General features: G+C 42.3%; 1 protein-coding gene across 1 annotated transcript; it reads left to right on the top strand.

Annotated features, from left to right (window-relative positions):
• Nucleotides 1–128,678: 128,678 nt before the first annotated feature.
• On the top strand, nucleotides 128,679–286,534 carry LOC126252179 (solute carrier family 22 member 7-like; the record flags this gene model as incomplete). Its single annotated transcript, XM_049953049.1, has 9 exons — nucleotides 128,679–128,730; nucleotides 149,396–149,486; nucleotides 157,684–157,923; nucleotides 191,186–191,339; nucleotides 204,799–204,824; nucleotides 227,022–227,243; nucleotides 251,930–252,144; nucleotides 271,809–271,996; nucleotides 286,251–286,534. Coding segments are annotated over 9 exons (1,377 nt in total), but the record flags the coding sequence as incomplete, so codon positions are not given.
• Nucleotides 286,535–288,358: the final 1,824 nt, after the last annotated feature.

Raw genomic sequence — 288,358 nt, 5'->3', positions numbered from 1 at the left:
CGAGCGACCGCTACGGTCGCAGGATCGAATCCTGCCTCGGGCATGGATGTGTGTGATGTCCTTAGGATAGTTAGGTTTAATTAGTTCTAAGTTCTGGGCGATTGATGACCTCAGAAGTGAAGTCGCATAGTGCTCAGAGCCATTTTTTTTTAAACTTAAAGTTGGTAAATAGGTTACTGGTGGATGAGGGGAAGAGCCTAGGATGTATGCCTCCAAAGTTCCACAAGTACAACTTGGGATCTCAATAGTTTCACGATCTAACAGTGCCTGCTTGTACTAGGTGCACGATAGGTCTCCTTACTTTAATTTATACTCACGATTCAACTTACAGTTCACTCCAGCACATTGCTTCTTTCGATCATAAGGCATTTAAGTACCACATAATTTTCTTCCTTATATCAATGGAATGTTCATAATTTGTTTTCGAGCTCACTAAAAGTTCCGAAGTATTTTATCCGTTACTCTTATGTAGGATCAGGAAATGAAAAATTAATTTGCAACGATTCTTAAGTCACTGTAGGCCACAATACTTACCTCTGTGCTATACGATTGTAAAATAAAATGATTAGTTACACAGTTCCATGGAAAAACAGATAGAAAACTGCTGTTGTTTTTCTTCTTTTCAAAAACGAGAAGGGACCGTTTACGCTAGTATGGAATGAAGAAATCAATCAACGATTCAACGGGAAAAATTATATTGAAGGACATTACCCATGTAACAGTTAGAATAAATCGGGACATACTACATGAGTTGATACCAGAAACCGTAGCTGAAGAGAGTGCTGAAGGAACGAAGCTGAAGGAACGAATCGTATTGGAAGACCTAGATGTGGGTATATAATGCAGATACTCGTTGGCTTGATACATATCAGGTAAGAGGGGAAATAAGAGGATAGACAAGCTACAAGAACGGAGATTTGCAGCAAACCATCCCTAAAACTCATAAGCAAAACAAGAGGATACTTAGGATAATGCACTAAACGAAAAGGATACCCTCGATCATCCCAGAAAGACGGGCGCCTGTGCCTATACCCTTTCCGTACACCTCCACATACTACCTTCAGTGCCATCTAATGCACAGCTTCTCGCGAATAGGTCATTTGTGCGCTGCAGTTCACTGCATTATTATAATCGTTATCTCCTTTATCGTCTTCTACATCGATTAAGCAACTAGACATATTCCCCTTTTGTAGCCCATCGACGTGTAGGATGCTGTACAACATTTACCCCTGAGAGGGCATAACGTATAAGTAATTTTGATATCTGATTTTCAGTCTCTCTCATTCTCTGTTTCATAAATTTTTTCTGTATATCTCATTATTGACTCTTACGTTGGTTACTGATTGCGCTGTTCACTTATTGATTTACCATCAAAGGGGGTGGTTTGTTAGAGTTACTGGATACCCGGCTGTACTTCTGATACGTCTTTATTCCAGTCTCCTATTAGTCCATCTCCTTCCACTCTCTATCTCTCCTCCCCTGTCCCTATTCGTCTCCACACATTCTCTTTCTGTATCCATATCAACCCCTCACTCTGTTTGCCTGTTTCTTTTTCACCTTGTCTCCATTCGTCTATCGCCTTATGTCCGCGTCTCACTTCCCTCTGCCCGTTTCCCCTCATCTATCTCCATCATCTCTTTCTCCTGATATATGTACCTTCCTCCTCATTCATCTCGCTGTTTGTCCATCTCCTCGTTCTCCCTTCCCTGTCCACATTATCGCACACACCCTAATGGGGAGCTGGTGGTTATTACCCCTACAATATTTCTTCCTAGATTTTAGCGAACGTGTGTACCTAATTTTATTGAAATCGTTGTCGGGGCCTTAAATTAGCTTATTACCCATGACTGCTCGCGTACCTACGTGTCACGTCTGTTTCACGCATATTTAATATTTCATGCCTATTTGTTTTCATATTTCACCTGTTTCTTTAGCGCATTCCGCCCTGCAGTTTCATTTTCACACAGCTCAATTTTTGTGACGTCATATTTCCTGAACTACAATGATAAAATTATGCAGGTAGCTCCAATGGTTCATGTACCTCCTGGTTGCGAAACGTATTCCAAATAATGTTAGTAGTAAGGAAATACTGAATTAAAACTTCATGCTTCATGCATACTGCACAGACCACGAAAATGTAGTGAGATGTAAATCTTTACCCTTTCGCCATATTGTGGGGGTTGTCAGCGAAAAAAAATTTCATAAAGGTTTGCTATTGCGTGTACAGTTTTTTACAAGTCACTAGGTGCTCTCATTCCCAAATATTGGATAACTTAAGTATGAATGTCCTTGAGCCCTGTGTTTTTCGCCCCACTCCACCCTTCGATAGGTGGGTGATAGGTGAGTGATTCTTTGCAGACATTAAATGATAAGTGTGCCAAGTTTGGCTGAAATCGGGGCGGTGGTTTACAAGGGGATGTGTAACAGATATACATACCTAAATACATGCGTACATCAACATTTAAAATTTGCATGGATTAGAAATTTATGGCTGCTGGATGTCATATCAATACTAACTAAACCGTCTGATGAAGGAATCCGGACAGCAGTCAGTGCATGTTAATAAAGGGCGTGTCTTCTCTACACTTTTATTACAGCTTCAACTCAGGGAATATATTCAGTGATGTGTATGAATGTCGGTGGAAGAATAGCAGACTTCTCTTCGTCAAGAGTCGAAACGAGGCTTGGCACTGATGTTGTACAGAGAGTTTTGGGGTGAAATTCAAACGTATATCACTGGCTTTGAGTTGGGACTGTGGGCAGGCCAGTGAACTTCAGGGTTACAAACCTTTGCACATACTAGTTCATGAGTGGATGCACTGTTACACTGTTACAATCGTCATCTCTGAAATGTTCCTCTACTGTACAAAGTAAACAATGACGTTAGACTGTACATACCGTACGTTTCCTTGTGCACAATAAGTGGACCACATACTAACCACGCAAAACATCCCCATACTGTAACAGCACGTCCTGTACGTTTTACTGTTGGCACTACACACCAGTGGCCGATAATGCTCTACTATAACTTGCCAAACCCAGAGACCAGATTGTCTGTGTATAGGATGATTCATCTCTCCACATCACCGTCCAGTTATTATTTGTCCAGTGGATTAACTCTTTTCACCACATCAATCTTCACTTTCTATTAAGCGCACAAATCTGAAGTTTATGAGGAGGTGATTGACTACTGTACCGAATACTTTTAACTTGATATGCACAGTAATTGTGCTACCTGGACTGATAGTATCACTTTGGAACATACGAGAGACTGCTTTCATGAACTTTTTAAGGCAACACCTCACCGCTCGACTCTCCCTCCCCGTCAGTCCTTAAGGTCTGCCTGATACTGATACAGTTGCAGTTGCTCAAACGACTTTCCACTTCACAGTCACAACACAAAAAGTACACTTGAGCAACTTCAGAAAGGTAGCAATCACCCTAATGGAAATGTTACTCATATGACACCTATTGAAAGTCCACGTTCGAGATCGGTGAGCTCTTCTGACCTTCCCAAGTTACTACTTCTTTTCTCACAACAATTGCACCGAAGTATACGGGGTACCGACTTTCACTGATCACCTTAAAGTCCCAGGTGCTTGTTATGATCGCAAAAACTGCTTAAATTTGGGATAAGATATCATCGGCATTGGAGGCCGAAAGTTTATGACGTAAGAAATCACCCACGTTCTGCCAACGGCCTTGTCAAAGGGGGCACGGAGGTGCAGGCAGTGCTTCAAAGCACTCTCTTGCCCATAGGGTGGGAAACTGTCCCGAAAAGGTGGAAGAATCAGTATTGATCAATGGCGTGAGAATGCATATGACAATGAAAACCACTATAATTGAAAAGTGTCGTTATGATTTCTCTGCTGGCTGAAGATTCGGGACTAATCCCCAGTTCGGATCTCTGGGAGGGGCTTGCCATGGGGGAGGCGACTATGAGAAAAATATTGAATAGCCAATAAAAGGGTAACCTGATATGAGTCGGGGCGTAGAGTTAGTTTCAACGTTGTAGGAAAGCAAGAAAATCTGGAAAGGGAAATGCTTAGCCTAAATCTAGATATAGTGGGGATCATTGAAGTGAAATGGAAAAAAAAGAAAGAAAACAAGGATGCATGGTCAGACGAGTTTTCGGTAGTATCAACAGCAGCAAAAAATAGTATAACGGGAGTAGTATTTGTTGTGAATAATTAACGAGTGTAGAGAGTAAGCATTTCAGTGATAGAGTTGTTCACATCACATTCTACAGCATATCAACGCCAATAAATTTAGGTCATGTACACATGCCACTAACGCAGGCAGAAGATGAAGACATAGAGGAAATACACTCCTGGAAATGGAAAAAAGAACACATTGACACTGGTGTGTCAGACCCACCATACTTGCTCCGGACACTGCGAGAGGGCTGTACAAGCAATGATCACACGCACGGCACAGCGGACACACCAGGAACCGCGGTGTTGGCCGTCGAATGGCGCTAGCTGCGCAGCATTTGTGCACCGCCGCCGTCAGTGTCAGCCAGTTTGCCGTGGCATACGGAGCTCCATCGGAGTCTTTAACACTGGTAGCATGCCGCGACAGCGTGGACGTGAACCGTATGTGCAGTTGACGGACTTTGAGCGAGGGCGTATAGTGGGCATGCGGGAGGCCGGGTGGACGTACCGCCGAATTGCTCAACACGTGGGGCGTGAGGTCTCCACAGTACATCGATGTTGTCGCCAGTGGTCGGCGGAAGGTGCACGTGCCCGTCGACCTGGGACCGGACCGCAGCGACGCACGGATGCACGCCAAGACCGTAGGATCCTACGCAGTGCCGTAGGGGACCGCACCGCCACTTCCCAGCAAATTAGGGACACTGTTGCTCCTGGGGTATCGGCGAGGACCATTCGCAACCGTCTCCATGAAGCTGGGCTACGGTCCCGCACACCGTTAGGCCGTCTTCCGCTTACGCCTCAACATCGTGCAGCGCGCCTCCAGTGGTTTCGCGACAGGCGTGAATGGAGGGACGAACGGAGACGTGTCGTCTTCAGCGATGAGGGTCGCTTCTGCCTTGGTGCCAATGATGGTCGTATGCGTGTTTGGCGCCGTGCAGGTGAGCGCCACAATCAGGACTGCATACGACCGAGGCACACAGGGCCAACACCCGGCATCATGGTGTGGGGAGCGATCTCCTACACTGGCCGTACACCACCGGTGATCGTCGAGGGGACACTGAATAGTGCACGGTACATCCAAACCGTCATCGAACCCATCGTTCTACCATTCCTAGACCGGCAAGGGAACTTGCTGTTCCAACAGGACAATGCACGTCCGCATGTATCCCGTGCCACCCAACGTGCTCTAGAAGGTGTAAGTCAACTACCCTGGCCAGCAAGATCTCCGGATCTGTCCCCCATTGAGCATGTTTGGGACTGGATGAAGCGTCGTCTCACGCGGTCTGCACGTCCAGCACGAACGCTGGTCCAACTGAGGCGCCAGGTGGAAATGGCATGGCAAGCCGTTCCACAGGACTACATCCAGCATCTCTACGATCGTCTCCATGGGAGAATAGCAGCCTGCATTGCTGCGAAAGGTGGATATACACTGTACTAGTGCCGACATTGTGCATGCTCTGTTGCCTGTGTCTATGTGCGTGTGGTTCTGTCAGTGTGATCATGTGATGTATCTGACCCCAGGAATGTGTCAATAAAGTTTGCCCTTCCTGGGACAATGAATTCACGGTGTTCTTATTTCAATTTCCAGGAGTGTATCTGAGGGTACGGAACGTGTAGAACAGCATGTGAAGGGAGAAGAAAATCTGTTAATCATGGAGAATTGAACTGCAGTGAGAGGAAGACACAAAATGAACGGTTACTGGAGGCAATTGGCTTGACACTAGAAATGAGAGAGTAGAAAGACTAATTTCATTCTGCACTAAGTTTCAGGTGACAATAGCGAACACACTATTCAAGAATTAGAATAAATGACTGAGAGATACGGAATTACATTTTGTTCAGGGAGAGAATCCAAAATCAGGTATTGCATTTTAAAGTATATCCGCTGCAAACATACATTCCGATTACTATTTCTAATGTTGAAGAGTAGATTATAGTTTAAGAGAATCGTCCGGAAGAATCAGTGAGTCTGGAAGTGGGATATTGCAGTACTGAGGTATGATGAGACACTTTTGAAGCTCGTTGAGGATGTGGACACTGCAATAAGAATATCAGAGGGGGCTGTTAACCTGAATGTAAGTCACAGACGTTGCACAGACGTGCAGGGTAGGTAATTCTGAAGTAAACTTAGGTAATAGCAGACATACTTCAATTGATCGACGCCAGAAGAAAGTACAAAAATATTCAGGAAAGGAGCGGAACTCAGAAATATAAACTTCTTAGGAATAGATTAAATTGAAAGAGTACGAAAGCCAAGACGAAATGGTGCAGTAAACATGTGAAGAAACAGCCAAAAAAATTAACGTCTGGTGGACTCAGCTTATAGGAGATTCAATACAATCTTCCATGGAATTAAAAGGAATGGTTGTAACATTAATAGCACAATGCCTATGCCACGAAAAATTTACAAATGAGCAGATAGGTGGAAAAAGGACGTTGAAGTGCTGTGTGAGATTTTGTACATGTCTGGTGAAGCGTTAGAATAATTTGGAGTCAGTAGGGATGACAAAAGTGATCCGATATTGTAATCGGAATTTAAAAGACGGAATTGCTGCATGAAACTCCATCGCACTTTCTAAAATAATTGGGGAAGTGACAACCAAACGACTATTCAAGTTGCTTTATTATTCATCAGTCTTCTGATTGGTTTGATGCCACCCGCCGTGAATTTCTCTCGTATGTCAACGCCTTCAGCTCAAAGAAGCACTTGCAACTTACGTCCTCAGTTACTTACCGGATGTATTCCAGTCTGTCTTCCTCCACAGATTTGCCCTCTACAGCTCCCTCTACCACCATGGAAGTCATTCCCTGATGTCTTAACTGTTGTCCAACCAAACTGTCCCTTCTCCTTTTCAGTGTCTCTACGTATTCCTTTCGTCTCCGATTCTGCGCAGAACCTCCTACCAAGTTGCTGTGTACAATTTTTTTTTTGGTCATCAGTACCCTGACTGGTTTGATGCGACCCGCCACGAATTCCTTTCCTGTGCTAACCTCTTAATCTCAGAGTAGCACTTGCAACCTACGTCCTCCATTATTTGCTTGACTTATTCCAATCTCTGTCTTCCTCTACAGTTTTTGCCCTCTACAGCCCCCTCTAGTAAAATGGAAATCATTCCCTCATGTCTTAGCAGATGTCCTATCATCCTGTCCCTTCTCCTTATCAGTGTTTTCCACATATTCCTTTCCTCTCCGATTCTGCGTAGAACCTCCTCATTCCTTACTTTATCAGTCCACCTAATTTTCAACATTCGTCTATAGCACCACATCTCAAATGCTTCGATTCTCTTCTGTTCCGGTTTTCCCACAGTCCACGTTTCACTACCATACAATGCTGTACTCCAGACGTACATCCTCAGAAATTTCTTCCTCAAATTAAGGCCGGTATTTGACATTAGTAGACTTCTCTTGGCCAGAAATGCCTTTTTTGCCATGGTGAGTCTGCTTTTGATGTCCTCCTTGCTCCGTCCGTCATTGGCTGCCTAGGTAGCAGAATTCCTTAACTTCATTGACTTCGTGACCATCAATCCTGATGTTAAGTTTCTCGCTGTTCTCATCACTACTGCCTCTCATTACCTTCGTCTTTCTCCGATTTACTCTCAAACCATACTGTGTACTCATTAGACTGTTCTTTCCGTTCAGCAGATCATTTAATTCTTCTTCACTTTCACTCAGGCTAGCAATGTCACCAGCGAATCGTATCATTGATATCCTTTCACCTTGTATTTTAATTCCACTCCTGAACCTTTCTTTTATTTCCATCATTGCTTCCTCGATGTACAGATTGAAGAGTAGGGGCGAAAGGCTACAGCCTTGTCTTACATCCTTCTTAATACGAGCACTTCGTTCTTGATCGTCCAGTCTTATTATTCCCTCTTGGTTGTTGTACATATTGTGTATGACCCGTCTCTCCCTATAGCTTACCCCTACTGTTTTCAGAATCTCGAACAGCTTGCACCATTTTATATTGTCGAACGCTTTTTCCAGGTCGACAAATCCTATGAAAGTGTCTTGATTTTTCTTTAGCCTTGCTTCCATTATTAGCCGTAACGTCAGAATTGCCTCTCTCGTCCCTTTACTTTTCCTAAAACCAAACTGATCGTCACCTAGCGCATTCTCAATTTTCTTTTCCATTCTTCTGTATATTATTCTTGTAAGCAGCTTCGATGCATGAGCTGTTAAGCTGATTGTGCGATAACTCTCGCACTTGTCAGCTCTTGCCGTCTTCGGACTTGTGTGGATGACGCTTTTCCGAAAGTCGGATGGTATATCGCCAGACTCATATACTCTACACACCAACGTGAATAGTCGTTTTGTTGCAACTTCCCCCAATGATTTTAGAAATTCTGATGGAATGTTATCTATCCCTTCTGCCTTATTTGACCGTAAGTCCTCCAAAGCTCTTTTAAATTCCGATTCTAATACTGGATCCCCTATATCATCTAAAGCGACTCCTGTTTCTTCTTCTATCACATCAGACAACTCTTCACCCTCATAGAGGCTTTCAATGTATTCTTTCCACCTATCTGCTCTCTCCTCTGCATTTAACAGTGGAATTCCCGCTGCACTCCTAATGTTACCACAGTTGCTTTTAATGTCACCAAAAGTTGTTTTGACTTTCCTGTATGCTGAGTCTGTCCTTCCGATAATCATATCTTTTTCGATGTCTTCACATTTTTCCTGCAGCCATTTCGTCTTAGCTTCCCTGCTCTTCCTATTTATTTCTTTCCTCAGCGACTTGTATTTCTGTATTCCTGATTTTCCCAGAACATGTTTGTACTTCCTCCATTCATCAATCAACTGAAGTATTTCTTCTGTTACCGGTGGTTTCTTCGCAGCTACCTTCATTGTACCTATGTTTTCCTTCCCAACTTCTTTGATGGCCCTTTTTAGAGATGTCCATTCCTCTTCAACTGTACTGCCTACTGCACTATTCCTTATTGCTGTATCTATAGCGTTAGAGAACTTCAAACGTATCTCGTCATTCCTTAGTACTTCCGTATCCCACTTCTTAGCGTATTGATTCTTCCTGACTACTGTCTTTAACGTCAGCCAACTCTTCATAACTACTATATTGTGATCTGAGTCTATATCTGCTCCTGGGTACGCCTTACAATCCAGTATCTGATTTCGGAATCTCTGTCTGACCATGATGCAATCTAATTGAAATCTTCCCGTATCTCCCGGCCTTTCCCAAGTATACCTCCTCCTCTTGTGATTCTTGAACAGGGTATTCGCTATTACTAGGTGAAACTTGTTACAGAACTCAATTAGTCTTTCTCCTCTTTCATTCCTTGTCACAAGCCCATGTTCTCCTGTAACCTTTTCTTCTACTCCTTCCCCTACAACTGCATTCCAGTCGCCCATGACTATTAGGTTTTCGTCCCCCTTTACATACTGAATTACCCTTTCAATATCCTCATACACTTTCTCTATATGTTCATCTTCAGCTTGCGACGTCGGCATGTATACCTGAACTATCGTTGTCGGTGTTGGTCTGCTGTCGATTCTGATTAGAACAACCCGGTCACTGAACTGTTCACAGTAACACACCCTCTGCCCTACCTTCCTATTCATAACGAATCCTACACCTGTTATACCATTTTCTGCTGCTGTTGATATTACCCGATACTCATCTGACCAGAAATCCTTGTCTTCCTTCCACTTCACTTCACTGACCCCTACTATATCTAGATTGAGCCTTTGCATTTACCTTTTCTGATTTGCTAGTTTCCCAACCACGTTCAGGCTTCTGACATTCCACGCCCCGACTCGTAGAACGTTTTCCTATCGTAGATTATTCAATCTTTTTCTCATGGTAACCTCCCCCTTGGCAGTCCCCTCCCAGAGATCCGAATGGGGGACTATTCCGGAATCTTTTGCCAATGGAGAGATCATCATGACACTTCTTCAAATACAGGCCACACGTCCTGTATATACACGTTACGTGTCTTTAATGCGGTGGTTTCCATTGCCTTCTGCGTCCTCATGTCGTTGATCATTGCAGATTCTTCCGCATTTAGGGGCAATTTCCCACCCCTAGGACAAGAGAGTGCCCTGGACCTCTATCCGCTCCTCTGCCCTCTTTGACAAGGCCGTTGGCAGAATGAGGCTGACTTCTTATGTCGGAAGCCTTCGGCCGCCAATGCAGATTATCAAAATTTTGGCAGTGGCGGGGATCGAACCAGGGACCGAAGACGTTTTGATTATGGATCAAAGACGCTACCCCTAGACCACGGGCACCAGTATATGACAGAAGTGACGTACCATCAGACTTTCGGAAAAATATCATCCACTCAAGTCTAAAGACAGCAAGAGCCGATAAGTGCGAGATTTATCGAACAATCAGCTTAACAACTCATGCATCCTAGTTTCTGACAATAATAGTGGATAGAACAAGTTTTTTCTAATCATCAGGCCTCTGATTGGTTTGATACGGCTGGCCGTGAATTCCAATCCTGTGCCAGCCTTTTCATTTCGAGCAGCACTTGCAACAAACGTTCTCATTTATTTGCTGCGTATGTTCCTAGCTCTCTCTACAATTTGTACCCTCTATGGTTCCCTCAAGCACCATGCAAGCTATTCCCTGATGTCTTATCAGATGTGCTTCCATCAACTCCCTTCTTATTGTCAGTGTTTTTCATGTATTCCATTCCTCGCCTATCCTCCATAGAACCTCTTCATTCCTTACCTTATTAGTCCACTTAATTTTTAATATTCTTCTGTCGCGCCACATTTCAAATGTTTCGATTCTCTTCGTTTCCGGTTTCTCCACAGTCCATGTTCCAATACCGTATCTCGGTGTGTTTCGAAATCACTTTGTTAGAAACTTCTTCTTAAAATTAAGGCCTTTGTTTGATATTTCTCTTGGTCAAGAATACTATTTATGACAGTGCTAGTCTGCTCTTGATCTTCTCCATTTTCCATTTAACGTGATTATGTTCCTGCCTACATAACAAAATTCCTTAACTTCATCTCTGCCTTGATTACTATTCCTGATAAGTTTCTGGCTGCTCTTACATCTGCTGCTGCTAATTACTTTCGTCTTCCTTCGACTTACACTGAATCCCTGATCAATACTAATTAGGCTGTTCATTACACTCAGTAGATCTTGTAATTCCTCTTCATATTCCCTTATCGTTCATATTCTTCTACCTTGAATTTTAAACCTACTCTTGAGACTTTATTTAATATCCGATATTGCTTCCTCTATAGATAGATTGAACAGCAGGGGTGAAAGGCTACATCCCCGTCTTGCACACTCTTTAGTTCGAGCAACGATCTTGATCTTTCACTGTTATTATTTGCTCTTGGCTACTGTACTTATCGTTAAATAGCAATATTTCGTTATAGTTTACCCCAATTTTTCTCAGAATCTCAAACACCTTGCACCATCTTACATTGTCGAATTTTATTCAAGGTTAACGAATCCTGTGAATGTGCATTGATTTTTCTTTAGTCTTGCTTCCATTATCAGTCTCAACAAAAATCAATTGCGGATCAGTTGATCTCGATTAGTAAGGCTTTAGGAAAGGTAATGGCAACATAGGGGTGGTTAATACGTTGAATTTGATAGTGGAAACAAATCTCATAAAACATCGTGACACAGATTTAGTATACGTCAACCTAGAAAAACCGTTCGACAATTTAAAATGGTGCAGTTATTCGAAATTCTGAGAAAACAGGAGCAATGTATAGGGAAAGAAAGCTACAATACGTAAAAGAAGCAAAAGGGAAAAATGACACTAGGAGACAAGTACGAACTGACCTGTTTAAGAAGGGTGTAAAAAAGTCTCCAGTCTTACACCTCTGTCGTTCAATCTATACATCGAGGAAGCAAAGAAGTGAAGGCGCTAATAAAAGAAATATTCATGACTGCGATTAAAATTCAACGTGTACGGATATCTAGGATAACATTTGCTGATGGTATAGATGTCCATAGTGAAAGTAAGAATTGCGGTTGTGTTCTATGCAATGAACAGTGTAATGAGTACAGAATATGAATTAAAAATAAACGAAGAAAAGACAAATTATATGCGAAGTAGCAGAAATGAGAATAGCGAGAAACTTCGCTTCACAATTGACACAAAGTAGATTAATAAAGAAATTCTGCTACCTTGGAAGCAAAATAACGCATTACGGACGAATCAAGGGCGACATATAAAGCAGACTAGCACAGGCAAAGAGGATATTCCAGGCCATGAGATGTTTACTCGTTCCAAAATTAGGCCCTAATTTGGGAAAGAAATTTCTGATAATGTACTCGTAAACGCGGAGCACAAAAACATATGTTAGGGTATCATGGACAGTGGTCAACCAGAATACAGGGGAATCGGAGCGTTGTAAATGTTGTACAGGAGAATGTTAAAAATTATCTGGACTGACAAGACTATGAATCTACATCTACATCTACATCTACATTTATACTCCGCAAGCCACCCATCGGTGTCTGGCGGGGGGCACTTTACGTGCCACTGTCATTACCTCCCTGTTCTGTTCCAGTCGCGTATGGTTCGCGGATGAACGACTGTCGGAAAGCCTCCGTGCGCGCTCGAATCTCCCTGATTTCACATTCGTGACCTCCTCGGGAGGTATAAGTATGGGGAAGCAATATATTCGATACCTCATCCAAAAACGCACCAACCTGGCGGGCAAGCTACACCGCGATGCAGAGCGCCTCTCTTGCAGAGTCTGCCACTTGAGTTTGCTAAACATCTCCGTAACGCTATCACGGTTACCAAATAACCCTCTCACGCAACGCGCCGCTCTTCTTTGGATCTTCTCTATCTCCTCCGTCAACCCGATCTGGTACGGATCCCACACTGATGAGTAATACTCAAGTTTAGGTCGAACGAGTGTTTTGTAAGCCACCTTCTTTGTTGATGGACTACATTTTCTAAGGACTCTCCCAATGAATCTCAACCTGGTACCCGCCTTACCAACAATTAATTTGATATGATCATTCCACTTCAAATCGTTCCGTACGCATACTCCCAGATATTTTACAGAAGTAACTGCTACCAGTGTTTGTTCTGTTATCATATAATCATACAATAAAGGATCCTTCTTTCTATGTATTCGCAATACATTACATTTGTCTATGTTAAGGGTCAGTTGCCACTCCCTGCACCAAGTGCCTATCCGCTGCAGATCTTCCTGCATTTCTCTACAATTTTCTAATGCTGCAACTTCTCTGTATACTTCAGCAACATCCGCGAAAAGCCGCATGGAACTTCCGACACTATCTACTAGGTCATGTATATATACGAGGGCGGTTCAGAAAGTAACCTCCGATTGGTCACAGTGCGGGTTGTGGGGGGAGTAGCGACGCCATCTGTGCGTTCACGCACTCAACAGGTCAGTCGGCATCAAGCCGTGGTCGAGTGAACGTCGTACCTGCGGTAGTTTAGTTTTTGTGGCAGTTTGAAATGTGTGCTGCAATAGAAAACCCCGCCAAATGTGAAGTGCGTGCTGTCATAAGGTTTTTTACAGCCAAAGGATATTCTGCAGCAGCTATTCATCGTGAGCTTTGTGCCGTGTACGGACCGAGAGTTATGAGTGAAGGAGTTGTCCGTGAATGGGTACGTTTACTTAAAAGTGGACGAGAAAACGTTCGTGATGAAGAGAGGAGTGGTAGACCATCATTGGTGACTGACGAACTCGTTCAGACAGTTGATGCAAAAGTTCGTGAAAATCGACGTTTCTCAATGTCGGAGTTGTCTACTGGTTTTCCACAGATTTCTAAGACTCTCTTGTACGAGATAGTGACAGCAAGATTGGGTTACCGTAAGTTCTGTGCACGATGGGTGCCCAAAATTCTTACCGACCACCACAAAACTCAAAGAATGGCCTCTGCATTAGACTTTCTGTCACGTTATGAGGACGAAGGAGAACCATTGTTAAACAGAATCGTGACCGGTGACGAAACCTGGATTAAGTACGTGAACCCTGAGACAAAAGAACAATCAAAGATGTGCGCACATTCAAATTCGCCTACCAAACCAAGAAAAGCCTCGCAAGATTTTTCTGCCAGAAAACTGATGGCAACGGTGTTTTGGGATGCCAAAGGGGTGTTGTTGGTTGAATTCATGGAACGTGGTACGACCATTAATCAAGACGTGTACTGTGAAACAATAAAAAAGTTACGACGGGCTATACAGAACAAACGCCGTGGTATGCTGACTTCCGGTATCGTTTTTTTTTTTTTTTTGCACGATAACGCCCGTCCTCACTCTGCTCGCAGAACAACGGCCCTTCTTGAGTCCTTCAAGTGGGACGTTATCAACCATCCACCTTACAGCCCAGACCTGGCGCCAAGTGATTATCACCTCTTCATGCATTTGAAGAAATGGCTCGGGTCACAGCAGTCTGATGACGACGAAGAGCTCAAAGATGCGGTCACAGGCTGGCTCCAGGCACAAGCGGGTGATTTTTATGCAGAAGGAATTTCAAAGCTTGTGAAGAGATACGATAAGTGCCTCAATCGCTATGGAGACTATGTAGAAAAATAGTGCAAAGATGTAGTTGTAAGATGTATATATTAAAATATTTTTATTTAACTTGGTGTATTTTTTTAAATCAACCGGAGGTTACTTTCTGAACGGCCCTCGTATATTGTGAAAAGCAATGGTCCCATAACACTCCCCTGTGGCACGTGGCACGTCTCCATTGATAACAACTTGCTGTGTTCTGTTTGCTAAAAACTCTTCAATCCAGCCACACAGCTGATCTGATATTCCGTAGGATCTTACTTTGTTTATCAGGCGACAGTGTGGAACTGTATCGAACGCCTTCCGGAAGTCAAGGAAAATAGCATCTACCTGGGAGCCTGTATCTAATATTTTCTGGGTCTCATGAATAAATAAAGCGAGGTGGGTCTCACACGACCGCTGTTTCCGGAATCCATGTTGACTCCTACACAGTAGATTCTGGGTTTACAAAAACGACATGATACGCGAGCAAAAAACATGTTCTAAAATTCTACAACAGATTGACGTCAGAGATATGGGTCTATAGTTTTGCGCATCTGCTCGACGACCCTTCTTGAAGACTGGGACTACCTGTGCTCTTTTCCAATCATTTGGAACCTTCCGTTCCTCTAGAGACTTGCGGTACACGGCTGTTAGAATGGGGGCAAGTTCTTTCGCGTACTCTGTGTAGAATCGAATTGGTATCCCGTCAGGTCCAGTGGATTTTCCTCTGTTGAGTGATTCCAGTTGCTTTTCTATTCCTTGGACACTTATTTCGTTGTCAGCCATTTTTTCGTTTGTGTGAAGATTTAGAGAAGGAACTGCACTGCGGTCTTCCTCTGTGAAACAGCTTTGGAAAAAGGTGTTTAGTATTTCAGCTTTAAGCGTGTCATCTTCTATTTCAAAGCCATCATCATCCCGGAGTGTCTGGATATGCTGTTTCGATCCACTTACAGATTTAAAGTAAGACCAGAACTTCCTAGGATTTTCTGTCAAGTCGGTACATAGAATTTTACTTTCGAATTCACTGAACGCAGATTTTCCGCAGAACTGGCGAAGAAAGGCACGTATGGAAAACTGTGACATGCGGAAGAGACGGGGCGACAGGACATATGTTAGAACCTGAATGATACTGGAGGGACTTGTAGAGATTAAAAACAATAGGGGAAGATGGAGACAGGAATACACCTAGCAAATAATTGAGTATGTTGGTTGGAAGTGCTACCCTGAGATAAGAGGTTGGCGCAGCAGAGGAATCCGTGGTTGACCGCATCAGGTCACTCAGAATCCTAATGACTGCAAAGAATAAATAAAATACAATAATCTGAAAGGAATCCTCTTACACTGGCTGACCCGCCCCTCCTGAGATGAAGTTGCCCATTCCGCATTCTATAGTGCTGCCCGGATGCTTTCGATCACTTGTTTCTAATGCGTTCCACTAACTTGTCAGCTTCCATGAAGAAGTGGTCAACGGGACGAACCCTCATACGGGGACACTGTTTCGCTTCCTGAACTGCCAGATATTTGTCCTTAGCGGGAAAGTAGGACCAGAGTGCACACATCCTCCTGATGCCACTTAACGAGCTACTTAATTGTGAGGTCGGAACGTTAAGAACGGTCGGGATTGCGGTGTGGTGAACCTTTGCCACTCCATACCAAATTCTATGATGAATGAAGATGATACAGCGATCAGCCGACTATCACGTAGTTTTCAGGGCCTGATCGGCAGGTTTCCTTTTTCTACATTTTCATGTTCTTTTCTGATTCAGAAGAGCTAATACGCGACTTCCAGGTAAATATGCTTATAGGAACGAGATATATATCTGTACTCACTTTGTCAGTTATGTTTATGTAGTGAATTCATTTTTCATCCGGCATAAAATATCTGTGGTAGAGGGTATTTCATGTAGAATCGTCACTTACCCCCATGCATATCGGAAGAGCGATTGTTGGGTAAGCCTTCGTGTCACTCCGAATCTCTGATTTTCCGTTTAAGGATATCTCGAGAGATATGTGTTGGAGGGAGCAATGTATTGGTTGTATTTACTGGGAACATACGCCTTCTTAATTTTTACAGCTCGCTATGATACACAACGCCTGTTATAATGTCTGGCATTGGAGAAGGATGACAACATCCATCACTCTTCCGTGCTTACTGAAGGACGTTGCGAATAGACATGCTTGTCTTCTTTTGATCGTCTCAGTTTCCATCATCAATTCCCCCAGGTAAGTGTCCGAGACTCACGAGCAATAGTAGAGGATCGATTGTGTGAGGATTTTCTGACCTACTTCCTTCGTGAATGGACATTACTTCCTGAGAATTCTTCCCATGAATTTGTCTGGCATCTGCCTTTCCTATGTTTCCGGTGCTCGTTATGCATCGAATGGGTCCGTAATAGCACTCCCACATATTTAGTCCATGTCACGGCTTAAAATGTTTGTACAACATTCGTGTAACCATATAATAACAACCCTTTCCCTTTTCTAAAGCAACACATTTGCTTATACTGAGGATGAATTGCCAAATTTCCACCAAGCTTCCATCTTGTACAAGGCTTCCTGCATTATGCTACAAGTTTATAGAGAAACGACTTCTCGATATACTGAACTATTATGCGAAAAGATTCTCATGGACATCATCATATGCAAAAAGGTCTAATATTTTTGGAACGCTAATGATAAACTACGATTCTTGTGGTGTGCCCAAAGTAAAATTACGGCTGCATATTCCTCGCTGGTATTTATGGCACGCTGTGTTTTATTTACCAGGAACAGTTCAATCCAGTCACAATGAAAGACTAATAACTACGCTTGGATTCTATACACTACGTGACGGCGTGGAACATCTTTCGGAAGAGAAGGAACACCGCATTAACCTGAAGACTGGAGTGCAGTGGATCTGGTGAACAGAGTTTTTCAACAACCATTGCTTGCTGATCTCATATTGATTCCAACACATTTTTTGTTTCCCATAGAAGTCATACCAAACGAGAGTAACGCCTGTTTCAGAATAATACAACGTACTGACGGCAGCGATACAGAGGTGTAATTGTTTCCTTCTGATCGACAAATTGTCTAGAAAACTGGAATGAACTGCACATTTTTCTTATCACTAGGATGCTCCTCTTGAAGCTACACACGTTATTCTGCTCCCTGAATGAGAATGCTTTCACATAAAGACCCGTGTATGTGTGGCGTGTACAGATATGACTTTTCTTTTTAGAACAATACGCAGTTTTGTTGTTATATATCTTCATTAATTATTTGTGCAAGTTAACCGAAATCTTCGATCATAAATGTAATTGTATGAAACAACCTAACATATGTGCTTGTCTACAGAAGAGACAGCCTTGCAAAATGGGATAGTTCTTCCGAGAATGTAGGCTTTGAGATCCGATGTGTGAGTTAGAATTTACCCTAAGTTTCCATGTTAAAGATATTGTCGTATGAAGATATTTTCCCACGAAATTTCATGAATCTAAAACACCTAGAATGTGTCGATAATGCAAAGGTCTTGCTACACAGGAATTGTTATAAATTAATCAGACATGTGGAATGTTTCATAATCACGTCTCTTACAGGCCAGAGATGAAAATCATTCGTAATACAACACTTTTCGTTCACAAAACATGTGATTAATTAGAACTCTGCTGCAAATACAGGTTTACTACAATGTTAATCTTAACTCGTATTACGACAGAAGATAACTTTTGTAAGGACGATTCGTAATTATTCAGTGACATTTACAGGCTTCGTGCTCAGTACCTCAGTTAAACCAGTACTGGCACCGATTACTTTTACTGTTCCCGACGAGGACTCAATATCTTAATCATCCGCATTTAAATTTTCATTGGAATTTGCAGAACGCTATTTTCGGCGACAAATGTGCTGTCTCACTTTGAAAGCGCATAACTGTTCCGCGACCTTCAGCTGATAATGAGCCCTTAGTCATCCACATAATTAATCCTTGTGATATTTAGGTAGTTATAATTTGGAGTAGCTTCATTCATTCAGCAGCCAGCATCAAACTGTGTCACTTTGACGTTATTCTACAGTGTGTTCATTTTCATTGAATATTGAGATATCTCGGAAACTACATATCAGATGAAAAACAGCTACAATTCCATTGTGTTTTTCTCGGAGGGGGACATCCAATTACACCAAACTCGACAGCCCACACCCCACCGTGCGAGCTCTAGTGAGGGGCAACTTCGGAATCTTGAATAGTACCCTTGTTTTGCAGATTAATATAGCAAAATCCACATACGTGTCGTCTGAAGAGATTTCTTCGTTTCTCCGCAGGTGGTGCTTTAATCTGAGGAACAGAAAGGAGTACGTAATCGTAATTTATAAAATGCTACTCAATAGCCATTGAATATCCAATGGCACATGGGACCCAACCTCAACGCAGCGGGGATAGGAGAGACCAGTATCTCATAACTGCTAATTGGAAATCCCAATCAAAACGTTGTATTCCTCCGACATATCGAAGAGGGGACTACGTGACGCGCCACCGTGGTCACGTACAGAACTACGACGTGTCATATCACATAGTACACTGCGAGAAGATTGTTCCAAAGATGGACGAGCAATATTACGGTATGCAGACAAAGTCGGAGCTGTGAGGAACGTATATTCCTGACACTGCTGGATGGTGAGTGCCGGGTCCCCAGCCTCAGCACAGAGACTGTATTTGGGATTGGTCCTGTAAACATCCATGGCTAGCCTAACCCTCTCATGGTAGATAGCATCAATATTTTCAGGTACAAAGACCTCACTGAACCGTACACCATGCACCCAGAGTCCACACTCGAATGCATGAAAGCCCTATAAAATCGAAGCAGCCGTGCCCTTTGTGCTCCTCCAAGACGTGCAGCTAAGGCACTTCAAGATATTCAGTACCTATTGAGTCCCGGCTTTCAGGTATCTCAGGCGGCTTAACTATGACAGATTCATAAATGAGACCCAGAAATCTCAATCTTTAAAATGTACAATGATACCCGTCTTATGCAAGTGACGTAAATTAAAAATCGAGAGAATAACAAAAATGAACAGACACAAACTTATCTACAGGAAACTGAAACAGTGCCTTTGCAGCCCACTTCTCTCAGTCCATACCCAAGTTGCAACTGACGAGTCACTGTTGCAACAGCTGAGCAGGAACAGATACCAGCAAAATCGTTCACAAATGAGGAGCATTGTATGTAGCTCCGTGTAGTATAAATGATACTATTTATAGCTGTGGGAAAGACAGTAGCACTTAAAACACTGCCCTGAGGGACACCATTTCCTGTTCAAAACAACATGACAGCGAGTCACAAACTCCGGACCTAAAACTCCTCTTAGACAGGACTGACCGTTTGCATATGGGGAGGGGGCCACGAAAGCCCCTTTATGCAGTTGCAGAAAGAATACTGTATCTCCAACTAGTATCGTCTTCGTTACTGATATCACAGAATATGCCAAAGCAGTCTTATTTAAGCAGGAAAGCCAGAATAGCCTCCTCTAGTAGGGTCAGGTTGTCAACAGTGGAACAAAATCTCCAAAATCCACACTGAGAGCAGCTGAGGAGTTTCCTGCTGTCTAACAGCCCGACCAGACCACGGTTAACCATTCCCTCCATGGACTTTCCTACACAGCTCGTGAAGGGGGTACTCAGGTAACTGCAGGGACATGTGCTGCCCTTTCCTGGTTTGAGGAGAGGTATGAAAAATGCCTCTCTTCCCGAGTTGGGAACTAAGTCTTCTGCCACATTAATTTAAAACATTTGCGGACGATTTGGTCGTGACGCTGTATCACCAGTCTCAAACAGTGCCGATTCCATCTCCCAGATGGGTAGTTTTTGCAGAATAACCCGCCACCATATGTGCTATGTCTCCTGGCATTGTTCTGAGACATACTCGTTTCAGTACCTGTGATACTGGGGGTAAATGAGTTGTTTACCAGAAATCGTCCTGACAGCATCCCATACTTCTGTAGAACAAATGGAATGTTGATGGAGTTCAGAAATACTTCCCTCGATCACTCCTCGCCCTCCTTCATTATACGTCGAGCCTAGTTTAGCTGAAATCCTATGAGGTTCACTGCTGTTTGGAGGCTCTTAAACTATCGAAGAGCCACACATCTGACACAGGTTTCTGGGTGGCACTCACCAGTCCACCAAGATATGGGTTAAAGATAATCTGAGGACGTTGGGATGGATAAGTCAGCGGCACAATGCATCACTCGTGTAATGTGACCCATACTTTCGTCGACTCTGTCGCCGCTTACAAACACAGCCTGTTCACTGGACAGCATTTAGTTATCCCGCCTGACCACTCATTTCAGTGGCCTCTCTTCAGGGAATGCTCCATCTGGTAGGTGAATACGGAGTGCAAAGTGGTCACTCGACTGATGGTCGTCCATGACTTCATACTGAACATAGTCTGCGAGAGCTGTAGATGGCTCAGGACGACACGGTAGCAGCACAGAAATGAGTGGTAGCACCTGTGTTAGAAATTAGTGCTAGCATCTGTGTTGGGGATTTAGGTACATGAGATGTCATGAGGCTCTCCAAACCTCAAACCTGAGGACATGTAGGGGTCGAGTACCCGAAGACATAATGAGCATTGAAGTCTCTCATCAGGGTAAATGATCATTCGAGTTGTTCTGTAAGATCCTAAGAGACTGTTTCATCTTGCAGAGGTAGATATATTGAACACAGTGATCCTCTGACACACATGGTTTTCAATGGCAACTGCTTGCAGGTCAGTTGCCAGGTGGAGAGCAGAGGACTGGTATACTGTATTGACAAAAACAGCACCCCTCCATTGGCTCTGTCCGTAATCAAGTCACTCTTTCAGTGGAGGGTATAGTCCTAGTCCCATAGCACAGTGACGCCGCAGGCCGCGGTGGCCGAGCGGTTCTATGAGCTTCAGTCCGAAACCGCGCGACTTCTTCGGTCGCCGGTTCGAATCCCGCCTCGGGCGTGGATGTGTGTGATGTCCTTACGTTAGTTAGGTTTAAGTAGTTCTAGGTGACTGATGACCTAAGATGTTAAGTCCCATAGTTGTCAGAGCCATTTGCCACAGTGACGTCAGTGTCTCTACAAAGAGTTTCTTGTAAACACAGGCACACAGGTTGTTCCAGTGTTAGCACCTTCAGTTCCCTCTTATGCACACTTAAGCCATTAATGTTTCACTGTTAGTATGGTAGCCATCTATCACAGGTACTGCACGTACACCCTGTCTTTCCCTGTGGAAGGGGGAGCACGTAATTGGTAGAGGCTCAGTCCTGGGGTGAGATAATTGCCCCAATCTGACATCAAGTTCATTTGCTTCTACAGAAGAGTAAAAAGAGATGTCAGATATGATGCCAACGACATCATTGAACTTTTTACTTCCCAGCTCCTTCAGTGGTGGACGCTTTAACTTTTTGTTCTGGGTCGGCTTCGAAGCCACAGTTGAGATGACAAGGTGGGACAGTGGACCAGACTGAACCTTTGGAGGAGCAGAGAGGTCTGAAAAGTCAGCTACGGTTGCCTTGTCTGATGTTCTGAGAGGAGGTGTAGGCTTTGAGGTACTGCTCTGGTAAACGCAGGTACTACTGCTCACATTAGCAACCTCCGTTTGTGTAGGAGCATCTGTCTTCTAAAATAGCTGTTTAAGAAAAGTTGCAAAGGTGGTAGAGACCTTATAGAGCTCCTTGACCTTATATACCTTTCTGTCCTCACCATAAGAGATACACTTAGCTGTTTCGATCTCCTGTATCTTCGTTTCTTCTAGGAAGACATTGCTTACCGTATTCTTGACAGGATGGTCCCCAGAGCAGTTTCGTACTTAGGTGGAGATGAGCAACTAACAACTTCATGGGTGGCCTTAGCACATTTGACGCAAATGGCTTCTCCGTTTCTACCAAAGACGTTGTGTGCAATGCGCTGCCATGTGAAACAGCACATTTGGTTGGGAAAATGCTGCCACACTCTGAGGCGAATTAACTGGCCGTAATGTGCTCCGGAGGTTTTGTGCTGCCGAAAGTCAGTATAAGCTAAGCTGAGTTCACAAGATCGCCATACAACCTTTCATTATATTTTGCACATCACCGATGCCTTCCTGGGACCACTCAGCTTCCAGTTCTTCCTGGAGAATGTCAACTCTATGCCAGCAAGTCAGAACAGCTTTGCTACATACCAAGGTGTTGTGCAGTTCACTTTCTGTAGCACACTGCCCGAAACAGTGAGCCTTCTGGATGTTCTTCACTTGTTGGGAATTAGATGTTACTACCATCAGGCTCCTGTTTCGCAAACGCTTCACAGATATTAAACTCCTAGCGATCCCCTCTCAGCCTTTTTGTATGTAAAAACGTGAAACTTTCTCAAAGCTCCCCTCCTTCCATACAGCTATATGAAAGTCATTTTGGCCAGCAGAATGGGTTACTCGCTACTTAATGGCCCTGTGTAATACACCTATCTGGAGGACTTTCTGCCGGCCGCGGTGGTCTAGCGGTTCTGGCGCTGCAGTCCGGAACCGCGGGACTGCTACGGTCGCAGGTTCGAATCCTGCCTCGGGCATGGGTGTGTGTGATGTCCTTAGGTTAGTTAGGTTTAAGTAGTTCTAAGTTCTAGGGGACTTATGACCTAAGATGTTGAGTCCCATAGTGCTCAGAGCCATTTGAACCATTTTTGAGGACTTTCTACACGTGCCCTCTTGTTTGATTCGGTGTTGGCATCTACCAGCGGCCCAGGCTTTCCGCCGGAAGGAAGAAGAGAAAATTCTGGATGATCCATTCCGGTCACATGAGCAGCTAGGGAAATAAAAATACACGGTGAGAGGACCCTGCATGTGTAGGTAAGCCTTATAAAATTGAGGTCCGGCAGGATCACGAGGTAACGGCTGTTCCACCTCAACAGTTTTGTATCCCATCAGCGTGCAGCACACCTTCAAACTGAGGTTTTCTTATTGGTACAGTTTTTTACCATCGGCAATATGTGGGCAGTCAAGCCAAGATAAACACACAACGTTCCACCGCCAGGGGCCACTGAAGCATGCATAGAGCTTAACGTGACATATGACTGGCGGCGCTTACCAATGTCTAGCTCAGGAACCGCGGCGTCGTCAAGCCTATACCAATGGTGAGCCACTGAGAAGCTGTCGACATGTAACAACATTGTAAACTCTGGTAATACCTCTGATACAGTCAATCAGTGAACGGTCAGCCAATTGACTTTGTCAACATAGAGACGTTTAACAATTCCCAACTCCTCAAGTAGATCCAGCGTTTTCCCCTTGCGAACAAGATGTAGTATGAAACTTCCTGGCAGAATAAAACTGTGTGCCGGGCCGAGACTCGAACTTGGGACCTTTGCCTCTCGCGGGCAAGAGCTCTACCAACTGAGCTACCCATGCACGACTCGCGCCCCGTCCTCACAGCTGTACTTCTACCAGTACCTCGTCTCCTACCTTCCAAACTTTACAGAAGCTCTCCTGCAAACCTTGCAGAACTAGCATTCCTGAAAGAAGGGATATTGAGGAGACATGGCTTAGCCACAGCCTAGGGGATGTTTCCTGAACGAGATTTTCTCTCTGCAGCGGAGTGCGCGCTGATATGAAACTTCCTGGCAGATTAAAACTCATTCTGAAGATGTAGTATTCTCGAGTTTTCTAGTGTGCAAGACTGGTGCCAACTTGACTTACATTGCTCAGAAAAAGCACAATTATGTTTAACCTTTCATTTCTTGGCTAGCATGTGCTCGCTGTTCTTATACCCTCCATTAATTAATTGTACTCATCTGCTCACGATTATTGTAATCAGTCTCACCCGACACCGTATACTTATAATGATGGGGACGCTCAATGTAGCTACGTTGGAGCTTATTAACAGTAGTACAAACGATACGTAAACCCTGGTTGTTAAAAAGCTTGCCCACACCATAAGAGACGTCCTCCACGAATGGAATCTTCACAAATCAGAACCTCGAAAATTGCGATATGGAGGGACCTCTCGTCTCAGCTACTGACTTTCTATATTTTTGTAGCTTATCAACGATTGCAAAAATATATTTTTTATAACAATGGAAAATCCAGGATGGAATGTAAAAACTTTATGAAAAGGGCAGTTGCTGCTCACCACATAGCGAAATTGCACAACAAAAAGTAACAAAATAAGCTTTCGGCAAACAAGGCCTTTGTCAAAACTACCAGCCTGACTTCAGCTGGCAGAGACTGTGGTCATGTGTGTGTGAGCTGCGTTTTCATGTGTGTGTGTGTGTGTGTGTGTGTGTGTGTGTGTGTGTCAACTACTTTTGACAAAGGCCTTGTTGGAATATTACGGATGACAGTGCGCCAAGTCACTGGGTCAGAATTGGTCGCGCTCGCGATTAGTTTAAAGCACGTTCTGGACAATCAGAGCGAATGATGTGGCCACACTTCGAATATATATGGGGAATAGTGTCCCAGATTAAATTCGACACATATTACGACTATCGTCTTACTTGCATGCCCAGAGTTGGTAACAATTAGTCGCTGTCGCAACTTTGAAACTGGCATCTGTGAAACGTGCACATCGTCTCCTCCACGCCGTTCCGATGAAACAAACGGTGTTATTCAAGTGGTATTTTCAATGGCACTACGATCTAAGAGCAATACGCAATCACTACCATGCTTTTCTACATGTCGACCTGTATGGCAGTACGTATTTGACATCCAGCCGCTGCTGCAGCTCTCAGTTTCTCTTCTGCTGGATGATGCATATCGATATGATTACGACGTCTCCTTGGGAACCATTAGCGCCCCCTAACAGACAGTGCTGCCATACAATCTACGAGTTTGCGATAAATCCACACAGATGGCTGTCGATGTTCTCAAAACAAATTATGATTCGTTAGTTCTTGTCTATATATTTTTATCAGAGATTGATGTTTTTTCTTCATCTGTTATTATATTTGGTGTGGCCATTTCGTACATATTTTACTGTAACAAACGTTTGATGTCCAGTATGCCCGATTGGCTACCGCTGTTGTAATTCGGTGTGCAATGGGCGGAGCATCCCGTATTTAACCAACAGCTGCATTGCTCTCAGTAATTAGCGTTCTTGGAGCCTGCTCCATTCACAGATACCATCAGCAACAACGGGTATAATTTCTTCGTTTATTATTTGTTATGTAAGGTGTAGTTTATGTATTACTACATCCCTCTAGCTCTATTGTATGTGCATACTTCAGTTTCAGGTCTGAAGATGATCTAGAATGGACCGAAACCGATGGCCGTATAAAACGAAGAATTTTCCTCCAGTTGTGACTCTTCGTGATCATTTGTAATTTAGTTACAGATATAGTTTCGGAGAAGGACTCCATACGATAGAAATTTGTGTAGTTACCAAACTGGTTAAAGGAATGTCGTTGTCCTCAAAATTAACCTATTTAGGTTTACAGATTCGTATATGTTGCTCTTCAGCCTGAGTCTGTGCATACCTACTGCCAGTTTTGAAATGTCTGGAACGTAACAATATATTCTCAGCAAACAGCTCGCCCGCTTCCAATGTATGGATTGATTTTGAGCACACGTAAAGACATGATGAAAGACTGAAAACTGATCGTGCGCTTTTATGGCAAGATGGTATAACTCCTGCGTAATGTGAGCATCCACATTGGCCTGCAGTGACGGTAGTTTTTTAAAATAATTAATAAATAAGAAATCCGATGTAAAATTAAAGAAATTAGTTTTTGTCGTGACAACAAGTAGACACACGATGTATTACAACCGTGAATTTGTATAGGAGCAACTAGAAATATGTATGTTGGTTCATAAAGAGAGAACCGATTTCAATTATTTTTGGAGACAAATTATGAAACACAGAAACACGTTGCTAATGTCACTGAACAGAGGAAGATTGAAATTTTTTGTTAGCGCAAATACTACACCGTATACTCAACGTGAGCGCCATTCATTGTTCGCGAAATATCGAAATTGTAATACATTTCATACCGCACACGTACCAATAGGCCCTTTCTTACTGAATCAACATCTCCAATAGTTCGTTCACAGCTGTTGAAGAGTAGTTGCCATTGGTTGGACAAAGACTCTGACTTTCATGTATCGCCAAAGAAAAAGTAGCAAGATTTGAGGTCTTGATACCTGGGAGGACAAAAAGAATGAACAGGGTCTTGTTTACCCCCTTCTAATCCATCGTTGCGGGATGATGTTAAGATAACGCCGCACCACACAGCGAAAGGGAGGTGGAGCGTCGTCATGCATATAAATGAAATCACAGGACTCTCCGTGAAGTTAAGGAAACAACCGGTTTTTCAGTATTTCCAGGTATGACATTCCTCTCTTTCCAACTCAAGAAAGGAAGGTTCACAAACTTTGTGATCAAAAACGGCACAAAATATACTGTTTCGTTGAGTCTCTTTCGTGTTCGACAATGACGCCAGGATTTTGTTAATCCGAAATTTCGATTGTTTACAGGCGTGTTCTTCTGAATCATTGGTGGAATGCTAGTGGCACTTAAACAATGGATTCACAAATGCGCAAATTCCAACATACAAAATGCCTTCTCTTGTGGCGTAGTCGCCATGTTGTTACAAACAAACCACAACGTTGCTGTCTGAAAACATTCCTCTATCCGGCAACAACGTTTGAAGTTTGTCTGCGATAAGCAATTGGAATCTGATCTTTTTGAGTCATCCTGTAAAGCTATGGATATATTCTTTAGTTCTGGACATTTTTTGTTGGCCTTAATTGTGACTGTCGTGATCATTTAAAAGAAATAGAAATATCAGTAAGGAATTACAGCATCCCGCGACGTTTGATGATAAGAGGGGGCCATCAAGATTTAGTTCACTGATTTTGTTCTCAGGGATCACAAAACGTCAAACTTTTCTGTAGCGATACATGAAAGTCAGAGTCTTTGTCCAACCAGTTGTAGCTACTCTTCAACAGCTGAGAAATCGAATTATTGACGATGTCGATTCAGTAAAGAATTGCGTGTTGAGACGCGTTCAGAATGAAATGTACTATAATTTGCACCAGTTTGCGGAATGAAATGAACTATAATTGCGATATTTTTCCAACAACGAATAGTGCTCATGTTGAGTGTATGTTCACGTTGAGTGAACGTTGTAGTAACTGTGCAATCCAAAGCTTCGAAACTTTCTGTGTCCAGTGACATTTAGACTGGTTGCCGTATGTTTTATGGATTTGAAAAGTATATTGAATTTGAAAATTCTATGTGAATCTCGCAAAGGTTCAGTAATACCCATACTGTGAAAGAATAAATGGGATGGTATAATTCTAACATGTTGGTGTGAGGATTTGAAGAACAGCGAGTATGAAATGAAATAAACGAGTTTACATTCATCCATGTAAAAGCTAGTACAGTTAAAAGCATTCTTAGCTTTCAGGGTACCTACTTACTAGTAGTAGTATAGTTATTCCAAAGTCAGATGATTAAAAATATTGACTTCTAGGTAGACAGAAGATTTTCGAAAATGAATCTTTTTTTGTGGTACATACCATGCACTGTTCGAAAACTTATTTGACAGTGATTCGCACCAAGATTTTCTCATATCGTCTTAGCTTTCCCAGACGCATTCCCGATTTGTCGCCAATGACTACTGTATGTCCGATCCTCTTATCTAGTCTCCAAATCAACGGCAACTCTCCTGCATGCCTTGCTTAAATAACACATGTGAAAGATATTATAACGGGCTGATTTCATAATGAGTCATTGGCGTTGCAGAAGGCTGTCGCTGTTCTAAAACCTCGTCTCGCATTAAGAAAGGATCGCATTTGTAACCGACGCACAGATTCACACGAAATTTTCTACGAACGCTTTCAGTACGGTAAGATCACAGGAATAAGTTTATACTTCGCAGCAAGTTCAGTGCCACGTTAACAGTGGAACTTGTCTTACTCCAGTTCCTCTCCTTGTAAGAGAGCGAATTTCCTTAGCAGTACAATAATGATACAGTGTCTTCCTCGACCAATTAAGCTGTGAAAGGGAGACGATGCGGCAAATGAGCGGACTTCGAACGTTGCCCAAGGCTACTCTTAATGAAGCGCGTCAGTAATATCGGCTCTTCCTGGCGTGGCGCCACGAGCAGCCAAAGGGCCTCAATTAGCAAGCTGAGACGTCTTCACATTCTCAAGGAATTTACGATACTGAAACTAGTGACTGAGAAAAATTTATACACTTAGTGGAACCTTTGCAGCACTGATACGTAGGTTAGGACTATACGATTGTGTGTTATCAATGAGAACGGAGAGTGAGTAAAGCCCAAGAACAGAGCCAGCTGTATGCCTAGATATGATGCTGGAAAACCTCATTACACGTACTTAGCGTATAAGTATAGAGACCGCCACTCATTACTGGTGGAAGATAGTGACGAATCAATACCCAATCAAATAGGACAAAAATGTCTGGCACCACTTGCGTATCAGAAAACTTGTATGCTCTTACGTTTATGAGGAGCAGGGAGTGACAGAAAAAAAAACTGTTGAAAGTTCGGCATTCTGTCCATAGATGGGCCAATGAGGCCCTATAGCCCTCCTTATCCTCCTACGCCAATGGCGTTTCTGAATTACGTATGGAGGGCCACGTCGAAGCTCGTCATCGTCCCTGTCGTTGCCAGGTTACTCGTCCTCGGAACGGCTATTAATCGCTCGAGTATCTGCTCAGTAGGTCTCACGAGGCGACGAGCACACAGTAGAATTTTTCCCATCTAGAAAAAGTTCCTGGCAGTACCGGAAATCGATCCTGGTTCTCCCGCATTATAGTCGGCCGTGCTGACCACTCAACTGTGGATGTGGACGAGACAATAATTTTCAAGAAAATTAAATTCCAAAGCTTTGTACTTAAGTAGGCACATCTTTGGCAGTACATGAATCCAAATCTACTGCTGGTAGAGTCTTAAAGCATGTTTCTCCACCACGAGTGCTGTGACACTCACTGATCCTCGTTGGCTTGATGCCAACAAATTGATCAAGTCGTTGTTACTCAAACATGTCCGACACGTCGACACTGGTCCTTGTGAGGCAACATAGTGTTTGAGGAGGGTTGCTGCCCTGATGCACTGGAACTTTCAACTATTCTCAGACATGTTTAATCGGGGTCCCACTAATAAATTCCGGGAATGCTTACATCTGAAACTAACAGTAACGCATACATTTTGGAGTATTTATGCAAAACTAACTTGATCTAAAATATTTAGTCTCCTTTGAAGTGTTGAGAAAATGACACACAGTGAATCAATAATACACAACGACCGTTAGGAGATATTTCCTCATCTACGAAGATACCACCTTCTATAGTGGATGTATCAGGATCATAGTCATGACGTCTTGCTGCATTGTTCTAGTTGGAGTTACATATACATGTGCCTATGAATGGTGTTTACTCGGGGAAATCACCAAAACGGTACTTGAGACAATCGACCATGGCAGCACCCCTACGTCAACACGAAAGTGGTGTGGGAAATAAAACACACTATTGTCGCACCTCCAATCCTTCAAAAGAACTTAAGTACGTACAGGATGCAGATAGCAAAGTTGCAGCCACTGTCAGAAAGTAGTTCATGATATTGGTGCCAACGACAGAGAAGTTCCAAAGTTCCTAATGCACATGAGCCTTTACAGGAGAAACTGACCACAGTGGACAGAGTGCACAAAACATTACATCCTTCGCCTTATTTCACCTCCATTCTCAATTTACACAAACGAAAGCTCGCTATATGTGAAGACAGAATGTGAATTTTCTTTTTTGTCGATATGCGGTAGAACGCTTTCTCGTGAAGAACAGATAACGTAAAGAAATTCAATAGAAAAAACAGATACACTGCAATAACACTCACACAATTATAGTGACTCTGTATTCCTACCCCATGTGTCTCTTTTTAAGGATGCATTCGATAGTGACTTCATTTTTATGGATAACATTGCGCGAGTTCATTGCAAGTGAAGCAAATCTTGGGATGAGAGGATATTCGACAAATGGACTGCCCTGCCCGTACCCCTGCTTAAATCCCATGGAGTACGTGTGGGATGCGGTGTGGAGATGTGTTGTAGTGCCTCCTCATGCACCATCGACTATCCAGCTGTTGAGAACCATGCTAGTGGAAAAATGGAACAACCCACCACTAGTATCTGTGGCTAGCATTACGGTACGTTGCAGAACATGCATTACTGTCAGTTTTGATCAGGTATCATGTTAAGAACCATGCCCCGCCGTTTGTAATGTCCATGGAGCATCATGAATCACGGTGACGTAAGTACAATTATTGTCTTTGAACAAAAGCGTCATTTCTATTCTTCTTGTGGGGTACTTCGTTCTGGTATACCTTATGATATCCTGGTAGCCGCGAACTGTTTTTGTCCATTGAGGAAATTTTCGGCTTCCATTGTTTTCACTTTATACATTTCATGATATTCAGACTGTCATGGCGTCTACTCTTATTGACTATACTTGAAATTTGGAAATATACTATACTGCCGATGCTATGTACCCACTCTACTGTGTGTAGACCCAATGCCGTTTCGTCACTGGAACTGGAATACTCATCATAAAGTGTTAGCCTGGCCGGTGCGGCTTTTGTCACAGGCTTAGCGAGATATTTCGTAGCCACCCATGTTTATCTGCTTTATTTGGAAGATATTATTAATCTTGTTCCGAAAGCACTATTAATTATCTTCTCGCGTAAGGCATGATCGAGCTTGTAAGATAAGACGCTGTGCAACGTGCATTGCAAATAATGGTCAATATTTCGTTTTCTGATTCTGTTTGATGATAACATCTCTTTTTCTTTGAATATTTATTGAATATATGATTTAACATTTGTGGTTTGTAGGCGGTTTCCACAGCGACTTCCGCAAAATACTGGTTTTTCTCTGTATTCCTGGATTTGTGTAATGATATACTTGGTAGTCTATGGATGATAGAATGCTGCTTGTGGTTCGTATTATGAAAATTATTTTCTTTTTATTTTATGTTGGTCCATATACGTAAAGCTTACAATGTGAAATAGTTATTTTCCTTTTCTATTTCTGATGGTGATCAATGGTGACCGAAACTAGTTAGCAGAAAAAGGAAGAAAGAGAATTAATAAACTTGTGAGGACACTAAAATATTATCTTTCTCAAGAAAGAGTCTCATCCTTCCTTGTAGCAGAATATTTTTCACATTATTAGGAGCATGGTGATCTGTAATGCATATAAAGGACTTTCGGATAATATCAGGCTGTTTTTTAGATAAAGTTCCGAAAAACGCAAATCTACTAGAATATCAGTGAATCCTCAACCATCAAAAACAAATGAAATAGGTACTCATTGCAATCAAGGACATTCACAGCAAATCTGTAAATATAACAGCATGACCTAACTGTCGGTTATTCGGAGTAGGTCGTCAACGTGTTCCTTTGTCCAGTCTTGGCAAGCAAATAACAGACTATGAGCCGGTAAATATTTCCATATGGGTATCACAAAGCCGATCATAGCATTTGAGTAAATGAGCACTTTAGCAATGGCCCATCGGGCATTGCATATTTTTAATAAGTACGTTTTTGTGTAATAAAACTATAGCTGCCATGTTAAAATAGATCGAGTTATTCGAGAATCATATTCGCATCTACTCCGTCGAACAAAATGACTGTCGAAAGAAAAAGAAAATTTGGCCTCAATCCAGAGACGGAAAACGAGCGCTTGTCGTGTATCGAAAACTAGAACAAATCGACATTCTTACACACTTGTGCCACATTACCGCCCTTGAAGTAAACCACTATAGAAACCCACCAAACTCTAACATTCCAGGCACTCGGCTACGTGTGATACCTCACTACGGCATACAAGCTTCGATGGATCACTTCGTTCGCGACACAATCTGATGACGTCTGAGACAGTCGAGTTGTATTTCTGTTTCACCGATACCATGAGTTTAGTGTACTCCGTCAGTACGTAGGAAATGGATTTGTCATAGCTAATTGCTACAGGCCTCTCATCAGTACCCTGCATCCAATGAACCCGTTGCCGATGGAAACTTTACTGCTACTTTCTTTACATAGTTTTGAAATTAACTGATATTTACCCAAACCAGCATCCTTTTCTTGTAGACCTGTGAACTGGTTTAGTGGTACAGCTACAAACACAAGTAGTGTAGGTAAAGCGTTCCTAGTACAGTTTTCTGACGTAAATAAGTACTGTATACACATCTCATCCAATATGTAATAAGCTACAAACACTTTGTATGGTTACTTTTGAATACATTATGGGAGAGGAAGTGATCAATGTCTTACAGATATTTACTATTAAAAACAGTCTTGATCACGATTTATTTATCAAGGTGACCGGTTTCGACCACTACTGTGGTCATCTTCAGATCATTGAGCAGGAAACTCCAACAGAAAGAGGTTCCTACTCAATGGTCTGAAGATGACCATAGTAGTGGTCGAAACCGGTCACCTTGATAATTAAATCGTGATCAAGACTGTTTTTAATAGTAAACCTTGTATGGTGTTATCACGCCTTTCTTCTCTCCTAAGCTAAGTCCCTTTTCTTGGAAGTAAACCACAATACATTTAAAGGGCTTATGTCAAACGCCTTAGTCCACCAGAGGTCTTTCAAGAAAATATGCAAATTTTTAGATCAATTAATTACAGCTCGATATCTAAGTGACCAATCACATTTATGAACGTGTTCTTAAGACATGCCACTAACTAGCAAAGAACATGACAGCCAACATAAATATTCAGATCTCCCAATAAAATACCAACATTTTATCTTTACGTAATCCATTTTCATCCATGCCATTCACCCATCCAGAAAGCTTGTAATCAGTTACACACAAATAATTTCCTTTCCCAGTCACAGCCCAATATTTCACAAGCCATCAAAAGAAACAGCCACTTACAGAGTTTTCAGACGTTAACGATTAAACTTCCGTCAACAATTGCGTAGTGCCTGCATCTCGGAAAGGCTTCTGTGGATACTGAAGGCGTGTAGACAGGCCTTACTATATCCTTGATATGTTTGTGATACTCCTGACTTCGTACAAAACAAACACAGCTTCGTCAGCTTTGACAGTTTTCGATATGTTTTTATTATGTGTACCTTCCACTTTAAAACAGGTCAAGATCGGTAGCTACAGGATGCTATCAAAGACGCTCCCTCCCCTCCCACCAAAAAATTTAATATCTCAACACCTAAACTAAATATGTTATTGTTCTGTGAAAGCACAAAACATATGTGACTACAGTAAAGTGATGCAGTTATAGTTAACACTTCCTCTTAGGTGCATCTGGAAGTACTGCAGCACGTCTCTCCAAGGCATCCCACACGTGCTCGATGCCATTGAAGTCGGGGGAACGGGGAGACCACTCCATTTGCAGAATATTCCTTTATATCAATGGCTCCGCCACCTGCGATGAGATCGTGCATTGTAATCCATAAAAATAGGTCACTGTCGAATGGTTGCCTCAAAAGGGGCACGTACTGAATAAGTACAGTATCACGGTAACGTTGGCCGGCGAATGGACCAAGATTTGCACGTCCTTTCACACAGAAACAACCGTATTTCTTCCGACACCGCAACAGCTGGACCACGAAAACCATCATCTTAGATCGCTGAGATGTTGTGTCTTCAGTGTACTCTCTCTATGGAAGATTAGCAGAAACCAAGTATTAATGGCTTTGGATAAGCTTACATCGTTGTAACTGATTCTCCATACCTGAAGTGCATAGGGGTCTGAAAATGGCCTTAATAGGATGACGAACATGGTCGTGTGAATAAAGTAACAAAGTAACAACTTCTAAGATGGCGCTGCTGTTGGGTGAATTTCTTCTGTTAAATGTTACACAATGTTCCAGCGCTCCTTACGTATTCCCGTCTCTCACCACAGCACCAACAGCACTGGTACGTAGAACTGTGTGACACTGTAGTTCTTTAATATGTGCGTCTGTTCAGGCGTGCAACGAACCTGACTTCATTTTTACCTACGCAGGTGTTTCTGAATGAATGTGTCGTTTCTGTTCGTCTCATTGCACATTCCTTTCATTATATTGTGTACCATATTGTAGCATTTCTCTCTATTTATACTCCACATTTCATCGACCTGCTCATATGTTAGCTGGCAGTGACACATCATGCGAAACTACTGTCGTCCTTAAGTTTTGCATGCTAGTGTATATAATAATCTGCTGATATGAGAAATTTACCATGGTCGGCATACGCTGCCTTCGGCAGTAGTCCAACCAGTGACGTCATCTGAGTAACTGATGTTCACCTGGTACGCCGTGCTGCCAGCGTGCTAGCGCCGACATTGTCATCACAACCCTATGCCCTTCTATTGCGAATGTAACGTTCTTATCATTCCATGCGTACAACATGTAATACGGTTATGTCCAATATTTCCACTTTGGAGATTATAGGCACTCAACGCTCAGGTTACCAAGGCAATATTTCCTTTTCCTGTTAAGTAACCTGCCTGTCTTTTTAAAAGTTTTCCTTAATACTTTTATATCGTTTCTTATTACGCCACTTGTACAGTGTGATCCAAAGTAACTAATGCATGCATCAAAATAAGCCAAAAACGTTGTTTTGTCTGAAATTCCTTTGCTTCAAATATATGCAGTAGAATAAGGATCACGTGTACACACAGAAATCAACGTCACTATAGGATGCTAAATTCCACTCAGCTTGGCACCTTATGTTTACCCCTAATGATCTCCATGTAGACGAAGACAGTCGCGTGCTCGACTTCTTATCACTGTCGGAGTGTTCTAGGCTCCCTTCATTTCCTACTGCACAGCAGCAAACCTATTTTCTGTTCGCTGCTGTAGTGGTACTACATTCTCAATTGCAGCTCCATGAACGAGCTTCTTCACATGGCCCAAAAGGTCCATGGGTTGAGATCTGGTGTTGCAACCAACTGGTCTCTTGCCGCTCCACTGAAATGTGCAGGGATACCGCCGACAAAGCAACATCGGCCGATATGCAGGTGAACACAACACGTCAAAATCCTGTACTGTCCCATGCTTTAATTCCTACCGTAAATGACTTTATATACCATAACTCGGAAATAAAGCAGTTTCAGACAAGATTTTATTCACATTTAATTCTTCAACAAATGGTTCAAATAGCTCTGAGCACTATGGGACTTAACATACGTGGTCATCAGTCCCATTGACTTACAACTACTTAAACCTAACCAACATAAGGACATCACACACATCCACGCCCGAGGAAGGATTCGAACCTGCGACCGTAGCAGCCGCGTGGTTCCGGACTGAAGCGCCTAGAACCGCTCACACCAGCGGCCGTCAATTTTATTCTTATTGTGATCAAAACGTTACACTCACAAATCGCGGACATTTACTTTTGAACCACACAGTAACTAAAAAGTGTAATTGAAGCTACGTTACTGGTAGTACAAAAACGAACATGTTCTAAATACCATTTTAGGGTGACGAATACAATACATCGTGATAGGTATGATGAATACTAGTGAGTGGCTAATATAATACTTTCATTATGGAGGACATTTAAGTAGTAATATGGCACACAACTATTTTTGTCAAATCAGGTTAGCTTCATTCAGGATTCGAAGACATCATATAATTCCCCACTCTTTTGCCTATTTTTTAACATAATCTCCGTGCATTGTGATGGCCTTACGCTACCTTACTTGGAGGACGGATAATTCTGCATGGCACCACTCCACTGCCAGCCATCGTCTTCCCGGACATATCTTTGGAGCAGGAGTGGTCTGGTGCCATACATGGATTGCTATTTTTTCCAATTTTGAGATATGAACGAGAGTTTCATCACCTGTGACGATAATCGACAAAATATTGTCACTATCAACCTCATAACGTGCAAGCTATTCCGCACACATTGTCCTTTGTTGCTGCTTATGGTCTTCCGTTAGGTGACGACGAAATTAGTGGGCACACACCTTTAATTACCCCAAATGGTGTAGGATTGTTTCAGAGCTACCAACAGGGATATCCGGATGTGAACCGAGGTATTTGATTGTGATCCGTCAATCACCTAGAATGAGTGTGTACGAACGTTCAGACGTTGCAGTAGTCACAGCTGTGTGCCGCTGAGCGGTATGCGGGAGATCGTGAATCCATGTTGCTATGATGAAAGATTATTACTCACCGTGCTTTTCTTCACTGCCAGGCATCTACAGACACTTTGCAAGACGATATGAAAATCTGTGATCCCCTGGTTTTCCGCCAAAAGAAAATAAAAAATTACTGTCTGCTGGGAACGCACCTCCTTACAGATGCCATTTTTAAAGCTAGGTATAATGTCGACACATATCCGAACTCTATCAAACTATAGGTGTGGAAGTGTGAGTACTCCATGATATCCCCATTTTTTTCAAACCATGTTGGCCAGAAAAATATGTATATTACTTTACTAACTGAACGCCCCCAGCACTTCTGGTCTTGCATCTACCTGTGTCCCACTAGCAAGTTTTACAGTAACATTTGCACAGCAAGCTACTGTAAATAAGACATGTTTTGAGGAAATTTTTAGTACATCGTATCACTTGCAATGCTTATTTTCAGAATTCCCTGCTGCAGCTTTGAAATGCATCAAATTCTGTATGTAAAGAAGTGTGAGTACTCCATGATATCCCCATTTTGTTTTCCAAACCATGTTGGCAGAAAAAATATGTGTATTTCATTACTAACTGAATGCCTGTAGCACTTCTGGTCTTGCATCTACCTGCGTTATGTTCCACTATCAAGATTCACAGTAACATTTGAATGCAAGCTATAGTAAATAAGAGACGTTTTGAGGAAATTTTTAATAGATCATACGACTTAAAATGCATATTTTCAGAATTTACTGCTACAGCTTTGAAATGCACCAAATGCTATATGTAAAGATTGCTTAGTGCAAGTCCACAAAGGTCTATCATTCAGAACAAAAAGAAAACTCCACTGATAAGTAAAGGAATGTGCATTATAGGTCAAAATTCGTTAACATTTAGTTTATAACAGTACAAAAAAACGATGGTACTACTATCATAACATAATTGCTCTATTACGTTGAAAAATGAGACCTCACATATTGGCACTACCGATTTAAGTTAGAGGTGAAAAAAGGTTACAGGTGAAAAAAGAGTAGAGTCTGATGTCCCATCGAAAGCGAGGTCATCGGATATGGGGCATAAGCTTGTATCACCAAAGGAAACCGGTCATTCCCATTCTAAGGCAACAACCCTGACATGGAGCGATGGAGGGAAACCATGGGAAACCTAATCTACGTTGGCCAGAAGCGGATTTGAAGATCCATTACTCGAAGTTCAATGTGCTAACCACTGCGTCATCTCGATCTTTGGCATAACGATTAAGCTTCACTCATTACTAAGTTAGATTCGGTTATTGTACCACACTTTCAAATAATCAAAGACTGTATTATTTACTGAACTATATAAATATTTGTCCTACAACACTAAAAAAACACGCAATAACTGGTGATTTAATTTAAATATTAAAGTACACTTGTAAACGAAAAAATTCAATCTCCTTCTAACACACATAAAGAACACAAAAAATTATGTATTATGCAAACATACTGATTCACATCTTCATACTATTGCTGACAATTCAAATTAAGACTCGCATTTCGCAAAAATGTGAAATATCCATTACTGAATATTGTGATTCAGTTGGCCAGGACTACTTTATTCTCTACATATCTCAAGTCAGAAATTATTTCCTGATTTATTCTATCCCCTAACTCTATAATTAATTTAAGTCTTAGCCATCTCGTGAAATACTGTAAATTCTTACAAGGATATAGCGTCATTCTGCTTTACTTCTCTTTCATTGTAAATTACCCTTGTGTGATTTACTTTGCTGACAGGAGTCATCGAGGTATCATAGATGTTACATAATGTGTTTACGGCCTTTGTATTCACACAAAGTTTGGTCAGTGATCCATCACAGCAGTATGGCTGATGGAATAAAGAGGTTCTTCAACGTCTCTAAACCCTATGCATATTTGCAGTGGCATTTCATAGTTATTGGCAGGAGCAGTTACTTCAGGAAGAGTCTGTATAAGGTCAATTTTGTTGTGACAACTGCGGCATAATTCTGGTTTTGCAAGCTCTGCATTTTGCGCAGTAGCACTGATCTCATTCGTCAAGACTTCAGTGCAAACTTTGTAGATAACAGGGATGGTATGGTCATTCTTCCAGTCGTCAATAATTCATTTTGTATGTGGGATGCAGAAATACTGCCTTTTTGTACACAAGTAGTAAACGTTTCCCCTAAGCTGTTTTTTGGTTTGTTCACCATTAGGTTTAGGTATTTCAGTTCTTTTTTCTTTTGCATGTCATTTATCGGATTTCTTATTCTTATTGGGAGGATTTGGGGGACTTGAACTGCATTTACATGTGAATATCTTAGTTGCTCATGCATCTTTTTCATGAAGTTTGCTTTAGAAATTCCTTTAGTGGTTCAAGTACTACATTCACAGACTCATGTATTTTATTTAAATTTAACGTCGCAAAATCCACCGAAAGCACTAAAATGAGCACTTTTCTGTTTATTTACTGTAAATAACTTCAAATCAAATAACTTATGCCAATTAATCTTCTAAAATGATTTCATAAATAACCTTTCAAAGATACAACTATTGCTTTACCTCCGATTTCTGCTCAATTCCACTTACTATATGTTTACGCAGAGGTAATCGGCAGTGTTATGTACCACTGTACATTTTTAGATTTCTCTAAGGGCTTTACTAAAGCAGTCCACTTGTGGTGATGCATTAACTCTGGACCTAATCTAGGATTTTATGTGTCACAATTGCTCATCATATGAGAAACAATGTTCTTAGGAGTAATCACTCAGAATATATTGGTAATCTAATTTTTCAGGTCATACTTAAAGTGTTGTGCAGGAACCTTTGGCAGGCTGCTACCACAGAGCCACTACATCTTCTGTGCTGCTCGATTTGTTTCATTACAGGTATTTCGTTTCTCCCTTACCACCGAATATGGGGCTCTTGCCTGATATGTCACCTGGGGAAGTGCCAATGAGAACAATTTGTTACAATTTCATTTGGGGTAATGGTAGGCTCGATGGTAGTCTCTATGTTAACTGTGCCTCTCATTACCACAGCGGTATAAACTAGATATTCAGGGTAAAGCTAATCCTCATAATTAGATTAATACCAGTCACTAGCCATCATTAGCCCAATGTATCCACTTTATGTTCACTGTTATGACAGTCACAATAATCAATGTAATAACGGTCTGCATACTAACTGACCATCACTACCCCACTAGTATCTCTTTTATACTATCATAGGGTTTCTATGATATCACTGCAACAAAGGTAAAAATAAAACTGTGTTAGCAATGTGCATAAAAACTACATGAATATCCAAGTTTGGTATAAAGATCTAAGTATTGTGTGTGACAAGTGTATTTCAACCTTGATGTTAATTCAGTAGCACCATTTAGTGACCCATGCGTGTTCTCCTATTTAATACAGACAGCTTATTGGTTTCTTTAAACCATATTAGAAATATCAAACTTTTCTCATTGATAAGTTCACATTATAATAAAGGTCTAAAGTAGTTTTCATGTGTGTTTTGAAATTGTTATTGTTGCAGAACATTTTGATAAATAATACAGATAATTATTTTTAAACTTGTTATAGCTGGGATTAACAGTCACAAACAATTTTTTAAAGGACATCATCTTTCCACCATTGACTGTTGTAAATTTTTATTACACTATTTAAATTTCGGCCTTAGTCCATTATCAAGTGATGATATTATGGCTTTAAGCCATGTCAACTTAATGTAAGCTGACACATTTGTATGTCGTTGTCAATACTGTTAAATACACTGGTGACTTTGTTACACAGTGCGAGCACACGTATTAAAACATTGTAAAACCACATAATCTGTAAGTGCACATGTTCGTTAAACCATCACTAGTCACAAATGCATTAGACCACAGCTGCAGACAGTCTTAATAGATAAACAAAATTAAAAATCTGTACTAAATTGCCATAAAACGATATGTTGTGGGATAAACACAGTGGTGGAACATAACCACTTCATTGGCCAAGATGAAATGAAATGAAAGTATGTAGAGAGAGTCACTAACGTTTTAAAACGTGGTAGCTCAACACAAACAAAGGTGGGTCTCTAATCAAAAGTAACAGAAGCAGATATCAGCCAATAAAGTCAATTACATTTGTTTATATGCATTATTTTCTTTCCCCATATTGGTAAGGTTCGATTTTGTACTACCAGTAAGAAAGCTCCATTTCTGCCAAGAGGTAGTGTTAACTATTACCTCATCATGGAAATAGTGTTGTCACACTTAATTTGAGAGCTCACTGTTATTTTTTTAAGTGTCAAGTGTACATTAATCAGGAAGTAACAATAATTGCCCTCTTTGAGAGATTATGTATTATTCGAAAAATAGGACAGGAATGGAAATACTGTCACACCTGTTACATTTTGACAGAAATGATAGAAATAACATTGTGGTACTTGAGATAAATTTTCTCTGTGTGTGTGTGTTTTTGATGAAGCTCGTGTAATTTTAAGAAACAGAACATATGCTATTTTACTATTAGTTACACCAGTAGTTTCAATATCTGTTTGTATATTTTGACTGACCTTTTAGACATGAAAATATCATTGTGTTATTAAGTGTACATCAGTAGTGCCAAGAGAACTGCGAGTTTTTAGTGTTATAGACAAAAATATTTACCTATTTTGGTAAATAATAGAGACGATTTATATGGGCAAATATTTATTTTTGTCTTGCATCACATGTGGTACAATTATCGAACTATACTCTCCGTAAAGTGTGAATTATAGAGAAAAAAATGGGGAACAGGTATTCTGTATTACTTTCTGTTAAGGTATTTGGATGCAATTGTGAAACCAAATATGTGTGTGAGAGCTCTGTGAATGGTCAAATGACACTGCTTAAGACGAAGTAGAAAAGTTAAATACAGGACGTGATTAGGATATTTATAAATATATGTTGGATCAAAATCTCCTGTATGGTCTACTTTTGTAGTTTAAGATGAAGTTTATTTGAAAACTACTGAGATGTGGTTGGGAACTCTAAATACGAGTGTGTTTCTTAAAAGATCTCTGTTTGTTGTGTTTTCAAAAAAAGGGCTTCGCTTAGGAGAGCAGTGAAGCATGATGACGCATGGATATGACTGTGTGGTCAGTGACATCATAGGTAAGGATATGGTATGTAAATAATCCTCAAAAGTGTGCAGAAAGCCTGCAGCTATTAAGAATATTGTAGTTTTGTGTCCTCGATTTTAACTGTATGTCCTTATTCCATAATCGGTAATGTGATAACACAACATACGTCTCAAAGACTGTATCAATTATATATTTATATATTATCTTTCAAAGCGACTTGCACTTTTCATTCTCTGTTCCAGTGATTAGATCAACTTACCTAAATTCCAGTCTTTCGTTATTTTTCTCAACCATTTTCTAAAGCACCTGTTATGGACAGAAGGAGGTTCCTAATGGCGAAAGACGAGGGGGGTGGTGTTGGGGGAGGGAGGGTTACCTGTTCTAGCGATTTCTTACCGAAAAGGCAAACGTCCTCAGGAGCTTAGACGGAACTTTGTCAATGTATCAATTTTTAATTTATTTTCGGTCAGTGCTTTCCATAAATTATGATTGTAATACTGGATCCCCTATCCCTTCTAATTCGATTCCTGTTTCTTCTTCGTTCACATCAGGCAAATCTTCTCCCTCATACAGGCCTTCCATGTACTATTACCTCTGCATTTAATAATGAAATTCCCGTTGCACTCTTAATGTTACCACCCTTCCCCTTAATTTCCTTTTGCTGTGTTAGGCCTTCCCAAATCATTCCGTTTTCGAGTTCTTCACATTTTCATGCAGTTTTTTCGACTTAGCTTCCCTGCACTACCAGTCTATTTCATTCCTAAGCCACTTTAATTTTGTATTCCTAAATTACCCTGAACATTTTTGTACTTTCTTCTTTCATCCATCATCTGAAGTATTTAATCTTTTATCAGTTGTTTCTTCGCAGCTCCCTTCTTTGTACCTATGTTTTCCTTTCTCTGTTCTGTGACTGCCGGTTATCGAGGTGCCCATTCCTCTTCAGCCGTACTGCCTACTGAGCTATTCCTTATTTCTGTATCTACGGCCTTAGAGAATTTCAAGCATGTCTCGTCATTCCTCAGTACTGCCGTATCCCACTTCTTTGCTTGTTGATTCCTCCAGACTAATCTCTTAAACATCAACCTACCCTTCATCACTATTACATTGTGGTCTCAGTCTATATCTGCTCCTAGGTATCTGATTTAGAAATTTGATTTCAGAATCTCTGTCTATGACGTAATCTAACTGAAATATTCCCGCATCACCTGGCCTTTTCCAAGTGTACCTCCCCCTTTTGGGATTCTTGAACAGAGTACTCGCTATTATTAGATGACATTTATTACAAAGGACTCATTTGTCTTTCTGTTGTCTTATTCCTTGTCCCAAGCCCACATTCACCTGTGACCTATTCTTCGACTCCTTACCCTAAGACTGCAATTCAACTACATATAACTCTTATATCTGCATCTCCCTTTATGTACTGTATGAACCATTCAATATTCTCATATTGATTCTCTATTTCATCTTGAGCTAGCAACGTCGGCATCTCTACCTGAAATATCGTTGTTGGTCTTGGTTTACTGTCGATTCGGACGAGAATAACGCTATCATGGAACTGTTCACAATTACACAAAGTCTGCCCTATCTTTCTATCCTACTACCGCTATGCTGTTTTCTGCTGCTTTTAATATTAGCCTGTACCCATCTGACCAGAAATCCTTTTCTTTCCATTTCACATCACTGACACCTACTGTACCAAAATTGAGCCTTTCCACCTCCTTTTTCTGATTTTACATCTTCCCTACCACGTTCAATCTTGTAATCAACGCCCCGACTGGTACAACGTTATCCTTTCGTAACTTATTCAGAATTTTGTCTCATTTCTCATGATCACCACCCCCCTCCACCGCCATGGCAGTCTCCTCCCAGAGGTCAGAACTGAGGACTATTTCGGAATCTTTTGCCAATGGTGAGATCATCGAGACACTTTTTCTATTGCAGGTCACATTTCCTGTGCATACACGTTGTCTGTCTTTAATGCAGTGGTTTCCATTGCCTCCTGCATCCTCATGCCGTTTATCATTGCTTATTCTCCCACCTTTAGGAACAGTTTCCCACCCCAAGACCAAGAGAGTGCCCTGGACCTCAGTCTGCTCCTCCACCCTCTTTGACAATAATTTTGGCTGAACGACCGTGTCTTATGCGGGAAGTTCTTCGGGCGGCAATGGTGATTATTAATTAAAATTTAAGCGGTGGGGAGTTTTTAACCCGGATCAGGCACTTTTTGATTGGCAATCAGACCACGGGTGCATCCAATATCGGCTACACATGCAGTAATTATGGCGAGGGGAGGAGTAAGAGGGCATGACAGAAGACGAAATGGCCTATGCTCTGCAAGGAATCACCTACAAAGCTCAGATGGAGTACGCCCGGCTTCTGGCTGTCTGTGAATTGGAATACGTGTACAGAAATCTGCAGATAGGTCACGCGTTCTTATGATAATAATCTAGAAGTTCCCTAATTAAATGCATGGTGAATGAGATATGCAATTGCCCAACGAGTTTTGAAATTAATATGTCTAAGCCAGCGAGGGGTTAATTCGTTTATTGCATACAGTCGGCAGCCACATGTGATGTATCTACGTTTGCATGTTTCTACTTACTGCACAAGACCCCACACAGTACGAAGCCTCTCTTGCATCTTGGATAGTCATTCACTTTCCTACTCCACTCTCAACTAAGGCGAGGAAATAACGATTGCCTGCATGACTCTGTACGTACCCTAATTTCTCCTATCTTTTCCTCAAGATCGTTAGGTGAGATGTACGGGGGTTGGACAAAAGTGTAGAAATGCTGCGAGAAAAACGTGATTGAACGTAAATGCAGATGCGAGCCAGTCTGTAGACGGCGCTGTTGTACTTGAAAAACGAACGGCACCTGTGAAATGCTCTCAATACACTGAAATGGTCAGGCGTGGCCAGAAAAATGTTCTGTGTACTTGTGAGTGCACTATGACGGACATAAGCGAATTCGAATATGGGTAAATTGTTGGTGCTCCTATATTGGGTGCTTTTAGAAAGAAGGTGGCCGAAGTTTAGGAGTTTCTAGTGGCACTGCAACGAAGCTTCCACAACGTACAGGGAGAGCGACGTCATGTGCTAAATTACAACGGAGACGAAATTGTTTGTTGAGTGATCGTAAAAGACGGTAATTCTAGAGAAATGTTACGATAAATATAGAGGTGAGCTGCAAAAGTCACAGTAGAACTGAATGTCGCACTGGCGAACCCTGTCAGCACCAAAACAACCTGAAGGGAACTTTAGAAGCTGGGAAATGCTTGGCGAGCTCCTATTCCAGAATCAGAAGCCTATGATGCCTATAATAGGGAAACGAGGTGCCGAAACCATTAACCCTGGGCTATTGAGAAATGGAAGACAGTCATTTGCTCGGATGAGTTTTGTTTCACACTGTTTCCAACCTCTGCCGGAGTATGTTTGCCGTAGTTTTCCCAAATCTACAATACAGATTGGTTGCTCTAAAGAGCGAAACAGGACTGGAGTTGAGATAATGAATTATGCTCAAATATCGTGGTTTACAAGGGTACTACTGTTTTTCTGCAAGTCTAAGTACTACGGCGGATTGTTTTTCTTTCCTTTGCTTCATCAGATTTATGATTTGTTTGGTGCAGTCCCCGACCAATTTCTCTGCAGTGCCAAACTCTACATGTCATCGTAACACTTGAACGCAACGTACTCAATTATCTCCAGGATGTATTTCAAGCTCTGCCGTCCGTTACAGTTTCAACACACCACAGTTCTCTCCAGTACTATGAAGGTTATTCCCAGTTGCCCGAACATGTTGTAGCTTTTTTGGTCAGTGTTATCCGTATGTTCTTCTCTACGCCTGTTCTGCGGAGAACCTCATAATCCCTTATAACTTTACGTACGTTTCTTCATTCTTCTAGAGCACCATATATTAAACGATTCGATTCTCCGTTGCTATGGTTTCCCCATCGTCGACGATTCACTACCAAACAATGTTGTGCTCCAAATGCACATTCGCAGAAATATCTTCCTCCAAAAACCTACCAACAAACTGTCGGGTTCCTGATACGCAGCCGGCCGAGGTGGCCGTGCGGTTAAAGGCGCTGCAGTCTGGAACCGCAAGACCGCTACGGTCGCAGGTTCGAATCCTGCCTCGGGCATGGATGTTTGTGATGTGCTTAGGTTAGTTAGGTTTAACTAGTTCTAAGTTCTAGGGGACTAATGACCTCAGCAGTTGAGTCCCATAGTGCTCAGAGCCATTTTTGAACCTGATACGCAGTATCAGTGATGTATTTCGTTACAAGGACCGAGAAACAAGCTATTAAGTAGGTGGTCATAATGTTTTGCCTTATCAGTGTATATCGAGCCTTTGCATTCCTCTCTTATGATTTTCTAGCTTTCATACTTTTGTATCCCGCCTGGATAGGCGGTGCGTGGGTCTGCTCCTGTGAACTGGTTCTGTAATATAGGCCGAGAGTGAAGGAAGCGAGTAGGAGCAGGAGAGGCGAAGCACGTCGGTACTGCATCACATTTAACACTTTTAATATAGTCAGAAACATAAGTAAGTAGCAAATGCATACATAACTTTGGCTAGGATAAGCACGTAGGCATGAAGCCGTAGTCCATTTCTAATCCTGTTAAGTTAGGATGACTGTTCTGTATAATCTCAAAACTAATAAAACCTCGTTGCTGTCCAAACTAAAACAAAGTCCCAATAGGAACATAGCCCACTCGGTAGTAGAAGCGATATTTCCAGGCCGTCTGCTATTGATGAAAAGGGCGAAATCAAGCCTGCACTCTCTGACCTCCACAGCGTCGGTCAATGGGGCCTGTATCGGCGTAGTTCGTTTTCTCTCGTTTGTGCCAACTTACGAGAGCGTGCAGCAGCGATGTTGCAGCGTAACTATCGACGCCACACATACATACCTTAAAATTTCTGACATTCCGTCTTGTAGAAAGTTATCCCTTCACGGTCACCTCCTCCCCTGGCAGGGCTTTCGTGAGATCCAAATGGAGTTCAACTCAAACATCTTCTATCAGTAGAGCGACCATCACGACACTTTTGCAAATATAAATGTACTGTGAAATGACAGGTACCTTTAATGCTTTGGTTGGAATTGCATTTAAGGAGCAGTTTACCACCCCAAGAGCAAGAGAGTGCCGAGAACCTCTCTCCACGGCTCCGCTCACTTTCACAAGAGAGTTGGCAGAACGATGGTGGCCGATTATGCCGGAAGTCTTCAGTTCCCATTGCTGATAATTCTTATTCAGAAATTAAGCAATGACTCGAATAGGGCCGATGACCCAGTGAGCCTTGTATAGTATTACAAAACATTACTCTCAAACCACGGGTGCGACGATAATGTGACTATTTCAGCTGATCAGGTCCATCCCACGGTACGATATGTAATCCTTTATAGTGATGCATCGTTCAGAGACGACAGGGCCATTGTTCTCAAAGCTCAGAGCGTCCAGAACTGGTTTTGTGAGCAGGATGATGAGTCGTCGCGTCTTCTATGACTGCCATAGTCACCAGATATCAATATCATTGAGACCTGGTAGTCTGCTTTGGAGAGAAGGATGCGTGATCGCTTTCCACCTCCATCATCGGCACCTCAAGATGCCACTGCTTTGCAGGAAGAATGGTACGCGATTTCTTTGAACATCAAACAGTAGACGTACCTGCATTTTTCCATGATGACTGATAGCTGTTTACAATGATTAAGGTTATCCTACATCGTAATAGGTGTGGTAACGTGTTATGCATCAGATGTTTCTACGTATTTGTCCACACCCTGTATATTCACGGCAGTGCAGTCGTTCTACAGTTGGAAATTCCGGTTCTATAACTTTCTCTTTACTGTTTTACATAATGAGATTGTTTTTCCCTCGAGATGTCTCCTTTTAAGTTTGCGAAGTATTTCCACAATACTTGCATTTTGATCGGGACTGCCGATAACAGATCCAGCAGCCCAAACAAAGGAGCAATGTCCAGTAACACAAGAGTTTTATGCGCAGGAACCTTTCTACGCTAACTACAATCACCAAGGAGACCCCCCCCCCCCAATAAACAGAAGTGGATCATTCGTCTTCCTTACAACTCCATTATGTGCTCGTTCTCTTTCATTTCGCTTTGTAACTTAGCACCTACATGTTTAATCTTCGTGATTGTGTCAATCAGCACGCCACTAACATTGTACTCGAATGTTTGATACATGTCTCCAACGCATGTGTAGACTAAGCCGCGGAGATACGGCTTGGTTTATCAATAAAATACGCGTACGAAGCCATTTGTAGTTGTACTATGTGAGCCGAGTGGCTCGCCGCGATGTATCGATTTGGTTTCGCGCGCTTTGGTGGCCTCCCGAACCGTCTGCCGGCCTTTCCGCGCAGCAGGGAGATGGCCCAGAGGCAGTGAGGATAGCTGACAACGGATACCACACGGTACATGACCTCGCCGTTTTTCGTCTGCAGCCTGGTATTTACCTTCTCCGCTGCTCAGCGACGGGAAGGCTGTTGCGCGAGCGCTGGACGATTGTTAGTCAACTGGATGTGGGTAAGAAAACTTAGTTGAGGGTAGCAACCGACCGGGTTTTCTTCAGGTTAATGCAGTGAATTTTGTACGTTAGCGTAAGTATTTCGGCTATGGAACTGTTTTGTGTCAGTGCGTTGTACGCAATTATTGATTATATGGTACCGCAGAATGATTACTGAATGTCTTTTGAATCCTCAGAAGCGCCGGTGACAGTAAACTATAGAATATATGTATCTGGCCTGTATCGCTCCGGAGAATTTCCCCGTAGTTAATTCAATCATATCATAAGAGGGCGTTTAGATTGAACTATGTAGTGTCTTAAATCGAGTGTAATATTATTTCTGTTATTCAATACCATTTCAATGAGTTGTTCGTAATAGGCGACAAGTTTATTTAGGCCAGGACTGGTTGCACACAACCGTTAGTCGGCTGGCAATGTACTGTTTCGCTGGGTCACTCTGTTTGCAGTTACAGAAGTTCGGTCAGGTGTGGGTGATTCCTTAGTTCCTCTTCCTGCTCTTTCTCTCACGTGTTCGACTTAAGGGCCGTGCTCACTTGTAGGACTTCTGTGTCATTCAGCCACCGTTACAGACGCTTGTGTGTGATTCACTCCCAGGCTTGTTAATTTCGATGGTTGTCTGCTCAGTCACCTGCTTATTTCAAAATCCTCTACATTCTTGTTTGTTGAAAGCCTGAAGTTTCTAGGATTAAGTTTTACTGGTGAAAGTGAGAGTTTTGAGTCTTACTACAATCGTGATTTGGGCGCAATATGCTGACGCTCTGTAAGGTTAATTATGTAGCATCCAATTTTTTTTTGCACTGAAGTTATTTAACATTGCATTTTATTAATCATGAGTTTACAGGAGAGTTATCTAGTTAAATTTTTTAACTGATTTAAATTTCCAGTGATTTAAATTTTATAATTTACTCGTTTGTAGGTGAGTGTCCTATCTCAGTCAGTTTTTGAACTGAATTTCATTTAAAATTTCCAGTCATTTAAATTTTATTAATCACGCGTTTACATGAGAGCTGCTTGTCCAAGTCAGTTTTGTACCTGAATCTGAATTAAAATTTTCAGTCATTGAAATGTCATTTAGTCTGAGCAGTACACGACTGTTTGTTTCACTAACAATGCTGTTGCCCCTATACGCTTACTTCGCTCAGCCCTACATTCTACAGCCAGGTATGTTGTCCTAGCGTCGCTTCCTTCCTATTATTTAATCTAATGTGACGCATATCGCTACACAGAGCTGTGGGTGGTCAAGAAGGCACTGGAGCACATAAAACCTCATGGCGCTGTTGTATGCACTGGATCACTAGTTTCTCTGAGCAGCATATCCAGCAAATGTTTCCAACAGACAGGATAGTTCACTTGGTCCAAGACACCACCCGCCTCCTGCATAGACAGGATAAAAACGTGCCCTTCTGCTGGTAACGGAAAGCAATGGGGAAGGTTACACAGCAGTGACAACAGTCTGCCAGGAAATGACCACTGTTCAACTTAACGTCTCCCTACAGGCCATCGTGTCGTGGGTAGCTAAGAATGTGTTGACAGTGGAAAAGATTGTGGTCGTAAGCGGCCAACAGCAAGCTGCATTCGGTCAAACTTGTGTTCGCCCATGGAGCACTACCGTTCAAACTCCAGCCCAATGATACATGGTTATCTGTTGTGGCATGACGACTCACCGGGCTGCAATGTTGGTCGCGTCACAGTCATCACAGCCACCGTGTCTCACACTTTAACGTCCTTTGTTTTGTAGGAGTTAAGACTATGGCCTACCAGGGAACTTAATCTTCCATTTTAGGCGACAAAGAAACAACGGCAAAGTAATTCTTGAAATTTTTTGTGGCGTCAAGAAACTTGTGCAATTCATTCAACGGCGGTTTGAACTTGTTTCCCAGTGGCTGGCCCGTGCAGTCATCTTACTACCATACAGTGTTGTATTAATTGTACTAACGTGTGGTAATGATATGAACGCCTTTACTCGAGACTATATGTGAAACCTTTTATTACTGTGGGAGTAGTTATATGGTTTACGTTTAGCTAAAGGTTGTCAGTCATTCACCAGTACCACTATCCTGTAAAGGGGCGCTGGTGGTCACACTTTACAGCGTCCAACAATTTAAAAGCCATCCATTCATCATCTGTGCATCCTGCGAGCAAGACCAGCAGTCTTCACCACCTCCACTCATCGCCTGTATGAACTTACTATGGTCTCAGGACCCAAGCTCCAAGCAACAGGCGTCACCACCTACAACTTGCAAATCCCAGCGTCTTGCAATTTCCAAAGCTGCGAAGCTACAGTTTCGGCAGCTGCTTCCTCCAAATCCCAGATGAGGTCCTTTAGTAGACGTTCGGCTTCTTCCCAGATCTGGACGCTTCGTCCCTAGAGAGCTCGTAACATTTAAGCTTTCTTTAAATAGAAATTTCTGGCCATGAACGCCAGTTTGGATCATGTTCAAGGAGCAACCACATGTGCTCTTGTTGGGTGAATGGTCGTTTGACGCGAACAGGCTGCAACCACCTCTGACACTGAGCTGTTATTCCATAGGATCAGGAACGCTGTATTGTGCCTTGGCACTAGTGCACATTGGCGAAACAAGCGACACCTCGTGTACCCCATGTAATGCGCTACTAACCGCAACCCTACTACGGCTCCAGGCAGCAATCTGGAGACCATAGAATTTGACCAACAGTGTATTCAACTGCCATCGGCTCCTCCTATGTCAGCACACATCAAGCACACTCCCTATCCGTGTTACTACTTTAATTCGAATGAAAAAATTAAGTTACTGTACTCCGATGCCGTGATTAGGGAATTATGTGGTTACAATCACTTTTTAATGAAACTCTAATTTGTAAAACAACGGACGAACTCTTAAGTGCACATAACAACACGATGACTTTCTGTACTTCGTGAATAATATTGTTTAGCAGCATGTCATATACAACAAAGTGGCGGTCTCTAAATTAATGAAGTTGCTTTTCAACTATAGTCAATACTTTCAGGGGTAGACATTACATACACTCCTGGAAATGGAAAAAAGAACACATTGACACCGGTGTGTCAGACCCACCATACTTGCTCCGGACACTGCGAGAGGGCTGTACAAGCAACGATCACACGCACGGCACAGCGGACACACCAGGAACCGCGGTGTTGGCCGTCGAATGGCGCTAGCTGCGCAGCATTTGTGCACCGCCGCCGTCAGTGTCAGCCAGTTTGCCGTGGCATACGGAGCTCCATCGCAGTCTTTAACACTGGTAGCATGCCGCGACAGCGTGGACGTGAACCGTATGTGCCGGCCGAAGTGGCCGTGCGGTTAAAGGCGCTGCAGTCTGGAACCGCAAGACCGCTACGGTCGCAGGTTCGAATCCTGCCTCGGGCATGGATGTTTGTGATGTCCTTAGGTTAGTTAGGTTTAACTAGTTCTAAGTTCTAGGGGACTAATGACCTCAGCAGTTGAGTCCCATAGTGCTCAGAGCCATTTGAACCGTATGTGCAGTTGACGGACTTTGAGCGAGGGCGTATAGTGGGCATGCGGGAGGCCGGGTGGACGTACCGCCGAATTGCTCAACACGTGGGGCGTGAGGTCTCCACAGTACATCGATGTTGTCGCCAGTGGTCGGCGGAAGGTGCACGTGCCCGTCGACCTGGGACCGGACCGCAGCGACGCACGGATGCACGCCAAGACCGTAGGATCCTACGCAGTGCCGTAGGGGACCGCACCGCCACTTCCCAGCAAATTAGGGACACTGTTGCTCCTGGGGTATCGGCGAGGACCATTCGCAACCGTCTCCATGAAGCTGGGCTACGGTCCCGCACACCGTTAGGCCGTCTTCCGCTCACGCCCCAACATCGTGCAGCCCGCCTCCAGTGCTGTCGCGACAGGCGTGAATGGAGGGACGAATGGAGACGTGCCGTCTTCAGCGATGAGAGTCGCTTCTGCCTTGGTGCCAATGATGGTCGTATGCGTGTTTGGCGCCGTGCAGGTGAGCGCCACAATCAGGACTGCATACGACTGAGGCACACAGGGCCAACACCCGGCATCATGGTGTGGGGAGCGATCTCCTACACTGGCCGTACACCACTGGTGATCGTCGAGGGGACACTGATTAGTGCACGGTACATCCAAACCGTCATCGAACCCATCGTTCTACCATTCCTAGACCGCCAAGGGAACTTGCTATTCCAACAGACAATGCACGTCCGCATGTATCCCGTGCCACCGAACGTACTCTAGAAGGTGTAAGTCAACTACCCTGGCCAGCAAGATCTCCGGATCTGTCCCCCATTGAGCATGTTTGGGACTGGATGAAGCGTCGTCTCACGCGGTCTGCACGTCCAGCACGAACGCTGGTCCAACTGAGGCGCCAGGTGGAAATGGCATGGCAAGCCGTTCCACAGGACTACATCCAGCATCTCTACGATCGTCTCCATGGGAGAATAGCAGCCTGCATTGCTGCGAGAGGTGGATATACACTGTACTAGTGCCGACATTGTGCATGCTCTGTTGCCTGTGTCTATGTGCCTGTGGTTCTGTCAGTGTGATCATGTGATGTATCTGACCCCAGGAATGTGTCAATAAAGTTTCTCCTTCCTGTGACAATGAATTCACGGTGTTCTTATTTCAATTTCCAGGAGTGTATTTGTAGCTTTGGAAACGTACTTTCGTCTCACATCTTGTTCTTTGTACTTTAAACAAGAAAAGTAATTACCCTTAGTTATGAGCCTTTCTCGATGTTATGTTTCTGTCGTTTCAATGGAAACTTCAGAGAGTAGAGTCAAATGCGAAGTAACTATCTACAAACCACTCTAAAGAGAGTAGTTATCATCCAGATGTTATATATGTAGATTACATAGACAGACAGATTGTAGTGCTGCCGTCACTATCCTTTCTCCTAACATCCTGAAAAGATAACATTATTTATTTATTTATTTACTTATTTTCCAGAATCTAAGATTTCGCCACTCGACTAGGCGTGCAGATCAGATCAAGATAGGTCACTTAAAACACAAACTGTAATGGAGACTTCAACAAAACCTAGATGAGTACAGTTTAACCGAGGTGTATGCTTTGGTCTCACGTTGTTGTCCCATTTGAAGTCTAATAGAAAGGAAGAATGATAATGCGGGTTCACGAACACATGGTGACTCTTGAGCAAAGCACATTAGCTCTTCAAACAAACGTTCTTGCTGTTTTGTCGCTGCTCTCTTGACAACACATTGGAGAAAATCCCGACTGCGTGCAATACATTTCGTAGCCCCAGCTCGCGGTGTGATGTAGTGCAACATTGGACCCTTGGGGGTGATTTGGGAGTTCCAAGGTTGCATACCAGCTGATGTGAGAACACAGATTTCCACTGGTATGAAGACTAGGAGGCGTGATTACTCAGTGTCCACCGTTCCTTGAGTGGGTTGAAGACTGAGCCCACCAACGATGTGAAATTGCGCGCCATAGAGGGCAGAGTGGGGGTTGTCTTATTAAAAACCAGTATCCGTAGATCTCAAGTCAGTCAGTGTAATAAGTCTGAGATATATCAACTACTGATTCATCGTTACAGTCAGAAATGAACTGACAGGAGAGAGAGACAATGAGTACTCCATCCAGAACCATGGCCACCTACTGTTGACTCTGTCTTCAGACTCTGTCATATCCCTATTTCCCTTCCGAACGCATTCGAATCTCAGTTTCCCAATACTATGCTGACATTGCATCTGGGAAATAATACCGCTGTTAACTGATCTAGAGCACTAGTACAATAATCCACAAATTGCCGTTTCCGTGTTCTACCTGAAGGACTAGGTCATCCATCGGGGAATTGGGAGCGAATTAAACCTCCAAACTTGAGAACACAGAAGATAAAAAGCTGCTGCCTGTCAACATAGAAAGCCGCGTTGCGCTGATATTGTACCTACTCCACAAGCCGTCATGTAAAACAGAGTCTGTCGAGTTGTAAAATGAAAAGGTAAGTTAATGCCGCCTAGCACCCCTATCCCTCCCTCTTCTACTTGCCTTATGTTAAGTCATGTCAGCGCTTATCAAATCAGTCCTGACCATATATTGGTATTGCTGAGCTAATAATAGATGTAGATGTTTCCACGTGTTAATCCTTCAATTAATTTGGATGCTGTGACTTACTACTCATATGATAGTTCTCAATTAATTTGGATTCATTACCTTTTAGCGTCTAGAGACGGGCCACGTTATTCGCCGTTTTTCATATTAGTTTCACTACAATATATTTGTTGTGGGTAAGCGCTACTGTGAGATGAAGTGATTGACACAGGAGAGGATGTCTTGATAGGATGCATCAAACAAGTCAGATGAATGATGACCCAAAACATAAATACATTCAGAACTTGCACCACGCGTGTCAGCTTTTTTAAGACATATAGTCTCTATCTGTAATTCACCTACTGTATTTCAGTCATCTCAGTGTGCATGTCGCTATGGTCGTTGTTTCTTATGATAGACGAAAGTTTTCATTTCTCCATGTCACATGTGGTTTCGTTAATAGCTTTTCATGTGCGGTCTTTTTAGAATGGAGATGTAGAATTGCCTAGAGTAACTGAGACGATAAAAGTGAATTAGACGGCTAAAGGCAGGTGTGGTCTCAAGCTACTGCACCCAAGCCTGATGTACTGTGTCCAGACTAAGCGTCTGCAACTCTCGCTTCCCGCGAAGCAGACCAGTACACAGGGCCCCGGACCCAGTAGGGGTCAGCCTGGCCGGTCGTCCCGCAAACAAGGGCGCTTCCCAGAGACCACCAGGAGGCGTCCACGGCGCCGCAAGAGGTCGCTACAGCCGCGGACCTCTTTCCTTCCGCTCGACACGTGACTGCAATTAGAACCAGCCATATCCATGCGCCAAGCAGTATTTAGGTTGGCGCAGGAGCCTGGAGAGGGAGTTCACGCCGAGCGAGTCCACTGGTGTCATCGTAGCCTCCGCGTCATCGTCCACCGCCGCCAGCGTGCTGGAGCCATCCTCACAGGGCCTCTACTCGTCCTCGGACTCAGGTGACTTCAACGTGGACTCCACGCCGCTCTTCACGAGACGCCCGGGGCTTGGTTTGGTGAAGTTGTATGGTTACTACATACAGTTTATGTGTGGAAGAATCTCTGGTTTAGTTATTGGTAGGCTTGGAGGATCAGTCCTACCTCACGAATTTTGAAGAAAGACTTTAGTTCAAATAAAAACGCTATAACTCACACTCTGAGATTTTCCTATCCGCAGACGGCGGATATATTATGATGAGTCTTGACAAAAAATCCTTGAGAAATACCCCTGCAATCTCTTAGCAACTGCGCCAGGAATTCCTACTCTCAGGATCAAGAAGACGAAAGCCACGTAGCCCTTGCGCAATGCACTCCGTCGGATGGGGAAGGGAGAAAGGCGAGTTTCTGGAGTTTCCAAAATCGGACTTTCCGGCTGACAAAGACAACCCATATGAACTATCAGGCAGGGTGCGAACCCCAGAGGTGGCAACGCAGCAATGTGACACTGTGTCCAGCGCTAGTGATACGGACTTGAGGAAATCACTCTGAGAATCATCAGAGAAAAGTCTCAGATGAAAGGACAGTCAACAAGTAGGACGATTGAAAATAGTAACAGAAATTTGGAAACGAAGATCGTCTGAGAATAGCGACATGGCTATAAAGAAATACGGCGAACAAATCAAAATTTTATTGAAGATATTAATTACAGAACAGAGGATGGATGTAGCATTTAAAACACAGGCAAATAAAAGTAGAAGACTCCAAAGATTTAGGAGAATACGCAATGAGTTGTAATGGAGTCCCATTGGAAGCAAGGGCATCATCAGCAGCAGAAATTTACATAAACAACAAGTCGGAAAATAAGACTGATTTGAACCAATGGATGAACGGAAAAATTTTAACAGTTGGATTTATGGTGGAAAGAAGACATTTAAGCCATATGCACATACTCACCACTAACTGGAAGCATGGACGATTCAAAGGACGCCTATGAAATATCACAAGAGACATTAAACACTTTACACAAATATAACTTTTCGTAATTGGAGGAGACATGAATAATACTAGATCTGGTAGTATTGAATTGAAAGACTTAAGCAGAAAAGGTAATTACTAGTAGATTTATCCCGCTTTAATGACTTCTAATCAATGAATATAATTTTCTGACATAAAGAGTGGCACAGGGTAACATGGTGTGAAAGAAGACTGCAGTCGATGAGAGATATAATTTAACGAATCAGGAGACAACTATAACATTTACACATCTAGGAGTGCATAGGTGTGCTGAATTCAGTTCAGCGTATTATTTGTTAGTGAAACTTTCTAAAACACGATAGATGAAGAACAAGGCTTATAAAGCTTTGAGAATAATAGAAGGAATACACATTTGGTAAAATATAACTTCCTATCTACCTAATCAACGTTGATGTGGAGAGCTTAAATAACTTGAAATGAATACATATAGAGAGAACTAACATCTAGAAAAGGAACACAAACATTTAAAATGCAATAGAGCAGGACGTCGAATTGAAATAAGGAACAAAATTATTCTACGATATTACTCTTCGCTGATGATCCAATTGCTTCTGTTGATGGCGAACATCCATTCCTCGTGTTTTATCCACAGCAGATATACGAGGTGCATTCAAGTTCTAAGGCCTCCGATTTTTTTTCTCCGGACTGGAAAGAGATAGAAACATGCGCATTGTTTTAAAATGAGGCCGCGTTCATTGTCAATAGGTCCCAGGGATGGCAGATGGAATTTTACCGCTAGCGGCGAGAATGAGATGTGTTTTAAATACTTAAAATGGCGACGTTTTCCTTACTTGAACAGCGTGCAATCATTCGTTTTCTGAATTTGCGTGGTGTGAAACCAATCGAAATTCATCGACAGTTGAAGGAGACATGTGGTGATGGAGTTATGGATGTGTCGAAAGTGCGTTCGTGGGTGCGACAGTTTAATGAAGGCAGAACATCGTGTGACAACAAACCGAAACATCCTCTGGCTCGCACAAGCCGGTCTGACGACATGATCGAGAAAGTGGAGAGAATTGTTTTGGGGGATCGCCGAATGACTGTTGAACAGATCGCCTCCAGAGTTGGCTTTTCTGTGGGTTCTGTGCACACAATCCTGCATGACGACCTGAAAATGCGAAAAGTGTCATCCAGGTGGGTGCACGAATGCTGACGGACGACCACATGGCTTCCCGTGAGGCATGTTGCCAAGCAATGTTGTCGCGCAACGACAGCATGAATGGGACTTTCTTTTCGTCGGTTGTGACAATGGATGAGACGTGGATGCCATTTTTTAATCCAGAAACATAGCGCCAGTCAGCTCAATGAAAGCACACAGATTCACCGCCACCAACAAAAATTCGGGTAACCGCCAGTGCTGAAAAAATGATGGTGTCCATGTTCTGGGACAGCGAGGGCGTAATTCTTACCTATTGCGTTCCAAAGGGCACTATGGTAACAGGTGCATCCTACGAAAATGTTTTGAAGAACAAATTCCTTCCTGCACTGCAAAAAAACGTCCGGGAAGGGCTGGACGTGTGCTATTTCACTAAGACAACGCCCCCGCACATCGAGCTAACGTTACGCAACAGTTTCTTCGTGATAATAACTTTGAAGTGATTCCTCATGCTCCTTACTCACCTGACCTGGCTCCTAGTGACTTTTGGCTTTTTCCAACAATGAAAGACACTCTCCGTGGCCACACATTCACCAGCCGTGCTGCTATTGCCTCAGCGATTTTCCAGTGGTCAAAACAGACTCCTAAAGAAGCGTTCACCGCTGCCATGGAATCATGGCGTCAGCGTTGTGAAAAATGTGTACGTCTGCAGGGCGATTACGTCGAGAAGTAACGCCAGTTTCATCGATTTCGGGTGAGTAGATTAGAAAAAAAAATCGGAGGCCTTAGAACTTGAATGCACCTCGTATTATATGACTTATTACTCTCTTTCAAAAGAAACAAAAGTAATGGCATTCAGGGGCCAGGATCATAGTCCCAGTGAAATCATAAATGATTAGGAAATAAAATGACTTAAATCTCGTCCACTTCTTAGGGTATACTGTATCATTAATAACAGAAATTGACATACAAAATCTAAAGTAGGAAAACTGAATTACGTCAATTGGAAAAAGCGTTTGACAATATAAAATGGTGCAACCTGTTCGAGATTCTGAAAAAAGTAGGGGTAAGCTTTAGGGAGAGACGGGTCATATACAATACGTACAACAACCAAGAGGGAATAATAAGAGTGGACGATCAAGAACGAAGTGCTCGTATTAAGAAGGGTGTAAGACAAGGCTGTAGCCTTTCGCCCCTACTCTTCAATCTGTACATCGAGGAAGCAATGATGGAAATAAAAGAAAGGTTCAGGAATGGAATTAAAATACAAGGTGAAAGGATATCAATGATACGATTCGCTAATGACATTGCTATCCTGAATGAAAGTGAAGAAGAATTAAATGATCTGCTGAACGGAATGGACAGTCTAATGAGTACACAGTATGGTTTGAGAGTAAATCGGAGAAAGACGAAGGTAATGAGAAGTAGTAGAAATGAGAACAGCGAGAAACTTAACATCAGGATTGATGGTCACGAAGTCAATGAAGTTAAGGAATTCTGCTACCTAGGCAGTAAAATAACCAATGACGGACGGAGCAAGGAGGACAACAAAAGCAGACTCGCTATGGAAAAAAAGGCATTTCTGGCCAAGAGAAGTCAACTAATATCAAATACCGGCCATAATTTGAGGAAGAAATTTCTGAGGATGTACGTCTGGAGTACAGCATTGTATGGTAGTGAAACATGGACTGTGGGAAAACCGGAACAGAAGAGAATCGAAGCATTTGAGATGTGGTGCTATAGACGAACATTGAAAATTAGGTGGACTCATAAGGTAAGGAATGAGGAGGTTCTACGCAGAATCGGAGAGGAAAGGAATATGTGGAAGTCACTGATAAGGAGAAGGGACAGGATGATAGGACATCTGCTATGACATGAGGGAATGACTTCCATGGTACTAGAGGGAGCTGTAGAGGGCAAAAACTGTAGAGGAAGACAGAGATTGGAATACGTCAAGCAAATAATTGAGGACGTAGGTTGCAAGTGCTACTCTGAGGTGAAGAGGTTAGCACAGGGAAGGAATTCGTGGCGGGCCGCATCAAACCAGTCAGTAGACTGATGACAAAAAAAGAAAAAATCTTTCCCTACAATTTTTACCATGTAAAGGTCCCTCAAGTAGCATGGAAGCTGTTCCATGATTTCTCAGCCCATGTCCCATCATCCTGCCCCGTCTTTCTGTCAGTGCCTTTCTGATGTTATTCTACTCGACGATTCTGTGGGGATCTTCTTCATATCTTATTTTATCACACAATATTTCCACATCTTTCTGTAGCACCACCTTTCGGACACTTCTCTTTTTTCCCACTTTCCACAGTGCATATTTTACTCCCACACAGTACTGTGATCCAGGCGTAAATTCTCAGAAATATCTTCCTCAAATTAAGGCCACATATTGATACTAGAGTACTCCTTTCGGCCACAAATGCCCTCTTTGCCACCGGTAATCTGATTTTGGTGTCCTCTTTTCTTCATCCGTCAGGGGATATTTTGCTTCCAAAGCTGAAGAATTACTTTATTTCGTTTATTTTATTGTCTCGAATTTTGATGTTATATTTGTTGAAAATGGCGATTTTACTAATCATCATCACATTCATATATCTTAGACTTGCTCCCAGTCCATAGTATGTTTTCATTACACTGTTCATTACATTGCCGAAGGGTTTTCCTAAATTGACAAATCATTATCTTTCTTCTGTTATGAAGAGCGAGGTAGGAACTACCTCTGTTGTCCCTTGCTTCCCATAAAGCTAAGTTGATCGTAATCTAACTGATCCCCATTTTCGTTTTCAGTATTGTGTACATTGTTATTTTTTTTTTTTTTTTTAGCTTTGATGCATGATCTGTTACGCTCAGTGTGCGACAGTTATAGCACTTATCTCCCAAGCCATATTCGTGATACGTGCATTATATATTTCAGAAAATTTGATGGCACGTCTCCACGTACAGATATTCTAGAAAATCACTGCAAAATCAGTTTACCTCACGCGTCCCGCATTCATGTTTCAAATTCTAACAGAATATTGTCTATGCCTTCCTTCTTTCACGATCGAAAGTTTCCAAATCTCTGTTAAGCTTAGACTCTGGATCCCCCGCGTCTTCCACACACTGTTATTCTTCTATCGTCACATCTGACGAATATTTTCTACCGCAGAAGTCTTTAGTACACTCATGCACATAGCCTCTCTCTCTTCTGCGCTTAAAAGCAGAATTCCTCTTTCACTCTTAGTAAAGGCAGACTTTCTTTTAATTTCAGGCTGACTTGTGCTAAACAAGTACTACGTTAGTTTCTGTACTGTACTTCCTACACTTCATATATGTGTATAGCCAACATACAGAGATTTACATTATCCCTAATTTCTTTAGGCTTCTGGTGACTAATTTGTTGAAATCAGTAAATCGTAGTAAAAATATATTTGCAACGGACGACTGAATTTTATCTCCATTTTCATTGCAGTGTTCCGCTATTGCTGGTGTTGCTGTCACGTTCCATAAATCTGTCTTCAGTTATGCAGTCGTTTGTGCAATAAAAGTTTTCCACATACACACCGTACTTGGTACAACCCATCATCTTTGAGACCTAGGACTTTTTCTACTGTCCGTAATAAAGTTCTTACTTTGGTAGATGGGTGGAGAACTCGCGTTATGTGGTGTTGTCGCATTAGTCTTCCAGTTTTTCACGATTTATTGCTAGCAAAGAGGTTCTATTTATATTAAACTGATACTCCTGATACACACTAAGCACAATCGTTTGAAAACTGCTATGCAAGCCAAATTTAAAAATAATGAATACAAAGGGAAAGAATATTTTATTGAAAACAATCGTAGTCAAGGTTCTTAAATGTTACCGTCTATTTATTTCGAGACTGATCACGTTAGCGGACACATCCTGCCACCGGGAACACAGCACATGAGTTTTCCGCCTGTACGCATGCGTGTCGGGTTTGCAATCCAACAACGTTAGTACATTTGTACGTATGTACGTAACTGAATAACTAATTACACAGCACAAATAGCTATTTATAGAATCTCCTGTTCCACGGGCAGGTGACGATACAACGACGAACAACACAGTTCGCATCGTGATTTTCGGTTAAGTCACTTTCGGTTCAGGGCTCCTTATATCATGTTGAAACATTTGTCCACCTCTACCACTTCTCAGTATTGGCAACATGAATACGGAAACATACAGGGTTAACGACGGGAGTCAGACAACATGGTGGTGTCACTACAGGTACGTTATCAGCGTTCTGCGTTTCCCGCTTTAATTACACTTTGTGCAGCCTGGCGATAGCGATCTGATTTACGCCGGACAGCTGGGCAGCACAGTACGCGGTGCGGCTGGAATTAACGGCGAGTTACCATCAGCGCAATTACCGGCTCCGAAGTGATTGTTCGCCACTACTAAATCCTCGATCTCAATGCGCGTGGAAATGTATAGAGTGATTACAGCTCTCCGTCCGAGCAACTCCACGCTAAGAATACAATTCCTACTTAGACACCATTAGACGTAGGAAATGCCATTTTAATCTCAATGCTGGAGTTGCCACAGTGAAACCTTATTCTCCTTATTGGCAAAACCGTGATAATATATACTAGTATAAGGAGACTGACAAGGATGGTGACCATCTGAACAGCTTTTTAAGGATAGGCACTAATGTATTATTTAGGAGTATCCATGGCGTGTCTGAAGACTACTGCAAGAAAACTATTAGACATATAGCAAACGAACACTTGCCAGTGGAATGAGAATACATCCTGGATTTTAAGTTTTCCAGAATTTAGGGGCCATCATTTTATATGACATTAAGGACATTTATCTTTGTGCTTTGGAATTGCACCTGACTCATCCTTTCTATTCAGAGCGTGAACTGTCAGTAAGGTTTGCACTAAGAAATGACGACATTACGTTAATGTATTATGTCCTATATGGTGTGTAGGAATGTGTAGACCGTAGCACTAGCAACTGGTACCAAATGCTACTGACATAACAGTACTTCATACTTCCGGTACTGGCTGTTGTTGGGTTGGGTGAAGTGTGGGGGTGGATGAGTCCGTGGCACCTGCACTGAAACTGCTAGATAAGGAGCACACACGTGGTTCTGCAGCATGGTGGCATGGATTACGCTGTTCTTTGTCCGTGGTCGGCTGACAGGCATGTGTCTTCGTGTCGGGACAGCAAATCGATAACAAGTTTATCGTAATATTAACTCACGGCAATCTTCAGGTGTGATATTGGATTAGGCCTCTCTTGTGTTTGGTGTCGTTCCGAGTACAGGAGTATGTGACATATTCTTTTCTGAGTCATCTGTCTTCTGACTGAGTGGTTTGATGTGGTCCGCCACGGATTCCTCTCCTGTGCCCACCACTTCATCACAAATTAGCACATATGTCGACAATTATTTGCTGGATTCCTGTCCCTGTTTTCCTCTGCAGTTTGCTCTCTACAATTCCCTCTAGTACCATGGAAGTCATTCCCTTACGTCTACAGATGTCCTATCAACCTGTCCCTTCTCCTTGCCAGTGTTTTCCACGTTTTTCCTTCTTCTCCACTGCTGCGCAGAACCTCATTATTCCTCAGTCCTTACAAGCCGTATCTGAGGATAATTCAACATCGGTGTGCGCTGCCTACAGGTGGAATAGCGCTGTTGGCCGCTTCTAGTGATCTTCGTCGTCATTCCGTTTCCAGGATTGGTCGATGAGGGTGTTCTGGGAAAGTCGTGGCTTGGTGATAGCGTATTATTTGCACGAGCTGACAAATTTCAAGGACGTGGGGCTCACCAGCCACATCATACAGGTAGTGTGCTGGGCAGTCGTAGGGCACACGTAAAAGTCGCCTAGCAGCTCCATTTCCCTGTACTGCTGCAGTTTATCACAAGGTAAGACGATACTGAGACCGCAATTGACCGACAGAGAAATATCTTGGAACCAGTGGATATAGCATGCCAAGACTCGGGGTTATTTGCTAAGGTGCGTGTATAATTTACTCCTTCCATGTGAGAAAGCAAAAGAGCACTACATTGGCGACCACTGGCGGGCGACTTTTCGCCAGGATCATGGACCTTGCCGTTGGTGGGGAGGCTTGCGTACCTCAGCGATACAGATGGCCGTACCGTAGGTGCAACCACAACGGAGGGGTATCTGTTGAGAGGCCAGACAAACGTGTGGTTCCTGAAGAGGGGCAGCAGCCTTTTCAGTAGTTGCAGGGGCAACAGTCTGGATGATTGTCTGACCTGGCCTTGCAACATTAACCAAAACGGCCTTACTGTGCTGATACTGCCAACGGCTGAAAGCAAGGGGAAACTACGGCCGTAATTTTTCCCGATGGTATGCAGCTTTACTGTATGGATAAATGATGATGGCGTCCTCTTGGGTAAATTATTCTGGGGGTAAAATAGTCCCCCATTCGGATCTCCGGGTGGGGACTACTCAAGAGGACGTCGTTATCAGGAAAAAGAAAACTGGCGTTCTACGGATCGGAGCGTGGAACGTCAGATCCCTCAACGGGGTAGGTAGATTAGGAAATTTAAAAAGGGAAATGGATAGGTTAAAGTTAGATATAGTGGGAATTAGTGAAGTTAGATGGCAGAAGGATCAAGACCTCTGGTCAGATAAATACAGGGTTATAATTACAAAATCAAATAGAGGACATGCCGGAGTAGGTTTAAAATGAATAAAAAGTTAGGAATGAGGGTAAGGTACTACAAACAGCATAGTGAACGCATTGTTGTGGCCAAGATAGACACGAAGCCCACGCCTACTACAGTAGTACAAGTTTATATGCCAAGTAGCTCTGCAGATGATGAAGAAATTGAAGAAATGTATGATGAGATAAAAGAAATTATTCAGGTAGTGAAGGGAGACGGAAAGTTAATAGTCATGGGTGACTGGAATTCGAGAGTAGAAAAACGGAGAGAAAGAAACATAGTAGGTGAATATGGATTGGGGCTAAGAAATGAAAGAGGAAGCCGTCTGGTAGAGTTTTGCACAGAGCATAACTTAATCGTTGGTAACACTTGGTCCAAGAATCATGAAGGAAGGTTGTATACATGAAAGAATCCTGGCGATACTAGAAGGTATCAGATAGATTATATAATGCTAAGACAAAGATTTAGGAACCAGGTTTTAAATTGCAAGACATATCCAGGGGCAGATGAGGACTCTGACCACAATCTATTGGTTATGAACTGTAGATTAAAACTGAAGAAACTGCAAAAAGGTGGGAATTTAAGGAGATGGGACCTGGATAAACTGAAAAACCAGAGGTTGTACAGAGTTTCAGGGAGAGCATAAGGGGACAATTGACAGAAATGGGGGAAAGAGGTACAGTTGAAGAAGAATAGGTAACTCTGAGGGATGAAGTAGTGAAGGCAGCAGACGATCAAGTAGGTAAAAAGATGAGGGATAGTAGAACTCCTTGGGTAACAGAAGAAATATTGAAATTAATTGACGAAAGGAGAAAATATAAAAATGCGGTAAATGAAGCAGGCAAAAAGGAATACAGTCGTCTCACAAATGAGATCGACAGGACGTGCAAAATGGTTAAGCAGGGATGGCTTGAGGACCAATGTAAGGATGTAGAGGCTTGCCTCACTAGGGGTAAGATAGATACTGCTTACAGGAAAATTAAAGAGACCTTTGGAGAAAAGAGAACCACTTGTATGAATATCAAGAGCTCAGATGGAAACCCAGTTCTAAGCAAAGAAGGGAAAGCAGAAAGGTGGAAGGAGTATACAGAGGATCTATACAAGGACGATGTACTTGAGGACAATATTATGGAAATGGAAGAGGATGTAGATGAAGATAAAATGGGAGATACGATACTGCGTGAAGAGTTTGACAGAGCACTGAAAGACATGAGTCGATACAAGGCCCCGGGAGTAGACAACATTCCATTAGATCTACTGACGGCATCGGGAGAGCCAGTCCTGACAAAACTCTGCCATCTGGTGAGCAAGATGTATGAGACAGGCGAAATACCCTCAGACTTCAAGAAGAATATAATAATTCGAATCCCAAAGAAAGCAGGTGTTGACAGATGTGAAAATTACCGAACTATCAGTTTAATAAGTCACAGCTGCAAAATACTAACGCGAAGTCTTTACAGACGAGTGGAAAAATTGGTAGAAGCGGACCTCGGGGAAGATCAGTTTGGATTCCGTAGAAATGTTGGAACACGTGAGGCAGTACTGACCTTACGGCTTATCTCAGAAGAAGGATTAAGGAAAGGCAAACCTACGTTTCTAGCATTTGTAGACATAGAGAAAGCTTTTGACAATGTTGACTGGAATACTCCCTTTCAAATTCTAAATGTGGCAGGGGTAAAATACAGGGAGCGAAGGGCTATTTACAATTTATACAGAAACCAGGCGGCAGTTATAACAGTCGAGGGGCATGAAAGGGAAGCAGTGGTTGGGAAGGGAGTGAGACAGGGTTGTAGCCTCTCCCCGATGTTATTCAATCTGTATATTGAGCAAGCAGTAAAGGAAACAAAAGAAAAAAATCAGAGTAGGTATTAATATCCATGGAGAAGAAAAAAAAAACTTTGAGGTTCGCCGATGACGTTGTAATTCTATCAGAGACAGCAAAGGACCTGGAAGAGTAGTTGAATGGAATGGACAGTGTCTTGAAAGGGGGATATAAGATGAACATCAACAAAAGCAAAGCGAGGATAATGGAATGTGGTCGAACTAAGTCGGGTGATGCTGAGGGAATTACATTAGGAGATGAGATACTTAAAGTAGTAAAGGAGTTTTGCTATTTGGGGAGCAAAATAACTGATGATGGTCGAAGTAGAGAAGATATAAAAAGCAGACTGACAATGGCAAGGAAAGCGTTTCTGAAGAAGAGAAATTTGTTAACATCGAGTATAGATTTAAGTGTCAGGAAGTCGTTTCTGAAAGTGTTTGTATGGAGTGTAGCCATGTATGGAAGTGAAACGTGGACGATAAATAGGTTGGACCAGAAGAGAATAGAAACTTTCGAAATGTGGTGCTACAGAAGAATGCTGATGATTAGATGGGTAGATCACATAACTAATGATGAAGTATTGAATATAACTGGGCAGAAGAGCAGTTTGTGGCACAACTTGACAAAAAGAAGGGACCGGTTAGTAGGACATGTTCTGAGGCATCAAGGGATCACAAATTTAGCAATGGAGGGCAGCGTGGAGGGTAAAAATCATAGAGGGAGACCAAGAGATGAATACACTAAGCAGATTCAGAAGGATGTGGGTTGCAGTAAGTACTGGGAGATGAAGAAGCTTGCACAGGGTAGGGTACCATGGAGAGCTGCATCAAACCAGTCTCAGTACTGAAGACCAGAAGAACAACAACGTGGCTTGACTTTAACAACATTAAACCGACCCTCCAGTTCATATATCGTTCCTCAAGCTGGTTTTGTTGAACATCGGCCACCTGCTGCATATGAGAAGCGCCATGTCAACGGCGTACATGGCACTAACGATTCTCGGCGACTTCGGGAGGTGTGCAGTGTAGGCTATATACAGCAGTGGATCTAAAATTGAAACCTGCGGCACTCTGTACTTCGTGTTCTTTTCGGCATACATCCCCAGCCAAGCACGATCGATGAAGGTACGATGCTGAAAATAATTGGTAACTGGGTTGAAAAACGCTGGGGTGACGCCCTGCACGACAAGCTTGTACAGCCGTCCACAGTGACAATCGCTGTCAAACGCCTTTGACACATCCAAAAGTATGGCCACACAATCCTCTTGGTTGTTAAAAGCTAGGATAACCAACAATTCAGTGAGTCACTGAGTACTGTTGGCGGAAGCCGAATTCCTCGTAAGGTAATTCGACGTCTTGCTCCATGTGCAGGTGCAAGGAAGATACTCTCGCGGGGCTTACTAATAGTTTAATGGATGTATACTGGTAGGATCCTTCCTGTCTTTCCCAGCCTTGAGCACGGCCACCACAATTGAATGTATCTAAGCTTGAGAATAATGCTTCTGTCTGAGAATAGCATCAAATAACTTCGTGATGTAAGTAATCCCCGCCGCTGGTAGTGGATTGAGAGCTCAGCCCCCGACCTTACGTGAGAGCTTTTGCATTTGGAAGACGACAGAGATTACCTTGCACCTCCCTCCCAGTGGCAGGCGTGATAGCGTCTTCGAGGGAGACATCGGTAACGAAGAGCTGAAGCCTGGGTTCACAGTCATCTGTGGCGGAGTTTGTGGGACAGCGCTGAAATAACACGCCGGTGGCAGTGGCGAGGCAGCAGGCAATAGCAGGTGGAGTGTCTGTGAGAGGCTCCGAGAAACCATACTGCAGTGGCGGAATGTTAGAAGCACAAATCACTGGTTGAAGGATAGCAGCCGTTTTGAGCATTAAGCACCGTTTGCCAACAACAGTGCCTGTTCTATGGTCATATTGTAATGCGCCTTGCTTTACTCGTGACGCATCTGCTTGATGCATATAGTGTATTTATGACCTGCGGGTCGTGACAATAGGCGCGTTCAATAATACTATCGTAAGAGCTTTCAGTTATTTTGTGTGATCCTGCACATTTTGAGCATCGTACACTGCTGCAACACTCTTTCTGGATGTCGCCATGTTTAAGTCATGTACCACTGCACTTCATTCTGTACACAAGGATCGACAGAGCAGACCGATGTCGAAGTTTATGACCAGCAAAAGTCAATTTATCTTCGCTGTGTCTAGAGTCTTTTTTTACGGTAAGGTGCACAACTAAAATTTTCATTACTCAAGCCAGTACCTCTGCCAGTTCTCCATCAGAAAATATACTTCTTCTAGCAGACCCTCCTTCATGATAATGTAATAGGGGATATGAAACTTAACTAACCTACAGCTTGCTGTAGATCCAACACTTTTCGCCGACTGCAACAATCTGATCTAAATCTACGCGTGGCTGGTACCTTTCGCAAACATAATTAACGTGCTCTCCTTTACTCTGGGCATAAAGTCAGCCTATCGGCATGTGGCACGACCTATGTTTTCCTCGAGCTGCCCAAATGCTGACACATACCTTCGGTGCATTCGAGAAACGGAAAACAGCCGTCTAATGGGTGTTTCTTAGAGTCATATCGATCCTCTGTCCCGTTCATTTTGTCCAATCTCTCTGTCTGTTATTTTGACACGTCGTGAGTGCTCCATGAGGTGGGCGAACTAACGTAGTCACCAGTTTCCATTTCTTCCTTACTACACGAGTTGTCTGGATTCTTTCTACGATGAAGGGTGATCGTTGTTTCAGAATAATGTAAATGTTGGGTCCACCGTCACATGCTGTAGCAGTCTTAATATACGTCCATTAAGTTTGGATATATTGTTGATCATAGCACGTTTCCCATTGTGGATGGATTTTAATACCTTTTCAATATATATATTTCCTGGTCCACACGTTCATCTGGAACTGAGCTCGAATATTTCTCTGCAAGTTTTCTGTCTTTGTCTACAGCTGTTCTCGTACTGGCGTACTCCGGCACTGTGTTACCCAGACAGGAATAACGCATTTCCGAAGGTTCGCGACATTGTTGCCCGTCGTTGATAACACATGGTTCTCTGCAAATTCGTTCGTCAGTAGTCCTACACAGTCAGTCTCCATGACGAGGGTAGCGCTAAGGGCTAAACTCCCGTTAAAAGTTCACACGATTTCCCTTTTTTTTCGTGTCATCACTCTTCTGACTGGCTTGATGCGGCCCTCCACGAATTCGTTCATGTTAGAGTAGCATTTGCAGCCAACGTTCTCAATTATGATAAGGATGTACTCCAATCTCTATCTTCCTCTACAGGTTTTGACTTGTACAGCTGTAACGGAAGCCATTCTCTGATATCTTAACATATGTCATCCTGTCCACTCCACTTGTCACTGTTTTCCATGTATAATAACTTCCTCTCCGATTCTGCGAAGAATTGTGTCATTCCTTACCTTTCCAGACCACCTAATTTTCAACATTCGTCTGTGGCACCACACTTCAAATGCCTCGATTCTTTTCCCTTCCGCTTTTCCCACAGTCCATGTTTCACTACCAAACAATCTGTGCTCTAAACGTACATTTTCAGAAATTTCCTCCTAAAATTAAGGCCTGTGTTTGATACTACTAGATTTCTCTTGGCCAGGAATGCCTCTTAGCCAGCACCGACGCTTGTGTTAGATAGCTGCAACGAAAGCAAAGAGAGTCCACTGCCAAAGCCTCACAGACGAACAAAAACCGAACAAAGACAAATTAGTGTTAGCAAAGCCAAACCCGAGTTATTCAACGAACACGATAGAAAATTCTTTGGTGAATAATCCTAAGAGTTTCAGTCTTAGTAAATGGATCAAAGCCATCAGTCCAAGCACTCTGTGAACGTATTGGCATCGAAATGAAAGATGATGAAGAGAAGGGCTAAATATTAACCGTTTTCTCCTAAACTTCTTCTCTGAGGAATGTTGCACTGTACGTCTTCATTTAAATCGCCGCTAGAACGTCAAAATGACACGAATCGAAATTATTGACGATGAGACGGACAGGGAACTGAATCCAGTCATCAGACGAGAGGTAATTCGACCTAAAAGGACAGCAAAACGTTTCTGCCTAGAGTGTACGAAATGCTCCTCCTCTAGCAACCGTGTGCCACGTCTCTATCGCAGAGAAGGATTCCCAGTGATTAGAAAAAAGCGCAGGTCATTCTCGCTTTCAAAATTGGTCATCGAACAGGTTCACAAACTTATAGTAGAATATCTCAGTCGTCTGTCTGTTGTAGAATCTTAAAACATGTTTAGGTTACATTAGATCCAGTTTTCGTTCAAGAGACACAAAAATGAGATGATTTGTGTGGGTCTGGAACAAGTCAGAAAGTATAACATAAAGATATAAAACATTTCAATATATTACACACTATCCTGATCATTTGTCAGGAGATTGACAAAATAAGTGAATATGTTACAGTAGACAGGAACTGCTAATATTTACAGAATTACTACACTGCCAGAATGAAACATTAATAAATATTGACTGTTGCAACAAGGTGCCGTCAAAACTGAAATCTACCAGTCATTTTTATTTAAGGAGCTCCCTGTTAAGATATTCATCTATGGAGATAGGAGTTGCCTATCAAAAAGGCTTTCAAACTTGGTTTACACTGTGCTTTATCTGAAGCCAAATTTTATTTGTTGCTGGGAATTCATTGATAACTTGAGTTCCTGAATATTGGGTTCGTTTTTGGATCAAGGTAAGTGATTTAGGTCTGTAGAATGATATCATTACTACTATTGATACTATGAATTGAGTTATTGGTCGGAAACAGAGCTATAATACTTGGAACAAATTTTAAAAAGATATTAATACACTGAGAAGCAGTGGTTAGAATAAAATGTTTCTAGAACAGGTTTGTACATGATGGTCTTGAACGTGCACCACAAATGAATGTTACTACGTGCTTTTGCTCGCGTTTTGTGACATTTATAAGGGCCGAAAACTTCCTCTGCAGGAATTAACACGGAGTTTCGAAAAGAATGATCGTGAGTGACCCAGCCCGTTCTGTTCTACCACGAATCCAAAAAAGCTGTAGACACACGCGCCAAGGTGGATGCATCGTTCCATGACTGTTGGAAAGCGTTCGACATAGATACGCACTGCCGCGTAAAGAAACAAAATACGTGCTTACTTAGTATTATATCAGATGTGAAGGGCTTCTAGTAGTCACAACGCAGTACACAATATTCAACAGAGACAAAGCTTTGCACTGAAAAGTGACATAGTGCGAAACCTAATGCAGTGTTATACGACCATTATTTTGAATGTGAATGAACAAGTCGATGACGTCGGGAGTGGAATGAGGCTTTTCGCCGGTAACTCTATAAATCTGTAGCGGAATGGCAACACCTGCGTGGGACCAACGCTTGCAGCACTGACTGGCTGTTGAGAATGATCATAAATGTAACACACTGCGCACAAGCAGAAAAATAAACGACTACGGGAATATTAGTGGAAAGAATTTCATCCATTAAAATTGTAGCAGTGTGAGTACGAAACGATTTAAAATGTTGCGGTCACCTAAAACAACTCGCAGGTAAAGCAGAGGCCAGAGTGGGATATTTGAATATTGCCTATCTGTTTGGGATCCGTACCAGTTTATGGGAAAAGCATAGAAGACCCACAGAAGATTGGGGTGTTTCTTCAGACGTTTATTTAGTAATAGCCCATGCTTTACGGATAGCCTAAGCCATCTCCACTGTCAGATGCTGCAAGAAGGAAGATTATCATCAAGGTGTGGTTTACTGCTAATTTTACAAGAGCGTCTGTTCCGACAAACTATATATTGCTTTCTCCTACCTACATCTCAGGAGTGGATCAAGAAGTTAAATTCAGAAACATTTAAACTCACCAGGTGGCTAACAAACAATCTAATCTGTTTCTCGTGAACCATTCTTGACTGGAAGTGGCAGTGATATTGTAACGTTGTTTTAATTTTGCTAAATTATTCGTGTTTGTTATTGGATGTAAAATGCAAAATGTTTGTTTTACGAAAAGTTACTGTTTAATCTGTTGTTGAGCAAATGGTGTGCTTAATCAGTTTTACTGTAATCCAAAGAAAAGTTAAACAACTAAATCTGGAAAACCAGTATGTAAAGCCTATAATCAAATCAATCCCTGTGAAATTTACTCAGTCTCGTTAGCACCGAGTTCTATGGCCCTGTGCAATAAACTGAAAAATTTCCCTACGCACATAAACTATGAAATACATTTATCTTAGCTCTTGAGTCGCAACGGATGTAATCATGGTATTCTGCACAGTAGGCAGAGAAAATATTGTCTTGGCACAGCGAAGTACAATGACCGCCGTAAAACGGCTTTATACAAATAACGCCAGTAGATACGTTGATAAATGAATAACCACGCAAATGTTCAGCGATAATTTTGGATATTGTCTCAGCGCTGTGTAATACTGCCCGCATTAAAGCAGTTACAAACATTAATACTTTTCTGATTCCGGCACATTAAATTCTTTCTGACTCCGAATGAAAAATCAATTCTTTTAACAGCTCAGTTCTTACAGCTAGCCACTGACTTTAATTCTTGCATCATACCTTTAACAGAGTGCAACAGCAACTGCTAGTGTGCTCTGTGTGTCTCTGCTTACAATCGATTTGGCCACTCAGGCAACATTTTTGGTTTAGTGGTGTCAAAGATACAATCCCTTCTACGTGCTATATCAATTTCATGTCATTTTGCGTGAAATATTTTAAAAAATCGGGCTCCACATACAAGTGGACCCCTCACATCTCGTGAGCCACTCGTGACAGGAAGTGGCAGTCATATGCCAAGTACTCTCCGCCAAACAAAGGAAGGTGGCTTCTGGTGTGTATATGTAGACTAGCCTGACACAGTGTAATTGTGACAATAGTTCATTATGTACCCAGATATCTACTCAAAGATGCAGGAAAGCACTTCTTTTTCAGGGTCCCACTTGCGTCCTCCACCTCCTTACCCTTCTCCATTCACAAATGATGTGCGGTAAACCTCCACACGAGGCTTCGATGATATTATAATGACAACGTTCTTATAAAAAAGAAACTAGAATACAAGTTTTCGGGTTTTTCATTTATGGTAAAGCCTTTTGTGTCGTTAGAACGAACCACAGTGCTTTTTTCTAATGTTTTCAGAAATCAGTGTTTCGATCACTCTCCTGGGATTTTCTTCAGGATGCTAGTAGTCTCTCCTGATGGCCGAATACAATGACCCTTACACCTATAAAGTGTTATTCTCCCACGTTTTTCGAGAGAAACGGATTTACAAGGTAAAATTCATCAGGCTGTTTGGTGGATCGTCGTCATTTCGTCATTTGGAAGATACTGAAAACAGATGCTAAAAGCGCGCAGAAATTGAAGATATTAGTGATACGGTTGTTGTACAGCCTCGGTTGTTTCCTGCTGTTTCTATAATTTGCTCGCAGTGGCTTAGTGTTTACTTCCTTCACAGGGTAGGCACGAAACTCGGAATCGTACTCCCTATTGACATTGAAATTAAGCTAAAGTTCCGAATAATGGCTCTCTGCAACTTTCAGCACACACCGGCCGTGGTGCCGTTTTCTTCCAATGTTGTAATCGGATGTCGTATTGACATGACCTTGGAGCCGCTATTTATCATTCTAGTAGCTCCTGGATTAGCTCAACGAAACGTGTAAACTCTGTTCCAGCCCTGTGACTAAGATAAAATCCCTGAGTGCACCGAGAATCGAACCGGGGTTTTCCGGATAGCAGTTAGAAGCTATGGAGGTAGATATTGTAAATACATTCGTTCTTCGTCGTTTTAATGGACTTTTCTGCAGTAAATACTAGTTTCTGTCGCTAAACGCTCTTGTGTCATTACGATCAAAGAACTAAGCCTCAAGGGAGTTACATTTTGCCTTACTTTTGAAACGAATGTTCTGTACATTTTAATAACAGTCCGATTTGTGATGATAAAGGCATTTTGATAAGCAACTTCATAACGATCTCGCGTTATCTTATGGACCCGTGAAGAAACACACCTCTCCTCTTTATGTCCTCTTTTAACCTCACGTGCCAAAGCACCGACAGTCACCTGCATTACCTAAGAACCTCTGGAAGAGCTTTCATGCAAGCCACACCTTTCGTGAATGAGTTACATTATCTTGTGGATTATGCCAGTCAGTCTCACACTTATTTCAATTTTTGGCAAAATTAATTTTATGTTACTGTTCCACTAAATGTCGGTCTACAAAACTAGTGCCTGTCACTTTGCGGCTGTTGGTTTACTCTGAGACTGCCTGCCAATAGTTTAGTCTGTCATTGCCTCTGTATATGTGAACCACGTTACATTCATTTACTTTCAGCGTCAACCATGACGACATGCACGGAGTGTCGATTCGCTGTTGGTCTTCTTACATTTTGCCACAGTTATCTGGCATTAGAACTTACCCGCATGTTAAGGTCCACGACCAGCTTTGTCGAGTCACGAAATTATCCATCAGTTCATTTATTGTAATCAGCAAATACTTTGTAATACTCGTTTGAGGTGCTCCCTAAATTATATGTTATGATGAGAATTATGCGCTGAGTTCTGTGTGATTCGCAGCAAGCTTGTTCTCTGTCCAGCCTCTACCTGTGGACACCGAAATGCTCTCGGTGTAGATACCTCAAACTCTTTAATTCTATTTAAAATCGAACGTTGGAAGGTTCCACCTATTACCATGTAGTAAAGCTTCGCTTTTATGATCCCACAACAGTACGGGATGGCGATGGTCGTACCGTTAAAACGTGATTGGTATCTTTTATGAGCAGTTAACTGGTTATAACAGTTCGGAGTAACGATCTGCGTATTCGTCGTCAGTATTACAAACCTGTTTCAGGACAACGAATTTATTAATCGTCCTCCTGCGTAGCGGAAGGGCAGTTTGCATAATTTATATGCCCACAACGTCTATCTTCAGTGTGTAATGTGATAAAGTAGAAGGGTAATGAAAAAATACTGTCACAAAATTCTCTCATCGTCGCGTCGGGGTCACGACGAGGAAATGGAGTCCATATATGACATCGTGTTTTTTCCTAACGGGTCGCCCCGACAAATGACCATCGACTTCTATTCAGAGGCATTGTTCGAAAAGTACTCGGCTGTACTCTCAAGTGGCCGGATCATGCATACATGAAGAAAACAGAAAAATATAGTGTCTGGTTAGAAATGTATCTTTCGATTTCAAAATAACAGCCATAATTCTCTTTTTACTGTTAATTGCCCACTGAAATGTCGAACAAATTAAACTTGTGTGACAGTATTCCTCATTTCTCTTTAGTGGTCGACGACAAGGACTTCTTAAGCTCACTTCACAATATTACTTTCTTCTGATAAGTAATTTTCATGCAAATTCTCTAGACTTACGTTGAAATAAATGAACGCTTTATTTCATAATTTAAGAGTCCCGAAAATACCAGTGGCAGGGAGATACGAATACTATCATAGAATTACCTTCAGTCCCCTACATCTATGTTGATGACAAGAATAATATACAGAAGAGTGGAAGAGGAAATTGTGAATATGTCAGTTTGCTTGTAGGAGACGAGGTGACACCAGAGAGGCCGTTCTGACAGATAATGGAGGAAGCAAGACTTGAGGAAGTTTAACTCACTTTCATACTATTCTTGAACCTAAAAAAAAATTTCCACAATGTAATATGGTTCAAGATACCTAAAATTCTGAAGAAACAGATGTAAGCTTTTGGTAAGGTAGGAGAACACACCGCATCTAAAAAGTAAAGAGGAACGATAAAAGTAGAAAGTAAAAAAGGCAATGTTCTAATTATGGTAAAAGGGGTGTAAGACTGAGATGCAGCTTTTCGCCACTATTTTTCAGTTTGTACGTAGAATAATCAATGACAGTAATAAACTTAAGGGAAAGGTCCCGACTTCGAGTCTCGATGTGGCATTGAGTTTTCTTCTGCCAGGAAGTTTCATATCAGCACACACTCCACTGCAAATTGTAAGAATAATTCTAATAAACTTAAGTTTCAACAGTGGGAAATTCCAAGAGCGAAAAGATGACAAGGATGAAATTCACTGGTGACATTGCTATCGGCAGTGAAAGTGAAGAAACGTCAGCGGACGTTGTGAATAAAACGAAGTCTAATGGGGGCGGGAGATTAATTTAGGATAAACCAAAGAGAGATGAATGCAATGAGGAGTAGCAGAGATTTGGCTATCTACAAACTGAACGTCAGTATTGACTACCAAGAAATAAATGAGGTGATGGAATAGTGCTACCTTCATAGCAACATAACGTACGGCAGACGACGCAAAGACACGAAAAGTTGAGTTGGGTATGTGACAAGTGCAGTCCTGGCGAAAAAAGTGTTATAGAATCGAATATCGGCTTTAATTTTAGGAATAAATATCTGTGAAAGTACGTTTGGAGCACAGCATTGTACACAAGTCAATCACGGACGATGGATATACTGACAAATAAGCGTTTGAGATGGGGCGCTACAGACCGATGTAGAAAATTATAGGACTGATAACAAACATGCAGGTTCTTCACGGGATCTATAAAGATAGAACAGTAGAAAACACTGACGAGAATTTACAGGTTTGATACGACATATGTTAAGAGATCAGGGAAGTAGTTCCATTCTACTAGAGGGAGTCGACGTAGGATAAAATGATAGTGGAAGACTGAGACTTACATACATCCAATAAATAATTGAGGACGCAGGTTGCCTTATATGTGGAGGCTGGCACAAGGGAGGACTTCGCATCACAGCAGTTAGAAAACTGATGACTCAGAAAATCCTTACACCGGTATAAGTTACCGATAATTTTCGAATTACCGTAGGAACATAAATATTTCAGTCACATACGGCAGAAATGAAATTTGATATAGTCTGTTTTCGATGATAAACGTAATAACTGTGTCATGTATCTGCATACTAATGTCATCTACTATAATTATATGTAATTTTTATGTTATGTTGAATTCTGGTGGTTTTGAACTTAACAGTCCTATCATTAGTTTCGCTATCGATAGAAATCTGATTGCCAACATAGAGTCTTCGATTCAACGATATTTATGTTTGCTTTACAAGTTTATTACATTAAGTGGAAGTTAAATGATTCAAATCTAGTACTTTCTGCATTCAGTTAATTTATTGTCAGCGTTGCGCACAACATTGAGTAGTTTGTTGCCTTCAACAAGGATATCATGTGACGTCTGGAGTGGTGTTCAATTGTGCTGTTCATATGTATGGAGATTAACTATGGAAAAGGATCAGTTTCCGGTTAATTTCAAGCTGAAGTAAAGGATACATGGGGAAATTGGTGACTACGTACTGATCCGTTATCTGCTCCATAGTATAGGAAAGCAAAAGTTACTACTTACTTAGCTGATTCCGAAGTTGTTTGTATTTGCCTATAAGACGTTACTCTTTCAAGAATAGACGGATGGTGCGACAAACACTTCAGCGTCTCTCAACCTGACAGATTATTTCTGAAATTTACTGCTCTTTCGAGTCGCCGTCGTCATCAGTCTCAACACAGTCAAGAGGAGTTAGTTTGTTCGTACCTCACAGTTCATATACCACCTTGCTACCACCTACCCACGGCTGCGTTAAAAATTCTCAGCAGTTAACGTAACTTTGTCACTCATCATCCACTTACCACAATACTAGATTTGTAGGATTGTAGGTAAAACTATCGCAATTAGGTCTCGTGTGACAGATATCCACTCAATTCCTTCGGGTTAGTGTAGCATGTAATTATGTGTCATGTAAAGTCAGTATAACTTACGCTACACTTCTTGTAAGCGCAAGCAAGAACTTTGTGCATTCTGCGTTTGAGATACTTTACTGATGATATACACAGCACACATGCGTTGATATCAACATTAATGTAGCTACCAATTTTGTATGCAAGTTGAAAGTGTATTGGTTTTACATAGGGGTCATACTGCATTTGGCGATTGAAGACGAGTTACAGTATTACAATTAAATCCACTCAGACCAGCAGTTGTAAAGGCTATAAACGTGTTGAATATTTTCTCCTTTTGTTTGTAGTCATGCATATATGCGTATTAGAAATTTGTCTCCTGAAAACGTCAGCTGAATTATGGTTACTCAATATTCTGCCCCCTTCAGCCTAAAGGATGATGAATTTCGGCCTCGATCGTATGAAAGATTTGTCAATCAAAATCTGTTACGTCGATTGGTGAAGTTGTGACACAATACCCTTCACACGAACAACCTTGATTATTTTTAATACTGTTTATCTTCTTTTCAAATCGTATTGCTTATAATGAAGTTCGGTTTGGAACTTTACCACAGTTTTCGTCTAAATGTTACTGTTTACTTTTACGGCTGTATTAAAGACTATGGCATAAAGTAAACTGCAGTCAGTAATCTTTTCTTAATACAACAAAATTTCCTCGTACTATTGTTAGATTCACACATACACTCATTCGCATATTCAGTTTGCTATAATTTTACAGTTACGATATTTTTTTACTGTGGACCCCTGAATTATTTACTGCCAGATCTTCTGCAGCGTGTGCACTGGTCTCAATGTGAATGTCCTTCAACTGGTGATGTCACCATGTGGCTTCTAATTCACTTTTCCCTGCAATTTCCTCAAAGTAGTTTCTTTGCCAAATTGCAGCGCCCACAAGGATAAAATTTCCAATACGTAACCGGTAGGATGGGTGAAACTGTATGTCATGCCTCGTCGAAATAAGAATGTAAGGGAGGTGCCACTGGGTAACGTAAATGGTAGGCGGGAAAAAGGTCTGTGGATTCTTCTTTAGTCTCGTAGAGAACGTGTTGATACGAGAGTAGTGCCTGTTTGGTAATAATGCATATATCACAGCTATACGCAGTGACAGTAAGCACTCGACAATATAGAGAGATGAATGACTGTCATTTTCTTTACTCGAAGCATTAGCACTGCAAGAAGTGTGCACCTGTTTGAGTCGACGTTTGAGCTGTATCCGCAGCATACGGGGCGTGTGGCAAACTGTTTTCCGTCCTTTCGAAATCCATTACACTACAAAATAACATGTGCAGGTACATGCGACTGAAGATGGTTTATTGTGCGAAATATAATACTTTGAACTTGTCTTACTGATATGGCAGCAGAAATACAAACGGCCGAAAACGGTTTATTATGCAAAATAACATACGAAATGGTTTTCCAGATATGACCACTGTGATATTGAATCGCTGCTTCACTTCAGTCTGTGGCGTAGAGGGTCGTCTGGAGCAGTATTTGGATCTTACTCTGAGGCAGGTCCATACGAAGAACGATGGTTATCAACATCTACTTACACTGATTGTCGAACCATAATGGTTTTGTACCATCTGTTTGGTATTTGGTACTTTATACTTTGGAACCATAACTTACTGCATCTTTTCGACATCCCAGTTTCGTTGTAGTTCTACATTTACATCTACGTGATTACTCTGCTATTCACAATAAAGTGCCTAGCAGAAGTTTCAATGAACCACCGTCAAGCCGTCTCTCTACTGTTCCACTCTCGAACGGCACGAGGGAAAAACGAGCACTTAAATTTTTCTGTGCGAGCCCTGATTTCTCTTATTTTATCGTGATGATCATTTCTCCCTATGTAGGTGGGTGCCAACAGAATGTTTTTGCAATCGGAGGAGAAAACTGGGGATTGAAATTTCATGAGAAGATCCTGTAGCAACGAAAAACGCCATTGTTTCAATGAATGCCACTCCAATTCACGTATCATGTTTATGACACTATCGCCCCTGTTTCGCGATAATACAAAACGAGCTGCCTTCTTTGTACTTTTTCGATGTCATCCGTCATTCCCACCTGATGAACATCCCACACCGCAGTGCAATACTCCAGAATTTGGCGGACAAGTGTGGTGTGTGGTGTAAGCACTCCCGATAGTAGACCTGTTGCACCTGCCAATGAATCGCAGTTTTTGGTTTGATCTGCCCATAATATTATCTATGTGATCGTTCTAATTTAGGTTATGTGTAATTGTAATCCCTAAGTATTTAGGTGAGTTTATAGCCTTCAGATTTCTGCGACTAACCGCGGAATCGAAATTTAGCTGATTTATTTTAATCCTCATGTGAATACCTTCACACTTTTCTTTATTCAGGGTCAATTGCCACTTTTCGCACCACACAGATATCGTATCTAAATCATTCTGCAAGTCATTTTGATCATCTGATGACATTAGAAGACGGTAAATTACAGCATCATCTGCAAACAATCTAAGATGGCTACTCCGATTGTCTCCTATGTCGTTAATATACACTCCTGGAAATGGAAAAAAGAACACATTGACACCGGTGTGTCAGACCCACCATACTTGCTCCGGACACTGCGAGAGGGCTGTACAAGCAATGATCACACGCACGGCACAGCGGACACATCAGGAACCGCGGTGTTGGCCGTCGAATGGCGCTAGCTGCGCAGCATTTGTGCACCGCCGCCGTCAGTGTCAGCCAGTTTGCCGTGGCATACGGAGCTCCATCGCAGTCTTTAACACTGGTAGCATGCCGCGACAGCGTGGACGTGAACCGTATGTGCAGTTGACGGACTTTGAGCGAGGGCGTATAGTGGGCATGCGGGAGGCCGGGTGGACGTACCGCCGAATTGCTCAACACGTGGGGCGTGAGGTCTCCACAGTACATCGATGTTGTCGCCAGTGGTCGGCGGAAGGTGCACGTGCCCGTCGACCTGGGACCGGACCGCAGCGACGCACGGATGCACGCCAAGACCGTAGGATCCTACGCAGTGCCGTAGGGGACCGCACCGCCACTTCCCAGCAAATTAGGGACACTGTTGCTCCTGGGGTATCGGCGAGGACCATTCGCAACCGTCTCCATGAAGCTGGGCTACGGTCCCGCACACCGTTAGGCCGTCTTCCGCTCACGCCCCAACATCGTGCAGCCCGCCTCCAGTGGTGTCGCGACAGGCGTGAATGGAGGGACGAATGGAGACGTGTCGTCTTCAGCGATGAGAGTCGCTTCTGCCTTGGTGCCAATGATGGTCGTATGCGTATTTGGCGCCGTGCAGGTGAGCGCCACAATCAGGACTGCATACGACCGAGGCACACAGGGCCAACACCCGGCATCATGGTGTGGGGAGCGATCTCCTACACTGGCCGTACACCACTGGTGATCGTCGAGGGGACACTGAATAGTGCACGGTACATCCAAACCGTCATCGAACCCATCGTTCTACCATTCCTAGACCGGCAAGGGAACTTGCTGTTCCAACAGGACAATGCACGTCCGCATGTATCCCGTGCCACCCAACGTGCTCTAGAAGGTGTAAGTCAACTACCCTGGCCAGCAAGATCTCCGGATCTGTCCCCCATTGAGCATGTTTGGGACTGGATGAAGCGTCGTCTCACGCGGTCTGCACGTCCAGCACGAACGCTGGTCCAACTGAGGCGCCAGGTGGAAATGGCATGGCAAGCCGTTCCACAGGACTACATCCAGCATCTCTACGATCGTCTCCATGGGAGAATAGCAGCCTGCAATGCTGCGAAAGGTGGATATACACTGTACTAGTGCCGACATTGTGCATGCTCTGTTGCCTGTGTCTATGTGCCTGTGGTTCTGTCAGTGTGATCATGTGATGTATCTGACCCCAGGAATGTGTCAATAAAGTTTCCCCTTCCTGGGACAATGAATTCACGGTGTTCTTATTTCAATTTCCAGGAGTGTAGATCAGGAACAATAGAGGGCCTATAACACTTCCTTGGGAAACGCCGGATGTTACTTCTGTTTTACCCAATTACTTTCCGTCTGTCACTACGAACTGTGATCTTTGTGAAAGGAAATCACGAATGCAGTCGCACAACTGAGGCGATACTCCGTAACCTCGCAGTTTGGTTAGAAGACGCTTGTGAGAGACGGTGTCGAAAATTTTCTGGAAATCTAAAAATATGGAATCAATTTGACATCCCCTATCAATAGCACTTATTACTTCATGAGTATACAGAACTTGTTGTGTTTCACAAGAAAGATATTTTCTGAAACCGTGCTGACTATATGTCAATAAATCGTTTTCTTCGAGGTACTTCATTATGTTCGAAAACAGTATATGTTCCAAACCCCTACTTCAAATCGACGTTAGTCATGTAGGCCTGTATTTCAGCGGATTACTCCCACTTCCCTTTTTGGGTACTGGTGTGACTTGAGCAATTTTCCAGTCTTTATGTACGGATCTTTCTGTGAGCGAGTGGTTGTATATAATTGCTAAATATGGAGCTACTTTATCAGCATACTCTGAGAGAAACCTGATTGGTGTACAATCTGGACCGGAGGATTTGCCTTTATTGATTTGAGCCGTTATCCTTACACCGAGGATATCTACTTCTATGTTTCTCACCTTGGCAGTTGTTCTTGATTATAATTCAGGAATATTTATTTCGTCTTCTTTGGTGAAGGAGTTTCAGAAAACCGTGTTTAATAACTTTGCTGTAGTGGCACTGTCATCAGTGACTTCACCGTTGTTATCGCGCAGTGAAGATATTGACTGCGTCTTGTCACTGGTGTGCTTTATGTATGACCAGAATCTCTTTGGATTTTCTGCCAGATTTAGATACAGAATTTCGCTGTGGAAATTATTAAATGTATCTCGCATTGAAGTAAGCGCCGTATTTCGAACTTCTGTAAAACTCTGCCAATCTTGGGGCTTTTGCGTTCTTTCAAATTTGGCATGCGTTTTCCGATGCTTCTGCAACAACGATCTGACCCATTTTGTCTACCATGGGGGATCAGTACCATCACTTATTAATTTATGTGGTATATGTCTCTCAATTGCTGTCGATACTATCTCTTTGAAAATATTCCACAACTTTTCTACACTTACATGATCAAATCAGAAGGAGTGTAGGCTCTCTCTTAAAAGACGTTAAGAGCATTTTCATCAACTTTTTTAAGTAGATATACTTTCTGTTTCTTTTTGATGGTTGTAGGTGTTACGGTATTCAGCCTAGCAGAAACTGCTTTGTGGTCGCTGATCCCTGTATTCGTCATAATACTCACTATTTGTCCAGGATTATTTGTAGCTAAATGTTCCTGTATGCTTTCGCAACCATTTACGATTCGAGTGGGCTCATGAACTAATTGTTCAAAATAATTTGCAGAGAAAGCTTTCAGTAAAATTTCGGATGACGTTTTATGCCTGCCGCCAGCTTTAAAAGTATAATGTTTCCAGCATATCGAGGGTAGATTAAAGTCACCACCGACTACAATTGTATGAACATGGTACTTATTTGAAATGAGACTCAAGTTTTCTTTGAACTGTTCAGCAAGAACATCTTCTCAGTTGGTGGGTCGGTAAAACGATCCAATTAATAGTTTAGTCCGATTGTCAGGTATAGCCTCTACCCATACAATTTCACACCCATACTATCGACTTCAATTTCGCAACAATGCAAACTATCTCTGACAGCAATAAATACTCCACCACAAATTGTAATTAATCTATCTTTTCTGAACACTGTTAAATCGTTTGAAAAATTTCGGCTGAACTTATTTCCGGCTTTAGCCCGCTCTCTGTACCTATAACTATTTGAACCTCTTCGCTTTCTATTAGGGCTTGGAGCTCTGGGTCTTTCTCAACACAACTACGACAATTTGCAACCACAATACCAATCATTTCTACAACAGCCTTACTGTGTTTTACCTGCCCACTTTTAGACAGACGTCCCTTCTGTGGCTCCCTGAGACCCTCTAACCTAAGAAACTGCTGAGTGCCTTCCACACAGCCCCCGCTACCCGTGTAGCCGCCTCCTGCGTGTAGCGGACACCTGACCTATTCAGCAGAACTCGGAAACCCACCACCCCATGGCGCAAGTCAAGGAATCCGCAGCCTACACGCTCACAGAACCGCCTCAGCCTCTGATTCAGATCCTCCACTCGGCTCTGCACCAAAGGACCACAGTCAGTTCTATCGACGATGCTGCGGGTGGTGAGCTCCACCGTAATCTCAGAAGCAAGACTGGCAGCCTTTACCATTTCCGCGAGCAACCCGAAACCAGATAGAATCTGCTCCGATCCAAAGCGACACACGTCTTTGGTACCGACATGAGCCACCACCGGCAGTTGGCTGCACACAGTACTCTTCATGGCATCTGGAAGCACCCTTTCCATATCCATAATGACTCCCCCCGGAACATACACGGAGTGCACACTGACTTCCTTCCCCACATTGGCAGCCATGTTCTCAAGGGGCCCCATTACGCGCCTAACGTTGGAGCTCCCAACTACCAGCAAACCCACGCTCTGTGAATGCCCAGACCTTGCGGGCGGAGAAGCTTCCTCTGGAACTCGGTGGACGACTGCATCCGGCTCGGAGACATCGTCAGCCCGAAAACTGTTCGTCAAACGAACCGGGGTGGCCCTACGATCAGGCCCTTGGTAAGTTCTTCGCTGCCTGCCAGACATTTGAATGATCTCCCACTCGAACATGGGGTAGGGGTCAACCTCAGTGCAGGCAGTACCAACACAGCAACAGCAATAGACCGATCATAGGACATGTAGGACATGCTCGACATCGCTTGCATCACCAAGTTCGATCCCCCAAAGTGACTCCCCTTGGCAGCAGCCCCAAGCTGTGTGACGGAAGATAAAGCAGCCTGGAGCTGTGAGCAAAGGGTCGCCAGCTCAGGTCGCATCTGTATATGACAATAACAGTTCCTGTCCATTACTGCAGTCGCTCCTGTTTCAAGCTCGTAAAAATATGTAATAACCGATTGGTGTACTCGCCTTATTAGCAGCGGGAAATCGAGGTGGTCTCTCACTGACGGTCTAACCGACACTGGGCTGTTCAAACGAAACAAACGAAAACCTGTACGATAAGACGGTCGATAGCAACGGCGGTACTGTACACTATTATTGAAATAAACTTTTGTGTCTAGTAAGCACTCAAATACGTGATAAATTATAAAAATAAACTAGCTACTACCCTGGTAACCAAAAATAAGTCGCTCCTGTTCGAAGCTCGTAAATATATGTAACAAGTGTACGGTGTGCTCGCCTTGTTAGTAGCAGGAACTAGCAGTGCATTCTCACTGCCGATCTAACCGACACTGTTGCTATTGTAGAACATAAATACCTGAATTTTCAACATTCACTCTATATCTGATTACTCTACATCTGATCAAATGTTTCCTCATTCCTTTCTTTTAGTGATACCATTTATGAATGTCTCCAACTACCCACCTCCGCTGTTAGTAATTTTGGGTTTAGATGCCATTTCATTAGCATCTCAGGACATTTCTATCAATTTCTTTGTTGTAAACTCAGCTGTTATGTTTCTTATAGAGCATTCCTTTCTGTATTCGCAATGGTTATTATTATCGAATTATTCTTCTTCTAAGTTGCAGTTCTTGTTTCCCACCCTTGTAATTGTCACCACCAGGTATTTATAATCGTCAATAGATGCTGTTGTTCTGATTGTTTTATGGTCTACTAATTTTAGTTCATTCAGCTAACAGTCAACGAAATTTGTTTTACTGCTTCGTAACTTTTAGAAAGAATTATTTAATTTTTTTTTACATTCTCCTTTCAGTTTTATAATAGTATTATATTCTGTATACTCACATCTGTTGTAAAGAGTGTGTCAGAACGCTCTATTACATAAAACAATGTATCCAACATAACGTTATTCTTAGCATTGTGTAAGCACTCAGATATCGATAGCCACAATCTGAAGGCGAAGTATGGGAGCGCGAGTCTAAGCATTGTTGTGAGACTCTCTGCGAGAGTGTAAGATCAGCATCAGTCGACAGCGCAGAGACAGAAGACGTATACCGCTGCCCTCACGTCAGTGATGGCAGGTCTTACCACACTCCAGACCTAAATCCATTTATATAGCCAGGGGATATCTAGATGGCTTAACTACTCTTGCAGATGGAATTCCAGGTAAAATTCGCAAGGATAGCGCAAAAGTAACTGTAGGGTTAGGCTTGTGATTGTTAGTCCGAGTTTTCAATAATCCCATGTTTTGCTTGTCAGTGAAAGAAGCCTCCTTATCCTCCAAATCTAAATAATATTCTGTGGTTACGAAATGTCATTGCAATTTTGAAGTTTAAATAATTTGTTAATCTGACATTCAACCATTATTGATATGGTTAATACTTGTTCATGATGATTCTGAAGATTTAAATACTTACTTAATGAATCCCATACTTAATGAATCCCTTCTCAAATGTTATTTAGTAGTTAACAGGACCCAAAGAAACTCCTTTTTATTAAATTCATTCTTAGAAACAATAAGCTTCAACCGCTGCTGCTGCATGCTGCTGCCCATTGCTGTAAACCACATTGAAAAAGCAATCATCCAAAGAGGTGAGTGCCAAACTTAGGGTTTGTGCCGTTTTTACCGCGGATACGCAGGGTCGGCATGGTGAAATCAGATGTGGCAATGTTAGTTGAAGGGGTGGCTGGATGCCATTCCGGCCGCCATCCAGTGCCCCCCGGGAGAGAATTAGTGTACCCCAACTGTCTGTGACTAGTGTAATCCATGGAATATTGCGAAAGGGTTCAGGTGTCTGCGAGCCGTATAACGGAGGTGGGACGTGGGGAGGAGCCCAGTATTCACCTAGGGGGATGTGGAAAACCACCTAAAAACCACATGCAGGCTGGTCGGCACACCGGCCCTCGTCGTCAATCCACCGGACGGATTCGATCCGGGGCTGGCGCGCCAACCCGAATCCAGGAAGCAGCGCGTTAGCGCGCTCGGCTAATCTGGCAGGTCATAACATGTCATGTACTCTAGTCCAGTAGTTTCCGTTGAAGAATTTAGATTCTGTATAACTTGCAAATTCTTGTTCAGATACGCAGTCAGATATGTTATCGAAATGTCAGTTTTAAGTTTTTCATGTAACGATCTGTTAAGGGCTTAAATGACAGTGAAATTGACACTCATACGACACGCAACCGATGTTATGCAGGTTTACTGATATCTCAGGTTGCTTATCGAGTCCAGTTTCCCTAATGGACATTAGCTGTAGCTACGTTATAGATAACTGTTGCACAGATGTTAATTTAGCCGCTGCTGCAGCGGAAATAGACCCATATACGTAACGTATGGCGAACTCTTTTGCTAGACGTCACCATTGGAAATTATAGAAACACATTCAGATCAACATTACACACAAAGTGGCTACAGCTGCGCTGCCGTGTTACTAATCATATATGTACTTCGTTTTTCAGCAATAATTGTGTCCGTCAATATTAATTATAAGAATTACTTGTGACATATTTCACGACTCATTGTCGAGGACGAAGAGCTACAAACATCACTTTTTTTCCTTGTGACACGACTGACGAGCAACGGCAGGCAATTTATCTTGCGTTGTCAGAAATCATTATCTCTGTTTCGTAAGTGATTTTGTGAGAAGATAGGTTCGTGGGTGAGCCATTATTTTCTGTCATACTTTTTTGATTTTTACTAACGATGTCTCACAACACGAGATCCGCTATTCTCATTAGAGACCGCAGGTAACTTCCACATGCAGGCACCACTAATGAAAAGATTATTTCTCCAGAATATACCCCGCCGTCAGAGAACGAAGCGACAAATCTTGGCGAAGATAATGCGACACAGGTTTCTACTACCTCACTACATGGGTGAAAAAATGTAACACATGACCTCAGCGGCAATGCGGAAGCACTTCCAAATTAAAAACTAGTGAATCATCACATCACAGTGACACATCCCGACTAATCTTTTCAGAGACAGTAAATTCAGATTCCGTAAGTCATTCTGAGATACAAACAGCATCTCAGACAGTTTCAGTTTCCTACCAATGACTCATTGCAAACATTGTGAGAAGCCATGTTGAACAAGGTCTAAAAAGATACATAAAAGTCCCAACAAATCATGGCTACAAAATTCTGATAACAAACACAAATCATGTTGACCGAGTCTAAATAGGACAGACAAAAAATGATAGAATAACTGCAAACTCAAATCACGCAGATTAATACTCCGCAAACAGAATTGCAAACTCAATTTGCGCAGATTAATACGACGCAAACGTATTTGCAAACTAAAATTGCACAGCTTAAACATTTGTTCCCCAAAGCGCATATTTTATAAACTAAAATTAACATCGTTGTTACTGTGCAAACTCAACAATTAGAAAAAATCACATGGATAGAGACAGGTTTTCAAAAGTACAAACAGGATGTGTAATCTGCCGTTAAAGCAGTAATACCCAGCACTTTGGTCACGGATCTCAAAGAGCACTGCGATCAAAATGCCTGTAAAATTGCAGAAATTAGCACCAAAACAGATTTTGTGGAAGAAACTGTTCATTCTATTGTACAGAAGTGAGGCAAAAATTCTCAGAAAACTGACGACCTATCGACATAAGTTACAGACTTGTCCGACAATGTAGACGCAAGCTCTAGCGTCACTGCCCTGAACACTTCTCCCAAACGGAAAAGTATTTAAAAATGAAAACTTTATATTAAGGGAAAGTGCTCATTCACACGACAGTAAAAGACAAATTAAATTCTTTAGAATCAAAAATTCTTATGTTGAAAAAATCACAGCTCTTACTGGAGCACAAACACATTGTGAAATTACGCAGCAATCGGATTGCGTCAGCGGTCACATACCCGTCGATCGTATGGGCGACGATATTAGATGACAGCCTCATTCAGAAGTCATTTCCACGAGCGTCCATCACCCTGAACATTACGATAGGCAACAACCAGACTAATCGATGAGATTTTATTTCAACAATTTTAAACCAAGAAGGGACGATAGGATCGATTATAAATAATTCTATCCAGTACAAAAATTTAAAACATTTCGTAATGCTCGTAAACAAATGTATCTAAGGGCCTGGCTTGATCAATTCCATAATTCTTTACCCATGAATGGCCGATTTCTAGCAAGTTGGAATTCATGTGCTCTTATTTGGCAAATGTGCTAGCTTATAGAATGCGTTCAATAGCGCAACAATGCCTATCATCGGCAGAATTTCAGCACCACTTTTGACGGCATACTGGTCTCCCACAACGCAGTTATGCGTAAAAACCAGCACAATACACCAGAAACCGTTCGAAAGTTCGGAATTTACCACCCCAACATTGTACTTTGAGGACATGGTGCGTAGAAACCTGTATTTAGACCATCCGCAAAGTCCAGCACAAGTTATCGGTATTTGCATAACAAAACTGCCCACTTACATAAAACATGTCATTGTTACTTGTTGATGCAAATACAATATTGACGAGTTCACAGGTATTTTCCAAGAACTAGGAGATGATGACGACAATCACCTCAATAGGCAGGGTTCTAATAACAACAAAAGTAGAAATAATGGGCAAATCCAACTTTCTGTGAACCAGTACGGTAATAATGGCCACTCAAATGATCATTATAATTACGAAAATCAAGATAACAACTTGACCATTCGCAACACTTTGCAAAGAATCCACAGTTTGTGCAGAACAATTAGCCCATGCAAGATTTTAGCAGTAGTCCTAACAACTGCGACAATTACGACCAACAAAACCATCAGCAAACACATCATGATCAACGTTGTGTGCACAATTAACAATTCAGAGGCAACTCTGGTAGTTTCGAACGAAGCAGACGCAATGGAAATTTCCAGAATGGACACTTTAATCAGAAGACCAATTTTAGAAACAAGGGTAATAGAAGAAATAATTATTTTAACAGTGACATTTTCCAGGGAAGTAAAGCTCCCTATAACATGCATTATAATTATGCAAATCACTGTAACCATCCACCAGATAGCTATAATAATCAATGTGTTTTCCCATATAATTGTCATGGCAATGCAAATCAAGGTCGGGCAATGTCTACTCCGAGTAATAGTCATAGTAGTTCTGCTCCCAATTTTCACAGTAGACAACCTCAACCGTTAGCCACAGGTTGGCACCCCAACGATGATGTAAAGCAGCAAAATCATCGTGAATTTATTCAAATAAGGTCACCGGATCCTCGAAACAATTCCCGTGAAACAGCCGCCGGAATGAGCTTTCGAGAGACAGCGAGGAGAAGATGAAGCGTTTTATTTTTTTTCCCTTTAGCTTGATGCAGCTGGCCACGAGGTAGGTCAAGGCCAAAAGCATTAGCGGTAGTTCGTCGCCCAGCTTAGGACGCTATTACCAGCTCACCTTTTTTGTGTGTAACTCCAGTGGACGATTGTAAATACGTCACAGGCCACGCTGAAGCGTTCCTTTTAAGAGAGAAACAGATTTAGTACCTTGTGAAAGGAAGTGATCGCCGTTGTCTCCACGGAAACAATACCTCTTTCCTTCCACTTTTAAATAATAAATGATAGTCATTTTTGTATCAGTATCTTCATAATCCAGCCCTTACTAAATGATGAAACGACTATTCTCACAGATTACGACGAGACATGTAACGTATAGAAACTCCCACTTGCTAAAGCGTAATGTTAGTTTTCAGAACACTCCAGAAGTTGATGTATAATAACACTTATCAATTGTATGAGCTGCCAGTAGGAACAGATGTGGAAAGCACAATTAAAACATCAAGATGACACCACTCCCAGAAAAGAATTAGTGCTAAGTAATACAAGAGGATCTAAAGGAACTCCTCCATATTAAAGTAAGTAAATGAAGGCAAGATGCGTTGAAGGTCCACTGTAAACTATACTAATAACAAGTGTAATTTGTAAGAATGTGTGTGGAAGACACTTCGATTATTATATTATTTATCAATCGTCATTATTACCATTATTCAAGGTTAAGCAAGCTTTCCTAAGGAGTCAAGAGTGTCTCATAGTTCAGGGCATAGCTCAAAAGAGAGAAAGGGGCGGAAATGCTAACTATGTAACATTTATGGAGAAAGGTAAAACTAAAATCGTGGAACAGAGTAACATCAGGTTTGTCTCATATAGTTTTACACTGTCGCAAGTAAACATCGACAAATACAGTGCTGTAGAATTTTAATGAATATATGTATCTCATTAATGAAATGTTTTCAGGTAATAATACAAATCAAACAAGGAAGGAAAGGACCAGAGATAGAATAAATCATACTAAAAATGAAAGCAAGCAAACCACAAAGGGTTTAAAATATTCATGTCTTAATAATCTTTTTGCAGGTATCAGAGAAAACCGAACTTGGCAGCCAATCCGGAAAGAAGAAAACTTATAACTTGTTAGCCTAAACACTAATTCATTTCTTCCTTTTGAAACCAAAATGACGACAATAAACGTGGTAGCACCCACTGTAACACAAACCATGAATCTAAAAATAAGAATCTTCCGTAACTTTCACACTGCTGTTAGTATAAGGATTAAATAAAAAAATTTTCAGGTGAAACGACAAGAGAAAATATATGTTTAACAGTATTCCATAGTAAATACAACAATGAGAAAGCTACCTATTCCAATCCCCTTTACTTCAATCCACATCCTGTTGAAAGATGTATCCTGCTTATGTGTAGTATTGATTCCGGTGTGTTTTGTGGTAGTTGGGGTGATGGTAGGATAGTACCTCCATTCCTCAACAAATGTGTATTTCTGATCATACAAATTGTTTTTAATATTTTTAATCACTATGGGCCTAATACTGAGTGTGCAGATCAACATTTTTTTAGCATTCTTACATATAGCTGCCTGATGCAACATAGTATAATTGTGTCATTTTTGTGTATGAAGCTGCAATATGCAAAGCATTTCTTAGCCAATATAAATTTCTTTTTGTGTCATTTATTTGTACAACACTGTATAATGCAGCACTCTTTGTTCGATGTTTATGTTATAAGGAAACACTGCCTGTGCAGAAGTACTTAATATTTTATAAATAAAGTTCATGATCAGATATCTCAATTAGTAATATAACAGGTCTCATAATCGCTCATATTTGAGTTCTGTGTAGAATAATTTTAGATTCATGTTAATATATTTGTTTCATACAAAACAATTTAAAAAATTTCATTCATATAAACTGCATGTGCTGTTACTTGACTATCTTCACTTACGTTTACAGAAATAGGTTAAAAACATTTTAAAGTTCTTACGATAATTATTTTGCGTCTGTAGGCTAAGTAAATAGGCTCTTCCAGGGCACAAAGAAATTACGAAGTGCACATACACATGTGATGTCTGCAACAACGATATCACTTTCAACGATGGCAGCAACCAAGGAATTCTGTCATAATGAAGGGTGTCTGCAGTAAATACCTGTTCTTGAGTGGCAATCAGCGACCAGTGCTGACCATTGCTTTCGAGAGCCATAATGGCACAGTGCTGTTTCAGTGAAAGAACATGGACAATTCAAGCCACTGTGTCGAAAATTCTGAACCTTGGCTTTAAGAGCCAGAATTACACAGTGTTGCGTCAGTGAAAGGACTCTGGCAATACAAGCCGCTATGTCACCAAAAATGCAGTTTCTCCATGTAAATGTGTCAGGGAGATAGACTCTGTACACAATGCACCATGATTATACAGTACTGCGCATTTCTACATTGGGGCGTTAGTGACATAGACACTATACACACAGTTCATAACGTTGTTTCTCCTGTCATATTTCTACAAGTGTGCGAAGCGCAAAACAATACAAATCTCCCTGTGCAGTGAACATTCCCTTTTTACAAAACATTAACAATATACATGTTTTTCTCGTCTTATTGCTAAACTTTACAGTTTCAAATTTTTCTTATATGAAAATCTGGCTAATGACTTATTTTAAAAGGCTCACAAAACGGCCAAAATATAATCGAGCCATTAATGGACAGTCCTTTTAACAATAATAGAACTTCAACACTTTTATTTATTTTGTTTAAATATTTGAATTTAGAATTTTTAACTCCTCGTGTCCTACTTGTACACAAGTCCTGTTCAAATTCTTAAAGAAGCGACATGGAGGCTACGTAAGAAGTGTGTCAGAACTCTCCATTACATTGAAAACAATATCCGACTTAACGCTATTCTTTGAATGGTGTAAGCATATCTACAGCAACAGTCTCAGGACGAAATACGGGAGCTCAGTTCTAAGCATTGTTGTGAGACGGGGTCTGTGTGCGAGAATGGAATACCAGCGCCATTCGACTGCCCGGAGACAGACGTGTCACGCTGCCCTCAAGTAGGTGATGGGAGATCTTACCACACTCAAGGCGTGATTTAATTTTTATAGCCAGGAGAGCTCTAGATGGCATAACTACGCTTAAAGATGGAATTCAAGGTAAAATTCGCAAGCATAACGTAAACCTCAATTGCAGGGTTGGCTTGTGATTGTTAGTCCGAGTTTGCAGTAATCCCATGTTTGGCTTGTCAGTGAAAGAAGCCTCCTTATCCCCAAAGTAATAGTAACTATTCACCACATTGGAATAATATGCTCTGGGTAATAAATTTTAATGCAGTTTTGAAACTGAAATTATTTGTTAATCTAGCATTCAGCCATTATTTACACATATATCAATTGGGATTGTCTTACTAATACTTGTTCACGATGATTCTGAGGTTTTAAATAGACCTATTTCATGAAATCCCTCCTCAAAAAGTAATTTGGTAGTTAACAAGACCCAAAAAATCTCATGCTGCTGCACATTGCTGTAAACCACATGGAAAAAGGCAGTCATCTAAAAAGGTGAGTGTAAAACTTATGGACAAAGCAGAGGCACTGACACACCACAACATCTCATGTACTCTAGTCCAGTAAATTCCGTTCTACAGGTCAGATTCATCTAGAAATATGTAGTAAGATGGCTTATCGAAATGTTAGTTTTAAGTTTTTCAAGTAACGATATGTTGAGGGCTTAAATGACTGTGAAACTGACACTCATGCAACACGCACACAGTGTTATGCAGGTCTGATTCCATTCACTGATAGTTCAGGTTGCTTATCGAGTCACACTCCCACTTGTATCTACTAAAAACAGAGGAAATGGTTGTGGTAGAAACAATAGATGAAGTAGCTGTTCTGGAATAGGTTCATTCCCATAATTCATTTGGAAATGGTGGAGTATAAAACAATCGCATAATTGAAACAACTGCTAAAGTAATCAAATAAGTGCTGAGCGTCTCATCTATGGCACATATATGTTTCATTATTTTTGTATCTTCACTCTTAATACTACCTTGGAGCGCCTACCAAGACTTCCTCCTCTGTGTCAATCATTTTATCAAACAAATAACATTTACATTAAAAATCCTTATTTATTTGTTGGTCGTATTCCAATCTCCCCCGCCCCCAGCGAACCATGGACCTTGCCATTGGTGGTGAGGCTTGCGTGCCTCAGCGATACAGATAGCCATACAGTAGGTACAACCACAACACAGCGGTATCTGTTGAGAGGCCAGACAAACGTGTGGTTCCTGAAGAGGGGCAGCAGCCTTTTCAGTAGGTGCATGGGCAACAGTCTGGATGATTGACTGATTTGGCCTTGTAACACTAAACAAAACGGCCTTGCTGTGATGGTACTGCGAATGGGTGAAAGCAAGGGGTAACTACTGCTGTAATTTATCCCGAGGGCATGCAGGTTTACTGTATGGTTAGATGATGATGGCGTCCTCTTGGGTAAAATATTCTGGAGGTAAAATAGTCCCACATTCGGATCTCCGGGCGGGGACTACTCAAGAGGAGATCATTATCAGGTGAGAGAAAACTGGCGTTCTACAGATCGGAGTGTGGAATGTCAGATCCCTTAATCGGACAGGCAAATTAGAAAATTTAAAAAGGGAAATGGATAGGTTAAAGTTAGATATAGTGGGAATTAGTGTAGTTCGATGGCAGAAGGATCAAGACCTCTGGTCAGATAAATACAGGGTTATAAATACAAAATCAAATAGAGGAAATGCTGGAGTAGGTTTAAAATGAATAAAAAGATAGGAATGAGGGTAAGGTACTACAAACAGCACAGTGAACGCATTATTGTAGCCAAAATAGACACGAAGCCCACGCCTATTGCAGTAGTACAAGTTTATATGCCTAATAGCTCTGTAGATGACGAAGAGATTGATGAAGTTCATGATAACATAAAAGAAATTGTTCAGATAGTGAAGGGAGACGAAAATTTAATAGTCATGGGTGACTGGAATTCGAAATTAGAAAAAGGAAGAGAGGGAAACGTAATAGGTGAATATGGATTGGGAGTAAGAAATGAAAGAGGAAACCATCTGGTAGAAGTTTGCACAGAGCATAACTTAATCATAGCTAACATTTGGTTCAAGAATCACAAAAGAAAGACGTATACATGGAAGAACCCTGGAGATACTGGAAGGTATCAGATAGATTATATAATGATAAGACAGAGATTTAGGAACCAGGTTTTAAATAGTAAGGCATTTCCAGGGGCAGATGTGGTCTCTGGCCACAATATATTGGTTATGAACTGTAGATTAAAACCGAGGAAACTGCAAAAAGGTGGGAATTGAAGGAGGTGGGACCTGGAAAAACTGGCTAAACCAGAGGTTGTACAGCGTTTCAGGGGGAGCATACGGGAGTGGTTGACCGGAATGGGGGAAAGATATATAGTAGAAGAAGAATGGGTAGCTTTCAGTGAAGGCAGAAGATGATAAAGTAGGTAAAAAGATGAGGGTTAATAGAAATCCTTGCGTAACAGAAGATCTATTGACATTTATTTATGAAAGGAGAAAATACAAAAATGCAGGAAGTGCAAAATGGCTAAGCACGGATGGCTAGAGGACAAATGTAAGGATGTTGAGGAATATATCACTAGGGGTAAGACAGATACTGCCCACAGGAAAATTAAAGAGACCTTTGAAGAAAAGAGAACCACTTGTATGAATATCAAGAGCTCAGATGGAAACCCTGTTCTAAGCAAAGAGGGGAAAGCAAAAACGTGGAAGGAGTATATTTAGGGTCTATACAAGTTGATGTATTTGAGGACAATATTATGGAAATGGAAGAGGATGTAGATGAAGATGTAATGGGAGATATGTTATTACGTGAACAGTTTGACAGAGTACTGAAAGACTCAAAACAAGGCCCCGGAGTAGACAACATTCCACTAGAACTGCAGACAGCCTTGGGAGAGCCAGTCCTGAAAAAAATCTACAATCTGGTAAGCAAGATGTATGAGACAGGCGAAATACCCTCAGACTTCAAGAAGAATATAATAATAACAATCTCAACGAAAGCAGGTGTTGACAGATGTGAAAATTACCGAACTATCAGATTAATAAGTCAAAATACTAACACGAATTCTTTACAGACCAATGGAGAAACTGGTAGAAGCTGACCTCGTGGAAGATCAGTTTGGATTCCGTAAAAATATTGGAACACGTGAGGCAATACTGACCCTACGACCTATCTGAGAAGATAGATTAAAGAAAGGCAAACATACGTTTCTAACATTTATAACTTAGAGAAAGCTTTTGACAATGTTGACTGGAATACTCTCTTTCGAACTCTGAAGGTGGAAGGGGTAAAATATGGGGAGCGAAAGGCTATTTGTAAATAGCCTTTCGCTCCCCATATTTTGTACAGAAGCTTTTGACAATGTTGACTGGAATACTCTCTTTCGAACCCTGAAGGTGGAAGGGGTAAAATATGGGGAGCGAAAGGCTATTTGTAAGTAGCCTTTCGCTCCCCATATTTTGTACAGAAGCCAGATGGCAGTTACAAGAGTCGAGGGGCACGAAAGGGATGCAGTGGTTGGGAAGGGAGTGAGACAGGTTTGTAGCCTATCCCCGATCTTATTCAATCTGTCTATTGAGGAAGCAGCAAAGGAAACAAAATAAAAATTCGGAGTAGTAATTAAAATCCATGGTGAAGAAATAAAAACTTCGAGGTTCGCCGATGACATTGAATGCTGTCAGGGACAGCAAAGGACTTGGAAGAGCAACTGAACGGAATGGACAGTGGTCTTGAAAGGAGGATATAAGATCAACATCAACAACAGCAAAACGAGGGTAATGGAAAGTAGTCGAATTAAATCCGGTGATGCTGATGGTATTAGATTAAGAAATGATACGCTTAAAGTAGTAAATGAGTTTTGCGGTTTGGGGAGATAAATAACTGATGATGGTCGAAGTAGAGAGGATATAAAATAAAGACTGACAATGGCAGAGAATGCGTTTCTGAAGAAGTGAAATTTGTTAACATCCAGTATAGATTTAAGTGTCAGGAAGTCGTTTCTGAAAGTACTAGTGTGGCGTGTGGCCGTGTATGGAAGTGAAACGTGGACGATAAATAGTTTGGGGAAGAAGAGAATCGAAGCTTTGGAAATGTGGTGCTACAGAATAATGCTGAAGATTAGATGGTTAGATCACATAACTAATGAGGATGTATTGACTAGAATTGGGGAGAAGAGAAATTTGTGGCACAACTTGACGAGAAGAAGGGATCGGTTGGTAGGACATATTCTGAGGCATCAAGGGATCACCAATTTAGTACTGGAGGGCATCGTGGAGGCTAAAAATCGTAGAGGGAGACCAAGAGATGAATACACAAGCAGATTCAGAAGGATGTAGGTTGCAGTAGGTACTGGGAGATGAAGAAGCTTGCACAGGATAGAGTAGCATGGAGAGCTGCATCAAACCAGTCTCAGGACTGAAGACCACAACAACAACAACATTCCAATCTCTGTCAATCACTGCCGTTTTTAATCTCTCAGCTACCTCTAATACCATGGAGGTAAACCGTAGTGTCTTGACACGTGTCCTATCATTCAGTCCCTTTCTCTTCTCACATATTTCTTTCCCTCGCTTATTCTGTGGATTCCGTATGTCTTAACATATAAATATATCTGCCTTTCAGCATTATTCTTTAGCACGAATCAGTAATGGTTTGAGTCTTTTTTTCAGGGTTTCAAAACATAGAGGTACAAAATTCCCTCCGTCCGCAATGGCCAGATACAGGTGTTACAAATTTCTAGGACTTGTAGAGGGGAGTGGGTTCATTATTTTTTTTAACACGAACACACTTCTGGATACGTACTGTTTCCCCACGTCTGTTGAAGAAAAGGATAAGCTCAGAGATGCCTGTCCAGGTATCCAATAGGGTAGACTGGATGAAATGCCACTGCATTCCCGTCACGAAATGTGGTTTCGCCATGTTGGAAAACATCTCACTTCTCACGTGCGGTTCGGAGACATCTCAACTGACAATACTGTGAAAGATGGATAAGCGTGGACGCTACGCTCACCGGAATTAATTCCTACAGATTGCTTCTTGAGGGTGGCGTATGCAAAGTGTAATTTATGAAGCTCCTTTAGAGACAGAGGAAGATCTGCTTGCATGTCTTCATTCCGCTGCACTAGAAACTGAAAACTGAAGAGACCCCACGTGGGCTGGAGATTGTGTACCAAAACAAGCTTCGTAGGTAAAATTCTGTAACAACGTTGGTTGTCGTCTCATCGAGCCGTTGTTAATGCATCAGTACTGTCCTGTACATATTGCATATTGGGTTCCTTTTTGCTTTGCAATAATGAAAACATGTAATGTTAAGTGTTAATGCAAACAAACGTACTTAAGAGGAGAACGGTAGTTTCGTTATGTTCCTTTCGACTTTTTACGTAATAATTGTACTGTGTCATGTCTAATTCAATTCATCAAGCAGAAGTGGATGAGTCTAACATCAGAACTGAACATTGTAGAATGGAAACGGTACGTTGTTCGCAATATTATGCACTCAATCCGCTCTAAAAGTTCTAGCAGTTTGTAAACGGAATTTCCGAGAATACTGTGTTACGTTGACACACATATGCGCACATGTACACAAGGACATAACGTAAGGGACAATCAAAATTTTTCTGTTTAAGGCTATTCCTGAAGCGTATGACTCCGATGCGGGTGTATAAGCACCGACATGTAGGCAAGTGTATAGGCTGGCGTTCGTGTTTCTCCGATATGCATAGGGTAAATCTGGAAACGTTAACTATGACCTCGTCATAACCAAATGCATCCAAACAGGACCAACGAGCTGTTATTTCCTTCTTGACTGCCGAAGGACAGACACCGTAAACATCTATCCAACGGCGAAGAATGTGTAAGGGGCAACATGTGGAATGGGGCGTCAAGGGGAGCTGCTGCTTCATAAAATCTGCCTTCCCCGTATTGCTAATTTTATAACACAGCAGATACGCACCCGAGCACCCGCCATATGGTCTTGACTTCCCTACATACGATTATCACCCCTACCGGCCATCAAAAAAGGCCGTGAAGCGGCCTGTAACACGAGACTGTGTAGCAGGCCGTAACGGACTTCATCGCGCAGCAGGACATGCTGTTTTACCAAACGGTCAGCCTTAATCTGATGCGTCGGTGGGATGGTCGCTCCAGTGTTGACGGCAGTTCTGCCCGATTCAGGATTGTACGGCCTTTGAACGGGAATGTTTTTGACTGCCCCTTATATACCAACCACACGTAAGCACCAGTGTAAGAGAAACGGTTTCAACGTTCATCTAGATTTAAATGTTGATGATTCGTAGCGAGTACCTGCTGTGTACCAAAACTGAAATATTCGAGTACCATCCGAGATGGTTGAATATTCTCGTTGCGTGCAAAATAAACGTTTTTTCTTAGGATGACGAATCAATATATGCTTCATTTGGCACGTTCGGATAGTTCAGCGGCGTTTCGTTCCCAGCTGTTAGAGACATCATCAGCGATAAATCGGTAGCTCCTTCGCAAGATCAAAGGAGTACTGAACTAGAGATCTGTGTAATGAGCACCACAGTCGCCCTTGTGATGGCGAATGGGTAAATAGATCGTGGTGATGATGTCCTACATGATGAAAAGTAAGCAGTCACAACTCTCTTGGCAAGAAGTTAGAATATGTATTTTATTTTATTTAACAGTGGTATGTACCATGGTCTTTATACATTTTGGCTTTCCCTTTACACAAGCGCGCTTCAGAATTGCTCATAAACTTGAATCACGAAATTTTATAAGATGACCTTCATTTTGAAAAGCATGTTTCAGTTCGGCCAATTTATAAGTCTGTTGAAAGTGGCAATTTAGTTTATATTCTGCTAAACGAGTCTTAATTTCCGTGGTTCCAGTGTAAAGTTCGACACATTTACATGTAATACTATATACATCAGCAGTAATTCATGCCTCTCGAAGCTCTGCTTAGTGAGAAAATATTTCATTATAATTTAGAATACTGCCCATCACTTTCGGAACCAGAAAGATAACTAATTGTTCTACCAATTCACTTGATTCGACGACTGCTGGAGCTTTGTAGGTGACAGACTGCCTGTCGGGAACGTCGTTCCATTTTTCTTCTTAATCCTCTTCTGCATTATCTACTTCTACTCCTTGCGTAGCGTTCTCGCTTCCCACGCCCGGGTTCCCGGGTTCGATTCCCGGTGGGGTCAGGGATTTTCTCTGCCTCGTGATGACTGGGTGTTGTATGGTGTCTTTAGGTTAGTTAGGTTTAAGCAGTTCTAAGTTCTAGGGGACTGATGACCATAAATGTTAAGTCCCATAGTGCTCAGAGCCATTTCAACGTTGATCATTATCATCTTTCTCGTTGCTTTCAGAGTCTTCTTCTTTCTCTTCTTCTTCTTCTTTTTCTTTCTGTTCTGTTCTGTTCTTCATTTTTGTTATACGTTCTGTTATTTAGTAGTTGAATGTAGGAAGTAGTCCATAAATGTACTAAATAGACATAGTTTCGATAGGTAAAGGTTTTAATCTGCCTTGGAACCATAACTCTGATAAGTATATATTGCAACCGTTCGTTTTGTACTTAACTTTGACTATGCATCATCCTTCGCAATAAAAATCAATAATTGCTATCCATAATATTTTTCTTGTAACATCTTTTTCTTTGCTTCTCCTAAATTGGTGGTAAAAATGTTACCTGATGATAGTACGTGGCATCAGATTGAACACTATTTACATATTTAGGTACGATGCTAACACTTACAGGTATGATAGGATTTAAGTGTGTTCCTCAAAAATTACTGCGAGAATTCCAATTTGTTTGCCTAGTAGTTTAGTCAGCATGCATTTGTTGCTTGTTCAGGGTATTTTCGATCTTTCAGATCTAACTTGGGAAGCAAACTGCTCGCTACTTTTTGAGCCACATATGGGTGGTTGTGATATTTGCCGTAAACATTGTACAGTTTTACATCACTGGCAGATTTTTCCAAACATTTTAATCATTGAATTCCAATTACGACATTTGGCAAGCATCACAGATGTGGAAAATAACTCATTAGAAGGACCAATGTGTTGTCGAAGTGTGTTACGGAAATCGGACGTTGGACATTTAGAAATGCAGTCATCTTTTGGTGGCGAGAAAAGACAGAGGCTTTAATCAGCAGTTGACTGCATTCGAGTTTTTCATGTTTTTCAGAATACGGAAACCTACTAAAATTCACTTCTATTTACTATCACCAGTTTGTTAATTACTTGAACACTGTACAAGCAAATATTGTTTTCAACTATTTATGGTATGTATGTTTTACACTTGTTCTGATGTTCCTTAGAGAATGATACACAGTTTGGAAATAGATTTAGAGATGCGACTAGCGAGACAATCAACAAATAGTTTTGTGAATTGGAATGAAAAGGTAGTTGACAGTATTTTACCAGTTTGTGTTACTGTAAACTTACAATTTGATAAATAATTCAGATCGCATGAGAGAAAGACGTATTCATCATATAAGGTAGTCAAAACAACCAACTATGTAAATAAATCCAAGAATGTCTACAGTGAGAAGGCATGGGAATTCCTGTGTAAAGCGTAGAGAAGAAAGCAAACAGGTGAAAACAGTGCAGTGAATGCCGTTAAAATATTTGACGACTTGACAGAAGAAGTAATGAGAGTAGTAGAAAAGACATAGTGGATGCAGTATTAGAATTTCACATCTGAATTTTTGCGATAAGGCAGAAGATGTTCATGACATTCTTTCCGAATTTATGAATACATTGGGGGGGAGTGGCAATCAAACGCCTATTCGTGTTGGTATGTAGAGTGTAAAAGACTGGACACATAGTATGAGACTTCCGCAAGAATGTCTTATACACAAACATAAAGCCGACAAAAGCACGACTAGTGCAAGAACTATCGTACAGTCAGGTTCACGTCCTATGCATCCAAGATACCGACAACAATTATTTACAGAAGAACGGAAAAGACAGGCGAGTAGCTATTAGGTGGAAGTATACCGTTAGGGAAGCTAAAGACACCTGAAAGGCAGTTCTCACTTTGTGGTTGTGTACGGAAGCAGGCTTGAAGATATCCTAAAGCCAGCGTTCGACAATGTAAGATGTTACTAGATTTTTTGGAATTATTAGATAAATGTGAGTAACCTACAAGGAGAACGAAAGAGAACAATAAGAAGACCAAGAACAGAGTGTTCCTGATAAGAAGTTTATAATACTGGATGCAGTATTGCGTATCTGCTGTTAAATCTACGTTTCACAGAAGCAACAACGAAATGTTCAGGAGAACGTTACAATTAAAGGTGAAGCTATATTAACGATAATATTCGTTGATGTCACTGATATGCTCAGTGAAAGTAAAAAGGACATAGGACCTGTTGTACAGAATAAATAGTCTAATGAGAACATCAGAAAAAGGGAAAGTAATGAGGACTAGTATAAACATGATTAGCGATAATCTTATTGAATTTTGTGTCTACGAAGTAGATGAAGTGAAAGAGTTCGGCCACGGTAGAACTGAAGCGAAACGCGATACGAGAAGCAAGAAGGACATAAAAGGTAGACTTGCTCTGCTACTTTGATCGTTCCTGGAGAAAAAATGGCTACTAGTGTCAAACATAAGCTTTAATATAAACAAGAAATTTCTGAGAATGAACGTTTGGAGTGCAGCACTGTAGTAGCTAGTCATGAACTTAGCGACCATCGGAAAAGAACGGAATTGAAGCGTTTGAGTTGAGGTACTACAGAATAATGTTGCAGATATGGCAACTGACAAGATCAGACATGAAGAGGTTCTCCGCAGAAACAACGGAGAAAGGAACATATCTTCATCTAGATACATACTCTACAAGGAACATGGAAGATTGTATCACGTACCGTTATTAGTCATTATCTATCCTGTTCCATTCTCAAACAGAACGAGGGAGGAACTACCCCCATAATCCTTAGCACAAGCGCTAGTTTTTGTCATATTATCTTCGTGATGCTTACACGAAATGTATGTTTCCTGCTGTCGAATCGTTCTGCAGCCCGTCTCAGACGTCAATTCTGTAAAGTTTCTCAGTGGTATCTCGCACCAATAGCATCGTCTTCCCTCCAGCGATTCCCGTTTGCGTTCATGGAGCATCTCCGTAATACATTTCTGCCGACTAAACCTACCGGTAACAAATCTCGCAGCTAGCCTCTGAAATATTTCGATATCTTCCTAAGTCTTCCTTTATTCCGAATGGTGGACAGTATTCAGGAATGAGTCGCACTAGTACTCTTTACGCTGTCTCGTGTAGAGATGAGCTACACTCTCCCGAAATTCTCCCAATATTGTAGGAAATATAATGCACGTCTGGTAAGTTGCGTATTGGAACGTCATGTTTGAACCTAGAGAAATAAAGTTCTTGTATAAGTAATGGTGAATTTACAGCTTTCAAACAATTGAAACAGACCGGATAAGAGGGCGTGGAAAACTACCTCCCCTTCCCAGAGGTTTTTGTCCTTCAACAAAAGGCATTTCCTTTCTTATCATGTGGTTAATCATTCCAAGACGTGTAGGTGCTGCTCTCTGCAATCGTAAGATGTTATTTTTCATTTTGGTAACCCTCAATGCTATTTAGGCCTTACGTCTGATCAGCAGTAGTCTTCTTACGCATGTTGTGCAGCAAATCCTTATCTTTAGATGCATGTCTGCAAGATTAAACACACTTGAAGATCCACAGCTGTAGGATATATTTTCGTCATTCATTAAGTGACTATGCCACTTAATGTCAGCAGGATCAGCTATAGACATACTAACCAATAGTAGCATCTGAAAATTTGTGCTGGACGGAACAATATTTGGTGTTCGTGGCTCATTGTCACTGTCTCCCTGTTCCGGAAATGGAAAGAGTGAAAGAGTAACTTGGGGTTCATGTGCTCAGATAGCTGAAGTGCCTAGGACGACTGCTGGCGATGGTTAGAAAATCTTAATTCGAGTTTCGGTCCAGCATAAATTTTCGCATGTCCCTGTTCGGTAGTAGATATGTACCTAATATGGCTATAGTTGAGCTGTTTCTGCCTTATTTTTGGTATTCCACGAAAGTGATTGTGAGGAAGTAAAGAGTCTTGTGTTCTCGGTTGAAAAGAGAAAGAGCAAATGATGATAGGAAAATATTCGTAGAGATTCGTGCATCTGTAAAAATATCTACGCGCGAAGCATACAACAGCTACCGCAGTCACATCTTGGTTAAAAATCTACTGGAGAAACGGAAAAATTCTGGTGCTATGTAAAATCTCTAAGCGGGTCTCAAGCTTGTATCCAGTCACTTGTTGCCCAGTCTGGTTTGGTAGCGGAAAATAGCAAAAGGAAGGCCCAAGTTTTAAATTCCACGTTTAAGAAATCGTTCACTCAGGAGAATCGTACAGACGTATCGTCATTTGACTACAGCACAGAGTCCCGTAATGGTGACATAGTAATAAGCAACCCTGACGTAACACGTGAGAGAGCTGAAAACAATGAAGTCGCCTGTTAGGATGGAACCTAATTCAGTTTTATCAAGAGGACTCTACGGCATTGCGCTCTAACATGGTTTGCATTGATCGCGAATATCTCGACAAGCTCGAAATCCCAAGCGACTGGAAAAAAAAAGGGAGTGACTTCTGTCTAAAAGAAGGATAAAACAACGAACCCGCAAAATAACAGACCAATATCCTAATCACCGGATTGCTGCCGAATTCTAGAGCATATTCGGCGTTCGAATCTAACAAATTACCTAGAGACCGAAAGGTCATGTCCACGAATCAGCTAGTGCGAAACCCAGATTCCTCTTGCCTCAAGTGATATACTGCGATGTACTGCGACCTATGGATGAAGGGTAATAGGCAGTTTCCATATATCTATATTTTCGAAAAGCGTCGACACTGCAGACTGTTAACGAAGGTACGTCCATAAGGAATCGGCTCCCGGATATGTGACTGCCTCGGAGATTTCTGAAGTAAAAGAACAAAGTATGTTACCCTAGACGACAAGTGTCATCGGAAACAGTGTCCGTGAGAAGTGTCATGGGAATGTTGCTATTTTCTATATACATAAATAATCTGGCACACAGGGAAGGCAGCAATTTGCGGTTGTTCACTAATGATGCAATGTTATACAGGAAGGAGTCGAATATACGTGATTGTAGGTTGATACAGAATGACCCGGACAAAATTTCTACTTGGTGTGATGAATGGCAGCTCGTTCTTAATGTAGAAAAATGTAAGTTAATGTGGACAAGTAGGGAGAAGAAACCCTGGAATGTTCGGGTACAGAATTAGTAGTGTACTGTTCGACAGTCACGTCGTTTCAATATCTGGGAGTAACGTTGCGAACCCATGTGAAATAGAACGAACACGTGATGATTGTGGTAGGGAAGGTGTACTGGGAGAATTTTGGGAAAGTGTTGTTCATCTATAAAGGGGACCGTATGTAGGGCTACAGTGCGACATATTCATGAGTATTGCCCGAGTGTTTGCGATTCGCACCAGTTCGGATTGAAAGAATACATCGATGCAGTTCAGAGGCTTGCTGCTAGTTTTGTTACTGGTAGGTTTAATCAGCATTCAAGTGCTACGGATGTGCTTAGGGAGCTCAAGTGGAATCCCTGAAGGGAGAAAGTTAAAAGGCCGGCCTGGGTGGCCGAGCGGTTCTAGGCGCTGCAGTCTGGAACCGCGCGACCGCTACGGTCGCAGGATCGAATCCTGCCTGCGGAATGGATGTGTGTGATGTCCTTAGGTTGATTAGGTTTAAGTAGTTCTAAGTTCTAGGGGACTGATGACCTCAGAAGTAAAGTCCCATAGCGCTCAGAGCCATTTGAAACATTTGAGAAAGCTAAAAGAATCGGCATTCGTAGCTGACTACAGATCGATCCTACTGCCGCCAACATAAATGTCACGTAAGGAGCACGAAGGTAAGCTACGAGTACTTAGGGCTCATGCGCAGGCGTATAGGTAGTTGGTATTCCCTCGCTCTGCCTACGAATGGAACAGGGAAGGGAACAATTAGTTGCAGTAAATGATATCCTCCGCCACGCACTGTCCAGTGGCTTACGGAGTATGTATGAAGATTTAGATGCATATGTAGATGATGTGAGCTTTCTTTTTAATTGAGTGTAACATACATAACGACTTTACACTGGATGTTTTCTAAAAGAAGTCTCCAATTGTCGATATGTTACGCCACAGAGGTTTTGACTGCAGGCAGTGTGATCTTTGATTGTCAGTGATACTGTGGTCGCCAGCGCAGCTGTCAGTGAGAAGTAACTGGCATACTAGGGTGCTGGTCGTACCGCTGAGTGGTCTGGAATTAACTATCAAAACACACAGCTGCAAATGCAGAGGACGTTCCTTTTTGGAAATTTGATTCTGTAAAGATTGATTTGAAAAGTGTGAAGATCTCACAGTAAAGTTGAAGCAGCATTTGTTGCTCACGCCTAATTTATCATGAGTTTGAGAAAGGGAAATTTTGGCATGATTTCCGTTACTGGTTGGGGCAGTTAGTTTGACTGCCGAGATAAGATTAAGCAAAGTTTTCTGGTAAGATAGGTTGGACTCACAGGTATTGATTTATTATTCATTGCCATTTCATTAACTAATTTCATGACAAAGTCACATTTTTGGTACCAGGTGACTATTGTAAAGATCATTGTAAATGCTAAGATACGAGATACGTAAAAAAGTTTTGAATGCTAGCGTCTTCCGAAGCACTAAGCAAGTTTAATTTCTCCCACTGTTTTCTAATTGTATGTCACCGTTTTACACTGAGAAGACACAGTCGCTCAAAGTAAAGTATTATGTGGTTACCATAGCTGTTTTCCTTACATTGGACTTCCGCGGGACTTCTTTTCTTCAGCTGGTTTGCTGCTGCACTGTATTTTAACATTTATCACTTTGGAGCAGTCCTAAGAATCTATTGCCACAAGATACGTCATCAGAATTTGTTACAGTCAGTTTAACATCAGTCAGACACAGTAAAATCGTTCAGAATCAAGCTTTGCGTTTCGAAATTATGATCGGGTTCCGTTTAGTAAAGTTTGGGTCAGATCTCACTTATTTTGTCAGACCATCTTATTCTTAGAGTGTTAGTTACGCGTTTGTGTGTCGTATACTGTGCGACATTTTGCTTCGTCTGTGTGCATAAAAATTCAGAGTATTTTAATAAAAGCATCTTGTACCATTATGCTTTCAAAATTTCATTTCAAATTTAATGTACAATTTTTATTCTGTTGGTTTTTTGTACTACAGCTCTAAGCTAGTACGGGATATCACGCATTGTAGTACTGTCCACTGCTCAAGGAGACACAGAATTTCACAAGATAACACATTTAGTGTACCTAATTAGGTTTTTTAATTACTTTTGGTAGAAGTTAGTTGAAATACTGCTACACAGTTTCAGCTAGATTTTGTGGCTCATTTCACTGAATAGCGTTCATTAAGCACACTACCTGCTTTGTTCAGATTCACATTACAACACAGATAAGTATACACGAACGTTAAGAATAAAAAACCAGTAAAGTCACAACTACAATAATCGCTAATAATAAAATAAAACATTTACAAAGTCACGGAATTCACAGTCAGCGAATTTATTTCGAAACAATTGCGTCCAGGTGTGGATCGTCAACAGTAGCTGTTTCTTCAGACATGCGGAAAAGTTTTACAAATGGGCAAACGACGACGACAGCATTCGGTCTCACTTCCTTGTCGTCTCATTCACCCTGTTGCGGTAATCCAAGTAATGCTGGCGAACATTAATACATTACATTTTAGTGGACTACGATAGAAAGATGTAGACAGTGTCACATATGGAAGTTTAGATCGGTCCGAGAAGCGCGCACAGATGGCCCACGTGGTTAGTCGACCTTTCGTGATAAGTGGGAAATCCATGTTGAAGGCCCAGACCGGCAAAGTTTTTCACGTGTCACTATTGGATGACATCAAGATGTGTATTTGAGAACAATGGGGGCTTTCGGAATCAAATCCTGGCTTCTAGAAAAATCTGTTGTTCTTGTAAATATGCACAAGGTATTGCTTGAGCAGATACGGATTCTAGTCCTCGCTTAAAACTGCAGGGATTCCTACATCAAAGAATCTATGTAAATCAGAATGTGTGCCAACATTTTTAACGAGATGCGGCATACGTACTGAGCAGTGAACGGAACTGAGCGCTTGGTATCGAGAGTTTAAAAAGTGGTACGAGAAGTGTTCAGAAATCAAAACAAATACCGTTGTTTGATGTGTTTATTCCATTAGCGCCATGTTTTCGAACTTTTGTTGGTATTCATGCCTGGAATGTGTAAGGCATTGGTAGCCATATCAGCTGCCAAACCGTTCCAAGTGATTTGACAGTACTGGCGATTAATTACTTTGTGTAAAATGGTTCACAAAATTTGTATATCTTCGTATAAAAAGGAAATATACTCCTGTAAAGTTTTAGGAATGTTACTTGCCGCTTTTTAAGTCTTTTAGCAGTAAAACAATAAAGACGGTAGAGGAGTTAAAGTTGACAAGCGTCCTGGACGCTCTAGCACATCATCAGCCGACAAAATCGTCGAAAATGTGGAAGAAATACTTAATGAACAGATCACAATCAGAAATATCACTGATAGGATTTTTCACCCTACAAAAAGCGTTCGGCTAATTAATATAGTGCAAGGTTTTCAAAATACTGAGAAAAATAGCGGTAAGCTATATGGAGATACGGGTAATATACAGTATGTACAAAAACCAAGAGGGAAAATAGAAATGGACGACCAAGAACGAAATACTCGGATTACTAATGGAGTAAGACTGCGATGTAGTCAATCACCCCTATTGTTCAATCTGTACATCGAAGAACCAATGATAAACGAAAAGGAAGTTTCAGGAGTGGAAGTCAAGATGAAAGGGTAACAGTGATACGATTCGCTGATAACATTGCTACCCTCAGAGAAAGTGAAGAAGCATTACCTGATATTCTGAATGGAATGGACGATCTGATAAGTGAAGTATATGGATTGAGAGTAAACCGAAGTAATGAGAAGTACCGGAAATAATAACAGCGAGAAACTTAACATCAGGATTGATGATCACGAAGTAGCTGAAGTTAAGGAATTCTGCTACCTAGGCAACGTAACCAATGACAGACGGAACTAAGAGGACATCGAAAGCAGACTTATCTGACAAAAAGGACATGCCTGGCCAAGAGAATCCTACTAGTGCCAAACATAGGCCTTAATTTTAGGAAGAAATTTCTGAGAATATACGTTTGGAGCACAGCATGGTAGGTTCGTGAAACATAGACTGTGGGAAAACCGTAACAGAAGAGAAACGAAGAATATAAGATGTGGTGCAACAGCTGAATGTTGAAAACTAGGTGGACAGATAAGGTAATGAACGAGAAGGTTCTGAGCAGAATCGGAGAGGAAAGGAATATGTGTAAAACACTGGCAAGGAGAAGGGACAGGATGATAGGACATTTGTTAAGACACGAAAGACTGTTTTCCATGGTAGTAGAGGGAGCTGTTGGGGACAAAAACTGTAGAGGAAAAGAGAGGTTGGAATACATCCAACAGATAATTGTGGACGTAGGTTGCAAGTGGTACGCTGAGATAAAGAAGTTGGATGACGAGAGATATTCATGGTGGGCTGCAGCAAACCAATAACAAGATTGAAGAGTCAAAAAAATTGGTGCTTATTTGCGAAGTATACCTGTATTGTGGATTGTGAATCTTGAAGTTTCTATTGAGAAAGATCTTTTATATCTTTTGTTGTACTGCTATAGATTTTATTATTGTGCTTAATCTATTTGTTACTAATCAGTCTTGTGCAGTTGATGATTATAACGTTAAAATAAAGACAAAGTTCAGAACAGCAATGATCTTCAGTGACCCTTGACCCTTCCCTTTCTACCACATATTGCCTGACGCGAGTGCTAGGTACCAGTGTGTAATCTAACAATTTTTGGAGAGTAAGACTGTGCATGAGGTGTACTTGTCCTGGTCCAATTGTGGTACGTAGCTCTATGTTACTGGTCTTAATATAAACTGACTGGCATATGTCACGTAAACTGTTGTTCTATTTGCTGACGTACTGTGTGTGAAACTCGAATGATGCGGCTAGGGATCTCTTACGGGCATCTCTTACGGCACGAGTTGAAACACAATCTGTGAGGAGCTTATTATAGACAGATGTGACTCCACTCATGTCTTCTCATGTGTTCCCTTCCCGTCGCTGCTTATCTCGCTGCGATAACAATGACTCACACCTCCTTGAAGTCCGTCCACCTACCGTGAGGGCCACGTATGGCAGGGCAGACATGACGTCGCCAGCTGCGGTCCACTCGACGCAGCCGGCGATCTGTCGCAGACACGTGGGGTGCAGCTCCACGCTCTGCAGATTGGCCATACCTTTGGTGTCCGTCGTGAAGAACTGCGGCCGGCCGCGGTGGTCTCGCGGTTCTAGGCGCGCAGTCCGGAACCGTGCGACTGCTACGGTCGCAGGTTCGAATCCTGCCTCGGGCATGGATGTGTGTGATGTCCTTAGGTTAGTTAGGTTTAAGTAGTTCTAAGTTCTAGGGGACTGATAACCACAGCAGTTGAGTCCCATAGTGCTCAGAGCCATTTGAAGAACTGCGTTATCTCCACCATCACCGTGATGTCCAATCAGCTGAAGTTAGCTGAAACAAAAATACCGTGCAGCACTTACCAGGTACAATTACATGACGGAAGTATCTCTCACTCTCTCTCTCTCTCTCTCTCTCTCTCTCTCTCTCTCTCTCTCTCTCTCTCAAACACACACACACACACACACACACACACACACACACACATACTCACACACATACACACACACACACACGCAAGCAGAGACACACAGAGGGAGCACGCGCAAAAATTGCCCTGTTTAAGCAAATTATTGCCAGATCTGAGCCTGTGACGTTGGTGAACTTCTGGTTTTGTGTTAGATGACACGTCTGAAGAAACTCTCCGTGTTAGCCCATCCTACGCAGGTCGCTTTATCTCTGTGCAGCTACAACAAACGGCATCCATTTTAACCTGCATACTGTATTCAAGCCTTGTATTACGTCTACAATTTTAACTACAGACACTTCTTTCCTTAACCAAATACACAATTCCTCGAGGGCTCATAATGTTTTTTTTATCCTTTCTTATAGTCAAGTCACTAATTTAAGTTTCTTTCTCCCTTCTTGGACTTAAGGCTTCTTCATTTATTAATCGACTTATCCATCTGATCTTCGTCATTCTTCTGTAGCACCATACTTCATGAGCGTTTTACGATCTTATAGTCTCAAATCGTCATCGCGCTCTTACGTTACTGTCCCTAATACAAACTAAGCGGCCAAAATTCATTTTAAGGTTTGTCTCAGTTGTTGATGTACCGTGTATGATAAATATTGCTGTTAGGGGTAGCATATGGCAAGAGTGTAGGCATATTCTGTGACCACTTTGTTACAGACAGTTGTTTAGTGGCTATGGAATTAAACCTTCAACGTGGGATAGTTATCGGAGCAAGAGGCATATGGCTTAGCATATCGGAACTTACATAGAAATGTGTCCGAGGAGAACAGTGAACGATCATAAACCTGGCTACTGGACGACGACAAGTGATAAATACACATGATCTTGTAGCTTCAGTAGGTACATTGGTGATCAATGAACCATGCAACTAGTTTTCCTGTACGGAGAGATCATGAGGCAACATGTTGACGAGAGCTTTATCTGAGGGCTTATGAGGTACCACTCTAGAAGGAGTGTTGTATTGGGAGCCGATGCGGCACTATGGTCTTGTACTGTCAGTTCACGAGATACTGCTATGGACGAAGACTTTTACTGACCGTTCACGAGGTATCATACTGGCCCAAGTCTTGTACCGAGAGCTCACGATGCACCATACTGGCGAGAGTCATGTACTGGGAGCCCTTGAGGCACCAGGCTGGTGAGAGTTTTGTACTGATCTCATCAAGCCCCATTCTGGAGCCATGGTGGTGAGCGCGGTGTATAGAGACCTCACAAGGCACCATGCAAGAGCTTTCTAATGAGAACTCATGAGCCACTAATCTGAAGCGTCTTATACTGAGAGCTCAAGACGCAGCATGCTGGCGAGAGTATTATACTCCGAGGTCTCGAGGCAATATGCTTTCAAGTATTGCCCTGAGAAATAACGAGGCACCATCCTGGGGAGTGTGCAGTAGTAGGAGGTGACATGTATCCAAGGTGACTATGGTACTGAGCGCTGACGAGGTACCATATCGGGGAGAGTTTTGTACTGAAAGCTTACAAGTTACCTCGCTGATGGGAGACTTGTACTGGGAGAACACACCCGTTGGTGAGACACTTGTACAGAGAGCTCAAAAGGCACCATGTCGGCAAGAGCCATGTAATGGGAGCAGACGAGGCACCAGACTAGTGAGAGTTTTGTACTGGGCGGTCATGAAGCACAATGCTGATGAAAGTCTAGTACTGACAGCTTAAGAGGCATCAAGCTGGCGAGATTCTTCTCCTGAGAGCTCACGAGACACGATGCTGACGACCATCTTATACAGAGAGCTCATGAGGCTTCATGCCTGCGACAATATTGAGGGCTGAAAATGCAACATATGACAATCTTATTGTGACAGTTCAGGAGGTACCTCGTAGGCAAGAATCTTAATCTGAGTGCTCTCCTAGTCACATGACGAAGAAGTCACGTTGTTTACTTTTCGAGATTTGTAAATTAGGTAAAAATGACAATGAACTGCCGATCTTCTGTCTGCAGCTAATTTTCGAGATGCAGTTGCCTACAGGTTGTGTAACATTTCACCATCGCTCGCATTTCTCTTTCGTACCAGGCCGTGAGTGTGTCATTATCAGAAACTAATCAGTTTCTCACCTTTTTGGATTAATACCTTTGTTATTCCGCGACTCGTGACTGTCTGTAACTTAGTGTTTGCAGCGTTGATTCAGCACTCGCACGTAAAATGTCCTTATACAGCGCTGCAAGTGAAACAAGACAATGGTTGCTACAATGCCACTGCTCGCTGTATCTACTATGTCCAGACTAAGCGCCTGCAACTCTCGCTTCCCGCGAAGCAGACCGGTACAGCGGGCCCCGGTCCGAGTTGGGGTCAGCCTGCCCGGTCGTCCCGGAAACATAGACGCTTCCCAGCGACCACCAGGAGGCGTCCACGGCGCCGCAAGAAGTCGCTACAGCCGCGGACTTCTTTCCTTCCGCTCGACACGTGACTGCAAATAGGGCCAGCCGTATCGATGCGCCAATCAGTATTTAGGCTGGCGCAGAAGCCTGGAGAGGTTCCCTTGGCAGGTCCCGCCTGGCAGTTTTATTCTTTGTCGTGTGTGCTCCAAGTGGGTTTTAAGTGTGTTGTTCTGGAGTGTTTTTACTACTGTGGCCGACTTTTAACGTGTGCATGTTCATTCAGTGTCTTCTCTGACTTTTGAAGACTCGCCAACTGTGTTTTTTAACTTTCTGGTGACTTTTAACTGTCCTCCATGAACGTCTCCGTGTTAGTCTATTTTTTACCTCCATTTTCTCCCGTTATTCTGTTTTAAGTTCCCCTTTCTCGCCTTATGTATGTAACATTTTATTCTTATTTTCAGCTGTTATGTCACTCGGCTGAAGAGCGGCGGATTGTGCCGCTGACAGCCCTCCCCTGCCCATATGGGGCAGGGGAATGAAATCACAATAAAGAAAAAAAAAAGACCTGGAGAGGCAGTTCACGCCGAGCGAGCCCACTGGTGTCATCGTAGCCGCCGCGTCATCGTCCACCGCCGCCAGCGTACCGGAGCCATCCTCGCAGGGCCTCTACTCGTCCTCGGACTCAGGTGACGGTAACGTGGACTCCACGCCGCTCTTCACGAGACGCCCGGGGCTTGGTTTGGTGAAGTTGTATGGTTACTACAGACTATATTTGGGAGAATCTCTGATTTAGTTATTGGTAGGCTTGGAGGATCAGTCCTACCTCACGAATATTGTTTTGTAAATTTTGAAGAAAGACTTTAGTTTTAATTAGTGACGCTATAAGTCACACTCTGAGATTTTCCTATCCGCGGACGGCAAGTATATTAGTATCCTTCGCTATGTGCGTCAGTGAACAGACACAAAACACTTGTTGCCCGGTCACTACATGCAGCATTACTGTGAACCGTGAGGGCAGGCAAAGGTTTTCAAGATGCACAGCACCGGGAAGGACCAATCTCAGTGCAATATGTGAGGCGCGCTGCTCACTGGTCAGCATGCAGGCGACAGCTGCTGAGGCGATCCCAGACAGCAGGGCGCTGCCCACGGAGGACCAACGGCGGATGAAGCGCGCAGTAGGGAAGTGGAGGACGCAATAGGCGGGCAGCTGGATGGCACCCAGCGCTGCCACTGCCAGTAGCGGGCTCACGCCCACGCCACCAGACTAGATTGCACCTAGGCATGTGCGTAGATCTGCCCAACGTTGTTTGACGAGGTGGCTCGTTAATTACCATGTTTCACAGATCATATGCTCACTAGCTATGACATAGGTAGTTTGTTTACATTGGGATAAATAATTATGTTCAATATTGACCTCTTTAGAACATTATCTTTATCATTTTTATCAAACAACTGATATTTTTTAAATTATTTGTGGTGGTTAGTTAAACCTATGCTCTCACTACATCATCCACTCCAACAGTCACACAAACACACAAACGCACACGCGACCGATCTTCACGGCCCCCGCCCACACTCAATCCCATTGAACCTGCAGAGACAAAAAACGCAACTTTAAGAAGCGGGATAAGGATACTGTCCGCCACGACGTTAAGGTGTTTACTGCACTTCCTGTCAAATACACTGCTCAAACATCCGTCACATTGAGAGCGCCTTCTGACCGCAACATCGTTTGAGTGCTGGCCCACAGACGTGCCCTCTGCAGACGACAAATCGCTCGAGAAGCTATTTCGGCCAGAGATTCTCCTGACGAACGCGAACTATCGCTATCAAAACGTGCTCGCACGCCACGAAAGTAAGTACAATATTTTTCAATTTACATTGAAAGTTTGATACGTGGATGAAGACTGTTAAATTATCTGAAAAAAGATAAAGAGCTAAACGATAAAAATATCATCTAGTCATCTCAGACAACCTGAGTGCGTTATCTTCAAAATCTTACACAAAGGTTTGGTGACAGCAGAAGAGATAGTACTCACCTTAGCCACAGCGTCAGTTTGTTCAAGAAATTTATCATTAAATAGAAAATATGTCGAGGTCAATAAATGGTGCTACAACTCAGTAGTTTCACCATCCAAAAGCTGACCTGTTAGCAACGACTGCTCCAAAGGTACCTGAGTAAAAAGTGTAACAGCATCAAAATCATCTAAGAGGTCACTTGTTCCAATTCATATAAACTTCAGGCGTTGAATATCAGTAGAGCTGGATGTATGGTGTTGACATTTCCTCATATGAGGTCTAAGAACAGAAGCCTTATATTTGGCCAAATAATAAGCATCAGTGCCCAAACTGTTGACGATCGGAGGTAGGAGAGTTCCACGTTTATGGACCTGGGTGTCGCCCTGTATGAAGTTTTCCAATGGTCTCCTCAGGTAAGGAGTTTCTTTTTGTAAGTGAGATGATCTTCCGCATTACCCGGTCTGTAGGATGACTTCGTAGTTTACAATACACATAATCCTCAAATAAATACACCATTTTTACCAAATAATATTCACAAAAGAGAAGTGACACTTTCTTAATCAGCAGGAAGAATTATAAGATGCTCATGTACTCTCAATAACCAAACGGTCTTCCTTTCACTAGAAAAAATGTTACTCCGTTGTGGTACTGTGCCCGCATCTCGTGGTCGTGCGGTAGCGTTCTCGCTTCCCACGCCCGGGTTCCCGGGTTCGATTCCCGGCGGGGTCAGGGATTTTCTCTGCCTCGTGATGGCTGGGTGTTGTGTGCTGTCCTTAGGTTAGTTAGGTTTAAGTAGTTCTAAGTTCTAGGGGACTTATGACCACAGTAGTTGAGTCCCATAGTGCTCAGAGCCATTTGAACCATTTTTTTGTGGTACTGCACGACGAAGATTATCAGAGATTTCCTGTTTAATTCTTCTACCCGATCTGCAGTAAAGCGAGCGATGGCCTGACCCACAGCACTAATAAAATCAATAGCAGGCAGGTTCCTCGGTGTGGGGACGAAATTCTAGCCTTTCTCCAAATGCGCGTGAGCCGAGTTTGGAAGACATCTGTGGAGATAGTAAACAAACGCCTGTGTGAGCCAGTACGACAGCGAGTGGAATCACATAATCACCTAAACGTGCACTACACCCAGGCAAAACCTTATACAGCGTGTTATTGGGGCATATAATACCAAGGTTTTGGTGCCGCGTATTGGGGTCGCGGGAGACTAGGAGGTCTTATCGTCGTAATGTGCGCGACATACGTCGTAAGTATAACATTATACCCGTTACTGGCAGTAATAAAAAAACGAGAGCATGCGTGGACGACATGGAGGATGTGGAGGTCTGACACGCGTGAAAAGGAGGAAAATACGGCGGATGGTCCACCAGACGCCGAACGATCCAAAGGCAAGTCCGTGCAGCGAGCTGTCTTGCCGCCTATGTGACATTCCGTAAGTGGTATTAACACTAGCAAGCGGTTACATGACGCAGGATTCTCCGAACGGCGGCCGTTAGGACACCTGCCACTCACGCTCCGACAGCGTCAAGCCCGCCCCTTCAGGTGTCGGCAACGACGGACACGGGCCGTGCAGAATGGTGGAAGTGGGTGGCTTTTTAACGATCGCCGCTCCCGCACTGCGTCTGGAGGTGCAGCGGAGAGCGGCTCATGGAGCGGTTAGTTGTGTATCAGCAAACGCCCCACCAGCCTGGTGTTATGGTATCCCTTCACTGATCCAAACGGCTTCCATGTCAGATCCACGGAACGTGTGATAGGTCTTGGTGCTGGTGGCTGTGGTGTTTGTAAACGTTCTATCCCATGCCCTATTTCAACATGGCAACACTCGTCCTCGTACAGCTACCATCGTCTCATCATGCCTTGCTATTGTGGATACTCTGCCACGGTCTGTTGCATCGTCTTGTATCTCCCGGATCGAGAATGTGTGGGGTGCCTTGGAGTGTGCCATCAGGTCTCGTCCTCCACCCAACAATCTACGGGAACTGAGAGCTCAGGACGAAGCAGAATGGGATGGACTATCACAGGACTGTGTTCGTGACCTATGCTACTCCATGTCACGACGTCCGAACTCTGTTCATTATCAGAGGGTTCCAATGCCATACTAACACGTACGATTTGTGACAGTGTGTGCAGTACATATTGCTCCTTCCAAGTTGAAAGTGTAATCATTTCGTACGTGTGGCTCTATTTATGTGCCTACAATAATAATCGAGTATGCCTTGTGTTGTGGACTGTTAAGGCAGCCAGTCCACAGTGAAGTAGCCGAAAGGGCACGCGTCAACTCACGCCGTCCGGCGTTAAGTCTGGAACAGGATTCGTAATGAATGTGATAAAGAAAAGAACGTAGCTACTAGAACACTTAACTTTTATATTGTCCTTTGGTATACAGCATTCTGGATGATACAAGTGAGACTCTATCTTGAGGTACATGCAACGTTACAAATGGTTAATGGCGCCTTGCTAGGTCGTAGCCATTAACTTAGCTGAAGGCTATTCTAACTGTCTCTCGGCAAATGAGAGAAAGGCTTCGTACGTGTAGTCGCTAGCAATGTCGTCCGTACAACTGGGGCGAGTGCTAGTCAGTCTCTCGAGACCTGCCTTGTGGTGGCGCTCGGTCTGCGATCACACAGTGGCGACACGCGGGTCCGACATGTACTAATGGACCGCGGCCGATTTAAAGCTACCGCCTAGCAAGTGTGGTGTCTGGCGGTGACACCACATTCCTCCCCCGCAAATCGGCGAACGGTCGTGTGATAAGGCTTCCGCCCGCAGTGGGGACGACCCCATGTTGACGTATGTGATGGGGTGGGGAGCCTAACAACAGGCGAGGCTGTGCCACCCGCACCCTGCCATTCGGTCCGAGGGGAGCTAGGAAACGCCTGAAAACCTAGTCCAGGGTGCACGTCAACATGCGGTGTATGCGCCCGTAATGAGACAGGAGGGGCCGAAGGGTCGACCTCCATTGCGTCGGGGGATCCGACGCGCGATGACGACATCTGGGCCGGAGCGGGCAAGAGTTCCATGGCGGAGTACAGCTGGTCACGGGAAGCGAGCGGCGGCGCGTGACCCAGGGAGGCGCTGGGCGGCCGCAGCGAAGCGTCCACTGCGGGCGGCGCCGGCGGGAGAACAGGCGGCGGCGGCGGCGGCGGCATGTCGCCATGAGGCAATAGGGAAGGCAGCGTCGGTAACACCTGGGGATGAGGCGAGCCAGTAGATGGGTCCCCAGAGCGCTGACCGGACGGCACCGTCGCTGAAAGCAGACGGGGAGCGGCAGAACCCAGGCGACGACAGAGGCGCAGCTGATTGAGATGCCGACGCACCTCACCAGAGGCCCCCAAAACCAAATACATCGCGCGGCCGAGGCAGCGAAGAATGCGCCCTGCGAGCCAACGCCGTGAACCGCGAAAGTTGCGATAGAACACACCGTCGCCAGGAGCAAAAGCAGGAGTCTGCCGCTGCACAGGAACCTGATGCGGCGGATGCATCAAAGACATCAAGGGTCGATGAGGACGACCGTGGAGCAACTCAGCTGGCGAGCGACCATCGCGGGGCTGAGAGCGATACGAGGTCAAAAAGAGCAATAACGCGTCCTCCCGAGAATGCGACTCTTTCAACTTCAACATCTGTGACTTGAAAGTCCGGACCAATCGTTCAGCGGCACCGTTTGACTGAGGCGAAAACGGCGCGGATGTCAGATGTTGAATACCATTGGCCTTGCAGAATGACTGAAATTCTGCGGACATGAATTGTGGGCCATTGTCGGAAACAATAGTCTGTGGAAGACCTTCAACGCAAAAAATAGCGGATAACGCTTGTATGGTGGCAGATGACGTCGTGGAAGACATCCGGACAACAAAAGGAAAATTACTGAAAGAATCGACCACAACCAACCATCGAGCATTCCAGAATGGACCGGCAAAATCTATGTGCAAGCGTTGCCAAGGGGAAGTGGCTTTCGGCCATGCAAAGAATTTCCGCGGTGGCGCGGATTGTTGTTCGGCACACGCCATGCAAGAAGAGCACATATTCGTAATCGCAGCATCGTTTCCGAACCAAGTACAGTGCTGACGAGCAAGTTGTTTCGTGCGCACTATACCCCAATGTCCTTGGTGGAGAAGCTGTAAGACAGAGGACCGTAACGAACGTGGGACCACGACACTGGACTGATCATTATCAGAACGCAACAACAAAACACCACGTCGTACAAAAAGTCTCTCCTTGTGAGCAAAAAATCGGCGAACCAACGGATCCTCGATCCGTGACTTTGACAAGGGCCATTGCGTAGCAACAAAACGCAAAACAGTAGCAAGGACAGGGTCAGCAGCTGTGGCTGTAGCTACACGACGAAAATCAATCGGAAACGAGTCGACCACTTCATCGGTTTCCGAATCAATGAACATGCAAGCAAGTTCGGAAGAATCGAATGCTTTATCCTCAGCAACAGGCAAACGGGACAACGCAGCAGCGTCGCCGTGCTTAGCATCGGATCGATACAAGATATCGCAGCGACTGGCGACCTCAGAACGCAATGCGTGGGGAACATTGCGCGCCCTGAAAAACTACGGTTGCGCGGTGACGTTCAGTTCCATATGTGCTTCATAGTTCTTAGCGCAACCAAGGCCCGGTGCCAAAATGTCTGCAAATTCTTCACATAGACTAGAAACACTGGCTGAAGGCACAGTCTGAATCACTGATAGGACCTGATTGACGATAGACAAGTTAAACAACTGAAATAAATCGAAACCAAACAAGTTCACTGCAGTAGAAGAACGAAGAACGTAAAAAGACACAAGTTTTGGTTGTTCCTTGTATGTAGCAAGAAGAGTGCACTGTCCTAACACAGGGATAGCTTGTCCGGAATAACTATTGAGCTGAACATTTGCGGCACGCAACGGAGGTGCGCCCAGTTGTTTGTACGTTGCGTGATTGAGCAATGAAACTGCAGCTCCGGTATGGAGCTGGAACGGTATCACTTGTCCGGCAAAGTCCAAATCTACAAAAAGTTTATTGTCCTGCTGACGACAAGAGCGACTGTTTTGTGCAACGTGAACAGACACTGGTATAGAACCACGCGCGACGTGACGGGATTTGCGTCGACGTCGACGCACACTCTTTGTGGGACGAACACAGTCACTGTTAGCGAGAGGAACACTGGGTGGAGTGGCACTAACTACATGAATGTCCATGGGTGAAGGTTCCCGAGCCTGTGTGTCCTTGATTCGATTCCAGCGCAAAGCAAAGGGCCTGGAATGGTTGTGATTGTCTGATCTGAGCTTTTTCTGGCAAACACTTTGAACATGCCCTTTCTTATTACAGAAAAAGCAAATAGCCTGGCGTGACGGGCAATTCTCACGCGAATGTCTAGTTGCACACCGCGGGCATGATTTCACCGCATTTGCTTGCTTGCGCGGGACACGTGGCTGCGCGGACGTGCGCGAGGGCAGGTTAGCGTTCCGTGCAGCGGGCCGGTTAATGTGACACACGGCCGGCGAAGTTGCAAATGATTCCTGAGCAAAGTCAAGTGTGTCTTGCCTATCCAATACGTCTATCACTTGTTGAAGGGAGGGATTTACTAGTTTCAAAATCTGTTCCCGTATGCGAACATCAGAAACGTTCTGTGCTATTGCATCACGCACCATAGTATCTGAATAAGGGAGTCCACAGTCACATTCAAATGCACACTCCCTAGTAAGACCTTGCAAAGTTGCAACCCACTCCCTATTAGTCTGACCGGCCGTACGTTTTGTACGAAAGAACTTATACCTTTTTGCAAAGACATTTACTGTTTCTTTGAAATAGACATCTAAAGCAGACAAAATTTCGTCGTATGACAGAGTTGCTACGTCACGTCGGGGAAACAATTTCGCTATCACAGGGTAGGTGGACACACCTACACACGAAAGCAAAAACGGCTGCCGCTCATTACCTTGAATTCTGTAGGCGGCGAGATGAAATCCAAATTGTCGGGACCACTCTGTCCATGTCTCGTTGGCCGCCTCGTAGGGCCTAAATTGAGGTGCAACAGCATGGTGTGGCTGCGGTAGCGATGAAGCGGCGACGGCCGCATCGTTTTGCAGCGCACGTTGACCCTGGACGAGCTGTCCAAGGGCATCCAATAACGCCTGCGTCTGCTGATTCTGCAAGCGATAAAATTCGGACAGTACATCTGGAGAATGTTGCGAAGCCATGACACAAGCAAATTAGTGCAATACGAACGCTAAAGTCCCTTTTTAGACTCGTCGCCAATGTAGTGGACTGTTAAGGCAGCCAGTCCACAGTGAAGTAGCCGAAAGGGCACGCGTCAACTCACGCCGTCCGGCGTTAAGTCTGGAACAGGATTCGTAATGAATGTGATAAAGAAAAGAACGTACCTAATAGAACACTTAACTTTTATATTGTCCTTTGGTATACAGCATTCTGGATGATACAAGTGAGACTCTATCTTGAGGTACATGCAACGTTACAAATGGTTAATGGCGCCTTGCTAGGTCGTAGCCATTAACTTAGCTGAAGGCTATTCTGTCTCTCGGCAAATGAGAGAAAGGCTTCGTACGTGTAGTCGCTAGCAACTGGGGCGAGTGCTAGTCAGTCTCTCGAGACCTGCCTTGTGGTGGCGCTCGGTCTGCGATCACACAGTGGCGACACGCGGGTCCGACATGTACTAATGGACCGCGGCCGATTTAAAGCTACCACCTAGCAAGTGTGGTGTCTGGCGGTTACACCACACCTTGTCCATCTGGATGCAACTCTTTTTATGATGATCTGTATATATGACTGGGTGGAAGACGTGACGGTCTTTAGTTCGCTATTGTATGTTGCAATATGTGATGAATTGAAAGGACATCTCACATTATCGCAAGTGTCTGTATACAGTAAGTACAGCTGCTTTCTACAGATTAAACAAGTATCGTTTGTGTAGAGGATTTCCTCATCTCACATTATTCACAACGGCACACGCAAATGCAAATGCTTTCAGTTTCGCAGAGTGATATGCATTTGTTTCTTCAGCTTAAGGGATGCTGTATTTGAGTATCATTTCCTGGAAGTCTTTTTCTACCATGAATATTAACACAACATCATTAAGCAGAATAGCGCTGTGCTGCTCTTTCTTATTTGGCTTAAGTTGTCTGACCGTTGCAATTAACAGTTTAGTGACCACAATAATGGAGAAACTCATTCGGTTTGACACATATGATACCACCGAACGCGGAATTAATCCACCAATGACACAGATTTTTAGCACCAGTGTGTTGGAGGTCAGCATAAGTGCAACTATTTCTGAAGTTCGTCGTTCACACCATTCATTAACCTTCTGCCTCAATCATCATTTTCTGCTTCCAAGTTGTCTTTCAGCTCTTGGATATTGGACATCTAGTCCAATTAGGTCACTGCATCCCAAACATTAATGTAACAGTGAAATTCGAAGAATGTAGAATGCTCAGTAAGACCTGTGACATTTTTCATAGAATGGCTTGTTGTGAAATAGGCAATTCCATAGAGGGGGTGGTCCATATATATATAAAAGGGTGATTAGGGGTTAAGTCTCGTCAACACCGATGACATTAGAAAAGGAGCGGAAGCTCGGACTGTGTCAAGGATGGGGAAGGAAATCAGCAGTGCCCTTTCTAAAGAACCATCCTGGCATTTGCCTTTAGCGATTTGGGGAAATCACGGAAAACGAACTCCGTTTGGCGGAACGCGGGTTTGAATCGTCGTCGCCCCGCATACGAGTCCAGTGTGCTGAGCACTACGCCGCTTCTCTCGGTGGTAAAAAAATAAATAAATAAATAATAAATAAAAAATAAAATATAAAAACCAAGTCGCGCAACAGATATGAGCCAGAGGAAAGTCCTGCGAGGAGGTTACGTTACCAACATGGCTAATTCTTGGAAGGCTCCAGCTTGAAGCCAGATCGTAAGTATGGATTGGAACGTGGATCGTGTGACATACCAAGCAGATAAAGAATTACACGAGAAAACAATGGTGCCCTTCATTTGAGCGCAATTTTATTTCCTCTGGAATTATCACTCAAGTTTGCCCTCACAGCTGATGCCATCAGTACACTAAGGTGACAAAAGTCATGGCATTGTTTGTTGTTGTGGTCTACAGTCCTGAGACTGGTTTGATGCAGCTCTCCATGCTACTCTATCCTGTGCAAGCTTCTTCATCTCCCAGTACCTACTGCAACCTACATCCTTCTGAATCTGCTTAGTGTATGCATCTCTTGGTCTCCCCCTACGATTTTTACCCTCCACGCTGCCCTCCAATACTAAATTGGTGATCCCTTGATGCCTCAGAACATGTCCTACCAACCGATCCCTTCTTCTGGTCAAGTTGTGCCACAAACTCCTCTTCTCCCCAATCCTATTCAGTACCTCCTCATTAGTTATGTGATCTACCCACCTAATAATAATGGCATAGCGGTAGTAAATAATGCACAAAGCATGAAAGGGCAGTTCATTTGCGGAGCTCTCATTTTTGCCAATGTGATTCTTGAGAAAAAGTGTCCTACGTGATTATGGCTGCAGGACGTGAATTAACATATATTAAACGCGGAATGGTACCTGGGACATACCATTTCGGAAATCGTCATGGAATTCAGTATTCCGCGATCCACGTTGTCAAGAGTATGCCGAGAATACCAAATCTCAGTCATTACCTAGCAATGTGGACAATGCGGTCGCCGACGGCCTTAACAACCAAGAGTAGCGGCATTTGCATAGAGTTGCCAATACTAACACACAGACGATACTGCGTGAAATAACCGCAGAAATCGATGTGGGGCATATGATGGACGTATCCGTTAGAACAGTGCGACGAAGTTTAGCGTTAATGGGCTATGACAGCAGGCAACCGACCCGAGTATCTTTGCTAACAGCATGACGTCACCTTCTGTGTCTCTCCTGGCCTCGTGATAACGTCTTTGGAATCCTAGACGAATGGCAAAGCGTGGCCTCATCAATCGAAGAACAATTTCAGTTGTCAAAAGCTGATGTTCAGCACCCGTGGCGTAGGGGTACCGTTTTCGATTAATAATCAAAACGAGCTTCGTCCTGGGTTTGAAATTCGCCAGAGCTTAAATTTAGTTTAATAATCAGCATTGGCGGCCAAAGGCTTCCGGCATAAAAAAATCACCCTCAATCTACCTACGGCCTTGTGAAAGGGGACGGGGGAGCATACAGGGGTTCAGGGCACTCTGTTGTCTTTGGGGTTGGGAAACTGTCCCTAAAGGCGGAAGAATCGCAATAATCAGTGGCATGAGGCTACGAAGGCTATGGAAACCACTGCATTAAAGTCATATAACGTGTATACACAGAACATTTAGCCTGTAACTGAAAACGTGTAATGATTATCTCTCCATTGGTGAAATATTCCGGAATATTTCCCTGTTCTGACCTGCGGGACGGGACTGCCAAAGGGGAGGTGAATGTGACAAAAAGATTGAATATCCAATGAAAGCATAACGTTCTACTTATCGAGGCATGGAATTTCAAGAGCTCGAACGATGTAGGGAAGCTAGAAAATCTCAAAAGGGAAATGGAGAGGGACAATCTAGAAATAGCACGGGTCAGTGAAGTGAAATGCACTGAAGGTAAGATTTCTAGTCAGATGAAGACATGGCAATATCAACATCAGCGGAAAATTATATAAATGGAGTAGGATTCGTTATGAATAGGAATGTAGAACAGAGTGTGTGTTACTATGAAGGTTTCAGTCGTAGGTTTGTTCTTATCAGAATCTACAGGAAGCCATCACCGACAACGATAGCTCTGGTATACATACTAACGTTGCAAGCTGAAGATGAAGATAGAGAGAGAAAGTATACGAAGGTATTGAAAGGATAGTACAGTACGTAAAGGGTGATCAAAATCTAATAGTTATGGGGGACTGGAAAGCAGTTGTAGTGGAAGGAGCAGAAGATATGGTTACAGGGGAATGGGGACAAGGAACGAGAGATGAGAGAGACTAATTGAGTTCTGTAATAAATGTATGCTAGTAGTAGCGAATACTCTGTTCAAGAACCAGAGGACGGAGGAGATACTTCGCCGCGCGGGATTAGCCGAGCGGTCAAGGGCGCTGCAGTCATGGACTGTGCGGCTGGTCCCGGCGGAAGTTCGAGTCCTCCCTCGGGCATGGATGTGGGTTTGTCCTTAGGATAATTTCGGTTAACTAGTGTGTAAACGTAGGGACTGATAAACTTAGCAGTTGAGTCCCATAAGATTTCACACACATTTGAAAATTTTTGAGGAGATACTTCAAAAAGACCAGGTGGTACGGAAAGATTTCAGCTATATGACATCATGGTCAGACAGAGATTCCGTAGACAAATACTGGATTGTAAGGCGTACCTGGGAACAGACATAGACGTAGATGCCAATGTAGTAGTGATGAAAAGTAGTTTGAAGTTTAAGAGTTTAGTCATGAAGAATCAGTACCCAAAGAAGTAGGATACGATTAAAGTTCTCGAAGGCTATAGATGTTACTGCGTAAAGTGAAGCGCTGGCACGCCAGCTGGGAACGATAGAGCAGAGACGTCTGTGACACTGTTAATAAAATTGTGAGAGCAGCCAGAGGGCAGCTCACGAATGTTTCGTGGGATAACCTAAGAATTTTTCGGAAAGTGATCAGTCAGTAGTCCCTCTGGGAAGTTTTCGTTCAAAGGTGGACAGTGGATGACAACAGAGTATGAATATGCAATGACTAGGCCAGTGAATCTGGGGTGCAACGAAGTAGGCCAGGCCCTTTTCGCACGAAGAATTGTTGTCGATGTAGCTTTCTGAGGCATACGCCTAACGATTGTAAATTTTGCAGAAGATATTCTAAGAACAGCCGAAGGCATCGACAAAGCAGTGGGCCACCAAATTGCTGTATTAAGCTTATTGGGTTTAACCCAGCCTTCCCTTCCTTTGCGCTACGATCAATCACAAATACGTCCATAGTTTACTGCATTCGGGGAGTAGGTGTTACTTACTAAATTATCATTGGAAATAAAGACAAATGTCCATCTGAAACTTCCATCTTTCGCAATCAATAAGAAATTAACATAGTGGATGACATCAATTAGACCGTCTTAAGTCTCAGAAGGCTCAGGATAAGTTAAATTTGTTGGATCAAAAAAGAGAGAATATAACATTCACTTAACGGATCAGGTGTCAGTACGGCAGTCGCTTTGTAGTATATCCCCGCTGGAGATGAAGCAGATTATTAACGAGGTATTAGAGAATGAAGTCATTAAACGACCTACTTTGCCTTATGTACCTTATATACTTTTATTTCCTATAGGAGAAAGCCAGGGATACTGACCGGCAGTAGATTATCGGTTTTTGAATCAGAAGGTTATACTGGAATCAGTTGTATAGCCGGATTTACACAACCGCATTTCTTGGTTTATTTCATAGTACTAAATTTGAGTCAGGCTTCTTATCAAATATCTTCAACCGAAATATTTAATCCCCGAATAGCTTTCTGTACTAATAGTAGTCTGTTAGAATTTACTTGACTTAACAACTGCCTCTGCTGTGCTATCCTGTTTATTGGATTCCATCTTGGGAGATTTTAAATTTATTTGGATGCCGCGGTATTCTGAAGTCGAACTTTTTCAGAGCATTCCAATCCCTTAAGGTGGATTTTAGAGCTCCTAAGCGAGGTCAGTCTCACAGTAAAGCCAACTAGGACTGATGTAGCAAATTTCTTGCCTGGGACATTTGGTTTCAAAACGAGAAATTAAAATCAAAGAAGAGTGAAATACATGACAGTGCAACCAACAAAAATAATTAGTAGCTCGATTTACCGGGATGATTAATTTCTTTCACAAATTCTACACCAGGTGCCCACAGCTATCGGCACCGTCAATGAAATCAGTAGGAAAGGAAAGAACTTTTGTTGGTCTGAAAGCCAGCTGGCGGGGTTTGAAAAGATGAATCTGGCCTTAAGTGATGTGCCAGTCGTACTGATAACAGATTTTGGGAAGGAATTTGTTCTACAAACAGAAGCATTCGGTGCCTGGGTCGCTGCACTTCTGTTTTGGCATGAGGAGGGACAACGTCGATCTATTGCTTATGCAGCTAGGTCCTTGTCCGTTCAATAAATGTAATACTCCGTTTACGAATTGGAGGTACTCGGTGTGTTATTTGGGTTATAGAAATTTCGTTTCTGTCTCGAGCATATATGTTTCATCTTGGAGACCTTTCCTCTGTTGGTTGCCGGCGATGCCCCAGAAAACAGGAAGGGTAACCCGTTGGGCAGTCCATATGTTTGTTTTTAACTTTTCAGTGGGAAACCCGATAAGACAGCCAGTTTGTCAGCCCGCATGTTTACATTTAAGGTTTCATTAAGGCATATAAAGGTTCTTACAATCAAGTGGCAGAGGCCTGAAGTCGTATGATCGAAATTGTACAAACAGTTACTGACGTCCCGGCAACAAAAGAACAGGTTTCATCGAATGCTGCGATCCTAACAGAGATCCACTACTTGTTGAAAAATTTACAGGAAAAACAGTGTTAAAATTAGATCTTAGGGGCATTTAGAGGCAATTGAAGGAAGGCGGCTCGTTAAGTGGATAATAACTAATTAGAAGATTCTTGTGCAACTGCAACTGCTATGATAGAAAGCTGAAGATTTTTTAACCCAAGCAGCTTGTAACAGCAGACTTTAAGCATGGGGGACACTTACGGAACCAATAAAAAAATTAAGTAGCGTCTGCTGTGGGCCACATTAAAACCTGATGTGGTACAATTAGCTGCTCAATGCTCGGAAAGTGAGGAGGCAAAGACGAATCCTAACATCTTTAGAAGTTTCTTGAGTTCTAAGCGGGAACAGAAATCCATAGAAACGTTGTTCGTCGACTACTACGGGCCGTTTCCTCAGACCAGGAATGGAAACCTTGGTCGTGATAGACGCCTTTGGTGCCTTAACTAGGTACTCTTGCTACAGAGGAGCTCATTAAAACTTGCTATTACTTTTAAAACCTGACATCTACGGATGTAGCCGTTAAACAAGTATTTTAAAGACATGAGTGAAGTGCTTTGCTTTGTTCTTTATTATAAAAGTGCTTAGATAATTGTAACAGCATTGTTAAACCTCCACACTTAATGGTCGTGCTATTTAAAACCATTTTCTTAAAATTTCAATGTGAATTTGTTTCACAATGCTTTGTTTAAACTGTATTAAATTAACTGGAATGTGTCTTTAAAGAGACTGTGCCAAATTTTCTCTGTGAATACCTCTGGAAAAGAAGCAATATTGTTTGAAGACCTTACTCTACTGTCGCTCACTACCTGTACTTCGTACAGATACAGTTGCTACGGTCGTAATCATCCTTCAGTAAATCATACACCCTACGCGTTGTTACCTTATCATCCAGTCACCTAAAAGAACATTTCAAACTTGTAGCTATCTACTCCCCGGAACCTTGCAGTTGTCTGAAGAGATAAAGTCGCCTTGCGTTAGTTGCTTACACCACAAGGAATGCGTACGAGTCGTGCCGCATTCGTGCGTGTCTGATATGTCTTTCACTTCGGCAACTGTGAGTGGTTCTCTCTGCGTCGAGCAGCACGAGATGGAGGTATGAACAAACATTAATATCAGAAACGATGTGTATTTCCTTTACTTTTCTATACTTCATGCCATTAACTTTGGAATTCCACGGAGAATTTCCAGTAACCAACTGTTACTTTTTGCCAATATCCATACGACTATTATAACGCAAAAGCAACTCTGTCTGTTACGATTTCACGACTAAACCGCCCAGCCCATTTCTATGAAGTTTTGTGCAGAGCTAGCGTGAACCCAGTGGGAGAAGACAGACTACTTTATAAAGTGCTTAGTACAAGATATTTACTGCTTTGAAGAATATAGCGCCAATTAGGGATAAATATGAACGTTTAGAAAATTCCAGTTTATCTGTGGAATTTGAACTTAATGATTTTGGTCAAACTTCTTTTATTTATATGTTCTACGCAGAATGATTCGACATAAAGAGCACAATGCTTATACGGTTACTACCGTGTTTAAACCATGTTTCCATAGTAATATTACTAAATGGGAACGTATCGTTCTATGTTATGTTTTCACAATTAAACCGCTGAATCCATTTCGATGAAAATTTGTATGGAGACAGATTGAAACATCAGGAAGAACTTAGGCTAGATTGTAAAGCAAAGGAGAAAAAATCGATCCCCAAGAGGGTGAGGTTTGGAATGGAACATCTTTTTTAAATCAGTGAAAATAAACCATGCTAAAAGGTTGTTAAGTTTCTTGCATAATGCGCACATTATGTAATGTGTAGCTACTTCAATAACACGATGATAACTGACCGCTGTTACCTCACCGCCCCGCCTCCCTACTCTCACACCATGAGTTATGCTCACCCCAGCAGGAAGAGAGGAGCTGATGTTAGCTTATTTACTCACCATCACTCATCATAACGAAACTAGATATATATGAGCAAAGCGGGTAACAGCTAGTAGTAGTATAACTAGTAGGACGAATACATTGCTGTATTTGTTAGTGGTCTGAGGGTATACAGGGTGCAAAATTGCAACTGTTACCTCTGTATCTACAGATGTACATAAATATTTCACTCGTCAATGTGTAGTTCATGGTGGAGGGTACATCGCACCGTTGTTGCGAACTTCATATCCTATTCTGTTTGTGTACTGAGCGAGGGAAGAGCGACTCCGTAATTCGTGTGTAAGCGATCTAATGCCTCGTATCTTTTACTCACGATCCCTACAGCAGATATACGTTGTTGGCAGACTAATTGTAGCACATTCACAATGAAAATGTGCTTTTGAGTTCTTTCAACGTCTGTTTCTGTGGCTTCTCCAAAGAAGAGAACAATATGCTAGAAGTGGTTTCACTAGCTTCATTGATGCAATTTCTTTACAGATCTATCATAAATGCCAAGAAAACGTACGTAGAAGTGGAACTCATCCATTCTTTGCCCTAATATTGATTTACCGTTTTCATTTCATTTCATACCACTTCCTAGTCATACAATGAGACAAGCTCAAGACGTTCACCACTTAACTATACCGTTCTCTCTCTTTCTCATAGGCGTTATGTTACAGTTATCCCCCTTCATAAAGAGCTGCCATTTTAAATCAGGTGCAACTTCTGTCGAAGTCATTCCGCAATTCCTTACGACGGCGATATTTTCCGGTACACAACTCGATTGTCACCGGTACTTTAGTTTTACCACGTATTATACTCACATGAAAGAGTAAGATTTGCTTACATTGCGCCACGGAAAGAAAACTATGTGTAAATGAATATTAGAATGGAATCTATGATTGCTGCTGCTCCAAGCAATTCTACGGTCTACCGGAGAATATATAATCGACCTTTGTCATTTGTCATATGGAATGAGCATGCATGACTGTCTGAATGGCTAGCACATTTCCACACTAACCTGACTTGCAGGGTGAACATTAATAAAACCAACAAGCTGCGAATCCAGTAAGAAAGGTTCTCTGAACATCTGTGGAGAAATTCATAGTTGCCACAGTAGATGGCGCCTACCTACGAGTATAACAGTTCCTCCGACCAAGTGCCTTGTGTTCATCGTGTGTTACCGGCTATGTGACTGACACACAGTACTGCATGCTGCAGAATGGTCCGGTATTCACGTCGGGAACAAGCCGAGGTGGTTTACGGCCAAGCAGATGGAAACGGTCGAGAGGCAGCATGGATATACCAAAACAAGTACGCTCTCAGATACCGAACACATCCCACAACACTTCAAGTCTTTTTGGAGTTTGCGTGTTAATTAATACTTTCAGACAAACGAACATGCAGGAAGGTGGTGGACCGGATCCACACGATATTGAGACGAATTCTAGTACAAGCACCAGACGAGTAGCCCACCAACATGGTGTAAGCCAATGTACGATTATGTGTATCTAGCATGACAACTGCAACTATCCGTATCACCTGCAATCCCATGCAGGCCACCCTGAACATTTGTTGTCACGTGGATGAGATGCAGATCCCCACTGGATTCCTCGACGATTTGTTGTTGTTGTTGAATGAACACATTCAAATGAAAACACATGTTCGTGGGACCTTTCTTCTCTATTTCCAGTCAGGAATCCGTCAGTGCAGTTTGTCGTATTTATTAATGTATAAGGTGCACAGCAATAACGTTAAACATAATCTGACAGGCAGCAAGATGTATTGGAGTGTCAATTCCACTTTTCACCTGGCAAGCTATAATGCCTGTGGCCAATGGTCTTGTCGCAGTGGTCAATCAGGTTCGCTCCAGATCACTGAAAATAAGCGATCTCGGGGTTGGTTAGCACTTGGATGGGTGACCGTCTGTCCGTCGAGCGGTGTTGGCAAGCCAGCTGAGGAGCTATTTTGTTGAAAAACAGCTGCTCCGGTCTCTAAAACCGATAAAACCAGGAGAGCGGTGATATGACTACTCGCCCCTCCATACTGATATCCAGTTATCGGCTGAGGATGACACGGCGATGGGACGGTAAAACTGGGCCTTCTGAGGCGTATTGAGACGGAGTTTATATAGCATGTAAAACATAGGAAAAAGTTTTTCCAGTTTTTTATAAACTTGTGCTTACGGAAGCTTTTCTTTTGACATTGACCATCGTTTCTGCTGAAGGCAGAATACCGGAATACTGATTAAAGCTCGTGGTTGAAACTATGTCCAGTTTAGAAACTGAACACAATGGTCTGTAGGCAGACGGATCTTTAGACTGGAATTTCATAAGTAATACAGGAATTAAAAGAATTCTGGAAGCTTCAATGAAATATATGACAACTTTGACCCAATCCAAAACAAGTGAGTACAGTTGTCCCGGTGTGGACCTTGTGTGGTACAAGCGGTCCATTTGAGAAAGAATTGAACAGTCAGAAACTCTAGATACATCAGAAAATCTGAACATATTTAAATAAACGAGAGTACGATATAGTCAGTATACCTAACGTACGGATAAACTAATGAAAAATCGATACTGTTCAATGCGCATCGATAGCTAACTGCCTCACTGGACAAATGATGTTATGTCTGAGCATGAGCAAAGGCACATTTACGGTCCTGGAAATTCTACAGGCATATTCATGCCTAGCTGCAAAATGCTGCTCTCACACTTGCCACACATACTTTTAGGTCGTTGCGTGAATGGCTATCAGAAAGTAACTTCAAACGAAGCTACTATAACAGTAGTCAATAGCAACAACGTGGAAGGACCAGCCATGAATGCCGTCGAACCAGAGCAACTCGCAGAAAGATGACTGCAAACAGTTAGGAAGAGAGAAGTTAGCGGCTGATTCGATAGGGCTCACATACATAACATGCGGCCCTCGCAGGCTCCAAATCGTACTGAACGAGATGTCCGTGACGTCCTCTCCCAGTGGGAGCCACAATGAAGTATTATTCGCGATCGCTCTGTATGGATAATATGGAACAGTCGCTAATGTCACCTTCTGACCGAGCGCGCCTTATGTGATTCGATTACAAACCTAAAATCCGATGCTTTCTTTCCTAGGGATGGTGCCTAACCATCTGCACCGAGTAAGTGGAACAAAGCAACAAAAAATCCTGTTAGTAGCACACAAGTAGTTGTCTTAAAAGTCTAGTAAAACCATTGTCCATTTTAAACAGTTTTTCCAGAAAAAATAGACAAGTAGAGACTGGACTTCGGCCCGTATTATACCTGTGTAAGCATTCTGCACAGAGAAACTGGGAAAAATCATTAAACAAGATCAAGACATTAAGGGATGCATGTCCCACACCCTTCCCCAGCACAGGTGCTCTCATGAAAGCAATCGATCCGCGTTATACACCGCTGCGCTTTTTGACCTCCCTAGTATGAGTCGCCAGCACAGATGATGGTGATGTTTGATTTGTGGGACGCTCAACTGCGCGGTCATCTGCATCCGTACAAAGTCCGAAATTTTACAGAGTCCAATTTAGCCACTGTCACTAATAATGATGAGGATGGTGGTCAAATGATGAGGACAACACAAATACCCAGTCCATGGACAGAGGAAATCCCCAACTGGTCCGGGAATCGAACCCGGGACCCCGCGATCCAGATGCAGCAACTCTAGGCATTAGAGCACGAGCTGCAGCCCCAACCCATATGCAATTACAGCCTGAGAACTTGATCCATTGTAGTTCGCCGATCGTCGACAATTTTCGAGTGACCTGTGCAGACGTTTCAGCAACTCAGATAACGTTAGGATGTACAGGAGATCTCCTGTCGCTGAACTAAGCGTTTTTCAGTTAACTTATCTCGAAGCAGAAAGTGAGGACAGCTGTACGAATTTATCGAGGACCCTTCCCACACTTCGCACGATCGATATTTGTTTCTCTCGACCAAAGGTTTAGCTCATCATAATTATCGGGTTTTACTCGATTATTTTTCAGTTCATTCGTAACTAAGTACAGTGCTATCTTTAGCTTTTTACATTTCATTCCGTATGCGAAATATATTGTCTATTCTGATATGCCTTCATTTTATTATGAAATAAAATCACCATGGAATACAACTTATGACTTCGTATTTAATTCGCATACATTGTGAGTTACTGACTGTTTACTGCCCTGCGCAGAAGACAGAGGCCCTTAACACGAAGAACATACTTTGGAAGCTGAGAAAAAAATTCTGGGCAGCATCACGAAAATCCCACGCAGAGTCATGACCCGCCAAGTGGGTGCCCCGGACGCTGTGGTTCATCGCACTTTGAAAGAGAATTGTCTCCGGCTTTACCACTTTCAATGCATGCAACCGTTAGAAGAGCCTTATATCCATCCGCAACGAGGATTCTCACAGTGGTTTTGTTGGAAAGTGCACTGCAGGATTTTGTAAGCATAATACTCATCATAGATGAAGCGTGTTTCACTCGCACTGGAATAACTAATTTCCATAACATGCACACATACTATTAGCCCCAAATAGTAACAACACATTTTGTTTTCCCAAAATGTATGGGGTGATATAATCGATGATTACATTATTGCGCCCCGTGTTTTACCTGAACGAATGACTTGTCACATCTACCGAACTTTCCTAGGGCTTACATTGTTATCACTTTTGTTACAAAATATTCCATTATCTGTGTATCATAACATGTGATTCCCATACTATGATCAAAGATTATGAAGATTTTTGAATATTCGAGTTCCAGGGCGATGGATAGGACGCTATGGTCCACGTCGACGGCCAGCACTCAGTCGTGATTTAAGTCCAGTGGAGTTTAACTTTTGGACCATATGAAGGAATTTATTTGTACTCATCAAGTAAATAAACAATGGACAAACTTACGCAGAGAATTTTCGATGTGGCCAGAACTTCCAAGACTCATGTGTATGTGTGAACTACTGCGATGAAATTGGATTCGCCGTAAATTCGGATCGAACATTTGTTGTAGTATTGCCGTAAGAAGAAAGAAAGTAATTTTGGTTTCATTTTCTTGACGGTACTGTTTTACTAAAGTAAAATAATCTCAATTCAATTTTGTGATACTGTTGTAAAAAGAGAAAAATATTGATTGTAGTTAATGCACAATGAATTACGTGGTATTTGGTTGATTTTCGTACAAGGCTGAAGATCCCTTCAGCCGCCACTTAGCTGCTCTGCCCCTCATGAAAGATAAATGTCAAACAAGTATATGTATTTGTAGTTCTGAGAAAAATTACTTCATACACATGAAAATTGAGTTTGTTACATAAGACTTAAAATTAACAGGCTCTGTCGGATACTTACCGTATGTCGTTGCTACGGTAACTGACACTGTAACAGAACCTTTATCATCACACCTGGTAGATACGTCTATACTTGAGTAGTTAAAGAGTGTCACATATTAATCACTTGATGTGGAGTGTCAGACATCTGTATAACACGTTTAAGATTCAGAACCCGTGGAATAAAGGCTAATTTGAAAGTTGACATTTCAACGAACAACTTTCACAGTTCTATAGTGCTAATGAACCTGTCTGATAAGTCTTATGTTGAAAAATTTTGGGCCTACTGAACTACGTTTTCGTAACCCGTACGTTACTATCGTTTCCGTGGAATATTTGCCGCAAAGTGAAGCGTACTGCCTTTTGTTAAGAACTTGATATTTTCGGGGCTTACATTGTGTTTTACGATCTTGAACCACATGCACATCACTGCGTATAACTCTGTGCATCCCTCCTACTACAGTTTCAGAGGACAAGAGTGAGGTGTACCTTTTCAGTCACACATACCGATCCGCCAAACCAGTATGATCTTGCATACAACGTAGTGGCGACTGGGACACGTGACGCGGTAACAAAACTATGTAAGCTGAGTAGATAAGGGCAGGGTTCACAATAGAGAGGTTGAAAATGGGGAAATTCATTCAGATAAACGAGTTTGATAAAGGGAAGTTATTATTACGCAGCCTTGTGAAGGAGTATCTCTAGAACGGCAAAGGTGGTCGAATGTTCATCTGCTATTGTCGTAACCATCTACGGAAAGAGGTATAAGGACAGTGAAATTACCATTATGCGCTAAATGGTTGGACGTCCACGACTCTTCACTGAACGAGGGGTTCGGGAGCATATCTGCTCTGAAAAGCAGGATGAATGCTGATCTGTGGCATCTCTACCTAAAGAGCCCAATACTGGTGCACGCAGAAGTGTTTCGGAGCACACCGTTCATCGTACATTGGTGAACAAGGAGCTCTGGAGCAAGCCACTCCTATGTGTTCATATGTTGACCCCAGGACATCGTCAGTTACGATTGCAGTGGGCACAGGACCATCGGCATTCGACCGCCGATCAGCGGAAACCTGTCGACTCTTAGGCTGAATAACATTTTTGCTGCTCTAGGTCAATGGTTGTCTCAACAAACACCATCATCGATGTGAACGGCTGCTCGAAACGTGCAACGCGCTACAGACGCAGACTGGTTGGAGCAGCATCATGTAACGTGAGACATTCTGCTACACTTGCCTGGGACCTGTGTAGGAGTAATCGAAGACACGCTGACAGCTGCGAACCATCTGATGTATTCTCCGTCGGCTACGTCATCTTTCAGCAACGTAATCGTCGGGTCTCGGAGCGAAAAACATGCTACAGTGGATTGAGCGGCATTGTAGTGAAATCAAGTTGATGTCTCAGTGACCCAGTTTGCCTGATGTAAATCCTATGGAATCCATCTGGGTCGGTATCTGAGTGCTCAGCGCGACAGAATGTCAATCCTAAGGGCCCTTGTTCGATTCCCGTCTAGGTTGGAGATTTTCTCCGCTCAGGGACTGGGTGTTGTGCTGTCCTAAACATGATCATTTCATTCCCATCGACGCGCAAGTCGCCAAAATTGCGTCAAATCGAAAGACTTGCACCCGGTGAACGGTCTACCCAACGGGAGGCCCGACATTTATCAGAATAGCTGTGAGTTGCGAAAGCATATCTCGACAGTTATGAGCTACGATAGGAGCCAGTTCTGTCTCGTATTCTGTGAAAGATATAACCATAAACCCGTCACAATCATGTGCATTGTTCGCTTACAGTTGTTTGATTGTCCTTCACTGCCGGATGCTGATATCGATATTGCTCGTTTGAGAATCAATGAGGAGGTCGAATGTTAGTATTATAGTATCGTCTTGCGTGTATAAATTTTTAAAGGTAGAATCTGAAACTTATTCTTATTGTCACCTGTGTTTAGTTTCAACGTCAGACCGATCCACGAGAGACTAAAGGAACGTTTTAATCCAATTTATTAATTTCACGTACAACCTGAAATTTTTAGAATTTCTTGACTGCCCAAATTATTGTAGAGTTCGTGCCTGACACGCTTCACAGAGGAATGAGTTGCTGTTAACTTTCCTTCTGTCAGCATCACTACAATGTCTCTTATAGCAAGAGTATAGCAGCCACAGTTTTCAAATCATTGTACTAACCCCACCACGGAATCAGTGTTGTTGTTCACGGTCTTTTATTAATTTACATGGAACTCACTTATCCACGGCGTGACGTTCATCGTCTCTCCACTTTGAGCATATTTTTTCTGAATTTACCAAATCTGTAATATATACTGCTATTTGTGTAAAATAGTTTGATTATGAATCTCTGTCATTTGGACCAAACACAAATACCGAGTTAGCTTTTTGGTCAGCTTTCTCCCTTTCGCAATCATTGTTCCTATGAAAACATCATTGTCGTTGATTTACCTCTCTTTGATGACAGTTTCGAAACGGACGGGTCTCTTGGTATGTGGTAAGTATAGGATATTATTTGCACTCATTGGTTGTCGGAAACGTTGTTAGAGGCAGCTGATGGACATGACTCTATACAGATGACGTACGCACAGTTTTCCAAGTCGTTAACGCACAAGATAAAGTTATCACCAACTGCTGACGTATGCTTGGGGTATTTCAGAGCTCATGTGACTGCAAAGGTGTCTCTAGAAACACACAATCATTAAGGTAAGTCAACTCAACTCCACGAACCACGGTGACACACGTGCTTATTTATTCTCAATCGGACCTCGCTAGAATTAATGCTTCTCCTCGTCGGAGCAAATATGTTTCACTTAATTCAAAACTCCCCCCCCCCCCCCCCCCCCAAGAATCATGGACCTTGCCGTTGGTGGGGAAGCTTGAGTGCCTCAGCGATACAGATAGCCGTACCGTGGGTGCAACCACAACGGAGGGGTATCTGTTGAGAGGCCAAACAAACGTGTGGTTCCTGAAGACGGGCAGCAGCCTTTTCAGTAGTTGCAGGGCAACAGTTTGGATGATTGACTGATCTGGCCTTGTAACACTAACCAAAACGGCCTTGCTGTGCTGGTACTGCGAACGGCTGAAAGCAAGGGGAAACTACAGCCGTAATTTTTCACGCGGGCATGCAGCTTTACTGTATGGTTAAATGATGATGGCGTCCTCTTGGGTAAAATATTCCGGAGGTAAAATAGTCCCCCATTCGGATCTCCGGGCGGGGACTATTCAGGAGGACGTCGTTATCAGGAGAAAGAAAACTGGTGTTCTACGGATTGGAGCGTGGAATGTCAGATCCCTTAATCGGGCAGGTAGGTTAGAAAATTTAAAAAGTGAAATGGATAGGTTGACGTTAGATATAGTAGGAATTAGTGAAGATCGCTGGCAGGAGGAACAAGACTTTTGGACAGGCGAATACAGGGTTATAAATACAAAATCAAACAGGGGTAATGCAGGAGTCGGTTTAATAATGAATAAAAAAATAGGAGTGCTGGTAAGCTACTACAAACAGCATAGTCAACGCATTATTGTGGCCAAGATAGACACGAAGCCCACGCCTACTACAGTAGTACAAGTTCACATGCCAACTAGATCTGCAGATGACGAAGAAATTGAAGAAATGTATGATGAAATAAAAGAAATTATTCAGATAATGAAGGGAGACGAAAATTTAATAGTCATGGGTGACTGGAATTCGGTAATAGGAAAAGGGATAGAAGGAATCGTAGTAGGTGAATATGGATTAGGACTAAGAAATGAAAGAGGAAGCCGCCTGATAAAATTTTGTACAGAGCACAACTTAATCATAGCTAACACTTGGTTCAAGAATCATAAAAGAAGGTTGTATACATGGAATAAGCCTGGAGATACTGACAGGTTTTAGATAGATTATATAATGGTAAGGAAGAGATTTAGGAACCATGTTTTAAATTGTAAGACATTTCCAGGGGCAGATGTGAACATTGACCACAATCTATTGGTTATGAACTGTAAATTAAAACTGAAGAAACTGCAAAAAGGTGGCAATTTAAGGAGATGGGACCTAGATAAACTGAAAGAACCAGAGGTTGTACAGAGTGTCAGGGAGAGCATAAGGGAACAATTGACAGGAATGGGGGAAAGAAATACAGAAGAAGAAGAATGGGTAGCTTTGAGAGATGAAGTAGTGAATACAGCAGAGGATCTAGTAGGTAAATAGACGAAAGCTAGTAGAAATCCTTGTGTAACAGAAGAAGTATTGAATTTAATTGATGAAAGGAGAAAATATAAAAATGCAGTAAATGAAGCAGGCAAAATGGAATACAAACGTCTGAAAAATGAGATCGACAGGATATGCAAAATGGGTAAGCAGGGATGGCTAGAGGACAAATGTAAGGATGTAGAGGCTTATCTCACTAGGGGTAAGATAGTTACTGCCTACAGGAAAATTAAAGACACCTTTGGAGAAAAGAGAACCACTTCTATGAATATCAAGAGCTCAGATGGAAACCCAGTTCTAAGCAAAGAAGGGCAAGCAGAAGGGTGGTAGGAGTATATAGAGAGTCTATACAAGGCCGATGTACTTGAGGACAATTTTATGGAAATGGAAGAGGATGTAGATGAGGATGAAATGGGAGATACGGTACTGCGTGAAGAGTTTGACAGAGCACTGAAATACCTGAGTCGAAACAAGGCCCCAGGAGTAGACAACATTCCATTAGAACTACTGACAGCCTTGGGAGAGCCAGTCTTGACAAAACTCTACCATCTGGTGAGCAAGATGTATGAAACAGGTGAAATACCCTCAGACTTCAGGAAGAATATAATAATTCCAATCCCAAAGAAATCAGGTGCTGAAATATGTGAAAATTACCGAACTATCAGTTTAATAAGTCACGGCTGCAAAATACTAACGCGAATTCTTTACAGACGAATGGAATAACTGGTAGAAGCCGATCTCGGGGAAGATTCCGTAGAAATATTGGAACAAGTGAGGCAAAACTGACCCTACGACTTATCTTAGAAGCTAGAAAGCTTTTGACAATGTTGACTGGAATACTATCCTTCAAATTCTGAAGGTGGCAGGGGTAAAATACAGGGAGCGAAAGGCTATTTACAATTTGTACAGAAAACAGATAGCAGTTATAAGAGTTGAGGGACGTGAAAGGGAAGCAGTGGTTGGGAAGGGAGTGAGACAGGGTTGTAGCCTATCCCCGATGTTATTCAATCTGTATATTGAGCAAGCAGTAAAGGAAACAAAAGAAAAATTCGGAGTAGGTATTAAAGTCCACGGATAAGAAATGAAAACGTTGAGCTTCACCGATGACACTGTAATTCTGTCAGAGACAGCAAAGGACTTGGAAGAGCAGTTGAACGGAATGGACTGTGTCTTGAAAGGAGGAATAAGATGAACATGAACAAAAGCAAAACGAGGATAATGGAATGTAGTCGAATTAAGTCGGGTGATTCTGAGGTAATTAGATTAGGAAATGAGACACTTAAAGTAGTAAAGGAGTTTTGCTATTTAGGGAGTAAAATAACCGATGATGGTCGAAGTACAGAGTATATAAAATGTAGACAGGCAATGGCAAGGAAAGCGTTCCTGAAGAAGTGAAATTTGTTAACATCGAGTATAGATTTAAGTATCAGGAAGTCGTTTCTGAAAGTATTTGAATGGAGCGTAGCCATGTATGGAAGTGAAACATGGACGATAACTAGTTTGGACAAGAAGAGAATAGAAGCTTTCGAAATGTGGTGCTACATATGAATGCTGAAGATTAGATGGGTAGATCATATAACTAATGAGGAGGTATTGAATAGGATTGGGGAGAAGAGAAGTTTGTGGCGCAACTTGACTAGAAGAAGGGATCGGTTGGTAGGACATGTTCTGAGGCTTCAAGGGATCACCAATTTAGTATTGGAGGGCAGCGTGGAGAGTAAAAATGGTAGAGGGAGACCAAGAGATGAATACACTATACAGATTCAGAAGGATTTACATTGCAGTAGGTACTGGGAGATGACGAAGCTTGCACAGGATAGAGTACGATGGAGAGCTGCATCATACCAGTCTCAGGACTGAAGACCACAACAACAATTCAAATCTTTCTTGTTGTAGCTCTGCAATATCTTATAAAATACTTAAAAATCTAAAATACTAATACAAATCGACGTTCCATCATTGTTGCAGTGGTCGTCCTCAGGAAAAGGAAGACTAATTTGCTGATGAGCAGGTGCTTCATTGTAAGAATAACGGTGTTATTAGACTGCCGACAATGCATATTTAATACATTACACAAGTGCATTGGTGGGTGTTACAAGAGAGACACAGAGAGTGAGATAAGGTATTTCTGGCAGTTAGTAACTCGCAACGAATCAACGAGAAGCGTCTGCAAGCCCTGTTTTAATTGTGGTAGTTGAGCAGAAACGGCGCCAGCTGCTCATATGCCCCGCGGCCACGAGAGTATTTGATTTCTGAGAGCCAGGACGGAGGGACGCCGAATCAGTTTTTCATGTTGATGTGGTCAGCCTCATTAAGGATTTCGATTACCTCTTCTGTTTTGAGTGCCTTCCGGTTTCCTCAGTGAAGGCGGCGCCTCACGCACTATTTCGTGTACGAGAGCGTCGTTGGCAACATTTGCTGTATCCTTAGTGGTCCGTACGAAATCCTGAATTGTGTGAACACTCTGGTAAACTTCTTTGATGCATCTTGCCTACCCGACCGCTGATGCCCTTGACGTAACGTAAGTGCACCAGCAGTAGGTGATCCATTTGTTTAGTATCTCTTCTTGCTGTTTTATTGTATCCGTGGCTTCGGAAAGTTTTAATTACCTTTTTTAAGTTTTTATTTGGTACAGTGTTCATCACTCATGCGGAGGGCTCGAGGGGTCAGCGTGTGATAGAGTGAAAACCTCTGGGCCGGGTGGTGGCGGGTAGGTTTCCTGTAGGCATTTTGTCCCACATTTCCATTGGAAGTTCTCCAGGATTTCGCGAACAGGAATGGAACGGCACACTCACTTTTGGTTCAAGAGTGAACTGGATCTTCTCAGGAAAGCTGTTAATATGTTGAGGCAGCCCTGCTTGTTCAAGTAAATAAAGGACGTGTCATCCACATATAGAAGCCAACAGCGTTTGTGGAACCGCGCGGAGCTGTGGCCGAGCAGTTCTAGGCACTTTAGTGCCGAACCGCGCTGCTTCTGCGGTCGCAGGTTCTAATCCTGCCTCGTGCGTGGATGAGTGTGAAATATGAGATCTGAAGATGGTTCTGAATGAATCGAAACCGGTCATATGAACAAAAAAATTTGCAATCAAGACGGATTATTAGTAATACCTACGCATACGATTCTATGCGTCCTATTTCGGGTCGTAATTAAGTAATATACACTTCTTCAGATTGCAGCTATGTGCGTCGGCCCCGTTAAAGATAGGCTTGAGGGGTCAGCTTTCGTTATGGATCTTTGGCGGCTTAGAAACTGTTGGAGACATTGCGACTATGGTGATGAGTCTACTACTGAATCATGAACTTTGCTGGAGTGCTGGATTAAGGTTCGCGTCTACTTACAAATCTTAGCCGTTCGATCACTCCCACAATCCGATAGATAATTGCTCCAGATAACAACGTCCCCTTATGGAACACACAAGAAATTTTGCTTCGTAATAGCTCCCGAAGTATGAAGACACACCATGTTGCACTGCATGAGTTATAGTTAAGTACGGCATTACGATTAGATGGTAAAAGAAATGGACTTAACTATTTAACAGACAATAGCGCGGAATTTTTGTCCTTCATGCATTGTCCATAATGCATTTGTTTACTTTGAAGAGACGTTAGTGCAGCTCATGAGGCTTTGTTTCTCTGTAGACGTCACCAAAGTTCCGAAAATGAGTCATGCCGCGGCGTATAAATTTATGGGGAGAGCAAGTCATTTGTACAAGTGTTAGTGACACGCTAAAATGGTTAAAAACGTGGACGACTTTGACAATGCACGCAGCCACATCTTTTCTTGTGTATCTCAGTGAAAAATTCAAAGTAAACTAATGCTTTATGGATATTGCATGTAGGACAAGGGGTCTCTGTACTCGATGTGAAAGAACTAAGGCCAATTCTTTTACAGTGTTTGTGTAATGCCGATCACACTCTCACTTAGCAGGCTGTACTTAGCCTAATGAAATTAGAAGAAAACTTTCGACAATCAATTAAAATGAGAAAACGAGAACAAACTCCCTTGTTCGCATACATAGAGTTACTGCTGTCACTAATTCCTTACTGAACGAGGTGGTGAGGTGGCGCAGTGGCTATCACACTGGACTCGCATTCGGGAGGAGGACGGTTCATCCCGCGTCCGGCCATCCTGATTTAGGTTTTCCATACATCACTCCAGGCATATGCCGGAATGATTCCTCTGAAAGTACACGGCCGACTTCCTTCCCCGTCTTTCTCTAATCCGATGAAACCGAGGACCTCGCTGTCTGGTCTCCTCCAACCAAACAACCCAACCCCAATCCAACTAATTCCTTCAAAGCAATATCCCCTCTAAGGTTCAGGACTGACTTGCTACTTTAGCATCAGAGAAGGATAAAAGAAGATGTGGAGCACCCCTAAACTTGTGAAGGATTGCCATACGGGAAGCCTCAGCTAATAAGAATGAGGCATTCAGCTTTTGCAGAATTCTTGAATGACCATGAGCCAGCTGAGAGGGGAAACGTGCAGATAACACTGAGATGTGACGAATACATCAGAATCTCCTGTACAGGTGTGGAGAGATGGAGTAACATGTACTGAAGAGAATCACATAATATATATCATAAGAAATGGTAGATGCGCCCACTTCTGAGTATGTAATCTCGGCTGGACGCGTGCAGGGATGGGTAAGGGTGTCATAAAGATATTGAATCCTCTGCTGAGGTAAGCTGCCCCAAAGTTATTGCAACTGCCTTTGATGTCCTGTACACTGAGTCTGGGACGAAATGGTTCCAATGGCTCTGAGCACTATGGGACTCAACTGCTATGGTAATCAGTCCCCTAGAACTTAGAAATACTTAAACCTAACTAACCTAGGGACATCACACACATCCATGCCCGAGGCAGGATTCGAACCTGCGACCGTAGCAGTCACACGGTTCCGGACTGCGCGCCTAGAACCGCGAGACCACCGCGGCCGGCTAGTCTGGGATGAAAATGGCGTGCGAGCTCGACCCACAGATGTTGTGTCGGGGAAACATCTTTAAATTTTGCTGGCCGCGGGAGCACCTTATATCAAGCAGAAAGTTCATAGTCATCCTTATGAGGCCGGCCGCGGTGGTCTCGCGGTTCTAGGCGCGCAGTCCGGAACCGTGGGACTGCTACGGTCGCAGGTTCGAATCCTGCCTCGGGCATGGATGTGTGTGATGTCCTTAGGTTAGTTAGGTTTAAGTAGTTCTAAGTTCTAGGGGACTGATAACCACAGCAGTTGAGTCCCATAGTGCTCAGAGCCATTTGAACCATTTCATCCTTGTGACAGGTGAATAAGCGTTGTTCTGTTGAAAAATGTCTCCAAGATACATCGCTTGGCGGTTCACACTTGAGTATGTTCGTGACAAACACCTGTGCCTTAGAGCCACTATCAGTCGTGACCTAGAGTCATATCATTTGGATCGCCACGGAGTGACCCAAGGATTAACACAGCTTTGCCTCTCCATAACATTGGAAGACTGAAACTTCTTCCCAGGTCACCGCAATCCTCTCAGGATTAGTGTGGAAAGGGGATACATCACTGATCAAAACACGACGCCATTCATCAGCATGTCCGTACATCCCCATCGCGCGATTAATCCAAACACAGCCATCTGCCTAGTAGTGTTATCTCTGGCCTACGTACCAATGGTGCGGCATGACACGGAATATTGCATGAAGTCTGCTACTCGTTATCGGTGGTGCATACTGGAACGGGTTACATTGTGCTCAGTATACAATATTCTGGTCTTGTGGTTTGACGTGCTCGATCAGGATCTTCAGAACGACTGTGCCAGCCCTCGCATTCTAACATGAGGCCACTGATACAACAAACTGCTCGACAAATCTGGATATCGTATCATTTAACCAGGCTGTCAACTGTAAACTCGCAAAATGGCTCTTTCAAACAAAACACTATGTCTCTCACAAGTATGCGTCACATCCGTGTACTTCACAGAGATTACTCAACATCTGACGCTATTGACGTCCCTAAGAGGTCTGGTAACAACACCAACAACACTAGTGCACCTCTGGTGGACATTTTACTTGCTGCAGAGTGTTTCAGCTGTAATCATTCTCGTATGCGTCCATGGTTCGTACGTGAACAATGTTACGTTGATATCCAGCCGTGTCTGCTGGATGCTTCAATTTTATGACAGGCATTTTACGAACAGTGCATTTTGCGAGGACAGCGTTTATAGTGCGTTTAAAATACACTCCTGGAAATGGAAAAAAGAACACATTGACACCGGTGTGTCAGACCCACCATACTTGCTCCGGACACTGCGAGAGGGCTGTACAAGCAATGATCACACGCACGGCACAGCGGACACACCAGGAACCGCGGTGTTGGCCGTCGAATGGCGCTAGCTGCGCAGCATTTGTGCACCGCCGCCGTCAGTGTCAGCCAGTTTGCCGTGGCATACGGAGCTCCATCGCAGTCTTTAACACTGGTAGCATGCCGCGACAGCGTGGACGTGAACCGTATGTGCAGTTGACGGACTTTGAGCGAGGGCGTATAGTGGGCATGCGGGAGGCCGGGTGGACGTACCGCCGAATTGCTCAACACGTGGGGCATGAGGTCTCCACAGTACATCGATGTTGTCGCCAGTGGTCGGCGGAAGGTGCACGTGCCCGTCGACCTGGGACCGGACCGCAGCGACGCACGGATGCACGCCAAGACCATAGGATCCTACGCAGTGCCGTAGGGGACCGCTCCGCCACTTCCCAGCAAATTAGGGACACTGTTGCTCCTGGGGTATCGGCGAGGACCATTCGCAACCGTCTCCATGAAGCTGGGCTACGGTCCCGCACACCGTTAGGCCGTCTTCCGTTCACGCCCCAACATCGTGCAGCCCGCCTCCAGTGGTGTCGCGACAGGCGTGAATGGAGGGACGAATGGAGACGTGTCGTCTTCAGCGATGAGAGTCGCTTCTGCCTTGGTGCCAATGATGGTCGTATGCGTGTTTGGCGCCGTGCAGGTGAGCGCCACAATCAGGACTGCATACGACCGAGGCACACAGGGCCAACACCCGGCATCATGGTGTGGGGAGCGATCTCCTACACTGGCCGTACACCACTGGTGATCGTCGAGGGGACACTGAATAGTGCACGGTACATCCAAACCGTCATCGAACCCATCGTTCTACCATTCCTAGACCGGCAAGGGAACTTGCTGTTCCAACAGGACAATGCACGTCCGCATATATCCCGTGCCACCCAACGTGCTCTAGAAGGTGTAAGTCAACTACCCTGGCCAGCAAGATCTCCGGATCTGTTCCCCATTGAGCATGTTTGGGACTGGATGAAGCGTCGTCTCACGCGGTCTGCACGTCCAGCACGAACGCTGGTCCAACTGAGGCGCCAGGTGGAAATGGCATGGCAATCCGTTCCACAGGACTACATCCAGCATCTCTACGATCGTCTCCATGGGAGAATAGCAGCCTGCATTGCTGCGAAAGGTGGATATACACTGTACTAGTGCCGACATTGTGCATGCTCTGTTGCCTGTGTCTATGTGCCTGTGGTTCTGTCAGTGTGATCATGTGATGTATCTGACCCCAGGAATGTGTCAATAAAGTTTCCCCTTCCTGGGACAATGAATTCACGGTGTTCTTATTTCAATTTCCAGGAGTGTAAGTTACGACTTTTGACAGTTCAGTACGGAGGTATTGGAGAGGAGAGTAGTTGCCAGTGTGCTGGACGCGTCAGCATGCGACCACAATAGAATTCTAGGCCTACTCGGGGCGGAATCTGGCAGACTCACTTTACTGCCTGAACAGCAAGCCGCCCGGTCTGTAATCTTTAGCACCTTATAGCTGAATTCGTCACATGCATGATGAATCGCCAATCGTTTCGTAAATGGTCGTAGGTACTGTGATGTTTTGATTGTATGTAACTTCTCATTTTGCAGTAAAAAATATGTATCGCTTGGGATTTGTGTTTGGTACGTGTTAGGCTACATGTAGCTGGTATTAAATGTAGATAATACCCTGAAGTAGTCTTTAAACTTGGAACGGTATCGCTGCCTGTTTTAAGTCTCGAGAAAATGGAATTTGTGTAAAGCTCTCCGTCACGAACTCGTGCGTGAGTGAAAAAACTAGGATGAAATATTCATAAATTCCTCGTCTCTCATACATGATATGAGATATCGAAACGAGATTTTTGGCAAACGATAGCGCGGCAATACGAGAATATTTTGCCATATGATTAATATGCGAAACTTCCTTAACTACAAGGATGTTCAAGCGACTAAAGTTTTTTTCACGGAAATAATGTAATTATTGAGGACCATAGATAGCTGATGCAACGAGAACTGCTGTATGCCTCCTAACAATAGACGTGAAGAAGTTAAAAGTTTATTTTTTTTTTTACTCAGAACGGGCTAAATCATAAATTATTGACCTTACTTGTACTGAGTTCTTAGTTTAATAATATACTGTTTTTGAATTCTGTCATAACTTCACCTGCGTTAGAACGTTAGATGAATGTTTCTAAACTCTGCTATGTTTTGACAAAAGAAGCAGATTTCAAAATACAAAAAATGTTACGTATTTGTCAAGCCTCGTCACAGTCTATGTATCAGTGTCTTCTCAACTACGTTGTGGAATGGCCGACAACTCGAGACCACTCCTGTTGTGTAACATCTGCAGTGGCTTCTTTTGTCAGCATTTCAGCCTCAGTGAGTGTAAACTTCTTGTGTTTTGCCACATTACTTTTCACCTAGGTTTACATATTCTCGGTCGGATTTAAATGAGGATCATACGTAGGAAGCTTGATTAAAATATGCCCTTTGTCATTATCCAGTTCGTCGACCTGGTATAATGAAGTGTTGGCTTGTACAGCACTACACGTTCCATTAACTTCGCCATATACGTGCTAGGCTCAACTTTATCTTAAGGAATATTTCATTGTATCCAGATCAAAATAATACAATTTCAATGTATTGTTGAACCGGCGCGAAACATCCGCTTTCCTGCACTGTATTGTTTGAGCTTTGTGCAGCACAACAGAGTGGTTTGGAGTTTTGTCCATTGCTACATTCCGAGGAATGTTTGGCAGCTGAGCCAACATGCTTACGCGTCTTTTTCAGTTCCTTAACACTGACAAGCAAGGATCTAGGAAATGCTTAAGAGTTGCTCGGGATAAGAAGCAAATACGTCGCGATGTATCGTTATTCAAATGCAGACATACTGAATAGTTTGACGGCACAAATAGGGCTACTACTGAGAGTAAACTATTTGGAGACTAAATTTTGACTCAAAATTAAGGAGTTGTAATTCTAAGCGGTAATTTCTACGACGAGAGGAGCAAATCGAAAGAGTGTTGAAAAATGGTTCAAATGGCTCTGAGCACTATGGGACTTAACATCTATGGTCATCAGTCCCCCTAGAACTTAGAACTTCTTAAACCTAACTAACCTAAGGACAGCACACAACACCCAGTCATCACGAGGCAGAGAAAATCCCTAACCCCGCCGGGAATCGAACCCGGGAACCCGGGCGTGGGAAGCAAGAACGCTACCGCACAACCACGAGCTGCGGACCGAAAGAGTGTGTCGCAATTCTTGATACGTACATGTGATTCCGAATTTGCTAAATTACTTCACATATTAGGTTGGCATTACACCTGAACGAATAGAAATTTAAGATGGACAGGAACGTTGCCAAGTATCTCCCGAAATTTTAAACACGTATCACTGCAGTTACTGATGCTGACTACAACACTTACTGAAATTTTAAACATATACCACCGCAGATACTGACACTGATGTTAGATTTATATGGCTTTATACAACAATCTGCATAATACTGACAGACGTGTGAGACAAAATGCGAAGTTTAGTTCTAGTAGAGCAGTTGCTGGTCATTTACTGTAACGCCTTTTAAACTGATACGTAGGAGGGTAATTTTATTTCTTATTCGTATAACACGTCAGTTTCAGTGTTTCAATTGGAATAACGGAGTCTTTTAAAATGATCAGGGCAAACCTATTTCTTTCTAGTGCTTGGAGAGCCAATGGAGGTAAAGCTTGCAACTTATTTGTCATCAGCCTTTGAATCTTTCTTCATATCAGTATTTATATTTACGCATTATAATACAATTATATAAGTAATAAACAAGTACCAATACATTATTGTAAGTCTATAGACGTGTTGTTCGCCTACAGGAAAACGAGGAAATTGACACGCACAGAAGGAACCACAAAGTCGCGCCAGCATTTGAGGAAGTGCTAGACTCCATCGGGTCCAGAGGAATATTTCAGACGAGGCTCAACATTGTTTTCAACTGCGTCGGCCCATGTCTCAATATGTTGAGTGTAAATGTTTTCTTTCTAGCAATGCAGACGCCTGACCACTGGTGCCACGTTCCTGGCAGGGAACGTACCAATCTGTCGCTGGAAGAGTGGAAGAATTTTACAATTCCTAGGTGAGATTCACTTCAAAATGTCCGTCATAGCATTACAAACACCTTATATATCATACTCTGTACTGCAACAGTAAAGGAATCTTAATGTGCCATTCTTTCTGAGAGTCCCAATCATTTCTCTCCTTCCTAAAACATACAGCTCTCATTTCTGTCTCTTTCTTGTTTCTGATAACTCCATCTATTTCCCCAAGTCGCCACTTACACAGATCAGACTGCACATACTCATATTTTACATATCCCAATTACCCTGGATAGCCGGCCGCGGTGGCCGTGCGGTTCTAGCGCTGCAGTCCGGAACCGCGGGGCTGCTACGGTCGCAGGTTCGAATCCTGCCTCGGGCATGGATGTGTGTGATGTCCTTAGGTTAGTTAGGTTTAAGTAGTTCTAAGTTCTAGGGGACTGATGACCTAAGATGTTAAGTCCTATAGTGCTCAGAGCCATTTTTACCCTGGATAAAGAGGGGAAACTGGTTAGCATTCTGATTATGATCACTCTCTCCACGTCAACTGTCATATCAAAACTCCTGTAATAAGCTTTGAAACTTTTCGAGATTATCTTTACGACCTCCAGCAAGAATTGTTTGAAGCAGCCACATTAACGGGATTTCATAACAAAAATGCGAATCAGTTCAGTAGTACTATAGGAATTGCACCTCAAAATAATACACCCATAAAAGTGAGCAGGATTTGTAAAGCTAGATTGGCTATAATATTTCATAATTAGTCTACTGTGCTTTTCATCATCTTATTCTGCTTTACACCAGCAAGCTTGAATAAATATATGTTCAAATTCTTCAGGTGTTTCACACGTATGAGGTGAGGCACACTTCTGCAACACATTTCACCATCCAAATAACAGCATACAAATTCAACCTTATAACTACAAGACCTCTTTGTAGAAGATCAGATTGCTGAAATCAAGTCTGAGGATGAATGCCGTTTGTTGAATTTTTAAATACTTGAACCTTTTTGAGGGATTGGACAGTTACCAAAACGTGATAATTCCTCAATAATGTAAAGACCACCACCATTAACCTAAAATGTGCATTTAACTTCTTCCGTAATGTCTAACCATCCTTCTCAATACTTACCATAATCTCTTCGAAAAGCCCAGTAGTAACGTAGCATTACTTGAAACTGGTGCATGGATTTAAGTAACCTCCTCCTGAGCAGTTACCACCTCTAGCATTTCTGAGAATGTTTTATTCGTCTCATATTTTTCCCTTAAATGTTGAAAATTATTTTGTAAATTGATTACCTCATTAAAAAAACTGACGTTTGCCTCTCTCACCAGTAGTAAATTTCTCTTCAACAGTAGGCAGTCTGTTATAAGACTCCCCATTTAACTCTCCACGTAACTGTATACACATTTCAGTCAGATTCCCCCTTAACGACTTCGCTAGTAGACTTTAGGCTCTGTGTCTGCACTTGTCTTGCACTAACATTGGATTACTGCTCCTATGAAAAACTTTCGCCCGGTTTCTCCAACTTTCATGTACATGCTTTTTGTTACACTCGCTTTTCTTTTGTAAATCCTTAATAGACTAATTATAACCATTTATTAATTTTACAAATTACGCTTCTTGATATGCTATGAGGGACTTTAAGAATGAAAGAGCATGAGTATCTCTTGGGATATTCTTTAGTTGCATGTCACAGTCCTGCTGTCTCCCCTGAGAATAAGTTAAATTTGTACTAATAGAAATTAATGTTCCAGACTAAGACATAGAGGTAGAAGTCAGCTGATCCTGTTACACGTGTAGTGGTCTAATAACGGAATAATGATGTCACCCAGTTTCATTGTATATGCTTCAATGTAACCATTGCAAACGATGTTTCTCGAAAACCTGCTACTGTGTCAATAATGCTTCACATTACTATCCTGCAGGATTATGCTTGTTGCATGGGGGCTTAATTAAATACAATGCAAATAATTTTAATTTTAGTAGCTGACTGTCCGATTACGAAGTCTCGTAACCGGTTGGCCCTGACTAGTATTAGTACGCAATCTAACTGCACAGAATAACAACAAAGAATGAAAGGAAATTTCCGTTACCCAATTAATTAATTAAGTCCCCAGCAACTATAAAAGCTACGAAACAAAAACTACGAACAACAAGCACAAGTGTAACTGTTCTGTGTGTGGAAGTGTGATTCAAAGTACACATCTGGCACGGTTCTTCCTCAATAAGACAGGATATTTTAAATACCATTTACACTGAATTAATTAAATAAAACTGAAATACTATAATTGCACATAGAAACCCGAATTACAGTCTAATACATGAACACAAGCCAGATGCTTTGTTGACTGAACCTGTGACCAAGAGGCATTGTTAGTTAGGAAATTAAAAAAAATAAAAAAAAAATGTTTTTTACCTTCATATATATTGACTAAAAATACACTCTGATCATTACAACATCTCCATTCGAACAACATCTGCTGTCTAGCTCATCAAAACAACTGCACACGACATGGCCTCAAATAGTACCGCTATCAACATCCTCTCAGCAAGGCACTAACCACCACAACTTCTGAACAAGCACTGCCAGTGGAGGCGGCGGAATAAAACTCTTTGGCGCAATCTGTGTCGCTGTGACTCAGTGTAGCCACCTTTCATTGTTTCTTCCACATTTAGTTATTTATTTACGAGGGTTGAAAGAAAAGTAATGCCTCCACCTTCGTTAAATGGGTATGGGTGGGAATATTTCAATAAATCAAACGCAGAAATAACCCTTAGAATGTGGTCTTTTATTACCAATATTCACTTTTCCACATAATCAGCAGCTAATTGACTACATTTCTGCCAACGGTAAACAAGTTTCCTGAAGCCGTCACGGAAGAATTCGACACTCTGTTTCCGCAACCACAGTCTCACAGTTCTCTCAGCGTCTTCATCAGAAGCGTAATGATGTTCCCGCAGATCGTCTTTCATTATCAGGAGCAGATGGAAGTGAGACAGTGCTACTGGACTGTGTGGAGGATGCCGTACAGTGTAAGATTCAGTTTTAGAAATTCTGCTGTGGTTGCACGTGAAGTATGTGGTTTGGCATTGTCGTGCATTAGTGTGACCCACACGTTCTTGTGAAATGCCGATTGTGCTTCCAGTTTCTCTATGAGTGATACGACGATCGTCCTCAATCAATCTGTCAACATTTTGCTTGTGAAACTTTGTGGTTGCTGTCACAGGACGTCCAACACTTTATTTGTCACGCAGGTCAGATGTTGTCGCCTCAAGATCTTTAAACTTACTCGCCCAACAACGCACAGTACTCACATCAACACAATCAGCATAAACTGCTTTCATTCTCAGATAAATCTCCTTTGCGGTGGCACCTTCTGCTGTCAAGAATTCAATGACTGCACGTCGCTTAAATTGCATTGACCGACCATCTGCGCTGGGTACCATACTGCAACAACACAACCGTTCAATGCTAAGGCTTCATGACCACTGGAGCTGTAGAGAAGTGGCCACGTAACATACCATTACCTGCCACATACAAATACCGCCAACTGTTGAATAGTTACGAAGATGTAGGCATTACTTTTCAGTCGACCCTCGTATTTCATACTTTCATTTCATTAACTTCTTCTTCCGTATGAAAGTTTGCTGAATACCTGTTGTGAGATGTGGGAATGAGAGCGACGGTGCACTGATGTTCCCGACTGGCTTCAGCGGGCTAACCTGAAATTTGAGTTACCCACACCAATGTCTCACAATAACTACTACTACTATTTATTAATAATATTACTATAATTTTGAAGAAGGGTATTTATGCCAACAACTGACCAATTGTATGATTTTTCTCTAACGGTTTCATTGTTACAACCGTGTTCCTTCGAAAAAAACGGTTCATGAGTGGAACAAAATGAAAAATATACATGACTGATCCATTACTCTAATTGTCATACTGCACAGAGGTTTTATATCGAATGTGTTTAGACAGACCCTTACGATATTTACGTAAATTCTACTGTAGAATGGGTGATATTTGACAAAAATGTATTTTTGACCCATTGATACACACTGTTTCTCTCGTATGAAGATACTTGTAATAACTGTAGGTAGAGGATAAATGTACAATTGTGCAGCTGATGGCACAATTTTTTTAAATTAACAGCCATAGACAGTCACCTACAAAATATTTAATGTCATAATTATGTTACTTCTACTAAGTACTACTTCCTGCAGGAATGTAACATCGTAATTATGACCATTTAAGAACTTTCTCTAAGATTTATCATTTGGATGAGGTGGTAATAACCGAGACATGATCGCAAAAACTGTATCCATCTTTATATATGAATTGATTTGTTAGGCAGGGACTAAAATTGCAGTTCCGAAGGGAGCAATGTTTTGCTCCGCAGCCGCTTGTATCATCTCATTGAATTTTTTTGACATACAAAACAAAAAGATATTATGATTTCATCATACTCTCCCTTTTATGTTTTCTGAAGTTCGGTACAGATGTTTGCATTTCGTTCCTCAGCTATCAAGCTTTTTTCGTGGTCTGTTTTGAATGCGGTAGTGTTGCTGTTTTGTAATTTGCAGTGAAAGGGTTGAAGGCTGTTTTCTTATTGCCTCCATCTTCGAAAGATTTTTACAGTATGGTGATTACATATGTCGTCATGGCATTTGTTTCTTGCATTTTCAAAAGAGCATGTTTTAATATTTCTGAAATTTTCTTCGCTCTCATGAACGCTTGCTTCTACTTTCGTACGCGCATTCTCATGCGCCCCTTCACGTGCATCTTCACTGATACCAAGCTCATCGATTAATTGACTGTAAGAATTATCGCACTCCGTTCCACTCCCTGGCTCCTCGGTGATAATTTCTTTCACATCTTCATTCACATTTCTCCCCCTACCAGGCTGTGATGTATGTAATGTGGGGTCAGTCAACTTACACAACAGCTGCATATGTCGTTGCTCCTGGTTAACTATGTTAAATAGGTAATTGTACAAGATGACTATATTCGCCATTTTTCCTCAGATAATCATCAGTATTGCATACGGAGTATGTAGGGTGTTGGTTTACACGCACAAAATACGCCATATTAGTGCATACAGTCACATTAAGAGGGAATGTACTTTTGTAATTCTACTTTAGCTATTCTACTGCCACTGAACTTCTTCTCTGACGCCGTAAACCTTCTCATTTAATCTATGCACTTGCCTGGTCTTTGCAAGCGACACTTCGAGCAATAAATTACTGACAGAATGACTACAATAAATTACAGACTTTGGCTGGTCGCAAGTCGTATGTTAGTAATACTGTGCTAACAGAACCATCAGTATGATTACATTTTGAATAATCATTCGTGTTCCTTATTATTGCCTCAAACGCTTAGTTCTCTGTACATTTAGTATAGACACAGTTCGCAACACATTTCATTTTAGGAACTGTCACTTCATTATTAAGCAGCTTTACATCATATAACACCAATTTCATAACAGGGAGGCGAGTGGGCTCTCCTTTAGAAACAAAATTTTTAAGTTTTTCTCCTCGATGAAAACATGTTACTTACAGTTCAGGTGACATTTCACATCAACCTAAATAACATTCCGCAGTAAACAAGTGCTCGAATTCACAAAACCACTTCTCTATCACTCGTAGAAAAACTTCGCTCTCTGTGAAACGAAAATGATAAATAGTCATTTATTCTGTACATCACTGTTTGAAGCTACGTCAAAATTTACAGAAAATGAATAAACATGAGGTCAGTACATATGGCACTATATTGATATGTTATATACAGGGTGGTCCATTGACAGTGAGCGGGCCAAATATGTCACGAAATAAGCATCAAACGGAAAAAAACTACAAAGAACGAAACTCTTCTAGCTTGAAGGGGGGAACAAAATGACCCTATGGTTGGCCAGCTAGATGGTGCTGCCATAGGTCACACGGAAATCAGCTGCGTTTCTTTTTTAAATAGGAACCCCCATTTCAATAAATATTCGTGTAGTACGTAAAGATATATGAATGTTTTAGTTGGACCACTTTTTTCGCTTTGTGACAGATGGCGCTGTAATAGTCACAAACGTATAACTACGTGGTATCACGTAACATTCCGCCAGTGCGGTTGATATCTGCTTCGTGATACATTACCCGTGTTAAAATGGACCATTTACCAATTGCGGGAAAGGTCGATATCGTGTTGATGTATAGCTATTGCGATCAAAATGCCCAACGGGCGTGTGCTTTGTATGCTGTTCTGTATCCTGGACGACATCATCCAAGGTCCGGACCGTTCGCCGTACAGTTACGTTATTTAAGGAAACAGGAAGTGTTCAGCCACACGTGAAACGTCAACCACGACCTGCAACACATGATGATGCCCAAGTAGGTGTTTTAGCTGCTGTCGCGGCTAATCCGCACATCAGTCGCAGACAAATTGCGCAAGAATCGGGCATCTCAAAAACGTCGCTGTCGAGAATGCTAAATCAACATCGATTGCACCCGTACGATGTTTCTATGCACCAGGAATTGCATGGCGACGACTTCGAACGTCGTGTACAGTTCTACCACTGGGCACAAGAGATAATACGGGACGATGACATTATTTGCACGCGTTCTATTTAGCGACGAAGGGTCGTTCACCAACAGCGCTAACGTAAGCCGGCACAATATGCACTATTGGACAACGGAAAATCCGCGATGGCTGCGTCAAGTGGCACATCACCGACCTTGGCGGGTTAATGTACGGTGCGGCGTTATGGGAGGAAGGATATTTGGTCCCCATTTTATCGATGGCAATCTAAATGGTGCAATGTATGCTGTATGCTGATGTTCTACCGATGTTACTACAAGATGTTTCACTGCATGACAGAATGGCAATGTACTTCCAACATGATGGATGTCCGGCACATAGCTCGCATGCGGTTGAAGCAGTATTGAATACCGTATTTCATGACAGGTGGTTGGTCGTCGAAGCACCATACCATGGCCCGCATGTTCACCGGATCTGACGTTCCCGGATTTCATTCTGTGGGGAAAGGATAATTGCTATCGTGATCCACCGACAACGCCTGACAACATGCGTCAGCGCTCTGTCAGTGTATGTGAGAACAATGCTGAAGGCGATCTACTCGCTGTTGAGAAGAATGTCGTTACACGTATTGCCAAATGCACTGAGGTTGACGGACATCATTTTGAGCATTTATTTCATTAATGTGGTATTTACAGGGAATCACGCTGTAACAGCATGCGTTCTCAGAAATGATAAGTTCACAAAGAAACATGTATCACATTGGAACAAACGAAATAAAATGTTCAAACGTACCTACGTTCTGTATTTTAATTTAAAAAACCTACCTGTTACCAACTGTTCGTCTAAAATTGTGGGCAATATGTTTGTGACTATTACAGCGCTATCTGTCATAAAGCAAAAAATGTGGTCCAACTAAAACATTCATATTTCTTTACGTACCTCACGAATATGTAACAGAAATGGGAGTTTCTATTTTTAAAAACGCAGTTGACATCCGTTTGACCCATTGCAGCGCCATCTAGCGGGCCAACCATAGCGCCATCTGGTTTCCCAGTTCAAGGTGGACAAGCTTCGTCCTTTGTAGCTTTTTCGTTTGACGCTTATTTCGTGAGATATTTGGCCCGGTCATGATCAGTGGACCACCCTGCATATCATTCCTGACTGGCGGATACTCAGATAAATCTACAAAAAGCCGTATCGCTCACAAAATCAAAAAAGGGTTCAAATTTCATTACGGCTGATCCTCAATCACGTCAGTCAACTCTGACAGTGTACACTAACGGAAAAATTGCAGAGTACCATCGTGGTTCATTTCCCACGTTTAAATGTCGGTCCCCTACAGCTAGCTGGATTAAGTCATCTCCAAAGTCCGAGGAAGCCAACGGCATACGAACTCCAATAGAACGATGCCTCGTAAATCACTATGCAATCCAAACTGATGTACGAGCTAATGATAGTTTCACGTTTTTTATGGTTCGTTTTGTGTAACAGTTTGTACGAATTCAAAGATTCATATTTACGTTGATTCGTTAGCCCATTGTTCGTTCTAGGAAATTGCTTGATTCATAGGAAATATTTGTTTAGAAATTTTATGCTTCGGTTATCATTCGCTAAGATGTCATTTTAACTGTTTTCGCTTTGATTGCAGTGTTGTTATTTTACAGCCTTCTACGCTACTTTTAAAAATATCTGACCTCACACAGGGCAGGCAATTCGTTCAGCAAGTGCCTGATGTACAACCATAGCCATGGCGCCAACTGGAACAGTTCAGAACCCGTCAAGTGTCAGCACGGCTGGGATTACGACGACACGTGGTTCTCTCTGACTGTCCCCTCCCAGATGAACTGGGTCTGCGACAACCAGCAGTCCGCCAATGACGTCTTGTTCTACGCACAAAACATCGGAGTGGCACTGAGCCTACTGTTCGGATACATAGGCGACATGTAAGCAATCAGTCTGTGAGATTATAGCAGTCTTATTCATTTTACATTTATAATGTAATATTCCAGCAATGGACAAATATTTTAACCTATCACTTGGTGGGTATTAAGTTATTAAAGATTTTCGTTGTTTTATGTATGCCTCAGAAGTTAATGACGTGAGAATATGATATTAACGTAAGTTATATTTGTATGTAAAATAAAAATTAGATGATAGTAAAATAGAGATTACTGTAACGTATTTCTCAGTCTCAGACCAAGCAGACACTTCAGTAACCGGATGAAGTCATTTTACGTATTTTTATTACGTGTAGTTCCGTAGGACCAAACAGAGGAGCATATCTGCATTTACAAGGAACGCGTCTGCACCTGTGATTGACATAAATAAAATGTAATGCAGATGAACCCAATCCAGATGACAAGTTGCGAGTGAGTTGGATGTTAATTAATGTTTGGGAAATATCTGAGGAATTGACAGAGGACGTAAAAAGAAGTGCATATGGTCAATTATTAGCGTTTTATTATTTAGAGACACTTTTTCTAATTTTTTCATGTTTGCTTCGTTTCTGGCTTTTCAGTTTTCCAGTGTTGTTCGGCAAATGTCTATTAGGAAATCTTTCAGCATACAGCTACCTGGCTTCAGACTCATTGAATTAGACAGATCAGGTGCCTGCCCGTCATGTGCATATTAGAATAAATTTTTGTTAGAATTATACAGTACACACTAGTCCGATAAGGATGAGGCCGAGCAGGAATTCATACTCAACACGTCGCTCTCAGCTGAGGTCGCTAACACAGGCTTATTCAGTTGTGTGTCTCTCGTAAATAGTCCGTTCGAGGAGTATTAATATTCAGTACGCCCTAAAAACTATCCAGTAATAACTACAGAGCAAGTTTCCACTACTGATTGTGTTCTCAATACTAAACGGATTTGCGTAATTACTAGTACCATGGTAGCTAAGGGGACAACATGAAAATTTCAAAACAAACTACTTTTGAAAATTAGTAATACCTGTAAACGGAAGCTAAAAATTGGAAAAACATAAAGTACACAAATGAGGCAAACATGTCTCTCTCATTAAGAAAAAATTTAGTTTTTATTTGTATTTTTCTGCTCCAATGTAAATTTTCTACCCATTCCCACATAATGGTCAACACCCAGTATATTATCATAATCAATTAAGTAATACAGGAATTAGATTAATTTATCTAGAAACTCTCCGATAGAGCAGAGGAAGTGATCCTGAGGAAATTCGTCACTTTAGCATTAAATGAGCGAGAATTACTGCTAAGACTTTTCAATTCCTGTGGTAAGTTACTGAAGAGGCATGCTGCAGAATACTGGTCGTCTGGCTGTACAAGAATCAATTAAGTGCGACCCGAATGTAGACTGGTTTCCTTCCTAGCGTTAACTGAGTGGAAGCTACTAAATCTTGGGAAGAAGGTTACGTCGTCAACAGCAAACCACACGAAATAAATTACATTTTGAGGGGCCAGTATCGGAATTCCTAGACTACTGAATAGAGGTCGACAAGAGGCTGACGAACTCAAACCAAATTTTGCTCTAACTGCACGGTTTTGAGCTAAAAATTCATTTTGTCAATAGGAACATTAACCAGGTATTATAATGCAATAGGACATAAGCGAATGATAATCAGCAAAGGAGACTAAATTTCGTGTTGCACGATCACTTACTGCAGAAAATGCTCTAACGGTAAATACACAATGATTCACTCCTTGAACAAGATCCTGAACATGGGATTCCATAAAAGTTTACTATGTATCTCAACACCTAAAAAACTGAACTGTCCAGAATTACCTACCACACGCCAGTTCTGTATAATGAAAACGTCAGTTTTAGTTGAGCTGTGTGTCATAAACTGTAGAAACTAATTCCTGTTGTGACTGAGCAAGAATTTCTTTCTACAAGTCATCAACGTATCACTTGACCTTCATTATTTAATTCATTGCCTATGCTGTTGTCAATAGCTTTCATAGCCAAGCTTGTGTCACCAGAAAACAGAATTATTATAGAAGCAACTGTCTCATTAGAACTGATGACGTTTATATACAGAAGCTAGTGTCAACAGCAAACAGTACTAATTTAGAGACTAATATCATATTACAAGGCATAACATTTACATGAAAAAGAAACCGCAGCTGTCTCAGCATCGATACCTGGCGCTCCGTCCATTTAACAGTTCTCCTATCAGATGCCACCTCGTAGCTGTTCTCACGGATCTGGAGAATGACATTTTTATGTTTGTTCTTCATGTATGAGAAGGACCAGTTGTGGGCTACTCATCTCATTCCATAATGCTCTGTGGTAGCATTTTGTAATCCACACTATGAAAATGAAGATACCTACTGTACGCAACTTTTTGTCGAATTCGTTCAACGTGTAACTGATGAAAGGGTATATAGCGTTTCCAGTTGCTAAGCCTCTTCTCAATCCAGATTGTCCGTTTGATAGCAAGTGAACTGTATTGATAAATTATGCTTACTTGTCCAGCCTTTTCACAGTCGTTTTCAAATACTAGTGGCATAGAAATAGGTCTAAATTTAACCATATTATCCCTTTCTCCTTTTTTATAAATGGTGTTTGCTATTGGGTGCTTCAGCAAACTGACCATTCCTAAAGAAAAAAAGATAACAAATGTAGCTAACATATGCAGCACAGTGCTTTACTGTTCTGCTAAATATCACATCATACCCATGTGAGTTCTTGGTCTTCAGCACCGTAATCATTGACTCAGTCTCCCTGTTGCTAGTACCACAGAGTTGAATTTCATACTGTGGTCTTGGAGAGCCACTCTCTATGATAGTTACACAGGGTGACTCACCAACTATTGGCCCAAGAATAGCTCCGAAAGTGCGGTAGTAGCTGAAAAGTTTGTGGGACGAAAGTTGCATGGGACAACGGGAGCCACATAATATAATTTTGGTCTTTTGTTGTTAGGTGGGGTCACTTCAGAGATATGAAGATCAAATTTGTTTATGTCTTTCTTTTTTAAATTGGATGCTGTAGTTTGGTACTTATTTTCTGATAGCGGCTATCGAGACGAATCCAATGATGTGTAACAGTAAGGTCATTCAAAGTCAAAGAAGATCACAAAGGTGGCATGAACGTCAGTTTACTGAACATGTTCGAAGTGATGAACATTGGTATCAATGCAGTGCTGCAATCTTCTTATCATGGTTTGAGTAGTTTTCCTTATCACAAGGCACTTACCGAAGCACATACTCTGAAAATTGTAGTTGGAACGTGTCTATAAACAACATCTTTTACGAATCCCCACAAGAAAAAATCCTGAGGTGTCAAGAATTTGGGTATTTTCTCTGCGACTCATTTCTAGCCATCAGCGAAAAATGTTTACCCATCGTGCTGATACCACATTATGTTCCTTGTTCCTAAAGGTATTTCTTCCAATAACAGACCTAATGTTCCTTGCAGGAATGTGGTGTTCTTCCTACGATTAAGATTTCCTTCGATGAAATGGGGGCCTATAATTCTGTCCACCAGAATACCACACCATACATTCACCGACCATGATTTTTGGTGTGCAACTTGTCGCAGCCAACATGGATTTTCAGTTGCCCAATAATGGATGTGACGCAAATTAACATTTCCATGGTTAGTGAATGCAGCCTCGTCAGTAAATAAAATCAAATTAATAAATGGGTAATCCCTCTGATTCTGAAGTTGAGTCCATCGGCAGAATTCAGTGCGATGCATTTAATCCGTACCAGTTAATTTTTGGTGGAGAGTGATATGGTAATGATATTTATGGTAATGCACAACATGAACAACACTACTCTGGCTGAGGACAGATTCCTTTGCGATTTGACGCGAACTAACGCAAGGATCTCGTACCACAGTGGCAAGAGTACCAATTCCCGTTCCTCGTTAGTAACTTTCCTTGGCCGGATTTGTTTCATATGCGTTAAAGATACAGTTGTTGTCAATTTATCATAAACATATTTAAATGTACGACGTGTTGGGTGAGAATGTTCAGGATATCTTTCAGCGTATAAGTCTCTTGCTCTCACTGAATTTCATTGGCATTCTACGAAAATGAGAGGCATTTCGACTTGTTCTTCGAAGGAATACATCATTCACATTCGCCTGATACGACGATACTAGTCTTATCGTTCCTATTAGTGTTGTATTGCGAGACCGTCGAATGGTGTTTACATGTCAATGGCAATAGTTAGTGACTCACCCTTTATGATTCCCTGAAGAAAATATATTTCTGATTAATTCATCTGCTACATTCAGAGAGTCATCGTTAAATACTGTACATACGTCGGAGTTATCGGTAGTATAACTATCTCTACTCCTTATTGGCTATGTATGATTTGATGATTTGAACACGTTTCATAGCATTTCGTCAACTGATATCTCAGTCAAAGTTTTTACCTCATCTGATGCTGAAATACATTTAAAACATCCGAATGTTTCGTACTAACAAGTGGTAATTCTCGGGAAACTATTTTTGTGATACGTGACTGACAAAGGCAATAAAATAATTTCCTTGCGAGATGCTTACTGTATTCCAATTAGGCAGTATGCATTTGCTGTATAAAAATAAGAGTACACAAAAGTAGAATACTGCAACGACTCGGAAACCAGTTTGTAAACTCATACTTATGTTTCACATTTTTACTGTGTAATCATATCTTGCCTTTTACAATTGAGTCGTGGTCATTCACTTTGCTCTGTCTGGAAAATCGAGCTGTTTACGTGGAAATTTCTAATTCTGATGGAGAGATCATCTGAAACAACCTTGTAACCCGTATTTCATGCAGATGTCCAGAACGAGATGTTGAGTAGCTGCTGTTGTTAGACAGCAGTTTTAGTAAAATGATACCATGTCAATGAGGTTTTACTTACAGATATAAACGAAGTAAGAACGTTTTTGACAATTAAAGGGAAATCAAACTCCAATTAAGCATAAACAGAGCGAGAAGAGCTCAATGAATATGAAGTTGTAATTTTCCAATCGATCGGACTAAAATATACCAGGGTTTTTATCTCATGTACAGTTGATAAACGTATCAAAATACACATTTAGTCATATAGCATCCACGCTGCCTCAAGAGCAGAAGATGAGAGACCAAAGTCCAAATTATTAAATAATGGAAAGTGTATGAAGCCGAAAGATCCTTATGTCAGTCTTACACACGAACGTCGAAATGGCAGATAATGTGAGTTGTGGAGAAATATAAAATCAATTAAAATCCCTAATAAGTAGAAATCCATCTTAACCTAAGGTATCAGTAGAAAATAATCGTTCATTTGACGTTCCTGCTTTCTGTGCCATTACTAGTTATATTTAGGTTTTTAAAACAATGTTCTCTTCAAAAAGCAATGTAGTTCCCTTAGTTGTTTACTCAAAGATGTATCGATACCAGTCATGTTCAGAGAGTCTGATTTTATTTCTTTAGAAATGTTGTAAAAGATCCATTGTTGGTAAGGTATTTTAAGCCTAGGAACATGTTTCACCTTTTTGACTGCTCACCTGAAACTACGTCGTTGTGAAAACGAAACTACAAAGATTGAGTTCATTTTGTGCTTTTATATAGCTTATCAGCACATCATCTGCAAAGTAGTAGGATTAATTAGGTTAAATAGTTATTACTTTTGAATACTTTTCGAGAGGAACCGTGTTACATATTCTGTACTCATTTTGTCTTCCACATTGTACAACAATGGTAAGTTGCCTTTCTTCGGTGTGATTGTTCTTATTACCTTTCACTTCCTACCAAGAAGTGTATAGTCCTGTAAGGCATTGTGGGCTTAGATGATAAATAACAGTGCAAGGCGAGGCTAAACATCAAAAACTTGCACGTAGACGGTTTTCCGTTCGGTGAAAAATCGGACTCAAAATACACCAAGTAAAATCAGCATCGTTTGCAACAAATTGATTTTAGAACTAAGAAGCAAGACAAATTTTAATTACGTTTCATAACGGAGCACTGAAGATGTTTTAATTCAGCAAAACGAAACCACATGAATTTTGAGTAAACACACGTCCGGTCACATTTTTTCCATGTTTTATTATATTAAACGAAGCATTTCGGGCTCTGTGTGTCCATCTTGAGTTGTAGATCCTCTATTACATAATTTTCGTTTGCCCTTGAGCGAGGTGAGTTTAGTTGTTTCGTGAATCGAGTGCGGAAATATCTCAGAAACAGTGGAGGAAACAATGGAAAACTAATCGCACAAACAAGGAAGAACATGTTTAACCTTTTGAGGAAAGCGTACATTGGTATATTCATATTTTCGTAGCACATCACGTCAGTCAAGGCGCACATTTGTTTACGACTATTTAAAAAAAAACACTTAACTGATTTAGTTTAACATGATGTGATCAAAGATGAAGGTTATCACAGAGTGTAAATTTAGGTTTTGTGATTTTGTGGAAGTATATTTCCTATTGTTCTAAGTGATGTATGATCTCTCCATAAGCTTCATTGTATAATATTACCAAATTGCTTCCTATCTTGCTGAAAATATGTTTGCTTTCTATGAGGTGAAGTACCTGATTTTTCACAGTGGTTAAGTCTGAAAGAATTTGTGTGTTGTCGGGAACGGGTTTTGAAATTTTTGCATATTTTCCCTGCATAAGTCAGTCAGAACTGTCGGAAATGTACCTTCACAAAACGAAAGGTCTGAATCTGTGATAAATGAACAAACAGATTTCATTTGCCATAGCTGTTTTAGTTACTTTAAAGACCGGTTTAAATTTATGCCTTGCAGCTGTCATCTACTTACATATTAAGATCTCTGACTCTATGTGATAAACGTCATTTCTGCTCACTTCAGGACAAATTAAATCTGTGAAGTGTTTTTGAAGAGCTGTAAAAAACTGTGCACCATATGTGACGACAGAGTGAATACATTAAGTATGCTGTCCGCAAAAGGTTAAAGACGTTTTCCTTGTTTTTTCCGGTATAATTTTCACTGCACTTTTCCTGCTTCTCATACATATCCGCACTGGATTCATGAAATGCGTAACCTAACATCTAACATTCTTGTAACAGGAGAACGCATTTCCACTCACTCAAGAGCAAATTTAAATTATGTACTCGTATCAGACGATTTGCATCAGACGAACCCACTGGGTACGAAATGCGTCGTGTAATTTTATTAAACACAGAAAAATTGTGACTGAACGCGTTTTTATTGAAACTTTCTGTGTACTGATTACCGTCACATTCAGAGCTGCAAACTACAGATAAAATTAAAACGAAACAAATCAGTGCTGCAACACAAATTTTCTTTAAGTTGCGAAGACAGTTTTAAAACACCTTCAGTAATTAAATTTTATATAGAAATCGTAGGATCAAGAGGAGTTTGGTTAACAATCCACAAGCGGTGTAAAGATGTGAAACAAACCAAGTAAAATATTTACTTTACTATATGATGGAAACTGACGGTTTTTAACACTGATAAACTTGATTCAGGCCTTTCCTTGAATTCGACAGATAGCTTAGCAAACCTTTAAATATTCCACAACGTCTATAATCAGTATTCTTGTATTTGGTCACAACAAAGATACCAATATTACTCGCAATGTATGGATACAAAAATCTTACAAATTCCCTCCACTGCGCAAGCAAGCAACAGTTACATCTAACAAAAAGCAATTTACCAAAAATCCTCACATAATACCAAGTCTCCTCCGTTGCTGCTACCACGCCTCCAGCAGGTTGCTACATCTGTTGCAAGGCTTGTCTCCAAAGCAGGCTGCGACCGACTACTATCAGCAACTGTTCATTCGCGTAATATCTCAGAGATTATGTCTGCACACCGCCGAAGAATCAGTGGCCTACATTCGAGAGAAATAAATATTAACGTCCAACTTTCTAAATCACCACCCTCCCATTTAAGAAATTTGTGGGGTGGTTCTTGCCTAACATGCGCCCAAGGAGCGAATGCAAAATTCTTAGATATCGAAAGTGAGAGTAATAGCGTCAGATGTTTTACAAAGCTGGAGAAATACATAATCATAAGCATGCGATTATGTAAGTTATGTACATAATGAGAAACTGATAAGCTGTACAATGTAGTCAAGAAAAATAGTATATAAGTATCATCTTGTGCATGTAAGCACTGATATCCACATGAAAATGATAGTACTTCATTTGACAGGGTAACAGAGTGTTATTTATAGTTCTCCAAGAGTGTAAAAAATGTCTTTTAGTCATGTAGATAGAGATATTACATGGAATTTGAAATCGTGCAAAGAGAGGCAAAATAAATATACAGGTATCATTGTGTAGGTAAGCAGTCATATTTGCATAAGATTGGTGATAGTTCGTTTGACGAGGTATCAAAATGTTATTTACACTACTTCAAGAGAGTAAGTATGTCTGGAAACGAAAAAACAGGTAAAGAAATACGTTTTAGGTACAGTGGACTCAGGAACAACTCTCACTGTGACCACTGACAACCACACCGAAATGTCAGTGTACTCATTTGAAGACAAACAAGTTTGAAATGTAAACGGACTCAGGGACTAGTTACACGCATTATGACCACTGACAAACACACCAATATGTGTGTCTCTCTTTTTCACATTCAGATAAAGAGACTTTACACAATCCATACTGACTGTATAAGCTACAAGTAAACGTTGCTCAGTAAGAATTCATGATAAGATCATAAAAGCTTTGAAGTTGTATTCCTTTTAGAAAACAGGTTCTCGTAATTGACACAGAAGATCAACTGTCTCATACATGATGCAATAACAGAAGTGAATTATAGTGCATAAATTAATAATAGTAAGTTATATACTCTTGAATGTAACGTCGATATCATGAGGATAAAGACAAAAGCTCAATGCTCAGATAATTACTCAAAATATGTATGGCCACAGATGATTATATAAGTTTGGCAAGTTTGTTGAAGTACAGTTGTAAATTTTATGTCCAAGTCAACCAGTTGGTGGCAAATTTGCTGTATACAAATCCATTTTCTGATTGTACAGTACAATGTGTACTATGAACTGCGTGTTTTGACCCAGAACATGCAAGATGTGTGAAATGTAAGAACATTGAACTACAGATACATTTCTCTAAAGACGTTAATGATAACATACTTTAAAACTGCGACAATTAATCATAGATCCCAGAGTTGATATATACATAGTGGAAAATGGAAAAGAGCATAAGGCATCCTTGGCTAGGGTGCTACATCCGGGAAAGTTTGGCCTCCAATTCCGAGTCTTATCTCAGTCAACGCCACATTGGCCGATTTGCCCACCGGTGATGAGGACGAAATGATGATGAGTACAACACAACACCCAGTCCCCGAGTGGAGAAAATCTCCAACTCAGCTGGGAATTGAACCCGGTCCCACTTGCATCGGAAATGAGCACACTAACACCGAAATAAGCAGGCAGACATATTCATAATACATAGTAATTATGTGTGATTTAAATTATTGTACAATATAAAAACTAGCAATGCTCGAAGATACATTCTCAAAACACAGTAAAATTACATGTAAATATCAAAATATGAAGTTCATATAATCTAGTTTCTGTGATAAATAATTAAGGAAAAATATATGTGAGTGTACATGCATTTCCTTCTCATTTATGATAAGAGACTTCACCTCCTGACAGCTTAAGTTGGTAAACAATGTCAATTCTTATTACTGCATAGTCAGTTCAGGGACTTGAACTGCAGACAACATGAGCTGGTAAAGAATGTCATTCAGTATTACTACATAGTCAATTCAGTTTCCGTCACTTATTACACATTCTATAATTATCACAAATACTTCCTTTTCATTACAGTACAAATAATTCATTTCTCAAAATCATACTATGTTTACTTGATGATCATCAAATAGAAGATGTAAGTAGGACACAAGCTCAGTATCGTCAGACATCAAGTGTCAACTTGTCTGTGTGTGGAGTCAGAATTGTGTGGCCATATGTAGTTAATCACCAGCAAAATAAATACAACATTCAAAAGAGATAACTTATAAAGTAACTAATAATGACATAACCTACTCTAAGATGCAACAGGAAAAAGGTTTATCTTCGAACTGTTCAGTAGCAGCTGAAATAAATGGCTTATTAACCGAAAATGAAGCAAATAACTTCTCTTGAGCTTCAGTATTGCTGAATGACAAGAGAAAAGAAATCACCATCTTACAATAATTAACTTAAAGGCTAGAATCAGTATCCCGTCACTGCTGTAGCACTACCTATATCTCCATTTGTCATCATAACAGAAATTCCCAAATAAAGTTTTTTAAGAAGAAAACACTAAAGTACTGAAGTAACTCATTTTACTCACTTATTTACAATATTGATAAAAATGTATCACATCAACCTACATTGAGGTGTAAAAATACTATGAACTGAAAACAAAAAGTGGTCAACATACGTATATATCTACAAGCCATGGATCAATGTCTTGAGTGTGACCACGTTCTTCTGGAGTGCCTAGTTCTTGGTAACAGACCATTGCAACATTTGAATTGTGAGAATGCAATTCACTCACTATGTACTTTACACATTGATCTTAAAATACCGTTTAGTACATATAAATGAATACAGTTCTGTGTTTTCATTTTTTTACATTTGAAATAACTTAAAATTCAATTGTGGACATGATACAGACTAGAAATGTTCTATAAGTGCATCATAAGGCTCATATGGCAGTCTGTAAGCAAAAGTCCTCAGTATGTCCCATATCCATATCTCACAGTATTCCGTGAATTCATCATTTTCATGCACTCAAGTCTGAAATTATTTCTCTTCGGATGCTTTATAAATAAGCAGAACAGGCACTTTTGAAGATGTTGTTCTGAAGATGTTGTTCCATTGCATGTAACTTTTGAAGCTTTTGCTCCTTTTGTGGCATTAATTGCAATAACATTGTTTTAGTGGCTGAAACATGTTCCTCCATCCTTTTAGGCAGTGCATTTACGGCGGCAATAATCGTATTTTGAAAACCATAGAATGTGCCTTGACTTAATTGAGAACAGGTGATGATGCTAATACTGAATCGACGGTATTTGCAAGATTTGGTTCTGTCATTTCACATTCGTAAAGACGATCTGTTACTGACCGATCGATCGAAAGTACTTCCCTGTTCACTGATGGTTTCAATGTCTACACCATGATTTACTGCGTGGTCTTCGTCCCTACGCTCTATTTCCAAATTACTGTATTGAACATTTGTCACTTCATTATTAGGTGGTGCTAACAATCTACACTCGTCTTCACTGTTGTTTCTCAATTTTCTTTAGAACCTAGTTTTGCGTTTTTCACATGCAATGATTATCACAGTATTTCACATGATAACACACAAAAAAAAACAATTTGAAAAACAAAATTGAGAAGACACACTAAAATAGCACTGAAAATAATACATATCTAATTAATTGCGAAAGTGACTGCGTGATAATTGCTAAAAATCCACATGCATTCGACAACTGATTTGCTCGTGACAATACAGTACAAAAATAAGAGACCACAACTACAAAGTAAAATCTCTATACAGAAAAGAAGTTACCAATGAGATATCCTAGCGGGGTCGCCAGTTGAAACTTCTTTATTAAGTATTTACTTACTTGGACTAAAATAACTGGGCAGGTGAAACTTCTGAATTTAATCCTGAAACTGCTGAGTGAAATTGAATCAAGTGAACCTACTTAAACTACTGAGTGAAACTGAATGTTCTGTCACTTTGCTTGTCTTTATCATTTCATATTTGACCTACAGAATTATTCCTGACAAATACAACTCAAACGCAATCTGACTGCCAAAAAAATTAACGCAAAAAAATGGCCCTGCAACAGAAGAAATCGTAATATATATATATATTATATATAGTATATATATATATATATATATATATATATATATATATATATATATATATATATATATGTTCATTACATGAATCATCTGTGACATCCAGTTCCAAAAAAAAATTATATAATCATCAACAATTCTACATTTCCATGATGGACACACGTACAGACCATCCTTCGCACTAATACTTCAAACCTCTAACCTCCATCACTGCTAACTATTAACTTCCTACCTCCATCACTGCCGGCTATACACTCCCATCTGCATGTTCGACCAGCCACAGACAGTGTCTTACAGATGGCACACAGTGATGTCAGAGTTATTAATACAGTCTATCGCATTGCCACCATCCAAACATAGAAAAAGGTTACTTACAATATGTGTGTGAGTTGCGTTTGTGGGCAGTCTTTTTATTATGCCTTTAAGCGACTCAGCATCTCCACTACATGGTGAGCAGTTACTTTCCTTTCCATAATATTGTTACACTCCATCGTGGAATTTCCATTGTTAGATATACAGATTAGTGGCAGAGTATGAAATAGTATTGAATGCTAAAGTAAGAACACGAACTGAAACAGCTATGGCCCGAATGCTCGCCACTGCTTATGTATACGTAAGAACAGTACACAACCTGTGGTATTTTATCATCGATATGTGATGAAGATATCGTGATTTATGTGTGCATTTAGTTTCAAGTTCCACAGTATTTGCATGCGTGATTCGCCATATGCGAAAAGGAGCTTCATATACCAAGAACAGCTTGCTACTTAAAGACTCTCCTTTGTGAGATAAACAATGCAATCTAAGCAACACTTTCTCACTCTATTTTACTTATTTTATCTTTACCGTTAGATATCAGTTTAATTTTTTGTCAGAAGATATCCAAAAGCCGGCCGCTGGTGGCCGAGCGGTTCTGGCGCTACAGTCTGGAATCGCGCGACCACTACGGTCGCAGGTTCGAATCCTGCCTAGGGCATGGAGTTGGGTGTTGTCCTTAGGTTAGTTAGGTTTAAGTAGTTCTAAGTTCTAGGGGACTTATGACCTCAGCAGTTGAGTCCCATAGTGCTCAGAGCCATTTGAACCATTTTTTTGAAATCCAAAACCATTGAAAGGGTCAGCACCGCCCGACATTGAAAATAGGTACAACATTCTTCGTTATTCTTGTCAGAACAACATATTTTTAGTAATAATGACTCCATTTCACTTAATACACTGAACCCGAATACCAGTGTAGGAAAGAATGATAATTTATTTATTTAATTGATCACATGTGCACTCCCACAAAATAAATCCCTACACCCAATTTGGTGAGATCTGTGAAATGAATGAATGTATGGTCGTCTGATAACTGCAGATACTCAAGGTGCAATATACACTCCTGGAAATTGAAATAAGAACACCGTGAATTCATTGTCCCAGGAAGGGTAAACTTTATTGACACATTCCTGGGGTCAGATACATCACATGATCACACTGACAGAACCACAGGCACATAGACACAGGCAACAGAGCATGCACAATGTCGGCACTAGTACAGTGTATATCTACCTTTCGCAGCAATGCAGGCTGCTCTTCTCCCATGGAGACGATCGTAGAGATGCTGGATGTAGTCCTGTGGAACGGCTTGCCATCCATTTCCACCTGGCGCCTCAGTTGAACCAGCGTTCGTGCTGGACGTGCAGACCGCGTGAGACGACGCTTCATCCAGTCCCAAACATGCTCAATGGGGGACAGATCCGGAGATCTTGCTGACCAGGGTAGTTGACTCACACCTTCTAGAGCACGTTGGGTGGCACGGGATACATGCGGACGTGCATTGTCCTGTTGGAACAGCAAGTTCCCTTGCCGGTCTAGGAATGGTAGAACGATGGGTTCGATGACGGTTTGGATGTACCGTGCACTATTCAGTGTCCCCTCGACGATCACCAGTGGTGTACGGCCGGTGTAGGAGATCGCTCCCCACACCATGATGCCGGGTGTTGGCCCTGTGTGCCTCGGTCGTATGCAGTCCTGATTGTGGCGCTCACCTGCACGGCGCCAAACACGCATACGACCATCATTGGCACCAAGGCAGAAGCGACTCTCATCGCTGAAGACGACACGTCTCCATTCGTCCCTCCATTCACGCCTGTCGCGACACCACTGGAGGCGGGCTGCACGATGTTGGGGCGTGAGCGGAAGACGGCCTAATGGTGTGCGGGACCGTAGCCCAGCTTCATGGAGACGGTTGCGAATGGTCCTCGCCGATACCCCAGGAGCAACAGTGTCCCTAATTTGCTGGGAAGTGGCGGTGCGCTCCCCTACGGCACTGCGTAGGATCCTACGGTCTTGGCGTGCATCCGTGCGTCGCTGCGGTCCGGTCCCAGGTCTACGGGCACGTGCACCTTCCGCCGACCACTGGCGACAACATCGATGTACTGTGGAGACCTCACGCCCCACGTGTTGAGCAATTCGGCGGTACGTCCACCCGGCCTCCCGCATGCCCACTATACGGCCTCGCTCAAAGTCCGTCAACTGCACATACGGTTCACGTCCACGCTGTCGCGGCATGCTACCAGTGTTAAAGACTGCGATGGAGCTCCGTATGCCACGGCAAACTGGCTGACACTGACGGCGGCGGTGCACAAATGCTGCGCAGCTAGCGCCATTCGACGGCCAACACCGCGGTTCCTGGTGTGTCCGCTGTGCCGTTCGTGTGATCATTGCTTGTACAGCCCTCTCGCAGTGTCCGGAGCAAGTATGGTGGGTCTGACACACCGGTGTCAATGTGTTCTTTTTTCCATTTCCACGAGTGTATTATCATCTTTGAGACAGTTCTTTGGTCACCTTTGGTGGAACCAAAGGGATAAAATTTACCTGAGCTTTGAGCGCCTGAAATGTGGCTATCCAATATGGTAGCAATGTGCTCCCCCCCCCTCGGCAGAGGTGCGAGATGACCTGAAGAACGGCCATATTTCAGCACTCTGGTGGTGGATATTGTGTTGGTAAGGTGTGCTCCATAAAGGCAAAAGTGTGGAGAGAATGGTATGCATGTGGAATACTTAAGAGTAGTTTGGAATATTAATTTCTCTATTTCAGGAACTTTTGTGGGGAGAATTAAATGTTAGGCAGGTAATATTAAGGGGATCGTAGTAATCTTCGGAAGTGGCCAACGGTAAAAATGAAACCACGTGTAACAGTAAGTTGAAATACTTCCGAGTGCTTAATTTAAGCTGAATTACTGGCGTGTGTACTATAAGTTGAAAATATTTAAGAAATGGCGTGTTCAGGACTTGAAATTAGAGACGAGTACTTCCACGTGGTGAGTACTGTGTGAGTCTCAATCTGTGTATGAGACAAAGTATAAAGAGAAGCACTCGTCAATGGTATCAGTTGAGGACTCGCGTGTGTGACGAATATGTTCATAATATTACTTTGCGTGTTATGTTCCATGTGACGCTTGATTCAAACTATAATACTCTGAGAGTGAAGCGAGGTGAGTCAGCCTTCTATCCAGCAACGCCACTTGGCTTGCATTGCACAGGAAGACATGCATATATCCTCCAGAGTTCATAGTAGGAAAGAAAATCTACGAAGTGGGGCAGTGTGGTGTGAAACTGGGATGAATACTAATTGAAGTGGGAAGGCTGAAAGTGATGTGATATAACGTTGTGACTATTCCTTGTGTTGAATTCCATGTGGCCAGTTTGTTGTATTTCATGTAATTTAAGTATGTGTGGTTTGAATGGGAGAGTAGCAAGATAGGTTCAGAGATAGTGGGTTATGCATGTTCCTTTTGTACCGCTCGGTCTGGAAGAATTTTGCGTGATGATAGGTGTGAGAGTCGAAGTGTGAGATATAGCAAAAGATCCACCATCTTATCTAGAATGTGCACTGTAGTGTTAGATAATTACGAGACCATAAGATAGAGAGTCACCAATGTAAAACCATGCCCACTGGGCGGAGTTTCTCATGTGTAATTGTTGCAGAAAATGTAATGGTGTGTTATAGAATTAATCGGAATAAAAAAGATAGTGAAAAGAAAAAGATTGGTGGCCTTTTCCTTCGAATAGTATGTTGTCATGATATCCAGTATTTATAATGTGTGCGCCATTCATATTCAGTGCGATGGTCACGTGTTGATCAAAGCCGTTGGGTAAGAAAGAAAATGTGGTATTGCAAGTGTGTAGTGAACAGTCAGAATTGCGTAAATTACTAATAGTCAGATGTGCGTTATCCGTTTCCGTTGCGTAATATTCAAACAGGAGACTAATTTGTAACTTAATTGTGAGCACTAGAGCTCATGTTACTCGATAAATAAGAATGAATCCACTCGCTTGGCAGACCACTCATCTTGCAGGCCTGACTGCGTGATGTCACAGTATGAGCAAGGCATGTGGGTGCCTCTCACCATGTTCTGAAATAGTGTCTAGCTTCTCCACTAGGCAGTGCCACAAGTTCCTCCGAGAGTCGTAACACAACACACACACACAGATGTCATAATAAATAATGTAAATCCACCCAATGATGGAGGTTTAAACCTTTGAATCGCGTTGTGGAAATAAGGAAAACGGTGACTGGTAACAGTAAACTTGTTGTTTCATTTAATATCAATAACAGTCACTGTAAAGCCTAACCTAAAATATTTGCATTTAAGGTATTTGTTTTGTTTTGGCATTTCTTCTTCATGTCTTTCCAGAATTTTATCTTTCACCTGTTCATGAGCAATATCACAAAACTAAGATGAAATAAAGTTTGCAAAGGCTACTTTTGTACAGTTTTCAATACCTGGAATTTAAATCACAGTGAAACTAAATTACCGAAGCAACAATCCTAATGTCTTAAACTATCATGATTTAGTTAAACTGTCATAAGAGACTGAAATGCCCGATGGTTGGTATATGTGTTGCGTATTTACCTTTTAGAAGTTAAAGAAGTTTATCAAATACACAGACTGTGGCTTCTGCTTCTAGCTCAGTGACAGAATAGTTATGTTCAGCTTTGGTTAAGGCTCAGCTGGGAAAAGCTATACTTTTCTGTGTAAGAATTCCATTGTCTTTACATCTTCTTGAAAGACGTGTACAGCGAGATCATATTTTGAGCTACCAGTTGAAAGGTAAAACTCAAGAGATAAATCAGGGTGTGATAATATGGGTGCATTAAGCAGTGCAGTTTTAAGATCATTATTTTAAGTGTGTGCGGAACCATTCCAGTCTCAAACTGTATTCTTACCTGTGAGTTTACATAGATGTAGACAAGCTCTGTAAGCCGATGAAACATCGATAAAAATAGAAAAGACCTAAGAATCGTGTAAGTTGTTGGTTGTTTGTAAGTACAGGCATTTCTTCAATTGCTTTCAGATACAATGAGGCTTTTGTAGATACAATGCGGCCTAGGAATTTAATTGGCATTCTACCAAATTCAAACTTTTCTAAATTAACTGTAATGCCATGATCAAGAAATGTCTGTAATAGTTTACTCAGTACTTGATTGTGTTCTGTTCACAAAATTTCAGTGACCAAAACGTCATCAACAAAGGTGGTGATCCAGTCTTTTAAATGCTTTGGTAAGATGCTCTCAGGGCTCGGATAAGCGCAGCTGATGAAACATTAAGACAAAATGGTAATCTTGAATTTCGTAGCATTTTGCCAAAGGTTAGTTGCACACCTAGAGAAGACGTTTCCTTTACACCATGATGTTTACGTAATAATTCGTCTAGTGTTTGTGTTCGATCAGTTTCTGGTTGTAATATAGTGTTGATCTGTCTGGAATCAAGAACAAGTGTAATAGAATTATGCTTCTTTTTAACAACATTTAACAGACAGTTGTATGAACTTACTGCTTGGTCAATTATTAGCTGATCTAGCATTGATTGTATCTACTGTTTAACTTTTTCTCCATATGTCAATGGAATAACGTAAGGCGGTACAAAAATTAATTCATTTCCTTATCTTTCAATTTATAAAGAAAATTTTGTATAGTTCCTGTCTTGTGAGAAAAACTTCAGTATGTGATTTTAAAATTTCGAAAAATTCATGTGTGTCTGCATCAGAATCGACTTCATCTCTGATTACTTTCATTTTAATTAATTGTTCTATACTAATATATTGTTCGGTGTCATAATGAAAAGTTTTCATATCGTTCTTGCAACCATCAGTCAAACTCAGTGAGTGTTGTGCCTCGAGCGGAATGAGAAAACGCAAACAGGTCACGTCTTCATCTTCCTTCGTCAACCAATCTTGATAATTATGCGTTACTGTTACATGATTTATTTGTAACACTATTTCACATCGCAAAAGTTAACACCTGTTAATATTCATGTAGGAACTCTACACCCTAAATGGCTCCTGTTGACAAAAGAGGAACTATCACAAAATTCGCAGAAAACTTACGTTGCTGATTACGTGCATTTATGCTCTTTCGTTGAATCACTCCCTTCGATTTACTTCTTAATAGGGGCAAAGTTGGACAAACAAATTACTGGAGTCATTTACTAAATGCTGTCCCACTAATCACATTAACCCATCTAACAGAAACAAGTACAGTGGAAATTGAAACCTTTCTTGGGGAAACTTTTGCAATAGAATGTACAGGTGCCATTTTCTTGTAACAATGTGTCTCTAAAGTCAAGAACATATACGAAGTTAATATGGTTTGTGTGTGGACAGCCGGAAACTAGAAATTGTTCGTTTTGCTAGGAGCTGTTACATGGGTTGGGCAGACTGATTTCTACAGTTGCCCCACGCTCAGCATTTAAATTTCTACGATAACGCCAATTCATGTTTGATTTGTTTCACAATTACTTCGTCTTATATCCAGGGATGTCGGTGCCCTGATTTCTGCAACTTGAGCTCCATGCTCGAAATCCAAATTTGTGCAGTCACGTAAATTTCAATTTAATTTTTCATTACAATTGCGTCTAAAATTGCCCTCATGCCGTAACGTCTATGTCCACGGGATCCGCGATGCCTATTACTGTACTGATAATTTCGACGGTCACAGGAATCATATCTCGAGTGGCTGTAATCTGCAGTGTATAGGGCTGATGTGGCATATCATGCCGGTCTTCGTCGCGTCTCTCATCATTCCGTTCGCGCGAAACCCGTCTACGATTTCGGTTACACCGCTGACGGTAATTTTGCCAGTATTGATTATTATGGTTTCCGTGTATGCGATATTTATTGTCAAATTCAAGTTCCTACAATAGAGACTGAAAAGGTTGTAAGCTATCTTTACAACGACCCGCCTAAACTATGAGGCATAATCTGATAGGTAGTTTAGTCAAACAAATGCTGATTAACTCCGACGGTCTGCACGCATTAGTTAAATACCTATTCATGCACATTATGTTTCCAAAGTACTGCACAGGAGTTGAGAAATTCTATTGTTCATAATTTTTCATCATATTAATGTTATGTTTCACGCGATCTTGAGTAGTTTCAGACCAGTAAGCGGACAACAATCACCGTACGTGTGACATTCACGTGCTATCGATTTCATTTTTGTCGCAGGTTGTCCTTCGAGATGACTGCCACTAAATTCGAGTTTGTGGCCAAATGGTCATCTTGATGACAAAGATGAGTGTAATTGTTGTAACCACTCCCTTAGGTGTATTTCGTTGCTGGCACTGCGAAAAATTTTATAATTCCATGAGTGTGTAAGTGTTTGTAATTAAAATCATCACTTTTCTGAACGGATGAGTTTTTTCTCACACCGTTACCAGCATTCCAGACTTTTATTTTGTTTCTTTTTTTTGAGTTACCTGTCTTCTGATTGGTTTGGTGCGGCCCGCCACTAATTCCTCTCCTGTGCCAACCTCTGCAACACAGAAAAGTACTTGCAACCTACGTCTTCAATTACTCGTTGGATGTATTCCGTGGTTATTTTGCTGCCTATGTAGAAGAACTCCATAACTGCATCGACTTTGCGACAAATGATCGTGATGCTAAGTTTCTCGCTGTTTTCATTTCCGCTACTTATAATTACTATCGTCTTCCTTCGATTTTCTCTCCATCCATATTCTGTAATCAGTAGCTTCTTCATTCCATTCAGCAGTAAAGTAGCTCTTCTTCACTTCCACTCAGGATAGGAATGTCGTCAGACAATCTTAACATTGATGTCCTATCACCCTGAACTTTAATTCCAGTCCGGCACTATTGTTTTTATTTCTATCATTGCTTCTTTGATGTACAGATTTAATAGTAGGGGCGAAAGACTACATCCCAGTGTTACACCCTTTTTAATCCGAGCTCTTCGATCTTGGTCGTCCACTCTGGCACCAGTACATTTTGTATATTACCCATCTCCCCCTACAGCTTACCACTGTTTCTATCATAATTTTCAAAATCCTACTACATTTCGGATTGTTGAACGCTTCTTCAAGGACTACAATTCTTATGAACTCGTCTTGCTATTTCTTTCGTCTTGCTTCCATTATCAATCGCAACGTCAGAATTGTCTCTCTTATACCTTTATCTTTCCTAAGGCCTAACTGATCCTTGTCTACTTTTTCCTCAATTTCCTTTTCCATTCTTCCGTATACTTTTCTTGTCAGCAACCTAGAAGGATGAGCTCATAAGCTGATTATGCAATAATCCACGCACCTGTCAGTCTTTCTGTCTTTGGAATTGCGTGGATGATATTCGTCCGAAAGTCAGATGCTATGCCACCAGACTCATACATGCAACAAAGCTACGTCAATGGAAATTCTGATGGAACGTTATCCATCCCTTCTGTCTTATTTGTGCTTAAGTCCTCCAAAGCCCATGTGAATTCTCTTTCTAATACTCGATCCCCTATCTCTACTGAATCGACTCATGATCCCTCTTTTATCACATCAGACCTTCAATGTACTCTTTTCATCTATCCGCCCTCTCCTCTGCATTTAACAGTGGAATTCCCGGTGCACTCTTAGTGTTACCATCGTTGCTAATCTCACTGAAGGTTACTATGACTTTCCTATATGCCGAGACAGTTGTTCATGCAGTCACTTCTTTTCTGATTTATTCACATTCATCGTGCAGCCATTTCACCTTAGATTCCCTGCTCATCGCGCTTATTTCACTCCTCAGCGACCTGTGTTTCTGTATTCCTCTGAACACATTTGTACTTCCTTCTGTCACGGATAATCTCAAGTATTACCTTTCTTGCCTATGGTTTCTTCGCAATTACCTTATTTGTACCTATAGTTTTCATTCCAATTTTTGTTATAGCCCTTTTTAGCCATGTCCACTTCTCTTCAACTTCACTGCCTACTGATCTACGCCTGATTGCTGTATCTATAGTCATAGAGAACTTTACAGGTATCGCATCATTCTTTGGTATTTCCGCAACCCTTTTCTTTGGGTATTGATTCGTCCTGACAAATCTCTTAAAAAACAGCATACTCCTCATCAGCACTATATTGTGATCTGGTTCTATATCTGCTCCAGGGGAAGCCTTACCATCCAGTATCTGATTTCGGAATTTCTGCCTGACCCTGATGTAATCTAACTGAAATCTTCCCAAATCATCCGGTCTTTTCCAGGTATACCTTATCCTCTTTTGATTCTTGAACAAATTACTCGCTACTACTAATTTAAATTTATTGCAGAACCCATATTGTCATTCTCCTCTCTCATTCCTTATCGCAGGGCCATATTTTCCTGTAACCTTTTCAGCTGCTCCTTTCCCTACAACTGCATTTCAGTCTTCCACGACTATTAGATTTTCATCCCCATTGTACTGTATGACCTTTTCAAACCCTCAGATATTTTACCTATATTTTCTTCTTGTGCTTGCGACTTCGGTGTATACAGCTGAACTATTGTAATCGGTGCTGCTCTGCTGTCGATTCTGACAAGAGCAATCATATTATTGAATTGTTCACAGTAACACATTTTCTTCCCTACCTTCATATTCATAACGAATCCTACTCCCGCTATACCATTTTCTATTGCTAATGATATTACCCAATACTCATCTAACCATAAATCTTTGTCATCTTTCCATTTCACTTCTCTGGCCCCTACTACATCCAGACTGAGCCGTTGTATTTCCCTTTTCAGGTCTTCTAGATTCCACACCGCATTCATGATTTTGACATTCGACGCCCCTAGTCGTAGAACGTAATCCATTTGTTGCTTTTTAAATCTTTTTCTCGTGGTTACCTCCCCTTTGGCAGGTCTCTCCCGGAGATTCTAATGGAGGAGTATGCCGGAATGTTTTGCCAATGGAGAGATCATCATGACACTTTTTCAGTTACAAGCCGCATTTACTATGTATGTACGTTATGTGCCTATAATGGAGTAGTTTCCATTGCCTTCTGCATCCTCATGCCGTTGATCATTACTGATTTTTACGCCTTTGGGGTAGTTTCCCACATGAAGGACAAGAGTGTACCCTGGACCTCTGTCCGTTCCTCCACTCTCTTTGACAACGCCGTTGGCAGAATGAGGGTGACTTGTTATGCAGGAAGTCTTCGGCCGCCATTACTGATTATCAATCAAAATTAAAGCGATGGCGTGTTTCAAACACGGGAGCCAGGACTTTTTCATTTCTAATCAACAACGCTACATGTAGACTACAGGTGCTTATTTATGGTCGTAATGTCTTGCAAACACATTATGTTTGCGAGAGAAGTAATCACCATTTCCAAAATTAGTGCATTGACTGGGATTCCTAACATGAAAATTATTAAATCTATTGGCATCATTATCACAAGCGATCTTTTCTTTGATATTGGCAAGGTGTTCCCGTATTTTGTCACGTCACGTTTATTTTGCTGATTAATCCTCGTCTCCCCTTCCTTAAAACGGTTCAAAGACTGAAATTCTTTGGTATCAGCTATGAGAACCGGATGAGTATCGCCTGATCTTTTATCTGAAACATTGTTTCTTTGAGTCTCTTTCTCGGATAGTTCTTCGACTCCTTTTGCAACAGTCATCAACTGATTTTACGTTGCAACTACTGAGTTAGTCTGTGACTGTTATGACTCGGATTTGTGCGCTAATTCCTCTATTTGCAGTTTTTGTTGTCACGTCTGTTGTCTCAACTCAACAATGTCAGCAGACTGTTCCTGGACAAGTCTGGACTCAAGATAATTCATATCAGACCTGAGTTCGTCACGTAGCTGAATTTACAACCGTTCTGATATTTCTTCGAATTTACGGTTTAAATTGTCGTTAATCTCATCCTTAGATTCTTTGATCTCTGTATCAAGTCCCTCGTTGGATTTTTTAATCCCACTGCACTGAGCAAGTATTAACCGTGTAAAATTATTGCTGAAAGAGGGGAAGACAAAATGAATTTGCTCTGTAGGTGTATAAACCATACCTGAATCTCTTACAACAAAATCGAATTGTGTCACGGTTTTTTTAGCACCTGAATTACTTGTAGTTCCCTGCAGTTCGTCATGCGTGATTGATTGATATTGGACTACACTCTGATTATTCAGAGTAATGTTCAAAATTTCTCTGACTGGATCATCCTGATAAGATTTTTCTACACTACATCTCAAATTTTCCGAAACTTTGTTTGGAACTACTTCTACAGTCTTGTCTCTTCCTTCCTGCGCTGCAGTTTTCACTGTCGTAGCAATGAAGAAAATGACACAAAATGCAAACCAAATGTCTTAACACAAAACTGTTAACTGTTAAAAAATAAATAAACAAATTCTGAACCAGGAAACCGTCGAAATAATTATTTTTTTTTTGAATAAATGCTGAGCAGCGTGCTAGCAACAAAAATGCTTTCCAGCAATTACTACCTAACTGCTATCGGATAAAATTTTGCAAATGTAGTAGCAAGACGAGATATGTCTAACTGCGAAATCATCCAAAGAAACGAAATCATGGCAGGGTCGCCAGATGAAACTTCGTTTAATACCTTATTTGCAATTTTACTGTACTGGTGAGAGACGTGTAGAAATGTTTAAAGCTCCATCTATGAATATATTAGTATTCTGACAGAACAAGAAACAGAAATGTATTACTCTTCCCATAAATGAAAAAAAATCAAAGTCTTTCGTGTCTGCCTGCAATTATACAAATATTCTGTAACATCTCGTAACAATTAATACGATAATGCTCCTGTACACAACAGACAATTTACTTCATCTTGCAGCTGTAACTGCATCCAGCAACATGTCAAACTAATTAAAAAGAAGTAATGTTACCCATGCATAGTACAATACATGCCCACAACTACTGATATAACTGCTAGCATTTCTTTATGTAAAAATTCAATGGTCAGGAGGGGTTTCGTCAACAAACCTTACACAGTATACAAATATGAAGGAAACCAAGAAAAACTTTTAATTTAATTAATTCAGAAAATTGACGATTTCAGCACTGACCAACTTTACTCAGACCTTTCATTTTCTTCGGCAGATACATTAGCAACAACTTTAATTATTCTACAGTGTCTATAATGAAGAATCACATATCTGATCACAACAAAGACACCGGTATTAATCGCAATGTAGGCATACACAAACCTCACAATTCCCTGCAGTGCGCAAGCAACCAACAACTACGTGCAACAAAATGAAAAATTACTAAAAATCATCAATTATTACCATAGTCTGCTCTGGTGCTGCTACCACGGTCACGGCAGGCTGCTACCTCATCTGCGGCATGGCTCCTCTCCACAACAGGCTGCTTCTCACTGTCAACAACTGTTTACTCGCTACTATTCCGATATTAATATATCAGACTCTGTGTTTGCGAATGCACGCCACAGCAGAATCAGTGGTCTACTTTCCGAAGAAATATTAACGTTCAACTTTCAACACTGCACCAGTGATTTTCTTTCATTTAGGTCCAAAGGTGATATACGTTTGGAAAAGCATCAACCATCTCTTTGTACGTCCTGTTTTTATGTTATGGTACCTGTAATGTTGATTAGGCAATTTCTACAAACTAGCAATCGAAAAAGTTTTTCGATGTGGTCAATTGTCCACTGCTTCACTATGCATGTAGGAGAAAAAGTTTTCTAAGACGTGAAATCCACAGCAAAGCTCACGGACATTCCGAACGTCTCCCTTCACAGCAGGATTGGCAGAAGCACCGGCTCAGAGTACTGCAGCTAAAGGCCCACGGGTGCTGATTGGCCTAAAGTGCGGGCAGCAACTGAGCGTGATGCAGAATCCAGCGGAAATATTCGTAGCCTGTCACTAAAATCTTTTTGTTTGTGGCCAGCTAATCGCCACTAGACAGGCTGAGCACGCCCACTGTGCTCTCTGTCGCCTCTGCTCGAACTACTGGTACCAAATAAGGAGCTGCAAGTGTGTCACGCACACAGGTGCGGAATGCCACTATATGCGTCCCTGACTTTCAGATTTCGATTGTTCAACGCGGAAGACCTTTCGAAATTTAATTAAATTTAGAGAAATTATTTTCTATATTTATTGTTCAGCGCTAAATACACGCGAATGTGTTGATATTGCCGTCCGATCGTGGCCGAGCGGTTCTGGGCGCTACAGTCTGGAACCGCGCGACCGCTACGGTCGCAGGTTCGAATCCTGCCTCGGGCATGAATGTGTGTGTTGTTCTTAGGTTAGTTGGGTTTACGTAGTTCTAAGTTCTAGGGGACTGATGACCTCAGATATTAAGTCCCATAGTGCTCAGAGCCATTTCAACCATTTTTGTGTTATTAGCGTTTATTGTCACTGTTCAATTACTTGACGACGTCTTATCCTGGGCGATTCCTTAAAGTCGTTACAGAGTTTCGGTGGTCCTGGAGAAGGACAAAAGTATCAATTTGGCGTGAGGAACTATGTTCAGCAAACGACTAAGTCGAAAGCTATAAGAGAAAATAATTCAGATCACTCTGACAGTGGACGTTTTGTACTGCAAGTTCTATGCTTTCCGTTTTTTAGGGGGAGGAGGAAGTATGGACAAAAATAAAAAGAAAAATTGACCAGCAAACATGATCACTAAATCTGGTATTGGGCATGAGAGAGGTTGAATGCCCGCTAACCGCCAGTGGTGATGGACTTAGATGGCCGTAAAGAAGTCGGCACGTGGGACGATTTATCTAACGTTGACGTGGCGCTCTATTAGATTTGTGAAGCCACCTCCTGTTATTTCACGTTGAGGATCCTTTTCCGTATGTGAGAGACAGAATACGTTCTGCGGTATTTCGGCTACAGTAAAGACAGCAGGTAGTAAGACCGCTCCCTGCTTCAGATGCGTAAGGCTTGAGGCCTGCAGTAAGCGAGACACCATATTGTATTTGTCTTGTTGAGTAGAACTCCATGTCAGCTGGGTTTTATGTTATACCTTATGCCCCGTGAATATATGCTGTTTCTAAGCTCAAGAACGTTGAAAGTCTCGAGAACGAATCGTTACTGATACGACTTGCTGTGATAAAAATACGGGAAATGTCATATTGGTGATTGAAAAGGTTTCACATTTACGTATTGTCGTGATAGACCTGGCGTGTCACCAGGGTAAGCCGTTTTGGGGCAACTGTACATTAAATGTTCATGTAAAACGTATCGTTCTTTTCAGGATACGCTATAATTAAATATAATTATTAACGTATCAGCGATTAAAGCCTGCAGAAAATCAGGACAAACTACATAGTCTATTGCAATGGAGCTACAGCGTAGCGCATTGCGTAGCGGCCCCTTCCCATTTTACAGTAGGTTGTCATAATTACGTACTAAATTAACTTATGCAATACTTGATGTTATAAAATATAAGTGCTACCTCTGTCAGGAGTGAGTTTGTTCGTTTTAATCAACTTGATGTCCTTACTTGACCCTGACATGTATCTTTCCTTTTTCACTTATTTCCTGTTCACGGATACTGAAGTTTATATTTTCGTGCACCAAGGACAGCGTAAGACGACAAGCAGATGGATAGGAGAGGAAATGTGCTTGCTAATAGAGCTAAAGCTGGAATCTTACGCGCGAAAATGTTAAGGATCAGATTGTACCGTTTGCGAGCCAAATAGAGCCGACAGTTCCGCTGGAGAGCGATGAGAGCGCAGACTCAAGCTAACCAGCTGGTGCCATGTCTTCTGATGTAGGACACCTCGTCTGCGTGCACGTAAACGTTAGCTGCATCGCCCATTGTTCAGCCGAATGTAAGTGGCATCACTGGCGAGCAGCGCTATGCTGGCAAGACAAGAGCGCCACCATCTCGCCAATAGCGTTCCATGTGGCCGGCATATAGGCGGTCTCCCATGGGCATTGAAAGTTAAACCAGGGCACCATGTCCAATCCCAGCGATTCGGATTAACGTCCGGCCGACACCGAGGTCGTTATAGACGTATCACCTCGGATTGTCTCAAGGAAGGGAAAGGAAATCGGCAGTGCCCTTTGAAAGGAACCGCCCCAGTTGGAACGATTTAGGGAAATCGCAGAAAACCTAAATGTGGATGGCCGGATGCGGATTTGTAACGTCGTCCTCCCTTATGTAAATCCAGTATGCTAACCACTGCGCCATATCGCTCGGTGGGAGGCCCCGAGAAACCATACGACAGTGTGTCAGTTCAGTGCACGCACTTAATACTGTCGGTTCGGTCTTCACAGTATTAGGAGTGCTAGGTAACTACCTTGCTGCTCTTGGCCTTATCGTCATCGTTGTGCCGACGGCTTCTTTTTGCGCCTCACTGCCGTCTACATTGTTTGTGCATGTTCTGCCGTGTTGCCCTGTCCGTAGTCTGCCTGTCCTGTTTCGCTCCCTGCCACTAGATTGATTGACTCTTCTTCAGGGAGCTCTATTGCCTGGAACCTTCCTTCGTTTCTCCATTTCTTCTGGGGCTCTGACAGTCCCTCCCATATCTAGCTACCTGCGGATGTAGCACTAAAATGTGCGCACCATAAGAGCTATGGCCACTTGTTTAGCAGAAGAGGTGTACTTAACGGTTGCAGTGATGAACAGGAGGTCATAGCACTTAAGATGTGCACTTTAGAGCACTGTTTAATGGACTTTTCTTATTGTTTTTGTCCACACTACATTCTCCAAAAAAAATTGAAAACAATGTAGTTGAAATACAAGACCACTGTCAGACATATCAAAATATTTTTCATTTAATATGTAAATTAAAATTGGAGGGGCGGATACAGGGACGGAAAGAGAAGAAATAATAATTTGAGCTGCATCGATACTTCATGCGTTATCAGCGGAGACGCGTTAAAATATGTGTCCGACTGGGACTCTATTCCAGGATCTCTTGCTTAATGCGCCATCCGGACACAGTGTTATCAGAAATACGCAGACAATCTCGGCACGCTTCACAGCCGACTTGCATTCCCATCTAGCACCACCTATCCGGAATCCCCGTCCGTTTCCTCCGTGCATACTAATTTTTGATTCCGTTCTGAAGGCTGCTCAAGTGGTGAATCATTCACATGAATGCAGCTGATACCATTAGTTGAAATGGTTCAAAAGGCTCTGAGCACTATGGGACTTTTCTGAGGTCATCAGTCCACTAGAACTTACAACTACTTAAAGCTTACTAACTGAGGGACATCACACACATCCATGCCCGAGGCAGGATTCGAAGCTGCGACCGTAGCGGTCGCGCGGTTGCAGACTGTAGCGCCTAGAACCGCTCGGCCACCTCGGCCGGGGATATCATTAGTTCCTCCTATTTTCTGTCGTTTCAACCACCATCAATTCACATAATATGTATGACAGCTGCCGATCTCATGTGGTGTCTGTTCTTTAGGGTATGTCGGATAGAACAGACATCATGCATTCATACAGTTTTCACTTACAGCGCTCCAGCCTTCCGCTTCCGCTCGGGAGTCCCTTACCGCAAACTGATACATAGACTGATGAGACGGAACATTATGATCAGCGACGTACTATCGATATAAACCCGTTCAGGCGTTAGCGACGTCACCTAGCGAGGAATGAGTGCCAGATAGACCCAAGCACGGTGCATTTACTGTCAATGAGCTTGCTGTCCGTCTGCAGAACGAGGAATGCACGCGATCTATTTGAATTTTACCAAGGGCACGCTTTGATGGCATAGAGACTCGACATGAGCGTTTCGAAAACAGCACGACTGCTGTGATTGTCTTCAAGACATGGTGTATCTAAGGTGAAAACACGTCCAGACGTCGTGGAGTTGGGCGGCCACCGCTCATTACTGATGTCCGACATCGTATGCTCGGCAGACTCGTAAAAAGGTCATTCGACGGACTGTGGCGGAAGTAACATCAGACTTTAATGCTGGCAAAGGCTTGGCCAACTGATAGGATAGCCGACGAAATGAGACGGAACTGACACGAGACTTCAGTGCTTGACCGAGTACAAGTCTGTCTGAACACAAAGTACACCAAACACTCCAAACGATGGGCCTCGCAGTAGAAGACTCACCCATGTGCCAGTGTTAAAACCAGGATATCTGCTAATACCACTTAAATGGGTACGTGACCATCGGTACTGGACGTCAGTGCAGTGGCAGAAAGCTGCCATGGTCTGATGAATCCCGATTCCTTCTTCGTCATGCTGATGGGGGGGGGGGTCACGAATTCATTGCCTTCCAGGGGAACCTGTACTGCAGGACGGAGACAAGCTGGCGGCAGCTCCATGAAGTTCACGGGAACATTCACGTAGAGATCCGCTGGTTGCAGACCATGTTCACTCCTTCATGATGGTCCTGTTGACCGACGACATAGGCATTTTTCAGCAAGATAATACATCATGTAACAAGTCCAGAGGGTGACGGAGTGGTTCTAGGACCACAGTGGCAGTTAAAATTGATGGGAGACCCCTCCGCCAAACTCACCATATCAGAACTAGGTCGAACGCGTCTTGGGTGTGACTAAACGTGGCATCAGAGCTACAACCCACTGCCAGCAATTTAAGGGAATTCCGGGACTTGTGCGTGCAGATGTGGTGCCACTTCCCTCCAGCGTCCTACTTAGACCTCACTGGTTCCATGACACTACGCATCGCCGCTGTTATGCCTGCCAAAGGTGGACATACCAGTTATTAGGTAATTTCTCATAATGTTCTGGCTGGTCAGTGTACATCTTTCTCCACCATGCATGCAAACTTGTAACATCATTACGGAATGACAATAAATATTCAGTAAATGTAATAATAATTATTTTAAAATCGTTTACAATTCAGATAGTTTGACATAAACTTTTCTCCATTTCTGAACAACATAGGTTCATCATTGTTGTAAACATCATACACAAGACTCACACACAATATAATTACGGTTTAACAATACCGCTATTAAATAAATCGGACATTGTGGTTCTACGTTAAATACAAAAATTATCACAAGCTTTCGGCTACTTTTATGATGCACACTTGCCCAGCCTTGATCTGTCTTCTGCAGCACCTCTGCTCACATTATTTTCTTAGCAGATTCGCTTCTCAACGTGGTTACCAAGTGAACAATGGGAATAATTACGACATTCATCGTTCTATTAATTAAAGTTAATTAACTACCTCACGGCATGATTGACTGCAGGTATATGCAGGGTGTTACAAGAAGGTACGGCCAAACTTTCAGGAAACATTCCTCACACACAAAGAAAGAGAATATGTTATGTGGACATGTGTCCGGAAACGCTTACTTTCCATGTTAGAGCTCATTTTATTACTTCTCTTCAAATAACATTATTCACGGAATGGAAACAGACAGTAACAGAACGTACCAGCGTGACTTCAAACACTTTGTTACAGGAAATGTTCAAAATGTCCTCCGTTAGCGAGGATACATGCATCCACCCTCCGTCGCATGGAATCCCTGATGCGATGAAGCAGCCCTGGAGAATGGCGTATTGTATCACAGCCGTCCACAATACGAGCACGAAGAGTCTGTACATTTGGTACCGGGGTTCCGTAGACAAGAGCTCTAAAATGCTCCCATTAATGAAACTCAAGAGCGTTGAGGTCAGGAGAGCGTGGAGGCCATGAAATTGTTCCGCCTCTACCAATGCATCGGTCACCGAATCTGTTGTTGAGAAGCGTACTAACACTTCGACTGAAATGTGCAGGAGCTCCATCGTGCATGAACCACAAGTTGTGTCGTACTTGTAAAGGCACATGTTCTAGCAGCACAGATAGAGTATCCCGTATGAAATCATGATAACTTGCTCCATTGAGCGTAGGTGGAAGAACATGGGGCCCAATCAAGACATCACCAACAATGCCTGCCCAAACGTTCACAGAAAATCTGTGTTGATGACGTGATTGCACAATTGCGTGCGGATTCTCGTCAGCCCAGACATGTTGATTGTGAAAATTTACAATTTGATCACGTTGGAATGAAGCCTCATCCGTAAAGAGAACATTTGCACTGAAATGAGGATTGACACATTGTTGGATGAACCATTCGCAGAAGTGTACCCGTGGAGGCCAATCAGCTGCTGATAGTACCTGCACACGCTGTACATGGTACGGAAACAACTGGTTCTCCCGTAGCACTCTCCATACAGTGACGTGGTCAACATTACCTTGTACAGCAGCAACTTCTCTGACGCTGACATTAGGGTTATCGTCAACTGCACGAAGAATTGCCTCGTCCATTGCAGGTCTCCTCTTCGTTCTAGGTCTTCCCCAGTGGCGAGTCATAGGCTGCAATGTTCCGTGCTCCCTAAGACGCCGATCAATTGCTTCGAACGTATTCCTGTCGGGACACCTTCGTTCTGGAAATCTGTCTCGATACAAACGCACCGCGCCACGGCAATTGCCCCGTGCTAATCCATACATCAAGTGGGCATCTGCCAACTCCGCATTTGTAAACATTGCACTGACTGCAAAACCACGTTCGTGATGAACACTAACCTGTTGATGCTACGTACTGAAGTGCTTGATGCTAGTGCTGTAGAGCAGTGAGTCGCATGCCAACACAAGCCCCGAAGTCAACATTACCTTCCTTCAATTGGGCCAACTGGCGGTGAATCGAGGAAGTAGAATACATACTGACGAAACTAAAATGAGCTCTAACATGGAAATTAAGCGTTTCCGGAAACATGTCCATACAGCATCTTTTCTTTATTTATGTGTGAGGAATGTTTCCTGAAAGTTTGGACGTACGTTTTTGTAACACCCTGTAATGCTAAGCTCAAACGCGGACGTCTGCTTTTATGTAATTCGTTATTTTTCTTTTAACAACGTAGCTGTATTTCGTTTTCGTTAACTAATCTCGTGAGGTAGTACTGTCAGGTCATCCTTGGCAATCCATATAGAATTGTTAGCGCCATGTAACACCTGCTGCGATGTAGGTATGTCTACTGAGGAACTCCATCCGGCGCACGCCACCCGCGGAGTACCTCAAACAAATAATGTAACATAAAACAAACATTTAGACATTTACAAGCTATCACCTATCAATATCTTTCTGTACTATTTGATTATTATAAATATGATAAGAGAATTAGTTGTACACGGACTTGCTCACGTAAAGATGAGGAGCATACAGAGAATTTCGCACCTATAACGCTCATAAGACAATTTCCGAAATCAATTGAGCTAAATTCTGTAACTTCACAGCTACTGCTCTCTTTAATCTTGATTCTGCTACGCGGTTTCTTACGTATCAATTCATATTAATTCACTTCCTTTCAGCCCCGTCGACGGGAAGAGGTCCTCCTCACTCGGTTTCGGTCACAGCCCTATGACGCATGGCTTCCTGCTCCGGCGAGAGGACCCTCCAATGTGTGGTGCTTGTGGCGTCCGGGTCACTGTGCGCCACGTTTTATTGGATTGTGTTTTATTTTCTGACCAGTGGGCCGCGGCTGACATGCCAGCGGATCTGCAATCTCTTTTAGGCTACAGTCGGACGAATGCGGTTAAAGTTTTAAAATTCTGTGCCATGTCAAATGTTTTATAAAGATTTTAGGGAGAGGATCTTAATTTGCTCACTGTGTGACAAGCTCGCCCATATTTTATGTAAGTGGCCAGCCAATGACTATTTCCTGTAGCATTCTTGCTGCTGCGTTTTCCCTGTCCTCACGTATTACTTTCTTATGTAGCATTTTCCTTCTTTTCCTGCTTTCTTTGCGTGTGTGCTTCAGTTTGATTAGGTCTGTCCACATTCGGTCCTTTTAATGTGTGCGAGGGTGCTGAAGACCTCGACGTTGAGCGCCCATAAGCCCCAACACACACACACACCAATATCAGAGCAGAATCAGGAGAACCTTATTTATCGCGACCCATTGGCCATCAGCGACTTACGTGCTCTCGTCAAGGGGATGCTGACACGAAGCGTTAGCGTCTCGAAGATACTTGCGAACTGAGGCAAGTTACTGAGATTACTAGGCATCTGAAACCTCATAGTATGGCCCTACCTCCGTAGCTGGAATCCTTAATCGACAATGGAGCTGCTCCAGGTGCAATACATCCTGACAGAAGAGCAGAATAGTATATTAGTTTTCCTGAATCTCTTAAAGGGATTAGTAATCTCAGTACGAGCGCCTTAATAAGTACGAAATTCACCCTCCTGACACCAACGTAACTCACTTTCGTTTACGATTGTAGGTACGGACGGCAGCTCCTGCAGTTCCTCTGCCTGGCTGCCCACGTCATCAGCAGACTGGTGCTGGTCCTCACACCAGACGTCCTGGTGCTGTTCATCCTGGCACAGTCCCTCGTAACAGCAGCGGCCGGACCAATGCATGAATCTGCCTTGTCTGTTGGTAAGTGCATCAACACACACAGCTGCTGTCATAACATTGTTTTAGCACTATGGTGTTACATACTAACTGTTCTCAGAACTTCAAGAGATAGAAATGACGCAAAAATCAACCGCAAATTTATGAAAGATATATGAGGGTAAGTCTTGTCAATAAATGCAGTTATATGTTATCAAATCAGCATATTCAAAGGCTAGAAAATGGAGATATCGTAGCTCCTATTAGTCTCGAAATCGAACTGCCCATGTTTTGATCCTGACGTTCACTCGCGTGGAGTCTCTCAATCAGTTGAATGCTTTATTCATAAGTGTTTCCTAGGAGACTTGATGAGCCTTCCCAAAGGAGTAGAATACCAGGATAGGAAATAGGCGTGCCAACACCAGGGGTCAGCTCACAAAAAACGTTCCTATTACAGAAACAAGATATTGGCGATCAGAATGCCGTAGCTACTCAATTTACCGCGGTAAAATGGCAATACTTTTTCTGAAAAATTAATAAATCATTTACGTACCAGAAGTAATAAATGCTGTATAACTGCCAACTCTTTTGACGCATGTCAGCTTCCGCGTTTATAACTCCGCAGGATAACTTATTTGGGAATATTCGAAAATGTCCAAAATGCTCGAGTCACTCCTATTTAGAATAAAATTTACCTTGTACCAGCACCAAGAACTTACTGCCTTCTTGAGCGACTCTCTCCGAAATGTAGGGAAATCGGCTACAGACTCTAACAAAACGTAATGAAGCACCCCTATGAAATGCGCAATTGACGACAAGTTGTCACGAGAAGGTAGCCCGACAGTACGAAAGGAGGCGGGGCGTATTGTATTGCCAGTAGGAAAGCTGTAACGGGATCGGTCAGGACATCTCAGTGACTTTGAACATGGCCTGATCATTGGATATCTCCTATACACATCTACATCTACATCTACGTGATAACTCTGCTATTCGCAATACAGTGCCTGGCAGAGGGTTCAATGAACCACCTTCAAGCTGCGTCTCCACCGTTCCTCTCTCGAAAGGCACGCGGGAAAAACGAGCACTTAAATTTTTGTTGTGCGAGACCTGATATCTATTATTTTATCGTTATGATCATTTCTCCCTATGTAGGTGGGTGCCAACAGAATGATTTCGCAATTGGAGGAGAAAACTGGCGATTGAAATTTCATGAGAAGATCCCGTCGCAACGTAAAACGCCTTTGTTTTAATGATTACCACTCCAATTCACGTATCATGTCTGTGACACTATCTCCCCTATTTCGCTATAATGCAAAACAAGCTGCCCTTCTTTGTACTTTTTCGATGTCATCCGTCAGTCCCACTTGATGCGGATCCCACACCGCACGGCAATACTCGAGAATAGGGCGGACAAGCGTGGTGTAAGTAGACCTGTTGCACCTTCTAAGTGCTCTTCCAGTGAATCGCACTCTTTGGTTTGCTCTACCCACAATATTATCTATGTGATCGTTCCAATTTAGGTTTTTCGTAATTGTAATCCCTAAGTATTGAACTGAATTTATAGCCGTAGGATTTGTGTGGCTTACCGCCTATTCGAGATTTAGCTGGTTTATTTTAGTACTCATGTGAATAACTTCATACTTTTCTTTATTCAGGGTCAATTGCCACTTTTCACACCACAGATATCGTATGTAAATCATTTTGCAAGTATTTTTGATCATCTGATGACTTTACAAGACGGTAAATGCATTATCTGCAAACAATTATAGACTACTACTCAGATTGCCTCCTATGTCGTTAATATAGATCAGGAACAACAGAGGGCCTACAACACTTCCTTGGGGAATGCCGGATCTCACTTCTGTTTTACTCGATGACTTTCCGTCTATTACTACGAATTGTGGCCTTTCTAACAGGAAATCACGAACCCAGTCGCACAACTGAGACGATACTCCGTAGGCACGCAGTTTGGTTAGAAGACGCTTATGAGGAACTGTGTCGAGAGCCTTCTGAAAATATAAAAATATGGAAACGTATCAGGGATATTACTAGTACTTTAAAACTGGCCACATCGACTGCTTGTGATGTGACTGTGATGCAGGAATGCGAAGAAGAACCACAGCTAAGCCACCATCAGGCCGACATCACGCACTGACGCACAGGAAAATTGAGCACTGCGATGGGAGGTTACAAATAACCGGATGGAAATCACGCATGCGTTCCACTGTGCTACCAGAAGCCCAGTTAACACAGTGAGTAGTGGGTACAGTGGTCAAGAACCTACTCATAAGCCAAAACATTTCTGTAGTCAGTGCCAAGCTGAGCTTAATGTGCTCTAAGGAGTGACGCCACTGGACAACGGATAACTGGAAACAAGCGTTTGGAGCCACTAATCACGCTGCAGCCGTTGCAAATCTGACGGAAGTGTTTGGGTTTGGCAATGCTTGGGGAACGTTACCTCCTACCAGGTATAATGACAAGCGCGAAGTACGGAGGAGGCGGTGTTACAAAATGGGTCCCCATATTATGGTTAGAAAACAGTAAGCAAGTAAAATATAAACACATTTTACACCATAATGTACTGAGTACGTTAGGGGAACAGTTCGAAGACACCTAGGCCACCTAGATTGTACAGTTTGCCAAAGGTTCATAAGGACAACGTCCCGTTGAGACCGATTGTTAGCGCTATTGGCTCTCCTACGTACAGGCTTGCAAAACACTTACCTAAATTGCTGTCGCCTATAGTTGGCCACTGCAGACATCATATTAAGAATTCAATTACGTTTGTTGATATCATAAAAAAGATGAAGATAGGCCCAAATGATATCATGGTCAGCCTCGACGTGGTTTCTCTGTTCACCAAAGTACCTGTGGCCGACACATTACAACTGCTGGCTGCTCATTTTTCCTCAGAAATTTTCAAGTTGTTCCGGCATACCTTGACGACCACTTACTTTTTATACAGTGGAAATTATTATGAAATAACGGACGGAACAGCCATGGGTTCCCCCCTATCACCAGCAATAGCGAATTTTTTCATGGAGGATTTTGAAGAACCAGCGTTGAGCAGTGCTCACCTCCGCCCATCATGCTTCTACAGATACGTCGACGACAACGTTTTAATCTGGCCACATGGCAGTGACACGCTGCAACAGTTCCTCGAACATTTGAATGGTGTACATACAAACATACAATTTACACTGGAGGTAGAGAAGGAAGGGAAGTTATCTTTTTTAGATGTGTTGGTGGAGCGAAAACCGGATGAACGACTGGGCCATTCTTTGTACAGGAAGCCACCGCATACAGACTTATATCTGCATAGCCACAGCTTCCATCATCCGTCTCAGAAGAGAGCAATGCTGAATACTTTAGTACACAGAGCCAGGACTATTTCCGACAAGGACCACCTCGGTCCCGAGATTAACCATTTGACGACTGTTTTCAAGAGGAATGGTTATTCTGCCGGTGAAATTAAATCAGCATAGTCCAAAAAAGTTAGACATGATGCCGTCCATAAACAAGAAGAGGACCAACACATAGCGCGGCTTTCATTTTGTGGTGTTACAGCAAACAAGATAGGCAGAGTCCTAAAGAGGCAAGGAATAAAATTAGTTTTCCGAGCACCTAGGAAAATTAAGGAAATGTTGAGACCAGTCAAAGATAGTCTCGTCTTGAGGGTGCCGGGAATATATAGTACTCCTTGCAAATGCAGGAAGAATTACGGGGGTCAGTCCGTACGAACAGTTGCCGACTGTTGCATCGAGCACGAGTACAACGGGAAATACAGGTATTTGGATAAATCAGTGGTGGCTGAGCACAGCCTGCTTAACAAGCATAAGATTTTATTTGAAGAAACGAGAGTAATAGCCCACGCATCGAATTACTGGGACTCTGTGATCCGGGAAGCGGTCGAAATTAGACTTAGCGATAGTAACTTTAACAGAGACAACTTCTCTGCATTTAGCAACACCTGGAAGAGTGCCCTGGACAAAGAAAAATCGCAGAGGAAAACTTCCCGCACCTTACCTCCTGATTCAAGGGATGGCGATACAAGCAATGCGGGCAGAAACTACATCTATGGAAGTAGATGGCACCACGTCACTACGCGCCATATAGTTGCTGCTATGACGTATTCCAGGCAGTCAGAAGCCGTCTTTTGTGTATAAAAGTGGGAGCCTCGCTAGTTTACGAACCTCCTCCTGTTCCTCCAACATCTCCACATCTTTTACATTTAATGCAGGCTTGATCCCCCCCCACCCTCTGGTTTCCTCCTTCTTCTCCACCCTCCGCCCATTGCCGCGCCTCTATCGTTGTATCCCTCCCTCTCTCCACATCCACACCCTCCATTTCTTTCGTCAGGGCAACTTCCGGCGCCTCCCCCTCCCGGATGATGAACTTCACCATGACATCTACCCTTCCTTCCAACTATAACCTGGCCTTGTCCCCCCCCCCTTTTTTCCTCACCCCTCCTTCTCCCAGAGCGGATTTTCCTCCTTCCCTCCTGAGACCCTGCACCCCATCCTAGTGTCTTCTCTTCCCCCATCCCTCCCTACCTGGCCCTCTTCGGCGCGCCCCCCCCGCCCATCTTTTCCCCTCCCTCCCTCCCTTCTCCCGGTCTCCCTCATGTCCTTGCGCCTGGCAGATCCTCCATTTTCATCATCATCAGTGTGCCACGGCAGTGTAGTGTTTAGTGCTGTTACTCCTGTGCATCGAGTGGTGTGATTTAAATTGTGTGCTGGCATAGTACTTAGTGTCACTGTCAGTGTTTGGTATGTCCTACACCATCAGTCGATACTTTTATGCTCCAGTCATACTGTGCCTTGTGTTCTTTTAATTGTCGCAGTGTGTGGTTTTACGTGTGCACTACATTTTTACGGTTTTTATTTCCATTTTACAGTCGCCCCTTTTTTTGTCTATTGTCTTCCATGATCTTCCCCCTTTTTTATATCTATGTTCACCATGTATGCTCCTTTGTATATTTTGAAACGTCTTCTATTATTTGTTCTATGTCTTTCGGCTGAAGTGCAACGCATATGCTGCTGCCAGACCGCCCCAATGGAGAACTCAAATACAATAAAGGAAAAAAAATAATTTACGACAGTCAATTTTAGCCCTGACGACGACTATGGAGGTAGTGGTCGAAATCTTGGAATTTTATCCTGAATTGACGCGGCATGTAAACCGAGAGATTTTTATTCAGTTCGGAGACGTTGCTGGTACGATCATTACATTCCAACCAGTCATAAAGCAGCGTTTGTGAATCAACGATATTAGAAAAACAGCATTTTTGTAACGGACTGACCCGTCCAGATAACCAATCCGAACACAATGGAACACCTTTCAGATGAGATAGAACGTCGACAAAAGGTCCTAAATTTTGAGAAAAAAATGTAAGTTATATGCAAATACGTGTATTATTAAATATGTAGGCCTACACAATTTTTCGGATTAAGAATTGTGTAAGATGAGGATGAAGTGTTTCGCTCCAATTTTTCAATTCGTACACCGAAGAAGCAATGTTGGAAATCATGGAAAGGATTTTGATTAAAATTCAGGGTAAAAGGGCATCAGTGTTAAGATTCGCTGATGACGTTGATATCCTCACTGAAAGTGAAAAATGGTTCAAATGGCTCTGAGCACTATGGGACTCAACTGCTGAGGTCATTAGTCCCCTAGAACTTAGAACTAGTTAAACCTAACTAACCTAAGGACATCACAAACATCCATGCCCGAGGCAGGATTCGAACCTGCGACCGTAGCGGTCTTGCGGTTCCAGACTGCAGCGCCTTTAACCGCACGGCCACTTCGGCCGGCCACTGAAAGTGAAGAAGTTTAATGAGTACAGAATAGTAATGGAGAGTGAACCGCAAAAAGCCAAGAGTAATGAGAAGTAACGTAAATGAGAACTATGTGACACTTAACATCAATATTGATGATAATGAAGGAAATGAAGTTAGGGAATTGTGGTTTCTTGGAAGCAAATAACTCAAGACTTTTGATGCACAGATGACGTAAAAAACAGGTTGATGAACGAGGATGTAAAGAACAGGTTGATGCGAGCAGGACGTAAAATACAGAGTAGTACAAGCAAAGAAGATATTCCTGCCCAAAATAAGTCTACTAGTGTCACATGTAGGTGTTAATATGATGAATAAATTTCTGAGAAAATGTACTTGGAACACGGAATGGCATGGTAGTCAGTAATGGACCTTGGGAAAACCATGAAACAAGAGGATCGAAGCATTTAAAATGTGATTGTACAGAAGCAAATTGAAAATGAAGTGGACCAGTAAGGTAAGGTCAGACAAGGTACTCTGAGTAACCGACAAAGATAGGAACAGATGGAATAGACAAGAAAAATGGATGGTATGATAGCGTGCATTGAAAAACATCAGGAAATACCTTCCACGGTACTAGAGGGAACTGTAAGGGTAAAATATGTAGAGAAAGACAGAGATTAAAATGCATGCAATAAATAAGTGAGAAGACTGATGACTAAAAAAAAAGGCAATTGGTAGACCTACCTCATATTAAAGTCCACTAATACTTTTTCTAAGGTAGTGTATATTCACATGCATGATATGTACATATTCTTCAGTGTATTCTCCACATCACCCTTCTATATCTTTCTTACCTCGATCTTCAACATATTTCTCAGTGTATCTTCCTCAGTACTCTTATATATCTGTCTTACCTTACCCCTGTTATCCCTACGCCATGATGGCAACATACACTCCTGGAAATGGAAAAAAGAACACATTGACACCGGTGTGTCAGACCCACCATACTTGCTCCGGACACTGCGAGAGGGCTGTACAAGCAATGATCACACGCACGGCACAGCGGACACACCAGGAACCGCGGTGTTGGCCGTCGAATGGCACTAGCTGCGCAGCATTTGTGCACCGCCGCCGTCAGTGTCAGCCAGTTTGCCGTGGCATACGGAGCTCCATCGCAGTCTTTAACACTGGTAGCATGCCGCGACAGCGGGGACGTGAACCGTATGTGCAGTTGACGGACTTTGAGCGAGGGCGTATTGTGGGCATGCGGGAGGCCGGGTGGACGACCGCCGAATTGCTCAACACGTGGGGCGTGAGGTCTCCACAGTACATCGATGTTGTCGCCAGTGGTCGGCGGAAGGTGCACGTGCCCGTCGACCTGGGACCGGACCGCAGCGACGCACGGATGCACGCCAAGACCGTAGGATCCTACGCAGTGCCGTAGGGGACCGCACCGCCACTTCCCAGCAAATTAGGGACACTGTTGCTCCTGGGGTATCGGCGAGGACCACTCGCAACCGTCTCCATGAAGCTGGGCTACGGTCCCGCACACCGTTAGGCCGTCTTCCGCTCACGCCCCAACATCGTGCAGCCTGCCTCCAGTGGTGTCGCGACAGGCGTGAATGGAGGGACGAATGGAGACGTGTCGTCTTCAGCGATGAGAGTCGCTTCTGCCTTGGTGCCAATGATGGTCGTATGCGTGTTTGGCGCCGTGCAGGTGAGCGCCACAATCAGGACTGCATACGACCGAGGCACACAGGGCCAACACCCGGCATCATGGTGTGGGGAGCGATCTCCTACGCTGGCCGTACACCACTGGTGATCGTCGAGGGGACACTGAATAGTGCACGGTACATCCAAACCGTAATCGAACCCATCGTTCTACCATTCCTAGACCGGCAAGGGAACTTGCTGTTCCAACAGGACAATGCACGTCCGCATGTATCCCGTGCCACCCAACGTGCTCTAGAAGGTGTAAGTCAACTACCCTGGCCAGCAAGATCTCCGGATCTGTCCCCCATTGAGCATGTTTGGGACTGGATGAAGCGTCGTCTCACGCGGTCTGCACGTCCAGCACGAACGCTGGTCCAACTGAGGCGCCAAGTGGAAATGGCATGGCAAGCCGTTCCACAGGACTACATCCAGCATCTCTACGATCGTCTCCATGGGAGAATAGCAGCCTGCATTGCTGCGAAAGGTGGATATACACTGTACTAGTGCCGACATTGTGCATGCTCTGTTGCCTGTGTCTATGTGCCTGTGGTTCTGTCAGTGTGATCATGTGATGTATCTGACCCCAGGAATGTGTCAATAAAGTTTCCCCTTCCTGGGACAATGAATTCACGGTGTTCTTATTTCAATTTCCAGGAGTGTATATTGCATACAGCCTTCCTTAATTAATAGTGCTCTAGCTTTGCCGATTGACATGTATACCGAAGAAGAATATAAGGAAATAATGGGAAGGCACAGTACTGGGAGAAACATCCAAATTAATTATATTTCAGTATTTGGGCATGCTAATGACTTTGTTGTTTTGTGTGAAGATGAGGATGAATGCCAGAACCTGAATGGAATGGTTTGCCAAGTGCAGAATGTAGTTTGAAAGCAAGCTGACGTAGACCAGATACTGAGGAGTAATAGAAATGATGGTAGTGACAAGCTGTGTGTTAAAATAGGTTATCACTTTGTTGCTGCCCCGAAATCTAAACACATAATGGTGGGCGAAACAACAACCTAAAAATCTGAAGAGCAAAGAGAGTGCTCCTCACTAAAAGATGTCTATAGTGATTAAATGTGGGCCTGCAACTGAGAAAGATATTTCTAAGAACTCACCCTTTGAGGATAACACTGTTGCAACTATGTCATAGGACGTAAATACACCTGAAAATTGTATAATTTACTTGTTTGAGATACTGATGTTACACGAAAAATCTGTATCTAATTAAAAGGACTGACAAGTCCCTCCCGCACTTGCGAGAGAAGAAAAATGCGGAAAACCGTAAACAGAAGGGAGTGATGGATACACTCGGCAGCTATTTCCATTCTGTTAGAGGAAGCCACAAAGGGTATAAACATTGGCTGCTAGTGATACCAAAACAGTCAGGAGACGCAAACCAAAAACAGAGGAACCATAAACGAATTCATATCGTAAGACTCGCACCATCACAGTGCCACTGCGAAACACACACACACACACACACACACACACACACACACATATATATATATATATATATATATATATACGGCAACTGTCAAGAAATGCCCGCTTACCATTAGTCATTAATGGATGTCTGATTAATTATAAATGTTACCGGCTTCCTGCTGAGCCAGATCAACTCTTTTACTTCTCGGAAATGAAAATAAGACTTTATCTTCATAGAATACGGCCTGTTTTTTTATATGCAGTCCAGAGTAAATATGAGCCTATCAAATCTAACCAGCGGTCATCAGCAAGGGAACAACACCGTTGGAAAAGTCGGTCGAACAACTTGTCAGAACAACTTACCGTATCCGCCATTTCACTTATCGAGCAGTATTGGAAGGAAAATACACTCCTCGAAATTGAAATAAGAACACCGTGAATTCATTGTCCCAGGAAGGGGAAACTTTATTGACACATTCCTGGGGTCAGATACATCACATGATCACACTGACAGAACCACAGGCACATAGACACAGGCAACAGAGCATGCACAATGTCGGCACTAGTACAGTGTATATCCACCTTTCGCAGCAATGCAGGCTGCTATTCTCCCATGGAGACGATCGTAGAGATGCTGGATGTAGTCCTGTGGAACGGCTTGCCATGCCATTTCCACCTGGCGCCGCAGTTGGACCAGCGTTTGTGCTGGACGTGCAGACCGCGTGAGACGACGCTTCATCCAGTCCCAAACATGCTCAATGGGGGACAGATCCGGAGATCTTGCTGGCCAGGGTAGTTGACTTACACCTTCTAGAGCACGTTGGGTGGCACGGGATACATGCGGACGTGCATTGTCCTGTTGGAACAGCAAGTTCCCTTGCCGGTCTAGGAATGGTAGAACGATGGGTTCGATTACGGTTTGGATGTACCGTGCACTATTCAGTGTCCCCTCGACGATCACCAGTGGTGTACGGCCAGTGTAGGAGATCGCTCCCCACACCATGATGCCGGGTGTTGGCCCTGTTTGCCTCGGTCGTATGCAGTCCTGATTGTGGCGCTCACCTGCACGGCGCCAAACACGCATACGACCATCATTGGCACCAAGGCAGAAGCGACTCTCATCGCTGAAGACGACACGTCTCCATTCGTCCCTCCATTCACGCCTGTCGCGACACCACTGGAGGCGGGCTGCACGATGTTGGGGCGTGAGCGGAAGACGGCCTAACGGTGTGCGGGACCGTAGCCCAGCCTCATGGAGACGGTTGCGAGTGGTCCTCGCCGATACCCCAGGAGCAACAGTGTCCCTAATTTGCTGGGAAGTGGCGGTGCGGTCCCCTACGGCACTGCGTAGGATCCTACGGTCTTGGCGTGCATCCGTGCGTCGCTGCGGTCCGGTCCCAGGTCGACGGGCACGTGCACCTTCCGCCGACCACTGGCGACAACATCGATGTACTGTGGAGACCTCACGCCCCACGTGTTGAGCAATTCGGCGGTACGTCCACCCGGCCTCCCGCATGCCCACTATACGCCCTCGCTCAAAGTCCGTCAACTGCACATACGGTTCACGTCCACGCTGTCGCGGCATGCTACCAGTGTTAAAGACTGCGATGGAGCTCCGTATGCCACGGCAAACTGGCTGACACTGACGGCGGCGGTGCACAAATGCTGCGCAGCTAGTGCCATTCGACGGCCAACACCGCGGTTCCTGGTGTGTCCGCTGTGCCGTGCGTGTGATCATTGCTTGTACAGCTCTCTCGCAGTGTCCGGAGCAAGTATGGTGGGTCTGACACAACGGTGTCAATGTGTTCTTTTTTCCATTTCCAGGAGTGTAAAAACGTAGTACACTATTTATACTTACAAACAGCCGAATAATAATGAAGTGAATACGTGTGTGGAAGAAGGTAAAACACCATGATGCTTACCGAGGGTTGACAGTACGATAATATAAGACACACAAACACGACGAAAACTAACATAGGCTACTACACGACTCGAACAACACAACTCTGTGCAGACCACCTAATGGTAGGTACAGTATTGTAAGACATCATAATACCCTACAGACACATTTGACGGAGCTAATGTCAGGAACAAGGTGTCGCGCAGTCCATCCTATGAACACATATTTTTCTGGGGAAGTATACGTTTCGAGGCAACGGCCTTGCCGCAGTGGATACACCGGTTCCCGTGAGATCACCGATGTTAAGCGCTGTCGGTCGTGGCTGGCACTTGGATGGGTGACCAACCAGCCGCCATGTGCTGTTGCCATTTTTCGGGGTGCACTCAGACTCGTGATGCCAATTGAGGAGCTACTCGACCGAATAGTAGCGGCTCCGGTCAAAGAAAACCATCATAACGACCGGGAGACCGGTGTGCTGACCACGCACCTCTCCTATCCGCATCCTCAGCTGAGGATGACACGGTGGTCGGATGGTCCCGATGGGCCACTTGTGGCCTGAAGACGGAGTGCTGTACGTTACGAGACACACTTATTTTTCTTGTTTAAGTAAATGCTGCCACCTCTCAAAGGCAGCAGACTTGTCCTACTTGAATCTGCTCTTAAAATGGAAAACTATCGAATAGCATGCAGCACCGCCAATGGCTTAGCCACCGAGAACATCGAGATTTACGTCCGCTTGGCCAGATATCTGCTATGGCGCAGTCACCAAGGTTTAGGTAGCACCCCTCTACAAGCACAGGACACGCTTGAGGTTGTTTTCTAGACCATCACTCATGCTGTCATTGCAGCAGTGACAGAGAAAATATAGCATACTCTCGATTCAACTGCGATAGATGTCCGTGCTCAGAACAAATCATTTAAAAAAACTGAGAATAAGACACGACAGCTCTAAAAGTATTGATCGGGAAATCTGAAGAATTTGAACAATGTTAGAGAGTAATTAGTCTGTTCGGGACTCTAGAAAATGAGACACAGATGGATTGCACCCGTGATCTAGAAGTAGCGTCTTTCATTAGTTGTCAAAACGTCCTCGATCCCACGTTCGAATTCCGCCTGTGCACAATTTTTGATTATTAATCAACAGTGACGGCCGAAGACTTCATGCATAAGAAATCACCCTCATTCTGCCAACGGCAGACGTGGGAAACTGGTCCTAAGGGGGGAATGGATCAGCAATGATCAACGGCATGAGGATGCAAAAGGCAAAAGGCAGTGAAACCCACTGAATGAAAGGCATGCAACGTGTACCCTCACGACATGTGGCCTGTAATTGAAAAAGTGTCTTGATGGTCTCCTCATTGGCAAAAGATTCCGCAATAGTCCCCTATACGGATCTCTGGGGACTGCCAACGGAAGGTGACCATGAGACAAAGACTGCATAATCAACGAAAGGACCAAGTTCTAGGATTTGGGGCGTTGAATGTCAGAAGCTTTAACATTGTAGGGAAACTACAAAATACGAAAAGGGAAATGCAAACGCTCAGTGTGGATATAAATGGGATAATTGAAGTGAAATGAAAAAAAAAGACAATGGTCTCTGCCCAGCAGCAGCAGAAAATGATATAATGGGAGTGGGATTCGTTATGAACAGAAAGGTGGAACAGAGAGTGTGTTTCCGTGAACAGTTCAGTGTTCTTATCAGAATCGACAGCAAACCAACACAGACAACAATACTTCACTTAAACATGCCGACGTCGAAAGCTAAGGACGTTAAGAGAAAGTATATGAGGATATTGAAAGGGAAACACAGTACGTAACTGGAGGTGAAAATGAAGTAGACATGGTCGACCTGAATGCAGATGTAGGGGAAGGAGTTGAAGAAAGGGTTACTGGAGAATATGGACCTGGGACAAAGAATGAGACAGAAGACGGACTATTTGAGTTTTGCAAATAATTTCACCTGGTAATAGCGAATACTCCGTTCAAGAATCACAAGAGGTGGAGCTATACTTGGAAGAGGCCGGGTTCTGTGAGTCAGTTACATTACATCATGATCAGGCAGAGATTCAGAATTAGATACTGGATTGTACGGCGCACCCAGGAACAGATATAGTCCCAGATCACAATATAGTAGTGATGAATAGTAGACTGAAGTCTAAGACATTAGTCATGAAGAATCGATACGCAAAGAAGTGGCATACGGAAGTAGTAATGAATGACGAGATACGCTTGAAGTTCTCTAATACTATACATACAGCAATAAGGAATAGCTCAGTAAACAGTGCAGTTGAATGGACATCTCTAAAAAGGACCACCACAGAAGTTTGAAAGAAAAACGTGTGTAGAAAGAAGGTAACTGCGAGTAAACCATGGGTAAAAGAAAAAATACTTCAGTCGATCGATAAAAAGGGGAAAGCGCAAAAACGTTTCGGGAAACTCAGGAATACAGAAATACAAGTCGCGGTGTGCTGATACGAAGTGTAGGGAAGCTAAGACGAAATGGCTGCATTAAAAATAATGAAGAGATCGGAAAAGAAATCATTGTTGGAATGACAACTCACCATACAGGAAAGTCAAAGAAACCTTCGGTGACATTGAAAGCAAGGGGATAACATTGTTGTGGTTGTGGTCTTCAGTCCTGAGACTGGTTTGATGCAGCTCTCCATGCTACTCTACCATGTGCAAGCTTCTTCATCTCCCAGTACTTACTGCAACCAACGTCCTTCTGAATCTGCTTAGTGTATTCATTTCTTGGTCTCCCTCTATGATTTTTACCCTCCACACTGCCCTCCAATGCTAAATTTGTGATCGCTTGATGCCTCAGAACATGTCCTATCAACCGGTCCCTTCTTCTTGTCAAGTTGTGCCCCAAACTCCTCTTCTCGCCAATTCTATTCAATACCTCCTTATTAGTTATGTGATCTACCCATCTAATCTTCAACATTCTTCTTTAGCACTACATTTCGAAAGCTTCTATTCTCTTCTTGTCGAAACTATTTATTGTCCATGTTTCACTTCCATACATGGCTACACTCCATACAAATACTTTCAGAAACGACTTCGTGACACTTAAATCTATACTCGATGTTAATAAATTTCTCTTCTTCAGAAACGCTTTCCTTGCCATTGCCAGTCTACATTTTATATCCTCTCTACTTCGACCATCATCAGTTATTTTTTTCCCCAAATAGCAAAACTCCTTTACTGCTTTAAGTGTCTCTTTTCCTAATCTAATTCCCTCAGCATCACACGACTTAATTCGACTACATTCCATTATCCTCGTTTCGCTTTTGTTTTTGTTTATCTTATACCCTCCTTTCAAGATACTGTCCATTCCGTTCAGCTGCCCTTCCAAGTCCTTTGCTGTCTGTGACTGAATTACAATGTCACCGGTGAACCTCAAAGTTTTTATTTCTTCTCCCTGGATTTTAATACCTATTCCGAATATTTCTTTTGTTTCCTTTACTGCTTGCTCAATGTACAGATTGAATAACATCGGGGAGAGGCTACAAACCTGTCTCACACCCTTCCCAACCGCTGCATCCCTTTCATGCTTCTCGACTCTTATAACTGCCATCTGGTTTCTGTACAAATTGTAAATAGGCTTTCGCTCCCTGTATTTTACTCCTGCCACCTTTAGGATTTGAAAGAGAGGATTCCAGTCAACATTGTCAAAAGCTTTCTCTAAGTCTACAAATGCTAGAAACGTAGGTTTGCCTTTCCTTAATCTTTCTTCTAAGATAAGTCGTAACGTCAGTACTGCCTCACGTGTTCCAACATTTCTACGGAATCCAAACTGATCTTTCCCAAGGTCGGCTTCTACCACTTGTTCCATTCGTCTGTAAATAATTCGCGTTAGTATTTTGCAGCTGTGACTTATTAAACTGATTGTTCGGTAATTTTCACATCTGTCAACACCTGCCTTCTTTGGGATTGGAATTATTATATTCTTCTGAAGTGTGAGGGTATTTCGCCTGTCTCGTACCTCTTGCTCACCAGATGGTAGAGTTTTGTCAGGACTGGCTCTCCCAAGGCCATCAGTAGTTCTAATGGAATGTTGTCTACTCCCGGGGCCTTGTTTCGACTCAGGTCTTTTAGTGCTCTGTCAAACTCGTCACGCAGTATCGTATCTCTCAATTCATCTTCATCTACATCCTCCTTCCATTTCCATACTATTGTCCTCACGTACATTGCCCGTGTATAGACTCCCTATATAATCCTTCCATATTTCTGCTTTCCTTTCTTTTCTTAGAACTGGGTTTCCCTCTGAGCTCTTGATATTCATACAAGTGGCTCTCTTTTCTCCAAAGATCTCTTTAATTTTCCTGTAGGCAGTATCTATCTTTCAACTAGTGAGATAAGCCTCTACATCCTTACATTTGTCCTCTAGTCATGCCTGCTTAGCCACTTTGCACTCCCCGTCAATCTCATTTTTGAGACGTTTGTATTCCTTTTTGCCTGCTTCATTTACTGCATTTTTATATTGTCTCCTTTCATCAATAAAATTGGATACTTCTTCTGTTACCCAAGGATTTCTACTAGCTCTCGTCTTTTTGCCTACTTGACCCTCTGCTGCCTTCACTATTTCATCCCTCCGAGCTACCCATTCGTCTTCTACTGTATTTCTTTCCCCCATTCCAGTCAATTGTTCCCTTATGCTCTCCCTGAAACCCTATACAACATTTGGTTTAGTCAGTTCATCCAGGTCTCATCTCCTTAAATTCCCACCTTTTTGCAATTTCTTTAGATTTAATCTACAGTTCATAACCAATAGATTGTGGTCAGCGTCCACATCTGCCCTGGAAATGTCTTATAATTTATAACCTGGATCCTAAATCTCTGTCTTACCATTATATTATCTATCTGATACCTTTTAGTATCTCCAGGATTCTTCCATGTATACAACCTTCTTTTATGATTCTTGAACCAAGTGTTAGCTATGATTAGGTTATGCTCTGTGCAGAATTCTACCAGACGGTTTCCTCTTTCATTTCTTACCCCCAGTCAACATTCACCTCCTACGTTTCCTTCTCTCCCTTTTCCTACTCTCGAATACAGTCACCCATGACTATTAAATTTTCGTCTCCCTTCACTACCTGAATTATTTCTTTTGTCTCATCATACATTTCTTCAATTTCTTCGTTATCTGCAGAGATAGTTGGCATATAAACTTGTACTACTGTAGTAGGCGTGGGCTTCGTCTCTATCTTGGCCACTATAATACGTTAACTATGCTGTTTGTAGTAGCTTACCCGCACTCCTATTTTTTTATTCATTATTAAACCTACTCCTGGATTACCGCTATTTGATTATGTATTTATAACCCTGTATTCACCTGACCCAAAGTCTTGTTCCTCCTGCCACCGAACTTCACTAATTCCCACTATATCTAACTTTAACCTATCCATTTCGCTTTTTAAATTTTCTAACCTACCTGCCCGATTAAGGGATCTGACATTCCACGCTCCGATCCGTAGAATTCCAGTTTTCTTTCACCTGATAATGACGTCCTCATGAGTAGTCCCCACCCGGAGATCCGAATGTGGGACTATTTTACCTCCGGAATATTTTACCCAAGAGGACGCCATCATCATTTAACCATACAGTAAAGCTGCATGCCCTCGGGAAGAATTACGGCTGTAGTTTCCCCTTGCATTCAGGCGTTCGCAGTACCAGCACAGCAAGGCTGTTTTTGTTAGTGTTACAAGGCCAGATTAATCATCCAGACTGTTGCCCCTGCAACTACTGAAAAGGCTGCTGCCCCTCTTCAGGAACCACACGTTTGTCTGGCCTCTCAACAGATACCCCTCCGTTGTGGTTGCACCTACGGTACGGCTATCTGTATCGTTGAGGCACGCAAGCCTCCCCACCAACGGCAAGGTCTATGGTTCATGGGGGGGAGGGGGGGGGGGAGGTCTTCGATTGACTCTAATGAGAACAGAATATGAATTTAGTGAATTTTTTTTTCTTCGATTGACTAAATTCATATTCTTTTTTCATTAGAGTGTTCATTCCTTTCAGCAGATCATGTAATTCCTTTCCGCCTTCACTAACGATTCCAATATTATCAGACAATTGCATCATTAATATCCTTTCAACTCAAAATTTGTTTCCACTCCTAAACCTTGCTTTTATTTCCATCAATGCTTCTCCGATGTATAGACTGAAAACTAGGAGCAGAAGATTGCACTCTTGTCTTACACCCTTTTTAATCGGGGCACTTGGTTCTCAGTCGTCCATTCTCATGGCTCTTGTGCATGATGTACATTACCCGTCTCTCCCTATAGCTTGCACCTACGTACCCTAGAAATTTGAATACCTTGTTCCATTTGGCATAGTGAAACGTTTTTCAGGCCGAAAAATTCTATGAACGTGTCCTGTCTTTTCTTTAGTGTTGCTTCCATAACCAACCGCAAAGTTATAATTGTCTCTCTGGCGCCTTTACGTTTCCTAACGCCAAACTGGACGTCATGTAACACATCCATAACTTATTTTCCATTCTTGTGTACTTTATGCTACTCAGCACCACTGATGCATGAGCTGTTAGGCTGATTGAGCTATAATTTTTGCATTTATAAGTCTTGCGGCCTTCGGAACTGAGTGAATGATATTTTTCCGAAAGTCAGGTGGCAATCGCCATATTCATACATTCTGCATACCAACGTGTAGAGTGTGTGTGTGTGTGTGTGTGTGTGTGTGTGTGTGTGTGTGTGTGTGTGTGTTAGCGTGGGAGAGTGAGAGAGAGAGAGAGAGAGAGAGAGAATTCCTAGGAATCAAACTGCTGAGGTCGTTGGTCCCTATACCCACACACTAGTTGAACTTAAAGTAATTTATGCTAAAAAAAAACATACACCAATGCCCGAGGGAGGACTCGAACCTCCGGGAGGAGGGGCCGCGCAGTCCGTGACATGGTGCCTTTAGCCGCTCGGCCACCCCGCGCGGCCCGTTACTAGTCGTTTTTTCCCCACTTCCCCCAATGATTTTAGAAATTCTTTTAAATTTTGTTTCTTCTTCTATCACATCAGACTTATCTTCCCCCTCACAGAAGCCTTCAGTGTACCCTTCTTACTTATCTGGTCTCTGTCCGCACCTAACAACGGAATTTCTGTTACACTGTTGATGTTACCACACTTGCTTGTAATATCACCGAAGGCTGTTTTGACTCTTGTATATTCTGAGTCGGGCCTTCAGACTATCATTTCTTTTCAGATTTCTTTATATTTTTCATACAGCATTTTTGTCTTAGCTTCCCTACACTTCCTGTTACGTAGTTCCTATATGATTTCTATTTCGGTATTCCTGAATATTTTTGTACTACCTTCTTTCATTGATCAGCTGAAGTATTTATTCTGTTACCCCTGGTTTCATCGCAGTTACCTTCTTTATAACTATTTGTTTCTTTCCAGCTTCTCTGATTTTGAATGATTTCACATACAATAGTGTCTGAAATGGTCCTTTAACAAAAGTTACTCATAGCCCCAACAGTAAACACATCTATGTTAAACAACAAACTTGCAGCTCTCAGGCTTCTCAATATACGCAAATGTTAAATAACAAAGTATTGCAGCTGTTAAGCATAAACTGGTATTTCTTGCAAGATCATCAGATGGAAATAGGAAAATTTTCACAAAGTCCACCCTGAAATGACTTGGGGACCTCAGTATAACCTTACGTAATAACACAACAAAACGTGACAGAGGAACAGCTCCCCTAGGCTAGTGTCACTCATTCTGTAGGTCCTGTCAATGATTCCTGTAACAGCACTACATAAAGGAATAATATTTAATTATGTTGCATAAAATCAATTTCTCAAGAGAAAGATATCATTAGCACTGAACAAAATGAAATCTTGCAAATAGGCAAACACACGGTGAAGAAATGTTGGCGCAGGCTGAGCTCACAGAGCGATGCCTCAGATACTATCAACACAAAAACGTGTCTCACTAACTGGTGGCAGTAAATGGACGTTAAAGAGTGGCAATCTGGCAACAATGTAATCACATGTACGGTAACTACCTCTGACAGCAAACGTAAGTATTGCTGTGTAGTTGAGGCAGTGGATAGAGTTTTTGGTTAGCATGCCAGAGGTCGTGGGTTCGATTGCAGATCGAAGCATATCTGTTATTCTTTGCTAAATGTAGTCTGCGTGGTACGGTATCTGGCATCTTAATCGTCACACTATGATTACAGTGGATCTTCTACAAAAAAAAGTTAGCATCTACATATTATGAATATGGAAATGGAAATACAATGGTTTTCACTAGTCAGTTTTATAGGAGCATTTGCATGTCGAAGACGCGAATTGTTTCGCTCCACTGCTACGTTTTCTGTGTACCCTCCCGCTGGTAAGTATCAGCTATTATTGTGGTCACCTTCAGGTCCATTAAATTTCGTTAGTGTTTTACGGCACCAGTAGGGCTAGCAACGCGCTTTGCAAATAATTTCCGAACTCAGTTACCATTTATATATAGTATCACCATGGAACCACTAATTATGCGTGTTAGCTTTGAGGCATATAAGTGCATGCGGTTTAATATCTGAAATACCTGGGCTATCAGGATCGAGCAGATGTGGCTACCTTTGTAGAAAGGGGACAAAATAAGTTACTGTCAGTTGCACTCAACATATAAACTTTACTTCTTAAAACACACAATCACACAAGCAAGAATCAAAAGCTCTCAAGTTTTTAACGAAAGAACTCCTCCGATTTAATTTAGATCGACTGAAAGCCACATCGAAAATCCAAGGCACAAGACATAAGCAAGGAGCGGAGGTAAAAGAGCTCTTCTGGAGTTTTCACTTCTTTAGGAAAAAAAAAACATTATCTTCAGTATAAATAGGGTGAAAGCCACAGCTTAAATTTTTCCAACTCCGCAGAAGGCCTCACATTAATCAAGAATAGTGTTACGGCCTAAGGCCGAGACAAAGATTTTCAATGTTTGATCCAAATAGCCTGAAAACCGGGCTGAAGGGCGCATATCAACAGAACAATTTAACGGCTTATGGGCTAGGAAGAAGAGCTTCCAATTTGAAAGGCTGAAGGCCTTATCTTAAAATATATCTTTTAAAACTTGACTGAAGGCCTCATACTAAAGAATAACAATCTCATGGCTTAAGGGCAACACAACGATTTTGAATTTTTAATTTAAGAGCGATTAAAACTCAGCCGAAGGCCACATACCATGCAGAAACAATTTTACGGAGTAAGGCCTAAAGGGAAGATCTTCTAAATTTCAACTAAAATAGGCTAAAGGCTTTATCCTAAAGTGCTTCACATAAAACTCGGCTGAAGGCTACATACGGAACCAAAACATCTCACGGCTGAAAGCCCGGACAAAAAAATTTCCAATTCTTAATTTAAGTAGGAAAACTCGGCTGAAGGCCACATACCAAACAAGAAACAATTTCTTTCTTTACAGCTTCAGGCCTAAGAGGAAAGCCTTACAATTTTAATAAGCTAAAACTCGGCTGAAGAGCATACAGATTACTTAAGACTGAAAAACGAAATCACTATGTAAAACGGAAGGAGCGGCGCTCAGAAGGTTCCAAGGATCAGCCTGGGAAGGTAGCACGGACGCAAGTTTAGATGAGACAGACAGCCAGACCAACAACCTCTCAATCGGAAGGCAACCCAACCGAAAGCGAGTCAAAGAACCTACCAATTCTGCTCCACCCGACCAGCAAAACGAAAACAAGATGTCAATAGGACACAACATTCTGGATACTGGTACCCAATCCGGCCAAGTCAGAATAAACGCCCAAATCTACCAACAACACCTCAGCTGTCGAACTAAACGCCGTGCTGGACGGCATCAACACGAGGAAAATACACTGCCTAAAATTACGTCAACGGCCACAAGGCAGAAGATACCGCTGGTACACTTCAATAATGAAGGAATGAATTACATTAAGTTAAACACAACACAAGAAGACGGCTCCAACTCTAGCCGACTTCAATGCACACACGTCGTTGCTCGCTGGAATCTCCCAGAAAGTCACAACCAGCATGAGACGGTGATAGCAGTTGAGGCTTGATAGTAGGCTAAGTTAGCCCTCAACTTTAGTGTCCAGGCTTGGTGGGCGACGAACTTAGTAACCCTCTCAAGAAGCGCCTCACAACTCCAACCGCTCCGCGCCAATGGCTCCGGCCAGGCTACGCGCCACGGAGACTTCCTCGCCGCTCTGCCCCAAGACAACCGACTGCCACACACGGAAACGGTCAAAGGACCAAACAGACGTCGGCTGATGGGAGGGCGACCGAACGACCAACCAACGGTCGTCGTTTCCGCTCCGTTCTCCTTCAGTCCGAGAGTGCATGTCGGCAAGTACTGCTATCCGCACCTCACTGGTGCTCCGACCCCGAAGCTCCTCCGCCGCCGACCGCTGCTCCGTCCCCGACTGCACTGCTGGTCCGTCTCCAACGGACTTCATACACACGACGACCCGGAAATACTATCCGTCGCTCCAGAGATGGTACGACAGTTCACTTACCGATAAGCGCTACTGCTGCCACTCACGGGCTGGTAAGGGGGGAAGTTAGTGACGCCAGTAAATGGAATAACAAAACGAGGCGGCAGTACCGTAAGAGAAGATGACAAACAATAAGTGGCATGAACAGGAGCTGCGCACGGCTCAGTATCACTATGCATTAGTATTATTATTGTTACCAATGGAAATTTGGAAACATCACGTCCACTGCCTTTACAGAAACTGTGTAATTCGACAAGGAACATTTCGCAATTAGCAGTATCGGGATGAATCATGCAGAGCAAAAGCTACAAGAGAGGTGTCACGCTTTAGGTGGAGCAATCCGCTTCACTAATAACGTGATTGTACTACTGGGTGTCCAGAAAAGGGCTCCCTGATTTCAAAATTAAATATCTCGAAAACAAACATCGATAGAGGAATGCAGTAAACGGTATGTTTATTGTGAAAGCTGTAAGAAGTTTATACAGCAGTTTGAAATAATAGTTACAAAAGCAACTAACAGATGGCGCGGCCGAAGTGGCCGTGCGGTTAAAGGCGCTGCAGTCTGGAACCGCAAGACCGCTACGGTCGCAGGTTCGAATCCTGCCTCGGGCATGGATGTTTGTGATGTCCTTAGGTTAGTTAGGTTTAACTAGTTCTAAGTTCTAGGGGACTAATGACCTCAGCAGTTGAGTCCCATAGTGCTCAGAGCCATTTGAACCATTTGAACAGATGGCGCCGTACGGTGTACAGCTCATATCAGCATACATAAGTGAAATAATCGTATGAAAACAATCTTTGCAAACAATCACATCACAATGTTTTCAAAATGTTCACCATTGGCGTAACAGAGGTGGCGCAAACGAAGAATGAAATTCGCCATTAGGTTTCGTAGTGTCTCAACCGAAATGGATTCACATGCCACAGAGATCGCCGATTCAAGCTCGTCCAGGGTGGCGGGATGCTTCGGGTAGACCATGCCCCACAAAAAAAAAGTCACAGGAAGTCAAATCCGGCGAATATGGAGGCCAATCCATGTCTACACCAGTAAATTTGGGATATTCCAAAGCAATGACTCGATTCCCGAAGTATTCCTCAAGAAAGCGAAACACTTGTTCGGTCCGATGTGGTCGGGCTCCATCTTGCATAAACCATTCAGTACCTGGTCGATCCTCTAACTCTTGCAGTGTGGCGACAGATTGTTCCAAAATTGCAACGTACCGTGCACCAGTGATGTTTCTCGAATGAAAAAAGGGCCAATAATGCCTCTGCTGCATACTGCAGCCCACACAGTAACTTTAGGAGGATACAGGGGTGTCGCTTCTCACCAATATGGCTTTTCGGAACCCCAAAATCGCCAGTTCTGCTTATTCACGTATCCATTCAGGTGGAAGTGTGCTTCATCTGTAAACCAGATGCAGCCAACATCAAATCCTTCACTATAAATCATTGTGAGCATGATATTAGGAAAGGCAACCCTATGTTGCACAGCTCGTACGGGTATGGCCTGGTGCGTTTGAATTTTGAATGGAAACATGTGTAGGCTCTTTCTCAGTATTTTCTGCGTGCTGGAACGCTTCAAACCAGTCTCAGATGTGATTCTACGGACGGATGACATTGGATTTCGCTGAATAATTCCAGAGTCTGTGGCGATATTTTCAGGCGTAACTTCGGTTTGCTTGCGGCCGACAAGCCCAACTAGATCATCAGTTACGCTACCTGTTCGTTGAAATTATTTGAAGAGCGTACGAATGGTTTTCGTATAGGGTCCTTTTGGAACATTAAATCGTGCTTGAAAACCTCGCTTGTTGCCGTAGGACTCTCTTCTAACCAGTGGTACTCTAGCACCAGAAAAACGCGTTGTTCAATGGAGTACATGGTTTTAATCTCTTCCTTCGGTACGCTAACCTCCTTTCACGTTTCAATAGTGGAACTGATCGCTCTGGGCTTCGGATCACTATTTATACTAGGCATTACGTATGGCGATTACAGCGCCATCTGTTATCAGCTATTGTAACTATTATTTCAAACTGCTGCATAAACTTCTTACAGGTTTCACAATAAACATACCGTTTACTGCATTCCTCTATCGATCTTTGTTTTCGAGATATTTACTTTTGAAATCAGGGAGTCCTTTTCTGGACACCCTGTATATGCGCTGTTCACCAGACAGGGACTAGCTCCTTGTGGAGTACAGCGCCCGTGGTAGACTCCATGTACATTAGTACAAATATTGTATTATCTTCTTGTGTTCTTCTAAAACATTGTACAGATGTATGGTATACCCAAAAGATAAATATTCTTCTGGCCCTTGGTGGATCTGATAGCCGGCCTCGTGTTGCCGTTCGTGAATATGCTGCTAGATGTCCTGGTTGACGTCATCCAGATAAAAATGGTTTCATCTACTAAAGCTTCACCTCTCCTTCCACCATTGCGTGACAGAGGTCGTCCACGGACTCGCCATATACCAACTATTCAGGAATCTATTCTGCAGGGCACACACCAAGAATCGCTGCTAATTACACGTAGCGCAGCAAGACATCGTCGTGTCTGGCGACGCATGGTCGTTGACGTGCTGCGCGAGCATCGGCTGCACCCCTACCATTATTCTTTAACACAAAATCCCCATGCTGAAGACTAACGTTTTGCGGCTGCTATTCTGTGAATAGTTCCAACAGCAACAAGAGGTCAACAACGACTTCATGAACACCGTATTGCCGGCCGCTGGTGGCCGAGCGGTTCTGGCGCTACAGTCTGGAACCGCGCGACCGCTACGGTTGCAGCTTCGAATCCTGCCTCGGGCATGGATATGTGTGATGTTCGTAGGTTAGTTACGTTTAGTTCTAAGTTCTAGGCGACTGATGACCTCAGAAGATAAGTCGCATAGTGCTCAGAGCCATTTCATGGTGCTCTTGCGCCTGTTGATGTATGTGCAGCAGAGGGGGTGAGCGTTTGCTCTGAGGAAAATATATGCTTTTCTAAACGTCTTACGGTCATTAATATGGAAATTATTATTCTCACTGGCTACTAATGTGTCACATCTGTGCGGAAGTACTGCATATGAAATAAGTGACTAGTAGATGTTGAGCTATTTAACTGTGCAGGCACCTTAAGCACCTCGGTATTGATACTGTTTCTGTAGGTATTCCGTTCTATGTATTGTCATTCGTTTCGGCTATCCCTTTCCGACTTGTCTGGGCGCGTTTTTGTTATGCTCACCTTTATAAAATACTGTACTATACAAATATCGGATATGTGTGGCTTAATAAACAGTGTATACTACGGTATTATATGGCTGAATGAAACTGATAAATAAAATAAAAATATACGCCTTTACCTACAATCGAACGCTCGTCCTCCTGCATGCTACCTCAAAACGCTATCCACTGCACCAATTGCTCAATGCTGTGGAGTTGTGCTGACAGAGCTAGTTTTCGTGAGTGGTGTGACTAAAGATGAAATTTTGTTAGACACATTTTTGTGTTGCTAGTATGTGAGGAATCGCGCTCCGAAGTCCGAGTGCACGAAATTTTCTTCGCTCTGTACAAACAAAGAATGTACTACAAGTATTGATGAAGTAAAGCAACGTGTGTTGCTGCGGAGTCACACGGCGCCAATGTTTTCTATTGGTTCCTGCTCCTCCCGCCAATAATAGCACTCTCAAACACGTTAGCCTTAATACTTGCGGGACAACACAGTGAAATAAAATGACATCTTTAACAAACTTGAGTTAATAACTCGCAGGGGAAAATGCGGAAAGATAATCAGTTCCACAGTAATCCACTACGTCAGTTCGTAACGCACGATAAGCATTGCAAGTGCTTTACTATGATACCGCGACCAATGCTAATCTCCGATAATAGAAACCGCATCCTCGGCGGCATTTCGTATCCCCTTGAACGTATTCACATCTTAGGCACATAATCCACAATGTATGTTCCAAACCAGTTGCTCTCAAATAGAGGGTGTTACAGAAAGGTACGGCCAAACTTTCAGGAAACATTCCTCACACACAAATAAAGAAAAGATGTTGCGTGGACATGTGTCCGGAAATGCTTAATTTCCATGTTAGAGCTCATTTTAGATTCGTCAGTATGTACTCCGACGTGATCAAATTGTAAATTTTCACAATCAACATGTGTGGGCTGACGAGACTCCGCACGCAATTGTGCAATCACGTCATCAACACAGATTTTCTGTGAACGTTTGGGCAGGCATTGTTGGTGATGTCTTGATTGGGCCCCATGTTCTTCCACCCACACTCAATGGAGCACGTTATCATGATTTCATACGGGATACTCTACCTGTGCTGCTAGAACATGTTCCTTTATGAGTACGACACAACATGTGGTTCATGCACGATGGAGCTCCTCCAGATTTCAGTCGAAGTGTTCGTACGCTTCTCAACAACAGATTTAGTGACCGATGGGTTGGTAGAGGCGGACCAATTCCATGGCCTCCACGCTCTCCTGACCTCAACCCTCTTGACTTTCATTTATGTGGGCATTTGAAAGCTCTTGTCTACGCAGCCCCGGTACCGAATGTAGAGTCTCTTCGTGCTCGTATTGTGGACGGCGGTGATACAATACGCCATTCTCCAGGGCTGCATCAGCGCATCACGGATTCCATGCGACGGAGGGTGGATGCACGCATCCTCGCTAATGGAGGACATTTTGAACATTTCCTGTAACAAAGTGTTTGAAGTCACGCTGGTACGTTCTGTTGCTGTGTGTTTCCATTCCATGATTAATGTGATTTGAAGAGAAGTAATAAAATGAGCCCTAACATAGAAACTAAGCGTTTCCGCACACATGTCCACATAACATTTTCTTTCTTTGTGTGTGAGGAATGTTTCCTGAAAGTTTGGCCGTACCTTTTTGTAACACCCTGTATACAGAACGAGTCGGTCCAAAGTGCTACGGTAACTGAGGTCGAGGTGCATCGTCTCACCGCCCTCCTCACCTCGTTTCCCGCTTCGCGCGCCATCTCGAGAGCGCCAGCGAAACACCTGCAAGCAAGTAGACGCGTCCTCTGTCGGCGTCGGACACGAACCCAATACCCGCCGGAGTTGAAGTAGCGAGACGCAAGCGGCACCAGTGCAGACACGGCACAATTCCCATGTTTAAAGGTGTCCATTCCTCTTCACCTGCACTGCCTACTAAGCTGTTCCAGTATCTCTAGCCTTAGGGGGACTTCAAGCGTATCTCTTCATTCCTTACTACTTCCGATCCCATTTCTTCACTTGTTGATTCTTCCTGATATTGAAACTTCCTGAACAATCTCTTAAAGTTCAGCATACTCTTCATCACTGGGAAACTGCCGTGTGAGTCTATATCTGCTACATCTTACACTCCAATATCAGATGTAGGTATCTCTGTCTGACCACGGTGTAATCCAATTAAAATCTTCCCATATCTCACGACCTTTTCCAAGTATACCTCCCACTATTGTGATTCTGGAACAGAGTATTCGCTGTTCCTGGGAAAATTTGTTACAGATGTCAATTAATCTCGCTCTTCTCTCATTTCTAGTACCAAGTCCACATTCTCCTGTGACTCTCTGTCCTATCCCTTCCCCTGCAACAGCTCTGCTATAATCATTGCCATTAGATTTTCATCTCCGTTTAGGAACTGAATTACCCATTCAGTATCCTCATATACTTTCTCTATCTCCCCATCTTCAGGTTGTGACGTCGGCATGCATACCTGAACCATCGCGGTCAGTGTTGTTTTGCTGTCGATTCTGATGACAACAAACCTACCACTGAACTTTTCATAGTAACACACTCTCTGCCTGGTATTTCTATTCGTAACGATTGCTAGTGCCAGTATGACATTTTCTGACGATGTTGATATTACCCCATACTCATCTGACCAGAAATCCTTTTGTCTTATTTCCATTTCACTTCACTGACACACACTATGTACAGATTGAGCCTTTCCATTACCATTTTCAGATTTTATAGCTTCCCTAACACTTCCAGGCTTCTGATATTCCATGGGAACACGTTGAGGCTTCTGACATTCCATGCGCCGAGGTATACTTTAGTTGGTTTTCAATCTGTTTCTCGTGGTCTTCTCCCCCTTGGCAGTCCCATCCTTAGATTTAGCCGGGGGACGATTCCGGAATTTTTCGCCAATTGAGGGATCATAATGACACTTTTCAATTGCAGGCCACATGTCCTGCGGTTTCATTGTTTCGTGCCGTTGGTAATTGCTACTACCTCTTCGTCATTCAGGGCCTGTTTTCCAACCCATCGGTCCGACCATCCACCTATTTGACATTACCGTTGGCAGAATGACGGTGACTTCTATGCTTAAGTCTTCGAGAGAAAACGCTAATTATTATTCAAAATTTGAGTCGTAGCGAGGTTCGAATGCAGGACCAAGGACGTTTTCATTACCAATCTAAACCCTATTCCTAGACCACAGGTGAAGTTGGTAACCAATATTTCTCACAAAGTGCAATGCAATAGTACCGCTGTAACCTGACATCTGTGAAGCAGTACGTCATGTCCGGCAGCATTACTTCACAATGGAGACAGAAAATGGCAGTCACCCTCCCAGGTTTCGATATAAGGTAATATACACGTTCATTGTACATCAATGATGTGTGATCGCCTTTGCAAATACCACATGTACGTTAATGACCTCAAGTTATACCGACGTGCAAAATCAATAAACTTGAGATCAGCTCAATACCTAGATGTATTCACTATCGCAATCGTCACAGCAGATGGGGTTAAAGTTCAACCAATAAAAAACCCATGCGCTACTGGTCGGTCATTCTTGGATCATGCGCCCGAATTATCGGGATTCTCCACCATCTTAAACCCTAAATGATACAAATATCAACTTCTCTCCTTAATGGGCACAGCAGATGAAAATCTGAGCTGAACTGAGCACGTAACGGCAATTTGGAAAAGGGCGTCAGCACGTTTCCATTCCCTACAAGAATAATGAACTCCCTTTCCTCTTGACAAGAACCAGAAGTTTGTGCAAACACTTGTATTTGCACTTAGTCACTAAAGGAACGCTATCCTACAAGGCCTAACTCAGAAACACAGACAGCACCTGGAACTGGTTACGAGTGCCTGTTCTCGTTATATTTGTGATGTTCGACTCTTTGATCACATTCCACCATCACAGCCACTGCTACCTTGGCTGCATGCATACCATTCCCGAGGTTACCATACACTCTGTCTTCTGTACAGTCTTATATCTCTCCTCGACCTGAATGCTCTTCCCTTATTACCAAGAGAGAAACAGCAGCGCAAAATCCGTTCTGTCTCGTTCCATCACTCAGCCACAATCTCGTTGTCCTTTTCAATCGCACGAATTTGACTCTGGAATACCTCCTGTATTATATTTGAGAAACGAATAATATCTCCACCTTCAGAAGCCAATGACGTATCTACTTAAGTAATAATGAAGATTGCCATTGACCCCTATACATATTTCTTTGCAACCATATCATGTCATAGTACAGGGTGTTTCAAAAAGAATACCACAACTTTAAAAATGTGTATTTAATGAAAGAAACATAATATAACCTTCTGTTATACATCATTACAAAGAGTATTTAAAAAGGTTTTTTTTTCACTCAAAAACAAGTTCAGAGATGTTCAATATGGCCCCCTCCAGACACTCGAGCAATATCAACCAGGTACTCCAACTCGTTCCACACTCTCTGTAGCATATCAGGCGTAACAGTTTGGATAGCTGCTGTTATTTCTCGTTTCAAATCATCAATGGTGGCTGGGAGAGGTGGCCGAAACACCATATCCTTAACATACCCCCATAAGAAAAAATCGCAGGGGGTAAGATCAGGGCTTCTTGGAGGCCAGTGATGAAGTGCTCTGTCACGGGCTGCCTGGCGGCCGATCCATCGCCTCGGGTAGTTGACGTTCTGGTAGTTACGTACAGATAAGTGCCAATGTGGTGGAGCTCCATCCTGCTGAAATATGAATTGTTGTGCTTCTTGTTCGAGCTGAGGGAACAGCCAATTCTCTAACATCTCCAGATACTGTAGTCCAGTTACAGTAGCACCTTCGAACAAATAGGGACCAAAAACTTTATTGGCTGAAATGGCACAGAAAACGTTCACCTTAGGCGGGTCACGTTCATACTGAGTTGTTTCCCGCGGATTCTCAGTGCCCCATATACAGACATTGTGATGGTTGACTTTCCCGTTAGTGTGGAAAGTTGCTTCAACACTAAACACAATCTTTGAAACGAAAGATTCATCTGTTTCCATTTGATCAAGGATAATATCACAGAAATCGATTCTTTTAATCTTATCAGCTGCAGACAGTGCTTGAACCAATTTCAGACGATAAGGTTTCATAACTAACCTTTTTCGTAGGACTCTCCATACAGTTGATTGTGGAATTTGCAGCTCTCTGCTAGCTCTGCGGGTCGATTTTCCTGGGCTGCGAACAAATGCTTGCTGAATGGGTGCTACATTTTCATCACTCGTTCTCGGCCGTCCAGAACTTTTCCCTTTGCACTAACACCCATTCCCTGGAAACTGTTTATACCAACGTTTAATACACCACCTATCAGGAGGTTTAACACCATACTTCGTTCGAAATGCACGCTGAACAACTGTCGTCGATTCACTTCTGCCGTACTCAATAACACAAAAAGCTTTCTGTTGAGCGGTCGCCATCTTAGCATCAACTGACGCTGACGCCTAGTCAACAGCGCCTCAAGCGAACAAATGTACAACTAAATGAAACTTTATAGCTCCCTTAATTCGCCGACAGATAGTGCTTAGCTCTGCCTTTTGTCGTTGCAGAGTTTTAAATTCCTAAAGTTGTGGTATTCTTTTTGAATCACCCTGTATTCTTAGCTGGTGCACTCTCCTTAAATTTACTTTCACCAGATCACCTACAGATGCTTTTTCTATCTGCCACTATTGTCATCTTTACTACTGTCGTTCTATTTGTTATTAATGCTATCATTACTATGATTATATTTTTCTATTATTATCATTGTTAGTGGCAGCAGACGTCCTACCACTATTAACTTCATTAGTCCTCATTCAGTATTGGTTACTCACATAGGAACTATAGACACTCAGATCTTTTTAATACTATTTGTCATACTAAAATTGTTATTTCTTTGGTAAGTGCGACATAAAAAATGAACAGCATTTATGATCACCGATGGCCCAAATCAGATCAGGTTAAAAATTAATTGATAAAATATTTTAATCGTAGAGACAAATTTTTATTTCAGTGAATAACAGACATGATGGAGATTGCTTGTGAAACCCTACTTCGACCAATAACTGAATTTTGCTCGTCTGTCCATGACCCTTACCTGGCAGCATTGACAGACTGAATAAAACCAACAGAAAGAAGAGCTGCGCCTTTCATCATACGTTCGTTTAATAAGCGATAACTCACCAGGTAGATGCTCATCCACCTCCGGTGTTAGACGACACAAGAAAGTTCATATGCATCATCTAATAGTTTGCTCTTACTGTTCGGAGTGTGTATGTTCCCAGAGGGGTCAACCACTATATTGCATCTTCTTACATATAACTAGCGAAACAACAATGATGTCCAAATCAGGTTGACACAATGCTTTCCGTAGTCTTAGCAAGAATATCCCATCTATCACACCATTCAGAAGAGAACGGCGAGTGCAGTGGAACATGAAGTCGTCCTTCGCCGCTCCGCCGCTCCCCTCGCCCCGCCCCCCTCCCCTCACATTAAACGCAGCAAAAGGGTTTGTGGAAAATAGAGGCAAATGTAAACGTAGAATGGATGATTTGCGAAAACCGTTTCGTTTACAGATGTTAGTACTTTATAGATGAAAACGAATCCAATTAAAACTTTATGTTGTTCCTTCTGTTTCAGGTTTGGAACTGGCAGACATCAGACATCGCACGACTCTGAACTATTTCTCAAGCTGTTGTTTGGGGGCTGGCGTTATGGCTGCTGGCTTCTTAGGTTGGGGTCTGCGCAACTGGAATTACTCAATGTACTGTACTGTAGCGCTTTTCATCGCACTGATTTTACTTTTCAGGTAATATTAACAGTGGAAATACTAAGGAAACCGTTATATATTCCAAATAAGCTTTATTGTGAGGATTATATACACTCCTGGAAATGGAAAAAAGAACACATTGACACCGGTGTGTCAGACCCACCATACTTGCTCCGGACACTGCGAGAGGGCTGTACAAGCAATGATCACACGCACGGCACAGCGGACACACCAGGAACCGCGGTGTTGGCCGTCGAATGGCGCTAGCTGCGCAGCATTTGTGCACCGCCGCCGTCAGTGTCAGCCAGTTTGCCGTGGCATACGGAGCTCCATCGCAGTCTTTAACACTGGTAGCATGCCGCGACAGCGTGGACGTGAACCGTATGTGCAGTTGACGGACTTTGAGCGAGGGCGTATAGTGGGCATGCGGGTGGCCAGGTGGACGTACCGCCGAATTGCTCAACTCGTGGGGCGTGAGGTCTCCACAGTACATCGATGTTGTCGCCAGTGGTCGGCGGAAGGTGCACGGGCCCGTCGACCTGGGACCGGACCGCAGTGACGCACGGATGCACGCCAAGACCGTAGGATCCTACGCAGTGCCGTAGGGGACCGCACCGCCACTTCCCAGCAAATTAGCTCCTGGGGTATCGGCGAGGACCATTCGCAACCGTCTCCATGAAGCTGGGCTACGGTCCCGCACACCGTTAGGCCGTCTTCCGCTCACGTCCCAACATCGTGCAGCCCGCCTCCAGTGGTGTCGCGACAGGCGTGAATGGAGGGACGAATGGAGACGTGTCGTCTTCAGCGATGAGAGTCGCTTCTGCCTTGGTGCCAATGATGGTCGTATGCGTGTTTGGCGCCGTGCAGGTGAGCGCCACAATCAGGACTGCATACGACCGAGGCACACAGGGCCAACACCCGGCATCATGGTGTGGGGAGCGATCTCCTACACTGGCCGTACACCACTGGTGATCGTCGAGGGGACACTGAATAGTGCACGGTACATCCAAACCGTCATCGAACCCATCGTTCTACCATTCCTAGACCGGCAAGGGAACTTGCTGTTCCAACAGGACAATGCACGTCCGCATGTATCCCGTGCCACCCAACGTGCTCTAGAAGGTGTAAGTCAACTACCCTGGCCAGCAAGATCTCCGGATCTGTCCCCAATTGAGCATGTTTGGGACTGGATGAAGCGTCGTCTCACGCGGTCTGCACGTCCAGCACGAACGCTGGTCCAACTGAGGCGCCAGGTGGAAATGGCATGGCAAGCCGTTCCACAGGACTACATCCAGCATCTCTACGATCGTCTCCATGGGAGAATAGCAGCCTGCATTGCTGCGAAAGGTGGATATACACTGTACTAGTGCCGACATTGTGCATGCTCTGTTGCCTGTGTCTATGTGCCTGTGGTTCTGTCAGTGTGATCATGTGATGTATCTGACCCCAGGAATGTGTCAATAAAGTTTCCCCTTCCTGGGACAATGAATTCACGGTGTTCTTATTTCAATTTCCAGGAGTGTACTTGCAGTTTCACTTCTTAATATCACATTCCAATACGGCATTACGAAACTTCAAGGTTTCGTCATATATACCTCTTATGTCTCATTAATTAATAATACTATTACTGAAGTGTCGTTTTCTCTCTGTATATGTCCCACAGAAAACACGTAGTGCTCTTGACATCCTTCAATAGAAAAACAAAATAGGACACCACTATTTTCAAGACAATTAGGCATATACAGCTGTGTGTAATATACAGATGGCTATTAACGTTGGAAATTGTTCGATTTCGTATTTTTCGCTATTTACATCTTGTGTTTTTGACAATGGCGACACAGAACTTATTTAGAAAAACTTTAGCCCAAAAGGATCCGTCGTGCTGTGTCTTTTGTTCGATTTGTTTTCCTAGTCCGGAGAGAACGTAAAATTAATCTCATTCGCGTAGCATCTACCGTATTCATTGTGTGTTTTTATAGTCGATGCTTTTTATTTTCCTTTCAGGAGCACAGATGAATAATTTTTATGGTTGTTCAACACATGTACTCGCTACGTATAGTTGTCCATGCGGGAACACTACCCTTTTAAGCTCACTTCGCAACAATGGAAAGTGTTACGTTGCCATTTATTGATGGCATTGGAATGTAACACCATTTAATGCTGAATTACACGATAGTTAAATAAAACTGAATTCGTGTTGTGACTACTGACTAACATTTTTCTCTTCCGGGTAAAATTTTCGCTTGTGTGAGGTTTTGAGAAGTTTGCTGTGAGAGCACTCTGGAAACATTAGCGAATTTAGGAGATTTGTTGGGAAGTTTACGTTCTTGTCTTCGTTCCAATTGTGTAAATGAATTTAAATATTTTTCTTCCCCTTTATCATTTTACGTATTCACTAATTTCTTGGTAGAACTACGACGTTCTTTATGACTAAAATTTCTCTCTCTCATATCCTCTGTTCGTCTACGTCTAGATATATCATTCGCAAGCTACCGCACGGTACGTCGCGAAGATTACCTTGAACCACTTCTAGTCAGTCCCTTCGTTGTTCCACTAGCAAATGGTGCGAAGGAAAGCGGTGGCCTGTGTGCTTCGTACTAACCAAAGTTTCCCTTATCAGCGAAGGAAAGTGAAACCTTGTTTTCCGTATCATATCTTCACAGTGGAAATATATAGTCGTATGCGAGTGGAACAGTAAAGCTAATGATGCACAATCTGTTAGCTTGCAGATTACATATGTAGATGTACATGTGGAGAGGGTGTGTGACAGAGCAACGCGTTGACCTGCATTGCAGTGTACCACGTACATTTTTAATAAACAATATGTTGTAGCTCAGCACTTGTTGATGCCAATCTAAATTACAGTGGTGGAAAAAATAGCAACAACAAAAATTAATTACGTAGAATAATAAAATTTCGGGAATACTTTTTTCTAGGTAAAATATTTAAGTGATTAACTTTCCAAGATTACAGTTAATGTAAGCGGGATAAGCTATTGCAAATGTGAAATACTGCTACGTCAAAACTAGGTGTAACAGTCAGAATGTTTAAGGCAAGAAAGGAAACTAGCATGCATTGTGTTTTACAGGTGCCACATGTCAGTTTGCGCGATAGAGATCCATGCCTGTTGCATTTGGTCGATTAATACAGGGACGGTTAATGCTGCTCGTAGATGATTCTAGAGTTATTATCGACGATGCCCCACATGTGGTATACTGGAGACAGATATGGTAATCGAGCAGGCCAAGGCATCGTGTCGAAACGTGATGGGTTACGTCAGTATTATGCGGGTGAGTGTTATATTGTTGGGAACACCGCCTGGAATGCTTTCAGCAAGTCCAGTCACCTGACTTGACACAGAGTAGCAGTCGGGAAACTAGGAGAGTGCTCCTGCTGCCTTACTGAATAGAACCTCAGACCATAACTCCACGTGTAGTCCAGTGTGTCTAGCACGCAGACAGGTTGGTTGGATGCACTCAGATGGCATCCTTCTAATCAATAGACGGGCGTCAATGGGACCGAGCCAAAACAAGCTATAATCAGAAGACACAACAACCCTCTACCTTGCATCAAGTGAGCTCTTGCTCGACACCACTTAAGTCGCAGATGATGGTCGATGCCGTCAGTGGTGTGCACGCTATAGGTCGACTGTCTTGGATCTGTCCTTGAAGTAAGCGATATGTAACAGTTCGTTGTGTCACTGCGGTGCCAACTGCCGGTCAAATCGCTGCTGTAGATGCAGTAGGATGCGCCAGAGCCCCACGCCGAAGACTAAAGTCGGCCCTCTAGGTAGCGCCACGTGACCGTCCGGAATCCGGTCTCCTTCCGGCCTTACATTATCGTAACCTCCGCTGCCAGGAATCATGTACAGTGGCTACATTCCTCACAAGGTCCTCTGCAGTAACGCAGAAGGAACGTCCAGCATTTCGTAGCCCCATTACACGACATCGTTAAAACTCAGTGGCATGTTGATAATGCAGTCTTTTTCGCCTTAAAGACACCAAATCACCACGTCCAGTCTCAAAGGTGAATAAGGCTCACCACTGTTACAGCGTGTATTTTCATCCTAGTAGTGGCACTACTAGCGCCACTGTTACGTGATTGTCACCAAATTTGAAAAGACATCTTTTTTCAGACGTAGAATCACACCGACAAACTTTCATTTATGTCACACATCTCTCTCGTAGCAACGTGTGTACCATTGAGTCTATATACTGATATGACGGTCAGGCGATAACATTCTACCTTCTCCCATTGTGAAATAGTGATATGAAAGCTGATCGGTAAGGATGAGTGTCGTTAGTGTGACTACGAATTACCTCCTGTTCCGTATCAGCGACTGTACTCACAACTACTTTCGCGAACGTAAGAACAAGACTTAACGATGTGCTTCATGGAGAGATTTTTCAGGTGAGTGGTTCTGGTGCTCGCAGGTGGTTCCCGGAGTCACCTCGGTGGCTGGCGTGCAGAGGTCGCGAGGAGGACGCCCTGAGGCTGCTGAGGCGCATCGCCACCACCAACGGCGGGCGGCTGCCTCCGTTCGCTCCGCGGGTGATGCGGACCGTGGCCAAGGCGCAGAGGGACAGGAAGGGCTTCCTCAGCCTCTTCTCCAGCTGGAACGTCTTCAAGAATACGGTGCTGCTCATAACTGCCAGGTATGTGAGGAAGGGAAAAATGCATCCAGAGAACTTCTTTGTCTTAAATGTAGAACCGCGCAGCGGTATTCTTGACAGAGCTCTGCTCTTGCTGTTGGGACAGAAGTTGAGCTAGTAACACGAATTCATTGTAGTGGAAAATAATACGTTTCGCTTAATCAGTTCCTATAAAACTTAGGTATATGAACGAAGTTCAAATCAAAGATTTCGAGTTGCATTTGATAATGCTATCAATGAAACCAAACAATTCTACTTGTCACATTTTTCAAAATGTACAACTGACAGCTCTACTCGAGTGTTCTGTACCTGTATCCAACAATCAGTTTTAATGCAATCTGGAGGTCGTTTGTGGAGAGATGTTCCACCATCAGAATAGCTTTCAGAAATGTCGAAAAAATATTTCTTCACTGCTGGCAGGAAACGCTCGCTTTAATGTCGCCGTGAAAAGAAGAGTACGATTCCAATCAAAGAGCACATGGGAGAGAATGAGGTGCCTACTGAAAATACTCAAAGTACAGTCTTAGACATAAAAACTGACCGCCGACCGGCCGCCACAGAAAATAATTCCGAGTCGTTCACTTAAGGTGGCCAATAAAACTGACTGCCCCTGATAACCATCTGTACAATCTGGCAACACTGTAAGATGCCGAAGTGTCAGGAGGAAGTGTTGTCTACTTCCAAGATGTTGTCAGCTTCTGTGAGCCCGTGGTCTAGTGGTAATACTCAAAGTACAGTCTTAGACATAAAAACTGACCGCCGACCGGCCGCCACAGAAAATAATTCCGAGTCGTTCACTTAAGGTGGCCAATAAAACTGACTGCCCCTGATAACCATCTGTACAATCTGGCAACACTGTAAGATGCCGAAGTGTCAGGAGGAAGTGTTGTCTACTTCCAAGATGTTGTCAGCTTCTGTGAGCCCGTGGTCTAGTGGTAATCGTCGTGCATTCTAAACTTATGGTAGCCTGTTCGCGTCCAACTGTATTTTTTTTCCTCATTTCGGACCTCGTCTAAAGTTATGAGTCTGATTGAACAGTGAAGATAATTCGCTTCACATTCTACCCACCAGCAATAACAAGTACTTCCAGAAATAATTCCGCAGGACAGCTCGTGGCTGCGTCGCGATCAGAACAGCTTACGCTCGGACGTTTCCTCGCGCTGCAGCGGCTACCGGCCACCGGCCAGACGCCAACCGCCGCCTGGAATCCGGCGCCGCCCATGTGAACGCGGCGCCACACTGTCAGTGTATGTATGAACTGCCATTTTCGAATTTGAATTTCTAGTTATCATCTTACAGTTAAGCATTGGATTTTGCATACCTGACAATCATGAACTTTGGTTAAGCATTGTAAAATTAAGTCGCAAGTGGAGAAAGGTGTAACATCTGCAACACAATATTTACTTTTGGTGTAACAGAGGGGTGAATGCAGAGGAGGCAGCTAGAAAGATTTGAACTGTGTGTGGAGCGAGTGCGTTTGGGAAAAATGAGCCAGAAAAAGATATTCTTGTTTGAACAAAGATCGTTCTGCCATGAATGATTTTCCACATTAATGAAGTCTCGACTACTGATATATGTGATAGATTACCATTTAACCATCATGTGACATTTGCATTCGACAGGCAAAGCTCAGAAGTCTGGTGTAGGATTTCGAAAAGGTCTATATTTACTTCATGTCCTGTATCATTCGCAAGTATTATGAAAATGTTGAAGTTCATATATAATATTAGGTTTTAACAACAACAAAAAATATGTGGGCAGAAAACAATAGTGACATTATGAATTTTGCAGTCGCCTAAGGTTTTAGCTCTGACACTAAGAAGTACCAAAAGTAGGAAGACGAATTTTGCTGGAGCGTTGTCTTACGATTCCCTTATTGAGTTTGTATCTGCCTGTATGTAGCTCTGCTACAAATGAATCAGAAATCTAGCTTTCAGCGAGTCTCGTGAACGAAAGCGGCTTGCACCTGGTAGCCAAGCATGTTACCTGAGAACTGGTTTTTTCCTAAAGTGGGTAGACATCATTTTGAGGTTGAATTGTTGGAAAATTTCAGCCAGGCGTGTGCCGTTGGTGTAAGTGTTTCGGTCTGTTGGATTTGTACCAATGATTTTTCTATAAGTTTCTTCTGTCCCAAATCGAGAGTTGATGTCTCCCATTAGTATTTTCACGTCATCTTGGTGAATTTTGCTCAAAGTTTCTTCGAGTGGGTTCCAGAATTTTCCGACACTTTCGGTGTTTTTCGTATTTTCGATGTTGGTGGAGGCATGTGCATTGATGAGTGTATATTTTTTATTGGGGGCTCTGAATGGGCATAGTCATAAGTCGATTGTTGATGGTTGTGATTTCTTTGACAGAGTAGATGATGTGTGATCGAGAAATACCATGCCGAAGATTGGTGCGCATTTCGCTACCTTTTGCTGTGTTTTGCTCTTGAAGATGCGATGGTTTCCGTAATGCAAGGTTTTATTGTCAGTTAGTCGTGGTTCTTGAAGAGCAAGGATGAGAATTTTTTGTCGGTCGATTTCTTATGTGAGATTATTTAGTTTTCGTGACTGGATCAATGTATCGATGTTTAGTTTTCAAATGCATGTTTTCTGCATGTAGGGAAATTTACCAGAGATATCCGATATTCTCTGCCGTGCTAGCCTGGACTCCCCAGAATCCGAAAATCCAGCTGCCGCCTGTCGGCGGGCGGGTTGTGTACGACCTGGGGTAAAGTTGTCTTTGTTTGCACAGTTCATGTTTGCTTGTGTTTCATTGGTTTGGCCTGGATGATACCAGGACCCGACAGGACCAGAGCGTGTTCAAGCCTTTGGAAGCAAATATTTTCATCCGAGCTCATTGAGCTAAGAGACGGTGACCAGAGTACCGGTGATTTTCAGTCAGACGTGTCTGGATTTTGGGTTGAAAGGGTTGCGTTGCCGTTCAGGATTGTGTTAATATTTGGTTCACCCCAAGTAATTTATTTCCTTATTACCACCCATATGTGGGAGGCTTTCCCCTATCCGCCACACGGGATTATTATTATCATTCTGTCATCAGAAAATCCGATATGGTGTATCTTCCCACCACTAAAAGAGATGTGTGTTGTTCGATTCAATATTTCCATCACATAAATATACGTTATAATTACGTTACATTGCTGCTAGTAGACATATTTCTCACTTTTTGTTAGACAGTTGCTAAATTTTACTCCAAAGGAATTATGTGCGCAGCATTGTTGCAATAGAGGCGTTCAAATTATCCGATTTCTGTTATTTCATTTCGATATCAGATCGTTCTATCCGGATTCAGCCAGTCAGTCTTAATGTGGATATCCGACTACGGCTCTCATCATATGATGGTCTGGGTAAACCACAGTCTTAATCCGACTGTTGAATCTAGATCACTTATCTATGGCAGGGCCTGAATTATTAAACACTATGGAATATACTAATAGAGTGTGCTTATTAAATATACATTATTTAAATATAAATATATGAAGTAAGGAGATAACAGTTTATTTACAGGAGCAGAGCCCCATCCATCATAGAAGAGCAGTGCAAGATTGGTTTCTGGGCCTAGAGAGGATAAAGCTGTTACCGTTTGTTCCACGATCACCGAACATCAATCAGATAGAGAATTTGTGGGCAGAGGTAAGAAGGTCATTGCTATGTGGCCTTAAAAATGCAAGCGACCTTTGGACGAATATAGGAAACGTATGGTGGGAAGTAAACCATCACGCAACACTATCGACGACTTAATGAAATCACTGCCCCTACGCCTTCGAGAAATCTTACGTAATTATGGTGGGTGAGTTGGTTACTAAAAGTATACTCGTCCACAAAACCCATGTGGACAATTATCTGATAATCGGTCAAGCTTTGCTTTGTCGCAGCTCTTCAGTATACAAGTCCATTTATTTTCAGTCTCCTCGTTACAATTCTTTCAATGCAAGGTAATTGAAAAATCTCATCCACTCTACGCCAACTGAGGAACTGATTGGTGCATGTGTTGTTCGACACACAGTAGTCGTCACCCTCACTGGAGTTAATGACCGTGTGTGTGTGTGTGTGTGTGTGTGTGTGTGTGTGTGTGTGTGTTTTCGTGTTCACGCACAATCTGAATCAACACTATTAACATTAGAGAGACAACCAATAATAAATATTGCATCAAATATGACTGAAGTATTTTAATGCGATGGGAAGTTACAAACTGAATTTTTACCCAACCCACGTCCTGTATATTACGTTAAGTAAGTAGGATGTATTAACTCCATAATATCGTTAGGAGAGACAGTGCGCTCTTGTTGTCGCGGCTCACGACAAGTGCAACGATTAGCAGTGCCCAATGCCGCCGCGATTTGTTTATGTTGGCTGACCGTGGACACTGCAGCAGACGTTCGCCATAAACAGAAAGAAATCACCTTGGCTCTGACTGCAGTGAGCGGACATCACTGCCTGTATGTTCTTATAGTAACAAACGTGAGACTCTACTCACAGATGCAATGGAGGAATTGCAACGGGTATCATGTCATTAGTCATCAGAATATTTACCAGTGATGAAATGTCCACTGTATTTGAATCCTAAAAAAAAAATGGGAACTTTCTCACAAAGTAATGTGAGATGATACCAAAATTTATCTAAGACACAAAAATTAACTGCAGAGCTTTCATGGACGCAATAGTAGCACACAAGGAAGTATGTCTTGGAAGCGTATACTTCATTTTCTCTTCTCATATCAACACCCTTGTCTTAGTATGAAGTGAGAAAATAAACACGAAAAACTAGAGTTCCTGAGAAGCATATAAGTCATTTCCTCTTCTCTTATCATAGCTTTTGATTTAGTATGAAGTAAAAAACATGAACAGTTGATGGTTCTCAAGCATAATATGACACCAGATTCTTATCGTAGGCGCTATCGGAAAAGCAAAAAGCAGGGAGCTGTCCACTCTTTTGTCCAACAGTCCGTTTCCTTTCATGCATTACTACCGCTCGGAGATGGTTATTTAAGGACTTGTGGGCATCAAATTCTTCAGTAAAATAAGCTATATGTTATAGTGCTAATTACGGTATGGGAAAAATGCAACAAAGACGAGTTCCCCTAGGGCAGTGAGGATATTAGCACATGTCTATATTCAGCAATGACTGCCAGCTGCCACAACACTTCACAGAATCCATACGGCAGACAACACAACTGTGCGTGCGCTTCAGACTTCATTCAGTAAGACGTCAGTACATGGACGAAAACGTCAAATTAACGTCACTTTCCGAGTTATATTCAATCCAGACTGAGGTGTTATTGTGGTAGTTGAGCGTTCTAGCAATTTCACTTTGATAATTGCCATATGAGTATTCCGAAAGCCAAAGGAACCCGTTAGAGTGAAACCATCGGGAACTGCATTAATATCTGACTGCAAGAACTTGTGACAATACGTGGACTCTTCTCTTCACTGGGTGAGCTATTAGTGTTATTTTGGATTCTCTTAGTCCTAGGCGTAATGCAAGTGGAACTTCACATTCATGAGGCGCTTTGCGCTATTCTTGACAAACATCAGCAACTTGTAATCACTGCGAGTTACTACACTGTGATGATAATGGTGCAGGTTGTCAGTAGGTGTGGTGTTGTTGTTAACAGACTGCTTACAGTAATGTTAATGGTGGCGCAAATAATTTAGCGCTGACTACCTACTTAAGAGAAGATAGTGTGGTGGCGTCGTCGCTTCTCGTTATTTGGCATCAGCTTGAGCAATCCGATATAACGAACATACTACTCCATTCGCGAGCTGCTAATGATACAGTATGACTACAGAGATCATCGTGCGGGTGTTACATTAATTCTGCAGTGAATTGCTTAACAAATATTACCCTCAGCTATGCAGCTGGAATTATTCATTACTCAGGTACTCTACCTTGCCCTTGGTTAAGTTATCAGTTCGCTGCAATCCTGCTTCTACTCTTCGTAAATACTGTATACTGACCATTTGTTATTTGACTAAATATACGCTAGAATCTGATTCGCATATGTATGACACGTGTTTGCGCCGTCACAAAGCAATGACTAAGGGTTGGATGCCGTTGAAGTCCCCTTACATTGATGGTAAGACAAATGTTCACTAATCACCTCTATTGCCTCAAAAAACAATTGCATCTTAAATATCGAAGGACCGACGTCCACACCGTCACAGCGCGCTGAAATACAGCAACGACAACATCTGAAAATTTGTGACCGACCGGGCTTCGAATCTGGACCTCCTGCTGACTAGACAGACGTGCTGACCACTGCGCTATATTTTTTTCTTATGTTTGAGAAGACTTTCATCACCAGGTAGGCGGAGGCAAAGAGGGATTTTGCCAAATCAGAACAGTTCTGACTTTAGAACCAACGTAAAAGAAGAGTACAGGAACAAAAATGTGAAAGAATAGTATTCTGCTTCTAATTACTGAAACTGCCCACTTCTTTATAGCCCACATAAAGCAATTGACCAAAAAATTTGAAACCATTCCTTATACTTGTTATTCTTCTTCAGCTTCAAATGCTCTCCTTCAATATAAATCATGTACTCTTCTACGTTCGAGTATTGTTTGTTACGACGTAAAACAGAAACTGTCCCAGAAACCACGAGAAACTGTTCTTCTTTGCGGGCGGGTAACATTTCCAGTTGGGTTGTAAAGCTTCAGTTATCGGTGTATGACATTCTGCGGTTCTGTTGATAGTGCTAATTTCTTCCTATTCCACTTCCAAATTCTGATTCTGTTTTCACATAAGAACATGTGCGCTACAGTTTCTAGAAGCCGACATTTCTCGCAGCATGGAGATGGTCTCAATTTGATTTTCCATAATCTTTCCGCTGTGGGTATGGTTTCGTTTACAACGTCGTACCATACGACACTGACTCTAGTTGGTATTTAGCCAGACTTTCATCAACTCTTTAGTAGGTTAATTTACCTGAATTGGGTTGTGAAGACGACGTCTGGTAACATAATCATAGACGATTCTAATGTTGGTTTGTGCTGGTGGAAGTCTTATACAGCTGCAATCGACATAGTACTTTCGGACGTAATCTAGGCTGGCATCTATACGTGCTACATGAACAGGAGCGTTCCTATCCCCAGGATCTAACGAGAGGAACAAAGTTTCGTGATGCCTGTGTTAGCGGCATGTATTAGTTTAAAAGCACGAGTTAGAAACACTGCGTCACATCTAGATTTAACGTCTTTAATGCCAAGTCCTCCGTTTTGCCTCTGCAAAGTCGCCGTGTGGAAGTATACTTTGAAGATATTTTGTTTCCACACATACCAACATGCTGCAGCTAGTATTTTATGTGCGATGACCTGCGGTATCGGTAAGACTGCTGCGACATATTTTGCTGAGTATGTATGTATTTATAAACTGAACTTTCTACAGTCGATCTAACGATCTCATGTTATGGTCCTTCAACAAGGCTCCGATGACATTAAGTTTCCGCTCCCAATTGTTCGAAGCCATGCGCCTGGGATTCGCCCTTAACCACAATCCGAGTTGGAGTCTCTCTTCAGTTACATCTAACCAATACGCACCTATTGCACTATTGTAAGAACGGAGATGCAGTATTTTGGATTTAAAATTTTGTAAATTTGTGGTAAGATCTGATGGGACCAAGCTGCTTAGGTCATCGGTACCTAACCTTACTCACTACTTAATATAACTTAAACTAACTTACGCTATGGACAACACACACACCCACGCCTGAGGGAGGACTCGAACCTCCGACGGTGGGCACTATCGGGACAGAGCAGCCAACTTCTCTGCAGCACCCATCTACTCATGCTCCTCGTCAGACGCGAATTCCCATCTTTGCCGCATACCACATGCGCGGTACCTTCCGCCCTCCCCCCCCCCCCCCCCCCCCTAGTCTATTATTCCACTCACTCGCGGCCACACTGTAGTCTCGTGAGGGTTCGGACGATGTCGTGCGTCTAGCACTGAAAACTTTCGATGACCCGTCGAGACCTGAATAATTATACAGGATGTTTCAGGAGGAACAGTAAATATTGTAGGAGGTGGTAATATAGACAAATTGTAGAAAAAATGCCATGTAATGTGTGTCCAACTTTTATTGAGAATATATAGTTGAGTTTCGTTTCGTATGGTGGTCCTTACAGGGCCCAGTTGTCTACAATTTCTTGAAAATGAGCTTCCAACGTTATCGGAAGAGGTTCCTTTCGTTACAAGAATGCTTATGTTCCTCCAGCATGACGGGGCTCCTGCATATTCTAGTCGTCAGGGGACATTATCTAAGCCTAACATTTCTCGGAAGATGGATCAATAGATATGGGTATTTTTCTTGGCCACCAAGGTCCCCGGACCTTATCTCTTTGGATTTTTGTCTGCAGGGATGGTTAAGGGCGAAGTCTACAAAGAGAAATTAGAACGAAGATCCGATTTCATCGTTCGGATTATGAATAGTGCAGCTCTCATAATAGAACGCATTGACGACCTCAGAAGAGCTACACGTGCTCTTATCAACAGAAGTCAAATGTGCATTGAAGTTGGTGGGAACATTTTTGAAAATCAACTTTGAACTTCCTCATTTGCCTTTCCTTGGAGTTTGTTAGGGTTACGAACTAACAACTGTATCTCTGTACTCAATAAAAAGTGGGCGCATTTATTTGGAATTTTTTATGCAATTCGTCTGTACTACCACCTGCTAAAATATCTACTATTCCTCCTGAAACAACATGAATATGGATATATGTGTGGTGGCTGTTCTTTCGGACATGTCCGAAAGAAAACACACTACGAATCCAGGTTCGAACCTGGCCAGGCACAAATTTTCATCTGACGCCGTTGTTCTATTTTAACTCCCATCACAGCCTGGACATCTGCCCTTCGATATTTAATCGATTAACAAGGCAGTCTATTTCGATTAGTAGTGTCTGTTCTTTCGGCAATATCCAAAAGAACAGACACACACACATTTTTATGTTAAGTGATATTCGGAAAACGTTTGGCAACTCAGTGATAGTGCTGCATCAACCTACTCATTTCACTACATATAGTTGTAATTTTCTGAACAATTCCTCTTTAATAAGTGACAGCGACAGTGTCTCTCATCGTTTACTTTGTCGGAAACCTGCTTCTTTCTGCCCTAGCCTATACTATAGTAATGAGTGATTGCTCGCATTCTTGATACCTCACTGGACGTGCTACTGCAACTGTAGCCAAAGGTTCAATACCCCCTAGAAAAGTATATTTCAAATCAGATGGTTTGCTCCTCTCCTACTGTTACTGAAAACGATCACAACGAAATTAAGTATAGGAATCCTATGAAACCCTTGAGCTCATATTGCGGTGCTGTGCAGATGAAAAAGTAGTTTTTCACAATTATCAGATGACAGATGTAATTTGTCAGATTCCACTAAATACGACTGAAATAGTAATTGTTGGTTCACAGGCACTTTTCTGCCCCTTATTGTAACCTTTTTTTGAATGTTAGAGCTGGAAAAATAGAAACATCAAATTTTCGCCATATGGAATATTCGAATTCACCTTAAGTCTTCACGTTTGGAGCAAAGGCAGAAAAAATGACAACAAGAAGCCAGGCCATGCCTGTCTTCTGGCGAAGGTGCCAATGACAGTGATCTCAGTAACAATATTGTACAGCAAAGATACGTTGCCAACTGAACCACTGGAGAAGCTCCAGAGTTGTGAATCTCGTCTGGTGAATACGCTTTCAAGGTTTCGGTCGGATTAAGACAGTAAAACTCAAATAATTGTCGCAGTTATTAATTTATGACATTTAGTTTGCACTCAGTGCATCGATGTATTACAAGTAATTACACTCTAACCCCTAAACCTAGTTACGGAAATGCGAAGACTCATGACATATAATGAGGATATTGCGGCCCTTGCCACCTGCAACTTTGAGACGAAGCTATAGTCACTTCCGAGGTCAGTCACCGAATACATCAGCTGGTATCCTTCCTAGCAGTATAACTGAAACTTGTCAACAGCGCAGAATATGTTTGGCAACTCTGTGACTGACGAGTTACTTCCTTGATGGCACAGAACTATCCTGATACGGTCACTTGATATTATCGTGTCATTTCAATTGAATAATGTGATTTTCTCTTGAAATGTCACATAAGGATGTCAGTTAATGCTTTTGAGTCAACGAAAGTCGTTCCACACGGGAAATACTACTACTCTCTTATGTTGCGATTTATCTGTCATAGTGGCTACTGGGCCAATAAGTAAGTCAAACACACGCCACCTGTTCGCTAGCTTCTAGGTAACGGGCTCGCTTGTCAGGTGTACGCTGCCTTTGTTCGCCTTTCGAGACTCGCTGAAAGCCAGCTTTTTAATTCTTTTGTAGCAGAGCTACAAGCAGGCAGATACAACCTCAATAAGGGAATCGTAAGACAACGCTAGAGCAAAATTCGTCTTGCTACTTTTACTACCTCATAGTGTCAGAGCTATAAACCTTACGGTACTGCAAAATTCATAATGTCACTTTTATTTTCTGCCGACACACTTTTTGTTGTTGTGGATACATCATTTTATCTATGAACTGCCACATTTTTATAATACTTGCGAATGATACAGACATGAAGTAAATACAGATCTTTTCGAAGTCAAAAGTCGGTAATATCCTACTAATCTATGTTAAAATAGGCTCAGTCTTACAGATACTTAATGCTTTATTAAGGTAGGCTGCCGTCGTGATGTTTCCGTAGAAAGCTGAATTTAATTTTTATTAGTACAGCGAATATTTTAATTGCATTTTCCATTAGTTTACTGAACGCAACAGTAATCATCAAAGACAAATCAATCAGCAGCAGAATTTCCTTTCACGATATCTAAGACAATTTGCCAATGCTAAAGTAGTTTACAAATCCTACGCCTGTAGAGACCTACTGATTCTAACGATGTCATTAAACCAGTGTTGTTTGAAGAGTATTTTCACCTAGAAATGAATTACCTTTACGGTTGATCGATCAAGAGCGGGAAAGGTAAAGTTTTACGAGTATATGAGGAGAGGGACAAGTGCTTGTGAGAGGACTTCACTATCAATACAAGTGCCTGAGAGACGACTTTCCTATCAGTCTCCCGGTTAGTTTAGTTTCTCAAATGAATAGAGTGCGTTATAATGCAGTAGCACAGGTGGTGTACTTTTGTCGGTCGATTCCCTTGCACTGCGACCGAAAGGTGTCTCAGTTTTTGGCAACAAATTCCAGCTGTGATTAACACACCCCTTGGGGCAGAATTCGTAGCCCAAAACACTATCAGATGTATAATATGTTCACACTAACCTTTCCTCGAGTTTACGTCTTTTGGTGGGGCTCAGCCTTTCATCTCTTCTTAGGGAGTTAGCGATAAAACCATCATAACTCGTCACCAGTAACAGTACTGCATAGGAATGCTCAATGAGCGACCCGATGACGTTCAATAGTAGTCACTCCGTTGATTTTGATTGTTTCGAATTAGAGCATGCAGTACTCCTACACCAGACTTCAGAACTTCGCCTCTTAAATGCAAATGTTACATGATGGTTAAATGGTAATCCATCACATATATCAGTAGTCGAGACTTCCTTAATGTGGAAAATCATTCATGGCAGAACGATCTTTGTTGAAACAAGAGTATCTTTTACTGGCGTATTTTTCCCAAAAGCACTCGCTCCACACACAGTTCAAGTCTTACTAGCTGCCTCCTCTGCATTCACCCCTCTGTTACACGAAAAGTAAATATTGTGTTGTAGATGTTACACCTTTTTCCACTTGCGACTTCATTTTACAATGCTTAAACATAGTTCATGATTTTCAGGTATGCAAAATCCAATGCTTAACTGTAAGATGAATACTAGAACTTCAAATACGAAAATGACGGTTGATACATACACTGACAGTGTGGCGACGCGTTCACATGGGCGGCGCCGGATTTCAGGCGGCGGGTGACGTCTGGCCGGTGCCCGGTAGCCGCTGCAGCGCGAGGAAACGCTCGAGCGTAAGCTGTTCTGATCGCGACGCAGCCACGAGCTGTCCTGCGGAATTGTTTCTGGAAGTACTTGTTATCGCTGATGGGTAGAATGTGAAGCGAATTATCTACGATGTTCAATCAGAATCATTAGACGAGGGACGAAATGAGGACAAAAAAAATTCAGTTGGCCTCGACAGGCGACGATAAGTTTACGAAGCACGACGATTACCACTTTTTTTTATTAATCTCATTCGTTGCGTCTGCTCGGGGCGGACGTCGTAAGACATCCGTTTCAGTTCGTTGATGATCGATTAACTCAGTTTTTTTTTTTTTTATTACAGAGGTCACGTAACCCTCTGACCGAACACGCTTTTTTTCCCTCATATTCTTCGATATAGTTCGTTGCGTTTGATCGGGGCGGATGTCACAAGACATACGTTCAAATTTATCGTTGGTTTCTTGACTCAGTTTTTTTTATTACAGAGAGCACGCTGACCGAACACGCTGAGCTACCGTGCTGGCTCCACTAGCCCACGGGCTCACACAAGCCGACAACATCTCGGAAGTAGACAACACTTCCTCCTGACACGTCCGCATCTTACAGTGTTGCCAGTTTGTTCAGATGGCCGGTCTTAGAGTTGTCGGGGGTGATCAGTTTAATTGGCCACCTTAAGTTACCGACTCGGACTCTATGGCGGCCGGCCGGCGGTCAGTTTCTATGTCTAAGACTGTACATTGACATAAATAGGGCGCTACGTCAACAATTATGAATCACCTTTTATTTCTCTCAGACCACTGTCGTTGTCAAACTTCTCCGTCAGAATATTGCCGGCATTTGAGTGTAATTAAATTTCAATGTCCAATATTATAATTTCGACTTTGAGGCCTGTCTCAAGTGCATTACATCGTCCCTCAGGACACGGTAAACATGATACACATAGAGATGCAAACACATGTCGTCATTAGACATAGAGATGCAAACACATGTCGTCATTAGATATAATTTACCTGAAATGTTTTCCTCATCAGGCGCAGTAGTGTAAAACATCAGAATGACATAGGTGAGTGAAAATGCCCAGGCAGGAAATAACAATCGTCTGCATCTATATGGGGGCAAGCACCTTAGGATGTGTGGTCTAGGCCGTTATCTACCAACCTTCCTGTTTCAGTTCAAAATGGTTTAAATGGCTCTGAGCACTATGGGACTTAACATCTTAGGTCATCAGTCGCCTAGAACTTAGAACTACTTAAACCTAACTAACCTAACGACATCACACACATCCATGCCCGAGGCAGTATTCGAACCTGCGACCGTAGCAGTCGCGCGGTTCCGGACTGAAGCGCCTAGAACCGCTCGTCCACTCCGGCCGGCTTCCTGTTTCAGTGTCGAATACTTCGCGGGCAGACTGATTGCTGATAGTCATTCTTTTCTTTTTTTAGTGATCAGTCCCCCGTCTGGTTTGACGCCGCCAGCCACGAATTCCTCACCTGTGCCAACCTCTTCATCTCAGAATAGCACCTCCAACCTACGTTCTCAATAATTTGCTGGATATATTCCAATCTCTGTCTTTCTCTGCAGTTTTTACCCTTCGAAGACATTCCCTCATGATGTAAGCGGTATTCTATCATTCCTGTCGCTTCTCCTTGTCAGTGTTACCCACCTATTCCTTTTCTCTTTTCCCTTCATTCCTTACCATATCAGTAACTCTAATTTTCAACATTCGCCTGTGAAACTATCTCTCAAATGCTTAGTTTTTTTTTCTGTTCGGTTTCCAAACAGTCCGTGTTTCACTTGCATACAGTACTTTACTCCAAACGTACATTCTTAGAAATTTCATCTTCAAATTAACTTCTGTGTTTGATACCAGTAACCCCCTTGGCCAGGAATGCTCTTTTTACCATTAATACTCTGTTTTTGAGGCCCTCGTTGCTTCGTCCATCATTAGTTATTTTTCTTCCTAGGTAACAGAATTTCTTAACTTCATCTACTTCGTGACCATCAGTCCTCGCTGTTCTCATTCTACTACTTCTCATTACTTTCGTCTTCTATTTACTCTCAGTCCAAATCTTGTACTCACTCCCTTCGACACAGCATTAATTCTTCTTTACTTTGTCTCGGGGTAGCAACGTTATCGCCAAATCGTTTTTTTTATATCCTTTAACCTTGAATTTTAATCCAGCTCGTAAACGTTTCTTTAATTTCTGTCACTGGTCCTTCGGTATACAGGTAGGACAGTAGGGGTTGAAGATAACTTCCCTGTCTTACACCCTATTTAATCTCAGCACTTCGTTGTTGGCCGCCCATTCTTATTATCCCTCTCGGCTCTTCTCTCCCTTTAGTTTACTCCGATATTTCTCGGAATTTCGAATGTCTTGCACAATTAACCACTGTCGGACGCTTTTTCCAGGTCGACAAATCGTATGAAGGTATCTTCATTTTAGTCTTGCTTCCATTATCATCCTCAGCGTCAGAATTGCTTCTCTCGTAAATTTACCTTTCCTAAAGCCAAAGTGATCGCCATCTAACACATCATCTACTTTCCTTTCCGTTTTCCTTTATATTATTCTTGTCACCAACTGTATACATGAGCTGTTTAGCTTTTTGTGCGATGACTCTCTCACTTGTCAGCTCTTGTACACTTCGGAACTGTGTGGATGATATTTTGGCGAAAGTCAGATGGTATGTTGCCAGAGCCGTACATTCCGGACAACGTGAACAGCCGCTTTGTTGTCACTTCCCCACCCCCCTCCCCCCTCCCCCCTCCCCCCTCCCCCCTCCCCCCCTCCCCCCTCCCCCCTCCCCCCTCCCCCCCAATGATTAAAAAATTCCGATGGAATATTATCTATCCCTTATGCCTTATTTGATCTTAGGTCCTCCAAAACTCTTTCACATTCCGTCTCCTCTATATCGATTCCTGTTTCTTCTTCTGTCACATCAGTCAAATCCTCGCCTTCATAGAGGCCTTATGTGTAATCTCACCATGTACCCTCTCTTTCCTCTGCATTTAACAGTGGAATTTTCTTTGCACTATCAATGTTAACACCCCTGCTTTTAATTTCACCGACGGTTGCTTTGACGTCCTTTACGACAACCGTTTCTTTTTACATTTCTTCACATTTTTCGCGCATCCATTTTGTCCTAGCTTCTCTGCACTTCCTATTTATTTCGTTTCTCGGTGACTTGTATTTCTGTATTCATGAATATCCCTAAACATTTTTGTACCTCCTTCTTTCATCGAACAACGGAAGTATCTCTTCTTTATTCGTAGTTATCTTCTTTGCACATACGTTTTCCTTTGCAGCTTCTGTGATTGCCCTTTCTAGAGACGTCTACTCCACTTCAGCTCTACTGCCTACTGAGTTATTCCTTATTGCTGTATTTATATTCTTCGAGTTCAAGCTTATCTCGTCATTCCTTAGCACTTCTATACCTCTTCATCCTTCTGTGGTTCTTGAACATAGTTTTTGCTACTACTAGCTGAAATTTCTTACAGAACTCAATTAGTCTTTCACCTCTCTCATTCCTTGTCCCATGCCCATATTTGCCTGTAACCATTTCTTCCTCTCCTTCCGCTACAACTGCATTCCCGTCTGTCATGTCCATGTCTATTAGTTTTTCGTTTCCCTTTACGTACTGTATTACCCTTTCAATACCTTCATATTTTCTCTCTACATCTCCAGCTTGCGATGTTGGCATATATACCTACGCTATAGCTGTTTGTGTTGGTTTGCTGTCGATTCTGATCAGAATAATGTTATCACTAAACTGTTCGTAGTAGCACACTCTCTTCCCTACGTTCCTATTCATAACGAATCCTTCATCCGTTACATTATTTTCTGCTGCTGTTGATATTACTCATCTGAAAAGAAATCTTTGTCTTCTTTCCACTTCACTTCACTGACCCGTAATATATCTAAATTAAGCTTTTGCATTTCCTTTTCATGTTTTCTAGCTTCACTACCACGTTAAAGCTTCTGACGCTCCACTCCACCACTCGTAGGACGTTATCCTTTCTTTCGTTATTCAATCTTTTACTCATCGTCACGACTTGGCAGACCCCTCCCGGAGATACAAATGACGGACTATATCAGTGCCTTTAGCCGATGGAGTGATCGCTATGTCGCTTTTTCAATTACATGCCACGTGTCCTGTGGATACACGTTATGTGTGTCTAATGCAATATTTTCCATTGCCTTCTACATCTTCATGTCGTTGACCATTGATAATTCTTCCACCTTTAGAGGCAGTTCCCCACCTCAAGGACAACAGGGTGCCCTAAATTTCTGTCCGCTCCTCTGCCCTCTTTGACAAGACCGTTAACAGAATGAGGATGACTACTTATGCCGGAAGTCTTCGGCCGCCATTGCTGATTATTAATCAACTTAAGAGGTGGAGGTTGTCGAAACCGGGACCGACGACGTTTTGATTAATAATCAAAGACTCTACCCCTTATCGACTAAAATATCTTTAGTTTTGCCTTTATATATTTTGGCGAGGGGACGATGTATTGGTTGATTCTTCTAGGAAAGTACACTCTCGCAACTTGAATAATAAACCACACCGTGATGCAGAACACGTCTCTTGCAGACTATGGCTGTAGAGTTGGCTCAGCATCTTCGTGACGCTTTCGCTATTAGTAAATGAATGTATAATGAAACGTGCTTTTTTTTTAAATGAACCTATAGCGAAATACGCTGGTCTTCTTTGGATCTTCTCTATTTCCTTCATCATTTAATCCTGGAATTGATCCTACATAGACAAGAAAAGTTCAACTACAAGTCTAAATAGAGTTTTGTAAGCTAACTCCATTGTGGGTGGACTTCTGGGCTATACTTCAAGAGGATTATTCCAAAGAGTCTCAGTCTTGTGTATGCCTTACCTGCTATTAATTATAGTATGTGGCCGTTGCACTAGACATCCCTCCGTACTTGTACTCCTACATGTTTTATGGATGTGACTCCGTTCAGAGACTGTTCTGCAATCGGGTAATCATACAATAACAGTGATTTCTGTCTATTTGCATGCAGTACGTTATTTATTTGCTTTTGAGGACCAGATTCTAGTCACTATCTCAAGCGTCGATGCTCTGCAGTTCTTCTTATCTTTCGCTACAATTTGCTCTCATCTCTTCACAAGTGTCACGGAAATTCTAACCTTATCCGATACGCCATCTACATACACTCCTGGAATGGCGCTAGCTGCGCAGCATTTGTGCACCGCCGCCGTCAGTGTCAGCCAGTTTGCCGTGGCATACGGAGCTCCATCGCAGTCTTTAACACTGGTAGCATGCCGCGACAGCGTGGACGTGAACCGTATGTGCAGTTGACGGACTTTGAGCGAGGGCGTATAGTGGGCATGCGGGAGGCCGGGTGGACGTACCGCCGAATTGCTCAACACGTGGGGCGTGAGGTCTCCACAGTACATCGATGTTGTCGCCAGTGGTCGGCGGAAGATGCACGTGCCCGTCGACCTGGGACCGGACAGCAGCGACGCACGGATGCACGCCAAGACCGTAGGATCCTACGCAGTGCCGTAGGGGACCGCACCGCCACTTCCCAGCAAATTAGGGACACTGTTGCTCCTGGGGTATCAGCGAGGACCATTCGCAACCGTCTCCATGAAGCTGGGCTACGGTCCCGCACACCGTTAGGCCGTCTTCCGCTCACGCCCCAACATCGTGCAGCCCGCCTCCAGTGGTGTCGCGACAGGCGTGAATGGAGGGACGAATGGAGACGTGTCGTCTTCAGCGATGAGAGTCGCTTCTGCCTTGGTGCCAATGATGGTCGTATGCGTGTTTGGCGCCGTGCAGGTGAGCGCCACAATCAGGACTGCATACGACCGAGGCACACAGGGCCAACACCCGGCATCATGGTGTGGGGAGCGATCTCCTACACTGGCCGTACACCACTGGTGATCGTCGAGGGGACACTGAATAGTGCACGGTACATCCAAACCGTCATCGAACCCATCGTTCTACCATTCCTAGACCGGCAAGGGAACTTGCTGTTCCAACAGGACAATGCACGTCCGCATGTATCCCGTGCCACCCAACGTGCTCTAGAAGGTGTAAGTCAACTACCCTGGCCAGCAAGATCTACGGATCTGTCCCCCATTGAGCATGTTTGGGACTGGATGAAGCGTCGTCTCACGCGGTCTGCACGTCCAGCACGAACGCTGGTCCAACTGAGGCGCCAGGTGGAAATGGCATGGCAAGCCGTTCCACAGGACTACATCCAGCATCTCTACGATCGTCTCCATGGGAGAATAGCAGCCTGCATTGCTGCGAAAGGTGGATATACACTGTATTAGTGCCGACATTGTGCATGCTCTGTTGCCTGTGTCTATGTGCCTGTGGTTCTGTCAGTGTGATCATGTGATGTATCTGACCCCCGGAATGTGTCAATAAAGTTTCCCCTTCCTGGGACAATGAATTCACGGTGTTCTTATTTCAATTTCCAGGAGTGTATATATCGAATAGTTATGGTCTAAAAATTTACCTCCGTTGAAAGTGAGGTTTTGTAATCTGTCTACTAAGAAGTCTTCAATCCTACATTACCTTTGACAATCCTTTCGCTCATATTTTGTTCATTAGGTAGTAATAGCAACTGTGTTGAACGTCTCTCAAAAATCAAGGAACGCGGCATGAACCTGGTAGCATTCTGTGTCACGTGGACTAACAGAGAAAGGTGAAATTCTCGTGATAGTTGTTTTGGTAGTCCATCGTGATTCTTAGAGAGAAGATTTTCTATTTCCAGCAATGTCATATTACGTCAGGCTAAACTATATTCCAAAATACTACAACAGACCGACTTCAGAAGCATACATACGAGGGTAATTTTTGAAGTAAGAACAGATTTGTAATGGAGTAAGAGGAACTTGTACATTGTATCACAGACTATAATATTCATGTTTTTTCACTTTTCACCGTAGACACCATGAACAATGAAACATTTGTCAACTCGTGGCACCAGCTTTTGGGTCCCGGTATCAAATAATTTTGTGCCTGACCTACAAAGAATTAATAGTTTCTTTCAACATTTTATCATTTTCACAGCGGTTTTCACCAAGAAATTACTTGAGTTTAGGAAAGAGATGAAAATGTGACGGTGCTAAGTCGGGGCTGCAAGGTGGATAACCCAGGAATTTCCAATGAAAATTGTCCATTTACGTCTTTGTTTTTCCCATAACGTTAGGCCGCGCATTATCACGAGGCACAACGACGCCGTTAGAGTGCAGTCCCCGCCGGCGATTTTGAATAGCGCGCATAAGCTCTAGCACCTCTCAGCATTTAATATCATTCATCTTGGCAACAGGTCTATCAGAAGAACGCCTTTTGTCCCAAAAAGCCGTTGCCACAATTTTCCGTGTTGAAGGTTCGTGTTTGAATTTTGGTGGTTTCGTCGGTGACTTTAAATGATGTCACTCACTGGACTGATGCCGGCCGGAGTGGCCAAGCGGTTCTAGGCGCTTCAGACTGGAACCGCGCGACCGCTACGGTCGCAGGTTCGAATCCTGCCTCGGGAATGGATGTGTGTGACGTCCTAAGGTGAGTTAGGTTTAAGTAGTTCTAAGTTCTAGGGGACTGATGACCTCCGCTGTTAAGTCCCGTAGTGCTCAGAGCCATTTGAACCATTTATTTAACTGGACTGATATTTATTCTGTGTAATGTAGTACGCAATCCACGTTACATCACTGGTCACTATGTGACTCAAGAACTCGTCACCATTCTTGTGAGCGCGCGCCAGAACGTAAAACGATTATGCCATTCGCTTTGTTTTGTGTTCCTCATTCAACATTTTCGGCACCCATCTCGAACATAATTTTGATAGTGAAGTTTTCCAGTAACAACGTGAAAAACTACTGATCTTTTAAGCTTGTTGAAATTTTTGATGCAGATCGTCAATAGTGAAGCGTCTATTTTGGCGAATTACCTCATCAACTTTTTATGCCAGTTCTTCATTCAGATCAGTAGGCCATCCAAGTCGTTCTTCGTCATGAACATTTTTCCTTCCTTTGTTATACAGCCTACCTCATTTATGCACATTCCATCATTCATTAACCTGAGCATAAACATCAACACGCAGCTGGTGAATTTCCGTATGAAGAAATTGTTTAGTATTTAAGAATGGGTTAACCAAGGGCACTCCACAAACGGCCGGTTCAGTGATCGACAGGGCGGCAAACGAAGCAGTGTAACCATACAGCCAACACCGGCAGAGAGGTGAAACGTATTTGCGACGCAGGGAGAGACTGGCCAAGTGGGGTCGATCGTGAACGGACGTCACGTGACTGGATGTGAACGGACGTCACGTGACAGGATGCGCCGGCACTGTGCGCTATGGGTCATTGCTTTAGAAATGACCCTTGTGTGTAGTTTTATGCGTCTGCTCGATGAACATTCTTGGACACTTTATTCCAGTCAATAGGAGCGCTTCGCTTCTCCAGCGTGTGATGTGCTCAACAAAGATCAAGAGAAACGATGCGTATCATCTCCGTGTGAAGTATCGCGAGTTAGTCTGAGGCCGTTATGTTGAAAGATATACGCAAAGCCCCTGAAGCGGTGGTGCAAAATTTGGAGACTCTAACGACAAGTTAAATATGGCAGAACTCGTCTGTAGCTGGTATGCGCAACAGTTCAAGCCCATTAAAGAGGTCTGCAGAACCACTCCAGCAGAGGAAATGAGGAACTTGTTTCAGGATAGTCTAGGTGACATTTTAACTACGTAATTTACACGGAGATATCAAGATGATCCCATCGCGCAGGAGCACACGACGCCATGTCAACATGACGGACAGTTCACCAACGCTGAAAAGGCGAGGACTCACACGGAGACCAACCAATGACAGCTAACCTCTTCTAATGCGATTCTATCTGTTTTCATTATTCGGGAGTTGACCGTCTGGTTTTAAACTTTCATTGCATTTTGCGTTTAATTTGATTGGGAAACAGTTGAGATTGAACTTAACATATACATGAATGGGCATGAGATATGATTGGTGGCAATAAATTTTTCATCTGTGATTATTACTTTACGTATGAAAGATTCTGTTGCAGATTAATAAAAATGAATTTCTTTAAATATTCCAAAATAATAAGTTGTACTTGTATTTAAGTACTAAAGCTGTTTGTGCAAGAATGAAAATATTATTGTCCAGCCGGCCGGAGTGGGCGTGCGGTTCTAGGCGCTGCAGTCTGGGGCCTAGCGACTGCTACGGTCACAGTTTCGAATCCTGCCTCGGGCATGGGTGTGTGTGATGTCCTTAGGTTAGTTAGGTTTAATTAGTTCTAAGTTCTAGGTGACTGATGACCTCAGACGTTAAGTGGCATAGTGCTCAGAGCCATTATTGTCCATCGGACTTAGCAAACATTTTCACGTTGCAGTGGATTTTTGTTTAACGGGATATACCCCACTAGTTTTGAAGCGTAAGACTATCTTTACTATATGAAAATGTTTTCTTTTTTATATTGCTAAGCCAACTTGAAAAATTGTCCACTTTTAAATACACATTACGATATGTTCAGAATGTATCACTTTCTTGAATGAAAATTTACAAAAGCTACAGTTTGTACCCACCTGTGAATGTACAAGATAAAATCTACTATCTCCTTTTATTCTGCGTCTGGAATGCTGTGAAAAGAAACGCTTTATCATTTTCGTTTACCTCTATCTGTACCCTTTTTAGGATGCGGTCGTTATTGCGATCGTATATTTAAATCCGCCGCTGCTGCATACTGCTCGCACGCGGCGCAGCTCCGCGCCAGCAGCGACATCCAGTAAAACGCTGAAATTTCTTAAATAAAATGGGTAATGTCTAGTGCGAACTTTGCAGTAATTGTGACAAACAGATTTTAGTAGATAAATATATTTTAACAGAAACAATTAAAATCTTTACACACCTTTTACAATCCCAGCTACAAATTGCGTCGATCATCGACTTACGACAAATGAAGACTACTTAAGAGCCTTATGCAACGTCACGGGTCCCTCTCCCATTCAGTCCGTGCAGAAGACAAGCGACTGTAGTGCAGTATATTGCCTATTTGTATCTTAACTTAATCTTGTACAGTCCTTGTCGTTCTTGATTACATATCGTTTCTTCTGTGGCGGTTTTCACATCCACCGCCACAGATAGTATTTCACTATCTTTGAATAATCATTTATAATAGCAAAATTCATAATTATCTTTTTCCTCAGAAAATTAAGTGTCCTTTTGAAATTCAATTAACAGAAATATATATAAATTATAAGTTACAGTGAGCATTATATATCGAAATGTTCTTTTAACTTTCACTTTTGATGCGTGCTGCCCGAGAACGTTAAACTCTCCGTTGGCGGATCTTTGCTTATCGTGTACGGGCGATAAATTGCACCCAACGAAGCGGTTGGCCTTCGTTGCAGTTCGGTCTACTGGCGATAACATCAAGGCGTTGGTGGTTGGTTGGTCTCGTGCCTATTGTCCTATAGCACATGCCAAGTTGGATGTTCATTGGTTCAGTAGCGATTTGCTGTTTCTCTGGAACGAGTGTGCATTCACGCTTTTGAAGACAGCCAACAGATCCGCTTCATTTGATTTATTCTACTGTTTCGCTCTTTTATTTGACAATAGCATCATCAGAAACTCTACAACTTAGGCATTAAACTACAGTAGTTGGCTGTTAAATTACAGAGCCAACCGGCCAGTAAAACATTAACTTCGATTTTTGCCTCTCAAGAAAAACTTGATTTCCGCCGTTTCTGTTTACCCTGCAGACAATGCCTGCTCTCGCTAAGAGTGTGTGTGTTCCCTGTGTTCAAAAATAGTGAATTATGGAGCGGAATATGGAGAGAGCGTTGAAGCTAATAACGTTTTATCGTGAACGCTCACATAGATGGTCCTCTACGAACAGTTATTAAGCAAAGAAATGGAAAAGATCAAACACTTGGAGGGGAGCAAGTGATCCGTAAGAAATAAATGTGCAGGACGTGAAAAAGAAGGTGAGGAATTTATTCACATCTTTTCGCAGTGAACGACAGAGAGAAACATACAAAATCTGGATTGACCGTTAATGTTTGTGCAGCAGGTACATCTCTCTTAAAACATGAGTCACGTTTGGAAATTTTGCGGCCAACACAATTCAATCACAATTTGAAATCTGTAGCTTCCCTTCGGAAAAGAGGTTATGAAGTAGGCTAATTCCGATTTAGGAATCAGGTAGACATTAATTTTGACACACCACACTGCTCCCTACTTTTAGAAGAGAGATCGTCCACCAGTGTCGTTTCTTCTTCCACATTTCTTCTGATGATGAGCTTCTTGCAGTGAAATAAATGCTGCACATGCAACAACTGCTATATCCTATTATTCCCTTGTAACATCTGCCAGTGAAATTGCAATTAAAACGCTGTTTTATAACAATAACGAGAGCTACGCCGACAACATTGCTGAATCCCTTGGCCCAAAGGCCTTGATTTGGTGAGGGTGAGAAGCCGAACGCCAAAGCACTGGCGACTAACTTTCGACGAAACCTTGTGTGTCGTTTGTTGCCCTTCGTTGGCCTCGAGTGTACGTAACATAGTTTTTGGGAATCTCATGATATGATGGTAGCAGATTATGTTCGTAAGGGACACACTATCCCAAGTGCGTACTATGCAAATCTGGTGACAGTGTTATTGCAGACTGTCAAGAGATAGCTGCGAGATGTGCTGCCTCAGGTTGTCAGCAAGGCATTATTCAGGGTGAGGGATGGTCCTCAATGGTTAGGGCTGTGTTTACATGAAATTTACTCAATCCTCTGGTCCAAGTGAACCGATCATTGACTGGAAATGGTTATGTTTGGATACTTGCACTCCGTTTGCTGATATTCATGGACTTCATGTTTCCAAACAGCGATGGAGTTTTTATTCATCCTTGTCACCGGGAAACAACTGTTCTCGATTGGATCGATGAACATTCTGGATAATTCGAGCAAATTATATTTCCACCCAGATCGCTCGACATGAATTCCATCGAACATTTATGGGACACATTCTGGAGGTCAATTTGTGTACAAAATCCGGCATCGAGAACATCTTTGCTATTATGGACGGCTATAGAGACATTCTAACGTCCTGTCCGCATTTTAATACACTGCGCGTTGATCTTGGCCTGCCATGTACACTCTGGATGCCATTTTAGCGGATGACCGAGGATGAGCTGCTCGCGTTCTTCGTTTCATCCACTTGACAAACCTGTCTAAGGACATTTGATTATACCGTTTTCTTGTAATCCCTTGCATGTTAATATGTCTTTTATAGTGTTGTCCCTTTTAGTTGCTGTTTCAACCTAGTGCCTCGCAGTGCATTCCTAACTTAGTCTGGGCTCTAATGACCATTGTAGCTGTGCGCCCTAAAACCACAAAAAAAAAAAAAAAAAAACACTTCTGCAGCGGATTTCCTACTAGCTGAGACGTCGATCTGCTGGCCTACGTTCGGGAAAAAGAGGTCCAACACATTATTAGGAGGTATCGCGTTACTCTTGCCACAACTGTGCGCAATAATAATGATTTTTTTGAGATGAGAATTAAGTCTTTCTTGCTAACCCTGGTACTAAGAAAATTAATTTTCTTAACTATAGTATTAAACACAGTCAAGTACATACATATGACACAGAAAAATTATATCACACTTCAAACTAACGTTTCATGTGATAGCTAGAGATGAAAGTTATGACGCGGGGAGCATGCACATGACTTACTATTTACTTCATACTATTTGCTGCTTTGAGCAGGTCTGCGAGCGTACTGACGCAGTGCTCGCTGGTGTTGCTGGCTGGTGGTGTGGGCGTGAATCCCTTCCTGACAGTGGTGGCGCAGGGCGCGGTCCAGCTTCCCTCGGTCTGCGCCGTCCACGTGTGCGCGTCGCGCTTCGGCCGACGCTGGACCGCTGTGGGCTGCGCTCTGCTGGCAGGAGTCACCAGCGCGGCCACCTTCTGTATGCTGAGGGGTAAGCCGTGCAGAGTGTAAACTTTCCTCTGGATGCTCTGTTCTGTAGTGTAGTATTTCTCCCTCGGTTTATGACATTCTGCGTTCCCTTCCCGTAGCTTGGCTGTTCTTTCGTAACCGTTCAAGCCACTCTGTAACATCTCATATTTTATCGGAACCATAGCTTAAACTCATTCTATACGATATGTTTAGAACTGCGATTCTGTTAGTCTGGGTCTGGTGTCCTAAATCGCATGTTCTTGAACTTGTAACCAACTCAAATTCAAGGAAGGAGTTCACTTCAGTGCAGCCTCTGATGCGTTGTATCCCACCCTGCTTTCTGGATGTATCAGTCATTGAATTCATGCACTGATTAAGGAAAGTGATATGGATGAAATAGATTGACGCTACCACAATGAGCCCAGTGGGAAGAGCTCAAATAGCGGTTGGTAGTAGATATATGTTGTTCACTAATTGTCAACATGTACGTTTACATTTTGACTGAAATCAAATGAAATCGTATTTATCACCAGATTTCACAAACTGAAAAACATCGGCAGTAGAAAGAACGTGACAAAATCAATACCTTCTTGAAACGCCCTGGTATACCCGCAGGACAGGACAGGTAGTTGGAATTGTGGAAAGGGGCCAAAATGAGCGGCTGTCAGTTACACTCGGACTCATATAACTTAATTTTTTTGTCCAAAAATTACAGAAAAATCCTTGAACTTAGTTATCGGCTGAATAGGCCACACTATCTGACGCCTTAAGGGCACTACCTCTTATATGTTTTAAAAATTAACGGCTAAAAGACATTAACCCTAAATTCAGACGCCAAAGAGAGTATTTAGGCAAAAGTTATGTAAGTTCTACATTTGGACTAAAGGCCCAAAATCTAACACTTGGAAAGCAACAACCTTAGTTTAAATACGGCTGAAGGTCCATGATTTAAGACTCAAGGTAAAATTAAATAAAAGAAACACAAAGCAGAAGGCATCTTCAATTACGCTGAAGGCCCCAAGCAGTCTGATGCTCGAAAGACATAGCCTTAGTATAAAAACGTCTGAAGGCCCCATGACTTAAAACTCAAGGTAAAATAAATTTAAGCAACAAAGCTCTATCTTAAATTAGGTTTAAGGCCCCAAACAATATAATACTTGACAAGAAAGGAACCTTAATTTTACAACGGTTGAAGGCCCATGACTTAAAACACATCTAAAACAATTTTTAGTGGGCAGTTGTCCCAAGGCCTTATCTTCAAACAATATATTAATCAGTCTGAAGGTCCAAAGAGCCTAACACCTGACAAGCAAGAAACCTTTAATTTTAAAACGGCTGAAGGCCCATGACTTAAAACAGCACTAAAAACAATTCAAATTTAATTCAAAGCCGTCTGCTATGACCCATACAAATACACACAACAGAAAATAAGAAAAGGCAGTGCAACTAACGCCGCACAAATGTTTCGGGGGTCGGCCATCACATGAAATACTAACCTTCACTTAGGTGAGACAGCCACTCGGCCCATCCATTCTCGAACCGACGACAACCAAACCAACACACAGTCAATGGACGCACCGACAAGTTAACTTGCGCTCCACTCTACCAGCACACAACCGTGAGTTCAATGCTAAACGTAAAAGTCATGGACACCCACAACCAGGCATACATTAAGCTGTCAAACTACACACCGTGCTGGACAGCGACAACACGGTGAGGAGAAGACAGTGCCTGAATTTACGATGCGCATCCCGCATCCAAACCTCAAAGTAACTAGTGAACTAACAATTACTTATTATGCGAAACATGAACACTAATCTGTCTTTAAATAACCCAACAATAGCTACGTATTTATTTTACATCATATTTTTATATAATTAGGTAAGAACTTAGATTCGTGCATTAATCTGTCTTACAAGGACAACGTCCCACAGTGACTTGACAGTGGTGTAATAACACACGCTTCAAACCACGAGCGCGAGTCGCCCGGTATGAAGCGAAAAAAATGGCTCTGAGCACTATAGGACTCAACTGCTGAGGTCATTAGTCCCCTATAACTTAGAACTAGTTAAACCTAACTAACATAAGGACATCACAAACATCCATGCCCGAGGCAGGATACGAACCTGCGACCGTAGCGGTCTTGCGGTTCCTTACTGCAGGGTATGAAGCGAGCTGCGAAGACGTGTGGTGGCGAGGGGGGGACGGGGGGGCTGACCAAATGTGGCGACTCGAACGGGCAGTCGCGGACGGTTGTGTCTGTATTCCGAAATAGATTAAGTAAGACTTAGAGTCAACTTGAATTTTCTAGATCTCACTCTTACGACAGCAGACGACAAAGCTTCACTATCTTCCGCAAGGAGAACAGTTCTGATCAAATTACTCCATTCACATCAGTACACCCGCATTCTCGTAGGATGGCCTGTTTTCATTCAGCTATGCATAGAGCCACCTTTCTTCTGAAAATCTCAATTCTGAAATCAATCTGATTAGAACTGTGGCTGCCAATAATGGCTATGCTCCTTCTATAGCAGATGGTACTTTTGGTAGGAAAACTAATAAGACAGTCACTACCCTAGGCGTTTCTAATATTGAACCTAATGACAAGAGAAAATTCTTCTCTATACCATTGCTCGACGCAGTTTCCTACAGGATACAGCGTTTACTTCAAAATAAATATAACTTTGGAGTAGCCTTCTCCAGTAATAATTATTTAAAAAGTAACATCTTACGTAACTTGAAATCTACGCTTTCCCCTCTGCATAATTCTGATGTCTACAAAATTATTTGTGGCGATTGTCCTGCCTGTTCCATAGGCCAAACAGGCCGAGCTATTTCGACAAGATTTCGGGAATACCTTCTGGGCAAAAAAGGCACCAATGTTCACAATTCAACTTTCGCTGGCCATTCGTTAATCACAGGACATATTCCTAAAGATGTAAAAGACGACCAGCTCTTGCACTGGGAATAAAGAGGCTTTAGGCTTAACATCTAAGAACAGCTAGAGATTTTTAACACCTATCTATGAAGGACGGTCTCACATTGAACGAACAGTTGCAATTACGCAAGAAAACCTTTTTTTCAAGGTATAGAGCCGCTAATGAAAATTGGTCTGAACAGCGATATTCTCCTCAATGTAGACTCCTAAACATCGGTTCCCTTTCCAGTTTCACATTTTTTTAATGTACATTTGAAGTATATTTCATTTATAAAATAGGACCGTTTACGGTAAGTTGCAATTTTCATGCATTAATTCCTGTCGTTGCCTGTAATGTTAAATTGTCTATACAGTGCCTCATTTGCTCTTGTCTGTAATTCGATCACTTCTCGCTAGGTAGAGCGAATGTGTTTTCGTATCCAACTCGTGGCTGCCCTGGCCTGTGAGCCGTCTAGTCTAATGGTATCAGCTGTTTTTTTTTTATCTCATTTTGTTCGATATTGTTTGTTGTATTTCTTCGGGTCGAACGTCCCATGACGCTTGTTCAAGTTGATCGTTGAAGCAACAACTCAGTTTTTATATTACAGAGGGCAGCTAACCCTCTGACCGAACACGCTGAGCTTCCGTACCGACCTACGTACATTCTGTAATTAAATTAAAATCAGACCTTTCGTTTGGAAGTTACGATGCCGCAGAGAAATACACAGATACACGCGTTAAACCTACGGCACTCTTCTGTTTCCATCCGTGAGTTAGAAACCGGATTCCATCGGCCTGCATTTCTGATAGGCGCGAGAACATTGCACTATCAAATGCTGTCATGTTTCAGTCTCAGTTGGTACTGTGAGTACGCCTTTGTAAGTGACAGGATTGGTATCAGACTATATTAGACAGCCGCGTCTTCTATGAACGTACTCTTCCTGGTCATGGTCGAGGTTACTGGGTTCCCAGTGGACAAGCACATTCTTGATTATAGCAAACGCTTCGTGTTGCGGTCTGACTGATTTTTATCGGCAACTGACTGAGCTAAATTTGTGTTTTACACTGGGGACATCTGTCACAGGCCAAGGTTTCATGGAACCAGTTCTTAGTAAGTAAAGATGAGCTGTGGTGAAATCGACACCCTTCTTCCCTCATTCTGCGGTCGAACTTTTTTGCTGTACTGTCACTGAGATGTCGGCTTTAGCGCCTCACTTACTTAGTCCATACTATGTTTACTCATATTTTTGTCTCAATGAAATTCTTGTCCGAATGGTATTGCTTTGGTTAAGTGACACCTCTTTAAATGTTGAATCTGTATTTCTGTACATGTTAACTGTTGGTCTTCGTATCCTAACTGTTGCCTCATGCTGATAAAATTTTTGCACTTCAGCTCCGAATTCAATAGGCTTTAGATTGGTCGCAGGCTACTACTCACTAGATAGTTTGAACTTCAGCTCGTCATATGAGATCGTTATTACTTGTAGCTTGCAATTTACTCTACTTTGCAAATTTTGTAGCGAGTAAATGTCTGAATGAAACCTTCTTACATCTTAAACCCTTTACTTTTCGGATCCTTTCAAGCTGCATTCTAACAGAATACAAAATACTGACTGAAATCTAGGTATTTTGTGGTTTTTGATTAGAGGTTAGATACAGACACTGAATTTATGCTGTCAGTGACTGGACAGATTTCTTGTAGGAGGCCTACCAGTGGTTCACACCTTTTGTAGGGCCTCTCTGTGACTTCAGAATGTGCTGCGGTCGCTGGAGCACTCTCCATTGAGTTTAGTTGCAATATTTTCACTGACGGTCTGTGAACATTTAAAGGCCCAGACTTTCTGTTTTCGAAGTGAAGCTTTCTCCGTCCATTACCCATATGCTTATAGTAATCTGGCTGCTTCTAAGATTCTTTCTCTTCTGGTAGATACGTACAAAACTTGGTCTAATTATGCCTGAAGTTGATCCCCAGTAATATTTGAAAACTCATCTGAATATGTTGGACATGTTGATTTTCGTTAAATGAGGCAAAATTGTTTACTGCCTTAAGGCTGGCGTTCACATCCTGTAATATTTTTTTAAAGACAACGTAGTGACCATTGACAAACCGTAGTGGCCATTGACTGTAGAAATTATATATTTTCGATATTTCAATTTTGGTCATGAGGCCATTATGAAGGGAGATACTGTGAAGGCTAAAAATAAACAACAGAATGGCAATAAAAGCAAAGAACAGAATGGCAGTAACAATTCATGCTTACAGTAGCATAAAAATCGCAGAAATGATATTGTACTCTACTTATTCTGTATTTTGTAGAACATGTGAAACTTAGAAAGTCTTGTAATGCCTCAGCAATATTTAATGAAGTGATACTACAGACATAGAGTAAAGTTTAGTAAATTACATAAACTCTTACCAATGGCACCAAAAAACCAAATCCTGGTTCTTATACACTATTTTACACGCGAACTAAGCAGTTGGTGGGAGAAGACATTCAAGGGTCGTACTATCTTTGCTCCTGCTAAATATCATACATGCAGATAAAGAGCATGGATGGCAGTGAACATCAAAAGAGAGAGGAGATGATCTGGACAATACGAGTTACTGACTTGTCAGACAGATAGATGCAGACCTAGAAGTGCAGTTAAGAGGGCATGGTTCCCGGGAATTTTCGCTTTCTCCGTTTTTCTCCGGAGAATGGAGGGATGGCCCTCGAATAAGACACAAAAACACCAACCACAAAATTAAAGGCCTTCCGTTGGAATATACAACGTCTGATAGTGCAATGAATATGGCTCCACAGAGCAATACTAACAGCACCGTTTCAACCGAAAAATCGCAACACCCAGGATTTCAGTGAGGAGTAACTTACTCCATAAAAACCGAATTATCGCCAGCAACCACAATTATCACACAGAAACATACTATCCCAACAGATACAAATACATTACAGTGATATCAGCTTATTTCGAATCGAATAAAACAACTACTGACTCTGAAATAAGCCATCTGAGAGTAAATCACTATCAGAGATTTAAACTGCAGAATGGATGTACAAAATTACGATAAAGTGGGCGGAATAGAAACATTTTCAAAATTTAAAAGAAAAAAAATGGTAATTTTGGAAGGAAATTAGAGGAGATTGTATGAGACTGCAGGTCTTCTGTTTAACTTCGAGGTACCAATCAAATTTCTTACCTAGCTGATGGTTTTATAGCAGAAAGAAAATAAAACTTGCTGTTTCTGCCTATCCCGAAGAGAGCGAGTGTATGGAAACTACGGTATTAATAATTTTTTTTCAGTGATACGTCTTTCTGGTGGACAACAACATGTAAAAATCGTTTTCGGATCCAAGAGAACAAGAAACAAAATGTGTCTGGTTCAGAAACTGTTTATTTAGTACAAAAAATAAATAAATATTACGGGACATGTCGTTTCTTATAGTGTTTTCCAAAAAAAGTTGTTACATCTCTAATTACTTCATTGTAACATAAAGATGATGTCTTTGAATCCTCAGATCATATCCCCAGAAGTAACGAATAGCTTCAGACTAACACCACATTGGCTAAAAAAGTATTTCACATTTGTTTAAATACACGTGATTAATCGACCTTGTTTTCTTTTTTTCAGAAGAGAACATAAACATCACCTTTGCCTTCAGAATAACAAGTCTCATACGCAAATAACCTGAACGACTGCTTCATTTTCCATGTACTCTACTCACACCATAATCCTCTGAGTCGAGAACAGTGCGAGGTGGTTCATTTCTAACGAGTTCTTGGTCTTTTTCTGAAGAAAAAGAACGGCTGAAGCACAATACAAATCCAACTCATAAGGGGACCAGTTAAGGGTAATATAACACCTCTCGAGGACAGCAAATCGCATATCACTTCGGAAACATATTACTCTGGAAATAGGTATCCAAGGAGAATGGGGAAAACCACAAGAGTCGGCCGAAGTGGCCGTGCGGTTAAAGGCGCTGCAGTCTGGAACCGCAAGACCGCTCCGGTCGCAGGTTCGAATCCTGCCTCGGGCATGGATGTTTGTGATGTCCTTAGGTTAGTTAGGTTTAACTAGTTCTAAGTTCTAGGGGACTAATGACCTCAGCAGTTGAGTCCCATAGTGCTCAGAACCATTTTTGAAAACCACAAGAAAGAAGAAACAAGCATTTCCGGGAGTAATAGACAGCTGGAAAGTGGAAGCAAAATCACACACCGGAAAACAATTTGAAACGCTAATAAACAACGCACAACTACAGGAACCAATTCAAGGACTGGAGTAAGTCCTAAGACAAGCTGCCACCCCTAGGAATAAAAGAAGAAAGAAACAATGAGTCGACATAGTGTGCTACACACTACGAAAAGACGTACTAGGTGTAGCGATGCAAGGGGTACCAAATTTGTTATAAGAGTCAGTAAATTACTCAACTGACAGTGTTTTGCAGTAGAAGTATTTCGTTCATTACAAGCAAATATCGATTCGTGACGTCATCGTCTAGACACTAGTTGAGTGTTATCTGAATCCGTTTTAGCTAACTATAGTTTCTTTCAGGCGATAACATTTTAGAGATTATGAAACACAGGTTCTTGAAGTTTATTCAGAATAGGAGATGGTAGTAAATGCAGGCTATAATTTATCTGTTTAATATAAAGGTGCTTATGAATTTTCTGCGCATGAAAAAGTGTGAATTTATGTGCGGCTTTTACTCTGAGACGAGTTATCACTTAAAGTGCTAAAAGTGAGCGTGGACAGTTCCCTGACCTGCGCGGTGAATTTTGCTTTATGTGATTTTGATCCGAATGGAGACAAATCCAGTTTCATTTAGACTTTATGTGAGATACATACGTCACGTTATTACAAAAGAGTCGTTTACCGCATTAGGGAAAACTGAAACCTGCACGCTCGATTTGAAATACGTTACACGCTAGTGCTTGATCGAGCTCTCCAGTGAATCGCGTACGAACGTTGCAAACGCGCTCGGACTTAATGCATTAACTTGGAAATAAATTTTGCGACAATTGCTGATTTTGACAAAAATGAACCGAAAGCAAAATATGGAGGTTCTGTTTTAATTGAGACACATATTACCTTATTGATCACGTTGGTTAGCAACACTGTAACGCTGATTAATTAAATCATAAGAACGATTTGCGACGCAATAAGTCCCATTATGCATATAAACTTTTACACGAAATTGGCTGACCGTATGAATTTATGAGATTGATTTTATTTCCAGTAACGTCAATAAACCGGCTGATTCAAAAGTTAAATTACTGACTGTTTTGTAACTTCATTGATTGTCCCACGTCACTACTCAACGTATTGTATCGCATCTCTTCACGAGAGATCTCAAGAAGCCGGGATAAACAATAAACAAGAAAAAAGACTAAAGAGGAGGCATCGGCATATAGGAACAAAACACCTTATAAAGACGTTGTGTACGAAACCCTACATTTCTCAGAATTTAAGTCAAGAATCGATATATCTACCGAAAAACCCTAAAAGGGAAAAAGAGAATATTTTGGGACAGAGAAGGAAAGAAACTAGTGGAAGAAGCCACAAGCGACCGAAACATAGCAGCACACTCATGAAATACGCTACAACGTCATATGAAAGAATGGGAGACACACTTACAAAACATACTTAACGAAGTGGAACTAAAAGGCTACCAGCAGGTCTAAAGGAAGGCATTGTCACATACAACTACAAAATGGGCACTGTTTACTATAAGGAGGTCAAGTATCCCATTAACAGCACCAAGAGCAAGAACGCCGCAGACCTTGAAATTAAGGAGATGTCTCCATGGTCATGGAACGAGTCAATAGATAAAATTGTAACACGATAGTAGAAACAGATAAAATGAAATATAAGTAAGATATTCAGGCGACAATTCGTAAGTTTAAATAAAGAAAATCAACAATGTAACACTGGGATTTGCTTAATTTTTCAGCTCTTCCAGAAGCTCCTTGACAGAATAGAAGGAGTGAACCATGAGGAAATTCTTCAGTTTGGACTTAAAAGTTTTTGGGCTACTGCTAAGATTTTTGAGTTCTTGTGGTAGCTTATTGAAAATGGATGCAGCAGAATACTGCACTACTTTCTGCACAAGAGTCAAGGAAGTGCATTCCACAAGCAGATTTGATTTCTGCCTAGTATTAACTGAGTGGAAGATGCTAACTCTTGGGAATAAGCTAATATTGCTAACAACAAACGACATTAAAGAAAATATATACTGTGAGGGCGATGTCAGAAATCCCGGACTGTTAAATAGGGGTCGACAAGAGGTTCTCAAACACACACCACACATAGCTCGAATAGCCCATTTTTGATCCAAAAACACCCTTTTTGAATCAGAATAATTAACCCAAAATATAATACCATATGACATAAGCGTATGAAACTATGCGAAGTAGACTACTTTTCATGATGAACTGTCACTTATTTCAGATACTGTTCTAATGGTAATAAAGCAGCATTTAGTTTCTAAACAAGATCCTGAACACGGGCTTTCCACAACAGCTTACTATCTATCCTAACGCCTAGGAACTTGAACTGTTCCGTCTCGCTTATAAGATACCCATTCTGTCTGATCAAAATATCGGTTCTTGTTGAATTGTGAGTTAGAAACTGTAAAAACTTGGTCTTACTGTGATTTAGCATCAAATTATTTTCCACAAACCACGAACTTATTTCATGAACTACATTATTTGATACTGTTTCAATATTACTCACAAGATCCTTCACTACCAAGCTGGTGTCATCAGCAAACAGAAATATTTTTGAATCACCTGTAATACTAGAAGGCATATCATTTATATAAATAAGAAACAGCAGTAGCCCCAGCACCTACCCTTGGGGAACGCCCCACTTAACAGTGCCCCACTGGGACTGAACATCACTACCACTCTCAATATTGCGGAGAATTACCTTCTGCTTTCTGTTCTTAAAGTAAGAGGCGAACCAATTGTAAGCTACTCCACTTACTCCATAATGGTCCAACTTCTGCAGTAACGTTTTGTGGTCAACACAGTAAAAAGCCTTCGTTAAATCAAAGATAACACCTAGCGTTCGCAACCTTTTATTTTATCCGTCCAAAACCTCACAGAGAAAAGAGAATATAGCATTTTCAGTTATTAAACCATTTCTAAAACCAAACTGTACATTTGACAGCAAATTATGTGAATTTAAATGCTCTAGTAACCTTGTATATACAACCCTCTCGATAACTTTAGCAAACACCGATGGCATAGAAATAGGTCTGTAATTGTCAACATTATACCTGCCTCTCTTTTTACAAAGTGGCTTCACTACTGAGTACTTTAATCGGTCAGGGAACCGACCACTCCTAAAGGAAAAGTTACAGATATGGCTAAGTGCTGGGCTAACATACATAGAACAATACTTCAGTGTTCTGCTAGATACCCCGTCATATCCATGAGAGTTCTTGGTCCTTAGTGATTTAATTATTAACTCAGTCTCCCTCTTGTCAGTATCATGGAGGAGCATTTCAGGTAACAGTCTCTAAACATCTCTTTCTATGAGCGCTATATGATTCCCTGTTGGGACTAGGTTTCTATTTAGTTCACCTGCTATATTCATATTAAATACTGTACATATATGCGACTTATCAGTAACACGGACATTCCCACTACGCACTAATTCTATATCCTCGTCCTGTCTCTGCAGACCAGCCACTTCCTTTACGACTGACCATATGGTTTTAATTTTATCCTGAGTCTTAGCTATGATATCTGCATACCACATACTTTTTGCCTTGCTAATACCTTTTTAAGCACCTTTTAATACTGTTTGTAATGGGCTGCTGCATTTGGATTTTGACTGTTACTAACGTTTTGATATAATTGGCACTCTGTTCTGCAGGATATTCTTATCCCTCTAGTCAGCCACCCAGGCTGCCTGTTTGTGCTAGTAGGCCTACCCTGTTTTGAATGTTCTAACGGAAAGCAACTTTCAAATAGCACGAGAAAAGTCTTGAGGAAAGCATTATATTTATCTTCTACAGTATCAGCACTATAAACATCTTGCCACTCTTGTTCCTTGATAAGATTTACAAATGTCTCTACAGCAACTGGATCAGCTTTCCGAAAAAGTTGATATCTATATTTAACCTGTGTTGCAGCAACAAAAATCTTTTAGAGTTAAAATTTGTGCATCATGATCTGAAAGGCCATTCACCTTTTTTTAACAGAATGCCCTTCTAGTAATGAGGAATGAACAAAACTGTGGTCTATGGTTGTTCTACTGTTCCCTTGCACTCTCGTTGGAAAGAATACGGTTTGCATAAGATTATATAAATTAAGGAGGTCTACCAGCATCTTTTTCCTTCCACAATCACTTATATATTTAATACTGGTCACAACATATGACTAACTTTTTGTATTTCATATGAAGTGAACCAAGAACCTCCTCTAGCTTTAGCAAAAATGTGAAATCGGGGTCTGGAGATCTATAAATAACAACAGTTAGAAGATTAGCTCCACTAAATTTAACCACACCTGCACAACATTCAAACACCTTTTCAGTGCAGTACTTTGAAATATCAATTGACTCAAATGGGATACCGTTTTTCACATACTAACGGCACCATTATGAACAGAACTTTAGAGTATGTGCACAGAAATAACCTCTACTACAGAACACTGGAGACAATAATGAAAGTGCTATATGAAGGGAAAGAAGACCCCAAAGACCTCACCAAATAGAGACATAGAAATGGAAAAATTACCTTCCAAAATACTCCAAAAATATGGGTAATAGCGGAAAGAATGAAAGAAATAATCAATGACCTCCTTCCCAAAAACCAAACTGGATTCAGGGAAAGTAAATCTTCTCTGATCGCAGTAGAATTCCTGATAAAGTGTGTATTGGATTGTCTTGAAGAGGGAGAAAAGTCGCACTTAGTATTTGTAGGCCTTAGAAGTTTTTGATCTTATATACATAAAGCTAGTGACAAAAATTAGAGGAAGCCCTATGGAAAATCAAGATAAAAACATGAATCATAAGTGCAGTAGGCCTACAATGATGGAAGAAAGTAAGAAGCACAGACAAGTTCTCACTATCAGAGCCAACACCAAAATAAAATGGAGCACTTCAGTTACACAAACTAACTCTATTATTGTTTATCATTGTGGCGGAATAAATAGGATAATGACCCAGAAGGATGGGCGTAATCTCGCAAGATATTACGAGGCTACAAGAAGTGATAAACGATATGGAAAATCTAGGCATTAAATGTGACTTCGAAATAAATGCAGTAACAACAGATCCGATTGTACTCATAAATGGAGGAGAAACACTCGCACCGGCAATGATCTTCGTACGGGATGGAGGAAACCTTGGTGTCACCATACAAAGGAGTACAACATGTTTCACAAAACATTTAAAAGAGAAAGCACTGCAATTCAGCATATCAGATTCCTTTTCCTAGAGACCGCAATATCACTATTCAGAGCCAATATCTCGCAATACTGTTGTATGGTATACAAATTGGCGGACCGCTTCTCACAGTGAAAAACCTAACAACACGAGAAAAAGGCGACCTATATAAACAATCGCGTGTCCAAAACAATGCATTCCAGCGTATATATGACGGTAGTATCTGTTCCCGAAAGAACAGTTACCGTGGATGACCATGCAGCTTTGCTAGAAATGAATTGATAATTAAATGGACACCCTAGCTGCAAACAAGCGTTCATGTACTTCATTGGGGAAATGTTGAAAATGTGTGCCCCGACCGGGACTCGAACCCGGGATCTCCCGCTTACATGGCAGACGCTCTATCCATCTGAGCCACCGGGGGCACAGAGGATACTGCGTCTGCAGGGACTTATCTCTTGCACGCTCCACGGGAGATCCACATTCCCAACATGTCCACACCACTACATTGGTAGTGCGCCTAATAGATGTTTGCCCATCATACTCATTACTCGTGGCAGATTACCACGTCCCGTACGAGTTCGGGCATAGCATGTGCGTTCGCACAAGAAGGTCAGTGGCCGGGAAGCCATATTTTTATATGACGGTAGTATCTGTTCCCGAAAGAACAGTTACCGTGGATGACCATGCAGCTTTGCTAGAAATGAAATGATAATTAAATGGACACCCTAGCTGCAAACAGGCGGTGATGTACTTCATTGGGGACATGTTGAAAATGTGTGCCCCGACCGGGACTCGAACCCGGGATCTCCTGCTTACATGTAATGAGTATGATGGGCAAACATCTATTAGGTGCACTACGAATGTAGTGGTGTGAACATGTTGGGAATGTGGATCTCCCGGGGAGCGTGCAAGGAATAAGTCCCTACAGACACACTACCCTCTGTTCCCACGGTGGCTCAGATGGATAAAGCGTCTGCCATGTAAGCAGGAGATCCCGAGTTCGAGTCCCGGTCGGAGCACACATTTTCAACATGTCCCCAATGAAGTACATCAACGCCTGTTTGCAGCTAGGGTGTCCATTTAATTATCATTGCATTCCAGCCTCTTATAATTCTTTTTTGAATACGTAGGGGACAAACCTTATTCTGTCCAACACCAACACTTCGGAAACATTTTCAAAAGCATTGAAGGAAAAAAGAGAAGACACTCCAAGAGAATATTATGGCACACAGGCAATGACTGACCGATCATGGACGAAGGATGACTTAACGATGAGACACGTGATTACGAGAATGGCAGTCCACGGTTTCCGCCACCTTGTCTGCTACAACACAGCATATCAGAAACCTAGAGCAAAGTGCGAATCTAAACAGAGCAACGTAATACGCCAGCGTAGCCACATCCCGTAGAGCCCTGCACATAAGAGGACACGCTGAGTAAGTGGCTGTGTAAACCACAATCCGTAAAATTTCCACTTTATTATTATAACTGCAGTTTGGACGTGTGTGGTAATTTGGATGCTATGAATGTTTTATTATATAAGTTTAGTGCATAAGTTCGTAGCTTTTTGGTTTTCATGTTGGCATTCCGCTTCCCATGGTTTATTTATCAGTTATCACATTTTTATTTGTAGTTCACTTTTGCTCTTTGAGTTTACATATTGCCATTTCGAGATGTTGAGTGCTGCATTGAACGCTACGAATTGGCTTGCCGAGTTGAGAAATCGATACATTTCCGAAGTATTTTTCCGTTTGACTTCAGTAGCGAAGTGACAGCAGTGACATAGTCAACAACATTTACGCCGTGCATGACGATAACTCCATTGGGCAGAGCATGACAACAGAATGGTTCTCTGGTTTCAAGGAGGATCGTTTTGGCATTAGTGACTCTCCATGTTCAGGAAGACCTTGAGGCTTCGGTAAGGAACGTTTGAACTCATCAATCCACAACGATCCGCGCCTGTGTACTCTAGAAACGTCAAATGTGTCGAACTGCGATCGTTCGACCGTCGTGCGACACTTGCACGCAACGATGAACTTTCAAAAATCGAGTGTATGTGTACTGCGTGCTATAAACCAAAATCACTGAAATCTGGAGTGTTATTTGCTACACAAGATAGAAATAAACCGTGGCTTGAAACCCTTGTGCGAAACTGTTATCCACAGAGGCAACATACGATTGCATTTGTATTGTACAAGACCTGTCTGTGCAGCAACTCGCTACATCTTTTTCACCTCAAGTAGTGACAGTTAGAGTCACTAAACAACGAACAACGTTGTGAAACGTTCCGCCTACGATCGATCAGCGTACAAAGTAATGTTTGCTGTCGAAGAGGTGGCCTCGTGTAAGACGCTGCTATGCGTAAATTCCAGCGTCGGTGGATGACGTTTCCGGACCCGGCAGCTTATCCTCAATTTGTTCCTCGCAACACCTACTACAACATATCCAAGTTTGTCGATATCACTTTTGTAACGACCTGTATCATTCCTTTCACTAATTTCACCATTAACAATTTAAAATTCTTTTCTAAGTATTTCACATTTTATTTAGGTTTCTTTGATATCTTAATGAGTTATTATTAGTACCTCGGCTGGAGAGCGGGTTTATTGTGCCTCACACACGAGGAAGCGGTTGAAATAACAGTGAATAAGTATACATTGTATTAGACAAACATCACAAAAGCAAAGAATCTCACTAAACTGCAATGCCCACAAATGGACATATGGTACAGAAGAACCAAAAACTAAGTGTAACACATTAATGTAATAGTATGTGATGATATACTTCCCACTCATACTTTTCAGAACTTGCTCTTTAACGACCATCTAGTTTGTGAAATATAATGTAAACAGGCAAGAAACTCGTGTAAATGTGGTCATACAATTTACGGTACTTAGACTGTCACAAAAATTTGCCTTGTAACACTGCTTTCATAATATTTATAGTGGACTGTTAAAATATTTTACATCATATAAAAGCCGCTCATTATCATAAAAAGCAATAGAACACAATAAAAAACTTGAGAAGCATCACACAATATAAGATCTGGCTACACGCGTTCTTGTACAAATAATTCAATAGACGTTAGTCTGACAGGACGAAATGTGCATTGGTCTGCTTGTAATTTCCTAAAATTATCCCTAAAATCGATTGGAATTTATCTAAAAATCTCCATTTTTTTTTGTGTGACCATTAAGCACGTCGTCTGGACGTTTTTTGATCTAGTTGTAAATTTCTGTTTCTTCAAGAAGGTTCATAATTCTACTTTTATGAAATCCATGCAGAATTTAAGGGCTATATCTACAAAATTGAATTCACGTCCTCATGTTGTCCTCAGTTAACTGTTTACTGAAGTTAGCGATACTTCTCTGTGTCTGCCTCACAAGTTCTTTTCATCCATCACTGAACGGTCGCGCAGTTTGTACAATACAACGTTACGTGCCACACTGAATTCTGCAGACAACATACCATGTTTACTGGTTGGTTCTGCCCGTGTTGTGTCGGATTCTCCTTCTGAACGGATTGTGTGTATTAACACTGATACTTACGTTACCTTTCTTGAACAATTGTACTGTTTTGACAGGGACCGCACCTGAGAAGGATAGATTGGTGGTCTTAGACTCTTTGTACTTCAAACTTTCTCTTTTTAATGTAACCTCATCAGTTGTAACTCCTATGAGTGTTTTACTTGTCTGACCAGTTATTTTTATGACGGCTCCGCTCTGAAACCGTTAGTGGCAGCCGCTTCTAGCAAGATCTCTAATTCTTTCTAAATTGCATCGTCTTGTAGTGGCAAGTCCTCAAGGTTTCGTATCAAATAGGCTCGCTTGTTGCACATTGGACAGCAGGAATCATTAGTGATTGTACAGTCTGTAGTAGTCGGATTATGAAGTAGCTAGAGGTGTGGGATATTTATGTGACTGATATTTCTTTCATGAATTTAATGTTAGATGTAAGGAGAAGCTACTGAGAAGAAACAAGTCAATGATACTGATTCAACACTTAAAATTCTCCACTTATTGCGTGAAAGTAGGATTAAGAACTTTTTTGAATAAACAGAAATTTAGATACCTCAAAATTCATCCATACGATCTGCTTGATGGTGAGATTTCAGAGATTCATTTAGCAAGTTCTGCTATGCTAATTACAAAAAGTAACCGGCATGAGCAGCCACAACTAGTCCATTTCACTTAGATTTCCTGATTTAACAGTTTCTACAGATTTGCATGTATCTTTGTTCCATAATTTTTTGGTGCCTTCATGAGACACGATTTGCAGCCCGATGTACACTGTACGCTCAACTGCTGCCAACACAGCATCGTACGTGACAGCCTTCAAGCAAACAGAATAAACATTGCACTTCCGTTACCTAATGGGTTCCAATACACCCCTAACGATGTAATTCATAATTACAGCTAATCCTACTCTCTGCACTTTATTAGACCTGCCAGGATGATCGGAACCATTGCCTGTAGAATACGCAAACTGTGCTGTCACAGATGTACCTTCAACAGCTGCCGAATCCTGCAACCTGCCTTTAATGCGTAAGTGGATGACCCAACAAGTAGTTCCCAGTTTTACCTTTCACCCATAAAACAGGCATACGCCACTCATCGCTACAAACAGTCAGGTGTGCGTCGATTGGCAAGGACGAGGAAATATGGAGGCACTGCGACATCAGAGAACACACTCGACAGTTTAGGCACTGGACGTTCCGAGGCATTCGTCTCAGGTGCTCCAAAGGCTGAAGAACGCCGACTGTGGCAATCACAGATTGCTAGTGTTCACAGGTAGTGGTCGAGATCTTCCCCCCCCCAGTTTGTACACAACGGGCGCAGTGAAATGAATGATCATTCAAACCCAAAGGAGCATAACACTGACCTCAACAGTCTCTGGACTCAGTCGAAGCGCTACTTCGAATTCTCTCTTCACTCCCACTGTAAAGTTAATTCAAACAATGAAAGAGCAGTAAATTTTACAGAAATACTTGCAGTAAGGTAGCATACAAGAGTAACGCAGTGAAATACACATAAGTAATTCAGTATTTCACAGAAGGCTCTGAGAGCAAAAACTAAATTGAATTCTGTATAAAAAACGATATACTGTTGCTGACGCTATTGGTCCACTCGGCTGCTCAGTTTCGGTTATCAATAATATATTATGCTTAATTCTGTAGATGTAATTATAATTAACTATTCGTGCTCCATACTTCTTCGTTGTAAGAGTCGCCTATGAAGATTCAACGTACATAATAAAACGAACCTACACTGATCTCTGAGAAACGATGTCCATGAAGTCTCGATATCACTCTAAAATATCATAACTTGGAGATTATTAGAGGATCATTGTTCTTTGCAAAACGTATAACAGATCTCAAAGCTTTTCACCTTCATCCTTTGCTGCAATACTTGGGAAGTAACGGAGTGGCGACAGACCAGAATCAGATGCACTGTGACATCTGGTATACGAAATCCAAATCAGTAACAACATATTGCGGATCTATTGATACCAGTTTGGGAGACCACCGTGAAAAGAAAGCATAATGGTTTGAACAGTTCCTGCTGCCGCAGATTGAGAGGCTACATTCGCCCATCATCTGACAACACGATGGAGTACGTTCAGTCCCACTGCGGTGTGTGACATTTCCAGCGAGGAGGCTGGGTCGTCATGGCCTCATTACATGGCCCCCGAGATCTTTGGAATTCAAGCTGTTCGACTTCTTTTGATGGGTTACTTTAACGCCGCCTGTACACCACACTTTGCTACGTACTTGCACGAAATAAGTATTCAGAACTACTGATGCTGCAATGCTGACATCTACAAGCACAGATCTACACCACCTTGATTTCTAAGACCGTCGATTAGGCAAGGCTGAATTTTTTTTTTTTTTTGGCTCTCTTAGGCCAGATATCTTCATAAAGACGAACTTACGATATTCTTTGTCTCGACACATACTTTCAGTTTCAACATTCCTTACTAACTGTAACTGTTGTTAATATGTCTTTTATGTCAATACATGTTACCAACACCTGTTATTGTATAGCGGTTTCTTCAGTATATAGGGTAATGCTTTTTGTGTTGCCTGTTGGTAATCACTGTAGAAGGTGTACCTAACCAGCTGAGTCACCGACGTAAGGTCTTCTGGCACAGTGGCTTCAAAATTCACCCAAAAAATTAAACGATATCAAAGTGAGAATCGTCATAAGAGAACAGACGAGGACAACGGAAGTAAGATTGATTTTTTTACCGTTGTGTGGCTCTGAGACCAGTAAGATAAGCGGTCTGTTGGGAAGAAACAAAGTAAAATCGATCTTCAGCCTACTGTCAAAAATTACGCAATAAATGAGACCCATAAAAGATGCAGCAGTTCTCATAGCCCCTAAGTTATACAGAACGCCTTCGCAGTGTGGCCAGTCTTACGTTCTACAAACATTTCGCACTGTAGAACAGCACGTTATAGGTTTTTTTCACAAACGGTATCCCGGAAAATTCTATTTCATTGAGCATGCTCTTGTAAATGGTCAACGGATCAAACACGACGAATCCTGTATCGTGGATTACACTAAAAGCCGCTTGGAGAATGTAAATAAGGAATCCATAGAAATAAAAATCACAACCAACTAGCTCAGTAGTAACGGAAGGACGCCCTCAGTAGGGCAGATGGTTGCAACTCGAAGCTGCGTGACATCCATGGATCGTGAACTTGAAGCGGGGTGCATCGAACGAGGAGTCAACCTGTTGCAGTATACAGAGATAAAGTGGGTACCAATGACGTCACAGCCATCACCTGGAATGTGTAAGAGCCCATCAGCAGTCATTTCACTTGTCAGTCGCCAAGGAGCACTTGGTCGAAAGTTCATGTCATGTCAACGCGGTTGTAAGGCGGAGAATATTTTAAACTGCGTTATCTCAGTGGGACTCTGCGTTCTTATCTAACATGACACCTTCGTCAGACACTTGTGGTGATCCTGTGCGGCAGTCAGCGCGTATCGGAACATTGTCTGTGCGATTCTGGAGATACAAGAAAAACATTTCGACCTCATGAGACTTGAATTCATGTCCAATCTCTCGTATAGTATGAACAACTCGTCTCTCACCGATGGTCATCCCCAGTAAAAAGTAAATACCGTGATCACTGCACCCCCTCCAGTAACAGGCTCTTCAGACGCTGTTCCCATGGTCACACCAAACGCAACATTTGGTTGTCATAAACGGTAAATAAACAAATGGGACAGCCGTTCATATCACCTTTGGCCGCTCAGTTGACATAACGAACGCTAACGTATGGGTTACAGTGTGCGTGTGCGTGTGTCCTACTGTCATTATCTAACTATTTCTCGTAACTGCTGTGATGTATGTTTTGATTCAGCTGGCATCATCGGACTGCCTATCACGGTGATGGCTGTGATAACGCAATTCTTTTCGACGGGCACAATCGCCATGGCCAACCTGCAGAGTGTGGAGGTGCACCCCACATGTCTGCGGCAGATCGCGGCCTGTGTCGAGTGGACCGCAGCTGCCATTGTCATGTCTGCTCTGCCGTACGTGGCCCTCATGGTAAGTAAAGAGAAACGACCGTGGAATCTATACGCCTATTTTCATTGGCTGTTACGTGAGTGACCCCCAAATGATGTCAGTTATCAATATGCTATCGAAAGACACAGTAGGAGAAGAGTGAGGCGTAAAGGAGAGGAAAAGAAGGGAAACGAGAGTAAGAACAACACAACCTAGAATGTTGTACCAGATTTTCCTGAGCAAATATTTCACGAAAACCATCCTTACTGCGTATCTCTCTGTTATTTAAAGTCTTGTATACTGATATCGTGTCATAGGTGTTGCATTTTTGCGCTTATCTTTGGACCTTCCTGCTACGGTGGTAGTCAGTTGCCACAGGAATGTATCAGCAAGAATGACGAAAATGGCTCTGAGGACTATGGGACTTAACATCTGTGGTCATCAGTCCCCTAGAACTTAGAACTACGTAAACCTAACTAACCTAAGGACATCACACACATCCATGCGCGAGGCAGGATTCGAACCTGCGACCGTAGCAGTCGCGCGGTTCCGGACTGCGCGCCTAGAACCGCTAGACCACCGCGGCCGGCTCGAATGACGAAACAGTTGATCATAAGACGCTACGGGTATTCAACGGAAAAGTCTCTGCCACGAAGGCTTACATTCTTATGCTCATCAACCCTCTGTGTCCTCTGCATTACTATGCTCCCAATAAACCGGCCGTTGTTTTCGAGAGATATCAGAAACGATGTGCGTTCCTCCAATAATTAGTCAGGAGTAGTATTGAAGATTACGTGAAAGTCCCATATCAGATATGAGGAGTAAGTCTCATCACCACTGAAGACATAGTCATCTTAGGTAAATTAACTGTAAAGTATCATACATACGTGTGATGCCAGATATTCCCTGTGATAACTCCCCCTACCTAGCCACTGCCCCAGTTATTTAGGGAAACCTCTTCCTTATTCCGTGGCTTCGTAGAGAACCAGTGACGAGTTAATAATAAAAAAAAAGCTACGGATACAGTCTAACCCAGTGTACCAACCTGGAAGGAACATACATTACAGAAAGAAGCCTTCGAACCCGCTCTGAGGCTGTAATAAATGTTCTCTATACGCTCGCAGCGTTAATTCTATGAAATCATCCGCTGTTTCGGTGAGTTCATGAGAAAAGCAGTGAGTGACAGAGAAGTACCTTAACTATTATGAGCTTAAGGATGTGTTAGTGTTCGCCACGAACAACGATTACATCTGAACCAGCGAAGTCAATCTCTAGTGCTTAGTTTCCATCAATGTGTATACTGGGATACTGTTTGAGCATTTCGGTATAAGGTTGTCACCGTCGCTAAGCGACTGCATGTTGTTTGATATGCACTTGATCTCTGTATGTGGGTAGCACTGGTAAGATCTGCAGCACACTGCAAATATCGGCGATAAGCGCTGCGTGTCTAGTTTGGAAACAAACTTGTTCCATTCATCCATGTCAAAGCAGCAACGTCCACTTTACATCTCGTCCTTAAGGTCTCATTCACTACTCTCCAGTTCTGTCAGGGGTATGTTTTTCTGGTAGAATTACTTTCATATTAACAGCGATAAGCAGGAGTGTGGATAGATTTACTGATTATGAATTGGCCAGTATGCACTTAGAGTATGACGTCAAACAACACAATGTACGAGCGAAACCATGACACTATTCCGAACTTTCCTAGCAGTTACTGAGTCACATCACAGTACTTTCACGTTAGTCCTAGAGTTTCACTCTAAGCTTTGTGTTGTACTTATTACCGAATGGGTACAGTAGGCTTACTCTCTGTTGTGCAAGTATTTTGACAGAAACAAAGGAAAGTAGGTTAACAAATTGATGAAATCATTGCATCATTGTCACTCTGCAACTAGCCATCGGAGACTTCAGAACACATACACCATAATACTGAAAAATATCTTAGAGCAACGCGAGAACTTTTGCAGTGTGGGCCGGCCGGTGTGGCCGAGCGGTTCTAGGCGCTACAGACTGGAACAGCACGACCGCTAAGGTCGCAGGTTCGAATCCTGCCTCCGGCATGGATGTGTGTGCTGTCCTTAGGTTAGTTAGGTTTAAGTTGTTCTAAGTTCTAGTGGACTGATGACCTCAGATGTTGAGTCCCATAGTACTCAGATCCATTTGAACCATTTTTTTGGCAATGTGACTCGGGGTCTCTTTGTACTAAGTACCCGTTTCCAGGCATTGCTGAATGCGTACCCTACATCTCTATTCACGTTGTTGATACACATTCAAATTTCCAAAGATTCATTGACTATACTCGTATAATCCCAGCAGTTCTAGCCGTGGTAAACAATACGTGTCAGCTTTGGTATGATGTTGTGTTTATTCGCATGTTTGTACTTTGGAACAGAACGTACTCCTGTTTTTGGTATACCATTATGTTCGTTACAACGGAGGAGGAGGAGGAGGAGGAGGAGGAGATTAATGTTTAACATCCCGTCGACCACGAGGTCATTAGAGACGGAGCACAAATGCTTTGATTAGGGAAGGATGGTGAAGGAAAGCGGCCTTGCCCTTTCGAAGGAAGCATCCCAGCATTTGCCTTAAGCGATTTAGTAAAATAGTGGAAGACCTAAACCTGAATGGCCGGACGTGTGTTTTAACCGTCGTCATCCCGAAAGCAAGTCCAGGGTGCTAACCACTGCGCTACCCAGTTCGGTTCGTTACAGCATCACATAGAGCTAAAACTTTCTTCTTCTTCTTCTTCTTCTTCTTCTTCTTCTTCTTCTTCTTCCTCAATTCAAGGAGTTGACTTATAGCCTGTTCCGTCTTCACAAAATCCACTTTAGTCTACATCTTTCCATATCTCTCTATCCGTTGGATTAATTGTCTATAACATGTCTCGCTATGCTCTCAGCCCATTCTATCAATACTCTTTTTCATTTTTTATCTCGTATTCTATTCTTGCGTTCATGGAAAATATGTCATTCTTTCCTAATTTTAAAATCCCTTTCTTGATCTCTCACAGAACGTCCTTCTGCGTTGCCTGAAAATTTCAGTTAGGCTGACAGTACCCTTATTTGTTCTTTCTTAGTTATTGTCCAACTCTCACTTCCGGATGTGAGCACAGGTGTTGATAATATTTTATAGAATTAGGTCTTTGTATCTTTCCTGGATTTATTGGCTGATGTGCTATGCAGTTTTCTTTAACTTACTGTAGATACCAATACCATGTTCGCAATTATATAATAGCCTAATGCCTAAAATTGAGAAACCTGTTCAGCTTATTTTCCATTTAGCAGCATGTTAGAAAGTATCGGACGTTTTCCATTTATTTTTTGTAAACCATTACCAAACGTTTCCGAAAATATTTGGTCTTAAGGAAAGAGTACAGTATTTGAATGTATGCAATTAATTTTATTTCTCTCATACGTTATTGTTTCCATAGTGTCATCCATGTATGTGTTAAGTAAGGTGGGTGAGCGACAGTATTCTTCTCGTGCTTATATTTTAACTGCTGTTCGTTCTGTTCCCTCTTTCCCTCTAACAATTATAATTTCTTTATTTAAGGCCAAAATTTTATCACTTAGCATAACTTCGTCTTTTCGTTATATTCCGTAGTATATAGCCGTACAATCTACTCACAATCTACAAATGCAATACAAGATTCCAACTTACATTCTCGTCCACAACAATACTGTAGTCACAGCATGATCATCCTTTTCTGAAACCTTTTGCTCCTCTCACATGAGCACGTCAGCTATTCTTCTGCGTATGTCATTAATTACTTCTGCATATAATTTATAGCTGGGATTCAACTGGCTTATTGCGCTACAATTTTCACAAGCAGATCTAGTTCCTTTTATAAAGAGCGATATTACATCTACTCTTCATATGGTGATTACCACCTCTCATTTCCAACATTCGTTTAATAAACGCAACAACCTCATTTATAACAGAAGTCCTGCATATTAGACAAGGTCTGCATAAATGTTTTCGTGTCCAGCTAGTTTCCTGTTCGTCATCTCCTTTAATGCTCCTTCTATTTCCCAAAATGTAATATGGTCCCCTTGTTGTATTTCATCATCTTGTCGTTTGATATCGGTCAAAAATTATATCGTTGACAACAAAAACCGTCTAACCCTTCCGTTTAGAAAAAATGGCATTTGGGAAAAATCCAACTGCCTTCAGGAAACGCCAACGCAGATCCGATGAATAATCAAAAGGGAACGGAAATACAGTTAAGCGTGTCTTAGATGGCGATTAGTTTGACTTTAAGAACAGTAAACAAACCATAGAGGAAAGCTTTGCGCTCAATAAAGGATACAAGAACTACGAAACATGTATCACTTGCATGGTATTTTTTGACTTAGTGAAACCACTCGACAATGTAAAATCGTGCAAGGTGTTCGATTTTCTCAGAAAAACAGATGTAACCCACAGGGAAAGAAAGATAATATTGTTAGTCAGAACCATGCAGGGACAATTAGAATGGAAAACCAAGACTGAAGTAAATGGATTGGAAATATTGTAAGACACGGAAGTAACAGGGAGGTACAGGAGTGTTATTAACACACAGGATGAAAGGAAATCAACGATAAGATTTGGTGATGAGCTTGGTTTCTGCAGTGAGAGCGAAGAAGTACGGCCAATTTATAGAGACCAAATTGTCTATTGAGTGTAAACAGAAGAAACATGAAAGTAATTACGACTAACAAATACGAGATAAGTGATATAATTAGCATCAAAATTAGGAACCCAGAAGCAGACGAAATGCACTTTGGAAGCAAAATAATGTATGACGAACAAAGCAAGGATGACGTAAAACCGGGTCAGAACAAGCAAAGAGAGCATTGCCTTCCACACGGAGGCCACAGCTATCACATTTTAGCCTTAATTTGAGGAAGATATTTATGAGAATGGAAGTCAGCAGCGCATCACTCTAAAGTAGTGAAGCATCGACTGCAGGAAACCGGAGAATTGGGGAATGAAGCGTTTGAAATCTGGTACTGTAAAAAGGCGCTGAAAACTGGGCGGACTCATATGAAGAGAAACAAGGAGGCAATCCGAAGAATTGTTGAGGAACATAGGGAGAATATTGACAGGACGGAGGGACAGATTTTTACATGTGTTAACACATCAGGGAATAACTTCCACGGTATTGCAGGGAACTGCAAGAGGTTAGAACTGTAGGGGAAACTAGATATTGGAGAATATTAGATTGGAGTATGGTCAACAAGCAACTGAGGGTGTAGCATGCAAGTCATGAAACACAAGATCCTCTGCAAAAACAGAATCGCGACAGGAACAGCGTACGATGTTCCATCGTTTTGTGGAGTTATATGAAGCACAACTTGACGATATCGTCTTTGGGCAACCCAGGAGCACTAACGGTTTGTTGCACCATGAGAACCTTAAGTAAGGCTTATACTATTCGCTTTCATTGAAATATACTGGTAATCTAGTGTAATAAGAGATAATGAAAACCATAGCAAGTGAATTATTCGTACTAAGAACGTACAGTTTTTGCATTACAACCCGGTTGGCGGCAGGTCGCCGAAGAGCTTCAGTCAGCACCGATCGTGATAGGCAGAAATGACAATACGCTTTAATTCCGGCATCAGCATAGGCTGTGGCATTTGCTGGAGGAAGTCTTGTCCTCTCTTCGAGCTGTCCGGCGACGGCTTTACCCGTGCTCTACCGGTAAACCACGTGTCACCTAAATGCAGTAACTGGCACTCGCCACCACAATTAGCCTGAATTTTTATAGCACCTTTCGCTTGACTTCTGAAGTCATGAGTATAATCTGACACACCGGTAATAACAGTACCGTCCCAAAAAAATTTTTGCAATGGATTCCTTCGCCGACTCTCTGCACTGAACTCGAGATCCTCCAGAGCTTTCTGGGACCTGTTAGCTCGGAACCGATAGCGACTGCTGCAGAGGCGCTGCAATTCCTCGCCTTCTGCCGATAGCGTCAGCTACCGATCAACGCTCTGGATAGTATAAAACACTTGACTGTTTGGTATGGTAGGAGCTATTAGGGAATGGTAAGGTGCCGGGCTAACGTGAATTCATACGTCTTTAAAACAAATTTATTAACAACAATTCTTACTCAACTATTATGAGAAAACATTGTCTTTGAGCCCAAAGCAATTATAACATCAATTAAAAGTTGTAACTCAAGCTCGATAACTGTGATAAAAAGTTTAAAATGCCCGAGGCTATTTCAAAATGCATGTGGTAACCTTTAAATAAATTCATAACAACAAAGTGACACCTCGTCCGCGCAGTGGAGCCTGCTGTTTGTCTTCAGCCCAAGTAATGTAGATTATGACTGGTTACTACAATGCTACAGTTTTATACTTGACATGGCGAAACTGTGGCATGCAGCAGTTTAGTGTCACTCGCTTCTGAAGAAGACCAAATTATTTTGGCTACAATCTGGATAAAGTTTGGTTTCTATTTGCAACTGAGGCTGACGTGTTACCTGATCAAAACGCTTTTCTTTGTCGTCGTCATTGAGCTTGTGCACCAGCTCCAACTTGAACGGTTTCATAGACAGCATCTGTCGAAAGACTTTGCACACTGTCATTGGAGCCGTTTCAATTTAACGGATGCAGGACCCACTGATTTCTTTGGACTCCTTATGAATGTCTCTCGTTTGCGCTCCACATTCACATCACTCACACTCTCTTTGCCGGTCACAAGCAACCCGTCGTAAGGAATTTGTTGTGCCAGTGGTAAATGGCCTTCGTTGTTGGTGGCTTCTTGCCGTACTTGGTTCTAATTATCCGTTAACAGCTGTAGCGCACTTGTTTTTGTTGAACTCCAACATACAGAATCCTCGCTCCTCACCTTAACTCGCCATGTTTGCGACCAGCGCTATCGGCCAATTACCAAACTACGCTGTGGCGATATATATGAAAAAAAAAGCTTTCAAAGTTCAACTTAAAATTGACATGTGTATGATATCTGTAGAATGTTTGGTTCTTGTGCAATAAATTATTGAAAGTGCTCCTGTACACCCTGTATAATAAGGAATGAGGATCTGCAGCGCAAGCTGAACTCTCTCAGCGCTATTATACGAGCTTATGAACTGCCAGCTTACATGCCCGAGAGACAACCAGAAAGAGGCCTTACATCATGATAACGAGACGCGCCAACACAGAATTCTCGCCAGCAACGACCTTCTGGAAGCAGGAAGGTAATGAGCCTCGGGGAGGGCCAAGGAGGACTTCCTAACAGCCATGTCCCAGTCTCTACGCCTTTGGTGGCACAGCAGCGCAGGCCCTGTGAGTCCTGAATTGCACTTCAATACTCCAGGCCTAATCATCCTGACGAATGAGAGATCCAGCTTGGTTCTAATACCGAGTATAGTAGTGTGGTGTAGCGTTGTGTTGTGTAACGTAGTGTTGTAATAGTGTGGTCCAGAATTATAAATTACGAAATTTTTGATGTAGCAATGCTGCATTCTGTACTAGACCAGGAAAGTGTGCCTTCTGGTTTCAGTGCGTCAGATGGCCAAATGGTACTATGGAGACGAGTTTTAAAATTTTTATAGTTTTTGTTTAAATAAAGTTATTCTATGTAGGTTTTTCCCCCCTTAAATAGCATGATTCTTATTCACTGCTAATACATTTGTATTATGTTAAAATATTATTTGCTTTAGTCATGGAAATTCATGTCAAGGTTAGGACCCTTGTTTTATATAGATAGGGGACTAAAGAAATAGCAAATATATAAAGAACAATATTATTGTCAAATGGACCACATTTACGTCATGTGTTGAATCATACACAAGTGGAATATCAGCAATATCAGCGACATGTGACGATATTATGTTTAATAGACTAATATCGACGTCAGAGGGTAGTAAATCAAAATTTCTCATTCTAAGAAACAAATTGGATGCATGACTACTGAAGCAGAAACAAAAAAAATTAATGGTCAAATATGAGTTGTGTGCTTTCATATATTCTGATACTTGTTCATTGCATCTGTAGTTTTTCCCATCTTTTCTGATACCGACATAACGTACAAATTTCAGACTCGTGCCAGTGACCTTTCCTTAGATTGTATTCAGAGGCACTGTCCTCTTCTGTTAGTGATGTAACGTGGTATTCGTGAACCATAAGACTATGGGTACCCATGTGCAGTTGCCAGGAGACATACGACACGGATGATTAAAATTCCTCATTTGACTTGTGACACCTAGAGCTCAATTAAATCAACAACGATAGAAAGTCGAAAGACGCAGCTTTCGCACCAAAATTCAGAATAATTTTCAAAGAAGCTACCGTTTCAGGAACTAAGCACACAAGGCATTCCTACAGTAAACAGTGTCTCAATCTCCAGGTAGCCCTGCCCTCATCTTTCACGTTGCAAGGTGTTTTCCTCAGCTGCGATTATGGCATTGAGAGAGTGTTCACTGCGGCAATACCTTGTACGTATAATTGTAAAGTGATCACTTCCTGCAACGGTAGTTCCTTTTGGTGAAGAAGCTGTATCTTCTTACTTCCTTTCACTGCTACATTAACAGAGCTGCTAACGGTCTCAAATAAGTGATGAATCCTAACCGTCGGTGTCATACGCCTCCTCGAAACATCACAGGAGTACCCTTGGCCATCTGCTTCGGTATCAAGCAAAAGGGAAAAACTACACAAGCAATGAGGAAGCTTGGTAGTGTGCATTACCTATGGTATAAATGGAGATGAAGAACGTATGAGTGTACACAATTTACTTCAGTTTGGTTTCTGCTTCAGCAGCCGTACATTCGTTTTTTTTCCTCTTGAAATTCACTATTTGATATATAGGGTTTTCAAAAAGAATAAACATATTCAGATATTCACGCACTTGGCGACTCCAGTGAGGGGGTGCCCCGTCTCGTTGAAAAATGAATTTGACTTCGTGCAAACTCGGAAATAACCAGTTTTGTAACTTAGCGAGATACTGCTGACCGTTAACCGGGTTTCCATCAGAGAAAAATGGGCCGTAAACAGGTGATCGGGATATCGCACAAAACACATTAACCTGATTTTGAAGGACTACGTAGGAATGCAGATTGAATTCGTGCAACATTTTCTTCAGGAACACGAGGCCGGCCAGACTATTTCCTTTACATACAAACCCTGTATCTAGGAACTGTCGATACCAGCTCCGAATGTTGCACCCATTCGGAGGATCAATTTGGTATCTCCACCTGAAACGTCCTTGCACTGTAATCATGGAATTGCACTTCGCAAACTCGAGAACACAACATGATTTCTCCTGCCGAGTATCCATTTAAAACATATGACGGTTACCAAGCAAAACAGAAGACAACTGACATCTAGCGGCTATTAATATAAATTAGACAAAGTATTCGTTTCCCCAATAGCCGAGCTGAGGTGCATCGATCGATAGTTTGGACAAAATAATACATTTTAGTCTGTACATACTTTTTGAAACACACTGTGACATGGTTGTACTTGTCTATTATCCCTAATATCTCCACGTTTTCGTCTTATACTTGATAATTTAAGCGTGTTTGACGCAAGACCGGACGTAGAAACAGTCCACTTGGAGTCAGCGGTCCGTATATGTCACTGTTCACTGACCTTTTGTACAAGTTCGTATTGTTCATATTTTCAGCTTTGACAAAATAAACATTTGCCATTTGCCATCTCTACACACGGCTGGCTGGAGCAGGCTGTAGTTAGCAGTAAGGACGTTGTGAGCTCTCCAAGAAGTTCTTCATATTGCTACTTCATCTGAGACTTGGAAATACGGCTAACGATGTCTGGCAAGTCGGGGTCGTTTATTCTCTTTCGGTCTTGTAGCTGAGTGACCGTGCTAGACTCTCGCTATTTTCTCTTTTCATAATGACGACGTAATACGAGTAGTCATTCCGCTTATATAACACCGAGATCATCATTAAATTTTTAGATATTACGAATGTCATACCAAGACAGTTTCAACTAGTTGTGTTTTTCATGATGTGAAATGTCAACATTAACTATCACCAGACCAATGTCAGAGTGCGAAACGATGTAGTATCATATTTGCTACACGACGCCACGCTCGTCTTGTGCGTTTGCTGTTTCAGCTCTCGGCAGACTACCGGTGTGTACAGCCTGAGTGGTTTTTTTTTTTGTTCTACCATACAAAGTGTCTGAATGGAATTCAGTAACAAAACGCTAAGAGAACCTTTGCATTTCACCAACTGGGGGGTCAGACGTTTTCATCAATTTTAATATTTAATCGTAAACCTTCCGCTGTAAAACAAGAAACTTTATTAAAATTAGTTGTGGTTTTAGTATTGTTGTTGTCAATTGTTCATTCGCAACAGCTTTTCAGTTGCTGTTTGGTCCCTATACACATGAGCAGTTAATCTGGAAGAGTGGAATGTTGGGTGTTTTTCTATGCAGATTACGCACATTTATACTGGTGCCTCATTTCCAGGGCAGTAAAATAATCCCAGAGGAAGAGATGTCTCGTCCGGTGACGAACTCTACATCAATTTGCGCTAATTTTACGTGACGACGGATAAATTTTCGACGTCGTATATTGATCAATAGTCTAATAAGTAATTTCAACGCAGCAAAATATATACTTACGAATTTGTGACCAAGACCAGGTTTACCATTGGCTGTCCTCCTGGCAATATTGCTACAGCTGTAAATGATGGACTTTGTTCTGATGCTGTTAGAATGTTTCCGTATCTACGAAAACTAACAGGGAAATTTTAGGCGCGTGTTTCACTTGTTACTTTCGAATTCGGGTCCAGTTCGTAAGTCTTCGGACAACCTCATCCAATAAGACGTAGGACCAGGAATCCCGTCAACTTTACGAATAATAATGTCGTGCGACTGGGGCCTCCCGTCGGGTAGACTGTTCGCCGGGTGCAAGTCTTTCGGTCTGATGCCACTTCGGTGAATTGCGCGTCGACGGGGATGAAGTGATGATGATTAGGACAGCACAACACCCAGTCCCTGAGCGGAGAAAATCTCCGACCCAGCGGGGAATCAAACCCGGGCCCTTAGGATTGACATTCTGTCGCGCTGATCACTCAGCTATCGGGGACGGACACTAGGCGAATACCAAGCAACAACACACAGTTAAAACGCTGTAAATATTCAAAAGAAACGTCAGTGACACGGACTTGGATCTATTCATCATTTAGGGACAAAAGAAAGCAGCCTAGTTAGTAGAGATTTATGGCTAAAAATGTATGAAGGTGCACATTTGAAAACTACCTATTTATACAGTTTCTTGTCCGTGCTAATGAGTATAATTTTCAGTTTCTCGTCTTCAGAACACTGAAATGAACTGCTTACTGCGTAGCATCGAATAATTAGTGGGCTGTACTAACAAAATGTCAGGTTGGTTTTTTCCAGAAAGACTTCTCAACAGGAAATGCTATATATGGTTTCGCAGTTCAAATATTAAATGCTCTGTATAACCGATCATAAATTGCGTTAAAGATATTACTCATTAATGGTATCGACGAGATGTCAAATAGTAATCTTTGTTCCTTTTCTGTGGATGAAGATGCTTCTGTGCAAGTATCTTTGCAACAAAAGCTTAAATCCTTTCACAAACATTTTCCAAGCGATCGTTTGACAGTAAATAATGGGCTCCATTAATTCTCGAAATTATTTATAACCCGAATAAATAATGTAACGATATCAATTGGAAATAAACTCAGCCTGGTTCTGTTGGGTTGAAGGCTATCAGCCGTTTCCAGGACGTTTATTTATAGTTATACCCGTGACGTCGTATACATCGGATTTGTTTTTTTCTTATATAGCTTTATGTGACTAACATACGCTCACCGGTAATTACACACTCTTAAAGTGATATGGTAAATTGCGAGGAATAATTTGTACTCTGCCTGCACCACACCCGTCAAAGTTTCGCCTTCTTTGATGTTATGTGGGAGGGAAGTGACTTTCATCTTCGGTTAGTGAATGGTTCTGAGTGGTGAGTTAATGGATGACTTTCTCCATTACAGTTATGTCACAGCTCGCTTTCGCCAGCAGTTTCCACAGAGCGAGCTAATGCCTGACATTTTGGAGGTGCAGCAGATCCGCCTCACGATCTTCATTGCATTCTTGAGATCGCAGAGTCCACAGTTTCTTAGCCGTGGTGATGCATTCAAAAATCCCAACCGGTTTCAAGGCAACGTTGTTAGCTACTTATATACAAAGCGAAACTATGAAATCCGTATGTAGAAATATATTTTGTCACTGTTGTATTTATCCGAAAATGCCTCTGTCCCCGAGATAAAGAATCTGTCGTAGAAAAGAAATCAAATGTAACTATAACCTAGCGAAAGAAGAAAGCAATGTCGTTATGTTTCTAATACACTAAGCGAAATTAATAAGTCTATATGTCCTAGCAAAGTAAATTGGCTGTTCATTCATAGTCATAAAGGCAAGAATGGGGCGCTTAATTCTGTCACTGTCGTAAACTTCCGAAAATAAATCTGTCACCGAGTGAGAAAAAGCTACCAGCGCCATCTGTTGGCTGTTTGGCGTCCTATTAAACTAATGGCGCTATCTATCAGCTCTTTAATGTTCTCCACAAGGATTAAACGTTTGAACGACCAAGCTGAGAGGAGTATTTTAGATAAAACTTCGAACTAAGATACCTTTTCTCCATGATCCAATTTTTTTTTGTTTTTGAATTAGTGTTTTCAGGAAGATAAACAGATACAATTGATTTACGCATATTTTTACATCTCAGTGCCTTTCTTCTCCTTGATCCAACTTTGATGGAATAAGACCTATACGTTGCCCAAAGCTACACTCAAGTTACCTATAAATATCCCATGAAGCTTCCTCTACCAGTTTTGGGATTAACGTGTTCAAATAGACAGACACAAATGTCGGTTTTTACAGTTTTATAATTTGTCTGGATATAGCAAGTGTATGTCTAAAGATAATAAAAAAAATTTTCAATGTACGGTACCTAACTACAGTTCAGTTTTTGCTATTTCTCTACAGTTATTGTAAATGTCAGAATGAACGTGTGCACTATACGATTTTATATTTTCGTTGCTAATCTTAGTAGGTATTTCGCAGGAGCATGGCATGATAGGCACGTTTTCTATTTGTACGTTTCACATATCCTGAATATGAATTATACTGGAATATTATCAGTGACACTACGCCACAAATAATCCTCTCGTAGCTACAGTTCAACGTCATTTAACTGTTGCGTACGTTGTGTAGTATAGCACAGAATATTATCTTTAGATACTCTATAGCCAAAAATTCAATAAATTTGACTTCGACATATTGAATAACTACGTAAATTTTCGGAATATCTTCCTGAAACCGCAAACATTTCTCATGTGATTTAGAGATACGTGTATAAATATCAAGTTTCAAACATGTGTGTCATTCATTGAGACAGTAGGTAAAAAGTAAATATAGCAATATATCTGAGTGACCAAGAATGGTTCGTATTAATCTCAGAATATTTATTGAGAGACCGCCAACGGCCTTGCGGCAGTTGCAACACCCATTCCGTTCAGATCACTGAAGTCAAGCTCTGTGGGGCTTGTCTAGCAGTTGGATGGGTGACCGTCCGGTCCGTCGAGCGCTGTTGACAAGCGGCGTACACGGAGCCCTTGCGAGGCCAAATTAGGAGCTACCTGATGAGGAAGCAGAGGCTCCGGTCACGGAAACTGACAACTGCCGGGAGAGCTGTGTGCTGACCACATGCCCTTCCGCATTCGCATCGACTAACGACGGCGGTGACACGGCGGTCGGTCGGTACCATTGGGTGGTCGTCAAGGTCTGTTCGTACCAAGTTTACTTTTATGTAGTGAGAGGTCAAGATTACTCCACAGAATTTCTAAAACAATTTGTATGACCATAAAGCTTATCTCTTTTGCATTTCTTGAAGTCAAGATCAAAAACTTATTGTGAGAGGATTTAAAAACCACACCTGTGCAGTGACATAACCCGGTATGTTACCTTTGGGAAGACAAGTGACAAGTTTCAAGTCATGGTCAGACACTCGTCCTTAGTCGGTCGAAAAGTTTGTAACTGTTTACATTGCCCTGTAGAGTGAAAGATAAGTTGCAGAATTTCAGTATTGTCACTTTTTAATATAGAAAAACCGTAAAGACAGTTAAAATAAGAGCACAGTGCTGTAGACATTCGTGACAGAACTGAAAATTAATGTAACGAAATTGGAAATGTTTCAGAGTCTGATCTTGTTCAAGTAAACCAAGTTTTTTTTCCTGTTTCTCTCCATGTTATGGGTATTGTCTTGACTCGCAACTATGATTTGCTTCGCTAACGCTCTTTCTCTATTTCAGAGTGACAGACGGACGCCCTACGCCATTCTCGCAGCTCTAAACTTGGGGACAGCGGTTGCAGTATCATTTCTTCCAGAATCTGCTTTGCAGAGGTTACCAGAATCATTACAGGACGCTGCCGTCTTCGGCAAAGACCAGAAGTACTGGAGCTGGAAGCCAAAGCCAGCTCCACAGTACGCCATGGCGTAAAACCATTTAGGGAGGTCGTTAAACGATTCTGTCGTTTACGTACTTTTTCTGTATAAAAGTGCAGATTTGTACCCTGTTTGTTAGCATAGCTGAAGACTACGCCAACATAATGGAAGAATGTGAGATGACAGTTGTCTATAGGTCTACATGATCATTAAATACGTCGCGAAATATTTCTTGACAGCGCACATGCTTCATAATTTCATATAATAAGTGATATCGAGTAAAATGATTACAAGTTTTAGCAAATAAATGGTATCAGTCAAGAGCAGTTTCAAGCGAGAATATTGCCACAGTTTGCAAAATTTAGAATAGCTCAGAATGTCACCGGTGTTCTGAAATGCAGAACCACGTGTTGTCTTAGGAAGTAAATTTTATTGATCATGAATGGGAGGAACCAAAATGATACAATGCATCTATTGAAACGATTTCATTCAAGATTATTGGTGAATATGTCACATAATATACGATTACGAAGGAATATCGTTCATTATTTACTGTCATTCATTTGAGTTCCAATGTCTCTTTCCTCAAGTGCTATTTTAAAATTCCCTGCCAGACATATTTAGTCTACACAACACTTTAACATTGAAGACATGATACGGGTGCTCCAGGTTTTGTGTCTCCTTATTTCGGTGATTATTGTGTATTTATTCATTTACACGAATTGACCAATTAAGGACCGCGTTACAAATTCTATTACATGTCCACTTTTTTCTCTCTCTTCTCTCTGGTTGCTCTTCTGCCATTTTTTCCAGATGCGCAGCTGGTAGTTTCCTGTTGGTCTTTGGTTTTGGAGCGTCCTGAAAAACCTCGAATTCAGTTGTTGCCGTTCTGTTCTTGTCCCCATTCATTGCGTCGATTTCTGTAAGTCCTAGCTCACCGAGGGCTTTCTTTATCCCTTGCAAGCAGAAGTTGGCTGTTTTCTTCTGTTGAATAATATTGAACATTTTCTTCGTTAAACTGCCATCATCCATTCTCACCAGATGACCAAAGAACATCAGACTTCTCTTTCTCATTTCCGTTGAGAGTGGTTTAATAGATTTGCTTCTCATGGCTCATCTTTACTCATTTTTCTCAAATTTTTTGTGTTCACCAAGACTCTTCCTCATAATTACTCTTACCTTCTTCTTGAGCTCATATATTAGTCCTTTGTTTTTGAGGGAGAGTTTTTCTGCTGCATATTGAACTTATGTTCTCGTCACTGTATTCTAGTGTAATAACTATGCATTTCGAGACAGGCATTTTTGGTAATACAGCTTCTGTGTTAAAATGTGTGTCCTCTTAAGTTAAGCTACTCGAAGTTTGACACCTTTTTCTATGCCAGTATCGGTTATTGTTTCTTCCAAATATTTAAAGTATTTGACCCTTTCGATATATCCAGTATTTGTGTGCAATTTTTTGATTTCCTTATATTTGTTAGACATAAAATTAGTTTTCTCTTGTGAAATCTGTAAACCTAATTTGGCTGCATGCTTTGCTAAGATTTCTATTTGATTAATTGCGTCTGCTATATCTATGGAACGGTGAGCAATATCATCTGCAAAAGCTAGTGCACTTATGGTAAGACCTTTAACTGATCCTCCAAAAGAAATTCCCTTTACTTCTTGTTGTGTGTATTCTTCCAATGTCTCCCTCATAATCTTTTCCAAAGTGATGGTGAATAGAATTGTGGAGAGTCCATCCCCTTGTCTCATACCCGTTTGGATTTTAAAAGGTTCAGAAATCTTGCCTCGAAATTTGAAATTGGACTTGGTATCTGTCAGTGTTTGCTTTACTACCTCTATAGTTTTTCTGCCTACACCAAATTCCTCCAGAGTTCTAATGAGGCTGTCTATGGAGTCATACGCTTTACTAAAATAAATAAACATCGTAACATGTGGTTGACCAACACGTGTTCTGATTATGTTTTTAAGGTT

The sequence above is a fragment of the Schistocerca nitens genome, chromosome 4 (assembly GCF_023898315.1).
Source record: "Schistocerca nitens isolate TAMUIC-IGC-003100 chromosome 4, iqSchNite1.1, whole genome shotgun sequence".
NCBI lineage: Eukaryota > Metazoa > Arthropoda > Insecta > Orthoptera > Acrididae > Schistocerca > Schistocerca nitens.
The sequence above is the reverse complement of the archived record's forward strand: the minus strand, read 5'-3'. Positions and strand labels throughout refer to the sequence as shown.